This window comes from Colletotrichum tamarilloi, assembly GCF_030869305.1.
Source record: "Colletotrichum tamarilloi strain Tom-12 chromosome Unknown Scaffold_20.1, whole genome shotgun sequence".
NCBI lineage: Eukaryota > Fungi > Ascomycota > Sordariomycetes > Glomerellales > Glomerellaceae > Colletotrichum > Colletotrichum tamarilloi.
Window position 1 is genome coordinate 120,156 of NW_026849403.1, and position 234,849 is coordinate 355,004.

The window sequence follows — 234,849 nt, forward strand, 5'->3', positions numbered from 1 at the left end:
CAACTTGATTTCGTCATCTGTGATGAGTGGTACATGTGCCAGACCAATCTGTGGTGGAGCCGCGAGTAAGTGCATGGAACTCGGCTGTCTGGTATAGACCGAGCAGCAACGTAGCTCGGGATCATGATGAGGAGGAGGCATGAATCCCTATTGTTCTGTCACCCCAAAGCTCCCGTGGGAAAGCCATGTGCAGTATGGTATCAACGTCGGCAACTGTCTACACTACTTCCCCAGCAGAGAAACTCTGTGCAATACAAAGCTCTCGAGGTCTAGCACAATCGACTTCGTATCGCAGCCTCAGCTTGATATCATACCGGCTCTCAGCTTATTCCCCTGGCTATGATGGTGAGCTCGACAGTGGGCTCGGCGTGTAAATGGGAATGTTGTGCAATAGTGACCTAGAGACTTTTAAAGCATCATCTCCAGCGAAAGGTCTTGCTTTGGTTATCCATTCGTGCCTTGGCGGACCTTCCCAGCGAAGGCCCAAAATTTGCGACAATAACAATAGTGAGTGTCAACAAGTAAAGCCCGTTACCAGTGTCATCGCCCGCGACTTCCTCGTCTAGCCAGAGGACACAGATCGCAGCTTACTTCTCTGACCATCGTAAAAACCAAGAGCCAATACCAAAGAAGAAGACTTGATTGACCATAATAGCAAAACAGTCCCCCCCCCCCCCCCGGTGGCGAACGGGGGCTACATCTCTGGGTGTACTTGCTGGGACTCGAACACGGGACCTCTAAGCCTTCACCGATTAGGCTGTTCATGGACTTGCACCACTCCATCACGCAGCCAGTTTTGACCTGACCCCCCGAAGGGGGCGCCTGATGGCTGGTGACGGGAATGGATTCGAGGGGGTATATGGATGGTTTGAGGGCCTCTTATTGTGTAGTCTGGTGGAGGGGATGGGTTGAATATGCGCAAGTTACGTAACACGCGGCCGTTCTCTTAGGGGTATGGGAGGGCCTGGACGAATGGGCCGGGTGTATTCCGCGTGGTCTTGATTATTCGGTAGGAAAGCGTCGATGTATGTCCAACACGCATGTCGATGAATCATAGCTCTTGTCGGGATCTCGCTTGGTGCTCAAGATACTCTTGAGAAGAACGAATTTTGACCCGCGTGTTCGAGCACATTGACGACCTTGAACCGTCTTTTTACACGTTACCGCCGAGTGAATGACCGCTGTTGCGTTGTAGGCTTCGATATATCCTCGTAGACCTCGTCGACGATCAGGAGGCGCTTACTCATGTTCCGCTCGTCAGACTTGCAAAAGCGCCGAGGTCTTGTAAAGCTGACAGGTTTGGGAGGGTTTCCTTCTTTTATTCACACCAAGAATCGCGATTGGAGTGATGGTACCTAGACAGCATTTATGCGTTCTTGGAAAGACTTGAGTATCAACATCTCACAACTTTCCTCCACCTCCTGTCTAGAACCAACTAGTGCCACCTTATTAACTTGGACGGCTTCACTGTCCCGACGAAGTGGCAAAGTTCTCAACTCGGGCTGTGAGTAAATCAGAGATCCAGTTGCCCCTTGCCGGACAATCAGAATACAGCGTGGGATTGAGAGCTGGTTCTAGGAGATTTGACCGCGGGGAATAGAAGCAAGCCGGCTCAAGAGACATTGTGTTAAGCCACATGTATATCTTTCGGACTTAAAATAGTGACCATGACGCGGGGCACAAAATTCAACCGTCTTCTCGCAAGAACGGCCTTTTACCAACCCTTAGATAGTGTATCCTCCAAACATGAGCGCTTCATTTGTCTTATGGAAACAAAACTAGGCTCGTGTGAGAATCATCGCGAGGGAAGCGAGACCGGATGACTGTTTTCACCTGGTAATCAAAGTCAAGAGACAAACCGTCACAAAGGAGTACCAAGTCATCTGTAGCACGGTTCCAGACGTAGATGAAATATCTTCTTCAATTTGGTTCCGTGTATCCTGAATGTCAGGAATCTAGGCCTAAATGTCCCTACTGTCCATATGTAGAAAATCAATAAAGCTAAGGTAGGCAGCATGTCTTTGGCCTTCCCGAATCCTTCCTTGAATGCATCTGAAATCTGAGTTCGATGCCGAAAATTGTTGAAAATCTACCCTACGATGCCCGGATCAAGACCTTAGGCAAGACGAATGTCGTGAAAGAAAGAAAACAAGGCTCAAATGCCTCGGCCTGTACCCAAAACCAAAACAGAAAATGCCTGAGTGGAAATCATCTCCTTTCTAGGAGGAATCATCGGCTTCCCTATGCTCTATGCAGAGACGCCGATGGATGAATGATAAGAGAGAGAGAGAGCAAAAAACGACAGACTCCTTTTTCCAGATACATGACAAACCCTTGGTTTTTCAGTCGTTTCATATGCGCATCAAAATCGTGGTCGCGTCAAGCGGTCTACCAAAGACGCCCTGCAAGGCGGCGGGTCAGCTTCTTGCGCTGTGCTGGCGGAGGCTGACGCAGATTTCTCCAACTACTGCGATCGCGGTCCTCCCAAGTTTGCATTTGCGCTGCCGGAATGTTAGCGAGCCATGTTTACACTCTGAAAGAAACAGATAGTGAGAAAAGACCAAGACTTACCGAGAAAGCGGTTCCAACGGCGATCCTCGTCCCAGAGAATATCCTCACCAGACTCGCGTGCAAGTCTCTCCCTGCGAGCACTTGCAGCGGCCTCCTCGCCGACCAAGTAAGGGTCCTCGAGCGGTCGGAAGTCCCGAGCTCGCTGGGCCGCCTCCTCCTCGGCCATTCGCTCAGACATAAAGCGACGGAGGTGGGCAACGGGATCGGCACCTTGGTTCATGCGTCTTCGGGCGACGTTATTCAGCGTCGGATTTGTGTGCACCGTTGACCACGTGGGAATGCGGAACTGATCGAGTCGTGGGGCTGCGCTGGGCGGCGCCGGAGGAATCGGGGGCAGGCCGGTGGTTCGGTGGGGTTGGGGCGTCGAGTTCCCGGAACGGCTCGGGGCCGGGACGGCAGGAAGCAGGGACGTTGGGTGTTGAGTGGAGCCAGCGGCCGTGCGGTTCACATTGTTGTTGTTGATAGGCGGGGAGTAAGGAGGAATAGGCTCGGGATGCGGAGCGATCGAGTGGTAAGAGGGCGCGTCTGAGACTATTGTTTGGTGTTAGCTCGACCACTTCCATTTCGAGGTATACTGCGACATGTCTTTGTCGGTGAAGCTCGAGCATGTCAGGCGCCGGCATGGCGTCCCGTGCGAAAGCAAAGAAGCCATCCCAACGTCCCACATAAGGCTGGCTCGTGACAAGAGTCAACTTACAATAAGACGGCGCGGCAGAGCGGATCGAAGCTGTTTCGAAATCATCGTGGCTCAGCGCATCATGATGCGAAGGAAAGAAACGTGGGTGTTCAGCTACGGCAGCGGCCATTTTGTCGCAAGTCTTCTTGGTGAAATAGAGCGTAAAACGGTGGGCAAAACTTCCAGAGTTCAAGAGTAACCGGTCGAAGGTAAAGTGCGGAGAGTGGAAGGATAAATGTTGACCATCTGGTTGCGGAGGGAGATCCGGGCCTTTCAAAAATAACTGCGCAAGCGCAGCTCGAGGATCAACGTAGCAGGCAGGTCAAGCGAAGATCTCTGGCCAGGGTGTATTGCTGTGCGACTCTAACTTGCGCAGAGGAAGATGGCCAGAATCCTGAGCAGGTTGGGAAACGAGCGTGTAGGATGTGTATGACGGTTTCCGAGACCCAAGTTCTAAGACAAGTAGGTCAGGGGAGAGGAATAATAAGTCGGTCACGCTCGAAGCGAGAGAGACAAGGTGGACGCCGCCCACGGATAAAGCAGCCCAGCGATGGCTGCAGTCCAGTCCGAGCCGGCGGGAACTGGGATGCCTCTGCCCGAAAGGTGGGTGCCCTTGGTGCGTAGTTTGCGTGATGGAGGGTGGGTGTGTGGAAGGTTGGAGCTTGGCGCAGCGGTAGCGTAGTTGTGAGCCTCTCGTGCGAATGTATCTTTGTGTATCCGTAGACTGCAGTGGCCTCAAGGGTCGAGAACTGCTACCCTATGCTCCAGATTGGATGAGGGAGGTGGTGCAGGACACGTGAGTAAGGGACTAGAACGATAACAGAAGCCCAGCCGGAAGCAGGGTACAGGACGGCTTCTCTACTGTGCAGTATTGTGGTGTTGAGTCCAGGCAAGGGAAGGCAGGACGATGCAGGTCAGATGTATCGTTTTCCCTTTTGAGATGCAGAGGGATGGGTGAGGGGTCGAGGCAACAGGAAGGGAATGAGCAGATGAGGATGGATGGCATGCAGGTCGGGTTGGGCGTGGATGGTCCCCTTATACTAGATCAGGATAGGTAGGTACAAAACAAATTCAAGAGGACATAGGCCCGGCGCGGTGTTTTCTCACATACTTAGATTAGTTGATAGATGAAGACGATGGGGACTCTCTTACGTCGTGGAGGGGCTGAGAATAAACAACGACCAGGGCAAGAGAACGGAGAAGAGACTGGATGGAAACAGCAACGACATCAGCCATGGCCTGAACGAGCTGGAGAGACCGGAGGGAAAGTGGCTCCCCGAGGCGTCGTGTTCCTGGCGCAAACGTGCCGTCGCCCAGCATTGGCTGACGACGATGGGGCATCTGTCAGCTTAGCCAGGAAAGCACCCCATTTGGGACTCTGGGGGCGTGGGCAGAGTGGAGGAATAAATGGATATTGAGCGGCGTATTGGGGGGGCCATGGCCAGGAATAGGATTCCGATATGGTTCAAGCCGGCACAAGCTGGGCCAAAGTGGGAGGGAACGACAGGTACGGTGCATAAGCCATCATCAGTACAACGCCTCCGGCCTGTCACTGAAGGGAAAAGACCGAGTTTCTGGGATGGCTAGGAGGGAACTGGCAAAGAAGCCGTAGACATGGGCATTGATTGCCCCGAGGTCTAAGTGGAGGCATATGCTGGAGATGATAGACGAATACCCGCTTCAGGAGGCTTGAAGGATAGGAATTTTAGAGAGAGGGAATTATTTTCAAGTGGAATCAAGACGATTCTGACAGGTACCGACTAACAGGATTGGATATTCTCGGCCTGCGGCAGTGATATGGAGTGAATAGAAAGAAGTGAGAAGGGAGAAGGCGTCAGTAAGCGCGGGGTTAATGACAGAAGGTCCACTTGAACCTTCCACTTCCATGTTCGTCTGGTTGTTTGACTGCGGGTGGCATGGGGCCGGTTTACAGTCTGGCGGAAGCAAGCACAGCCCAGTCCAGGTCAGGTCCAGCCCAGCGCCGTCTTTCCCGTTCTCTGAAAGCCTCAAAGCCGTGGGAAAGTGCTCTAGTTCGTTCCATCTCCACCGGTTGCCGACGTCCCCCGAGACCGCCGAGAGGGGTAGCTCATACCTGTCGTCGTGAGTTGCTGTGTTGTCTTTCTTTGGGGGTTGATTTCTAGCTTTACGCACGGCTGCGTTGGCTGGCAATATGGCCCGTGGGAATAAGACGATGGAAACCTACTGCCACGGTACTTGAGTACGGATGTTTTGTTTCCTTCTTCGCGTTGCGGTTCTTCCCAGCCAGTCGATGGATTGCGAGGTGCTTTTGGAAGTCTTGGCGGGGAAACACCGGTCTGCGGAGAGACTCCAAATTTGTGGAGACAAATCGACGTGCCTTCCATTTGTATTCCAGAGTACTCGGTACGTACCTTACTCTGATGTCTCTCCTGTAATCGACAGGAAGGAGGAGCGATAGCGGTTGCGGTTGCAACTTCGAGTTAGTCCACCACGCCAGCCATCTGGGAACAGGACAGGCATCGTCCCTACAATGAGACCATGGTAGCTTCACGATAATGGGAATATTCCCAAGGGAAGAAAACATGGAGCCAGTAACACCAGTCAACAGCAAACAACTTACAACTTACAGCCAAGACAGAGCGGGAAGAGGCCGAATATGGGGCTCTCTACATGGTAATCAAAATCATGCTTCAGGAACCAAACCTTCCCATCCCGCCATCACACCTTGACAGCATTCGAGGATGTGATGAGGCGACGGCAGAATGAGGTGCTCCGCGCAGTAGCCAGCTTGCCCAGCCATCGGGACGACACGGGTCCCCCGCCGCTACCCCACCAAGGCGCCAACTCGAGCCAAATCCCCGATCTGAAAGGGCACAAGAAAGAAACCCATCAACGGATTCCGCTATCCAGAGACGGACAACAGGATCTCTCGGCCCCAATGACCAACATCACTCTGTCTCTCCAGCCCCGAACGTGGTTAGGTCACGCAAACCAGCCCGTGTCAACGGCCCAGAACCTGTAGACAGTATTCATGTGTGGGAGGTTGCGAGACAACCAAAACCTCAACATGTTGCTAACTGGGGCTACGTGTAGCCCGCCTATCCACTATGACGACCAAGCCACCCAGCAGCCCTACAGTTGTTATCCAAAACCTGCTTGCAACCTACCTTCTACGAATACTCTGTACGAAGCACGGATACATCTCCTTGCACGCGCTTTGTTCACTGGACATTCTCCTCACTTCTCATCTCGGCTTACCTTGCGGAAATAATGTTTCTTGTTGCCGTCTCGGTCCGTTCTAAGGGTGACGACCGCACGCTATGTGCTTCGACTTGATCCTGACGACTGGGTAACTATATGATGCTGTCGTGCAGGACCAAGTGGACATTTCGCGGGGAGCATGAGAAGGCTTAGACTTCTTGTGGTCGACCTTGACGACTATGGAGTCCTTCCAGTCGCCGCAATGCTATACCTATGCCTATTTTGTATACAGGAGACATGTGAAGCTGTACCTTCGAGTCCAAACCGGTCGACGAATCAAAGCCTGGACACTCCACCACCGCAGCCACACCTACACAGTACGGTAAGTGTTTCACTTGATGGTACATCGACAACACCGCCAGATGCAACCCCAATCCAGGTTTCTAAGAGATAGTGGCTTGAACACGGGTCTGGACGTGTGGCACATGAGCACACGACACAAGACACTCTCACGCGACCAATCTTTGATCCTTATCAGAATCACCTTGCAAGGAGAGGCAGAGAAAAAGGGTCTGGGGCGGCCCAGCATGCTAGCATGTGCATGCACCAGCGGAGGTGTTTCTCCAACTGATCGTCGCTTTCCTCTGAATGCCGCAAGAGGGTGTGTGAGGTAAACGGTAATAGCCAAGTTTACCTTCGCCCTGAGGGCCCAAGAGGGGGAAACGAAACCACCAGATCGACGTTGCCGCTGCGCAAGCTGCCAAGAACCATAAACCGCTGGGGCTATCAAACTCAGAAGTCTCTGGGAGGGTGTCGCATTAGCACCGCAATTCAACTACCTACTTCGAGTTTCCATTTTCATTTCTACGTAGTAAATCCAGGTTGAGTCGGATTCGCGCGGCCCGCGAAACGATCGTCATAAACAAACGTTCTATCAAACCACCTCTGACATTCCCATTAATCTTAGAGCCTGGGCATAAGGCAAGAATGGGTCCGGTTCACGATAATGTCAGTATGCCGTCAGCAATCCCATGTCTCTACGAAAGCAAAGGAACTCGGCACGGGATCGGCCCCGGATCCTCTCAATTCCCATAGAATCGTGGGACCATTACAATAAACCCTGGGGGTTTGTACTAATCTTTGCGCAGACTTGCCTACACCAGGCCACGTAATATGGCGCTCGCTTGAAGAGTGCTCAAGTCTTGGGTTCAGCCAAGGCATGGGCCGCGTACCGTTTATCTTGGCTTTTTCGAACAACTCATCACTTGACGACTGTTAGTTACCTTAAGTAGCTTGTCCATGTCAACCATCAGTTGAGTTTAGTCGTCTGATTTCCCGCGAAAACTCAAACCCTTCCGCTGGGTCGACATCGGATTAAAAGGGGCATCTGCGCAAGCTGGCCGGTCGACGCGAAGGAATTATTGAGGTATTGATCGTAATGGCAGTTCAATTATTGCTCGTCGCACCACGAATGTACTCATGATGCATATACAGCCGCATCATTGCATTGACCGCGCGTGATTGCTATTTCTTTCCCGCCTTCCAGGTCGTTCAGTAAGCGTGACGAAGTTGCCAGGACGGCCCAAAGTGCTTGCTTTCCTGGATTTACATTACGATGACTGAGGTTTATCTGCGCAATTGCTAATTTGAGAGATTGTCGGCCCAAGGCATGCATACATTGCCGTATTAGACGGCGGCAACGGCGGCGCCCCCTCCAAATCCCAAGTGCAGCCGTTTTCCAGGAATTCTCACGCTAGGTACCTGAGGGATGTCTAGCAGTAGCATCATCTAGTCATCCTTCTTCCCGACCGTGCCACCCTTTCGAAGCCCTCCGACCACAATAATGAGCACCGCAACCGTGGCGGCAAAGATAGTCCAGAATGCCGCGCGGTAACCTTCCATGCGCGCCTCCCGGGCATCGTCGTGAACGACAGCCGAGTGCTCGGTTACGGAGGCCGCGATGGCTGCAGTCACGGCGAGGCCCACCGCGTTACCGATCTGCCCGATCTCGCTGAAGACGCCGCCGGCGAGTGATTGCACGTCTGCTGGGAAGGCGTCGGAGATGATTAGGTTCGAGACGGTGAAGAGGGCTATTGGGGGTTTTAGGTTAGTATCTTGGAGATTTTAAGCATGCCATGGAAAGGGCAAACGGGTCAACACACCATCAGCATTCACTGGCGAAAGCACCATGGCCCAGAACGGCGCAAACCAGTAATTTCCATCGAGGCTGATTGTGGCCATGAGGATCGGCGCCGCGGCTGTTATGACTGCAGATACGGCGCCCAGAGTCTGGACCTTTATTCGTGAGACGAGCCATGCTGCTGCGATGTTGACGAGAGTGCCCATGACGACATGAGGCAGGAATCGCAGAGAGCTTTGCAACGCGGAGATGCCCTGGACTTTTTGGAAACTTTTTGACGGTGTTAGCATTGGGAATTCTTGGGCTCCGCGACACAGCACTGACTATAGCATGATGAAGTATTGAATCGCGTTGAGAGAGGCCCAACATAGGAAGATGGACACCTGGCGATATGTTAGAGGCATGTCACTTCTTTCTTCTCGGAAATCCACTTACACATATCGACGTGAAGGCAGCGTTCCGCCATAGACGATTCGGTATCAACGCTGGACGACCCCTTTTAGTCTGAAGGTTCATCCAGACGGGGAACGCGACCAGCAAGGCTACTGCTACGGTCAGGAGGGCAATATTAGTAGGATCAGCAATCTTCGTGTACGAAGAAGTAGTCATCGCCAGCACATAGAGTAACAAACCCAGCGCAACGCTCATGATGACGGCTCCTATCCAGTCGATATCTTCCGCCAAGCGGCGCGTCCACTTCTTCTCAGACGGCTGGTGAATTGAAGGCAGAGACCAGACCGCCGCGGTCGACAGAGCAAAATTAATAATGGCCATCATGTAGTACGCCCAACGCCAACCGATGGTGTCGGTAAAGATGCCACCCAGGACCAGCCCAAGCGCGTACCCCAGCGGGAACCCAATCCCATTCATCGAAAACGCGACATTGCGCCATCCGCCCTTGGGGAAAGTCTTTGTAATAAACGCCATAGCCGTGGGCAAGCATGCTGAAATAGAGACGCCGACGGCGGTGCGGAAGAGAATAATTTGGATCCCCGTCTGGGACAGGCCGACGGCGATGGTGAAGACGACGCAGAGGTAGCTTCCCATCAGCCACATGAGCTTGGCGCCCACGACGTCGGCGACGGCGCCAAAGATGAGGAGGAGGCAGCCAGCGGCGAGATTGTAAACGGCGGCGGGCCAGAGAATGAGGCTCTCGTCGAGGCCGACGTCTTGGGCTATGCGCGGGAGGGCGGCGATGAGGATGCCGGAGCCCATTGTGTTGAGGAAGTTTATGCCGGCGAGGGTGACGATTACGGTGACGCTCTTTGCTACGGAGACGTTGCGGGATGGGGAACCTTGAGGGGGCTCTGCTTCCGTTGCTGTTGGGACTTCATCATTTGGAGGGGAAATGGGCTTCTGCGATGAAGTGCTTTGCTTCGATGTGCTTGCTGGTGACTTCAATGGGAGCATCTCCATGACCGATGATGGGCTTTTTGGAGCGCCCTGGACGAGGAGGGCCTCTGGCATTGCGTCCTTGAGGGCGATGTTCATGATGAAAGGTAGACGTAGCAATGATTCGATCGAAACACTCCTGAGCTGCCAGAATGGATGATTGATCAACTTTGAAGAATTAGGAGAGGATTAGTTGGCGATCACTTATATTTGAAGCAAGTTATGAACGATGTAAGCAGCAAGATGAGACCAAGGTCCCTTATGCAGGGGAACGACTAATTGCATTTGTAATCACGCCATTCATGTATGCAAGCAATGAAATGTTTGAAAATCTTCCCGAAGCCGAACTTGGCGGTAAAGGCGCAAGTTGGCGCGCAAGCTGTCATCAACCATTCCATTCAACGACGAGGATGGACGGTCACCCTGAAGTTGAAGGCATCCTGAGAATCAGGGAGCCAGAGCACGGGCCAGGCTTTGTTACATAAGCAACGTTAATTGAACATGTGACCTCGCGCCTGGTCCGGCGCGCATCCGATAGATGGCCCACCCCCGCAGGCGCGTCAAGCTCTGGACATCCAACCTGAGGGTAATGATCCTTCAAGCAGTGGCCGACTGCGACTGTGCACCAGCTTAACGTCCTCTGGCCATACGATGAGGACGGAGCCATGGCTGCAAATCACAATGGCAGGCCGGCTGCCGCTGCCGCTCCCAACGCGCCGCCTCCCTCTACGCTTGCCGCACAATTGGTCGAGAATATTTCGGCTTCGTCCAAGTCCACGCGATCCGATGAAAACGCCGAGCTGAAGAGGCTGTTTGCCGTAATCGAGAAGGTCAAAAACAAGCCTGAACTGCTAGAGACTGCCGAGCAGAGGACGGGTCACAATCATATGCTCATCTACGTCTACGCCCGCGTTGTCCTCGAAGGAATCAAGCTCGACGATCCGTTTGCCGACCGAAATCACATGCGAAACGAGGCGCTGAAGGCCATGAACTTCTTGAAGGTCACAATCGAGGAGACACCGAATGTCTTGAACCATACTACAGATGGGAAACAATTCGTTTTCCGCGGGGAGGAGCCTCTTTGGATTTGGGTCTTCCCAAAGATCCTTCGGTTACTGGGCCACTCTCGCTGCCTCGAGCTGACGGGAGACTTTGAGGGGTTCTTCCAATTTGTGATTCTCGTGGTTATTCGTACGGGATCAATGTGGAAGCTTCTCCCGTCCATGTTACTGTACTTGCGCGAGACCAGTAGGGGTGAGTTTCGGACATCAGTTCAGTCTCAAGATCCAACCACTAACTCTGGCAGCTCTCATAAGTCACTTGCAAAATATGGCACCGAGTTCAACCGGAAAAGACGCTTCTGTAAACATGACATTGCCTTCGGATGGTACACTGGAGCTCTTGTTAGGAAAGCCTGGCACCCTCTTTGTCCAACAGACCACATATACCGTCCAACATGTCTCTCAGTGCATACATCAAGCAACGACGCTGACTTCGGCCTTGGCGCACCCCTCAATCTTCAAAACTCCGAGTCTCGTGTCACGACCAACATTGTCTCAGCTGGCACCGTGGCTTCTTGATTCTTTGCTTTCCCTTCGTGCTGTACAGAACGCATGGCAGGCGATTGTGCCAAGGCCTCGAGCCGACTTGCTCAAAATTGCTCTGAACCTGCTCTCTAATAAGCCACGTCCTGGCAAGAAATTTTTCGACTTAAAAAAGCCATACGCTGTGCTTGCAGTACTCTGCGCTGAGCTCGCAGCACATCCCGAAGAGATACAGGGGACAGATGAGTCGAGCGCGGCAGCGAGGAAGACGGTCTCGCTGGCGCTCATTCGGCTGGCGCATGCTTCGCTCGTAGATAGAGAAATCGGCAGACTAACAGCACCGAAGATTGTCTGCCCTTTGGAGTACGAGATCCCTTCACTCGCGACAATAAGCGATGCCCACGATTTCATAGTAGGTAATAGCCGTGACGCCGTTTCGAGCTGCGACTAACATATCTCTAGCTTTCCATTCAAGTTCTGAAGCAAACATCCGGATCTATCATCCCGAAAGCCCTCGACTCTGAGACTCAACCCGCTTCTTTTATCGACGCCGACTTGCGTCAGGCAGTGGAAGAGCTCGGTCTAGAAAATCGTGCTACCGAGGATGCAGAACCTGCTTCGAAGCGTCTCAAGGTGTCTTCAGAGGCTCCTGAACTCCGAGCGTTGATCAAGCGTATCTACGAAGTCTGTCAAGTGGACGAGGCTGAGGAAGCCGGAGGGCTGGAGCACAATTTCCTGTATGTCTCTCTGTCTCATTGCGTTTGATCTGTCAGCTTACACATGCATAGGAACAAGTACAACGACCTCAGCGAAAATAATCAGTGTCGAGCTATCGACCTGGTGGCCCGCATATGTTGTGCAGTGGACTTGGCAACAGTTGTTGACGGCGGTGCAAGCATAGGGAATCATAACAGTACAGGATGCACGTTCTGCGAAGATAAATATAGAGGCTCTCGAACCCTCGACGTGACAACAGCCGCAGAAAAAAGGGAGGCCCAATCTATCTTTACGAAGCTCATTCATCTACCCAACTTCAAGGAGTCAAAGCGCCCGAGGATCGTCGCGATGATCTCAGCCAGACGTATTATCAACCACGCTGCCGTTACAGAACTCATTGACCTCGAAACCTCTCCTCTGGGCCAATGGTGTTTGCAAAGCTTGCATAGCTCTATCAGAGAGCTCAGAATCGCTTCTGGGTATGTTGCGCTTCAACCCAAAAATACCCTCTGGCAAATGATAGCAACTGACCGATTGCAGACGTGCTCTTCCTTTGTTCCTGAGAGACAACAATCTTGAGTCGCTTGACCCGACTCTGATTATTCGCAACCGAAAAAATGCACTTAGTATGCTCAAAGCCGCTTCCGAAAAAGATGCAGCCATATTCCATGAAAGCGGGATCCTGGCCTGGGGCCAACTTGGACGGTAGGTACTTCAAGCTACAGCGACTAGATCTGTTCATGAATGGTATACTAATGGGCTCAGGGTCGTGACTGGAGACGAGCTCAATCTTGTTTTGCACAAGTTGCTTGAGTATCTCGGTAGTATCAACAGTCTGATTGCATCATGTGCCTTCAACGAGGTAGATCTCTCGGTCTTCGACATAATAGACGAGGGCTGACATGCTCCTAGATTCTCAACCTAGCATCTGCCCTGAACACGACACCGCGTCGTCTGTTTGAACCCTTTTGGAGGAACCTTGCATACTTCGCTGTTAAGGACATCCAGGCTCGGCCGCAAATTTGCCGCGCCATTGCCGACCTGTTGCAGATATCCGTCACCGAATTTCTGCTGCTTATCCAGTCCCATGCCTTACCTTGGCTGGTATTAATGAAAAAGAAGGAGGTGATTCAGAAAATCGCCGAAGCGCGAGGAGAAAGGGACATATGGGTCCCTATCCTGGACCCGGCCAATGCTGGCTCGATCATTGCGCTTTTGCTCATTCAGGATGTTGGGAATATCGAGAAGTTTGTTATGTCTAGGCTCGTTGAGGTGTCTTCTCACCTAGAGACATTTACTTTGGTTGAGCTTGTGCAATCCGAAGTCTGTTCGGTCGCGCTAGAGCTTTTCAAGGCTGCTGGGGAGGCGGATGAAGCACGAAAGCCCCGAGTGAGTACATCGCCTTTGCCAAAAGCACTCAGCTTGCTGACTCGTGTCAGATAATCGAGGCATTGGCATCCTTCTGTTCAATGATGATGGTCGCAAACAAAGAGTCAAAGCCAAAGAAGGGCAACACGATTGGGAGATATTTACAATCGTATATTCTTGGTCTCATGGCTCGCCTTGCGGATGTCATCAATGACATGCCACTTGTCTTTCCTCCAGCCGAAGAACAGAGACGCTGCATACGTGCCTTGGAGGAGATGATCAGACATTGCAAAGCTTATGTTCGGATTGCACGCCCACAGGTGAGTAATGATTGACTTTAAATATGTGCCTCATACTAATTGGTCTAGATTGCCGCATGTCTTTTGTCATCCCTCGCTCAGGATGATCTCAGAGAAGCCGCATTCTCTTGCTGGGCGGCTCTGCTTACATGTCTCGAGCCTGAAGACGTCGAGGTCTTGATCGAGACTACATTCTTCGTCATCAGCCACTACTGGCCGCTCTTTAGTGAATCCTCTCGACAAATGGCCAAGACTTTGATCCGGAAGTTGATCACGGAATTCAGTGACAGCCTTAATGACTACATCACCAAGCTACCTTCTTTGGGTCACATCACAGAGTTGGCAGATGTCGAAAAGGAGCTCAACGCAGCGCGTCCAGTCCTAGACAGCAGGACGGCGTTTGCCCTCTTTGCCGAGCGCACGTCTCACGAGAACTCGGGTGTCGTATTACTGGCACTGACCGAACTCGAGGTCTACCTCAGACAGAGTGGAGGCTTCCTCCAGACTTCAGCCATCAGCCAACAGCCTGACCCGGTCGTACCCATGTTGATACGAGCCTTGCTAGACTGTGCAGCAAAGTATAGTGCTATGCACCAGCTTGAAATTGCCAGTCTTTGCACTCAATGCATTGGCCTGGTGGGCTGCCTCGACTCTAATAGAGTGGAAGCACCGCGAGAGCAACAGTCGATGGTCATTTTGAGCAACTTTGAGAGTGCAGACGAGACGACAGACTTCGTGTTGTTCATCTTGGGACAGATCCTCGTCAAAGCTTTCTTGTCCACTACAGACACCAAACTCCAAGGTTTCCTTTCCTTTGCCATGCAAGAGCTGCTCGACCGGGTGGATATCAAGGCTGCACTGGCTATGAAAGGAACCGGAATGCGGGATGGTGGTGTCATCTACAGAAAATGGCTAACACTATCGGAGAGTGACCGCACTGTCTTGACACCTTTCCTTACCTCCAGATATCTTTTGACACCTATGAACGTGGTCCCAGTTGAGTATCCTATCTTCCGCCCGGGAAAGCCCTACGGCAACTGGATGCGTTCATTCAGCATGGATCTCTTGGGCAAGGGGCAAAATGGGCACGCGGATCTCATCTTCGAACCATTGTGTCGCACTATCAAGGTCAAGGACTTGGCTGTTGCTGAGTTTCTGCTGCCATACCTCGTGCTTCATGTCATTGTAGGTCACCGGAGCACGCGAAAGGATCGAGACAACGTCATTGGGGAGCTCGTTGGCATTCTTCAGCACCAGCCCGCCGAGGACGCGCCCTATTCGGAACGGGAAGATATGAAGCTGTACTGCGAGGTGAGTAGGATTTCGTGAGATGTTGGTCGTGTCACTAACCAAAACCAGGCGGTCTTCAGAGCTCTCGACTACGCGAGTAGATGGCTCCAAGAGAAGGACGCAAGACGCAAGAATGACGATGATCTGCCCGCGATAGGACGTGTTCAGGAATTGCTCAACACCATCCCGCCAGTGCTCATCTCTCAACGTGCGATGGACTGTAGAGAGTACCCCCGCGCGCTCTTTCACCTCGAGCAGCATGCCCAGCAAATGGAGGTTGATAACAGCGATCCAAGGCAGAAAACTTTGCTACTTGAGCAGCTGCAGGATATCTATACCCAGATTGACGAACCTGACGGGCTAGAAGGAATTTCCGCTCATCTGCACGTTTTGGATATCAATCAGCAGATTCTCAGTCACAAGAAGGCAGGCAGATATACTGCAGCTCAAACTTGGTACGAAATTAAGCTGGCAGAAGAGCCTGATAATATTGATGTGCAAATTGATTTGCTCAATTGTCTAAAGCAGTCCGGCCAACACGGTAAGAGAACATGTTACCAAACCACGGGTGGCGCACAAGTGCTAACATAGTCAGATGTATTGCTCAATTATGTCGAAGGCATGCGAACAGAGCCTTCGACAGAAAACAAGATTGTTCCGTATGCAGTTGAAGCAGCGTGGGCTACGAGGAGATGGGATACTTTGAACAAGTATACTGCTCGATTCCATGGCAGCCCTCTGGAAGACTTCAACGTCGGCATCGCCAAGCTATTTAACGCTCTACAGAGAAGGGGGCCCGGCAGCGATACATTCCCCGAAATGCTGCAGAGTATGAGAGTGAAGATCGCCTCCGCCATGACACACGTGGCAACATCATCTTTGCAGGCTTGCCACGACCTACGACTTAGGTGCCATGTCCTTACTGACCTCGAGATCATTGCTGGAACTCAAGCTTCGGAGGGCGATGCACACCAGGAGGTTCTAACGACGCTTAACCGTCGCCTTGAGGTTCTTGGGGCGTACGTGGGCGATAAGCAGTACCTGTTGGGTATCCGCAGAGCAGCCATGGAGCTTTCAAGGCATGTGCAGTATTTGTCTTGCAGCAAACCTAAGCTAACATTTCAAAGGCCCAAGTTTTCCGATCTTGACATATCTTCGTTGTGGCTTTCAAGCGCTCGGTTGGCCAGGAAAGCCAATTCAACCCACCAGTCGTTCAATGCCGTGCTACATGCTTCCCAACTTGGCGACGGAGCTGCGGTCATTGAGAATGCTCGGCTTCTGTGGAAGGATGGCCACACACGCAAGGCCATCCAAGTTTTGCAAGGAGCCATTGAATCAAATAACTTCATGACGCAGACCAACAGTTCCTCTTCTATTCGTGGCATGGATGCTCAGCAAAGGCAATTGACGGCCAGGGCTCAACTGATGCTCGCCAAATGGCTAGATGCTGCCGGTCAGACCAACCATCTGACACTGCGTGAGAAATATCAACAACCCCCTCTCACAGCTAGCACCTGGGAAAAGGGCCACTACTACCTGGGGCGTTACTACAAGAAGGTACTGGAATCTGAGAAGACTCTCAAGGCAGACGATCAAACCGACCCCTGCATTCAGGGCGAATACACCAGACTCGTCGTCGAAAATTACCTTCGGTCTTTAAACTACGGCACCAAATATCTCTACCAGACCATGCCAAGAATTCTTACACTGTGGCTTGAGTTCGGAGCGCAAGTTGACAAGGCCCCCGAAGGCAAAGTTTCACTGTCTCGTGAGCTCCATAGGAGGCGAACGGATCAGTTGAACCTCCTTCACCGGTTCCTCGACAAGTCCATAGCCCGATTACCAGCATACATATTCTACACGGCACTTCCACAAGTCGTCGCAAGAATCGCGCATCAAAACAAAGATGTCTATGAGCGTTTGACGCAAATAGTCGTCAAGGTTGTGCAATCCCACCCTCGGCAAGCTCTTTGGAGTCTATTTGGAATCATGACAACGAGACAAACCTCAGAACGTCGGGTAAGGGGTCAACAGATCTTGCAGGCATTGAAGGGAACCACCAAGAAAGTTGACGGGAGCAACTATGAACTCAGGCAGCTCTTGAGGATGGGCGAGAAGCTCGCAGAGCAACTCCTATTGGCTTGCAACAACGGCGATTTCCAAAGCAACAGGACGACCGTAGCGAGCATCACGCGCGATCTAAACTTCAACCACAAGTGCACCCCTTGCCCTTTGGTGGTGCCCATCGAGTCGTGTCTGACGGCTGCCTTGCCGACACTGACTGACAATGTCAAAACCCACAAGGCGTTCTCGCGAGACGTCATTACCATCGACTCCTTTCTGGACGAGGTACTGGTTTTGGGATCTTTGGCCAAGCCGCGCCGACTGACCGCACGCGGAACGGACGGAAAGAGCTACATGCTTATGATCAAACCCAAGGATGATCTACGCACCGACCAGCGTCTGATGGAGTTCAACAGCATGATCAACAGATCGCTGAAGCGAGATCCTGAGGCTAGCAGACGCCAGTTGTACATTAAAACGTATGCTGTCGTGCCTCTGAACGAGGAGTGCGGTATCATCGAATGGGTTGATGGGTTGAAGACACTGCGCGAGATTCTCTTGGATCAGTATAAATCCCGCCAGGTACACCCCGACTACAATCAGATCAAGCGGATGATGGCTGAGGCGGTGACGGGACCGAACAACATCAAGATGTTCACCGAAGGCGTTTTGGGCACGTTCCCGCCCGTGCTGCAGCACTGGTTCGTCCAGCGTTTCCCTCACCCTTCGACTTGGTTCTCTGCGCGGCTCAAGTACACCCGGTCCTGCGCCGTCATGTCGATGGTGGGTACAATCCTAGGACTCGGCGACCGACACGGTGAGAACGTCTTGCTGGAGCGCGACAATGGCGGCATTTTCCACGTGGACTTCAACTGCCTCTTCGACAAGGGCTTGACGTTTGCGCAGCCAGAGAAGGTGCCGTTCCGCCTGACGCACAACATGGTGGCGGCGATGGGTATCTACGGATACGAGGGTCCCTTCCGGCACTGCAGCGAGCTGACCTTGGGGATTTTGCGGCAGCAGGAGGAGACGCTGATGACGATTCTTGAGGCGTTTATTTACGATCCCACACTGGATCTACAAAAGGAGAAGAAGACGAGCCGTCGGCAGGACGGGGCGCCTAGGATGCAGCCGCAGCTTGTTGTTGACAGCATCAAGCGCAAAGTTAAGGGGCTGATGGGTCAGGACACGATCCCGTTGGGGGTGGAGGGCCAGGTAGAGGAATTAATTAAGCAGGCTGCTGATCCGAGAAACCTGGCGGCCATGTATATCGGATGGTGCCCATTCTTGTGAGTTTGGGTCTTCGGGGAAAGGTGTATGAGAGGGTATCGTTACGGGCTAGAATCGGCGTCGATGGATGCTCAGAGGCATGATTGTGGAGGTTTGAGCGGACATTGGTGTTGGCGGTGGTGCAACGAATGTAGATGATAGCATGTGTGGCGTTTACTGTACCTATTTATTCCACTTTCTTTCTAACATTGTTTTGAGAGTAGTCTCAAAATCAATTTCTGTCCTCTCTCTCACTCTCTCACTGAGGGGGTTATCTATCTGATGTGTTGGTGTTTCTTTTCATAAATGGGACAGTTCGTTTGCATTCCATGCCGTCGTCTTATCGGCCACCACGTGTTCGGGTCATGCGAAGCTCTCCAAGCTGGAATAGTTCAGGGCCGCTGCCTAGCTGCGATTAGGTTCCCGCACAGGGGTTTAAGTGAACAGACGCACTGAAGCACAGGAGCTTTGGGCAGCTAAAATGGGGCCGGCAGGCAGAAGACGGGAGAAATTGTCACTGCCCACCTCTCAACCAACGTCACTCCTCTGTTCTTTCCCTTCCTCGGACAGCTTGAGGTGCTTCTTCCCAAATCTGGCATTAACCACCTCACCTCCCTCTCATTTCTTCTTCTTCCAGACACCTCCGTTCATTCTTTTCACTTTCTTCGAGAGTACACTTTTCCATATTCAATCGCTCTTCAAACCTATCGTCAACATGCCTGACTACCGCATTGGTAAGTTTCCAATTTATTGTGATCCTTACATTCGATTTAGCAGCTTGTCTGGAGCTACGGTCGCGTCTGGCGGACACCCGGCGACGCGTCCAAATTTCGACCTCACGTCATAGGCGACCGAGACTCCCATCTCAAACGTCACTCCAAGCCCGCGCAAATCCGCACATATACGCATACTAATACTCAATTTTCTTCCAATGCAGAGGTCTCGCCCAATAACCGCGCCGGATGCACCGATGGCGTGTGCAAGAAGGCCGCGGCCAAATGCTTGAAAGGTTCCCTTCGCTTCGGCACATGGACCAAGATTATGGATCATGAGTCCTTCAAGTGGAAGCATTGGTATGTTGGCCCCTTTTCCCTTCCCTGGTTATAATTCACTCTCCCACCCGCCACACAACTCTCAAGGCGGAAAGAGCACAATTTGCTAACATGGTCGATTCAAGGGGATGTGTTTCTGGAGAGCAGATGCAGCACGTCCGGGAGCTTTGTGAGAGGAACGGAAAGTTCGACTTTGACGCCTTTGACGGCTATGATGAGATGGGGTCAGCCTGCATTCATTCCTAATCACTCTCTCTCCACTGTAATACGCCGCTGATACGCAAGTCTAGCGATCACCCTGATCTTCAGGCCAAGATTCGCAGCGCTATAGAGCAGGGCCATATTGACGCCGAGGACTTCAACGGTGACCCCTGGATGAACAAGCTCGGCCAGCGCGGCATTCGCGGCAAGAAGCCCAAGGACTGGGATGACGGCGAGGAGGAAGATGTTAGTCTCACCACTTTGCATGTGCGACTTTACATACTGACCCCTGAATACAGGAGGATGAAGCCCCCGCTAAGGGTAAGAAGCGCGGTCGCAAGGCCGCTGACGAGGTGGAAGAGGAGAAGCCCAAGGCTAAGCGCACCAAGAAGGCCGCCGCCAAGGCCGAGACTGAGGACGAGGAAGAAGAGAAGCCCAAGCCAAAGGCCAAGCGCGGTGCTCGCAAGTCCGCTATCAAGGAGGAGGAATCCGATGATGGGGAGCCGATAGCGGCTCCCAAGCTCAAGCGTGGTCCCGCCAAGAAGGCTGCTGCTGTGAAGAAGGAAGAGTCTGATGCCGAAGAGGCGGAAGAGGCTCCCAAGCCTAAGCGTGGTGCCGTCAAAAAAGCTGCCCCCAAGAAAGCAGCCAAGAAGGTGAAGGCGGAGGAGAGCGAGGAGGAGGTTTCTGCTGCCGAGCCCGAGACTAACCCCGAATCCGAGGAAGAGGAGAAGCCCGCGCCTCAAAAGGCCAAGGCGGCACCCAAGGGTCGCAAGAAGGCTGCTCCTGCTGCTGAGGCGGAGAAGCCCAAGTCGACGCGGGCCAGTCGTTCTCGCAAGTGAGTGTCTTGGAGATGCCCGTGATGTCGGGACATGGAGCTGACCTTGCTAGGTGAATTTCGCCCCTGCAAAGGGCGATCTGACCTATGCTGTCAGGTGACATTGCGAGAATCTGTTCACATACATATGTCGAACTGCTTCTGAGGACCCGATCGCCAGCGGATGTCTTACTTGTTGCCTGTCGTTTCAATGTTTGTTCTTACGAGTTCATACCCTACTGATGAGACTAAACTCATATGGACCTCTCCCGCCCAAAGGCGAGGATGCTGTACATCACTCTAATTTGCTTTGTCTTGTGTCGTCAAAAGTTGTCGAGGTTTTCGAAGGACTGTAAGGGAATTTTCATGTTGACGTGGAGAGCGCGCGCTCGATCCAGCGAGTAGCCCATCGGGGCTAGGTAAGCGTTCATGAAAAAGATGCTGTAATAATGCAATCGTCTCTCGTGCCAAGGTGTTCTGTGCCTGCTGCTCAACTAGTTCTCTTAATGGGAAGCAGGTCCTTCAAGTTCTCCAGATACACTCAACGGACACAAGTGCATGACAATGAATGAGGCCACAGAGCACCTCGTGGCACACTTGTTAAAGAACGCTCAGGGCAGTCTTACATTTGAATCAAGGAGGTGACCTGGAATGGTCGCGGGGGCAAGGAACAATAAATGAGGACCGCCTTCTCATGTCTATATATCCTCTTGTGGAAGAAACATCATCGGTCTGGATCTGACATACCTTAGTCTCTGTCAAGGGGGCACTCTCGCCGTTCGAAGGAAGGGACGAGAGGCAACCTTCGCGTCAACAAAGCCCTTTGCAGAGCATGTACCATGGGTAGCATTCTACACGTTTACGTCTTACTATATAAAAAGACCCGATTCCCTGCTATCTCTAAGGAGACGTGCAGACAGAGACGGTGCGCTGTCATGGATAATTCGGGCACATCTCGACGTCGATATCCATGAGATGGATCTGGTGCGACTGAGAAGTGACGATGTCAGTAAAAGGTACACATACGTTCCACAATCTACTAGAGTCAGGTCTCTCAAGTCCTGTCGCCTACTCTTCTCACTATAGTCATTCGCCTGTGAATACTCAGCTAAAGACAATAAGAGACCGACGAAGAGATACTTCTCGTGTTCGTCGCTACGTTTCAAGGGCTGCGCCTAGAGAAAGGTCAAAGGCATTAGGCTCCTCTATTCGAGCGCTTATCTCTAGATTCTCGCAGTCTATATCCATCAGCTACATAGCAAAGCCTCGGTGTCTGCGTTCAATCTTTTGGACGACACGGTAGCGCTGTCGCTTCAAGTACTTTACGCTTTACACCTTGGGAGACCAAAGATTGTCCTAGTAGACCGTCCCATCTCATTGATTACGGCTATCTGTAACGTATAATACCAAGCAGATTTGTTTTTCGAGCGACTTTCGTGCCCTCGGACCGATTCGGGAAGCCAAATATATCCCAAGTAGATCAAAAACGGTCTTGAGCTTTTCCCACAGCGGCCGTATGCTTCCTCCGTTCTCTAAGCCCAAAGCCCAGTTAGCTTTAGTTACGTCGTAGAATGTTCCAAGTTCGCCTACGAATATCTCATCATCCGCCTGTCGAAGCCTTCTATTCACTTCTGAATACCCAGAAAGAGGCTTACAGAGATACAGGGCGCAGGTCTAGGCGGCGAGGTAAATCTGGAGAGGTTGAGGGGGGTTAGATGAGGCATTTCCGGCTTCTGCGTCATGAGTCTGTGTGATTCTTTTGTACGAACACATCGAGAACGCCCAATGTGCCTCGAAGGGTCAGAGATCTGCTGCATTGACTGCTGGTGTATTTATAGGGAACAAGAGAATGGTCACAAAGGCCTCGGCTGCTTAGTCTAGTGGAATTTATCACGGGATATCCGTCAAGTCGGCATTTAATTGACACTGGATCACTCTTTCTGCCTGCTTGACTTTAGACATGTCGATATACTGCGTGTATGGACATGGAAGTAGCAGATTGCCTTAGATCCAGACCATGAGAGGGATGGTTGTTGACTGAGGCCTTGACGACAGTCCATCTCCAAAAGTCGGGAGACATGAGAAACCGGCTTCAGGCGTTTTGACCGGATGAAACAACAACGGGCCCTCCTCAACTTGATCAAGCTCGTCTTGTCTACTCCGGGCCCTGCAGACGGGGAGGTTGCGCGGGGCCAGTCAGATACATCCACAAGAAGCGCCAGAGACCATCGAACGCGAGGTTTCAGTCACTGAAGCAGCCAAAGTCAAGAGAATTCGAGTCATAAGTTCGTTATTTGCTCCTAATACAATCTAAACTCCGCCCTATTTCTCCGCCGCTATGTTGTATTCATAAATCGTTACACATGGTGCTAGGCAGAAACCCCACATGTTGAGTGGGAAAAAGTGAAGTAAAAAGACACACATTTGCCCGCCCGGCAGATCCGGTTTCTCTAATGCAGCACATCCCATCCCGAAAATGATATGTTCTGTAGTCCGAATCCAAATGTAAGGCGTGCCTGTCTCGGGCCCCCCTCAAAGTTGCCGCATGTCGGCTGGGTATTCGATTTGTATGTTCCTTGGGCTCACTTGCGCTGTGTTTATGCAATGCTTAATAACGTCGGGGACGCTGACTGTCGTAGACGACCTCACGCTCGTAGATTCGCTCATCGTCGTACTTGCTGCTTGGTCCGCGGTGGTGATGGTGATGAGAAGACCGGCGGTCCCAGTCATCATGCACCCACTCCCTCTCATATTCGCGGACGCGCTGCTTGCGGAAGCGGCGGATATCGTCAGATACCTGCACCAATTCAAGCACATCATCCTGTGTTTGGTGAGTAATCTGACCGTATTAACATCAGAGGCAAAAAAACTTACGTATTTCAGGTATTGCATAATGTAGAAAAAGTATTCAGTCTCCTCGAAATCATATCCAAGCTGAATAATGGCATCACGAATGACCAGGTCCTTTGTGATCTCGGTCCACATCTCGTTGCGCTTTGATGGAGGTCCGCGGCGCGGGGCGCGGTCCTTTGTCTTCTCAATTTCGATCTCAGTCTCACGGTCATAAACCTGGAGGCTGAGGCGGTCTCGGGACTCTCGTGGTGAGGGTTCGGCGGGAAGTGGGGCCGGCGCCGAAATGGGAGCGCCGTCCCGTTCGGGAATGAACTGTGCCCGCCTCACACCGTTGTAACGCTGCCAAGTGACCTCGGCAGAGCCACCGCCAACGCCATCCATACGGACACGCTCGGTACCGGGCGGGACATCGACAATGGACCAGTCTTTGGTGGCACCGTTCCAAGCCTCGCCCATCTTGCCGCGTGAGTCGATCTTGGAGGTGATGTACTCGGCTTCCTCATCGACGGGTGTGCGTGCGGCCGCAGAGTGAGCTCTACGGCGTGACCCGCTGTGGTAATGACGGTCGTCGATGCGGAGACGGTCGGTACTCACGACGAGTTCTCTGCTGTCCTGGAAAGCGGGGGATCTCCGTTCCCTACTAGGAGATCGGTGGCGGCTTTGCGAGCGGTGAATGTCAATGTCGGTCCCTCTGCGGGAGGTGGTGATGTCGATATCTAACTCCCGCTCCTCGGTGCGGGTCTTGGGGCGAGGAGCGGGACGAGGGGGAGGCGGCGGGCTGGGCACGCGGGTAACACCTGGATGCATTAGACCTCGCGGGGGTCTTATTTCCTGCAGTTTGTCCTTGTACTCACCATGATCGATGTCTCTGTAGTGCGTAATGACTTCTCTTTCGATCGTGGGGCCACGAATGACCTGAGGTTGAGGCGGTGGTGGTGGCGGTGAGGGCGAGGGGGAGGGAACCCGCTCTCTTTCCCTCTCACGCTCGACGATGCGCACGCCAACGCGGCTGCGTTCTCTGGCTGGGGGAGGAGGAGGAGAGGGTGAGCGCTGCCTCTCAACGTATCGAGCGCGGATCATCTCCGGAGGAGGGCCGCGGGATGGACTGCGAATCTCTCGCTCGCGCTCGGTGACGCGAACTCGGGAGCGCTCGAGCTCTTGCTCATGATGAACGTGCGGAGGTGTCAAGCTGCGGGCTCTGCGTACAACCCGCTCGCGGTAAACAGGGCTAGGGCTGCGGGCGCGAGGCCGTGACAGCTCTCTTGATTCAACCTCTCTGCGGCTCAGAACAAGGGCTCCGGCTTCGGGAGGACGCTCATCGCGCAGGAAGCGGAGGCGGTCACCTTCTCGCTCACGCTCGCGCTCCCTAACACGAACATCAACTTCGTCGAAAGCAACCCGGCTCTCGGCGCGCTGGCGGCGGGGGGCGTCGTAGAAACGCTCCTCAAAGTCGTTGGACCGGTGAGCCATGTTTTGTTGGCGAAACGCAAACGGCTATTCGGTTTAGGAGAGGTGTGACGGATAGGCGTCCGTGAGTGTTTGTTTGTGAGGTTATCTGAACAGGTGGGATGAATGGCGGGGTAGTAAGCCGGTGTAGTGGTGATTGTGTAGCGCAGGTGATAGCGTGAGCGTTACCGACACTAGAGAAGACGATACACCAAGATCCTGCGCAAACAGAAAAGGCGACGCTGGAAAGAGGATGAACCAAACGTGTCTTGAAGCGCTGGGACTGAGCGACGCACGACGGATGGTAGTGAAAGAGGTACTTTAATCTGAGGCCGAGCCTAGAGCTGCGCCGGCTGGGGAGGAGGGGGTGAAGAGAAGGGGTGAGTGAGTGAGAAAGAAAGAGAGAGAGGTGAGAGGGAAAAGAGTCAGAGTAGGAGCAACGTCGTCATACCACAGTAGGAGAGCTGGGTATGTATGTATGTAGGACGTAAGTAGGCAAGTAGGCAAGGTGGTATGTAATTAAGACAGCCGACAGGTGATATAGGGCGGCACCAGCAGGCTGTATGTGTGTGGTCCTTGGAGGTTCGTGGGGGATCTCTCTCAGGCCTTGGTGGATGGGGACTGGGAGTGGAGGGGGAAAAGAGAGGGACGGGAGAGAGCAATGGAAATGGGAGGGGTTGGCCGGCTCAAGAGACGAAGGCCGTTCTTGCTCACCACAGGTTTATTTCACATAGTGGGAGCGGTCGAGGTCTGTCAAGTTCGAGTCGAGGCCAGTCCCAGCTGTGGGCAAGCGCCGCGCGGTGAACCGCTGTCACTGAGCAGGGGTATTCCCGACGTTTTGTCTATGTTGCTGCGGGAAGCGGGACGGTAGGGATGCCGTCGCAAAGAGAACGGAGGGTGTCGAGGCCCTGTTAGGACTCGCGTGTATACATTTAATTTAGGGCAATTTGGGCCGAATTTGGGATTTGAAAGTTTGCGGACGGCAGTATTCTACAGACTATGATATTCTGATGTCAAACTTTGTGTTTGGAGTTGCATGTGCGGCGTTAACAATGGATGCCCTATCGCGAGCCCTTGACGATGGTCGAGAATGCCCAGTCAAATAAGGTAGAAACGGAAGAAGATGGGGAAAATGGAACAAGGCTCCAGCGATCCGGGAATCAACGATGCAGGCTACGCTACGTTGGGCTGGGCCAACAAAAAGCAAACGGAAAGATGTCGATAGGTTACGACTTGCAGCTGGAGACGGGCGAAGCATATTGGTAAGGTAAGGTTCGGAGCAGATGGTGATTGATGACGGGCAGCTGATGGTAAGCCGAAGGAAAGGCATGGAAGATGCAGAGAAAGGCGATCTTGGGACTTTTTCCGTCTTCTCATTCAGTCAAGTCGTCAATCATCCACTTGATTGCATCGGGAGGCATCCACTTGGGCGCTGGCAGTGGCAGTGGTGCAGCTAAGCTGAGGAGTTGCTTCCTGGGCATTCATTGGGCTGACAAGAAGAGGGCAAATGGGCGCCTGGTTTCTCACCGATCTCTGGTGCCCAATGACTGCCTGCCTGCTTGACTTGTGACTCGCAGGCTGGTTGCAGGAAGTATACTTTACCACTCCGTACAGCGAGAGGCATCTTGATATCCCGCATCTCTTCTACAGCTTGAGTGTCCGCCCGAGGAAGCTTAGATGTTCCGGAGTGGCCGTTGTGGAAGGAGTCAAATCTGGGTACGTAAGGAAAGTATCGATGTGATAGAAATGGCCTCGACTCCTGCCTCGCCCTTCTCTCATAACCAAGAAACCTTGCTTTACTTACTTTAAGATACCGCAAGGTACGGCAGGCGAGATAGAAGACACGCCAGTCGAGGCCGTCACTTCCAGTCCTTGAGGTGTCTCTTTATTGCACACAGACAGCCTGGTCCGGCTGCTTCCACCAACGTTCCATCGTGTCTCTCAATGACACCCCAAGTTTAGGATGATGGAGCTCTGTGTCCCTGGCAAGTCCGCCGCCAAAGTACGCATGAAGTTGGCTTGAGAACCCCCAAGACCTGATTTTAGATCATATTGTACCTCTGCTATTGCTTGGGAAGTCCGGTTGAAACAGGGGACGGCGAAAGTTAGGAAAAGCTCCTAATTGTGGAAGGATGGCGGGAAGACGAAGCTAAGACGATGGGAAAGTGGAGCTTAGACTGGCTGTTGTCCAACTTTTCTCGCTCCTTCTTTCCAATCATTCTTTCCCATCCTCTATCCACCAGTCATCGTCACTCGTCACCATGTCACTGTCACAAGCACACTCTGGATTTCCAAAAGGCAAGAGGGGACGGGAAAGCTCTTGACAACTCCGTCTACACAGTAACTTGACAGCTGCTCGCGCCTTCCCTGCATTTGGCAGTACCGTCCAGCCAGTGTCTCCCCTCCCACCTTCCCTTCGGACCATTCCCCTCCCCCTCCTCTTTCCCCCTCCATCCGCTGTGCCCAGCCCCGTCACATTCGCACCTGCTCTGAAAACTCATCGCCAGAAAAGGCACTGACGCAATCCTGCATCTACCCCGGCCGTCGCTCCTTCCCTTCCACTACTCCGTATGTACTGCATTGCCGCATTTCACCATTCACCTTACCTTGACCTTTCTGTCGGCTCTGCCCCGCCCTCTGCCCACTTTTGCTTCTCCTTCTTACGCCAAGACATTCCTTGGACACCAGCTGTAAAGACAGAAAGAATCGCTTGCAATTCGTGCTTGCCGTCCCATGCGATGCCACTTATGGATTCCCGACAACTGCCGGGTCTTCTCCCTAGAACACAAATTCATCCTGTTCTGTGCCTAATGTTCCCAGTTCAACTAGACACTTTCCATCATCACGTCGCATCCGTTCGTCTTGCAAACTGCGAGCTGCCTTACATTGAGCACAACCAACTTCTCGAGGCTTGACCTCCATCGCAAATGAACATCCGGGAACAGCTCCCGCCCAATCAACACCGTGACCGCAGAGGAAAACTTCGGCAACTGAACAGTCTAAGCCATGTGTCGTCAAATAGTTCCCGTCAATTCTCCGCAGTTAGGCTTAGGTTCGGCTCTCACCGACTGTGCCAGGATATCGCTGCTCCAGTCACAGCCTGATCGTCAGGACCGACCCATCACTCACGCCCAAGGACTTCCACAGTCTGACTAGCTGGTAGTTACGAATATGCTCGCCCAGTCTTCCACCCAAAGCTCACTCTGAAGGGAAGCCAAGAGAGGTCGCCTTTGATTCGCCCGCTTCCTACCCTCAATCCCTCAATTCGGACCTTGGAGACATGCCGGAACAGCCATCCCTGATTGGACCGTCCCGTCGTCCCGGAAGACCCTTGAGAGAGACATGCCATCACCCGGGCCGTCCACGCGATGCTCCGATATGGAGTAGCCTCCCATACCATCTTGAGACATGACCTGGTCTTCATACACCACAAATTCCATCTCTGCCTTTTCGGGACGACTTCAGCCTTGAACACCACCCTTCTCCGGTAGCAGCGAGCTTCGTCTTGACTTGGCACTAGTCACTGTTGGAACATGATACTCTAGTTCCATCTGAAGCTCTGAATCCCCCGGACGTCGACCATCATGCGCTCGCCATGGTTCGCTGCACCCAAGGGACCCGAGTTGTGTGAATATCATTACGAGTACTGAAGTTCACTCTCTCACTATATCGAGCTCGACATACTTCAGGTCTTCCGACTCGATGCCAATCTTAGCAAGTTCGCATACCTTCTCAATTATTCATGCCCCAGCTTGCGCACCACGAGACACATGGCCAAGTGTTTGGGTACTCCCAGAGTCACGCAGGGATCGTTTGGTCGTCTAAGCCGGCAGCAATCAAATTGGACACGGAGAGACGACTTGCTAAAATCGATGTATATTTGACACGCCCTGACACAATATCACTGGACCTGCAGCTGCCCTCGGGCAAGTGCCTTTGGCGCGATTCGATAATATCTTTAATCATCATGGTCGTTAATCACTACGTGGCTTCATTATTCACGGCTTCGTTACTTCTTTGTTGCCGCTTCTTGCGCCTCTCTCCAGCCTCCGATACTTCTTCTCGCTTTATTTTGTCCTGTTGCGTCCATTTCTCTCCAATGGCCCTCGCCAACGAGCTCGTATCTTTCGCCTCCATTGGCTAGTTCTTGCGGTGCGGTCGTATCCACCGCATCTGCCTCGAGTATTTCGGTGCCGTGTTTCTCATTCGGCGTCTCGGGACCCCACGTCAAGTTTCCGAATTCCGTATATGGGCCCACTCCGCCTTCGCCGTACGGTCCCATTTGAGCAACAGCTTCGGCTTCCTTCAGACGAGCTGCCTCGGCGATCTCGGCTGCCCGTTGCCGCCTTCTCCGCACTAGAAGGAGGATGATACCTCCAGCAAGCGCAACAACCCCACAAGAAACGCCGATCCCTATGCCAGCCTTAGCTCCTGTTGATAAGACAACTGGTTTCGCTGTGGCCGTCGATGAAGCTGAAGGTGTTGCTGTTCCCTGGGGCTCCTCTTCGACAGCCTTTGTTGCGTTGAAGCTGGGGACTACCACGGCTTGTTTCCAAAGACCATCTTCAGCATGGTATAACTGAACCAGGCTACCGTTTGACTGGTACCATATCCACGCTTCGCTAGTGTCAAAGTTGCTTGTTGTCGCGAAAGAGCCACTCGCAACATCCGCAGCAGGCCAGAGGCGCGCATCCTGGTCGGGCATAAGCTTCCACTGCCAATCGATGTTCGACATTTGATGCAGCTTCGCGTCGGATCCCAGGTAGAAGATGCTGCGTACATATGCCTTATCCACCGTTGCGCCTAGCGAAGTCAGATTACTTGCGAAAGCCGGCATGGTGAAGTTCGGAGTAAGCGTCGAATCGAGGTGGATATCGGCTGCTTTCGTCGATTCATTTGCGTTCCCCAGGAGTGGGCGAGGCAGTGTAGCTTTGCGATGGTCAGCATGTAAATCACTCACAACAACAATGGGGAAAACGGACCAAGATGCCACGTCTCGTCCTTGAAAAACCTCGATATTTCGATATTCTCCGAGTCTCTGGGAAAGACAACAGACATGTTGAACTGCCCCGAGTGTACCGATGTCAAGGCCATTCCTCCTACGGGGTCCTGCGAGATTGGCCCCTGCAATTTCCAGTCGGTCTTGGTTGTGTACGATAAAACGTTGACTGTCTTTGCTTCATCGTGGAAGAAGACACGATACCCGTCATCCGCACCCAGTAGCTCGACGGCTAAGCCGGTCTGGTTGTGTATGGAGTCGAGTCCGGCCGTTGCGGAGATGACGTACTCGCCCTTGATGGCGTAATGGCCTGTATCGAAGTTGCAGGTGAAGTAGCCGTTCACAATGGAGTTGTCCTCGGCCTGGTAGAATATCGAGGCCTCAATGGAGAGGTCAGTTGCGACGTTTCACATTGTGAAGCCAGAAGAGACTTACAATTGTCGTCTTCTTCGGCACATCGTACCATCCAGCAGCGGCAATAGAGGTGCCAAGTCTCGGCTTTCTCTGGAGAAGAAAGATGTTGAGCCCATCTGTTGGCAAGATGGGCGTGGAGTTACTATTGCAAGCGGTGTACCGGATGTCGCCCGTCGCAGGGTCTTGCAACGCCAGATGGGGGCTCAGCTCCGTCCACCATGCCGTAAGACACGATACTGGGGAGGACAAGACGAGCAATACCCCCAAGAGAATTCCAAAGGATCTCGCCATTATTGACAAGAATGCCACATGGAAGCCGGTGAACGTAGACGGCTACGGCGAACGACCGCCAAGACTATCCTAGGAAAAGTCTGAGTTCTTGCTGAACGCGATTCAACTTCGCAAGAGGGACTCGGTAATCTCGATAGGCCGGGACCTAATAGTCGTGGTGGAAAGTCGACACGCGCAAAATAAGGAGACGCAAAGGAGTTGGTTGCCGCTCAGACTCGGGGATCGCTGGGTTTATCACCATCAGCCCCATGCAGTTTTCCGGCGGGGATGTATTGAACCGGGCTTCCGTGATGCTCAGTTGCATTTCAATCCCAAGTCGGGAAGCTCAACCGCAGCAACCTGACTTGCAGTAGCGTGACCCCCGGAAGAACCTACAAGGCAAAGGGTCCCTTCGTTCTGCCTCCACGGACGACTTGAAAGCTCGTTGGCTCAGAGACATTTTCAGCCCGTTTGTTGATCTACCCATGTCGCTGACACAGCCATCGGTCTGGGAAGTCGCGTGGGGCGTTCGGGGGTAAAGACCGGCCATTGGACAGGCAGGCAACGCTTATGAAGAAGACATTGACAAATAAGGCCTATGCCGCGACCAAGGGACTTGAACAAAGATACCAGCCAAGCCTAAAGTGTGATAGAGCCCGCATGGGTTTGGCTTTAAGAGTTCGGTTGTGGCGTTGTCGGTAGGGCTTGGTGTGCTTGCAGTTTGCTTGATCCAGAGCCAACAAGATGTCAACGCCCGTATAGGTACAGCTGATCACGACAACGGCGGTTGACGAGATATCGCCATGTGCGGCTGCCTAGGCCTGAGGACTATGCCGTCAGCACAAACCTCGAAGATGCCCTCTCGCTCATCAATTCGTTCCCTGGAAAGAACACTTGCTGAAAGGCGACGAAGCTGATCTACAACTCTCTTAGTCTGTCAAGGGGCACAACACAACAGAACCAACCTCCTCGTGAGCTATGAAAAAGGAGTCAAGGACCGAAAACATGGGATATCGCCCAGGGTTGGGGGCCAGAAAGGCCTTTTTTTTTCCCCAATGGTCTCTCGCTTCGGTTTACCTCCTTGGAACGAGCTTAAAGCCTGCGCTGCAACCCCAGCCCGCAAATCTCTCCTCCGAGTTTAGGGGAAACCACATTAAGATGGGGTGGGCCACAACCACTCCATACAGTACATCTCGCAGGTGGTGCTTACTGAGCGCCGGCCCTTCCCCACCGCGCGAACGACCAGGTTCGCCCTAAACCTTGTGGCTTTCATCGTCAACTCTAGTCTCGCGGGCGAGCGAGCCTACGACCATGCAGTCGTGCGATATCTCATTCCTTCGGGCTCTGACGGTACTTTGGTTTCTAGTTTGAGGCTGGAATTCGAGACGGGGGAAAATCATTCCGCTGAGTCCCGGAGTTGCCCATACGAAAGGCACAGACAATTTGGCCACATGTCTCCTCGCGCCTAGTAATCAACGGCCCCCAATCCGAATCCTTCAGCCGCAGAGAGCCTGATTGTTCACTGGTGAGAGGGGCGAAGTAGAGACTATCTTTGCTTCTTTTTGCTCACCTCCAGATCCTCAGCGTTCTCGTCTATTCTGACTGAAAACCGGAAACTCCTCTGACCACTTTGGCAATTCCATGGTCAGAGATGGACCGCTACGCGCTCAGCAGCGGCTGATTGATGCTCATTGAATAAGGGGCCAGTGAAATCACTTCACATCACATCAATACCAACCGCCCCTTGTCACTCTTCTTCTGACATCAGCCCAGCGCAGCATTCACTAACTTACCCAGGTAAGCTTATCTATTGTGCCATCCGGATTTCAGCCACTTTCCAAACGGGAAGGATTTCCCCTCGTTCGTTTCCAAAGGGGGGGGGGGGGGGGGAAGAGGTGTGCGTGAGACTGTGAGTGAGGTCCATTGGAGCCTCGGGCCACTGACTCCCGTCGCCATGTGGCCAACGTTAACCCGTAGCCTACAACGGTGTATAACCTGGTTTCCCCCGGCTCCGGGAGATCAATGGTTCTTTGAGATGACGATTCGGACTGTGTTCGGATAAAAGGTAAGCGGATAGATAGGCTATCATGACCCAAGATCGCCCGTGAGCCAAACCTCGATCAGTACGTAACTGGCTCGATGAAGAAACCACTCGCAGGATTCAGCACACATCTTGAAAGTTCGCCATTGCGAGGCTTCCAGGTTCCGGGATCCGAGAGCATGGGGGGACACATGGGAAATGGGACGAGAAGTGCGGATGGAAAGGGCTCATAGTTCATCCGAACCGAGCCATATCCGTTCGCCATCCATAATCCCGTTTTGTCTATAAACAATTCTCGTTTTGTACCTATCTATCCGTACGAAGCGTGGAATACGCTTTCATCTGTACCTGCACGGCACCCACAATCTCTCGGACTGATTCTCCACGCCTCGGACTTGGGATGGGCGGCCGTTGAGACTATTACTAGTGACTAGAGTCTGGACGGCTGTGAGGTTCTAGACCAAGGTTCCTAGGGTCGGAGATGTTGCCCCGAAACGGGTTCGATACTCTTTCGCTTTACCACGGTAGCAAGGTTACAAGGTCGAGAGGGCCTGACGACCGGGTCACCTTGAAGACGGAAAAGTTCAAAATCCCACTCCAGCCAGTCTCACGGGCCATGCAGTGCGGGGAGAGGGAAGCGATATCGTCTAGTCTAATAGAAAATGCATTTCATCAAGTTTCCCTAGGTAATAATCAAAGCCAAACCCCGACGCGCCACATCTCCCCAGCTTGAATCAAGTAGCACCCTTTCCTTTCCCATTGTATTTAGTTTTTTTCTCCTTGTATTAAAGTAGCGCTTATTCGCTTGCACCTTGCCAATTGCCTCTTGCGGTGACTCTCAATCGTCAAGGCCTCTCTTGACGTCCTTTGCCTTGAGGCCGGTGATTGGCTTTTCCGGTGTGTGGTGGAGAGGTCTGCCGGACAACATGTTGACCACATCGCCCATGTGCGCCCAGTGAACGTTCTTGGGCCGACGGTTCTTCCAGTCCGTCTCGTGGTCCTCGAGATCCCAAATGGGCGTAAATGTGACGCTGGCACCCTTGATACCAATGACAGAGGCGCTCATGGGGTCCCTCTTACACCTGTTATGCGACTTGGGACGGAACTCCTCGAGGTGCTGCATGCACTTGATCGCCAGTCTGACGGCACGACATCTGTCCATGGGCGAAGGAACGCCACCCTGCTGGACGTGTCCGGGGATACTGTCGCGAGATTCGAATCGGCCGCGTGCCTCCTTGCGGATGATGTCTGCGATGAGCTTGGCGTTGAACACATCGTCAGCCTTCTCGTTGATGAGGATCAAGCGTCCAGATGACGACTGGCCCTTATCCTTGGAGAAAATTTCACGGAGATGGCGAACGTCAGCGGCCAGCATCTCGAGGTCCATGCCCTCCTCTGGCGTGTAAACAGCGCTCGCGCCGACGCTGAGACCGGCAAGAGTCGCGATGTATCCAGACTTGCCACCTTGTGTCTCAACGACAAACACGCGGCGACGCGTGGCGGAAGCGGACTGCTTGATCTTGTCGCAGTACTGCACAAGCTCGTTCAAGCAAGTATCGGAACCAAGAGAGTATTCTGATCCAGGAACGTTGTTGGAAATCGTAGCTGGCAGGAGAACCATGGGAATGCACAGAGAGGGGTAGAGCTCTCTGGCCTTGCGCAGTTGCGAAACGGCGTGATAGGCTTCGAAACCACCGACGAGGAACAAGCCATCAAACTCGTACTTTTCAATCAGATTGGCAATGAGCTCCATGCCCGACTCTGCAGGAAGTTCTCGGTTGGTACCGATTTCCGATCCTCCCTTGCTGGCCCAGCTGTCAACCTCAAGCCAGTCGAAAGGTCGCACGGCACCGACGGGCTTATCGCCATGATGCCTAGCGAATCCGGCAAAGCCATTGTGAATGGCGACGGGTTCATGGCCGCGCGAAAGACAGTAAGCAACACCAGCGCGCACAGCAGCGTTCATACCACCAGCAGGTGCGCCAACATTGATGAAGCCAATCTTCATTCTCTGCGAAATTGTTAGTTTCCCGTTTTCTCTTGTAATCGAAGCTCAATTGACAAACCTCCTTCTCCGGCAGATGGTGGTCATCCACTCTGACGTTTGTGGTCATCATGTAAGAGCTGAACATCTCGGCAAACTCAGTGTCACGGAGGCCCATTGCCTTTTCGAACTGCTTCTCGTCAACCGCCTTTGCAACCTCCTTGGTATCCTTGACAGCCTGCATCAGTGGCTTGCGGCAGATTTGGTTTTCGTTGATGGCGATGAAGCAGGTCTCGGTCTCGGGAGTGGCTTCCAGAACGGCCTTGACGGCCTCTACACCCTGGAGGGTAGCCAGCATTCTGTCGTAGGCGACGGCCGTACCGCCACGCTGAACGTGACCGAGGGTTGTGATGCGGGTGTCCAGAGCAAGCCCGTTCTTGTCTGCGAGCAGGTCCTTGACCATTTCGGATGTGATCTTCTTGCCGTTGCTGTCGTTGGCGCCCTCGGCAATGATGACGATGGTCTTGCGCTTTCCAAAGCTTCGGTGCTACATCCTGTCAGCGTCGTCTTGACTACTATTAGTGCTAGGTTTTCTGGTCTTACTCTCTTCACAATATCACACATTTCTTCCTCCCAGTTCTCCTCCCTAGGCTTTTCAGGGATGAAGATAAAGTCGGCACCTGTCGCAACGCCGGCCATGAGAGCCAGCCAGCCGCAATGGCGGCCCATGACCTCGATAACGAAAGCTCTCGAATGGGACGAGGCCGTGGCTTCAATGTAGTCGACCATTTCGCAGATGCGCTCGAGGGCAGAGTAACATCCAATGGTGGCATCGGTACCTGACATGTCATTGTCGATTGATCCAACCAAACCAACAATGTTGAGGTGTCTGTAGGGGTCAACCTGCTCCTTCTTGAGCTGGCCGGAGGAGACGAGCTCCTCAATCAAGGAAGGCCATTCGGCGCGGAACTTGTCAGCACCAGTGAGGGAACCGTCACCACCGCAAATAATCAAGGCATCAATTCCGTTGAGAATCATGTTCTTGGCAGCAGTCAAACGACCGGGTCGTTCGTAAAAGGCCATGCAGCGGCGGGTTCCAATCAGAGTACCGCCCTGGCCAAGATAGTTGCGCACATCACCCCATTCCGCCTTTTTGATCTGGTCTCCGCCTACTACCAAGCCTTCGTATCCGTCGTAGATGCAGTAGGGTTCACATCCCATGTGAAGCGCGGTTCGGACTACGGCGCGGACGACACCGTTCATGCCTGGGGAGTCACCTCCCGAGGTCATGATGGCAATCTTCTTCTTGGCAGCTGTGGGAGCCATGGCTGCGGCGGAGAGTAGCTGTGGTGGTGATGTTCGTAGGTTGTCGAGGCCTCGGAGTCAATGGGGGGAGGGAGGCGGAGGAGGGCGGAGGTGACCGTATACAGGGTCTAAAGGTCCGTCGGTCGAGATTTGGCGTGGAGGGGATACTCTACGGAGCTGGAGGTAAGATGTTCAAGGGATGATGGTACGAGCTAGCCGGCCGTGTGCGGAATCAGGGAGGGAGAGGCAATAGGAATGTGAGGCAGAGAAGATGGAGGAGGGAGGGAGAGTGAGAGAGGAAAAGATCATGAAGTTCCAGGCGAGACGAGGCAGGCGCCAAGTGCTTGGAAGAAGCTGTGTGGTGGTTGGAGCTTGGACGTGGAACAGGAATAGGTCGAGGGGGGAAGCTGCGAGACACACTTGGCCGGGCTTGGAGGGGGACGCCGCAGAAAAAAAGGCCGTCTGGTGTGCCAGATAATTATAGCGTGGGACACCGCACGCTTCGCACTGCGCAAAAGACGACCAGACAGGTTTAATGGCGGGGGACCAAGTTCGCCGGAGCCACTTTGAAGCACCCGCACCTCGAAAAAATAGCAGAAAAATCACACTCGGAACGGGGGGTCAGATGCCTTAACCTGGAAAGTTACCTTACCTCACTGGACCTCAGCTCACCAAACGTAGGTTCCCTACCTGGTACTTACCTCGAGGTAATCCACCCATGATTCGACCCCTCCATCCTCCCCCAACAGCGAGCCCGCGCAGTGACGTTGAGTGCCCTCCAAAACAGCCCGCCCAGCTCTTATCGGCTCCTTATCTTGGCGCGGGGGAGCTTCAGGTCAGCCAAGCCCACCTCACAGAAATAAAACAGTCCAAAAGCCGCAGAGGCCGCACAGCATCGTCACAGGAGCAGGGCACCGGTGTCACAGCGAGCCTATGGAAAACCGTTCACGTTGCTGAATCAGGAACGATGCAACGGTCTTACTGGCCAGCCCGGTCACAGCGGACTACCTAGGTATTACTTACTCGACGTGTTTCTTCAGCTGAACCTGCTGCGGGTAGTCGATCAGCGATGTGTTGCAGAAGCTTCTCCAACCGCAACCGTCTACAATGGTGCTGTCTGTCCACCTAACTCGGGATGGCTGGCTTAATCGCTCATTTGCTGCGACAATAGCAGTGTGTCAAGCTATTTCGCGCTACACCCATTGGTGAGTGAGGGAAATACTGGGAATATTGCAACTGGAGTCTCAATCCGTCGACTGACTGGTGACTGGTCTCCTTCGTGTGTTTTTTTCTCGCTCTTACTCCGGTCGCCGGTGAGGGGTTTAAACCACCAAGCAAGGTTCAGTCGGCCTCTTCCAGCGTCCCATCTCGGGCTTATTCTGGGCTCCTTGCACAAGTCGCACCAAAATCCACCTGAGTTGCCAGGTCCAGACTTGCACCAACTTACCAATGGATCCTTTCCAATTGCCCCTCCATCGAGCTCCAGTGCGGGGCTGGCCGACGGCCGGTGCAAGAACTCGATGAGAATGTCAGGCAATCCATGAGGTGGGTGCTGGTTTGTCTGCACGCCTCTTTTTATTAAAATCAACAACACAATACTACGCAGAGAAATATACTTTCGCATGTCATGGTCTAGACATACCTGGCCCATTCCCCATATGCCCGCTTACTCGTGAGAGCGCTCCATGCTGCTTTATCTAGGCTGCGCGCCTGTACCTCTAGCTCTATGTGAACACCCAAACTACATTCATTACTTTCCTCAGTTGGTCCATCAGCCAGTGACTCGTTCACAGTGGAGGTCCCGTCTCTCACAGGGATGCAAGGATTAACCTCCGAAGTCCCGGCGACGGCGACGACGGTGAATCTTTCAGATCAACATATCAACTCATAAGTCGTCCGATATCTATACTCAGCCAAAGTGGTGCAACCAGACACCACGATATCATCAAGGCGAACTCGAGATATCTCGGCCTCATTATTCAACACTTCCGCCGAACCTTGCATTTCTTTCATCGCGACCAACGTCACCGCTGAATACGTGGTAAGATCATGAGGACTTTGAGCTGTAAACAATCCGGAATCACGCAAGACCAACTTCACTTCACTTTGATGTTTTCCAGCCCTGAACATTGTGAGCTGGACGTCATCAGGTGTGGAGTTGCCGGTCTGGCATAGCCCGCATTGAGTTAAGCCTCATCGTCGTGTTCGTCGACTCAGAATTGCCGGTCGTCAGTCAGACTGAGTCGACGGTGATCGCACACACTTACACAGCACAAGTCATGCTAGAGTCCTCGATGCAGCGTCTCTATTTGGCAGCGATATCTGAGTTAAGCTTCCAGATCAGTTGGATCACCCCCGAGAAAGCCGAACCACGGTCGCGCACGAATGCCGAGATGACCTGCTTCCGATCTTCCCGTCGTATACCTACAGACTAGTTACTTTGCAATGAATCTGCCATGAGATTCCGAGGTCCCTTTGTCCGATCAGTTCTCTCTTAGACCAAGCGATGATATTGAGTATTCTCATGACTGCTCGCAAGCCTATGCGATGACATCAGGCACCTTAGATCTTGGCGCATCCCACTAAGTGCAATTTGTAGCTGAATCAGGAGACTATGGATTTTTTTCTGTGAGTCTGATTTAAATTCGAGAGGTGTGGCCGACACGGTTAACTGGCAGTGAGTTAAACTCGGTCATGCTCGGTGAGTTGGTAGCTTCACCGAAAATGCGCACCCTTTGGTCGCTCGGTGGAGCTTAGACCGGCTCGGTGGCTCCAACCAATCCATAGCTCTTGCTCTCATTCAACCACCAGCCTTGCACTACAGCCTTACCACCATCCGCGACGCAAATTCCCTTCCACGCCATGCAGCCGTCCTGCGCATTATAGTTTCCTGATTCCACAGCCTCCGAATCTCTGAACACACCCATTCAAGATCGACGCGCGACCCCGAATTGCCCGCCATGGCGTCGGGCAGCTCCATGCCCTTCTCTTCCCTCCACCCCGTACCCACAGGCGATCGCAAACCAAAGAGCCTCGGCGAGTTCATTGCCCGCGTACAGGCGGAGCGTGGCTTCCGAAACGTCACCGAGGAAAGTCTAAAGGAGGAGGTCGAGAACAAGAAAAATGGCGTCGGCGAGGTGAAGGAGGAAGACACGACAATGGCCGAGGGAGACGAGGAGGACGAGGAACCACCAGATGCCGGCGCCGCGAGGATGGAAGTGCTGAGGAATATTGAGTTGGTACTCCCAGAGAAACGTCATTTTCCCGGAAATTCTTGGCTAACAGTGCGTCGTCAGTACCGCGCAAAACGCGGCTTTAATGACTCTCGACTTCGTCTCATTATTACTCTCGAAAGAAAGCCCTGCTCAGGCAGGTGTCACACTCTCTCAGCAATTGCGTGACTGGACCGGCATAGGAACCCTCGGTATTGCGAAGCGCGAAGACAACGAAGAACAGAAGCAAAGGGATGCCGAGAAGGCAAAGGACAACCGCGACGTGTCTCTGGGTTTGGCTTTGCTCGACATCGAAAAGACAAAGGAGTCGGCCGACAAAGCGGCAACCCACTTGAGCAGGGAAGTGGAGCGTGAAGCAAAGTATTGGGGCGAGGTGCTGTCAGTACACCAGGCGGGATGGTCTATGTGCAGGCTGCCTGCGGAACGACATACGCTTGGCGTCAGATTCGGATTCTCAGAAGGCAGGTGACTCCGTCCCCTCCTCGAGTATCGGACAAAGCTGACCATGCATAGCATCACCTGAATTCAGGAATAGCAGTCTCGCGCCATTGCGACGCGGAGATGACGGCTCGGCGCTTCTCCAGCACGGCCGCGTCGGTTCCGGCTGTCAACGCCTCGCCATCACCGTAAGCAGATCGGGCGAGCCGAGCGGCCGTCTTGCTGTTGGGGCCTCCGTACCGGACTCGGCCTTGCTACCAGATCGCGTCCTCGAAGCCCGCAATACCATCTTTGCACAAGAGCTCTGGCATGAGCTTCATCGTGAAGCACACTCCCTCGCCTCGTACGGGGTCCGCGCGGATAACAACTCCATCAACTTCCACCCCAGCTCAGGACCAAGTTTGACGCTGGAGCTCGAAACTCTGGAGGATAGCGCCGCCACCGTCGGCGCATCGCCCGACAACGTCCTTGCCGAAGCAACACATCTCGGTCTACACATCATCCTCAGCCACGCTCATCGCCTAAACGAGCTACAACGACTGCGGCCAACGCCCCCTCACCAACGTCGCAACCAAACACAAAACCAGTACCACCTCCTCAGACCCATCATCGCCAAGATTCTCTACGACCGCTCCGTCGAGCAAGTCACCAGTTTCGCCGGCGACCTCACCCGCGTGCTACGACAAGCCGGGGTCGATGCCGCCTCCTTCACCCTCAACACCCCTCCCTTCCCGACGGCCGAGCTGAAAAACACGTCGGGCGGTGCCTCCAACCGGCCCAACGCCTCACAAGCACTCACAAACATGCTCACATCCCCGGCAGACTTCCAGATCGAGCTGACCCTGACCCCGACCTCTCGCCTCCAGATCCGCGGCCGCACATTCCTTCTCCCACTGACAACAACACAATTCCAACTCCAACTTCTTCCCAACGTTGCAGCAGCGACAGCAGCAGCAGGAAGCGAACCGTCAAACGGCGAGCAACCACCCGCGCCGCCGCCAAACACCCTGCAATCCTCCTACCCTCCCTCTCGCGACCCGTACCCAGACATCGCCTCCGTCCAGCTCTACATCACAAACGCAGCGGCCCACGCACTCACAGACCATGCAATGTCCCTTATCCCCCCGCCGCAGCAGCCGTCCAACCCGTCTACGCCCCCTTCGGAACCCGCCCCGGCGGAGTGGATCAAGTCCGTCCGCGGTACCGCCATCCGCGATATCGATACGGAAACGCGCGAGATCCGCTTCGATATCCTCAACAGCGGCCCCGAGAGCCGGCCAACGCTGCAGATTGGCGCCGCCTGGCGCGCGGGAGATAAGCCTCTCCTGCAGCGCTGGTCTTGGGCGGCTGGTGGCGACCCGTCGTTATCGTCGTCGCAGCCTCATGTCAGTGACATCGTCGCCGCTGTTGTCCAGTCCAGAGAGGTTTAGGAGACTACCCTGGTCCGCCTATGTAGGGAGGAGGTCAAGGCTTGGTTCCTCAACAGCGAAAAGAACGAATGAAGCGAATGAGAAGCGCCTCTTCGTGCTTCGGGATCATTGGGGAGGCTCATTTCTCGACGGAACTATATTGCCCGGTTTCTAGTAGTCTCGTCATCTATCCATGCCAGGAGGGTTAGTTAGCTAAAGGATGCATGGTGGTAACGAGGCCAAGGTAGGGTGGTCAGCTCCGCCCGCTGTCATCAATAACAACAGTCGTTTACAACATACTCGATAATTATCAGGATGCTTCTCTACTTCTGCCAGCCTTGTTACTGGGCTAGCCTTCACAATTGAGGAGCGACCCCGTGTCGTTGATCAACGGGACCGTTGATACCAGCCTGGATACATCACGCACATATTTATTGCAGGGTCACACATAATTCATGATGAGCAATAGTATTGGTGATCTCTGTCGATCTAGCGATCCTTCCTGTTTCCGTGAACGAACTTCGCATACCGAAAGGCAGCTGTATCGTCCTGAGCCTAGCCCTGGCCCTGTACCTGTACCCTAGACGCCTCATGGGATTTGTGACAACAAAAGAAAAGAAAAAGAAGATGAGGTGACCGGAGGAAATATCTCCCCCCCCCCCCCCCTTTCCCATCCTAGTCACATTTCCGTGGTGTTGGCTGTGAAGCCTATCTTCTGTGCCCATGTCTTCGTCATGGGTATACTTTCCCCCTTGCCTTGTTTCCTGTTCACCGTAGTGATGCGGATGCAATAAAATGCCAGTCGTAAACGATTCGTAATACCTCCCCCAAGACCATTGATTAGAAAAATGCCTCCTCCGCCTCGTAGAAAGAACGAGATCTGGTGCAAAAAAGTCACAGAAGAAATTGACTTCCGATCCAGATAGTCAGAGATTGTGTTGTGAACCTCCACAAACGAGACTGGGAACTGGATTGTGAAATCGAATGTAGATCGGTCAATCCTCTCTCAAAGATTGAAAAGAAAACGCAGTTCAGTCATGCTGAGGCCAGCCAACTTCGCACCCTCACGCTCGTCCAAAGCTGCATCCACCGTCGCCCTTTTCTTCTCCTGAAGCTGGACGATACGATCTTCAACCGTTTGTTGAGTCAGAATTCGGTGCACCTTCACAGGCTTCTGCTGGCCAATGCGGTGAGCTCTATCAACGGCTTGCATCTCAATGTACGGATTCCAGAAAGGATCCATAATGATGACCTGCGAAGCCGCGACGAGGTTGAGACCAGCGTTTCCGGCGCGCAGCGACACCATCATGACCTTCATGCTCGGGTCGTTCGAGAAAGTGAAAGCAGTGTCATCACGCTGCGCCATCGACATCTCTCCTGTGTAGCGGCAATGCTTGATGTTTAGACCTTGCTTTCTGATCGCGACCTGCAAAAGATCCAGCAGCATAGTCCACTGGGAGAAAATGATTGTCTTCTCGCCTGTCTCCTGAATCTTCTTGAGAAGTTCCACACAAGCTCTTGTCTTGGATGAAGCAAGCCAATGGTGACTCAGGTACTTTGTGTAGTCCTGCCAGGCACCAGCATTCTTCTTGGCATTCTTTCGAAGCGTTGCCAACTGGCTGCCCTTAATCTTCTTCAGTCTCTTCTTCGACTCCTTACTTGAAGACTTTGCAGCCTTCATTTTGCCCTTTGACTTCCTCTTCTTGGGCTCGGTCGCCTTGGGCTTTGGCGCTAGAGACCCTGACAGCTCGTCCTCATCATCACTAATGTTAGCGTAAGCATCAGGAACGACGAAGCCTTTGAGATCGCCGTTCTTGTCGGCGTCATCTGCATCGGCATCGTCTTGCTCCTCTTCTTCTTCCTCATCATCATCGCTACTCCAAACGGAGCCTTCAGACTCTTCATCCTCAGAGCTTCCGCTAGCAGCTTCATCAGGCATGTAGACCTTCTTGAAAGCTGAAAAGGTGATGATGTTCGTCGGGTCTAACGTGCCTCTGCAGACAGCGCACTTGACCTGGCCTTCGTCTTCGCCATTTCTAATGTTCTCACGCCTAGCGTTGTCAACGTGCTGCTTGAGACATCCCGCACAGAGTTCGTGCCCGCAGGGTAGTGGAATAGTCGGGTCGGGCATCATGTCGTAGCAAATTGGGCACTCAAAGCCCTCATTGATGGCGTCAGCACTCTCGAGAGCGCGAGACTTCTCAGTGAGGCGTTGAACAACCGCTCTAGATAAAGTTCTGACGCGACTGAGCATATCGTCATCGACTTCAGGCACTGCATCGTCTGCTTCAAGAAGTAAATGTGGGTGACAGCAAGTCTGACGAAGGCGGAGAAGTAACACCAATACATGAGAATAGTGCTTGCCGAGAGTACCCTTTCGCAGGTACTTGTTGATCTGCACCTGCGACTTGGTCTCTAGATCAGTGTAGAACTTGCGCTCGTCCTCGTCCAACTCTGCGTAAACCACCTCCTCGGTTTTCTCCGGAAGTTGCAAAATGGGCTTTCCATCAATTTGCGAGGTCTTGGTCCGGCGTAAGAGAGTCGCCTTGAGGAGAACTTGCAAGTTTCTCATCGCTTGGGCCTGAGGGTCACCTTTCTTCCCGAAGAGCACTCCAAAGGCGCCGCGGAACTTAGACCAGTCGCTGTATGGCTTGATTCTCAGGAATCTGTAGAGAGAATAGAGCTCGTCAACGCCGTTCATCATCGGTGTACCGGATAGGCACCAACGATGCTCGCTTTGCAGGTGGGAAGCGGCCCCAGCCGCCTGCGCCTTGTGATTCTTGATCTGTTGGCTTTCGTCCAGAACGATGCGATAAAACTTCGAGTAGTCTGGATGGAACAGGGAGACAGAGCTTGCCAAGTTGGGGTCGGTCTTGGTCAACGCAGGACGTCCATCCAAGTCCTTGAGCCAAGCAGCATACTTCTTCCTGTCCGAGACGAGGGTCCCATAGGTGGTCAGGACGACATCGTACTTCATCAACTCTTGGGCTTTCGTCTTTTGAGTGCTGTGATGGATGTATACCGTCAAGGCATGAGGCGGGCCACTCTTGAGCTTCTTCTTGATCTCATCTTCCCACTGTCGAATCAGGGATAACGGGGCCACAATCAAAGTGGTCTGTCAGGGAGTGTTAGCACCGTATGAAATTGAATGGGAGCAATCCTACCTTGCATGTTGGTTTGGTCGACTTTTGTGACACCATGAGGGACAGAACAGAAATCGTCTTTCCCAGGCCCATGTCATCGGCCAAAATACCTCCCTTGTTAGTGCCCTTCTCTTGGCGCTTCATCCATGTCAACGCAACTCTCTGGTGCGCATAAAGAGGGTATCTCATGGCTTCAGGAGTTCCCTCCCGATCTTCTTCGGGGATGTCCATGCCGGCGTGCACATTCCGCAGAAGTGCCTCCACTTCCTCTTTGGATCTGCGAGGGTCATTGTTAATGTCCTCCATCAAGGAGACAACGCGAGCATCCAGCGGGTTTCCGGAGCCGTCGGTAAGGTCCATGAAGTTGTAGTTGTTAGCTCTATTGATCACATCAGAGGTGCTGAGAGAAGATCTGTTGCCGAAAGGATATCCATTCCGACTAGCTAGCTGACGGTTCATCATCTGGCTAGCCGGCGTGAAGCCAAGGTTCATGTCGTCCTCGTCGATGTAAGAACCCGGCATCCGGGGCATAAAATCTCCGCCAGGGGTTGAAGCCATACTCGAAGAAGAGCTCGCGCTGGCATATCCCTGGGGAATGCCAATGCTGGGATTGAGCCCGTTGGCATATCCAGTGCCATATGCGCCTGGGGGATGGCGGACCACAGGAGGAGGATAAGGAGGCCTGGCGTCGTATGAATTGGCCTGAGAGAAACTGCGAGGAGTGCGTACCATTGAGGCCATTCTACGACCTCGTTCCTGTGCCTCCGCTTGCTTTGAGCGCGACATGAACGATGTGTGTACATCATCATCGTCCCTACCAAATTTGTTAGTCCTTGCATCAGAAAACGAAGAGTCATTTGCCGCCCAGACCTAAGCTCAACCCAGCAGTGGAACATATTTTGTACTTACCCAGTAAGGTCGATGACTTGAGACGAATCATCTATGCGCTGAGACTTGTTCCGGCCTGAGTTGGCCTGGCCAAGAGACTCATATCCGGAACCGAATGCTCTCTTCTTGTTGAACGGACTGATATGACTTGTCGAACTACCTAGATTGGGCACAGGCGGTTCAAAAGGGTTCCAGGAAGCCGAGCCGGCAAGAGCGGAACCCGAGTTAGGCATGGCGTATGCGTTTTTCGAAGGTTCCTGAGAGGCGTTTTGGGACCCGGGAGATGGTCTGTAGGGGACGTTGGCTGGAAGAGTGTCAGTTTCACAGAGGTTTTTATCAGTGTTCCACGTGACCAAGGTACTGATAAATCAGGTAGGCTGAAATACGGCTAGATCGAAATCATGTTCGATCGTGGATAGGTGTGAGGGGTTGTCTGGGATGGGCCAGACGGTAATGACAAGATCAATAATAGACAGGTATTCTGAAGGCGGGGGGTCTTGATGGAGCTCAGGCCAGTGTAGAGAGTTGGGTGAGGAATGGGTGAAATATGAAAGGCCCAGGTTATTTATGATGTGAGCCTGCGGAAGGCGTAGGAGGAAGAGGAAGGCGTCGACTAGGCAGGAGTAAGGCAAGACTGGGGGTTTTCGGGAAGGCAGGAGCGGCGCTGAGAACACTGCCTGCCTTATGCCCCCAGATCTCGGACAGTCATAGATATGAGAGCTCCACGTTTTCGTTACTTCTTCGCAATTCGATCGAGTAGCTTGAAAAACACAAGGTTTTTCAAACTACCTTAGCAAGCCTGAGGCTGTCATTCCCATCGGCCAACACGCTTGTCATGACCACGAAATGATGGATAGACAGGCCAGACTTCCGGTCGGCCTTCCAACCCTGGCATGCTGATCGCTTTTGTACTATGGCTGACTTCTTCACTTGAAGAAGTTGGGGCCGAAATCGGGATAAGTCGCAAGTGAAAAACTTGGGCAGTTTGGATAGGCTTCGCAGTAACGGCAAAATAAAAATATCCACGTACCAACTCCCCAGCGGTCCCTAGCCGCTCTCATGTTTGCGTCTTCTCCGAATGTAGCGTCTCTCGTTGACTGGCGCGCAGAGTTCTTGGCCGCCCGAATCCGCTGTTCCAGTCGCTGCTTCTCGAGTGTCTTGCTATCAATCGTTTTCGCAGCCGATTCGTATTCTCGGAGAGCCTTCTCGTAGTCTCGCGGGTTCCCGTCGGCGAGAGATTCGGCGATGGCTTGTCGAAAGTCTCGTTCACCCTCGAGGTCCAGGAGTTCGTTGGCGAGGTTCCTAAGTGCCTCCTTGTCCCGGGCCTGGGTGGCAGCCGGGTCGTCGTCCATATTTGTTGGCTACGCAAACGCAGTGTGAGTGTCGGTCGGTCGGTGGGATGCTGGGCAAGACGGCGGTGGCGGGGCGAAGTTTCCCTTTCCTCGCTCAAATGAGGCGAGCTGCAGGCGACGAGGTCAAAAGGTGTGTGGCGCGGTGCTGCAACATCTGCTGGGCACTGGAGAGATTTATGTTGTGCTGCAGCAGGCTGTCGGAGATGGGTCGGGAGCCGAAGTGGTAAAAGTACCGTGTGCTGTCGTCTAGAAGAAATTGGTGTCTGTCTGCAGAGTGAAGTGAGTTGTGATGGAAATGGAAAGATCGTTGCCGTAGAGACTGAAAGAGCGATAATTGTTCGGCTCCAAGGGCTGTGAGCAAGGACTAAAGGCGTCGCTGCCTTCCCAATCTTTGTTTGGCCACTGATTGATCACTGGTTGATCTGCTGAGCGAGAGCGATGAGGGTAAAGCATGAGGTCGGCAATATTCATCATCCAGGCGCAACGAGATGGTACCTTTAGGCAGAGGCAAGGTAGACTCTCGGTCCTGCTTGCAGTGGTGATTTCCTTATCTTATCGCAGCTTCCTCCAAAGTATTTGATGTCATGTCCGTCACTTGGAATAGCGCGACGCGTTAATTGGAGCGCGGAATGGACATCGAGGCACTGTGGCAGTTGTTGACTGAATTAACAGTGTACTTTGAGGAACCAACAGGGCAGGTACGTACCGACTCCCCCCCCCCCCCAAATAAATGGATGCGTTTGCCTCTTGGGGAAAGTACGATGTCAAGTGTTTTCAAGGGTCCAAATTTCTGGCCCACGCATGCATACTCAGGTATGCAATTGTTGCACTTTTCCCTTCCACCAATCCTACCATGACTGCCTCGAGAGCCCCATTCCAGTATTTCGGTGTGTGTTTACCTATTGCATCGCCCTCTGGTGTATTGGTCTAAGTACAATGTCTGGATTCACCGGTCTAAACAAGGCAGCTTATCAGTGTGCCCAGCAGTTGACCACATGTGTCTGGAGTACTTCACAAAAGATGAGACCTGACGTTGAGGCTCTTTAGGCTAACACTCGAGGACTAGGTACGGTAGCCTTCTTTGAGGAATGTTCCCCCTCCCATTAAGATAACTTTACACGTGGTCCAAGTAGTCACTGAGGCTCCCGAATTATAGCCAATGCCACTACTCAAGCTCTTCGACTCTTGACCTCACTCAAACATGTCTCGGTGACACGGATACCTGCAGTCAGCCCCAGGCTGCAACCGCCTCCCATCTGCTCGTTGCACTTATTTGTTGACTCATTAGGCTTGCATAAGGCACAGGCCTTTGGTTTGCTCCCCGTTGTTTTACCACACCGTCGCATTGTATTCATCGAATCTTTCATCGTGTAATTTGCTTCACGAATCTCGTGCTATTAGCCTGCATGCCTACCCAAGATGCCTTATAGTCTAGAGGCCAAGGCATATGTCTAGCCCAAATCCTGCCTTGCAACTTTGCCCAGCCAGATTTTCGGCATGCGCACTAAGTTAGCAAGCCTTAAATTTACCATTGGATATATGACTATGTTTCGAAAGACGCAGCAAGAATTCATTTGCTTTCATGCAAGGACTCTTTACCGCCTCTCCTCAATCAGGCGGTCATAATATTGAATGTAAACTGCCGCCCGTGTGCTGAGTATTGTCATAAAGCTGTAGCTTAGATTGTTCTTGCCACCTTACAACATACCATAGCTATCTTACTGCCTACACCTCACAACTTGATTTTCAAACTCAATGAAGATAGGAGAAGAAATTTACTCGAGATACTCACTCATCGGCGTCTCGTGTCTCGCTCGCTCATCGAAACCAGGGTACGTTTGGCTCATTTTCAGCAGCTGGGATAGGACTACTCTTTACTACAAGCACTTGGGAGTTTCTTCTTACTGTGATACCTTTGAAAACTAGGGACACGGTTACTTTCCGCCTGATCATTTGCATAATTACAGAACAGTCAATTGTTGATTAGAAACGAGAAGCCGCCCCAGAAACCTCTAAAGCGTTGATCTATCTGGTCCCTCCTACAAAACACAGCATCCCGCCCATTTGTATCCTCTCATTCACACACGGACAACCACGCCCCCATTGTACGACTGGATTGGACCACCTCACTCTGCTCCTTTTCGTCTCGTACGGACAGCCACACACACACAAACACCCCAGTCTTCTTAGGGAACTTGGCCCCCTCCTTCCCCTTCACCACTTGCCCTTGCTGGCAACGACACCAGCTAGGCCCCGAACGGACGTCTCCCCGAGGATCTCGAAAACGGAGACATCGACTCCCCCGGCGTTGCGGAAAATCTAGTTCCGAACGCCTACAGCAACAAGGGAGTCGACGCCGTACGCGCTGGGCGCCCGCTCCGGATCAATCTCCTCCGGGAGAAGGGACATGGCCTTGGCCATCAACTGCACCAGGCCGGTGCAGATGATGACCGCAGCCTCCTCCGCCCCGGAGCAGACGGCGAGCATCTTCTTGACGTCCGCTTCGCCGCTGGAGACGCCGCCATCATCACGATCCCCCTCCGGAGAGTAGATCGGCACGTCAACCATATTCAAATACGAATAGAGCGCCGTGCGCGACCAAAAGGGGTCGCCGGGGTCGTTCTGGCGAATGAGGCCACCGGTGCCGACGCCCGAGACGATTTGCGGCCTCGTCTGGACGCCGGGGGTGACCTCCCCCGTGATGGCCCGTTCCACCATCGTCAGGAAGTCTTGGTGCCGGATTCCGTAGAACCCAGCACCGCGGAGCTTCCCCAGGGTCTCCTCATCCTCCACCAGCATCCCGGCCTGGAGGACCGGACCGAGGGCCAGGGAGACGGCGCGAGGGAGAGCCTGAGCGAGGGCGTCTTGAACGGCGTTGGCCGCCGCGTAGTTTGCTTGGCCCCGGTTGCCGATGATTCCCGAGGCACTCGAGAGGAAGAGGAACCAAGGGGCGGCAGCCGGGGTCGAGGGGCTGGGCTGAGGGTTTCGGCCGAAGACGTCTGCAAGGTTGATGGCACCGATTGCCTTGGGAGCGAAGGCGGTGTGCCAGTCTTCAAAGCTCATCTTCTCGAATAGAGCATCCTGCTGTGTGTTAGTCTATGGTAAAATACGAGCCAAAGGGGTGAGGATCCTGACCTGAATGACCGCAGCGCACTGAACAACGCCAGAGATCTTGCCAAGAGTCGGGGCGAGTGCCTTGAGTGCCTGAAGATTTGTGATGTCTACCGCAATTGCTGTTGCTTGGACGCCTGACTTGCTGAGACGATGAAGGAAATCCTGGGCATCCTGATTGCCGCCAGATCTTGATAAGAACACCAGCTTCTTCGCACCTTTGTCGGCAAGCAGGTTCGCTATGCTCCTTCCTAAGCCTCCCAGACCACCAGCGAGAACATATGTGCCTTTCGGGTCGATGACATCGTCAAGCGGCTTGATTTGCGTCTCTGTGGCCACAGGGACGAGGGTATCGCGGTCGGCCGTCATGGTGACAAGACCGTGGTAAGGTCCTTTGTCAATCTGCTTGAAAGCTCCTTCAAGGTTGGACATGGGGAATCGGTGGACCGGGTGGCACTGGAGGCTCGAGCTCTTGCGCAAGTAGTCAAATGCAAAGCGATCTACCATGGTGAAGAACTCCTTGATGAGGTCAGGGTCATCCTTCATCATGGTGGCAACGTCGAAACGCATGAACATCGTGGAAGTAGCAACAGGACCTCTGACAGCCTTGCCCGTTTTGTCGGAGAGCTGGAAAATGCAGCCGGCTATGTAATGTTAGCTTCGCACCAGGTAAGAATACTTGAAGACTTACACGACTTGACACATTTGAAATTGATGGCAGTGTGCTCCTGGGTGGGGTTGTAGACAATGTTAACCTTTCCGAATCGGAGAACATCGGCAACGAAAGACTCTCCATTAGCGTCGAAAATGTGGTCATCTGGAATGGAGTGAGCTTTGATGAGAGTTTCACGCTGGGCATCAGAGTCGCTTCCCAGGACCGTCGCAAAAACCTCGGCACCGATCAGGGTGGCAATGCGAATTGCAGCTTGACCGTAAGAACTTGCCGCAGCGTGGACCAGCAACGTCTTCTTTTTTGAAAGTTTACCGACGCCTAAAATTGCATAAAACGCAGCGATGAGAGTACTTGGAGTGTACTGGCAACATTCGAACGGTGGCGGCGCGGGCTTGACGAAGCCCTGGTGGACTCGGTGAACCGTCTTGAAAGCGCCGGGAACAAGTGCTACGACCTGTTCTCCGCAGCAAATGTCCCTCACATCGCGACCGACTTTGCTGACGATTCCCAAAATATCGATGCCCAGGATGTTATCATCAGTCCGGCCCATGGCGGTGTGGAGATCAGAGAGATGCAAGGCCGCGCTGAGGGTCTGGATTTCGACTTCCTGAGGGCCGAGCTTTGTAGGATACGAGGTCTTGACGAAGTGGAAGTTATCATTCGAAATTGCTGGCTCAGAAAACGTCATATTGTAACTCTCCCTGATTGTTGAATGGTCAAAGATGGGCTTCTGGACAACCTCGATATGAGAGTCGTTTTCGATCATTCTGTTGAGCTCTTCCTGGGGCATCAATCTGGGGATGTACAGATCGCCTCCTTCTTCCGCGAACTCAGCCTCCGCTGATCCAGCCAACATTGAAGCAAGGACAGACCACACAGTCTTCGGGAGGGTAGACGAAGTAAGCTGAGTAGCCTCGGCCAAGTCGAGAGTGACAATCGTCTTTTGCGGATCCTCGGACAAGATCGTGCGTGCAAGCGCAATGACAGGAGCGTTCTGGGGAATGGTAGAACATCTGTTGGCGCCACGGGTGATCCACAGGAGGCTCTTGGCTGTGTTTTGAATATTGCGGAAGCCACTGAATTGCTCGGTTGTCCAGTTATATACAAAAGACTCGCACACTTCGAGAAGCGCGATGCAGATCTTCCCAGCTGAGTCGACTTCATGTAAGGGGCCAGCGCTCACTTTGAACCCTTTGTCGCACAATAGGTTATTGAAAGACAAGACAAAGCCATTGAGAGCCGCGTCGGCTGTGTCGGGCAAGACAAGGACGACTTCGGGCGATGAAACGGGGTCCAACGCGTCGGCAAAGAGATGAACCTCGAAATGCTGGTCTAGCATGTCGCAGCGAATGACATCGTCCGAGTCGGGCTCGAAAGAGACCTGGAGCGAGGCAAGCTCATCTGAAAGCTGCTGGAATCCGGACATGGAGTCCGTGGTGGTCGGGGTCATTGGAGGCGAGACCTCATTGAGCAGAAGTCCATCGTGGAGCAGGAGCTGACTTGCTTCGATCATATCGATGCTTGAGTTCCTGGCTGCGATAATAAGGTTATAGCGAGCAGAGTGTCTCTTGACAGCTTCCCAATCGCGGTGCTCCAAGACTTTAACAGCCGGTGATCCTTCAAAGATCTTCTGTGTAGTAGACAGCGTAGCGACATCGGTGATGGTGAGGCGGGACAAAAGAAGCCTGTCGCCTTCCAAGAGCGTCTCCAGAACATGTCTAGCCATCTGCTCATCTCCACCACAATGAAGAACAGACAGAGATGGGTACTTGTGCGCCATCAGCTCTAGCATGTGGGTGAAGTCTGCGTACATCGTCGTGGTGTAGTCCTCTTTCCATACGATACTAGAACAGAGGTTGCGATGATTAGGAATGAAGCCACCATCTTCGATTGAAGGTGCCGACAAGGCAGTGAAGTGCAAGCCGTCAACAATGATAGACGGTGTCTCCCAGTCACTGACATCAGCCACCATCACAATTGAGCCAGTGGCGTCGCGGAGACCGTGTCTCTCGGCCGTAGCAAAACCGGTGAACTCGAAGCCGGTGCCATGAGGCGTGTTTGCAGAGACGAAGATGCTTTCAACAGACGAAGGAACCATCGGCTTGCTATCGATGGCGAAGAGAGTCTGGAACATAGCATCCAACGTGGCGGGATGAATAATGTGAGGATACTCAAAGTTTGCCGGCATCTTTGACTTCGTATCGGGAATGCGAATTTTGCTGATACATGAGTTCTGATGAGTTGATATGGACGTCACGTTTTGAAAACAAGGCCCGTAGTTGAGACCGACGATATCCAGGATCTCGTATAGCTGTCGCGGAGGCATGGTTATGGTGCATTGACCTTGGATCTTCTTGAATATGGCCTCGTTCCCGGTAGTGGATGACGGAATACCCCCAGCCTTTTGTCGAATCTTGATGCATCCGTCCGCATGTCGAATCCATGGGCCATTTTCTTGCTTTGAGTAGATGGAAAACTCCCACATCGGTTCAGACTCAAGGTTGGCAGAGCACTGCTTCAGATTGAGCGAGTACTCGAGACCGTAAGCTGTAGAAGGAATGATCATAGCTCTCTCGATATTCAGACCAGTCAAGTGAAATCCCAAAACATCCGTCATGCTATGAGAAAGTTGGCTTGCGGCTTCGAGAGCCATGGTGACCATGCCTGCCGCCGGGTACACGATTGTCTTCTGGACTCGATGATCCTGGATCCAAGGGTTCTCAGAGATGCGGAAGAAACCTCTCCAGCGCGGCTCGAAGGTGGTGGCATCTGGAGAAGGAGATCCGATGAGATCTTGGCGGCCAAAGTTCCGGAAGCGATGCTCGGTACAAGTGTGTGACTCGTGCCAGAAGGTCTTGGAATGGTTCCAGGGATAGGATGGTAGATCGACAAGCGTCTTGAACGTAGGATTACCAGAGCACCTGGTAAGCAATCGTGAGTAAGGTAGACAAAGTACAAAGAAGAAAGTTGCTTACTTAGAGATGACCTGAAGCATGTCAACGGGGTATCCGCGAGCCCAAAGCTCTCCAATCGCCTGGAGCATTGTGGTTGCGGAATCCTTCTCGCGCTGCATGAGCGACAAATACGTCGGCTGGCTGCTAGGGCTGAGCTCGGCCATGATCTCGGAGAGTGCCGATGCCAGCGTCGCGTGGGGACTCAGCTCGATCAAGAGATCCGGACTGTTCTGAGAGTCCATCATTGTCTTGACCGCGGAAACGAATTGCACCGGCTTAACCAGGTTCTCGGCCCAATAGAGTTTCCCGAGAAGAGCATGCGGATACGTCATGCCTCGTACGGAAGAAAAGAAAGGGATGTTGCTAGTGGTGTCTTTGGGTCGGATAGACTTGATGCGCTCCAGATAGTCCTCTTGAACCATGTTCATCTGCCTCGAGTGGTAGGCGATGTCCACGTCGAGCACCTTGCAAATAACCCGGCGCGACTTGAGTTCATCTCGCATGTGTAGAATATCCTCCAGCTCGCCAGAGATTGTGATCGAGTTTGGACTGTTGATACAAGCAATCTCCAAATCGCCAGGATTCTGCCGACTCCGGAGGTAAGCTTGGGCTTCATAGCGAGTCAACTTGACGGCACACATGGCGCCCTGAAGAAACGGTGCATAAGTCTTGAGAAGTGCAGCGCTCTGGCCACGGTGGTATGCCAATGCCCAAGCCGCTTCGCAGGTCATGGCATCGCACGCGTACGCAGCTGCGATTTCTCCTGATGAGTGGCCAACGACGCTACTGGGTGTGATATTGCACGACCGCAGCAGGTCTACCAGCGCCACCTGAATTGCTGTTGTTGCCGGCTGCGAAATCTGCGGCTCTTGAATGCGCGACTCCGGCTTGGGTCGCATGATCTCTTCCGTGAGGTCGAAGTCGTTATCTATCGTCTTGAGGTACTGAGTCGCCGCGTCAAGACTTCGTAGGAAAACTTCAAAGCACATGAGCTCGCGTCCCATCTGAGCCCATTGCGAACCCTGGCCACAGAAGACGAAGCCGATCTTGAGCTTGGAATCACGGCTAGATCGAAGAAAGCTGCACTCGTCTCTGACCATCAACTTCGCGATGAGATTAGCGAAAGAACTGGCCACAGCAAACCCTTTCCACTCCATCACCGAGCGGCGACATGCCAGGGTGTATGCATAGTTATCGGCGTCTCTTTGATTAGCATTTGCGAGCTTCTCAATGTGGTCAAGATGCGTGTCTATTAAGCGAGATACGCCCTTACGCTCGTTCGAAGAGAAGACAAAGAGCTGAGAAGTTGAGAAGACTCCCTGGTTCGCATTTTTTCCGTTGTCTTCGTTTGACTGGCTGTCGTCGACCACAGAATTGTGGTTGGCGGAGATGCCGCGCGAGGCAAAATACGCGGCTGGCTCATCGAGGACGGCATGGGCGTTGGTTCCACCAAAGCCAAAGCAATTGACGCTGATTCTTCGACCACCTTGGATAGGCCACTTGACCAGATCCGTGGGAACCTGCGATAATCATTAGCATACATTAGAAGCACAATGTACGAGTGGATAAGTCTTACCTTCACTTTCCAGTTCTCAAAATCGATGTTAGGGTTCCCTTGCTCGAAGTTGATGTTTGGGGGTATCTGGCCCTTTTCGGCAGTGAGAACGCCTTTAATCAGGCCAGCAACCCCGGCGGCTCCCTCCAGATGACCAATGTTTGTCTTCACAGAGCCTACAAACACTGGATTCTCGATCGACCTTCCGTCACTCAGAGTCTCAGAGATGGCCTTAAGCTCCCGAAAGTCGCCAGCCTGGGTTCCAGTCCCGTGACACTCGACAAAAGCCGTCTGGTTCATGTCCAGGTCGTGCTTGGAGTAGAGGGATCGGATGTTGGCCACCTGGGCCTCCTTGCTCGGAAGAGTGATGCCTTGTAAAACCGTCAGAATTTTGTCCCCCAGTCTCCTCGCAACGTGGAATACTCACCTGTGGTCAGGCCGTCTTGGTTTACGTGAGTGCCACGGATGACAGCTCGAATGGTATCATTGTCTCGGACAGCATCCGAGAGCTTCTTCAAGACAACGAATCCAATACCTTCCCCGCGACCGTAACCATTGGCACGAGAGTCGAAGGCGAAACATTTTCCATCTGGGCTGAGAAAGTTGAGTGCAGTCATGGGCATCATTGTGTTGGGTGTGAAGATAAGACCAGCACCGGCAGCGAGGGCCTTGAGAAGTTAGCCTGCGAATTCCAAGATGACGGTAATGGAGGATTCGTACCATTGAACAGTCGCCAGCTCGGAGAGCTTGGGCGGCGAGGTGAACTGCAACAAGACTTCCACTACAGCCAGTATCGATGGTCATACTAGGCCCCTTGAAGTCGTACGTGTAGGACACGCGGTTTGACATGATGGCATTTCCAGTGCCCGTAGCGGCATACTGGGGCTGCCAGTCCATATCTCTGAGGCAGATTTGTTCATAATCTAGGTCAATCAGTAAGGCAAGGTGAGAGAGAAGCGAGGTAATAACGAACCTTTTACAAACGAGCCCACGTAGACAGCAGTCGGACTGCCTTTCAGGTCTTCCATGCGAAGACCAGCTATATCAGGTTAGCACGGAATTATTCGAAAGATTAAGGGCCAACGCACCATTCTCAAGCGCTTCGTAGGAAACCTCTAGTAGGAATCGCTGTTGAGGATCAATGGCCTTGGCGTCCTCTGCCATGATGGAGAAAAACTATAGAGTGTCAGAAAAAGTGGCATTCCACATCCGGAGGTCTCTGATGGGGACTCACCGACGCATCAAACGCTGCGACATCATCCTTGATGAAATGCGCTCCTCGGAACGAAATCTAGGTGAATCAGGTCAGTCTGAAGATATGACAAAATAATTTGGACGAGGTGAGATGAAAACCCACGCTGCCCTGACGATCACCACTTGGATGATAGTAGCCATCGATGTTGAGACGATCCTTGGGGAATTCTGACCAGGCCGACTCCTTCGCAATCAACATCTCCCAAAGCTTCTCCGGAGATGTCGCATTGCCTGGGAAGCGGCATGCCATGCCGACGACGGCAATGTCTTCCATCTTGCCCGCCTCAACGGATTTCGCAACCAGGGTGTTGTCTTCAATGGGAAGTATCGACAGACGAGGTGGTAGGAGGGGAGACGCAAGGCGAAAAGAATCTGACTGTACGAGGGCAGCTCAGACAACAAGATCCTGTCTCCTTCGTGACCGGGTCGATGAGTACAGAAGAAGGAAAGGGTATCAATCGGCTGGAAAACAGGATGGAAAGGGAAGGAAAGAAATCTCTGAAGAATAAAGGTGAAGTTGGGTAGTTGAAAATCTTTTCTGCCACCGGACAGCTGACGGCGGGTGACCAAGGGGGTCCCGGCCTTGATATTCAAATGTGAATATGAGTTGAAGGTGAAATCGTGCTGCCTTTGGTGCCAGAGGCACTGCCAAGTCCATCCACTTATTCCACTCATATGCGGGGGCGGGAGCATACGGCATGAAGCTTAGAACTTCACCTGGCGGTCAGCATCAATCCTTTGGTGCAGGAATGGCTCTTTGTATGATATGACTTCCAACGTAATTGCATGAACGTCACTCGCTGTGATCAATGGTCTTTGTTTCTCAGGGAATCTTCAACCATCCCTTTGAATGTAGCCATAATACCGTCTTACATAGAAGAAGATATTGGCTCTTCGTATCAAAATCATAAGGGCAACTTCATTCGGTACAGCTCCTCCTCATGCGGCCCTCTTTGGATTGTGGTTCTTCAGAAGCATAGCCCACGGATATCAACGGCTTCTTGCAATTAGACCGACGGCCAAATCAAGAGAAGCTATGAAGACGGGAAGAGGATAGAGCTAGTTGCTTGAAATAGAACAGGGATGGGGCGCAGCCCACTTTGGCATGCAATCAGCCCTAGGAGACCGTAAGAACATCTCCAACATGGCATAAAGTTATGTACGTAGGAGAACAACAACCACCGATCCTGGAATCCTTCCGCTGGACGCTGGTATGGCCCTCATGGGCCATCCCTTTACCGCATGTTGCAAACAGAACTTTTGAGGAGCACCGATGCTCCGACTCCATTGCAGGGGGGATGACGGGAGTAGCACATATTCCTTCCCTGGATCGATACAGTATCAGGCTGGCGTGTGCTCCAGTGGTTGTTAATGGTTGTAGGACAGCCGGTGGAAGAGATTTGGCTAGAAGATAGATCCCGAGTCAGTGCCAACCTGTCACGATGTTCGTGCTCGTTTTGCCACGACTACTGATTGCCAATGGTGCCCTGCTCTGAGGGGCTGTACGGAGGGTTGACGGTATGACCCGGGCAGAGAAAATGCATAACACAGTCAATTTGACCCGTTTCCTCGTGGTGGTGCCCAATCCTCAGGAGGGCCTGGATCGCCAGCCGCGCGGTCTCGGTGCGAGTACAAAAAAGAGAAGCGGATGAGACTGGATAGAAGAGGCCGAGCGATCTGATTTCCGACGATGAGAAGACCGGGGAGCTTTGACAAACCACGATGGAGCAGCTAACCGGTTATTTCTGATCATTTCGTTGGGCGGGGACGTTGACGTGTCGAACAAGGTTGGTGGCATTGACAGGAGTGTAGCTCGCCCAAGGACATTGTGCAGTACTCACCGACGCGGCCGTACATATGAAGGTCCGATGTTCCGGAGACTTGGCGCCAACTTGATGTTAGTTTCGTGTTGCTCTCCGTTCCAAGAGTCTCTCGAGCGGACTGGCCTCTCATCGACCTCTCGAAGAAGTTGAAGTCAGATCTCTGGGCGATGATATTTACAATGTGTCAGACCGACATTGTCGTAAGTGTAGCGTGTTTTCATATGCAGGAACCCATTTGAGATATGTTGGCTCCAGGCTTCCACCGTCGTTGAATAGGGAACATCGAGCAAAGCAGAGAATGAGACCAAAAACATCGTTCACGAGGACAGGGAAATATAGATAAACATCGCCTCCTGGGGATTGGCCTGAGATGACTTGTAAATGGAACATGAAGTATGAGACTATGCCTAATGAAAAGAATGTCAACCGGGTACAGTTATCGTATCATGGGCTTGCCAAGTTTCCACTATAGGCACGGATGAAGTCCGGTTCAGTCCCATTCATACCACACCTCAGAGGCTCAGCCAAGGGCATCTCGGACCGAACATATTTTCCGCTCCGACTTCACACACGAAGTCAGGGATGTTTCATGGCTCGAGCGCCTCCATTCATGCTGCTCATTGTTACTTTCATTTCCTTTTGAAGTTGATCATGCCTACACACATCCAACCATCTCATAGGATCTCATGTGATCTCATGTGGCGGAATGTCCATTGAGAGGCCGCACCATCTCGATTGACGAAACACTCAAAGCCTGTACGACAGTTCAAAATGGAGCTGAGTTGACAGTGAAATTGACACAACGAGACCATTTTGCCCAGTCTGGCCAATCGAACCATTTTGGGACCGACTTGATGTTCCACAAGCAGGTGTACAACCCTCATCAATCAAGACGAGGGGAGCTCGACCCCTAGTATCTGTGATACACACCATCTTGGCAGGCCAAAGCGCTTCAACATGCCTCTCTTTACAGATCCCCCAGTTTTTGACAAGGATATGCTGCCGAAAACGTTGTCGCCCAGCGCTGCAGCAACCATTGAGGGAATGCCAGGCGAGGTCGTACACGGGCCGGACCAAAAGTTGTTCGGCTAAGCAGCGTGGCCCATGACCTCACTTCGCAGCTCTCAAGCTTTCAAACGAGCGACCTTTCTTCCATTGCGTTTTTCAATCGATGGATTGAACACAACATTTGAAAATGCAGAGTCGGGTGCTGGTGGCCCTCTGCGCATCTGTTCCTATCCAAGTGGGTAGGACGATGGCGACTCAACCACGAGGCATCTGGGAACACAACGTCCCAAATGGGGCGTGCAGAGCTAGTGGTGCAGACGGGAGGTCGGTCGGGGATACACAGATCCGGTAGGCACTTCGTTTTCCTGCTGCGATTTCCTCTCTCTTTTCGTCTTGTTACTCTGAAAATACAGAGCTGAATGTACACAAGGTAGTACTGTCGGATTCTGGCATCAACCGGAGACAGCCAGTCGATATTCCGTTGCACCGGCTCAGAGTCAAACAGTGTTGCTTGATATAAATTTCCCCCACCCCAGTCGGGGACTTGAGTGGCTTATTTACGAAATGCCACGGCCTCGAATGCTGAAGAGTCCTGGGGTTTGTACAACAACGGGACCTGTTTCTGTCACCCTAGTGGCAGCTCTTCTATTTCTGAGAGACTAGCAATTGGGACATTTGCCTGACACATCCTACCAATGGCTTGCCTTCTCCCCTCTGATGGGATGCGCAGTCACCATCTTGCCCCTGGCTTTTCCTCGGCCTCCATTCTCAAGCAAGAAAGCCTTTGTCTTGGAACATGATGTTTTCGTCACCACAGCCGAGCGAGACCAGGGCACAGGGCACGCGAACAACTGCCACAACTATGCTTCACAGTCTTGACGCTTTCAAGTTGTTTGTCCTACCTTGCACAGCACCCGTCATTGTCCGTGTCTTCGCCTACCCAAGGTGGAACTGTCAGAGAAGATCTCATCTTCACCCTGGCCTAGGCTGGATGAGCAAGCCTCTAGGAAAACCACTGTCTCGGGCATCATGGATAGGTGCATCTGGTGCTCTTCTTCTACTGTCAACACGAGGGTAAAGAGCTGCGGTCAGTATAACTATGTGTTGCGGCCACTGTCCAAGTTGGAGAGGATGGGCAGCTGTTTACCTCGTTTGTTCCTTGCTGCCGCTCAAGTCCTCACACCAAAGAGGGATGTGTGTTCACACATACACACGCACACACGTACCCTCAAAGTGTTCCTTTCCTCCTCACACCACCTGCCTTGTTGTTGCATCGTCGAGGTAACCAACAGTTCAATTACCAGCCAAGGCCCACGTCTACCTTCCTCAACCAACTCTACAAAGGCTCTCAGGACAGGCAGGTACAAGGCTGATCACTGTCTTGTTACTGGTTCTCTTTCCCTATGGGAAAACAAGCTAGCCCCTATACCCATTGAGGCGAGAGCAGCCAGGTATCCTCAGAAACCTTCCTCAACCAGATTTCCTTGACTCAAACGCCTTCTCTCCCCATATCACACCCACACAATCCCTCTCTTTCCCCTCTACTTTTCAGAAAACCTTTGCCTCATCGCCATATCTCTTCGAGACAAGCTGAAATCAAGCTTCGAATATTGCCATCGGTAAGATTCGAAGGCGTCTTTCTATCTTCTGCCTCTGAGAGGAGAAGACAATCGTCAACCTTACTCTATTCCGCTCTGACGACAAAAAAACCGCCGCCAACCATTGTCAAGATCATCGCAGCAATGGCCGCCCAGTCTCCCTCTCGTCGCGAGATGGCTGACCAGCTCTCCTACCCCAATCCGTCTCTGGGCGATACCGCTGGCTTCGCTGTCGCGAATTTTGCTCCCCGTCGTGGCGCGGAGTATCCCGCTGCCAGCCTTCGCCAGCCTACGATTGAGAGAGTCTTGATCGTCTTCAGGTAAGGGAATTGCAGCGTTCTCGCGAACCCAGCTGACCAGATAGCCTTCTCGTTGGCTTGTTCCTCGCTACTCTCGATACGTCCATCATTGCCACTTCCCTCATTGCCATCTCTGAGGAGATTGGCGACCACCAGCACGCTTCCTTTGTCCTTCTGGCCTACCTTCTCACCTACATGGGCTGCGCTGTCGGAATTGCCAAGTGCAGTGACATTTACGGTCGCCGAACCATGCTCTTCTACAGTTGGGCCGTCTTCGTCATCTTCTCGGCTCTGTGTGCGGGCGCGAAAAGCATGAAGCTCCTGATCATCGGCCGCGCCTTTCAGGGCGTCGGAGGCTCAGGCTTGTACAGCCTCGCCCAGACCTGTCTGCTTGAGCAAGGTCCTGCCCACAACCCAGCTCTGATGGGCGGCATCATCGGAATCACTCTCGCCGCGGCTTTCCTTATGGGCCCCATCTTGGGCGGTGTCATTGTCTCCAAGATTACTTGGCGCTGGATCTTTGGACTCAACATCCCCATCGGTGTGTTCGCTGTGGCCTGCCTCGTCTTGTCCTACCCCAAAGACCGACAGGCCTTCAAGATTTACTCTTGGACGGCATTCAAGAAGCTTGACGTGGTTGGTATGACCACTCTCTTCTTTGGCTCGGCCTTTCTGGTTGTCGCTATCGAGCGTGGTGGATACACATACTACGGTTGGGACCACTGGACCGTCATCGTCATGTTCGTGTGCTCTGGGGCTTGCTGGGGTATCTTTGGCATCTTCGAGAACTACCTTTACCGAAATCGCTGCCTCTTAATCGACCATCTGCGGTGCTCGCATCAAGAGCCTGTCTTTCCGGTACATCTTGCTCGACGCCGGCCCTTCATGTGCGGCTTGGCCGTTACCTTCCTCACAGGACTCCCCTATGTTGCCCTCACCGTCATTATCCCGGAACGCATGCAGGTGATTGCGCAGAAGAGCCCTCTCCAGTCCGGCATGTACCTGTTGCCTATGCTTGGAGCCTGCGCAGTTGGATCGTTCGTTGCTGGAGCGGTGAACTCCAAATCGAACAAGGTGGCTCTCGTCATGACTGTCGCGTCGATTGCGCAAGTCCTCGGTATCAGTCTTATGCTTATGGTCGTCGACGCTCAGGCGGACTTTGCTCCTGCGTACGGATTCACGCTCGTTTTCGGACTGGGCGTCGGCCTCAACTTTGGCTCCACGACCATTCTCTCTGGCGTCGAAGCGGAATCGACTAAGGAACACGCCGTCGCCCAAGGAATTCTCGCTCAAGCTCGCGCCCTCGGCGGTTGTCTTGGTGTCGCCATCTGCACTGCTATGTTCAACGCGCGCGTGGAAATTCTCCGTGATCATCTTTCTCCGTCTGAACGCGAGACTCTGGCCCACTCTCCAACCCAATCTTCCGCGTGGAACTCGCACCTCAGAAACCTCGTCAAGCATGTCTACACAGACTCCTTCAGAGACCAGACTATCTTCATGATCGCCGCCTGCGCCATAATGGTGGTCGCCGCCGTCTTTACTTGGGAGAAGGAACCCAGATCCATCACCCTTCTCACAGGTCATGCGCAGCAAGCCAATAAGACACGCCTGCAGCAAGAAGGCAACGACCACGACGGCACCGAGATGAGCGACATGGCCAGCGTTCGCTCTGGTCACTCAGCCGTCTCGGCTACTGTCCACGGTCGCACAGCCTAGACTTCATGGTCAACGCATTGTCCAACACGGTCATATAGCTTCATGGGAATATCCAATTTCAGGGAATCGGAAAACCAGGATCTGCTTCTTTCAGGGAGTTACAAGGCGTCAACCGGGGGGGCATCGGCTAAGGAATAGGGAGGTATTGTGCTTTCGCGCTCCTATGCGCTCTTATTCTCGTAAGCATTTCGGGCAGGCTTGGTCGCAAGCGTCCAACTGCATCATGGTTTAGGAACTTTCTGGTGTATGTAGAGTAGTTTTCGCCTCCTTCAAGGCGGTTCAAAGTTTCGACAAAAGACAGACTGTTCACTATCAATACTCTTTTCGCGCTTCTCGTGATACGTCATGCGGGTTGATTGCATTGATACCATCAAATATTAGTAGCATTTCCATGGATCTGACATGAGCGGGTTCGGGTGGATGCGCCTAATGGAAAGAGATACGCAGCTTGTCCCCACCGGTTCCGATTTTGAGGTATGTGCGTCTCGCGATGCGAATCTAGCATCGAAAAGTGACTAATTCAACGGCGCCGCCGCATAAGGTCTTTTTCAAAATAGAAGAATTTGATACTCATCTCCCTGACCAGCCGGCATCTGTCCCACATCCATCGAGATCAGAGATATGAGTCACTGAGGGGCCTCCATCTTCAGACAAGAGCGCACAACTCGCCTTCTGCCTCGTGCTTTTTTTCTGATTTTCCATTCAGGCGACCAAGACATGGCTCGTGTCAACGGTGTGACGGCGGTTGTGTGTGGTGGTTTAGCGCGTGGATGTGGACGTGGACGTGGACGGGAGGAGAAGTGGTTTTGAGACGTTGTCTTTGATTCGGTGAGTTGTTTACTTGGGGGATGTACGGATAGAAGGAGAAGGGGAGGGGAGGGATTTGGGACTTGGGATTTTGGAACCGAGACAATGGTTCCTGCGCGCGGTCTCTGTGTGTGACACCTATTTCTTGTAACTAGAGCACGGATTTTGTCGCGGAGGGCTTGCGAGATGAGAAGAATGAACAAGTGGTTCGTTTCGAACCCTGACTATTCTCAAAATTTCCGACCCTTATTGCCCTTATTCATGTTGTAAACTTGACTGGATTTGCTTGACTCTTTTTCAGTTTTCCTTTTTTTGCAGAACTAAAGTACCGTTTAAAAAGAATTCGAAAAAAAGTCTCCCTGGAATTGTAATGATCGGCTCAGGCTGCCAACCTCGAACGCTATGGCTTTTTCTAGGCCGACAACGAAACGGCCGGCCGGAAAAGGGCGTCAAACTTGAAAGTTTGAGAAGAGGAAAAGGGATTGGGTTTGAAGATGGGGCGACTTTTCCCCTCTCTCTCTCTGGAAATACCTACCTTTCCGTGTACGCAGTACGTTATTACTCCATCTTCCGAGCTATGGCACTTTTTTCTTCTTCTTCACCTTTGCTTTGCTTTGATGTACAGAGATCGCACCGTGGCACCTTACACCCCCCATCCCTGGAACTCAATGGGAGAACCAACGCAGCCAACAAAAGGACCAAGGACGAAAACGAGGCGAAACTCCCCAAAAGTCCAGCGCTCGAACCCTTCCTCTCAGCCTCGCCAGCTTTGCCCAAGAGCCCCGTCTCATCTGGTCTTCCCTAGACCCCTCCTCCTCCTCTCACATTGTCCTCATCGAATTAAGTGGTGCCTTATTATATGCCCCCTCGCCCTCCACATTGAAATGCGCGCAAGAAAGCCGTTGGCAGAGACCAACGAACGACGATCGGCGCCCAACGGGTGGATACTTCGGTTCCCTCGTCATGGAAAGGGTTTGCTTCGATCATTTATGCGCAAAAGTACACAGGCTACTTCCTTGTATACGTTGGTGAGCTGGGCGGAAGTTGGGTGGTCGGTTTGCTTTTTGCACCTCAGCCAGTTGACTTGGTTCTCCATTGCACTTACACGTGTCAGACCCGTTGCGAGCAGGGCATATACTGGTATTTTCATGCTGATGGAGGTTGCCGGGTTGGGCACAAGATCGCCTTTCGCGTTTGAATTTCATTCGCCAAGTCACCCTGAGCTTTCCCTTTCGGATATCCATTCATACGTGTTAGAGATTGCATGTTGGAAGATGAAAAAATGTCGGAAAAGAGGATGAGCCGAAACTCGCTCCTCATCGTCAATCGACAATTGGGTAATCAGTACTATGTAAATACCATATCCGATCCGGATCTCCGTGGATAGTCGCCGAAAAGAACAACCCCTCCATCCCGCCTCATCCCGCCTCATCCCGCCTCATCCCGCCTCATCCCGCCTCATCCCGCCTCATCCCTGCGTGGTGGAGTCATCGATACCCCCCTGTCCCCCGGACTCAAAGCGGGGAGGGTAGACCTGAAGGGGGGCGGCCTGGACCCGAAAATGGACAGATCCGGACCGCGGCGGCCGTCAAGCTAGGTACGTCCTCGACTCCCCAACTTTCTCCATCGGTTTTCGCTGGCGCAAGTTCCCACTAAAAATCGCCCGTCGGCGGTCGCCAATCTCATCATTGTCGGCAACCTACTCACCTACGCCTACGTACCTTACCTTCACCACCATCACCGCACATCAAATCTCACTCATCGACACACCATAGCGATCACACACGCATACCTCACCTCACACATCCATACACATCCATACACACCCACCTACCTACCTATATCCCGACCGTTGGCTCGGGCCAGCCTCATACCACAGCTTCACATCACGCTCACGACACTATCGTTTGATCACAGATTCACAGCCCCTCTCTCCTCCCCTCCTCCCCTGCTCTCTGCTGCCCTCCCCCTACACCTCTACACCTTACACCTTGGCTACCTACACCTCATCCAGCTGGAGCAACCAACCGTCAAGCCCCTCCTCCTCTTACTGTCTCTCTCCTCCTCCGCCGGCATCCATACATCCCTCCCCCCATCCCATGACGCGCATCTCCTCACGAGACCAGGAAGTCTAAAGCCCAATCCCGTCCATTTGATACAACTAACCTGAATCGCCCCCGTTTCTATTACCTGTGTGCCCTCTCTTTGCCTTCTCGCCCTACTTTTGAGTTCCTTTACTTACCCCCTCCCCCCTCCTCCATCGTTCCATCCTTTCTCCGTTCGCCGTCTTTCCTCTCCTTACTTTCATCTTTTACATCAAATACCCATCCGGCAAAACTTCTTCCTCTTTTGAACCAAGTTTTTTTTGTGATACCGGCTTGATTTTCTCCATCCATCATTATACCCAGAGATACCCCCCAGAAAAGAAGTCCGTCAGTAACAGTAATCATCAACAATGGAGGCCATACGCCAAAGAATCACCATCCCGGACTCGATCAAGCAGATCCCCGACCAGCTCAAGCCCAAATCGCCAAAGGCCCTCGACAAGGGCACCGACTCCATCCCCACCTCCCTGACGCCCACCCCCGTCTCCCCTCCCCTCGCGACCCCGTCCCACGGCGACGTCGGCGCCGTCCTCACCATCGCCTGCGCCACCCCCATCGCCGCAAAGCCCACCGCCGTCCTCGCCGCCGTCCTCAACCCGGCAACCTACCCGGCCTGGAACACCTTCGTCCCCAAGGCCACCGTCTCCCGCCCCTCCGGCCTCGCCGTCCCGCCCATGCTCGCCGACTCCGCCGCCGCCAAGAACCAGCCAGGCGAGCTCCTCCTCGAGGGCACCCACGTCACCTTTGAGGTCCACATGACGCTCGACCCGGCAAAGACGACCACCAAGCAGGCCCTCGTCGTCACCAAGCTCGAGGAGTACACCCACGCCGCGCCCCCCGCCGCCGTCGCGAACGGCGAGACCCAGCCCGTCCACCGCGGCCGCAAGGGCTACCGCGTCTGCTGGAGGACGGGCGGCCTCGTGCCCCCCTTTGTCCTGAAATCCGAGCGCGTCCAGGAGTTCCTCGAGACCGAGGACGGCAACGGCACAGAGTACCGCTGCTGGGAGACCTTTTACGGCCCCCTCGCCCAGGTCCTCCGCTTCACCATGGTCGGCCAGCTCGAGACGGGCTTCGCCGCCTGGATGGAGGGGCTCAAGAACTTCTCCGAGGGGACCCTGACGCAGCCCCCTGCTGCTCCCGCTACTGACGCGGCTGCCACGACTGCGGCCTCGACTACGGCGCCCGCGACTGCTCCGGCTCCCGCTCCTGCTGTTGCCGCCGCTTCGTGATCGTTGTAGCTTCGCGTGTGTGCGTGTTGTGGTCTTTGTCTGTTTTCTCTTGTCGATTTTGTCGGTGATGCGGCTTATTTCCTTATCTCATATCCCGGGCTGTAAGTGGTTTTTGTTGCAGAGCCGATTGTCAATCGTCAGCTCTGTAGGAGAGAGAAAAAAAAAGAAATGGATAAAAAACAATTGTTCGAGGCAACAAAGGTCAACTGAAGATGAGGGGAGGAATTGATGGTTGTGTTTCAGGATTGGAGGGGAGGAATTCTATGTATGCAAAGTAGCTTGATACCTGTCCATAACCGGCAACAAGGAGTTTTTGACATTTTCTTCTGGAAAAACTTTCTACTACACCAGAGAGACATGGGGAAATCACTGGTTTCTCTTTTCGACCCTCAATGGGTTCCCCTTGACACGCAACCATCCCGAATACCCTCTGGATTTCCCTTTGGCCCAGGGCCTCCTTCAACCGCCACAAAAAACACATCTACAAGACGGAGACGGCCTCAGGCTTGAAGTAGACGGACATGACGCCGCCGACGGTGAGGTTGCCCTTGACAAAGGACTTGAGAACGCCGTGAGCGGCGCACTCGTCGTCGTAGTACTTCATGTCCTCGAGCGAGGCGAACTCGGTCTTTGCGACAATGGTGAAGCCCTGGGCTCGCGGGTCGTCGACGGCCGGTCCGACGACCATGGAGAGGATGTACGGCTTTCCGTCCTGGTGGATTTTCGTCAGTATTAGTCCTGTTTTTTTGGGAGTGTGGTTTCATAAAAAGCCGAATGGTAAAGCCGTAGAAATATGGAAACCCGACATGCGCTTTCTTCGTCCGTCTTTCGATACCGCCCAGGAAACCGTCGTCGGCGCGGACAAGCTATGGTGGGGCCGAATTACGGGTGCCGGGATCCGATGGACCAAAAGCTCACCCTCCCCATCCTCATCCCCGTTACGCAGCCACGAACACAACAAACCGACGGCAATAACAAGAAGGTAAAGAAATGGGTGGAAAAAAAATGGAACACACCTTCTTATGCGAGCCCCCCAAAATCTTGTACTGCTCAATCAACTGCTTCTGCTGCCCCTCGTCGGCAATCTTGAACATGGTCACGCGGTGGATCCGGTCCGCCATTTCGTCTGTGATTCTCTCGACGCCCACTTCTTGTCCGAGCAGTACTACGTTTCGTCCTTGACGATCGGCGCCGGTTGCGAAGGATCGGCGGTTCTGGGATGGTTGTTGTCGCCGTGTGTCGTAGATGGCTACTCGGCGGGTAGTATTCGTCGATGTCGTCGGTGTAGTAGGTAAACACAAAGACCCAAAGGCGCAAGACCGGGAAGACGATGGCGGGGTGCTGCTGTTGAGGATGGAGTTCCGGAGCCGAAGGCGGGGCAACTTTTGGAATGAGCTTAGGAGAAGCGTGGAGTTTGGGGGCATTTGAAGGAAGAGAATGAGAGGCGTCGAAGGGGGAGGAGGAGGCTTTGCGGAGAGTTTATATTCGGTAGTCCGGTTGACTAGTAGGTAAGCTGTATGCAAGGTCAGGTCCGGTATATGCAGGTAATCGGTTGAAGACGGCGTTGCGCAGGGACGGTTGTTTGTAAGTGCAGTGAGCAGAGGGAAAGTGAGGTTCGGGTGGGAGCTCCGTCTCTTGCACACTCGGATGAGGGGTGTGGGGGGGATAGCGCCATGCAGGAGCTTTGCCCGCGACGCAGGCGGAGGTACCTGACCTGGTGGGGGGAGGGGTAAGGTACTTCCCCTCGTTCCCCCAATCTTACACTACAAATCGAACCTACCAAATATCCACCTCTGATGGTACGGCTGAGGCATTGTCCGTTTAGATTTGCAGAAAGAGCATGTCTCGGGGAATTGGAAGGAAGGGAGAGGACGAGACACAAGTCATGCCTTCTCGTCGATTGCTCTTTCCTGGTGGTAGCTCGAGCACCGACCTGAGTGCCTCTCCAAAAAAGAAAAGAAAAAAGAAGCTCGGGCAGGAACCTCAGATAACAAGCCACGGACCTTCCCCAGGCCAAATGCAAAGCTCCCGTCCCCGGGCAACCTCTGCCGCGAGCGGGCCTCGAAAACTGAAGAACAAAACCCCATCGTCTGATTACACACAAGCACTTATTGACCAGAGTAATTAGTGCTGAGATGACATGCATAAGCCCATACGCAGGATAGTTCACAAACAGCTCCATCATCTCGGCGAAAGCCCATTTGCATTGCAAGACCCTTCCCGTCATCTCACATGTCAAACCGGAGTACTATCTATATCTAGTCTCATGCTATATTCCAAAAGATGGGCAAAACCTACCCCGTAGAACGCAAAAAGACTCAAGGGACAAATGAGATAGCCTCCAAAGTTCATAATGGCCACTTCAACATCTTCTCACACCTCAAAAAGCCCGCGTCGGCCCGGACACCCTGCTGCCCGTACCCGACCTGCGTAACGCCATCTTCACACAACACGGCACCTACTTTACTCCGTACCTAGGTCCCCAAATCAATCCGGCCTTCCTACCTTACCTAGCTACTTGGTATGTTACCCATTCTTGTAAAAAAGAGAAGCGTACATCAGATTACATCGAACCGGATCTTCTTCCATGAACCACTTTACCATCGGCCAAGCCCCGCGGCATCCATAAGGTAGTGGGGCCGTGACACAAACCGCTTCCCTGCACCCATCCAAGGAGTGCATCGCCGGCGGCGGGCGGGCGGCCCCCAAAAATCCCGACCAATTACGAATTTCTCCGTCTCGTCTCATACTCTTTCTTCCCTTTCACTCTTTCCTTGGCAACCTTGACATGGAGACCGTCCCGACAACCTCACCTGATAGTCACTTGAAACTCTGAAATTTCGCAATCTTCCGCAGCCCGAGGCTACTCAGTCCTCAAGCAGCAACATGTAGTGTCTAAACTGTGTCGATCATGTTCCCAGCACAACGAAAATTGACTCTCTTCGACCTAGGCCAGTAACAGTCAAGCTGGGTGGCTAATCCCGCATGGGAGGACAGTAAGCTCGCAGAGGCACAAATGACCTAGTCTCAGGTGCAAGTATGTGCCTATGGAGGGTTTACCCGCGGCGACGAGTCTGAAGCAAGGTGCGTGATGTCCGCATTGCTCCATATAACGAAATGGGGTTGGAACGTTCACATCCGAGGTATTATTTCTTCTCTCCGTCTAGTTCGTCTACGTTGGCGAATACCCATTAGATTGACCTCGGCGACAGACGCCAAGGAATCACATTCCATAATTGCCCTTCTACCTCCTATCTGAATTAAGCCAGTCTTTCTTCCCAAATCCATCGACATGGCTAGGCCCTCCGCCGATCAACGCCATCCGATGCCAAGTCTCTCTCGCCCGTATGACATCCAACGTCTGGTGTCTTCCTGTCGGCCAGCATCCAAGGCCATTTTTGGTATCTCTGTTCGTCCATACACCACATGGCACAGCCAAGTGTGACCAGACTAAACCCCGGAAGCAGTCCTCATTCCCGAGCCCAGTCCTGCTGTGGCTCCCCTTTACCTAAACGCCGTACCCGTCTCTGCAGGATCACCAGCCCTTGGTTATCCATGTGACCGGTAATGCTTGTTCGCCGCTCCCTCCTCCGCCTCTCCAATAGGCAGCCCTGGCTTTCATTATCGTAAAGGCGACCCAGGTGAAAGACCCCCCATTCGCCGGACCACCACTTGCATCTTCTCGATTAGCTCCGGCATCCGATAAGGCTTGACGAGCACATCGTCACACCCCGCGCTTTTGGCGTCTTGCATCTGCTCCGGCCTTGCATTGGCGCTGACGGCGATGATGGGGATTCTTCCACCGCTCGCACAAAACACTCTTCCTTCCTTCTCTAGTTCTCGGATTCGCCGCGTGCATGTCAACCCGTCCTGCACTGGCATCTCTATGTCCATGAGGATAAGGTTGATCGATACGGCAGGCCCCTGAGGACTCGAGTTACTGTGAGTAAAGTACTCTGGGTCATCTTGCTTCTGCAGGGACATGGACTGCATGAGTCGTTCTAGAGCCTCGATTCCGTGATTGGCCACGTCGACAGTGAACCCCCTATCCTGCAAGCCGCGACGGGTTATTTGCTGATTGATTAGGTTGTCCTCCACGACAAGAATCCCATCCAGCCGGGGGTCGTAGCTCTTAGGTTTCGGTCGCGAGCCAGGTGCCTTCTGGTCGTTTGTGGGGGCTCTAATCCGCGGCATCGTGGATGGCGTGCTTGATGCAGCAGTAGCCAGAGTCGTCATTCTGACAGCCGCAGCCGCAGATTCGGCTTCCCTCCGCGACGACTCTGTTGGCACGTATGCCTCGATGAAGAATGCAAACGTGGACCCCACGCCTGGCAAGCTGGACACACCGATAGCACCCTTTTGCAACTCTGTCAAGCGCCGCGAGATGAATAGCCCCAATCCGCTTCCGCCGTATTTGACATGAGTCCGCGAGCTCGCTTGCACGAACCTATTGAAGAGATTTGACTTTTCATCTTCTGAGAGACCCTGGCCGGTGTCCTTGACTTCGAACATGATGTAGACTGGGTCTCTGCGATTGTTGAGAGCAGGCTGCTCGTACTCTGACTCTTCTTTGCAGGATCGGGGAATGAAGGTGACTGGTGCCGTCTCGTCCGTCGGCCGTTGTCGCGATGCCTTCATGCAGACGGACACATTCCTGATTGATCCGGACTTTGTGAACTTGAGAGCGTTTGTAAGTAAGTTGATGAGGACCTGTTTGACGCGGGAGGGATCAAGATCAAGATAAACGTGACCCAGCTCCCGATACGATTTATCCACAGTCATCTTGAGGTCAATATCAACACGACGAGCCTCTACGTCGAACATCTTGATAGCCTCCTCGCCAATCTGAACGGGATTGACCGTGCAGGGAGTGACGGCTAGGAGCTTAGAGTCCAACTTGGACATTGTCAAGATGTCGTCCACAATCCGCTTCTGATGCTGTGCGCAGGCAACAATCGTCTCCGCATTCTCGATACTGTCCGAAAGAAGCTGCTTGATATCAAAGTGTTTGTCAGTGCCTTCTTCATCAGATTTAGCTGCCTTCGGAGTAGGAGGCCGGTCGACAAGCTCCTCGCATCGCGCAAGTGAGGCAATGATGGCGTCTGAACAGTGAACGATGGCGCTGAGCGGGTTTCGCATCTCGTGGGAAGTCATGTCGATGAAGTTATCCTGTTGCCGTTTCGAGTCGATTGCCTCCTCGGTGCGTTGAGTTTCCAATTCCAGTTGCCACTTTTGCAATGAGACGTCGCTGACACAGCCAGTAAACGACTGAACGATGCCATCTGAATTGCATACTGGCATCAGGGTGATGTGTACCCATCTGGGCGCTGTGATCTGGTTCCCTCCAGCATCCTCTGCTGTCCATGTGGTCTTGAGGCGTATCTCAGCTGACTGGGGCTTTTTCGTCGCTACGAGTCGCGCAACGCTCTCGCTCAGAGTCTGAATGTCGTCTTGTACAACCGAGACTTCCCATGGCCGTACTTCGTGTTGCAAAAGGTCCACCTTCTCTATCCCAGATAACTCGAAAAATACGTTGTTTGCCCCGAGCAGACGTCCTCCGGTGTCCATATCGAACATACCAACAGTGGCAAGCTCAGCCATCCTCTTCAGATTCTCTGCCTGTTGAGCCCTCCTGGTGGCTTCGTCGGCCGTCCTTTTGTGTGCGGTGACATCTGTCAGGCAAGTGAAAGTCCGAATGATGGTTCCGTCAGTCGCTCGTTCAGCCTTTGCCTGAGCCATTACAAAACGTTCCAGATCCTCGTCAAGATCGCTGTATACGTCGGCTTTGAAGGGCGATCTCCTTGCCAGCATGCGATTGGTGTGTTCCGTTCCTTTGACGCGGAACTCAAATTCGACTTCATCCTTGGTCTGCAGTTCTTTGTATGCCTCGCGAATCTTTTCTCGGTCTGCCTCCAACACGCAAGAGAAAGAACCGCCTTCATCAGGATGTCCTGTTATGCGGTACCACAGGCCGTTTGCGAATGTTATGTTCCCTTGATGATCCCCAAGGGAGAATCCGTTGGGTATGAAGTCCGAAACTGTCTGGAATAGCCGTGTGTACTCTGTGGCTTCCTTAGTCTGGTAGGCGAGCTTTTCTTTCAGCATGGCCTGATCGTATGCAGCCTGCTCGGCAGCATTCCTTCCTCGACGTCGCTCCTCCTCTAACAAGACCGTGCAAGCCAGAGATGTCGTAAGCTTCTGGGCTAGCAACTGGATGTAGAGGGTATATGCATCGTCGTAAGGTCGTCGGGGGTTGAGGCCCAGCACAAGCAGTCCCATGACTTCCTCCTCCTTTGTGGGTCTAATGGGCAAGACAATAGCAGCTTCGCAGGGATCGCCAAATCCACGCCACTGCAGGCCAGTCAGTAATTCTTGGGGCAGACTGCCGTCTGATGTGCTGATAATCAGCGGCTCGTGGCTGCGCAGAGCAGCTCGGTACTGTGGCGCCAGACCAGCATCGGTGTCTTTCAGTCGCAGGGTCTCGGGCATGATGGGATGGTTTTCTGGGACACCTAGCGCGCCCTCGAGACGACAAACATGATTACAATCGTGCCGCGACTCGCTTCCAGCATGTGACGAACCATCACACTCAATCGAGTAGAGCATCGCCAGGGGTATATCGTAAGCGGGATCGCATTCGGAGAGCTCTTCGATCAGCTTGCTCCAATAGGATTTAACGTCCTTGGCTGTGACGAGCTCCTCGCCCATGTTGACGAGCATCTGAATTCGCCGACGGAAAAGGTGGTATAGAGTCGTGTCCGATATTAAGTGGATGAAGCCAAGACATTCGCCGTTCTGCATGACCGGTACGATCGACCACTTTAGGTACGTCTCGAGGGGTGATCCTTCGGGTCTTTCGAGGAAAAAGCGGAATGCCTCTTCGTTGCTCGCGCGACGACTTTGTCCGGGATTTTCCATCATATCTCTGAGCTGATCAGTGATTTCAGGGAAAACTTCAGTCACAGAATGGCCCATAAGGTTGGGGTGTCTTGCCCCTATCATCTCTCCATAAGCCTCATTGTAGACTGTTGTGAGCTTCTTGCCCCAGTAGATTGCTGTTGGCTGAGAGTTGCATAAAATCTGGCTATAAGACTGGTGAAGCAGCGATGGCCACCGGTCCATAGCACCCAGGGGAGTCGCGCTCCAGTCAACGCTATCAACCATATCGAGAAAAGGCTCTTGGTCTGGCATAAAATCCGGTAGGACTATAGGCGGCTCGGTGGTTGCTCGAACTATCCGGGGATAGGACAAGTCTTCTGCGGACGACTCTACCGAAGGCACTGAGGGCACGGTTGAAGTATGCGGATGCAAGATACCGCTGCTAGATTCTCTGCCTCTCGAACCATCCAGGCGAATCTTTCTCGGAGGTTCTGAGGAGATTGGGAAATCGTTGGAGCTCACAACAACCCATCTGGAAAGCAAGGTGTTCCGAGTCCAAAAGTGGTTGTTATACAACAAGGATTGTGGTGGGTTGGCGTCTTGGGCAGTGATCCAGTCCCAGAATCTCGTGTGGTCGTGGCTTGATAGTGATCCTAGGACCTCGAAAAGGGCAGGCTTGCTCACCAGAGCCGGATTGCTGTAGACAACCTCGGCAAGCGCGGGGTCCTTGAATGAAGTTGGTAGCGCAACAACGAAGCTCGGTCGGGGGTCGGACTCGAGCAGATCAACAACGCCCACACCGAGGAGCGGGGGAGGATGCATGGCTGCGGGCAGGGTATGAGTCGTCCGCTCAGCCAAGGGATCGGCAGGTCTCGTTGTCAGTATCTGCTTTCTCTCTCATTCTCAACCAATCTTGGCCTAGAAAGAGAAGAGGTTTTGCAGCCAGGCCAGATGCTCAACTCTTTTTTGGCGCTGTTCCTCCTCTCTGATTTGCGGCTGGTTGGTGAAAGATGCCTTCGGTCCCGCCGGTGAAGATAGAGCCTGGATCGGCAAAATGCCCGCGCGCGCGATGTGGCCCTGAGCGAGGTGAGGTGAGGCTGATGGGCGGGTTTTTGATGCAGGAGAAGGAGACGCGAGAAAGGCGCAGGCGCAAGTGGGAAAGCAGAGAAAAGGCGGCAGAAGCGAGCCGGGGTTGTAATGTGTGCAATCGTGGCCCAAAGTGGATGAGGCAGGCGAGGGTGGTTGAGCTCGGAAGTTGCGATTCTGCTTGCCGGGTGGAGTTGAGCGCACGCGGCGGCACACCCAGTCCGTGGTGAGCGGGCCACCAAGTTGAAGATTGGTTGGTTGCTGGTAGAGTCGTCTTGATGGGATTCAGCAGGACCCCCAATTTCCAACCAAGCTTGTTAGATGGAGGTCGCGGGATGTTCGCCGTGAATGCGTTGTCCCGGAGGATGTGTAAATCTGCAGCGGTGGGTATCTCGCATCGGACCTTGGCCGATTTTCGGGTCGCTGGCAGTGAATTGGTCCAAAACTGGGATCCGCAAGCGTAGGGAAGAAGCCTTGATTCGACGTGCAGGCCAAGATGCGCGGTAGAAGTTACCTTGGAAAGAAGGTGTCCCAAGGTGAAGAAGAGGCAAGATGGGATGGGTAGACGGGCACGCTGGCAGGTCAGAACAGATGGTGAGAGGAGGATGATCACTGGTGGATGATGTGACGACCCTTTCCAATTGTTGACCGGGGTTTAGTGTCGGAGGGGGGCTGAACAACGGACGTCGCAATGTGGCTTGCTATGCAGATGGCGGTCTCTCGGAAAATAGCAGACTTGGGTTCTTGGTGCCAACACCAGGTAAGGCTCTCCTTTGTCCTCACGGAGTGGCCTCGGGCTAACCTGGAGCTGGACAGAGTAGGTGATTTTTGGTTGTCGCGAGATTGACAAGCTGGTGATGCCAGATGGTGGAGGTGGGTTTGTGAGAGGAAGCGAGAGGAAACGAAAAGTGCCTATCCGGGCAGTCAAGGTCACGCTGGCAAGGAGGTAAGGTTTAGAAGAGCGGCATCCCAGGGCTGGGCGGTGGAAAGGCGGAAAGACAAGGGACGGGGGGACGCGGAACGGAATCCGATGACGAAGGCTTCTTCCTGCCAAGGTATCGTGACCCCGGCACGCGAGTCTTTCGAGTCTACTGTGCACTTATTATCCGTATCCGTAGAGTCTACCTGCAAGTAATGTAAGGTAAGTACGGAGTATGGCTGAATAGAGAGTCTTGGACGATAAGGGGGGCAGAAGTGGAAGGTGCACTAATAGGTTGTAGGCGGCGGCAAAGAAAGAATGATTTAGTATGGCTTATTTCTTAGTGCTTCCGTCCCATGCCCTTTTGAGTTGTGCGTCTCAGCCCTCGCACTCACGGTATTGGACAACTTGTCGCTCCTCCCCTCCTACGCTACGGCACGGCATGATGTTGATTGGGGTGGGGAGAGAGCCCCATGAAGGCGGTCAAGAAGTAGTCCAATATTCCAATCTGCTCCGGTATTCCAGCGTGCCAATTTACTTTACCAGTTACCTTACGGTAGGTAGGATGCATGGATGGAACAAGATGCCGATGGGTTAGTGATATTGGGTGAGATTGGGGGATCCATCATCCGGCCCCCGAAGACCAATTTTAGAAGAGATCAACTCCCAGAGTGTCACCTCGAGCGTGGTATCCGATCGCAAAGGTTCTGAATTGGGCCAAAAAGACCATGTCGTCCGCATATGTATCCGTACGTCTGCATCTGCCAGGGAAGCTGCAGCAGCAGCAAGTGCAATAGAAGAATGAGAAAATTGAGAAAAAAAGAGGCCCCAACCAGCGCAGCATGGAACGGGGGGCGGGCAGGGGCAGGCAAAAAGTGGGAATGCCCAACACTCTCCGAAGGTCGACTTCCTTCCCCGAGGAAGAGAGAGTAAAAGAGGCCCCACGATTCCACCCGGTTCGCAAAGGGAATTCACGACGCGGCAACCAATCATGAGCAGCCAGGGTTGCATCGTGCCTCCCTGGACCGTCTCTTCAGTACTGCACTAAAAGCTTCGATGGAGACCTGGATTCGACGCTACAAGACCTGTCAACCCGTGCTAAATCGGATCGTCTTCTTCTCCGTCTTCTTTTACGGATATGGCGCCTTCCAACCATTCCACTTGGCCCCAGCCGTGTCTGCATCTTGAGACCTTCCATCTCGATAAACAGAGCTTTAGAGGTTCTGGTGGAAGATTGACCCCTCCATTTTCTGACATACCTTAGCTAAGGTACCGACCTATTGAGAAGGCGCGCATTGAGCGGCAATAGTCATCAAAAAGATAGTTCAGCTCGCTCATTTGCCAGTGACGTTATAGCCCCACGTCATCCCGACTTTCACACGTGGAGTCGCCAATAACAACCAGCGTCCTCAACCCCCAATACCACCAACGCAGCCACCTTCTTTCCCCCCATCCCGGCCACATTTCCCACCTCAATTACAACCATCAAAAACCCAACGTCGCTAGTTTCCGAGACTCCATCCGATTCATACCTAGCTGTTTGTTTACTTCTTTCCCCCCTTTTCCTGGCCATACACCACGCCTGTTAAATATCTATCCTGTTCCTGAAGGCTGAAGAGAAAGAGAGTTTTCGGCCCTGGCGGCTGCTCGCTGCTGGTGGTTGCCAGATCGTCCCTTCCCGCGCTCCCGACATGCACATGATGTAAGCGCAGATTTGGGGGGGGGGGGGGTTGACCTCTGCGTTAACCCTGACGTCACATCGCTTCCAGACGGCATCATCCTCGTTCCCGGAGTGGAAGGCACGGATTACTTGCCGTTCGGCCAATCAGAGGCCAGTTGCCAACGTCGTTACGAGTGAGCCAATGAAAACCTCTCAAATGGTCGTCACAGGAGAAAGCTCCGGAGCAAAATCACCAGACAAGACCATACCAGTGACCATAGACCAGTCGGTTGGGACTTGCAGATTCCAGGAGATGGGTACGCTGTACGGATACGGAGTCTCTGTACTACACGATACAGAAAGTCGCATACCTAGAAATCCGATCGGCAATGCACCTAAATTAAAGACGCTCCACAACCCCCCCTCGGCCGAGTTGACTTTGTGCAGTTTGGGGGGGTTTGGAAGCCGAGCTTTTGCTAAGGTGGGAATACTTCACCGAAAAGGCCAACTGGTGGAGAGACACCGATCCTCGTCGTTTTCCATCGTTAAACCAATGCGATCCGTCTGTAATAGTGCACTACGCGAACACGATGTTGCACGGATAGCAGCCGAGTGTCTTACTTTACGAGACCTTCAACGTCATTACGCCACGCGGCGCTTTCTCACCGTGTAATAGCCAAATAACAACCCCGCTTTGGCCCTTCAGCCAGCCACCAAAAAAGCAAATTCCAAAAGAATGTAGGTGAGATTAACGGTCCTTTACCGGACCTGTTTGTTGAAGACTCTATTCTCAAGATTTGTGATGCTGGTCACTCGAAGCCCGTACCTACCTATATTGCAAGCTTCCCATCTTTCGAAGGTGAGGAGCATTCTACAAGAATGTGGACAAGGCACGCGCGGCATCAGATTTGAAATCCCATTGTCTTTACAACTAGATTCAAGGAGGTCACTTTAGTGGATGGTCAAAGATTGAACAATGTCGTTGTCATCACAACCGCCAATAGAATAGCTAGGATCTATAGCTAAAATCAAGCGTGTCCAATCAACTCATTCCTGCTGGCACTCCAAGTGTCTAAGACTATAATACCACGGCGAACCTGGATACGTTCCTCTCGATGCTCTCGTCCCTTTCGTACCACTTCGTCTAAGCGAGCCTTGGAAGCCGTCCGCTGTCTCGCTATGCGCCTTGTTTCCCCCTGCCCAACTGCCCTTTGCTGTGTCCCAGTCGCTCGCTTCCTCCAAAATGTGAAAACGTGATATCAGCCTAAGGGCAACCATCTTAACCCCGTCTAATGATTAGTCTCTTCGCATCGCCGAAGTACGGAGGTCCTACCGCGATGTGGGTTTACACCGCTGTTGCCCCCTTTATCGCGCAGCAACCAGACTCATGTAAATACCCCAAGCGACACCCGCAAGAGAACCAACCAAGTTTCTACCCTCAATGCTCTTGATGAAGGCGAAGTTCACCAGACTGACCATGGGCCACAACTTCAGGCCAGCGATGAAGATGGGCACGAACTCGAGCTGGCTCTTGTGGACGACGGACTGCCAGTCAACATTACTATAGTCGATGGCGCCCCGCGAAAACAAAAACGTGCCCGAGTGCTGCGCGGCCGCGAGGTGCTCCGGGCGCACCATCGCCGTCTGGATGCTGTGCATGAACATGCTGAAAGCGAGCGTGTTGAGCGCGGCGCCGACGGTCTGGTCGAGGACGAGCTTGATGAGCGTGTGGCGGATGTTGAGCTTGGGCTCCACGAGCTGGTCCTCGCGCGCCTCGCGGTCGAGCGCTTTGTCGTCGTTGGCCGCGGCCGAGGCGATGGCCTTCTTGGTGGGCGAGACGTGGTAGGCCGGGAAGCTCTCTTCGAGGAAACCTTGCCTGGTATGTGTCAGTGACGACGGTCTAGGGTACGACGCGTATCGTGCATGCAGGTAGAAGAGGGATCCGCGATGGTGAAAGACAAGTGCTCGCTGGGAGACCCACCACAAGAAGTTTGGCGGTGTGCTGAGGAGGGTGAAGATAATGAACTGGAAGACGGGGACCCAGTCGATGACGAGTTGTTTCTGGTCACAATGTTAGCACGAAGGTCTCGAGTGATGGTCAAACAACGCCATGATATATGATGGTGAAACCCATTGCAGAGTCCACGAGCCTCGTAAATTCATACATCGGTCTGGTAGGCCGTCAGGACCTGGGCCAGTATGTTTGAAGTGCCACTGAGGGCAGCTGACTGCAGAGTTGCAGTGACGATGGGAGGCAGCGCCATGATGGTGACTTGTAAGTACGCAAGCTTGACTTTGATTTGCTGAAGACGTGAAATGAAGTTATGAGTCTAGATGAGCAATGCACCGTTGTACCGGGTCAACCACGGCAAGTGCACTCTTGAGAGATGTCTTTAAACCAAGGTGACGGGAGGCAGAGAAGGATGGAGATAAGAACGGATGGCGTCCTTGATGCGAAACAGGTGCCTAGAGACGTCGAAACTTATATGCGACACTGCGTGAGGAACGCGAGTCAAATGTGAGTTGCAATCTGTTCAATTACCCTTTCGAGTAGAAGCATTTGTAATCGGCAGAGGTTGAGGCTTGACGGGATGCAGGGCCGGATGGTTGAAAGTTTGGCGGGGGTTCATAGGCTGTGGAGGGAGGAGCGACCCCGGCTTGTGGAGGTGGCCGGTCTCCAACAGTCCAAGTTCGGACCGGCGAATCACTGATGACATATCTGATTTGTGGGTCTCCTGACAGCTGTCCCTTCAAAGCAAGCTAGAGCTCCAATAGGCTAGACGACATGGCTGCTCACTTACATGGTTCCAGGCACAATAGGCAACAAGCACCAAGGTCAACAAAAGCGAGTCTCATTGGGCTTGAGCATAGCTATTGTACCTCACAAGAGGTCGACTATATTTGGGGGAAAATGCCTAGAAAGGCTGCCATCTTTATGAACGTCAGCAAAGTTGATTCGCTGCAGAGGACTGCAACGCGCTTACTAGCGCAACCTTATTGGGTGTATGCCACACAGGCAGCAAAGAGCTTGCATGATGTTTTGCCGTAATATTCAATGCATTGGTAGGTAGGTACTACAATACAGGTTTCTAACGTTTGTTTTGATTCGCGTCCCCTTCATCGTCTCAACTCGTGCTCGTGAATTGCCCCTTGTGACAAGCTCCGACCAGTCTTATAGTACAGGGATAGAGCTTCTTCATCTTCGGGTACTGTATACCTAGCCCCCCAACATGGTAGGGACTCTACACAACAAACAACGCAAGCGGCTAGGACGACGCGTCGTTATTGTATCGTACAATTCATCTATGACTGTCCGATAAATTCGCACATCACAAAAGCTGATTTCAACCGACCATCCCTTCCTTGTGTCTGACCACCGAGCAAGCGCATCCCCAGCTGCTCTCCAACTCCTTTTTCATGTTGACCTTTTCTATAGATTGGTGCTTTGGCGTGAACTTGAAGTGCCGTGATGGTGGTTCAAGGCCTCGACAGGATCCACATAAAAAGCAGCTGGACAATGTAGGAGTAGAAGAAGAGGAACTGAGTCCTCTGGTTTCGCTTGGCTCGGGAATCGCCAGTCTGCATAGGGCCGGCACCGTTGGCTGCGTTTTCAGGGAGCAGAACGTACTTGAGCGAACGCATCTAACGGAAATGTTAATCTCTTATATCACGCGACGACTTGTATGAGGACATACCAAGAACAGCGAGTTGGCCAGGAAAGTGTAAAGGAACACGCCCCAGCCAATCCACCCGCCGGTACCCTTGCCACCGTTCAGAATCTCGGCTACGGTTACGGTGACGATGATGCCGACAAACTTGTAGCCCGAGTATGCGATCAGATCGTAAAGCTGCGAATCGTTCGAGATGCCCAACAAGTAGCAGCCCAGCTTGAGACCGAGGATCTCTGCCATGACTATTACTAGGGCCGTCGACGCTGTGTATCCGAGAAGTTCTGGCTGGAACTGGCCGCGGAGACCAGCAAGGAGCGTAGAGAGAAGGATGTATGTCACGACAGCCATGACGGGAATGTACATATCGGGACTGTTGATGTCGTCTCGCGGAGGGAGATACCATCCTTCCTGTCCGCTAGGCCCGACGGACTGCTTGCGCGACCATGGCTTGTGCCTCCAAGGGAAGAGGACGAGGACTATTTTGTTGATGACGTAGGAGTTGGAAACGTTGAAGTAGTGCTTCAGGGCGTTGACGTTAACGTATCGGTTGAACTTCAAGCAGGGTTAGCTTCAGAAGAAACTTGATGCATCTCGACAGTTGAACGGCGAGATGCTTAGAGGTCTGCCTCCCCGTCCCTAGACTTGACGTACGTTTTGCTCCATGTACTCCTGGCCATGCTTGAAAGCCGTCTGGCCAAACTGCGCTGCCACTTGCGCCGTGGGGTCATTCATGAACTGTCCGTATGCGCCGAATACGTTCCCACTCGTGCCACCTTGCTGTTGGTAGGGACTGCCACCGTAGCCTTGTTGCGATTGCGATTGCGACACGGGAGGAGGGGGCGAGCGCAACTGGGGAACCGTAGAGACATGCTGGGGTACGGGGTGGTGCAAGGGGGGCGACTGCCCGTAAGTTTGTGGACGCTGCATGATGTGCAAATGAACTCGTGGTTTCGTCTTCTGTTCGTGAATATCGTTCGATGGGGTTTGTCGGAAGATTGCGAAGCTATGTTGGATTCGACGGCGGCGTGGGTGTTGGGATGCCTCCCTTCCAGGTTCTCTGAGTCCACGTCGTCTTTGGCGGGCCGCGATGGAGCTGGTACGGAAAGGTGTTTACTTCCATAGATGTCCCACATTGTCCAGATGAGCAGGACAGATAGCCGTGGTCCAAAGGGGCTTAGCTCCGAGTTCTTTTTGGCCAGCTCAGCACGAGCCCTCTCGCGGGCCTTTATGAGCCGCTAGAGGGCCTGGTGCCGGCCGGCCACCAGCTGTCGATGGCTCGCATGGGCGTATATCGATCAACGACTCTCCTTTCTTACCTACCTTAGAGGTATCACTAATACCTTGATTAGCATCGCTTTTTAGGCTTCTCAAGGCATGTTCTTGTAAGGATGTACGGAAATTAGTATCATTCATAGGACATGTTTTCTTATTCGTGGTACGGAAGCCGTCTTAGAGAGTCTCATTTCACCAAGTATCGTATCTCCATGTTCACACCATTGAGCTAAATCTGCCGTTGGAGGGTCGATTGGGCATCTGTTTACAGGTGCAAAGAGAGGCTATGACGGGTTGATATAACGAGTCGATACAACGACTAGAGGCAAGACTCGCTGAGGAAGCAAAGACGCATACCTTAACTGGAGTTACCTTCAATTTTCATTGGTGTACTCCAAGGAAGCAACTCAACCATAGAATAGGAGCAAGCTCTCAATCCGTACTGTGTAGGCCGCCATCTCAACTATCAAAGATACAGTGCTCATACAGTGTGATCTTCCTACATCCCCAGAGCTTATCGATAAGAAAGGGTACCCCAAGGCCAAGGGTTCACCCACTCCAAGGGCCCAAAGGAGCGGCCAGCCCACTTCATTGACCACGGGTCTTGCGCCACAGGCCAGCTTTTGGGATCGAGGAAGTCGCCTCCAACTCAACTCTCTTTCCTCTTCCACTGGTCCCCGAGTCTCCACGATCTTTGCTGTCGCCGCAAATCACGAAGCCGGAATCCCACACACAATGTTGGACACGTTCGAGATTCTAACCACCTCAGGGGTGGTCCTCTGGTCCAGAACCTATGCGCCGGTCAACCCGTCCGTCATCAACAACTTCATTGCCGATGTCTTCATCGAGGAGAAGGGCGGCGCTGCCTCCAGCCAGTCCGCGGCCAGCAACCCCCCATACAAGCGCGACCAGCACACATTACGGTATACGTTTGTAAAGGAGCTAGGTGTCATCTTTGTGGTATGGAAACCCAACAACATCTGATGCGCCGCACCTTTCCAAGCCATGGTACTAACGAGGTTTGCGAACAGGCTGTTTACAGATCACTACTTCACCTGTCATGGATTGACAAGCTCGTCGACAACATCAAGACGATCTTTGTAGATCTGTACGGAGAGCAATTGACGAAGCCGCACACGACAGTGGTCGAATGTCATAAGTTCGACGAGTACTTTGACCAGCAGGTCAGAGAGCTGGAGACAACGGGAGCAAAGGGCGACTCCAACGTCTCAGAAGCCGACTTCGCAAAGGAGGAGAAGACACTGTCTGGAAACCTCGGCGATGACCCTCCCCTCCCTCCTGGTCTGCACTATAGGGGTAAGCCGAATGCGCCGTGAAGGTGTATCAGTGTGCAAGCAGCTAACAAACCCCCTCCCAGGTCGCGGTCTGAACAGCGCAAACGAAACCTCCAACGACTCGACCCCCATCGCGACGCCCACGACCTCTCGACCCTCGACTCCCGGCACCGGTGGCGTATTAGTAGGCAAGGCCGGCCCCGTCGCCAAGATGTCGCGACGCGCGCGCAAGGCAGGCAACTCTGCGCCCCTTTCTTCTGGCGACGAGTCCGCCGGCAGAAGACCCAAGCCCGCGACGAGATCATCAACGAAGAAGGGTCGCAAATGGGACGCAGATGGCATGGCCGACGAGGAGGACGACGTGGTTCTCGACTACTCGGCTGCTCCGAAGTCGGCGACGAGCGACTCGGAAGCCGAGACGACCGCCCGCTCCTCCGCCGTCGAGCACGTCGATCACACGACATGGGGATCCAAAACGTCAAAGGGTCAATTCGTGCTGAAGGACCTAGACGACGAGGTGCACAACATCCTCGCCTCGGCGCAGGCAAAGAACGACTCTTCCAACCAGACGGAGGCATCGGGCGGGCTTATCGGGTCCGGCCTGAGCACGATCGGAGGCCTCTTCCGCAATGTTGTCGGCGGCAAAACGCTCTCCAAGGCGGATCTCGACAAGGCGATGAAGGGTATGGAAGAGCACCTCCTAAAGAAGAACGTCGCGCGGGAAGCCGCGGTACGGCTCTGCGAGGGCGTCGAAAAGGAGCTCCTCGGCGCCAAGACGGCCAGCTTCGAGAGCATCAACGCAAAGATCCAAGCCGCCATGGAAGCCTCCCTCACAAAGATGCTCACCCCGACCTCCTCCCTCGACCTCCTCCGCGAGATCGACGCCATCACCGCCCCGCCCTCGACCTCCCTTCGCAAGGCCCGCCCCTACGTCATCTCCATCGTCGGCGTCAACGGCGTCGGCAAGTCCACCAACTTGTCCAAGATTTGCTTCTTCCTCCTGCAGAACAAGTACAAGGTCCTCATCGCCGCCGGCGACACCTTCCGCTCCGGCGCTGTCGAGCAGCTCGCCGTACACGTCCGCAACCTCAAGGAGCTTACCGTCCGTGAGGGCGGCCGCGTCGAGCTGTACCAAAAGGGCTACGGCAAGGACGCCGCCACCGTCGCTCGCGACGCCGTGGCTCACGCCGCGCAGGATGGCTTCGACGTCGTCCTCATCGACACCGCCGGCCGCAGACACAATGACCAGCGTCTCATGTCCTCCCTGGAGAAGTTTGCCAAGTTTGCTCAGCCCGATAAGATTCTCATGGTCGGCGAGGTAAGACTCACCCCCCCCCCCCCCTCTCCCTCTCACATCTATAGCCAAACAAAAAACTGACTCCCTCCCCCAAGGCCCTCGTCGGCACAGACTCGGTAGCCCAAGCCCGCAACTTCAACGCGGCCTTCGGCTCCGTCCGCACCCTCGACGGCTTCATCATTTCCAAGTGCGACACCGTCGGCAACATGGTCGGCACCCTCGTCAGTCTCGTCCACGCCACAAACGTCCCCGTGCTCTTTGTCGGCGTCGGTCAGCATTACTCTGACCTGCGCAACTTTTCCGTAAAGTGGGCGGTTGAGAAGCTCCTGAGCAGTTCGTAAGGTTTCGCTTTCTCTCTGCTTGGGGGTTGAAGAAGGCTACAGAGGGAGAGGGAATGGAAGTTGCCTCTTACTTGGGTGTATTCATGTATAAATCACCTTTTAATATGAAATGAGATGAAATGAAATCAAATTTAATCGGGGTTTCCATGGCGAGAACCAATGACACCCCGACAAAAATCAAGTGTTCTGATAGTCTCCATGCGATATGCCTACCTTAGTTATCTCCCAGGTCCCATGAAAACACATTTGTGCAGTCCATGGTTAGCCACGAGCATTTCGCCATACTGACCCTTGATCACGACAAGTCCCGGCAATAAAAATATTCCATTGATCAAGATTGATAAGCCAAATCAGGCGTGCGAATTATTACTATATACTTCTTCGGTGTGTAGTGTAATAGGTAAGTAAAGAGGGGTTGGGCTGCAGTAAACATAACCAGGCCAAGTAAGAGGTAGAAGCAAGCCAAGCCCATAGATAGACCCAGCAAGCCAACACGCCATACTTCAAGCCCTTCAACCCTCCCTTCTCCATTTCATCGTCATTTTCTTTCCCGCTATGCATCGGACCGAAAACAGAAAAAACAAAGGAAATTAAAATTTAGCCCTCTCATCCTCATTCCCCATTGGAGAGGAGATATTACCCCCTCCCTCGTGAGGTATGATTACAAGAAGGTAAAATCCACGATTCTGAGTGTTTGTATATGAAAATCCTCCTCCAATACCCTCAGTGGATTGTAATGTAGTAGAAGTAGTTTTGCGAAAAAGGGGGTATCATCATTCTAGTGTGTCCATTCTTTTGGGCTCAAAAGCATGCTGCGTGATAGAGACAGAGAGAGAGAAAGAGTGACTGCGGCGCGAAAGACAAAGGAAATCCTCCACGGTCCCACGTTTCCTTCCACTCATCACTGCTCCTTCTTAGTCTTCAAAGAAGTCAGTGTCGTCAAAGTCGCCCGGGTGAGCATCTGAGTCGTAGCCGCTTGACCGCATCATCGGAGGAGTCATGGGCTGTTGAGAACGGCTCGACGGACGGCGAGCGGGCGGGCTCTTGAGGGGCATCGGCTCGGATGGCACCTCCGTGATGGACGGTCCTCGGTTCCTGGCCTGTAGTTGCTGAGCCGTGTACCGACGTCCTGTGGTCTGGAACGCCGTTGGTTGAGGTTCCTCAGCGCGCGCAGCGTTCGAAGTAGGGGTCTGACGGAGACCAGAAGCCGGCGGGGTCATCAGTCCGTTGTGGTTGTTGCTGAAAGAGGCCGACGTGGTAGATCGGGACGGGGTGTGGTTGCTATTGACAGCAGGACGGGCCGTAGAGGGCCTACCGCTTCGTCCGCCCGATGCGAAGATGGGCTGTTGCGACTTGCGCCAGTTACCCCAGGCCGCAGCCAGGGGTCCCACAGCTTGAGCAACACGAGGCGATGCAGCCTCCCGAAGTGACTGTGCAATGTTGGGCAGATTGATTGCTGATCCGCCATTCATCGCACGCTCGCGTTCCTGTTCCTCCATTTGAAGGTTGGCCTTGAGACGGATGGACGCATCCTTGACGGCTTCCCTGTCAAAGTCTTCGGCAGAGACGGCAAGGATGATGTCTTGCAAATCGCCGTGTCTCACGGCAAGAAGCTCGCGCAACCAAGTGATCTCGTCGTCACGCTTAGCAATCTTGGTAGGAGCTTCGGGGTCCAGCTTGTCGACGGTAGACTCGAGCTCTTCGATGCGCTGCTCGCGTGCCTGCAACTGCTCTTGCAAGACCATGATGGACTCTCGCAACGCCTGGGGCGAGATCTTCTCTGGGAGGTCCATGGCCTTCGACACAACGGGTGCGGCAGGAGCCACGGCCTTGGGCTGGAAAGATGCGGTGGGGAGAGCGGTTGGCTCGACACCTGCGGACTTGGCAGCTTGAGCGGCAGCGCGAGCGGCTTCCTTGGCGATCTCGAGCTTCTCTTCCAAATGTGCGACACGGTCTTGGAGATGTTCTGTCTTGGACGTGGACAGGCTGAGACGCTCGAGGAGGTGCTGCTCAGTCTTCTGGCCATCTTCGACGGCGTTGCTCAGCTGGCGCTCCCAGCGGGTCTGGAAGTCTTCGAGCTCGTTCTGGTGCTTGCGCTTGAGTTCCTCAATGGCATCGGTCTTGCTGGTCTGAGCCTCCTCCATCATCATCTCAGATTGAGCTTTGGCAGTCTCGACGTCCATGTTGGCCTGATCAACTTCTGCTCTGAGCTTAGCGACCTGCTCCTCGAGTTCTTCACGAACAGCATTGACGTGGTGGTTGGCTTCGTCAATCTCGCGCTGCATAGAAACGCGCGTTCGCTGAACCTCGGCAATGCCAGACTCTCGTGCCTCCTTGAACTCGCTCTGGTATCGCATGGCAGACTGGTGAAGCTTGTGGTTCTCGGTTTTCATCTCGCCAAGCAGACCCTCGAGACGCTTGCACTCATTAACGGCACGCATGCCTTGGCGTTCGCCGTTCTCGAGTCTCTCCATTTCGGCTTCAATCCGTTCGCGCGTACGGGCCTCGGCTTGGAGCTTAGCATCCAAGACCTCTTGACGGGCGACGAGTTGCTGCTCCCGCTTGGTGCGACGAGCATTCTCCTCGGTGATGTCGCGGGCAGCCTTGGCCATGTCTTCCTGGAGGGAGACAAACTTGGCACGCCAGCTTTCCCTGACGCGCTCATTCTCCTGAAGCTGAGTTCCAAGGGTGTCAATGAACTTCTGCATGGCCTTGTTCTCTTGGAGTGTCTCGGTGAGATCGATCTGTTGTCTGCGGGCAGTCTCAACCACGCGCTCTGTCTCGGATCTCCAGCGGTTAGCCTCGTGGGTGGCGCCTCGGACCTCGTCCTCCATAGCGTTGATCTTGTTGGTAAGTTCAGTCTGCGCCTGAGTAGCGTTGGTTTGGGAGGCCTCCATGAGTGCCATGCGCATTGTTTGCTTAGAAGCGGCCTGTTCAAAGGCCTTGAGCTTGTGGTCCCGCTCCTCGACTTCCTCACGGAGACGGACCTCCTCTTCGCTGGCAATACGGAGCAGACGCTGAACCTCAGAGAGTCTATCTTCGGCGGTTCGGCGACCGTCGAGCTCTGCTTGAGTGCGCTCTTCCTGGTGTCGGAGCTTATCCTCCAGGTCGCTAACGCGATGGTCGAAAATGCTCTTGTTCATGATCTCGACTTCAACGCGAGTTTCGGCGGACTGAAGCTTTCTGTCGAGCTCTGCCGCGAGATCTTCGGCGGCGCGGCGGTCGGTAACCTCCTTCTCAGTCTTGCTACGCTCAACATAAAGGCGCTCTTCGAGATCCATGACCTTGGCTTGAAGCTCACTCAACTTGTTGTTGACGGCCTCGTCATGATCACGATCGGCTGTCGGCTGTTGAGACGGGGTTGGCATGCGCTTCTCGACAGCTTCCTCGACAATGTTTCGCAGATCCTCGCCACGGAAATCAAGGCGCATTGAAGCGCCAAACTGCTCTCTCATCTCCTCCAAAGCCTTTAGAACAGCAGTGCTGGAGGGCTCATCGGCAGCGGGGGCTGAAATTTGAGGCACGAAAGAGGCACCACGCTGCTGAACAGCAAAAGCATCGAGTACAGCAGCACGGATTTGTTCCATCCGCTTGTCGCGGCGCGGACTAAGCGAGCGACGAGGCACGGGCTCTTCATCCTCATCATCAGCGTCGCTGTGTTGTATATCGGCAGAGACGCTGCGGCGGACGGAAGACGAAGCTCTTCTGTCGCCCCGGAGAGACTGCTTGATGGACAGTAGAGTCTTCTCAAGAGGACCCAAGCGAGCGGAGAGCAGATCGCCGACGGCTTCGTTGACGCGACCGTCGAAGAACTGAACACGCTGCTCCAACTTGGCTTGTTCTTCGTCGCTGAATGCACCTTCCCAGTCGCTCTGTGCAGCACTCTCTTGGCCAACCAGGTGGGTAATCGGAGCATCGAATGACTGTGCACTCAGTGGAGGATCGACGAAAGGATCTTCCAACTCCGTAGTCGGCATGGCCGAGTTGTCGGTGGGGAGTCCATGGTATTGGCGCATAGGGCTGGAGGTTCTGCTGCGGTATTGGCTGCCGGCCTGCATCTTGTACGGCGACAAGTTGGTAACACCAGCGACCTGGATCTGCCTGTTGGGGCTGGGCTGGTGCCATCTGGCGGCCTCATCATTGGCCTTGTTGACACCAAAAGTCGGGTCATTCTGGTTGAGGTGGTTCATGATATCATCAATCTCCTCGAAAGTTGGCTCATGTTGCTCGTTACTGGCATCAATCGCGGACTTTGACGGGAAGGTGAACTCGTGGGCGTTGGGCTCATCAAGATACTCTTCTCCCTCAGAAACAACATACTCCTCGGGGATCTCTCCCTCTTCCAGAGAGTCTTCGTAAACCTCCTCTCCAGCATTCCGCGCAGGCGATGGAGACGCGGCAAACCGAGACGCAGACAGACCCTTAGTCTTAGGCGGGCTTGCGAAGCGAGAAGCGCCCAGTCCCTTAGGTGCGGCGAACTTGGGAGGTGTCGGGACCCGAGGAGACGGCTCGCGAGGTGGCGAGACCGGGGCTGGTGCCTCGGTGCTAGGCAGGATTGGCTCAACGGTGTCTTCTCTGTCACGCTCGTCCTCTTCGTCCTCATCGGTTTCGGTTGCCGGAGTAGGCGCCCAGCCGCCGCCAGGGATGAAAGCTCTCGCAGTAGCAGAGAGCGACTTGTTGTGGCCCTTCTTGTACGTGTCAATGCCAAAAGGCCGGGCTTCAGCAAAGCTTTGAACATCGTTGTTTGAGTCGAATTCGAAGGGTGCCCAGTTCAGGTGCTGCTGGTCAGGCGAAGTATCCGAGGGGCTAGTAGCCGTAACAGCCTTGGAGTCGGCGGGGTGCTCGGAAGCAACGGTGGAAGACATGGTAGTGTCGGCGGGCGTGTAAGCTTGCTCGTCAGAGGCATCCTGCTCCTCTTTCCTGGGCTGGAGTGACTGCAAGGTCGTGGGTTCGGGCGATGGCTCAGCGAACAGAGGAACATCGTCCTCATCTCCTCTTGACGCCTTTGCCCTCTTGAAGCGAGATTCGTCAATCAAGCGACCATCTGCATCATCCGGAAGATCGTCTTGAGATTCATCATGGTTGTTATCGCTGCTGCTGGGGCGGATAATTGGGACGGCCTTTGACTTCTTGGGAGGCTTGACAATGTCAGAAAGGTTCAGATCAATGTTGCCGAAAATCGAGCTAGTGCGGTTCCCAGCGCTCTCGCTGCCCGACACAGGGCTGGTGACAGAATCCGAAACATTTCCGAAGGGTGTGAAGGCGGGTGCATCCGGTCGAAACTTGGGACCAGAGGCAGAAAAGCTAAAGTCGCTCTGACCAGGCGAGAAGACAGGGGCGGCCGCATTAATCTTGGACGACATGGACCCTGCACCAAACGAGCCCGCTGACGGGGAAGTGACTGACGGAGCGAATGATCCACCACCAGCCTGGAAGACTGAGGGCTGGAAGCTGTTGCTACCAGCACCAAAAGTGAAGCTCGTCTTTGACTCGTGTCCTGGGTTAAACTTGAACTCGGGTGCCTTGACGTTGAGCTTGGATAGCGAGGGCTTGCTGGCATGGCTGGGTCTCCTCGGCATGCCAGAGTTGCTTGACATTGACGAAACATCGTTCCAAGGATTGCTCGTTGTCGAGAACGATCGCTGGTGCTGCTGCAAGAGAGTCGTGAGGCTGAAATCTTGTACGGGTGTGCCAAGATTGCTAGGGTTGGTCTCGATCTCCGCCGCCTCATCGATCCGCTGTGCGTCAACCTCGTGCCATCCGGCCAAACTGTCGCCGCGGGGTCGGGTCTCGTCATGGTGAGAGAAGAAGTTCTGGGACAAAGAGTGGCCACGGCTGTGAGGGCGCGGGTGGTGAAGGACAGGGCCATCGCCGCCTTGAGGACCGAACTGCTTGGGAAGCTGCTGGGGCGCCTGGAACTGGACCGATGCTTCTCTGGCATGCGCAAGAGGCTGCTGTTGCGAGAAATTGGCCAGCTGCTCAGCCGCAGCTTCCTCGTTATGGGGGCTGTAGTCCTCGTGCTCCAACTCGTTGCGCATCTGCTCCTCGAGGTGGTACTCGGCCTCGTCAATCTCTGCCTGGAGGTCATCGTCGTTGATTTGTGCAGGCTCTGCGGGCTTCATGGACGTCTCTTCGTGTGCCTCCTCCTCTTCCTCTTCGTCTTCTCGCACCTCTTGCAGACGAGGTGATGCGCGCGCGGGTTGCTGCTGATGCTGCATGAACTGCTGATGAGGCATCATGGGGTACTGCAAAGATTGGTGACGCTGGTGCGCATTGAAAGCAGGGCTGCCAGTCGGCGCAAATCCTTCGGGCATAAAGGGGGAGACTGGAGAGAGGATTCCGTTCAGCAGATTAGGCGACTCTGTTCTATGCGGACCTGGCCAGCCTAGAGGCGATGGTTGACCTGGCATCTGGAAAGGCGAGTGGCCCATGGGAACCGAAATTGACTGTCGATTATTGTACTTGGCAGGGTGACTGCCGAAGCCAATGGGCGAAGCCATGCTCGGGCTGTGACTGTGGCCTGCAGAAGAACGCCCACCGGGTATGAACTGTGGGGGGAACGGATAGCCTTGCACATGGTTGCTCGACGCTGATGATGTAGGCAATGGTGGAGAGAATGGTAAAGGCGGATATTGCGCAGAGGCCTGTCGGCTGGGCTGTGATACTGCAGGCGATATTGAAGGTGCCGGGGGATCGTCGTCGCCGAATGACACTCCAAGAGCTCGCAACTTGGCTTCGTTAAGCTCATTGACATAGTCTCTCCAAGCTGCATAACAGTTAGCATTCCTGTTGCCTTCCCTCTGCGCGATGTAGACTTACCATTCAAATCAGGCAATGTGACTTTGTATGTATGTTGCGCACGCTCTCGAACAAGGTCCTCGGGGCTAGGCCAAGCGTCTCGACTCTGTGAGTATCCAGTAGGGACCTGGTACGTGCCCTCTGCAAGATCTAAATCGAAGCCACTGATATCGTATCCAAGCTCTTCCCACGATCTAAACATGCCCTCGATTTCGTTCTGGTTCAACGGCTTGGGCGCATGGCCAGGGCGTCCGCGTTCCTCGTCTTTGGGAAGAAGAACCATAATATTCTTGCCCTTCCACGGGATCTTCTTCTTCACCCGAGGCGTCATGCTGGGCTCTTTGATTGTCACTCTGGCCGATGCACTCCTCATTGGTGTAGTTGGCGTCCTCGCCGTGTTGCCGACAGCGGCACTAGCGCTCCGTCTGGGGGTTGTGGGAATTGGTGGGAGCTCTGGCAGGTCGCGGGCCAAGTCAGCCTTGGAGAGATCTGGACTCTCCATCTTCGCGTTGGTTGTCTCGTCTCGAGGCTTCACGTCTTCTTGCTTGAGGGTCTCAACGCTGGATCGGGTTCGAGGATAGCGAGGTTCCGTGAGCGATGCGCGCGTTAGGCGTGGTCGGGCTCTAGGGGTTCGCAGAGATTCCTTATCGTGCCAAACAGCTTCGTCGCCAGATCCTGAGCCGCTCAGTGAAGAGTGCTCGCTTCCGTCGCTGAACCAATGTCGGCCCTCAGTATGATCACCCGCCGTGTGCTGGCGAATCCAATCTTCAGTCAATCGTCGCGCAGGTCTCCGAGCGCGATTAGCGAGAACTTGAGCTGCGCTGAGGTAGGGCTCGTGCGATTCGTCCTGTCCGAGCGAAAGCGCTGGTGGAGGTCGAAGAAAGGGAGTGCTGATAGCAATGTGATGGATAGGCGAGCCTTCGGATTGATCGCTGCCAATGCTTTCGCGGCGAATGAGGTTCGTCTCTTCAGTTGAGTAGGGCGAGCCCCAGCTGGCTGTCACGTATCTCTCGTCTTCTTCGGGATTGGATTGGTTTTGACTTCTGAGAATTTCCCGAGCTCGGTCGGGGAGTCTGGGCGCGGGTAGCGAAGGCAAAATTGGGGAGGACCCAAGGTCCTCGCCGTCGGCAGCTGTGGACGTCGATGAGAGGGCGGGAGACGTTGGCGGCGAATTGAAGGATGAACGATTAGGTCCTGTGCCGTCCTGTGCGGATGCAGCAGGAGGAGAATGGGATTGCTGGGAAGAAGACGTCTTCGTGGGACTCTGTTTCAATCAGGAATGGGCCCAAGAAAAGACGTGGCGTGGTGAGTGGACGTTCAAGGTATCCGTACCACGCCGGGAATGTAAAGTAAGGTTAGGTGAGGATGCGGTGAGGTGTAGCTTACCACGGTGAGATCAGCGCAGACGATGGGAATCGTCTGCAGCCAAGTCTCTGTGTATTCGCGTCGAGGACCCTTTCTTCAACAGCCCTCAAAAATCGGCATGCACACACAACGAAGCAGGCCGCGAGAGAAAAAACGAAGGGAACGGACGGGCGCTGTCGAGGTTGTTGACAGGAATAAGGGGGTGGAGGAGAGGCGGCCCGTGTGATTGGGGATGGATGAGTGTGTATATTTGGGGCCGATGGGTGGTTTTTTTGGTCGCGACGCGTATCCGCAGGTAGCCCAGGTATTTTTTGTTAGGCGGACAGGGAAGGGGACCTGGACACAAAAAAAGGATAGCCAGCAGAAATAAGGTATTATTTTGCAGGTAGTGACCCAGTGCAGGGATTAGAGGGACGGGGGGGCCGTTGCAGAAAGGAACTGAGAGAGGGAAATTATTGACTAAGGAGCGACATGAGAAGAGAAGGCAGACAGTGGCAGCACGCGGGTACCGGACGCATCGGGTTACAGGTTGAGCTACACGTATGATGGCGATTCCGTCGATATAGCACGATGCTGCCGGCTTTGGTGGAGAGACAGATGAGAGGAGAGGATGGAAATGTCGATAAGGTACGTGTTGTGTCAGGAGCAAGGTGGTAAGTCAGTGAGGACTGGACGGGATGGCGAGGTTAAAGGCAACCCGGAAGGATACATGGGAAGCTAAGGTAAGAGTTATTGCCTAGTTTTCTTTCCAAATTTCTCGTTAGAGATGGTGCCGGCCGGTTAGGTAGGTGGTCAAGACTTAGGTTAAGTGTACTCTCCGGACGGTTCATTGGAAGGCCAAGAAAATGAAGGGACTCGATGTACATGCACAAGATTGGGAACGCGGTTTTGACAGGAATGGCAAGGTACAGGTACGCGCACGGGAAGGAGCAGGTACAGCAGAGCTAAGGCACGACCGCCAGCCGAAGACAGCTCACAAAATGCTGCCTTAGTCTCGCTACATAACTCAGTACCTACACAGTACATAGCCGTACCTTACCTTTAGGAGTACTGCCTAGGTATTTAGGCAACTTGGCAGACTTTCTTGGTTCTGTTACCTAAACGTTCGACACATTTGTTGAACAGACACCGTCAGGTCCCTCAATACAGTGACAACCACGACAGTATAGTTCATCTGCACCGGCACGAATTCGTGGAGACTCGAGAAGACAGAGGAAGGGATACCTCCGCCTCAGGCTTTCGGGTTCGAGTAAACGTGGGGACCTTGGTTCGGTGGTCCGTCACCAGTGGCACGATGGGATTGGCCGGCTTCAACTGGGCACTCCACGAAAGACAGCTGGCATTTTCTGCCTCTGACTTTCAACTTTGGGGCCCTTCTTTTCCACTGATCCAGCCAACTTGCGAGCACATGAACGAATGTCATTGGGAAAACGGGGCAGACAAGAGTGACAAGCTTGGAAGAGATGGGGCCTCCCCTGCCCGCTTTCCAATGAGATGGACCGGGGGAGTGCGAGTCGCCAGGGACAGGCTGTCCAATCCACACGATTCCACTCACCACGCACGGGGCGAAGAGGGACGACGACGGCACGATGGGCCACTCAGCGGCCCAGCTTTGTTTTAATGAGAGTCCACGGGACCGAGCTATGACCAGCCCAATCTCGCCTTGTTTGGCTGATACTCCAATACATCCAACACCCCATGATTGTACACTAGAAGGAATGTACTCTATTATCATCGACCAATTACCCCCGGAAATCGCCTCCCCTACTACTGCATCGCATCTGGAGCTATGGGTGATTTCCCGCCGGATGAGAGGCCCCGCTGCTTGGATTCCTAGACGACATCGTATTTGCCAATGGCTCGAATGTCCGGCCCGTCACGCTCGTGCTCAGATTGCCAGATTGCTTACATTATGTCTGTCTACATTGAAAGGACAATTCTGTTCGGCTGCAAGCAGCTTCCTGGATCCAAAGGAACACTGTTTTTACATAGCTACCGTTACTACATTCAGCGTCAAAGTTGGCGTTGGCATACTTATTACTTCGTCAAAGAACGCCATGCCGCCAATATCCAATATCGCAGACTCGAACTTCTAGAATAAACGTGGAAGGTATAACAAGCCATATTATGATTCCTTGTCCTATCTAGTAGTAGCGTCCACTAACTCAACAGCTTAACATCAAAGTACCACCAAAGTAAACCTGCATGACGGGAGCCCCAACTTGTCAAATTACTGCTGTCATCCGTCCGTCCATCCCCCATAATCCCCCTGAATGCACGTTTTTCTCCCACGACACTACTGCAGTTTCGGTCCAAACTCGAAAATATGCAGGTACAGATCTCCAGACCTTCATCGGAGCTGAGTGTCGTCGATTCGTCTCGTCTCATCCTCGGTTTCTATCCCTTCCTACTAGATTATCCGTGAGAAGCTCTCCTGCATGTCATCAGGTGGCAGGTAAAGGTCTGCATAGTCTAATGAGCCTAGTTTTGCCTCAACCTCTTGCACTCTCCCCCTTAGCCAGGCACAGGAAAATCGCCTTTTCGATTGTGAGGTTACGATTCATTGACCCAAGACAATACTCCATATTGTCTTGCTCCCTTGGAAGCCGGCCACAAAACGCGAAAACCGAAAAAAAAAAAAAAAAAAAAAAAAAAGGCTCGGGGCAAAACCAAAGGCAGGTTGGTAAATTCCCCGGAACAGCGTTGAACCTGGGGGACGTGTTTAATTAGACGAACGGATCTTAGTGCCCATGTGGTTTATTTCGAGAAAGAGAGCCCCTGTCGGCCGTCGGGTCGGAATCTCACTTGTTCCTACAGCTGCTACCTTTTTAGGAGAAGAATTCGATCGAAACGACTTTTCCTCGTTCTTTTGAATAATCTCCATATTTGAGAAACTACGTATAGGTTGGGGGAGGGGGGTTTGGGTTTACTAGGAGTTGGGACGCCAAGAAAGAAGTGAATCCTACCTACAGCCTATGTTGATGTTACCAGGAAGAGGCACCACTTCCTAGTCATTATCAAAAGGCAGGTATGGCTTGGAAACAGCTGCATCCAAAACTATTTTTCTTTTGATTATTTGCTATCAAAAGTGAAGGCATTCCGAGACATCATAATCACGATCACATCTCGCAACAAACGATTCTGGATTGTCGCTTCTCAATATCATCCTAGGATGTTTAGCACCATTGAAATTTCGTCATGATTTATTATTCATGGAATAAGAAGAAGAATAACCTCCACAACCTCATCAACAGCCGAGCGTCATGCCCGCCGTACATCATCCTCGATCTTTGCTTCGAGGAACCTATAACACCAAACTAATCTTTAACATGTACAGCTCAAAATCCCCATCAACACCTCTGCCACCCCCTTTGGCTTGCTGTCCTCACTCCCTAATTCGCTCGTTCCTTTTACCCATCTCTCAGTATACACATGCCGACGTAACTCCATTCACATAGCCTCTTAAGACAGCAATACCATCGTCACCGCCCCCGCCGACAACCAACATGTCGCTCGACCATCTCAGACGAGACTCTCAAGGATCACAAAAGATGTCAAAATCTCCCACCGTACCCGAAAACACGGGGTCGCTAAAGCTCTGCTTTGTGATTGTGTCGATTGTATTTTTGCATTGCTCTGCCGCCTGGTGTTAGTATCGTGGTCCTCACGTGTGAAGGGACCTTCAACTCCAAGAGAGTAACATAAACTCACCAGCTTGCTCGTCACACTTGGTCACCTCAAACTTTTGCGGCCCGTTGTTGGCTGCTTGTGAGCACTTGTTCTTCTGGTTGTCGCAAGATCGGCCCGCGGCGGTGTTGAAGTCGGGCTATAACCGAGCACGCATTAGCACGCTTGCTTCTCATAGCAAACGCACTCCCTTTTCCCCCTCTGTCTCCGGTAGAGAACGTCGGGGATCACGCGGAAGAAACTCACAAAAGTATCACCGTCGACCTCGAACGGTCTACTAGGGTCATTTGACTTGGTAATCTGTAGCCAAGCCACAATAGTCAGCATACAACGTTCCGTCCTACGATTCCCTCATCCTACTCCTGAAACAGCGCCACCCATTGAACGCCACACCGAACCTCTCCCCGGAGCTAAGTGTTTGCGCCCCCCTTGAGGATCTCGATTCTCGCTCGAGTGTTGAGGAGAAGAGCATCCCGAGAGATAGAGATGTAATCACATACCGCTGACGCTTGTACACCGCCCAAATTCCCCTCGAAAGTCTGCAGGTTCTGTGTCGTCTGCCGCGGCAGTAGGCCATACTTCCATCCCATGCGCATCTCGTCGCCGAGGTCCATCGCCAGCACACCCGCCGCCACCACGGCGGCCCCCGATAGGACGTTGAAGAGAGTTGACGTTCTCATTGCTTTCTCTCTAATCTTTGTCATGGACCGACAGTGGTTTGGCGTTTCTCGCTCGCTTTTGTGATGTCCTTTCGGATGTGATTATCGGGTTTGCTCTCCTTCGGATTGATTAATTGATCTCGTTGGTTGCTTTCGTCGAGTATCGTTGCTCTGTAATTGTGATCGTAACCCAATTGGTATCTCTCCCTCTCGTGTCGTAGATAAAGTCTCCTAGCCCCGTCCTTTCACCAGCTCGTCGGATTGAAGTATTAGAAATATGTCGTTGTAATGGTAACTCCGAGGCTCAACCTCGTCGAATCGTAGTATATAGCGTCGTCAACGAAGCGCAGTAGGAGTTGTAGTGTGGATTGGCGACGCGCAGCGCTCGAACGTAGAAAATCGTAACACCGAAAAGACGTTGGAGGAGTAGAAAAGTAAAAAGGAACAACCCAACGTCCGTTCCTTAAACCTTAGCAGCACTTTTTTCCGATTAACAAGCGCCCGCGGCTGCGCTGCGACACACGGCACGGGAGGGGGAAAGTAGGTATTGGAACTGGGGCCTTGCAGCAAGCAGCAAAGGGAACCTGAAACGCGGAAAGAGATCCAACCACGGCTGCCCACAAAAAGCTGGGATGCAACACCACCGCAACACCACCACAAAGCACACCCGAAACACCACTGAGACGGGGAAATCATATTACGGATGGCCTAGCTTTGCTGTGTCCACGTGATATTGCCCAGACGGGACGGCAACCGAAAAGGACGATCATGCTGGCTTGGAGACATGGAGTTCATCAGATGGCAGTTGGCCCCCTCAGATGACGGCCGATCATATCGGGAAAGATAGAATGGAATAGAGTTCAGAGGGAGGAGGGGCTGCAATCAGTCGGTTGAACTCAGTTCTCTCCCTCAACCCCCGGCCACTTCAGCCAACAGGCTTCACTTGCGTCATTTTTGCATGTGGTATGTGCTTCTTCTTTGCCTTTCAATGTTTGTTTGAATTGTTTGAAAGTTGGTGGTCCTGATATTAAAGTTGTATCTTAACGTACGTACAAGCCGACGGGCCTAGAAGGCTGCCCATCAGACTTGCTTGTTGCGGTCTCTGCCATGTGTCTTTGCTGGTATCGATGCCCTGTCCTGATGCGCGACTCGTTTGAAGCCCCACACTAGTCCAGTGAAGTGATCATCCTAAGCCCAGCCGACAAAGAAGAGTAATTTTCAGCCTTCTATGTACATAATTCCATCCATTAGTCCGGAGACCTTGCGATATGCAACCATGCCTGCCATGATGATCTGGCGGCCCTAAACTCCGCATGACTGGTGGAAAGGCCAGCGTAACAAATGAGTAAAAAGAGAAATCAAGGAGTGTGGTATCCGTGTGGAAAGGACTGGGGAATCAACGCTTTCTGTCGCAAGAAACAATCATTGGAAGTCGCAACAACAAACATCTTTAAAAGTTGGACGATGCATTGACTTGTTGGTTCGGCGCGTGGTAGCTTTCGAGAGTCGACTGGAAGGGAGTACGGCCGGAACCAGATCCCTGGGCACTCCCGATCTCGTTCTTGGGCTCGTTGCCGTACTGGTTGTTGTACTCCATGAGGCCATCGTTCTCCTCAGCCTGCTTCTTCTTGCCCCAAATTCTCCAGGCAACAAAGCCCAGGGCACCGAGAACAATGGCACCGCCGACACCAACAACGACACCAATGACAGTCTTGCGAGTCTCGGACGACATGCCAGAGGATGAGTCTCCAGAGTTTGCCTCATTAAGACCGGGCGTGCTCGTGACGGTGGCCTCAGAGGTGAAGGAAGTTGCGACACCAGCGGAGTTGGTGGTGGTGATGACGGTCTTGATGGTGGAGGTAACGGGCTCGGCAGTGGTGGAGTGGGTGGAAGAAGCGGCACTTGCGCTGGTGGTCCCGTCGTTGTTGCTGCCAGCAGATGTGGTGCTGGTCTTCAGGGTTGTAGGAGCAGCCGTGGCTCCTGGTGTTGTGCTTGATGCAGGCGCATTGGCGGATGTGGTCGGGTCGGCAGCGGGAGATGTGGTAGTGACAACGGCGACGGTGGTGCTGGTGACCGGAGCAGCAGTCGTTGTTGTAGTTACGGCAGCAGCAGATGTGGTGGTTTGAGCAGCGGCAGTCGATGTGGTCTCGGCACCGCTGGCTGTTCCTGATTGTCTCTTAAGGAGGCCATCGCGGGGCTCGGCTTTGTTGAAGTTGAACCATGACGCCTGAGCGACCGAGGCGAGGGCGAGGACCTGAACGGCGCGTTGGGGATGCATCGTGACTGTGGTGGATGACGAGATTCACGGTAGGTGGTGCTTCAAGAATGGATATATCAAGTCAGCCGACTGTAGAAATAATTCTCTCGGTCGGTCAGATAAATTGAAGATCGTTCGTTTGTGTGCCGACAACCAAATTCTTTGGTGGTGGTGTCAAAGACACAGGGTTCTGAGATGAGTCGAGTCGGTTCGTCTGGAATTCTCGGAAAGTTCTTACGTGCCGGGTGGGTACGAAAATAGGAGGGCGGCACGGGTCAGGGTGGGAGGACGGAAGCGACCGGTAAGTTGACAAAAGGTAAAAGGCGATTTTGTGTTGGTTGTGACGCGGAAATCACTCGGAGTAAAACGAGAGGAATGAATCAAAGGTGACGATAGGGAAAAGCGAGTGAATGGTTTTTATGAAGTGAGGGATGAGTTGGGATAGGTTTTGAGGTGGGTGGTCGTTGGAGTGGAACGAGCGGGAGGTCAGAAAAACAAGACTCGTATTCGAGCTGGAGCGGCGTAAGAGGGTGGTCAGTGTGAAAAGGCAGGTGCGGTTGCCAAGTGGGCAGTCACTGGTGGGTTACTGTGTACGCAGTAGAGCGCTGGGGACAGGTCCACGGGTCCAGGCAGGTACCAGGGATGCAGGGCCGGGCCACTTCTTCTTTCCTCCGTCGCACTGTCCGTGACCCGTGTGGTGGCTGTTCTTGGCTTCTTCCTGGGCCAACAAGCGTCAGAAAAGGGAACCTCAAGTCTCCAAGCAGAAAACTGCCCAGCAACGTTGCGCAGGGGGGGACAGAACTTAGAGGTAGGAGGTCGAGCCGGTAGCGACCGGGGTGAGTGGCTGTGGATGCTTGCCAGATTCTGGTGCAAGGGACAACGTGGTGGCGGTCTGACGGCCTAAGACATCAGGTTACCCATCTCAGATTTGCCCGCTTCTCGCACGATGAGAACTTTTGATTGGCCAGACGGCTTGAACCCTGGGCCCGACACGGGGCACTGTGGCACACGACGATCAATGCTAAAAGGTACGTACACAGTACGTCTCTCTCGTTTCCTTCGTCTCTCGGCGAATCAGAAATGGCTTCACCCTCAGACCCTTCGTTGCCCTCCTGAAGTCTCCCTCACCCTCACGGCCTCACCTCTCGAAATTTACACGGCTCAGCCTCCAGCTCACTGCTCACGACCCTTTGCTCAAACGCTCAGTCAAATCGTCTATTCGCCGCCTCCAACAGTCCACGACATAACCGAGGATACCGCCGAGCCTCTTAGGTCAGTGGGAGTTGTTGGATCACCCCAAGGAAGCAGCCCAGCTGTCAGCAGTCTTTAGCGGCCGAATGGTTGGTGCCCATGAAAAACGGCTTGAACGGCCCCTTCTAGCCCGTCAGATGGCTCCAGACTTGAGAGACTGGTCCAGCCCGCTGCGACCGCTGACTCTGCCGCATTCCTTGTAGCCGTTGGCGCCGACTGAGGTGTTTGCCATCAGGAGCTTTTCTCTGCAAGCCGCAAGCCCCAAACGTTTGAATGCAGCAAACCGATTTTGCATGGCGCGCTTTTCCTTTCATCAGCAGACAATGAACATCCCAAAAATAACCATGGTCTGTCTGTCTATTGTTCAACAAAAACTTCTGTCGACAGCAAAGAACCGTTGACTACACCACTGACATAATGCAGGACACCATGAACTGCCGTTGCAGTCGCAGACAACCATGACGATGACGATGGGATAGGCATCAGGCTTTGTGCTAGTCTGTCTAATCCAGGATGGAAAGGAGCGACAATCATATGGCATGTGCCGTTGGGTCAAACCCTTCATAGATGCTTAAAACCAAGCATCAGCAAAAGCAAGGCATACAAACGCACACATGGATTGCCAGCCGGCACCAATGGAACGATGGCACAAAAAAAAATACCAGGGCAATATTGAAGCAATGAAGCCACTGGTTGTCCCCATCCACGGCAATGCAACATGCCTGCCCAGGGCCGATCTTGTCTCTATTTTCAGCATCGACCCGTCGCTCTTTGCTCCAACCGCCTCCGCTTCTGCCAGCCTGGCGTGCCAAACCCGGCCAATTCTCCTTCAGGGTCTTCCAAGCACGTCTCCACCGTCCCCCGGGCCCCTCCCAGCATTCGTCATTCTTCCCGGCCCCGTCCAAGAATCCGGATTCCACAACTTTTTCCAGAACTCGGCATTCGTCGTCGCACCACGCATGCCCTACCGTACGCAGTATGCTAATATGGATGCCGACAACAACCCTAGAGTATGTGAGGGGTCAATGGGGAAGGGGTCAAGAATTTCTCGGACGATGGGCATCGCCTCACTGGGCCATAAGATTTGCCTTCCGCGGCGGCCGACGTCACTTCCGCGCTCGAGGGTCTTCGCAATTCACCGAGGGCCCCTGCAACAACAATCAACAGGACTACTGTTACAGTACGGCCTGCAGGATGACGATGTTAAGAATACCGTTCAGACTGCGCCCGAAGCATCTCGAACTGTCAGCGACAGCTCTGCTTCAGCCCTTTTGTTGGCATGCAGCTGATGCCCCGTCATGCGTCATTTTCCCACCCAATGGCCAACCTCCAGATGAACCACCCAGCTAGCAGCTGTTTGAAGGAAGCTGAGAACTCAACGAGTGCGTTTCGCCTAGCTTATACAGTTCAGGGTACCCTTTATTCGAAGCTCTGTTTCCTAGCGCCCTTGTCATGGGTTCCCCTTCTTCCCACATCCCGGCACAGTGTCTACGCTCCGTCCATGGAGGAGACTGGAGACCCTTGCGTACGGATACAGAGCACAAGAGGCAACCGATGGTAGAACGATAATCCGTCCGCAGCAAGCATCATTTCGGATCCAGGTCTGCCCTTCCGCGGATCTCGGCGTCGGAGGACCCGCCTACTCACGGACACCCGCATAGTGCAACGGTGATGTGAAGCATTGCATTCCAGCTTACAGCCTCCCGGTGTCAACCCACGCATTGAACCCTTAATCGTACACTAGAAGTGTGCGTCGCCTCTCGATACAGTGATACGATTAACCAACCATACAGCGGTGAATATCTGGAGACGAGATTGCTTTATTTACCAAAGTCCCTTTGCGTGTCTCTCCTTGAACTTTTTGCATGTTTCAGCGGGGAGTTTATAATAGTCGAGCTGCCTATGACAGCTAGCTTAGGATCTCGCCCGCAGGTGAATACATCATCAGACGGTAATCATTTAGGTGTTTCATTTTGCAGTCTACTTTAGCACTCTTTGTTGACTTTGCTATATTACTGACGAGTCTCGCAACCCGAAAACATTACCTGAGCCAGAACTCGCTTGTATTATCAAAAGACCTTGCAACGCCGCAAAAATGTGTAGCAGACAGGGCGATGGACCATTTACAATACACACGTCATTGCTGTTCAATCCAAGGAAAAAGACCTTTGACAAGAATATTTCGATTGTCATCGATCCAACGAACGGCGCCATTGCAGATGTGTATGACCGGCAGCGATCCAAACATGTCGAGTTGACAAGTCATGATATAGATCTGCGAGGGAAGGTTGTGATGCCAGGATTTGTCGACGCGCATACACACGTGTTTCTTCATCCATACGAGTGAGCCTCATCATCGTGGCACAAGGTCCTTGATTCATCTAACCTTGGCTAGTGAGGCTTCATCGACGGTCCAGATGCGCGACGAAAGTGTCGTCGAGAGAATCGTTCGTGCTACAAATCATCTCCGTGTTGCCCTTCTGTCCGGTTACACCACATACAGAGATTTGGGCACCGAAGGGCTGCGCTCATACGACGCAAACCTGAGAGACTGTGTTAACCGAGGTCTGGTACCCGGCCCGCGACTCTTCGTGGCCACCGAGTGTCTCGCCAGCACTGGGTCCTACCAGGTCCGTCACGAGAACTCGTGGGCGAAACTACCGCGCATTTCGGACCCGTGCGACGGTCAGGTAGGCGTGACACAGGCTGTCCGGCGTCGTGCGGCCGATGGGGCGGACATCATCAAGTTCTACGCGGACTATCGGCGCAAGGTGATGCGATTCCCAAATTCAAAGGAACCAATCCCGTTTCTTCCCTCGGAGCCCAACCCGACTGTGGTGATGTTTAATCAAGAGGAGATGGACGCCATCGTCAAGGAAGCCAAGCTAGGCGGGCTACCCGTGGCGTGCCACGCAGGGTCAGCCAAGGGCGCACTCATGGCTATCAAGGCCGGCGTCGACACCGTTGAGCACTGCCAAGAGGCCACCGATGAGGTCTTTCGAGAAATGGCGCGCCGTAGTACCATCTTCGTCCCGACGCTCGGGATCATGAAGACTTCGCCTGATTTCAGCAGCATCGCGAAGAAGACCAAAAGGGCACACGACCTCGGTGTGCGTCTTGCTGCCGGGGGCGATACCGGAACATTTCCTCACGGGGAAGGTGCTTTTGAAATGGAACTCATGATCCAGGCCGGGGTTCCCGTCGTGGATGTGCTGGAAGCATGTGTGATGGGAGGCTGGGAAAGCTGCGGTAAGGAGAAGAGCGGCTTCTACTTTGGTTCCATCGAGAAGGGCTACCGAGCCGATATCATTGCCTTGGACGCGGACCCGAGAGAAGACGAGGGAGCCTTGAGGAAGGTCAGCTTTGTCATGAAGGACGGCAAGGTCTGGAAGAAGGACGGGCGAGCAGTCGGCTTCTTCGATGAGCAGACGGTTGATTCGAACCCCAGCACCGATGAGGAGTCGGATTGGACTTTTGTTTGACATGGCGTCATATGAGCTTCATTGAATTCGATTAGTCAATTGCTTGACCGCTCCAACTGGCCGTGATGAGCAGCAAGGTTACATTGCGCTGGCCGGATCATCACCAACAGGCGATGGATACGAGCTTGAATGCGACCAGACAGTCGTAATCAAAGAAATTCTGGCCTTCGGCACTTGATATATCGGGAAGCCCGGCTCTGCGGACAATAAACGGGCATCGCGTTAATTGATCTCGAGATAGGTCACCGGAGACGATCATCACTGGCTCATACGCCTGTTTTCCGTCGCATTTTACAGTCGGATCTGCCTCCGCACACAATCGGCCGAGATTATTCCTGGTAAAGCAAGTCAAGGACGTCAAAGGAGGGGTTGTTGGAACCGCTTCCTCCACATGCTCCAACGATCGCTACCACGTCTCCGCACGGCTCGCGCGGGCTAAGCCGGCGAAGCTTAATCCCCAGCCAACCTCTTTTCAGGATCCGTCGTACTTCGAGGCTGCAGAAATTGGCTTGCATATCGTGGACCAAGCTTTCCTCAGCAACCGGGCATCGGACGATCGTTTCGTATGCGAAGCTAATCGCACCTGTTCTTCCGGACATGCCCATATCATGCTTCCAGTGCCGCTACTGCATGTTGCCGGCAATGGAGGAGAGGGGAAAGGGACGAACGATGGGCAATACTACGCACACCTCAACTATCCGCATCATCTGCGCATGATCGAACGGCGCTAGAGCACCTAGAAGGATATTGGTCTCCGGATGACTCTCAGGGTTCGCGCAGCTGCAAATGTCCGAGGCTATGACTTTAACAATTATATCATGTACGGACGGCACCCGGGTGATCTCTTAGTCCCGTCCTTTCACCCTTCTCTCCCCCATTTGACAGCCGCCACCCGGGTAACCTGTCAAACATGAGGCCGTCTCTATTCTCCATCGCCTCGCTAGGCCTCGGGCTATGCTCCGCCGCATCCGTGGCGAGCAGCCTCGACGCAGGAGTTCGTTCGTCTCTCGCCCTCGCTCCCGTAATAAGAGTCCTGGACGAAAAGAGAGACCAGCTCCAGGACATCGTGGCATGGGACGAGCGCTCGCTCTTCGTCCGCGGCGAGCGGGTTATGATCTTCTCGGGCGAGATCCACCCTTTCCGCCTGCCCGTCCCGTCGCTGTACCTCGACGTCTTCCAAAAGGTGAAAGCCCTTGGCCTCAACACGGTCTCCTTCTACGTCGACTGGGCGCTGCTCGAGGGCAAGGCCGGTGACTTCACCGCCGAGGGCGTGTTTGATCTCCAGCCCTTTTTCGACGCCGCGACCAAGGCGGGCATCTACCTCATTGCGAGGCCCGGCCCGTATATCAACGCAGAGGCCTCTGGCGGTGGGTTTCCGGGTTGGTTGGCGAGGTTAAAGGCGAAGCTGAGGACTTCGGACCCCGAGTTCCTTTCTGCTACGGACAAGTAAGTCCTTTTGTAACTTGAAGGAGTCCGTTGGTAAAATCAGTAACTGATGATGGTAACCAGCTACATGGCAAATATTTGCGGCATCATCGCCAAGGCCCAAATCACCAACGGTGGCCCAGTCATACTCTTCCAGCCAGAGAACGAGTACACCAACTTCGAAAACGGCAGTAGTGCCGATGGGCCGTACTTCCAGTATGTCATCGACCAGGCTCGCAAAGCTGGGATTGTCGTTCCCCTTATCAGCAACGACGCCAAAGCAGCGGGCCACAATGCACCGGGAACGGGTGTAGGCGCCGTTGATATTTATGTAAGTCACTCTGAAGTTGTCACAGAGACTTAAGACTAATACGTTCTAAAGGGCTTTGATGCGTACCCGCTTGGATTTAACTGTGTGCGTAGCATCCTGAAACCCTTCCTCAAAAGTCTAGCAAATGGAACTGACCGCCGAGGTGTAGGCAAACCCGAATACGTGGCCGGATAACGCTCTACCAACCACCTACCACGCACTACACTTGCAAACAAGCCCAAGCACGCCTTTCACGATTCCAGAGGTAGGCCTGCAAGGAGCAATAGAGAGACGTTAGCTTACTCGTTGCAGTTTCAAGGAGGTTCCTTTGACCCCTACGCTGGGCCTGGGTTCGAAAAGTGTGCGGCGTTGGTTAATCACGAGTTTGAGCGCGTATTTTACAAGAACAACTTTGGAGCTGGTGTCACTATATATAATATTTATATGGTAAGTTACTTCGAGGTAGGGGGAATGAGAGACCGAGACTGACGAAAAACTAGATATTCGGAGGCACCAATTGGGGTAACTTGGGGCATCCGGGAGGATACACATCGTACGATTACGGCTCCGTGAGTATAAGGCAGATTGATCTGTTTCTGTTAGACTCACTGACGCTTTTCAAGGCAATCACGGAAGAGAGAACTGTCTCGAGGGAAAAGTACTCTGAGCTGAAGCTTGAGGCACAGTTCTTAAAAGTTTCGCCCGCATACCTGACTGCAACGCCCGGAAACTTGACCGTCGGTGTATACAGCGCAACTCCAGACATCACGGTAACACCTCTGCTAGGTAACGGAAACGGCTCGTTCTTCGTGGTCCGGCACAGCAACTACAACAGTCTTGCAACGACCGATTACACGCTTCGTCTGCCCACGTCGCAAGGAACCATCACGATCCCGCAGTCCCGCGATCTGCTGCAACTTACCCGCCGTGACTCGAAGATCGTTGTCACGGATTACCCGGTTGGGAACACGACTCTGTTGTATTCGACAGCGGAGATCTTTACCTGGAAACAGTACAAGAACCAGACGGTTCTTGTCGTTTACAGTGGACCTGGCGAGACGCACGAGATAGCGATCAAATCGACCACGACGCCTGTCCTCGTTGAGGGCACCAGCGTTGATCACAATTATGTGAACAACACTCTGCTTTTGGCATGGGAAACATCAAGCACTCGACGGGTAGTGAAGGTTGACAACCTGGTCATATACATTTTGGGTAAGTACACCAGCTACTTTGCACCACCTTGCGACTAACACAGAGAAGACCGCAACTCGGCATACAACTACTGGGTGCCAGATAAGCCCAGCGGAAGCCAACCGGCGTACGGCACGTCCATTATGAATCCAGACTCTCTCATCGTCAATGGCGGGTACTTGGTAAGATCGATCTCGATACAGGATGGCACTCTTAGAGTCCAGGCGGACTTCAACCGTACCACTGAGATAGAGATCATTGGCGTCGAGCCGGAATTCACCAAGCTGGAAGTCAACGGCAAGCAACTGGACCACACAACGAACAATCTAACCAACTGGATCGCGAATCCAGCCTTCGCGGGTGCCGCACCCACCGTACCGGACCTCAAATCACTCAACTGGACCTTCATCGACTCTCTCCCTGAGATTCGCGCAGGCTACGATGACTCCGCGTGGCCTCTCGCCGACCACAAAACCACAAACAACACAATCGCCAACCTCACAACCCCCGTCTCCCTCTTCGCCTCAGACTACGGCTTCCACGCCGGCACGCTCGTCTTCCGGGGCTACTTCACCTCAACTGGCACAGAAGACAAGCTTGACATCACAACCCAGGGCGGCTCCGCCTTTGCGAGCTCCGTCTGGCTCAACGACACCTTTATCGGCTCCTTCGCCAACGGACCTGACGCCGCGGGCGATAATGCCTCCAATTACACCCTGGCCAACCTCACCGCGGGCGCAACGTATGTTCTGACCGTCCTCGTCGACACTACTGGCCTGGAGGAGAACTTTGTCATCCCTGCGGACGTGATGAAAACCCCGCGCGGGATCATGGACTACAGCATCACGTCCCCATCTGGCGCCCAAACGAACGTCACGACGTGGAAAATTACGGGGAATCTCGGCGGCGAGGGCTACGCCGATAGGGCTCGCGGCCCGTTGAATGAGGGCGGGCTCTTTATTGAGCGCCAGGGCTATCACCTCCCGTCTCCACCCGAATCGGCGCTCAACACACAACGCTCGCCATTCGAAGGGACAGATGTGCCCGGTGTGGCATTCTACGCCGCGAAACTGGATCTGCAAATCCCCGCTACGGACCTCGACGTGCCCCTCTCCTTCGTCTTTGACGACATCGCAGCGTCAAACGGAACGGGTGCGTACCGCGCCATTCTGTACGTGAACGGGTTCCAGTACGGGCGGTACGTGAGCAATATTGGTCCGCAGACCAGGTTCCCCGTGCCCGAGGGCATACTCCGGTACCAGGGGACCAACTACATTGGTCTAGCCGTCTGGGCACTCGGCAACGTTGGAGCTCGCGTGCAGAACTTCCGACTCGATGTCGGCGAGGTGGTGACGACCGGTCGCGAAGAGGTTAAGGTTTTTGAGGCGCCGGCTTGGAGTCAGCGAGCGGGTGCATATTAGGACTATTTGGTGGACACTTTTTCTTTCTTGTACATTCGTAGTACATACAGCCCTGTGGTTCAAGCAATCAAGGTGTTTGCAGATCAAGCTTCTATTTTTATTATGATCGTGAGAGTGCGTAGGCGTTCTCGGCAGGAACTGTATTTCTGTCTATTCGATACAAGACGAAAGAAAATACACTCTCGGTCATCTGGCGTCTTAGAGGTCATCAACGAGAGGACTAGGTCCCTGCGGCATCCCAATCTTATCCTCAAACATCATCCTCAGAGCCTCCACCCTACCACGATCCGACATGAATCGGAGATACTCGGCAGAGTTGGTTGTATCCATGTCGAGGATCCCGGGGTAGCCGCCAGGCGCCGTGATATCCTTCCGAGCACTCCACTGAGAAGAATTGCGCTGGAACCCATCATCGAGGAGGAAGTTGGCAAACAGCTTCGAAGCCTCGGGGTGCGGCGCGTCTTTGAAGATAGCGACAGACCTCGGCCAGCTGACAAAGAGCCCCTCCGTCGGGAACGAGGCGTTGAGGCTGCCCGAGGACCGAAGACCGATGCTGGCGGTGAACGTGACGGACTGTGTGCTGTTGGGCTGGCGCAGGACAGCCAGGGGCGATCCCGTGCCGCGGACCCAGCGGGGCTCGTTGGCGAGGAGGCCGTCGAACCACTCGGGACCATACTGGTGCATTCTGGAAGAAGAAGTGAGCACTCTGCCATTTCGAAGAAAAGGAGCGTCTGAGAGTATCTTACACGAGGTCAAAGATGTACGCAATGGCATCGTCGTCACTGGGGTGCGTCAGGACAATCTTGCCCCTATACTCGGGCTTCAAGAAATCCGGCCACTCCCGCGGCGGGTTCGCAAGCTTCTGCGTGTTCCAGACAGTCGACCATGCATTCATCGCAAAGCCGTAGTACGCCGCGCGCACATGACGAAACGGCGCCAGCACCTTGAGATAGTTATTCGGAGCATAATGCAGGAGCGATCCCTGCTGCTCCCAACGGGGGTAGTCCTGCAGGGCCTGGAGGATGATGGTGTCCACCTCGAGCGGCCTGCCCGAGGCGAGCTGTCTGTCGACGTTGACGCTGTGGTACTTGGAGCGGTTGACCGTGATGTTGAGCGTCATGCCCGGGAACCGGGTCTCGAAGGCACGCTTGAGGCCGTCTTGTTGGGTGACTTCGTCGCCGCCGTGCCAGCATGTTACGATGCCGCCTTCAGCTAGGGCGGCTTGGTAGATTTCGTCGATGGTGCGGTTCTCGTTGACTTGTGGGGTGTTGAAGCCGAGAGAGATGTCAGCCGCGGAGACTTGCTGGGCCAGGAGAGCACACAGCAAAGGGAGTGAAAGACGCATCTTGAAATGAAGGGGTGATTGATGTGAAAGCAGTTGATGAGATGGTGCATTGTGACTTGATGTTCGTCCGATGTCAGTAAACTTATACTCACGAGACGATGATCGTTATCAATACACATGATGGACTAAAGGCTGAGTACTTGGCGAACGCGTAATGGTCGAGCTTAGCACACGAAGGCTATGGCTTGGCGAATGTAAATTTAGTGAAGCTGCCGTTCGTCCTTGGATCTCATCAGGCCATTGACAAGGTCGACGTCGACTTTGTTCCTCTACGTTTCCATGATCGGCTAGAGGCTACTCGACTACTCGGATAAAGTTGCTGACACTAATAACGGTTATAAGCTTATGGCCGGAAATCGACTGTAGCATAAACAACTACGCCTGTAGTAGATCATCCGATTAATTAAGCTTAATCACTAGACTACCTACATCTGGTCCCTCACAACTGTAACGGCGCGCGGGTCTTGACTCAGGTTGGGAACAGTTGCATAGAACCCGAAAACGGTAACAAGTCGCCGTAAATCAGAGTTTACAAGCCCCTTGAGCACTGCCTCCGTTGACATAGTCATCGGGCGTCTCTAATCACGACTAGTATACCGTCGGCCAATGAGAGGGTTTATTCATTCTCAAACAGGCTAATTCCCCAAGGACGATGCTCGCTACATTCTTACATTGTGAGGCGGCTTACTGAGCAAGTCGTTACAACAAGGTTTGGTAACGGCTATGATATCTACCGGACGCTGAACCTCTCGGTCGGCTCGGCCGAATGCATAGCACCTTTCTCACGGAAACCGATTCCAACATCGGACTTACAATATGTACGGTTACGGTGAAGCAAAACAGTCGTAATGTGTTGACTGTGCTTGAGGTAGACGGAAGGCTTGGCGGCGAACACCCCAGCCACCTCATGGCAGCTCGGCTACATGGTAACTGTCGAAACATGCTAGAATTCCCAAACTTCTCGTCCGGTATCTCAAATCGTGGCTCAATTAGCCTGGCCAGACTGTTACTGTATCAATCTACCCCACGCATATGTGCTAAGCGGAGAATGCTCAACGTACGTCTCCGGTGTCTCCTATCATCGCTGTAAAGTTAAAAGAACGAAAATGCTGAACAGCAATGGTTTGTAGACATATATTTGCGTCATACGATGAAGGTTCAGGAAGGTCAAGTAAGAAAGCTCGATGAGCAACCCCACGCCGGGAGCTGTGGCGGCACATCTGACAGTTGGGATGGCATTGCTCAAGGGCAGAACGTGTCGATCCCGGAAATAAGCACAGTAGGGCGGCAACGCAAAATTGGGGACGTTGGATGCTCGAAAGTGATAGAAGAAGGCTGAGCCTGTATTGTTAGGTAGAGTATCGGGATCGAGGAATGCATGGGGTTGAGGATCCAAAGTTAACATTTGGTCCGTCAACAATCAGCAACGCGCGCGTCTTCCGTGACCTCTTCTGGGCAACTTGATCTTCTATCGCAACATAGCCGTTGCCTACGACTTTGTTGCTCAAGCCTATTCTTTGTTGGTCGCTGCGTGTTCATCAGATAATTGAGGACAGCTACAAACATAACGAATGCTTTAAGAAGTGCAGCAGTAAAAACATGCCGCCTCGGCTATGGCATCAATGTATCTTTACGTCTATGAGGGCAATGTTTTCTTGTCTTCCATAACATCTACTGTTACTTTCTTACGTTCATTCATGGTACACCTATTGGGTAGCTAGTTGAGATCAAGAGATTCATAGCAGAAGAAAACGTACCGAGCTAGGCACCTGACGCATTCTCCATACGTATTCGGGTTCCGATTATTCCGCTGCAGTTGATGTGTGATGCAAGGGAAGGGTTCAATTTCTCCTGAGATTAGGCTCGAAGTCGGGGCAATTTATTTTGGCAACAAACTATTTGAGAGGTAAGAGTTGCAGTTACGGACATGGCCAAACTTTCGGCAAATTCAACAAGTATAGTGTAACCGGCAACGGGGCAGCAGTGGATGCCATAACGTACGCTCCGCCAGCATAGGGGAGGGTTTATGGTCCTTTGGGCCTTGGATCCGAGCCGGTGATCACGGCCCCCGGCCCCAGTTGCATGTGTTAGTCAATGTTGCTTCGTAAGATAGTAACACCGACCTTTATATATCGTGAGCGCATCTCATGTACAATTTTTTCCTAATACGGCATAGCGACGCATTGGTGGAAATGATTTTCTTAACCGTGATTGCTACTATCTACGGTCTCAATACTGGATGCCGGTATCTTGAAGGGAAACTCTTGAGAGGAAGGCTGGAATTACCATCGAATGCTTTTCGATGATCGCACTCATTTTGAGCGTGTCCTTCTTTGATATAAATAGTCATCATACAACCCAACTAGATAGTGTATGGAATGACACAACCGGCGGCGTCTTCTTACATGAGCTCTTCGACTATTCCCCTAAGCAGACTTATCTTGAGATGTATCTATCAGCCAAGGCTGTGGCCATTGTCTTGGTCACGCTGCAATTCGGAGCAGTTCATGGCCAGCAGCATAAGCCTATGATTCTCGCAGATACCAACCGTGACGGTATCGTGGATGACAGCGATGCCACGGACAGAGCATTCTGGCCCCCTTCTCGCGGCGCCATCTTCCTACCAAACGTCGGCGACTCTCTCAAACGCTGTCCTAATCAGGATCTCCAGGGCAACCCTCTCAGTAATCACGAGCTAGCATCTTGTCACGATGCTTCTGGCCACCCACTCCTTGAGCCAAGCCTGGTTGCTCCCCTGAAATCGATCCCATTGGAAGTTTCAGACGACACTATTGCCCACATCTCCGCCACGCCTGACGCCGCATCTGAAAGGGTTCGTCTCTTTTACGTGAATGATTCGTCCGCCAACCCCGCCGAGACTGCCTCTTGGAGCTTTGTGGATCCTGAATTTACCTTCAATGCAAGCCATGTCCAAGCCGGTATCACTCTCGGGATTGACGGGCGTGAGTTTGTGAAGGATTTTGCAAAATGGGACGGCAAAGTAAGGGTGCATTTGGATGTCCACGCCAATGGCACTGTCATATTCGACGTCGTTGAGCTCAAGGTGGCTCCAGTTCTGACCCATCACCATCTCCAACGTGTCAGCGCCTTTGTCAGTACTGCGACAAACGAGTCTGAACCTGTACAGCTCGGTTTTCTCAGCCGACTTGATGAAGCGCGGAAGGCGGCAGGGATAAAGGAGCCATTATATCTGTTCAATCAGAGTGACGATATTTGGGCCCAGGATTTTGTTGAACCAGCATATGCTAGCATGCCTAGACCTAACGGCCAACCGATCTCGCTCAGAATTATGTTGAGGTCGGCACAGTCAGTTCGTACTGCTGGAAGACACGTCTTTGAGCAGCTCCGCGGGAAAGGCGTTGGTGGTTCCCAGCCTGAGGGGGGACGCGGCGGCTATGGCGCCCGAGAAATCAACGCATACGGCAACCTCGAAACGATCCCACCTTACACGTCCAAGAGTGGAGTCAAATATCCTGCCGGCCGGATTATTTATGGCAATTATTATGACAAGATGCCAGCAGAAGCCACGATTGCCTGCTTGGAAGGCCAAGAGCTTCAGAACCCTCTTTCCTTGAGTCTGGATGGCTACTCATCGGTCACGTTGATGAGTTCGTCCAGTTTCTACCTTCCAACGAGACGGGACTTGGCTTCACGATTGGTATCGCTGACAACACTTCCGCCCTCGACTTGCTCAGAAACACCTCAGCAGCGGCGCAGGGTGGTGTGCGGGCGATTTCTTTCAATGGGTCTGTTGAAGGCTCCTTTTCTATCACGAAAGAGGAGCTGGACATGACAGTCGATGAGCTTCTTGCAAACGAGACATTTCCCGAGGTCAACGCTTATGCGCAGAGACATATTGATGGTAATCTGGGAATCCTGCTCGCTGAGATACCTATCCTTCGGGATCATGTGATTCGCATCCCCTCGCTTTTCAAGGCTCCCAAGGTGTCTTCGCTCTCCTCGTTAACTGAAACGGTAATGGAGGGCGAGTATTTGTTAGTGAGCTTCAGCCCGGCGGCTATCAATGGCGTCGTGTTGGGCAACTACTACGTGAGTCCCAAGACTTGGGGCCCCGTGGTTGAGGGACGAGACATTTTGGAGTTTGCCATCCGGGAGGTATATGCAAAGGCTGGCATGGAGGTCGGGTTTGTGGACGATTTCATGTCGCATCACCACACCTTTGGCGAGGTGCATTGTGGAAGCAACACTTTCAGGGAGACGGACGCAGCGTGGTGGGAGTAGGGATAACACTCTCGTAGTGTGTGGGAGTTAGAGAAGAGGACGGGGAGAACCTGGGAGTCACCGTTCTAACAGCAATCTAGTGGAGAGAGCTATAGCATGTCATGATGTGCTCTGCAGTAATCATATTCCTTTCGTTCCCATCTCGTTCCCTACCAATTCTGCGTGCAGCACTGATGGATAAGGGTGGCTACACGCGGGAATGTGAGGCACGGGAAGCCAGATTAGCCTTATTGCCGCTACTAAGCTACATTTGAGCTTCAATAGGTTTACACAGGCAAAACAAGGTCATGCTATATATAGCAGTGAGCGTTCTCTGCTATCTGCAAATTTCGCGAAAAGTTTCAGGCTGCTCTTCCACGTTACAAAGACAACCATTGTGTCTCAGTGAATTAGAGCATTAGTCTACCAGCGTAGCCAGAGGTAACGAACTGCTACCATCATACAGCTTCAGCGATAACAGCATCCCTGCTATTCGCGGAAGAGAGATCCTCTCATACTCCATGTTCCAGATGCTGCTTTCCCTAGCCAACAAGATAGACTCTAGCAAACTGGCAATCTCCCGACTATCCCACATACCTTCTTTCCTTCGCATGGCATACAGCAGCGAAATGGCCCTTTGCTGCAGGTCCAGCTCACCAGAGAACCCGGCAATGAGGCTCATTCGCGGGATCACATCCGCACCCAGGGTAAAGACCGGATACTGCATCGGCTCGGCCTCGGCATATATGAGCGATTCAGCATCTTCTAAAAGATCCTGGAAAAATTGTCGATCCAGAGGCTGTGAGCTCGGGGCCTCCATGCATTTGATGATGACCGACCAGTCCTTTTGCATGACTGACATTAGCCGCGCCTCCCATAACTGCTGCCTGGTTGTTGATGAGCTTGACTTGAGATGCTCAGTATAAGTTGCAAGCCGACTACTAAAAACATCAAAGAGATGGCGAGCTGCAAGCCATTCCCCGAGCCGCAGGTCGTCATCTCTTAGTGGTGACATGCTCTCTGGCAAATCCAAGAATGAGGTCCAAGATATCGGATTCATCGGAATGCTACCTCGGACATTGTAACGTAAAGCCTTCCCAAAAGCTTGGTCTACAAGGTGGAGATCGTACCGAGCCTCGGTGGTCGAGGAGTACGGCTTGGAAGCATCTTTGTTGCTATTGCCCCGGAAGAAATAAGACAGGTCCGGAATGACTTCGCCTTCTTCCAGTAAGTAGGCAGCATCGCAGCCCAAGCAGGTGAACATGTCAGCAAGATCGCATAACTGATCATAATAGTCCTTGACAGTCTCAGCCAGGCATCTCTGGTGCACTGAAAGAGGTAATCCTGCCTGAGCATCCGTTGCCGCTTTGGACAGGGCAACCATGATGCTAGAGCCGGATCTAAGGTGTTGCAGAGCTTTGTCGTAACTTCCCTGCATGATTTCAAAGCAGATGAATATCAAACAAGAAACGAGCGATGTCCTGATAGTGGTAGACGAAAGCCTTTCCATATCCTGAGTCGTGAACTTCATGGCCTTAGAGAATTGTTGGGTTGCTAGCACATCGTATGTTTGCGCGCCCGCAGCCTGGTCTTCTTCTCTGTAGTCGCTTATGAAGCCTCGATGTGCACATCCCAACGCTATCAGGCCGTGTTTAACTGAGTCGGAATAGTATCCTAGTGGGATGATGTAACTGTGCCATAGCTTCTCTAGAAAAGAGATAGCCCCGAAGCCCGCAACTGTGCATTTGCGTACATGATGGAACATGGCCCTTTCTGTTGGTGTTCCTGAGATGTCCCAGTTGACTGGCGGCGGGATCGCGGATGGTTGCCGACGCAACCTAAGCTGGAGACAACTGCGTCTTCGACAAGCTGCCTGTCCATTGACACAGCATCTCCATGATGTCAATCACTGCAGGATTGGAGAATGTAGCGGAATAAGCTTACTTGCTACATGATAGCTTAGTTCGATCATCGGACATAGTGAGGGTGAGATGAGAACATACTGTGGCTGATGCTTTGAGATGGCTTTAGGGTTGACCTCCCCTGTCTTTTCCGACACCTTCAACATCCTCCGTGGTATGCGACTCAGGCTCGCGGTGCGATGCGGCCTGCCAGGTTGCAATTGGTAAGATTCCAGTCAAAAAGCTTTCAACCGAGATCTCGTAGCTTCAATTGAGTGTAGATGAGCATAACTCTGAGAGCGCGCAGGCGATCACATATGCGAAGACTAGGCTGAAACTTGCAGGTTTCCAACTGAGCGAGGGCCATCACGATTTTGTCTTGGCCCAAGCTGAGAGTCCCACTTCTCGTTCTCATCCCACACTCCCGAAAGGTTTGACGATGCCTGATTCGCTGACTGCGTTTGGGAATGAAAGTGAGGGGAACGCGTTCTAAAAGTGTTTTACAACAAGTCATCATTGCCGCTGGTCAAACCTCTTACGATCAGTGGGATTTACATGAGAGCGGACGGATCATCGATTTTTCTGGTAAGTAAAGTTGTAAATAGTAACAGGGTAAGTGAAATATGAGGGACCTAGAGGACGGTCTTACCAACAACAGAGTTCGGCAAGTGACTGATCATCCATACGTACTCCCCCAATCATGTCATCATTCACAAGCTTGAAACCTCTTCGCTTACTAATTCTAATGTTTCTTGTCTTGAGAATCAGACATTATAAGTAGAGTGGGTTCACAGGATGCGATAACGGCATCATAAAAGCCAAAGCAAGCCTTATTCCCTAGATGTCCGACTACTAGTTCCAGAATAGTCGTTATAAGACTCGAAATGACAATTGCCTCAAAAAGCTAAGCACTTATGGAAGGCCCGTTGCCTTAGTCCCCAAGTTTTGTAGCATGGACCCAAGCTTCAGGGAATGCTGTGCATGGGTAGTTTCTTCGTTTCTGCCAGGAAGAGCAATTATTTACTCGTTCGCAAGTTCATGATATATCAATTGACTCGAAGATAATTAAGGTACTGTATTGACTATCTAAAGGCACTAGGCTTGTAGGCCGGACTTGCCAAAAACCACATACACCGACACCACGTACGTCCACACTATACGGAGTTTGGGAGACAGAGGAATCCCGAAGTAGTCGTATGAAAACTCCGTAGAAACATATTTCCAAAGATCGGCAAGAGCAGAAAGTTATTGTGAAGGCCTATAGTGCTAATTTTATTTGTATTAACCCGTACCGAGTGAAGCACGACTGGCTAAGTGCACTGACCCAAACTCTCTTCTCGTCAACGCAGATCTTCCAGCGCGTTCACAGCACGGAGTAGGCGGACTACGGAGCTGTCCGTTACCGATTTGCCTGACTCGAAGGCATATTAAGTGCCCGTGGGATAGTTCGTATTTTGAATTCGTTACTCATTAACGGGGATAAAGTCTGCTGGACGGATATAAACATGAGGTTCAAGTCCCTGAGAAAGTGAATTGACCGCAGTCCTTCTCGTCACACTTTGCCACCAACTATCTACGATCCTTTCGGTATAGAACTCTCTCAATATGCGTGCCACACTTGTTTTCGCGGCTGCGTCCTTCGCGACTGGAGCTATCGCAGCTAGGTCCATGGGCTACTGCCAAAACTTAGCAGGTGACGGCGGGGACATCGGAAAGACGAGGTTCTGCTGCGACTCGCAGTTCGACTTCCGCTTTTCTGAGGTAAGTTTTACAATGACCGGAACAATCAAAACCTGAGAATGCAAATGCTAACGTGGGCCGGATGAATAGTCTGGCATATGTAACATCCCTGCGGACTCCTGCGGTGGCATCAGCACGTGCTGTGGTACTGGTTTCTACGTCTTCAACACTTGTCCCGACACGTTTCCTTGTGCGAACAGCGCGGTGGACAAGGTTTGTCCCAAGAACTAGTCGTGATTTACAGTAATGGAATAGAAGGACTAAAGATGAAATCTACTTGATGTTGGTCATGTTACGTTGCCATGACTCGCAACTCATTCGTGATGTTGTGAAGACCGACGAGTTCAGCCCATGACGGCTCACCAAGGTGCATGCGGTGCAGTTTCTGAAAGAACATCTCAACAGCACGCTAAAAGAGCATGATCCAATCCAGTGACTAGCCACCTAAGTCAAATCAATAATCTCTGGCTCAGCTTTTCGTTTCGCCCCAGCAACAGGTGGCGGAGGCCGACTTGGCCCAGGAGTCGCAGCTGCACCCATACCGTTCAGGCCTGAGGGCGGGGATCGCGACGGCCATCCCGCATTGCCCGTTGTCGGCGCGAAAGCTCTTTGTCCTGCTGACATTCCTATAGGGACTTGTGCCGGCCCGTTTATCGGTTGGAGACCATTTATTGAGCCATTCATCGATTGAGCACCGCTCACAGGCGGCGGAGCGGACGAGGATCCGGTTGCTGGCCTGTTGTAATGTGACGGCGGCGGGCCGCGGGCAGACCCGGTCATCGGCTGATGTCTGTTCGTGGGTGGTGGAACCCACGCAGGCCCGACTGCTGGCATAATAGTGTGCCCGGGCGGTGCATAACCTGCCGCAGCAGGTCCTGGAGCAGGAACAGGAGCGGGAAAATAAGCCGCAGCCGGAGCCGCAACCGGAGCCGGAGCCGGAGCGGGAATTGGTGCCGGCGGATACGTGATACCACCCCGCCCTGGCACCAGATTCACCGGCCGCTGCCACAATGCTGTCGCAATAGCAGGATAATCCTCACCCAGCAATACTCCTAACTTGGTCTGATCAAAAGCCTTGAAGACTTCCTCTGCCTCCTTGGCCCTCACCTGCTGCTTCGCAACATCCGTCTGCCCCACCTTGTTAATGACCATCGTGGGCCCTCCAGGCGCAAATCGCTCAGTCTCATGCGTGACCCGGATGTCGTGCTCCTCGATCACCCTGTGCACGTGGTGTCGCTGCTTCTTGGCGCCAATGATCAGTCGGAGTGACACCCGCGCCGGGTCCGCGAGGAAATTGTCCAGTTTGCTGCAATCGCCGCAGGTGCAGAACTGCACGAGGTACATGCCGCTCCCCAGCTGGCCAGAAGGCGGACGGACGGACCTCGAGCCGACGTAGTTATCGCGGTAGGCTTCGAGTGCTGCGGCGAAGAGTTGCTGGTAGCGCGGGGTGTCGAGAGGCGTCTTGGTGGCTTCGAGGATGGCGAGGAGCTCGCGTAGGAGCGGAATCCAGAGGACGGGGAAGTCGAGGGCGTGCATTTTTGGGGCGTGGCTGACGATTTTGAGGGCCAGTGGCAGGACTAGGTCCTCTTGTGGAGGGAAGGATGCGAGCTTGATGAGGCCGGAGAAGAGGTCTGCTAGGGCGATGTGATTCAAGGCGAGGCGGTGGTCGGGGGCAGACGGCGCCGTCTGGCCGTATGTGAATCTCGCCGCCTTGTGGGCTGGGTCGTCTTCCCTGGGCCCGTGAACCCTTTCGAGATCGAGCATAGAGATGAGGTCTTTTGCGAGCTTTTTGTACAAGTTGACGGCCAGAGTCACCGGGAAAGCCTTTCGTCTAGCGCATGAGAGCAGCGCTGACAAGAACTCCAGTGCAAACGCTGGCGTCCGTACAAGTAGCTGCTCGACCAATGGCATCGCCCTGGGAAAGAGAGTCAGTCATATGTACGTCTGGCGGTGATTAGGGTCTATTGGGAGATACTTACACAGAGGAAAGCCAACCAAAGTCGGCATATTTCTCAGCGCCCGTCACTAAAGCCAGTCCATCTTGTCGGACGAAGATTGCGGTATCGGCAATGTCCTTGAGGCCTTTGGTGAGCGTTGCTTGTGCCCACTCCCGAATCTCGTCAGACAGGGGCTGATCGGTTGGGGCAAAGGCTTTAACCGCCTCGAAGATCTCGAAGAAATATCGACCCCTGAATACTGTGGAAGTCAAGCTGAAACATCAATAACGTGGTTAGGACGCGAACCTGGAAGAATGGGCTGGATATCGGGGAGAGAACGCACCCGTTTTTGATCTGAGAAAAGTCCGCCTTGCCCTGCGAGACCTCTGCGTAAAGTAATTGATAGTAGTCCGCGGGCAGTGGTCCGTCCAGCCCCTTTTCGGCTTTTTTCTTGCTGACCTTCTCGAAAAAGTCCCAATCCTTCATAGCCAAAGCAGATCGCAACACTTTGCACAGGATCTCGTCTTCAGCCTTTTTGGTACGCCTGCCTGGACGAGGGACCGACGTATCCCATACGTCTTTGAGTGTCTCGAACGATGACTTGCTGTTCGACGAGGCCTTGAGGATCGAATCTGTGAGGTAATCAACCAGTACAGCGCTGTCATGGTAGTGATCCCATCCCGACCTCGTACTAGCTTTGAGGTACGAAGGGATCTTGTCTCGGCGAATGATGAGCGCGGCCTGAGTCCAATATTAGCTAGAAGCCGCGAAGGGAAAGGGGAACAGAAAGCTCACTGTTACGCAGTACCGGTGGGTAGCTGTTGGTCCCTATAGTTCGTCTTTGTTAACATGACGAACGTACCTGCCACTCCTCTGGATCGAAAACCTACCCAGTTGCCCTGATATCCCTCATACTCTTCCTTCCGTTCAACGCCTTCAAAGAACTCGCTAGCATCAAGCATATTTTTCCAATCCAACGCGATGTCACGGAGTATCGGGCGCCCGCTCAAGTCCACAAGCACCTTGACAGATAACGACTCGTCCGTCACATCCTCAATGTCACGAGACATGCCCGCCTCATATAGATCTTCCTCGACCCCGTCCGAGCTGGATGTATAATCCTCATACGGCACACCACACGAATCGTATCCATCCAATCCATCATAATCTCCAAAATGATCAATCGGCCGCTTCCGCTTCCCACGCCGGCTCCGTTTCTTTTTCGAATACCGCGAATTGCCCTCGTACACTGCCGGCCCCATCTCCATCTTCTCTGTCAGCGCTAGAAGAACATCAAACTCGAGCCCAGCCGAAAGCTCCTGCAGCGTCTGCACGACGGCCGCGTCGCGTCCCTTGAGAGCCTTAATTGAGATGTTGTCCTCGGCGTACTCGTGGTCCAGGCCGTAGTAGACGTGGTCGATCCCGCCGTTCTCGGAGCGCTCCAGCCACCGCCGGAGCGTGTGCCGCAGCGCGCGGGTCTCTTGCCTCCGCAGCGTCGCAGAGGGCCGCTGCTGTGACGCCATCGCCGTCGGGTCGATGGTTAGGTTGTACGTGAGCACCACGCGGTAGCCCTCCGTGACGGGCAGGATCTCGTGGTGGACGTCCGAGTACCAGCACGCAAAGGACTGGTCTGCCCCTGAAGTCTTGAGCATCTTCGTCTCGCCGCAGTGCTTGACGACTACGTCGCCCCCCTTGTGGCCGCAGGGAAGGCAGATGACGAGAGTGCCGAACATGCCGGGGCATTTCTCGGTGCTGATGACCCGTGTAGTCTCAGCCATCTAATCCATCTTCACGCACCATAAATGACGACACACTAAAGACAGACTTACTCGGTATAAGCCTTGGACACGGCCCCCTTTTCGTAAATCAAAAGCTTATACAGCTCCGCCGTCACAGGCGACGCGACGCCCAAATCCTTCGCTACAACAGCACATATCTTTTGCAAGTCCGCCGGCCAGCGCGGACTTCGGAGCTCGAATTGCGAGGGGTCCAGCTCCCAAGTGTTGGGCGCAGCAGTGTCCACAATGGTCTCACTCCCCTTACCTAACGGAGCACGAGTGGCCTTTTCGATCAGTTGCCGCACCGTCGGCTCCGGCAGCGGCTGGGCAACAGGTCCGACATCATGGACGGAGAGGTCCGGGTCTACGCGCTTCAGAGGGTGGAACGAGGCAAAGGTGCCCTGTGTCTGGATGCCGGCAAGCGCCTCGGTGAGGTCATCTTCAAAGGAGCGCTTCCAGTCCTCTGCGAGTGCGCTACTGGCTACAGATGCTGTGTCATCATCGTGCCCGTGGCTGGCTGCGGCGTCCCCGGTTCGACTGGGCCCGGCGGTGACCTCGTTGTCGTTGGTGTTGGGCTCAGTGGTAGCCGTCTGAGCTGCGATAGCTTCACTCGCCTGGGGTTCCTTTTCAGTCTTAGGTACTGAGTCAACTGTGGGAGCTCGGGAATCCATCACAGTGTCTGATATAGCAAAGGTTCCGTCACATAGAAAGGGCTCCCAGCATCAATCTTCATACCATTCACTTAATTGCACCAAGACGCGACGCGTTAAGGGGAGGTCGTAAATAGTGGGGAAACCTTGTACTATCCCTGTTGAGCAAGTACACATGAGGGGGGTAGGTACAACGTCGAGTCTCCCAGAGTTGTCTCAACTCGGAGACTTCTAGGTCACTGAATGGAGAATTAATCATCAATCGATCTGAACTTGAAGTGTATCTATCGAGATGAATCAATGCATTCGTCGAATGAAGATCTCATCATCCTGTCATATTTGTGAAAAAGGGGAAACGAACTTGTCTGTTTGAGGGATGCCATCTCCAACGGTCGTAGAGAGATACTTCTACCTCTCCTCTCGGTGCACCGACCTATCCCCACTGTTTCCCGCAGCCAATGTACCCAGTGGACCGGCTCCCACGTTTTCTCGTGCTCCCCTTGGTCTGTGCGGGACATCTTTCGGTGAAAGTGTGGCGTTGGCTCTCGGTGAGGCAGGCGTGGCAGGAAGGTGTCCAACGTTTGTTTGATGACTACCCTTGAACCTGCCCTAAAGCCGCCATAAAAGAGAATGAAGGACACATGCCTCACCAAAAATACGCTGCAGAACATTCTAGAATCTGGGGTTCTAAGTACTTCACTGTTTTTGGGTCAATCGCATGCGTTTACATCGGCGTAGTCGTTTTCGTGTGCAACATGACTTCTTCTACTCAACTCAGTGGTGGTGGTATGGACCTCATGTCCGGTCGACCTGCGCCAAAGAAACACGGAGCGATGGCCAATTTTTGGAAACACACATGTTCGTATTCATCGATACTGTTCAGACAGGTTCTGCTTGCTATCCCTACCTAGTCGAACCAAAAACCTAATGAACCTATTGCATCGCTCCTGTTCCCGATGATCCTATCCCATTTAGCTGTGTACCAGAACTACAGCTTTCCCCAAATGATTCCCAATCATGGACAATTTCAAGTGGGTATTCCAGACTCCGTTCTGCACAAAATCAAAACCAAGTTTCAAGCAGATGTTTCCCCAAGAATGACGTATACTGTGTTACCGCCCGTTCCAAGAATTGGGAAATGAACAAAGCATCGGAAAAAAAAAGAACCCCCCCTTCTTGTTTCGATATCGGGTATAAGAAATGTCATTGGCCGGTTTATCCGTGTTTCATCAGGCCGTGTTGTTTTTTTACCACTGGGTATATCCGAGGTTGTGTATGTGTTCGTGTCAAAGAAAAACGACCGGAATAATTCGCATCTTGGTAAAATCCGTAAATCGCGAAGTTCATGCCGAGAGGATCGGTGTTGTTAGCCTGATCGTGGAATGCGTATGCTGCAAGACTGTACATAGAGAACTTTGTAAACAAAACCAGCGCCAGCTTGCGCAAGTTGGTGAGAATCGGTTGATGTCGTATCGGACGCTCAAAAAGAGCAATTATGTATGATGGAACTGGCCACCTCGAGAAGTGAAATGATGGGTTAGCTACTACATTTGGTACGCGACCAAAAAAGACTCAACCCCAGATTGGTGCGTTGCGGTACGCCGGCGAGTTGTAACTGTGTAGGACTCTGTAGGGCTGGTCACCGTTTGCGTGAACACTACGACTCCGGCTGCGGCTTCTGGAAAGGCCCGGCTGAACGGCGTCGGGGGAGTAGTACTGCTGCTGTTCCCATTGCTGCTGTTGGATGTTTAAGAGTTGCTGCTGGTAGTAGCTGCCGCTTTGGCTCGGGCTCTGGTTGGCAACTGAATGTCCGCGTGCAACAGGTCCCCTGTACTGCGAGTAACTGTCGTAGCTTGATCGATGACGGAGTTGTCGCTGCTGCTGCTGCTGATGTCCCATTGGGTTGGTGGAGGCGCTGCGTGCGACTGGCTGGCCAAACTCAGGAAAAGAACCATTGGTAGGGCGCCACTTGTCCTCAGTCGTCAAGCGACGCCTGGCGTATTGCTTCTCGAGCATCGTCATGCCCCTGCGAGGGCTCATTGGCGGAATGGGCGGCACAGCAAGAGCGTCATCGAGTGAGGCTCCCATCAACGCCGACGGATAGCTGTGGATGGTCTCGCGGCTGTTCTGCCTCGACAAGGTCTGTCTTCGACTCGCCTCGCCGGACGAGGATGACTGAGGGCGCACTGGCACTGGCTTTCGGGGACTCTTAGTGCTACTGCGGGTGTGCAGACTGACGGGCGGAGAAGTCTTCCTCTTCACTGACGCCTCGGGAACCTGCAGATTCTGAGACGCAAATTCGGAGTGGCGGCTTGTCGGAGGCAGAGGCTCGGTGGGACGAAATCGCAGCCCAATCTCACGTTCCATATGCGCCGGCATTGTCAGAGTACGACTGTGTTGGGCCTGAACAGGCTGCTCGCGAGGGAGCGCCATGAAAGCTTGGTCGAAAGCACTCTTGCCGACGCTCTCACCGACATGGTCGATGGCCGTGATGTTTGACTCGAAGCCGACCTGAATCTCGTCGGCTCTGGCTTCGCCGATAAACTCGGCCTTGCTCACAACACCAGAAGGCACTGGCTTGCGGTGGATAGAGCGCCGCGGCATGACAGAAGCGGCAGCTTGAGCGAAGGAGGCTGGCATGGTCTGGAAAGAACGGCGGAAGGGTGATTTTGGCTTCTCAGAGGGTCCAGACGTCTCTGCTATCGCCTCGCTCACAACCTGAGTCGCATCGACCAGGAGCGCAGAGCTGCGCTTGTCGTCAGCGTGGCCGGCATCGAAGCTTCCGACACTGAAAATGGTCTTGAGAGTCTCTTTACTGGCCTGCGCACGAAGGGTCAATCGCTTGGTTGTGATGGGAAACCGACCAGAGTGCTCCTCAAGCTTTGACTGAACATCCTGGGGTACCGAGGGAATCTCTTCGTCAGACGGATGCGTTGCGTGAACGGTCGGGGGTCCTCGCATTCCAGAGCCGCTGAGAAGTCTTTGCAACTTGCCAGGTTTTTGCAAGCCGTTGCCAATGCTCAAGGAGGAATTTGACTTTTCGGAAGCAGCTCCGGGAGAACGAATGGCGGCCGGAGAAGCGGGGCCTTGTTCGGCCGATTGAGTGCTGTCAATTAACGCTGGGGCCGGGGATTTTCGGTCCTTGCGGAAGGAATGGCCGGCGCTGAGGTTGAAGAAGAACTTGGGCGATGTGACCGTCATTGTGTTGTTAGTCGGAGAGACAAGAAAATCATCCTTCGGGGGCAGAGACGAAGGAACTGAGGCGCCAGATTGTGAAGGATCAGCAGGGCGGATGTCGGCCTTAAGAACACTAACTTGCAGCCTGTTGCCGCTGAAGGCTACAGTTGGGGATGCGGCTGAGTCTGACAGTTCATCGCCCGAATCCTCCGATGCGGCACGGCCAGCTGGACGGCTGCCTGCAGAAGGTTGCTTGGCATGGAACGACCTCAGCGAGACATTAGAACTGTAGCCGGAATCGGCCTTGGAGAGCGGTTTGGGCTGGTGCTCGGTGGTCGGGCTAGCAACGACTCCACTGTCGGCGCGTGCAATTGCTCGGGAATGTTTCTGAGACTGGTCCGCTTTCAGTTGCTCAAGACTTGGTTTTGCGTTCGGGTCATTTCTGACCGTCAGGACCTCGGCAGAGTACTCCATTTGCACATCTTCATCTTCTTCCGCAAAAAGGTCGTCTTCCATTGCTGTGTGCTTGGATGATATTTTCAACTCTGGACTGAGTGGCCTATATTTGAGTCAGCGTGAGCCGTCTCATGGTGCCTTACACAACATGGCGCCGTCTGCACGAATTGGCAAGGGAGACTACTAACGAAGTTGACCGCCGCCTCTGCGATTCCGCCTTTGAAACCGAAGTCTTGATCGGACTGAGTGTCTGCGAAGTAGCACTGGCTTGCACTGTCGAGACCGTGATCTTGATGTCCTTGCTCTCAAAGCCCGTCCCACCCGATCCGTTCTCGTGACTGAAATACTCCTCAATTGCAACCATTTGCGACTTTTCTGCTATGCTGACCTGAACTGCTGGCTCAAAGTCCGGACTTGGAAGCGGGCTGGCCTCTCCATTCGTGATCCGCAGCGAGCCAAACTTCATGGCACCTAGCGGCCGGTAATCCATATCAGAAGGGGTCAAGGCTCTTTCGACAGGTTCAACCACTGGTTCACACAGATATTCGGGCTCCGAGGCGAATCGCTCAGCGACGTATTCTTCCAACGTCGGGATCGGATATGCGCTCGAGTCAACCGATAATGAGTTCATTCGCGAACGCCCTCCTGCTGGGGTTGTAGGCATGCTGTGTCGCACACTCGACCGTCTAGATGAAGCATATTCTGACGGCATTCGGGTCGCAAGACCTGGAGTTTGGATCATGGAACGTCGCCGTACGGGTGCATACAGTGCCAAATCTGAGTTGGCTCGGGGCAGAGGCAGCTGAGCGCTGACTGATTGTGCAAGGACTGGCTGGTGCGGATGCGAACTCTTCCAAGTATTCGGTGACACCTCGAACTTGCTTTCAGACACCATCGAGTTCTCTTCGCATGCGGTGAGATCTTCGTTGAGGTTCAGGAGCCTTCTCGATTCGTATGACATGAGATTGTAGTTGATGGACTGACGATTCCCGGGAACATGCCAGCTAAAGCCGCCGGTAGTCAGTATTTGCGACGAAATGCTGGGGAGTCGACCATACCTCTCAACTTGCAACTGCCTGGAAATGTCCATTTCCTGCTGACTCTCCCAGGTCATTGAATTTGCCCTCGACATTCTGTCTGGAACAGGCGGGCTCAGCACCATGCTTTCCCTACGTTTTTGCTTCCTGGGCTCTTGAGAGCTCTTTGACCTAAACAAGCTTGCCCTGCGCTTCCAATCCCTCGCAGGTTTCACTTCTGGGTCCGCCATAGAAGCGATGCTGGGTGCTCGGGCGGCTGCACCAAGCTGAGATCCGGCGGTTGCAGAAATAGGTGACGGTGCAGGCGAATTTTGCCCAGGCAGAAGTCGCGAATTCGATCGAGAGGGTGGCAGACTGGCGGATGCAGCGCGTTGTATGCTTAGTTGGCTGGGGGCCGGTAATTGGGGTGTTGGAGAGGCATAATTGCCGACTCTAGGTTTTGATAATTTGTGAGGTGACTTTTTGCTGCTGCTTCCACCTTGCACATGTGAATCATGAAGCGTCTCGGTAGACTGTGCATTGCCCATCTTGACGTTGAAAAGCAGAAATTTTGAGATGGTTCCCTAGTCCTCAACCAGATGACAAAAGTCTGCACTCTGGTAAAAGTATAGAAAATCGCCTCGAGGTGGTACGGGTTGCGGATGGCAGTGCTCGAAAACGGCCAGCCGATAAAACTTGGTTACGATGACACTGTTGAAACTGCCATGCCGCGCAAATTGCTGTGGAATTATCGACGTTACTTCGTGGGTGTTTGTAGGTTGAGCGACCCTCGAGTACTATCTGCGGTAGTGAGAAAGGGGAGATGGTCTGATATTTGTCGACGCTTTGTGAGCTGCGCCCTGAATGGTGTTCCTTTCCAAGTAGATACACTGTGAGGCGACAACGGAGACAGGCGCAACCAGTGAAAGGAAGAAGGAAAGGGGGAGGGAGGCTCGAGGAGTCTAGTTGATCATCGCCGGAGACCAGCACGAAGAGAGAAAGGCGGTGGTAGAAGGTGGGATAGGCGCAATTAAAGAAGAGGTGGCATGGGTCTGAGCATTTACCACCGGACCAGACCGAGCGAAGTGTCTATCGATTTTGCCAACTCCACATAAGGGAATGCCTGGTCTGTTAACAGAGTCAGTCGCCAGGGTCAGTGGCGAGTTGTGCAGGATTATACAGCAGCGGCAGGCATTCATATGCGGGAACAGGTGTCTCTGTCTGGGGAGTATTGGACGGACAGCGACGGTCAAGGGCCGGTGCGAGTGCAGCAGGAATGGGCCTCAGATGGCATCTGAGAGATGGACATGGACACCGACAGGAAACCAGGAGGTGGAACTGACGGTGACGACGTACATGGTTTGAGACGCGCAAGGTGGGTTGGGGCACGGCGGAAAAGGGTAGAGTACCGCCTGCGGCAGCGAATGGGCAGGGCTGTTCCAAGTTCCAAGACGGGCTCGTTGTTGGCCCATGCAGGGCTGTAGTGGCATGCGTCTTGGCCGGCGGAACGTGGATGAAGAGGTGCGTTGGTGTGGTAGGGTAGGGAGGGAGAAAGAGTGCCAAGTAGTGTCGGACGGCTATCCGCAAGGGTGTAGCGGCATCAAGTTGCATCGAGGACCCAGCAAAGGCGGAGGCGAGACACAAGAGACCAAGAGGACGAGACGGTGATTGGCGATGTTGGATGGCTGAGGTAAGGTGAAGGTTAAGGTGAGGACAAGCACAGCAAAACAAGTCCAAAGGTACCGTGTACCGGCGACAGTTCTTGTTGTGGGCGCGGCCCGGTTCAAGATGGTGGATGGCCCATGGTGGATGGACATCCAGACGGGATGGATGATGATTAGGTATGGTATTTCGTCTGATTGATGCCATTTTGCGGTCTGGCCGGGGCCTGGGTACTACAACCTTGGCGGAGACGAGACTAAAGATTGCCCTTGTCCTGCGGTTGAAAAGACTCCACGACGGGCGTCCAGCCTCTAACCACAAGCCCCCAATCTTTTGAATGGTGGTTTGTGCAACCAGCAAAACGTTTACCAGTCCGGCGCCTTGCAGACTCAAATGCAGCAGGTATCCGCATTCCGTACCTGTTAACTGGGGTCAGCCACGGCCGTCCGTCCAGTCCGGTCCATGGAGATGTTGTCTTTGTGTGGCTGCTGAAAGGCTTCTGCGCCGCTGGCTGTGCGCAGACGCAGTATTGGCAAAGACGGATTACGGACACTCATTGCCCCTCTCTAGCCCCTCGACTCCGGACAAAAGCTGCAATCATGGTCTACTGAAATGATCTGACACAATCGGGTTGACCAAGCGAAGCCAGGGTGGGGTTTGATTAGAAGCGTCCGAGATGTAGCAGGCGGACGGGCAGACGGGCAGACGGGCAGAGTGCAAACGGGATATGAGGTGAGAATGATGCGAGGGGACTGGCAAGGCGTCATTCCATGTCTTTGATGCGCTAGGGCGGGTAGGTAATTCAAGAAGCAAAAGCTCAGCTGGAGGGAGTGTCAGTGTAAGTGAACCGAGAGAGGACGATGGGGGAGGGAGAGAGAGAGAAACGGAGAACCAACACGGCAAGAGAGAGTGTGGCACTTGTGGCTCGGACGCATGTGGATGATGCATCCGGCAGAGTTGATTGGAGTTTAATCGACGACGCGACGCCTGGATCGGGGTTCTGTCTTGGTTCACCGATGACTATCCGTATATCCGTGATGTACTCCGTACCCAAGCCGTCAAGGTTGTCGTCAATAGAGCTCTAGAATGGAGGTGATGTAGTTTGCACCGTAAGCTTTAGCCATTGCTGCAGAGACCCTGATTCTTCGGAGTTGGCATCTCTTGGTCGTCATCATCATTTCAGTTCAGCTTGGCGGTTGCTGATGAGCTGTACGTTTGAGACGATGGAAGGCAGGAAACTAGCACTTGAAATGCATGGTGGCTTGCACTTGCCCGTCTTTGGCGTCGTCAAGCAGCTCGGGATCCCAGAACCGGGTCGACCCCGCTTGCCCGCTTCGCACGCCATGAGGTCCAAGGTTCTCATTCTCTCAGTGTCCCAATCTCAAGGTCTTGATCCGCTTGGATGGGGGAATTTGGGGGCGTCAGACTCGCTCTGAACGGCGTCTTGAACTTGTTTTAGCGGGAAGCCAATCGCTCAGGCTCCAAAGCTGTCTCTCGTGGATTCCCGCCCGCTAGGGACCCGGAAGGACGTCTTGTCACGCAGTGGCGGTCCAGCCGGCAGCAATATAGGTGGTGATCTCTCGTGGCCGTGTCCTAATTTTGTCCAGTAGGCAAGCTGTGAAGGCGCGAGCTAGGCTATCTGCGTCGTTATCTGAGCTGAGGTATATGCCGGCTGGTGTTCTAGATGGGCCTTGTTACTTGGAGAGGGCGCAAAACAAGGCCCAAGTGCCGGATATGTACCTCCGCCATACTGGGTGGCCCTGCAGCCATGCCGCCATTCTGGGATTTGTCTTTTCAATCTTCGGTCAATGTTCCCATGAGGAAGACGCATCTGAGCAAGTACCTAGAGCAAAGTACGGACATGGAGCAATCCAACAAGAAAGTCAAGAAAGTCGAAAAGGTTGGTAGGCAGGCAAGCACGCAAGGTGAATGCGGAGAGAAGCTCTTTCCCCCGCTTACATGGGCAGATTCGCAGATTCTAGATCAAGCCACCACGTTACGACGCTCCTGCCTCCCTCGTGAGGTATCTTGTTCCTGCTCCTTCCTGTTCCTGGTTTTTTGTGTGCCGCCTTCCTCTTGCCGGCGCTTCGTGCGGCGTGCCGTGTCCACGTTGCTGAGGCAGGTGCTTCTGAACGTAACCTCAACCTCCTACTCCTCCTCTCTTGCCTACCATCGAGTCCCTGCCTCGCCCAGATTGCTGTTGATTCTGGTTCGCTTGTCCAGACAGGCAGGCACCTCATGCCCTCACGATCTCCTTCCAAGGCCAAACATGATGCCCAGCCTACTTTAATCCATTGCATCCATCGTATTTCAGTAAGGCGAGGCACCTCAGTTATTCCTCCGATGCCGACTCGCTTCCAAGTTCTGTCCTTCATCATCACATTACATGAGAACTGCCTGAATCGGGACACCACGGTCTCTCTGCCTTGATCCAGCATACCAATACCAGATCTTGCGTTGGCTGGTCCGGTCACTTGCCATCTCTCCGTGGCCTCGTTTTCGTACGGGGTACGGGGGTTGCGACGCCAACCTCTTACAATGGCCAGGTGCCAACAAGGATGTTTCCCCTCTCCCATGGAGAGGCAGAGACCGAAAGGGAGACGCAGCCGCTGCTACGGATACATACTCACTCCTCTTGACGACCTTTGCGTGCGCGTGGACTAGCACGACGTGTCAACCGTTCATCTCTGCTTGTCCCATCTCGGCCGCAGTCCAGGTTGTCTCTGTTGCGCGGCATGCATCTCCCTCTCAACCACAATCGAGCCCAGCCCAAACTAAACTTGACGAATTCCTTACGCAGCACTAGTGTAAGCAGTATTCTGGCAGTTTCCGTCACCTTTCCGTCGTGCGGTGTGCCACAACCCTCGTCTGAGGCTCAGATCTTCTCAGAAAGTGTGCCCGTTTCAGATTGTGCCACTTGACTTGATGGGTCAATCGGAAGTTGCAAAGACCAGCATATCCTCATCAATGATCCCCGGCTTGCCCGCAACTCAGGCAACATGCTTGGTCAGGCCAGCACCAGTCCCCAACATCCCCGATGCAGTTCGTGCATGCGAAGGGATGCCCGTCGTCGATCATCGGCTGCCAACAGCCACTCTTTCAACGTCGGACAACCCTATCTGAGACCATCCACTCCCCGAAACCGGCTCGTCAGAGTCGTCACTCTCGCTCTAGTGTCGCTTGCTGCGATAGCACTCAAAACTTGAGGTATTAGGTGTCGACATTCAGACGAGGGTCAAGCAGCGTATTCGTTTCCTGCATCGAAGCACTCTATTTGGCACGCCATTATCCTGCTGTTCTGCTCAGATAACCGAGACATTCGCACTTTGTCTTTTATTTTCGGCAACTCCCAAAACACCGAGATGAGATACATCATCAGTCGCCCTGCCACACGGCCCGCGGGACGAATGCTCTGGTATGGAGAATTTACTCCCCGCCCAAGATAGCCTCACCAGACACCAAGGGCGGGCAATCTCCCCCACTTTGAATTAGCTCTGTCGCCCTTACAAACAAGGTTCAGGGGCCTGCGAAATTGCCCGTCCTACTCCGGCTGCTTCCTCATTTAGAGCACCAAAGACCGAGAGACAAAAGAGAGAAGACGACTCATCAATCTTTCATCATACAGAGCTCATTTTCCGAAGCTGCAATATACCTCGCCGGTTTCCAGTGTTACCGGTCCACCACACCATACGGAGATGGTCAACGAAGGATGCTCCGGCCCATTTTGCAAACCACGTGTTGGGAACGTCATGTAGACACAAAGGCCCTGTTTTCGGGCTCGGCTATCCACGCTGGATTGCGAAGAGGCCCGCTAGCTGACACGGGAAACGGTCATGATCGAGATTGGTCGTTCTCGTTCTGCAATGGCTGCACAAGAGTTCGGAGTACGAATGCTCCCATCAACTATTTTCCGAATGGCCGGGTTGACAGCAAGGGTGACGGGTCACGTCTTCGCGGACAAAATCCTAGTGGCGTTGCACGGTTGTAATCGCCAAAAGTGCGCGCATTTTTATTTTTCTATCTAGGCGCCGTAATTGTATCCTAGCATGCCTGGCCTGCTTAGCCAGGAGTATCCGTACCAGCCTCGGACATGGAAGGAAACGAGACACACGTTGCTGCTATGCACTGCAACTCCCCCGCTCGCAGTCCATCGTCCGTACCAGCGTGGGCCGGTAATTGTGCCGCTCGACTCGTTGTTGATTTGGTATCAAACGTCAACAGCACATACTCCCCGAGACACGCCACCAATTCTTTCTCGTTCGGCCGAAGCAGCAGACGGGTGTTCCCTAGGATCTCTTACACTCCAAGGACCATACCAGTTCGCGAGGGAGCGATCGATGCTCACCAGCAAAGTATTGACTACCTCGCCAGCTCACCTGGCTTAAGCGATGGGCGGTGTTTCCGCCGTTCAAACTTATCACGTCCGCTATCGACCCGAACTCCACCTGCCCGCAGCACCACTGAGACTTCTAGATTGGACTACGGATTCTTCCCGACGACGTTTATCGGCAACATCCTTGTCTCTGGACTGTCTATTTTTCCTTCTGGTGGAGGATGTTATGTATGAATGAGTTCTCGTGTGGACGAGCTCACGGAGTACATGGTCAAATGCCATTCACCGTCTGATACTGCCCACTCACGCGAGGGACTCCTCCCCGTTGGACCCAACTAATGCAGTTTCTTCAAACACTCGATTGTTGCCTGTCGAATCACAAGGAGTCGGAGCCACTATGATGATCAAGCAGCACCGACGGAGTGTGTTCCTCTTCGGAGCAGCTTCGGAACAGACTGCAGATGTCGGCACGGCAAGCTCCATAAAATAAGGCCCGATGATCATGCAACCTGAAAAATGCCCGCGCCGCGAGCCGTCGCTGTTTGGGCGAGATTGATCCCCGCGCCTCTTTATCCCCTCCAAGAGATTGATTTACGAAGTAGGCACCTCAAAGTTGACCTACGCACGACATATGTCGGATACTCGGGAAAAAAGAAAGCATGGCTATTTTACCAAACTCAACTTCATGCGAAACTTGCACAAGCGTGGTCCACGTCACAGAGTACGCGACTCATCGCACGCACTCCTTCACGACCCAGACATGACCAAAGGATTGGACCTTTCCATGGTTCTCCCCCCTTCCGCCAGCGAGTGAGCGAATTCAAGCAAGACCTCGCAGACTAATACACCACGGTCGTCTGGTCTCGAGTCAAGCCATGCAGGAGGTTGGTAATGATTCGAAGCTTTTGGGGGGGCTCTGGGACTAGGAGCCATCGTCCAAACCCATGCCTGGAGCCAGACAGTTACTGTCGCAAACACTGCTGCCAACCGCCGGGAAGGAGACCATGAGATGAAGGTAGACGGACGAATTTCGAGCAGCCAAGCGCTCGCAGAAAGCCTGAAGATGCGGACTGCTGGGCTGCAGAGCTTTGATCGCTCGCCTACTATCCAAGCGGGAACACACTTACGAGATAGCCTCGATTGGTTTGAGCTTGTCATCTATCAGTGAAGCGGGAGACTTAGCAAAGAACAAGCACGCTTCCATCGACACCAGCCAAGTGTTCTCAAGCGGCGTGTAATCGATAGTATTATTGCCGAGCCTCCTGGTCACGTATCTTGCTTCAGAAATCATGGCCTCTTTCGGAGGACGCATTGAGGACGCCGATACTGAAGCTCGACAGTATGAACCATTTTTACAAGCATGCAGATATACCTACCAAGAACCCGAGTCAGCTGTTGCATTGAACAGACGAAGCTGCCTCGTGGCCAAGGTGGTTGGGCAGGTTCCATGGCCTTCCGGAACGTTTTGATCGCCATACTCCTGAACGAGTCGGGGCGGTCCTCAAGGCCATGGCGCACGGGCAAAGGATTTCTCCATGTTTCAAAGTCGTTTCCCTCACGGCGAGAGCACAAATTCTATTATTCTGCCCTGGTCCCAAACACAAGCACCAGTCCCACTGCTGGTTGAGGTTAGCTCTTTCACGGAGCTGGCCTCCTGGTCCTGTTCGATGGGGTTCGGGCAATTCGGCTGGGGAGCGCATTGTATACGCTTGAGGACGCATTTTCTTCCAGACTTGACTGTTGAACAACGAAGGCTGACCATCGCAGATATAGTCGAGATCTATTACGCCAAGGGCACCTTGCTGCTTCATTACCAAAAAGAAGATCTATGAAGGCGTCCCTTAGGGCACCAGACCGTCAAATAAGGGGACCAAAGCTCTGACCGGGTGTTCGGAGGTCCAAGTCGGGCATGAATCTCATCTGAGGGGTTTTTCAAAGTCAAATCGGCCAAGTTTACGTTTGATGTCGATACTTGGGTATCTGGACTTTGGTGGGAAGCTCCATCTATCCCACCACAAGTTCAACGGCCTCGTCGGCCCATCTCTTTCCCTCCAACAATAGAGAATGGGGGAGGGATGTGAGCCTGCTTAGACTCTGCATGCCAGGGAAGAGCTTGTCGTGTTTGACTATAACGCACCACGTTGAATTCGCAGAACAGCCATTATCTAGCAACATTGCAGAAGCAAGAAACGGTCACCAAAGATTTCCGCCTCATTCTCCAATGACATAGGTACAACCCTCATCGCCAATCCATACTTCATGCACGCGGCCGGCGTCCACGTCGATACGATCGCCGACGCCATAAGTAACCTTGTCGGGATTCTTGTCCTTGGGATAAGTGATGGTAAGGTTCCCACGCAGGATCAGATGGGTCGTCAGACCCCGATGCGAATGCGGGGAGTAGTGCGCGTTTCTGAGCTTTGATCGTCAGTTCGTGCATACTTGGCTTGCACTTAGGGCCAGGCCAGAAGGAAAGGCAAAAAGGCAGTGGGCATCACGTACGGTCCGTCGGTCCAAGTGAAGACATGAGGAAACCCCCAAGATCTAACCTCGGACTCGCTATCACGCTGGGAATTGGGCTTAGAAGGCATGACTGCAATATTGGGCGATTGCTGGCTTGAAGCTGAGGGGTAATGTGCGCAAGGCAAAGTTGAGAAGTTCGCTCGTGGCGCGGCGGCGGCGACGGAGGTAGACTGAAGACAGCTTGCGATTACGTCAGAGAAGATCCGATGTCGAGCTCCGTGCAGTCGACAGGGTCCGAGAGCTGTTCGTCGGCGGTTCCGCAGCTGACAGGTATGTTCTTCTCTGGAGGCTGGGCTGAGTCGAGTTGAGAGGAATCTCATTGAGATAGTTCATTACCGGAGTCAATGTTTAGAAACGCCGGGTCGGGTGCGCAGAGGTGGTGGTGGTCCGCGTACTCAGGTCTCGAGAGTCGGCTGCAGTGTGGGGGAAGCCGACTTTTGGGTGCTCGTCCCCCACTTATGCCCCGAGTGCCCCGATGCCGTGTGGCGACTGAAAGGACGGTGGTTTCCGGGAGGCGCAGCAGCGGCAGCCGAGCAAAAGAGATGCATAGGCGCCGGTGGGAAATGCGTGGCTTGGTGGCCAGCAGCAGCAACAGCAAGCAGACAAACTCGGAGCACCGACAAAGGCCCCGTCATGCCACTACGCTCCCTCATTCCTTGGCGTGCGGGTGACAGACTTGACGCCCCTCCCAGCTGGACTTATGCACTGAAGTGGAACATAACAACGGCTCGACGGAAGAAAACCGCCCCAAGGCTCTGTCAGGCCAAGTGGAAACCACTTGAGAATGCTTGGGTTCCCAGACTTCTGAGCCCTGGAGACTCTGTCACATACTGTGTCACTCTTGTTCAGCTCATTCCACAATTTTTTTTTTGGCGTGTCACCGTGTTTAATGGCTGCCTAGAGAGCTATTCCCTCGACCTTAGCATGCCCATGATATCACTTTGTATGGGGATCATCCCTCCCTCCATACGAAGCGGCAACGCCTCCACTAATTACGACATAAGGTATTCGTACGAAATACCCTAGCTTGCCTGGGGCCTATCCGTACACTGATGGTTTCCACCCGCTGTATCCGTACGGATGCTATGTTTAGCGCATCTCGAACGGGGGACTGCGAGACGTCAATATTGAATAGGGGCAAGGCTAGCTAGTAGGCGACAACTGTCTCGAAGCATCAGCCGTACTGCCGTTTTGCCGGGCCCGGTGACAGTAGGTATAGCATGAAAGTTTCCGATCTTGCGTGGACAGCATAGCGCAGCACAGCAAACGATGCACGGTGAGTTGTATGCTAAGGTGCTGCTGTAGTCTGCATCCTGTGGCAGGCGAAAATGGGCTGAGCACTCTTCTATGTAGTAGCCAAAGTACGTCGGGCATTGAGCCTCTCAGTGTGCCCTACGAAGCGACACCAATCTGTCAGTGGTAAATCGAGGCTCACGTCCAATGGTTCCGAAAGAGGCACCCCGTAAGACAGACAGGGCAGACTGCGATTGGGGGCCAAGACTAGCCATCTGCAGATGGATTCAGTGTGACGCTCCGCTTCGCGATGCAGGGAAAAGACCAGAGAGAGTCACACACATACGCGCAGACTCCGCCCCTCTGAAAACAAGGCATCACCACTTACTTTTGCTAGGTTTTTTTTTTTTTTTTCAGTATTCGAAGATGATCATGAACGTCGGGAAATGTGCTTCGGGCCTGGCACTCTTCAGTCTGACAATCATCATGCATATCAGATACTCAAAACAGACAGTTATGACAGAAACTATGCGGTACGCGTCACTCTCGTCCAATAGCCGACATTTCTGAGTCGAGGGAGAATGGAGAAGAGACGCGGGCTCCGACGTGATCAACAACAAAACGAAACAAGTCGAGATGCAGAGGCCAGCTCGAGAACCAAGGACGTGGATCCCGAGTAGGCCGTCCCTCAATGTCTCAATTCTGGTAGAGATTGAGAAGAGTCTCACTCCAGTTTCCATCTCAACAGGCAGTAGAGGTAAGGAACACCACGCTAGAGGGCACCATCGACAGGGCCCTCGGGACCACCTACAGCAGGGATCCAAACCATCGGGGGCAGTGCTGGCCCCTTCCCATTGGCTACTTGCATCGTTCAGCACACCCATCAGACGAGGCTGTCCCCCCTCCAAGTGCCCTGCAAGTGCTCTCCAAAGGGCTCCAAGTGCTACGGAACGGGAACCCCATCACGCTGGATCACACTTTACACCACAGTAAGGTAGGCACTTCCCTGCCCACCCATGTCCTCAGCTATGCTGACATGCATATCCACGCTTCCCACTCTCGTTGAAATTACCCTTTTACTGTCTCTCGAATGCCTTCGTTCCTCGAATTTCCTCGAATTCTCGAAAATAATCCTAAACTCTCGTTCAACGACAACTCGTATTCTTACAACTCCGTTCCTTCGTCTCCGTTACCATTTGTTATCCTGTCCCTCCAATGGGCTAATGATCATACCCATACGCTCTCCGAAGCCGTACCCCTCTGACCCCTAGAACCAGAGTAGGCTTGACTGAGCAAAGAATTACCTCCCTCCCGCGACGACAATCCGTCAGCCATACGCACGATCAATTTGGCCAACCAACACACACATATAGAGGAAAGAAAAGAGGACTTGATCCGGAGGCAGGCTATCAAGCCGCTGCAGCTCGCCCGCCATGTGTCTCTCTGTACGTCTCTTACCATATCCCGTAGGGGTTGTGCGCTCAATGCAAGGCTCCGGCATTGGCAACGCCCGCATATGATGCCTCTCCTGCACTTTCCCAAAGCCTTTGACACTGGCCTCGAGCTCGTGGTCAATCATCGCACATAGACTTACACATCTTGACAGTTCTGGCGCCGCAAGACCGCCCCGAGCAACGAAAAGACACAAAAGAAACGAACCCTCACGATGCCGCTTTGGTCCTCCTCCAACAAGACCTCCGCCAACACCCTCAAGAAGATGGTCGGCCTCACCACGATCCTGGCGCCTACACGAGACGGCTTCCACTTCCCACCCGCTCCCCGGCCGATGCCCCTCATCAATATCACAAACGTCGACGGCACTACGGACCCTTCGTCCTCATCATCGGCCGCATCGGACCCCAAGGAGGCAGTAGTTTCGCCCAGTCCCGATGAGATCCTGCTCAGCCAGGCCATTCGCGAACGTTTCGAGAAGATATTCAACGACCTACGCTCCCGCCGCTCTTCACTATCCCGCGAACCTTTTGTGACCCGCGACCAACTACTCGTATTCCTCGAGAATACTCAGGGCGAGACCGATGTCGAGGCTGTATTGCCTGAGGGTCAGCAACGATACAACTATGGCGAGTTCCTCGAATTGTGGTGGAAAAACTACGGCTGGGATGCCACCCGCCCAATAAAGGAGGAGGACAAGGACTTGAGTCGGCCCATTACGAACTACTTCATCAGCAGCAGCCACAACACATACTTAGAGGGCAACCAGCTTGCCTCCAGGAGTTCGCCCGAGGCTTACAAAACTGTATGTTGTCCTATGCTCGCATTCGCTCAGCAAAGAAACATAACTTCTAACACATGAACTGCAGGTCCTTCGCCGTGGATGTCGGTGTATCGAAATCGATATCTGGAACGGAGACACACCCATCACAACACAAGAGGGCAGCCGCTCCCCCAAACCTGATCACTCGAGGAATCTGTCTGGCTCCTCCCTTCCCAACGTGGCTGCAAGCGTCAAGGAGACGGTGGAAGATCTCCTGATCGAACGCAGCACGAACGGCAATGGCCACAACAGAAACACCAGCGCTGCCAGCAAATCTCTGAATCCTCGCGATAGTGCCACTCTACTGGGACCGAGCGAGTCCACCGACTCCCTCGGCAAAACCCTACGGCCCTCATCGCCGACCCCCTCAATGAAGAATCGCCTGCCGTATCCCAAGGATGAGCCCATTGTCACACATGGCTGGACTTTGACAACTCCTTGTGGCTTCAGAGAGGTCTGCAAGGCCGTTCGCGAGTCCGCCTTCGAGACGAACGAATTGCCCTTGATTGTCAGTCTTGAGGTCCATGCCGACAAGGAGCAGCAGGAGGTCATGGTCAGGATCATGAAGGAGGAGTGGGAAGGCATGTTGATCGATAAGTCTTGGGAGGGCATTGATCCCCGGTTCCGCCTCCCCAAGCTCGAGGAGCTCAAGCGCAAGATCCTGGTCAAGGTTAAGAAGGCGCCTAATAAGATTGAGGTGCCTCCCAGCACGACAGCCCTCTCTCAAGTATTTGCCAACGACGAGGACGCTTCGGGTTCCGACGATGAACGCAACAAGGAGGCACCTAAGCAAGAGACACCAAAACCGCCCATGACACCCAAGCTCGATGCCCCGGCCAAGGTCCATAGTGGAAACGAGCCGGCCAAGAGCACAAAGGTGGCCATTTGCCAGGCACTCAGCAGTCTGGCCATCTACACTCATAGCGAGCACTTTAAGAGCTTTGAGACACCGGCGGCTAAGAAGCCGAGTCATATCTTTTCGATAAGTGAGAACAGGATCCTAGAACTGCACACGACCAAGGCCCGCGAGATGTTCACGCACAATAAAAACTTCTTCATGCGGGCATTCCCCAACGGCTCGCGTGTCGACAGCTCCAACCCGGACCCCAGTCTCTTCTGGCGCAAGGGCGTGCAAATGGTTGCTCTGAACTGGCAATATCTTGACGAAGGAATGATGCTCAACGAGGGCATGTTCGCGGACGAGCTGGGATGGGTCCTCAAGCCTATTGGATACCGCAGCACTGACAAGGACACGCTGACAGAGGTCGACGCCGCGCCGCATGGTGACCTGGAGCTCACCGTCACCATCATCGCCGGCCAGCACATCTTTGTCGACGACGATTCTGCCAGCGACAGCAGCCGCGGCAAGCACCTCCGGCCATTTGTCAAGTGCGAGCTTCACGTCGAGATTGGAGCGCAGAACGGAAAGGCTGCGGACGAAGATGACTTCAAGCTCAAGACGGGGTCGAGAAAGACTGACCACCCCGAGTGGGAGAATGGAGCACGGCTCAAGTTCCCCAAGATCTCGAGGGTGGTGGAGGAGTTGAGTTTCCTCAGGTAAGAAAAGTCACGGTTTCCTTTATTTTTTGCTTTCTTCCTCCGGCAGCGGCATGTCTGGGCCTACGGGCCTTGACGATCTTTTGAGAATATGACTCGAGAAGACGGCGAGAAAGATGTGCGCGGCTCCGCGCCTACCCTCCCGCGCGCCGGCGTGTCCGACCTGTAAGACCAGAACAGCTCCGGCGGTGCAACGTTGTCCGAAGTGGTGACGGCTCCCCGACCCCCGGGAATGGCCTGATTCATCCTCGGATGCCATGCCGGGACCCGTTGCCGCTCTGCGTCATAGGCACGAGACGGGAACGCTCGTGGAACGAAGTCGGTCGTCGAGTTGTGCCCCCTTCCATGCCGTGTCACCGTCCCCTTCCCGTCCACGAACCGTTGATCCGTCAATACTCACCTGCCACGCGGGCCGCCGCGTTGACAGCCCGGACCGCCGCACACCGCAACGTTGTTCTTCTTTTCTCCCGCTTCTCTGCATCCTGCGAATAGCCATGACCAAAAAATAAATGAGGATGGTTTTTACTGACTTGTGTCTGAACCGCGCAGATTCAAGATTGAGGATGATCCACTCTTCGGTGGCGACGAGCTTCTCTCGTGGGCATGTATCCGCCTCGACCGTCTACGTCCCGGTTATCGCTTCATCAAGCTCATGGACACCAAGAACAGGCCGATTGAAGGTGGTAAGCTGCTCGTCAAGATCGATAAGGTGGTGCGGTAGAGACCCGCGCGTTCCGTCCGTCTGTCCGTGACATCGTATACCGTACCCGGCCTAGGGGCAGAAGCGAAAATGCTGTAACGCGCGATGTGGCAGACATACTAGCAGGGAAAGCCCTTTTTTCCGTTTTGTTACCTTTTTCTTTCTCTGGCTCTGCGGATTTCCGCGGGAGGCTCTGATACCTTTTTTTTTTTTTTTTTTTTTTTTGCATAACACAGTTGGTGACTTAGGCGTTGACATGGCGTTCATTCGTACTCTTCTTCTTCTTTCCTTTCTCGAGGCGAGCGATACCTATTTCCCCCTGCTACAACCTAGAGTTTCAGGTTTTTTATTCCCTATCAAGCCAGCCACCTTTTTCTTTTCTTCTATAATTTCCTTTTCTTCTGAGCATACACTGTACGCGGCACATTCGGAGAGGTTCCTTCGCGTGTCTCGGGGAGTTTTTCTCCTGTTTTGATCGAGAGGCGAAAATTGAGAATTGGATGAGAAACAACGGGAGAGACAAAAGCAGGTCATCTCAGAGTCATGAGAGGTCATTTCCTTATGTTGGGGGTAGGCGGCGGTGGTGGTTTGAGAGAAGGAAAACCCTTTCTCTTGACGAGGTCAGAAGATCAAGAGACAGGATTATACGCTGGTGGGAAAGGATTGTCTCAAGGTCACTGAGATAAGACACACACACACACACACACACACACACACATGAGAGACAAGACAGGGCGCAAAAGGACGAACAGCACACATACAGACCTACAAACCTGTGGGGCGCCGATCTTGACGCAGAGAAGCGCGGGGCGGGATGGAAACCAAATACCGTACCGTACGTAGTGGAGAGGAAATGAACAATTCCAAGGTATCTCACCTACACATGTAGACTCTGTTTTTGGGGGGCCCATTCAAGACCACAATCCGTGACATGTCGTTGCTTCCGTGTGACCATTCCTGTCTCTTCTGTCAACGACTCCCTCCCTAAACGGTCTCATGTGTTGTCCAACGTGACCGGATCTTGGGTGGGGGGGGGGGGGGGCACCCTGTTGCCGGCCATCCTGAAGCTTGACCGCCGCCCGCCATGAAAGATATGTCATATTCGAGTATTGACCAACGCGAACTTGTGAGGATGTCCTCCTGTATTGCTGTGTAGCAGTCAAATACGACGGGTTGTCACTGCAGTGTAGACGGAAAGCGGATACCTGCCAAACCCTGTATCGGGACATGCAGGACGAACAACGAATCTCATCAATGGCATGTCGGCCGTATCCCATACCAACCTCTTTTTTTTCTTTCTCTCTCTCTTTCTGGCGTATTGTCTCTCTGCAACGGTCATGACCATCAGGGTAGCTGTCGGTTCCCATGGCAGCATGTCGTGGGACCACGAACGAGATTCTTCTTTTCTGCCTCACGTCGCACCTGGGCGGACGTACTTCTTGGTTGTACGACGCCGGGAAGCAAGACAATAGACTCGCGGACCAAGGGAATTCTCTCGTCGAGGTTGAACGATATGACTCTCGAGGCTGTGTAACCTTTGAAAAATGTTTGATGACGGCCACGAGTTCCGAGTTGACGGGGGAATCATACACAGCCACCGGTAGACTCCATTCCCTGCTGTCAACAACAGATGAGAAAAAAAAGACATCTTCCTCCTGCCGCTCTGTTCCCGCTTCTTCGACGGGAGTCGGCCCTCGTTGAGCCCACTCCACCACCCGTTTCCGTGCCAAGAGGACCGACTGCAGCTGGACTTACTGCTCGTAAAGGCAAGGTTCTAGACTGCTTCTGTCCGCCATCATGCGATGGTTGCCTGCGACAAATGAAGGCTCTCACGAACCCCACCAGTACCAATCTCAACCCTGGTGAGGGCTCAGCAGACGACGCTGCAGCCCTGCCCGGCTCTTGCGGCTTGGCACCGAAAGATGCACGATTGGCAACCCTTCCTGCCTGGATATACCTAACCCGGTGGCACCAGTTGTGGGCTGCAGGCTCGGCATAAGAAAGCAAGCCACCGAAAAGAACAGATGAAGCTCAGCGGGAGTGCGTCGATCCCCAGGAAGTCTCAACCCGCTGTGGCGGGCGTGATGGTATAGCCAAAAGGCGAGGTTCCCAGTGTGGCCGTTGGTCGTGAGACAAGTCATAACGCAGAATAAGAAAGATTGTTCCAAAGTTATCCAATGAAGCCATTTCGTCTTGCATGTCTGTAAGACATAAAAAGGAACAATGGCCGTCATGTGCAATCATAGCGCCGGACTAGATGGTATCTGGCGCGGCCCGACAGTAGGCAACTTGTCAGTTATCACCGGGGATAGATTTGCCGGTGCGACTGATCCGACCAAGGGGTTCGTCGCGGAATAAGCAGCCTTGGCTGCAGGTTTTGAGTAGGCATCTCGACAGTCCATCCCCTCGAGCCGTCGCGGAGAAGCCAGGGCCAGTTTATGCAACTCGTAGCCATCAGAAGTTGGCCGTCTTCCTGTCCGCAACGAGTACAAATGTCGCCAAATTAAAGTTGACGGTACTATGGCTTGATATTGAGACAGGCGATTGGTGGTTACCTGGCGTTGCGGGAACTAGGGCGGTGTAACAAGGCTATCACCAAGCGCCTAGCCCTCGAGTAACAATAGGAGTTGGTCATGGCAAAGGTGTCCAAAGTACCTAAAGTACGTATGCAAAGCGCAAGGGTTCGGGAAGTGAGACATGCGTTTGTTCTGTCAACTGTGAAAGTCGTTTGGCGGGGGCATCATCGAGATCTCTTTCAATCTAAAAGTACCGTTGGGAATTGAGCCTCTGGTTACTGAATAGTGATGAAGATGCAACAACCCACCATTGCCTCTCGGTTTTGTGACTGGCCATGTGGTACACTGGTCGGGCTGCTGCGGGCGGTTCCGACAGTCTGGTCGACTAGCTAGGTATGCCTGTCGTCCATGAGCATGTCACCGAGGTTTTGGTGTTTTCTATGGAGATGATCAGGAGATTGAGGGAGGGATCGTTCGTAGATCCGATTGAGCTTCAAAATGGGGCTGACTTGAGAATTGGATCCTGGTCTTGCGTCAATCATTACCTCTTAGCCTTGCCCAAAAAGCGGTTATTACCATGTGTCAGGAACCTCGAGTTCGAGACTTGGAGCGGCAAGCCATCAACTAGGCCATGAATCAGAATAGCAAAACGAGGAGACGGAATAGTTGTAGTCCTTGTTGAGGATCCTGGCGACTATCGTTTGGCGTTTTGATGAGACGTAAGTCCATCGAAACTGAGGCTGCCAAAACAACACGTCTCTCCGGTTGCTTGCAGATGTAATGCAAGTACCCTCACCGCAAGGGACTCGTCGTTGGTGATATGTAGTCATGGAATACGCGAAATAATTGCTGAAAACCTGTTTGTTCTCGTGCTTGGGGCCAGCTCCGGAGCAGTCAATGGAATGTTTTGACAGGCGATACTGGTGCAGCCAAGTTTCCCGAAGCAAGGGCGGTAGATTGAGTAGCTCAGCTGTGCTTGACCTAGACACTATTGGTTTAATGCGATATGCTGGTCGGACTTCCCAACAGCAGAGCCTCTCGGAGTTTCGCACATCGTTGCTGCCACATCCTTGCAAGAAGAATATTGTCGCTGTTTTCCATGGTTCCACCATATTTCGAGCGCGACCAGATCGTGGAATTGTTGAATAGTGATTGCGACGGAGAAAATGTCTTTGAATGGGCGGGCAGTGAAGCTCTGCAGCCGGAGATGTAGTCAATGTGACAGATCACTTTCTTCCGTTCGATTGCGCCTCCATGAAATTGGAAGCGGAGGCTGGGACAATGCCGGGCATGTACCGATTTTCGATGAGAGACTGACTGATCGACCGCGCATCTCGTCTACGAGATGACAGGTCACATCGGCCTCTTGGTATGCTTGAGGCCCGCGCAGGAGGTGGGCATTGAGGCTCTCACATGGCCCCCGAATCTGACACTGAATATCAGTGGTGTTACGCACAAAGCTGTCTGCAAGAGTATGCAGGTCGAATGTTGGAGGCGTCGACTGCTAGATGAAGGCCGAGGGACGTGTGTTGGTACATCGGCTAGAGGTAGTGACTACTGACCAGTCGTTGACACTGGTTGGAGGCTCAGAGCGTGCGTGTTGTGTGTTCCGCTAGTGGTGGTCACAAATGACAATAATGATATTTCGCCGAGAACAATTGACACGTCGATTCGCCTGTTGGGCATTTGAAACCAAGATGTGTGAGACATGAGATTGTCTTATGGTGCTCCTGGGTCGGCGCCGGCTAACATTGTCGATTCACATTTCGGTGACGATGGAATCGGGATTTTTGAATCCAGACCCTTCGATGATTATGGGTGAGTCTGCCCACATGCATTTGGAAGATGGCCTGCCATTGAATGGGTCGGTGTGGATTGAGCTACACCTGAGCCAGGGCGAGCCGCGGCACCATACTCACCGATCAACAACGACTTTGCCCCAAGCACAAAGTAGTTGCACACCTTCCTCGTTTGATGGAGGTTTTGGTGGCAATGCCTCCAACACACGGCGGCACGTCTGCGAGAACGGCCGGGACGACAGCCGGAGGCCCGAAAACGTATGATCTCGTGTTTTTCGGCAGGGCTGGTGTTATGGGGTGAGATGCAAAGACGTTGGAAAAGGCCACTACGACGCCACATTGTGTCCAAACCTTGGCACATGTGTCAAACCTCGTTGGCGTCGCTTGGACCAAGGGCGGGCTGTGGTATTGCACATTCACTTTTTTTTGCGGCCTCGTATTGCGGCCTCGTCACACCGCGGTAACAACAAGTAGGGTGTGCGCACCGTAGATCGCGGGATGTGATGGCGGCTACGGCTGAACGTCAAAGTCTACGCGGCCGATTACGGTGCGACCACCTGCGAACCAGCTTGCTGGGATGAGGCTAGGCTCCTACCTTTTGCAGTAGTCGGTGAGCTGTGCAACAAACAGCAGCGCCAGGCCGGTAGGTATTGTGGTCGACTTTGGAGAGGGTGTGTTAGGATTGTCCACGTTTCGAGGTGTAAGTCCATCCACTGGAGCAGCGATATCGCGAACGATGAGCGAGATCCCGCTGACTTGGAATTAAACTCCCGTTTGACGAGCAGAGGCGGCGCCAGATGTTCACATTCCCAACAGACCTCCACTTGGGGGACTCTCGTCGTTTCCGTCGAGCCGAGCTGCTCTTTGCCCCTGCTCGCGATAGCTAGGTAGGTAGTTTGTGGGTGCGGGCACGGTGCGGAAGGAACGTTGAGGACACCGTTGACCTCTCAGTCCAACGAGAGAGTCCATGGCCACTTTCGATCGATGCGTAGGCGAGTTGTTGCAGAACAGGACGCTAAGGAGCCTGGGATGAGGAGAAGGGAAAAGAGAAAAGCAATTATGGGCAAGGGAGCCCGTAAGTCCGTGGAGCAGGGACTAAAAGAAGAAAGCGGACTTTTGCGTCGAGTGGAGACATTTGAGTGGGATTTGAACCAAACGTGAACCTTGGGTCCCATGGGAAAAGAAAGAATGGAACGGATTATTCCATCAGAAAAAGAGAATAGAAAAGTAAGTGGGATTTGGCGAAAAGAGAGCAAAGCGTTGCCGCGGCCGGGTGTTTGCAGCAGTGGACGTTGCGGAAAACTCGGAGGGTGGGCCACAGAGGGCATTTCCACGGTCGTACGTTTCTAGGTAGGAAGAAATGAAGGGATAGCAAGGTAAGGGAAGGAAAGAAACCAAACGCAAAGAAGCCTCGGTATCATTGACATTGAAAGGTAAGGAATGATGTAGTGTAGGGGAAATGGGGACCTGATGTTTGCTAAGGTGGAAGTCTCATTCTCTTGCCGTAGGTAATTGGTTCCACTGCGGTTTGCGAGCCCAGTTTCCTCAGGGCATGCAATCAGAGATAGGAGGAAGGGGGGAAGGGGGAGGGAGCGCAAGGTAAAGAAAAGAAGCAGCAGCTGACGCAAGGAACCACATTCCACGCTTTGAAATCTCGGTAAAACTAAGAAAAAGAGGTTTGATGTCGATGATCGACCCCGGATCGTGGTTTACATTCTTGGAAGTTTGAACCTCGCGCTCGCGGTACGTATAGTACACCCACACTCGTACACACTTTCCCTTCCAAGCTGGTCATTGCAAGTGGAGATACAAGATACTTGACAGAAGCGACGTGGAGGCAAGAGCTCTATGCTGTGACGCAGAAAAGAGGCAGGTCGTATTTTCCTTCTTTCTCAATCTCATGTACAGATATGTGCCCATCGAGGTTGACGGATGTAAGTACCCACATGCAAGAGAACGACTCGGCATATCTGTATGCCTTCCCTTTCTCTTCCCCCTTCCCCTCGTAGGGGTGAGAAGCGCAGAGAAGAAACCCCTCCAGGCTCCTCCTGTGCTTTCTTGGAGATTTGACACGGGGGTCCCTTGGGTTCTCTTGTGGCCTCTCCCTTTACGCTTTGTTACACACGTGTTAGCCCCGCTTGAGTGCATTCTGGGCAGGGCTAGGCAGGAACTGGGGGGCTTCAACGACGACGTTCCTAGTTTGATTAGTGTACGGATACTTTGCAGGTTCTCATACCGGGAGGAGCTGAGCTGAGCCACAGCGAGACGAGAGAGAAAGAGAGAGAGAGCTTGCGCGCTGCATCGGAGCTTTCAGCCCTGGCGCCTAGTAGTTGGGCCTCAGGCGCTTTTAGACGACGGTCCAGATTTCACCATGTGACGGGAATGAATGATGATCAACAAAATTAGGAAAGGCTAGACAGGGCTGGGAAATTCGAACCTGGGGGTGGGTAATGGGCTGGGCTGAGATTCAGACGCAGTAGGCTAAGGTATGGACACTGGTGAGATACGGTCGACCTGAGGTTCGAGATTCAGCTCGAGTCAAGGGCTATCCCCGAAAAAGAATATGGGAAATAACAACTACAAGTTCGGGGCAGTTATTAGTCAGAAGGTGAATTGCGCGAGAGTGACGGAGGGGTAAGGTAGGTACCTCGTAGGCAAAAAGGAAGGCCATCGATCAAAGCGGTACATTGTCGGAGTGCGAAGAAAAAGGTGGGTATCGGATCTGGTAGCATCTTAGCCCTGGCATCTAGGGAAGCAGGGGCAATGGCTTCTGCCTCCACCATCACCACTACTTCCTGACGAGTGACCACCAGGAGTGTGCCGAGGTCGCACAACTACTGTGGTAAGGTAACCTCTATCTACGGACATCGACAACCGCAGCGGTTGCAAGATCCATCGGCATGCAGCCTGGATCAAATAGAAAAAGATCCCGGCATATATATGTGTGTGTGTGTGTGTGTGCGTGCGTGGCAGCTGAAGCAGAACGTACATGATTGGAAAGAACAAAGTGCGATATGTGAGGAGATGTTGGAGATGTCGGAGATGTTGATTGAGATCCATGGATGCAGCAAAAGGTGTCATTGTGGTGGTGTGAATGGTTGTAACTTGTAACCTGTGTGTGTATGTGTGCTCGCACGTACAAACCCATGGGCAAGCCACCAATCGGACAACCGCCGGCCACAATCACGGTAGGTACGGAGTATGCGGTCAAGGTAAGGTGAGCTTCACCAGCCGCGATAACCCCTCCCCTCCCACAATCTCCCACCCGGGCCCCCGAGACGAGAGGAAGAGGAGCGCCACTCAGCCCCCCGGAATAAACCAATAGGGTCATCCGAACAAGACAGGACCAGGGTCGCTGTCATTCGTTCATTGCTTTGCTGCTATCCCAAACTCTCTCACACTCTCTGTGTGTCTCTACGGAGTATCTGTACCTTGGAACCTCTCTCCAGGGTAGGTAGGTAAATGTCTGGGCCATCTTTTTTTATTCTGCGACAGGCTATCCATACTAATCATTATTTGTTTTTACGACTGCTCACAAACCCCATCCCAGGAATCCAAATATCCCGGCTTGCAGAAAAGGAACATAATCGACTTTGTTGGGACTTGGAAAGCAACAACTAAATTCTCTTTCGTTTTGCATTTTGCGCGCCCCCCTCGTTCTCGGAGGAGAGATGAACGAGGTTCTATCACACACACACACACACACACACACACTTCTGCCGTCACCTCTTTTTTTAGGCTGAAGCCTGGGCAAACAGAGTTTACGGTACAGCTTCCTCCCGGGCTTGTCATCACCTGGTGCCCATGAAGAGGAGTCCTTAGGAGTCAGTGCTCCGAACGGGTAGCCATACAAGCCCTTCCCCGGCAAGCATCTTCCCTCGTGGACGTTTGACACTACCGTTCGGCCTTTTTCGCCTTACAGGCTTACTTACACACACACGCACACACTCGTTCACTCACTGACACACGCAAACAACAGAAACTACCTATATGTCGTCTCTTATTGGATCTCCATTACCTTATTCATCTCTACGCAGTAGTTCGCACCCGCTAAACACAGGAACTAGGTAGGTTGGACTTATTACGTGCATTTCGCCATGCCCATCAGATTATCCCAACAACGTCCAATCCAGACATTCTCCAAACTTTATTGTGCCTTCGTTGGCAATCTGCATTGCGACTGCAACTTCCGTGGCTCTTGTTGCAGAGGATTACGAGGCCCCCTTTCGTCGTGGTTGAATTATTCCAGCCACATCCCGTTCCCCCTCCTCCCTCTCTCACTCTAGTAAGCTAGTCCCCGTTGGGGGCGTTTACCAAAGCAAACGGGCACGCGATAGTATTTGCGATGGACCCAAAGGCACTTAACAAGCCCTGTTTTTTTTTTTTTTCCTTTTCCGCCGCCACCCCCTCCCTTACCTACACTTGCCATGTTTTCCTCTACTCTACCAAAGGCGAAAAAATAAGCCGATTTGAAATATTGTCCGAGCTATCTTAGTGCCAGCCAAAAAGTATCGTGTTGTCGCTTTCGTTGATGTTTCGTCATACCCATCCGCGATGTGGAGTCTATAAACCGATCTTCCCCCCTCTAAACCACCCCCCAAAAAGGAAGCGCTAGGGTAAGAAGAAGAACCATGGGAAGAGAGGGGGGGACAGAGAGCCGTTTGAGCCTCCACGTCGGCTCTAGGGGGGTGGTTGCGACGATTCTGCAGGGTTTTTCCTGTTGGCTACCGGATACCTGCAGTTCAGAGTAGAGGAATCCACGGGGAGGGTCTGCTCCATGGGACAACATGGGACAACATGGGTCATTGTATGAAGTGTAGTACGGATACACTATTACAGAGTTTCCCAAAGTCTTTTCTTTCTCCGTTCATACGTGCGTTACTGGGAGAAGTACGGAGTAAACAGCGAGAGAATACCTAGATATGGGGAGGGGAGGGGGGCGTACCGGGGGGGTTCTTTCGCGAAAGATACCTTAACCTTGCCATGATTCAATGACTACGCAGTACTTGAACTACATACACAGTAATGGACTTCCCCCTCTCTTTTCTTTGCTGCAAAGTCACATAGTCACAGAGAAAGGAATTCCCCGGCGCGGAATCCCGGGGCAGATCGAACAGAGCTCTGGAACATCCACTCATCTGGGTTATTCTTCTGCTCGCTCCCTGTTCGAATACACCCCTGCCTGCACTAGCCTCGCGATCGACTGCCCGCCAGGGGCCAATGAGCAACCCCGGGGGGCCATGGCCGCATGGGCATGGGGGGATTGGGATTGGGGGGAAGGGGGGGAGCATCCGGATTTACATGGTTTAAGAAAGAAAAAAAGAGAGAAAGAGAATGAGGGAAAGAGAGAGAGAGAGAGAGAGGTGTGTGGGGTAGAGAATAATGAGGACTACCTAGGCAGCTAGCGCCTCTGCCCTCACCTTTGCTTTCTAATACTTCTTACCGCGTGGTGATGCCCTGGTATGATGGTATCTAATTCCAAACAAGGAGGATTCGGGGATATAAAAAAACGAAGAAAAAAACACGGTAAAACAAAACAAGAGAACAAAAACCAATCAACCAACCTCCGTCCATCCCTCAGGCCAGGCCCCCAGAGGAGCCGCCGCCAGCCGAGCCGTGTCTCCCGTTTGGAGACTCAGAGAGGGCACCTCATGGCTTTCACGGCTTGAGCTGGTTCGGCGTCTGTCTGTCTTGTCTTACCCACGAGTCTACGATACCCACAAAGGAAAGAATGAAAATACAAGTAAAAGAATGGGCTTCTTGGTTTTCCCGTAGACCAAAGTACCATCCTCGCACAAACTCCCAATCACCTCTTCATCTTCTTCTTCGTCTTCGCCTTCGCCTTCTTCTTCTACTTACCCCCCTCCACCCCTCCCCATAGACAAGAAACCCAAGAGCTAGCTCGACCTAGTCGTGCCAAGCCAAGGAAACATACATACAGACAGACAGGCCAAAAGCAAGAAGGAAACAAGAGACACACCAGGATGCATGTACACGCAACTACCTACGCTCACACACACAGCCCACGCCCACGGCACACCACGCACGCACACATACACACACACACACAAACGAAGCGTGTATGTACCGTACCTTACGGTCGTTCCCGATGAACAATTCTTCAGCCATCACCATGGGGCCTGGTTCCACCCCACCTTGCTCCCCCCCTCGAACAAAGTAGAGTGATCCCAAGGTATCCATCCACATCCCCCATCGTTCAGATCCTTGTACCCATGCCTATCCTGGCAACCTGGTTCGCGCCACCGTCGTTCATCGCTGAACTGCCACTGATACCTACGCCTCTGGGGGGGTCTCTGCTAGTCCCGCACCAGAATGTGATATGTGCCATGTTCTGCACTGTACCGGTCTACCGGCCTGTTTGGTTTCTTTTGCTGCTTGCTACTTTTCTGCTGGCGGCCTTCCGCCGGTTGCTCGCCGATTTGATTATTATCAGATGGCACTGCCATATTTTCTTCTTGCACTAGTAACCAGAACAGGGACTTGGAACACCCGCTCCCGCCTGGAGCGAAGTCTCCCTCGCTGTGCCGACCTGGTCCTTGCCCGTCTCGACGGCCCAGCTAGCGAGTGCTTTGTCCTTGTCGTGCGATTTCAAAGGAATCTGCCAAACTATAAGTATCGACGGTTGCCGCCTGGAGTTCTCTCGCCTTGTCCAGATCACCATCATCGGACATTTTACAGGTTCAAAGGAACATCAGCTTGACGCAGCCAAACTTCAACATCCATCAACAACACATCGACTTCGAGTCCAACCCCAACCAACCAAACCCCACCACACCTTTTCGAATCCAAATCCCACGAACCAGAACCACAGTCAACCAACCAAGTTCGCCATCACATCTCGCCAACATGGTCTGCTCAAACCACTGCCAGGTCGACAAGACCGCTTTCCGAAACCAACAGAAGCCATCGTCGTCCTCCAAGAGCGGCTCGAAACAGGTGAGTGTGCATGGCTGCACCCCACGTCCACACAGGGCCCGAACTAACTCTCTTTTCTCAGCACCTTCTCCCAGGCATTCGCTGCCCTACGTGCCATGCCTCAGGTAAAGAGGTGTGGGTACTACCCGGAAAAGAGTGCGGCTACTGCGGCACCCCCTGCGGCTAAGACAGCTCATGTGAGTTCTCCAACTTCTTCCCGCGTCATTGCAAAGATGTGGCGGTGAGGCTGACTCTTGTACAGCGCTGAAATCCCCCGATCAAGAGTCATATAGCTGGGACTGCGATGCGATATTGGGAACCACTAAAACAATTACGATACCCCGGGACAACGGCGAACGGCGACACACAAGGGCTATAGATTGAGGGGTTGTGTGCGAGCAAGAATGAGATGACCAAAGGGGGTTGTGCTTGTTCGAGTACGAGGAATTCTTTTCATCCTCTTTTTTTTCTTCCGTCATTTTTTGGGTTGATTGGAGGGAATGGGAAAAAAGGGGGCAGATCAAAATCGATGGGTGGGCCAATCTGGGTACTGGCCCTGTAATGTTAACGAGCCATGTCTGTCCGATTTTCAGATCGGAATGTACAGTCGGAGGGGTAGAATGGGCGGGAGATGGGTGAGCAGAGGGGTAAGAACAACATGGGCAAACCAACTGGCGCTTGGGCTTGGGCCTGGAGGGGGAGTTTGGAAATGTAATGGTAGCCGCTTTCGGCATACTTGCTTCAATCAGACACCATACAGGTTCTTTATTCGTTTTCGCAAACTTGTTTGAACCTTGACTGTTTCGAATCGGAATTGATGTCAGAGGTATGGATACGACGACGGGACTCGAGTGGTGTGTACCTTTGTGCAGGTTCCACCCTCGATCTTGGGACCAAGAACGGAGTATTCAGATGCAGGCAGACGACACCTGTATGGACCGGAGCACATCGCATGGCCCCGATCGCGACAGTGCCGGACGGGACGCGGGTTGTGGCTTGCTCGGAGATAACACCGGGGGTGTGGTATTGGCTGGTGCTGAGCCCGTTTTTGCGACGAATGGGCACAGCAATGCCTGTCGTTGCATGGGGGAAAACCCGATCCCCTGATGTGTGTATCGCTCAAGATCGAGGTGGTATCGCAGTTGGAAAGGGGAAAGAGACGATGAGTCGAAAAGCAAAGAGGTGCTTTGGCACTGGATATCAAGTGCGGATTAAGGTAGCAGTCTCTCTGAAGAGAGTATCGCGTTGGATGGAAACCTGGCAGGTGATGGCGATTCTAATGACCATATTCAGCATAAGGTTGCGAGCTGCATCTTGTGCAGGCCTTGGAGTGATGACAAGTCGTTTCTGGATTGCGGCGCGGGGCTTCGTAGCTGTGTCTGTAGCTGCGGACCGACGGGCTATAACGGGGATGGGAGGTCGGCGTGGAGGACGGAAACAGCGGTGATGCATGGCGGACCTCGGGCTTGCGTGGGTTCAGGTGGTTGTGTTGCGATCAGGTCCCCTATCAGCCCAATCGGTCCCGATCCCACGGTTCCACTGACACACACAGCTGTAAGGTAGCTTGGAGTTGCCAGCTGGATCAGACTCGTTACACCAAACGGCGTGCAGGACGCACGAGTGGACGTCCTGCAATACTCGACAGGGAGTTCAGAGGCCTGTCAAAAAGCAGGGCCGGCATCCAGGAAGGTGCATTCCAGCTGAGATCCAGGTCCATGTCCCTAGCTTCGTAGCGTCCCAGCACGTCTTGCTCTCAGGAATGACTTTGGGCGACATGGCAAGAATCAGAGAGTGTGGGTTGCCGGGTCTCTGACAGATCGTGACGGATCGTGAGGGGTCCTGAGAAGCCGCCTTGCGGGAGATGCCAGTGCCCGGGTTGGCAAGGGAAAGATGAGAATTGTATGGGCGGTCATGTCTCTCATCGTAAGACATGCAAAACCGTCATAAGTGACAGCACGGGTGGTCCTGGCCCAGATGTCATGGATTTGCCGCGCGGTTAGGATTCCCTCCAGGTTGGATAGCGCCAGGCTGTGCGAAGATCGAATCGGTATACTGAATCGCAGCGATGAGTAGAGTAAGGTATTGGTTGGACGCATGATATGACGAGACAGGGTATGTCTGCAAGCGCTGGTGATTTGTTCAGGGGTCGGCAAGCTGAGTTGGACGAGGAAAAGGAGGAAAGGAAGGGTAGCTACTACACCGGTGTGAAGAGACGATGCTTGGCAGTGTTCACCGTTAGTTTCGGAGGGACGTCAAGCTTCAGCACTGTGAAGTTCTATTGCAAAGAGGATGAAGGAGTGGAAAAGTGACAGAAGAAATGGCGGCCAGAGCTGGTGAAAGAAAGGGAAGAAAAAGCAAGGATGGATTGAGGCTACGTTGGGTTGAGAAGTTGAGAATTGACAACTTCCTCGATGGCACCTGCTGTCTGTTGTGTCAACTGCCTGATTGGCTCGCGTCTCGAATGCGCTCCTCCCTCACTTTCCGATCTGAAGCACTGGTCCCCACCTGCCTGCCTCACTCTCAATCGCAACTTCTTCATTCATTCTTCAAGTGAGTTGTGAATTGTGAGCAGGATTCATTCACGTGAGCTGTCGAAACTGGGTGGATAGGAAGTACGGAGTACGGGAATCCGCTCCTTCTATCCGTACCTGAGAATCAAATTGCCTGCCAGCGGGCCATGGGGAAATCACGCACGACAGAGAGCCCCGACACAATTTGAAGTCAGAATACCTCAAGGAACAATGACAATTCGCACTTAGATGTGACCCAGGACCCAGGACCCAGGACCCAGGACCCAGACTAATATCTCATTTACCCCCCCCCCCCCAAAATCACCTTTATTTATGGCAACGGAGTGCATCTCCTCCAGGGTCCTGCTGTATCTTAATCAGATATGCAAACCTTATCGTTCCGGTCCGCAACCGGACACTCTGGACGGGACAGTACCTGTGGATCTATGGGTCCTCTCTGTGATAATCTTAGCATTCACTGTCAAACAGGAGAACCCAAGACTCAGAATGGGTTTCAGTCATGGAAAGTTCTTGACCCGAAGAAAAGCAATAGAGGACAGATGACCAGCAGGAGCAAGTCATCAATCCGGGCCACCCATCTCACGTAAATGTCATCATCATCACTACCGGTCTACTCTTACTAAAGTGTAGTGAGGGTGGGAGTCGTCAATAGACCGTTGTGGAGCTAGTACTTGACCTATCCTAGTGCTCTAGGATGTCGTCGCTCCCTAAAGGTTGTCATTGCGGATCGTTTTGGTTGAGTTTGTCCCTATCAAAGGAATTGTTTCTTCTTGAACTTGGTCCGCCATGATGACATTTAGTCTTCGATGCCCAGCAATGCAGCAGAGACGTCAATCGGAGGGCTTTCAGTTCCATTATTCTCAGAGAGTCCCAGGTATTTGTTCTCGAATTGTTCCTTATTCCTGTCTCAACCGCCTCGTATTCATGAACAAGGCTTGTCGACCCCACAAGGAAGAAACAGCCATGGGCCGACTCGACACGAAATGGTGTGCAAGGTCCTCGAGTGCAACGAGTTGCAACGAACCGTCAGTCAGATTTAGACTCTCGACAACGTGTGAGCGAATCGAGCATCGACATTACGCTCTCGTCCCGTCTTGTCGTCCTCCAGCCTGACCATCTGCTCCGGTTCCGCAGCCAACCACGGCAAGGCAAAATCCAACGGCTCTGGTCCCCATTGGCGCTGGGTATTTATGTATTTCCCCCCTTCCACTATCCAGGCTGTCTTAGGTTTGGGCCTAAAACCCCGCAAAAAGGTACAGATGAGCGTCGAGGTTGGGCAAAGTACCTTTCCATACAAATATGTGCGTGGAGTTACCTTTCCCCAGCCGCCGTGACATGCCAATTACCGTGCCCGCAGTGCGGCCATGCCCGCTCAGTGTTTCTTGCCCTGCCCACCGCGGGCCTTCCCCCAGAATATGAGCTCGACTGCTCCACTTTGCTGCCGTCCTGAGGTAAACTTCCCCGCCACTTCCCGGTGCCCAATTCCCTGATGCCGCTGCCGTCGCAAGACTTGCGCGAAGAGCCTCTGCAGCTCATCATCAATTCTACCTAACTCAATCTAACCTCCGGCCCCATCTACATCTTCCTCCTCCCTCCCGCCCACCGTTCGCCAAACATATCATGAACGGCATCGACATCCTTTGCGATGCCGCCGGCTCTGACATGCTGAACCCCCTCTATTCCCCGCCGGAACTGCCGAAACAATCGGCCCAACCTTTATCCCAACAGCCCGGGAAACGCAAACTGAGCACATCCGACACCTCTCCCTCTTCGACACATGTGTGTCATATATGCAAGCGTGTCTACGAGCGGGCCGATCATCTGACGAGACATCTACGCTCTCATGAGAATGCTCGTCCCTACCAGTGCTCCCGCTGTCCCAAGCGATTCAATAGAGCCGACCTCCTCACCCGTCATGAGACAACCCACGACCGAGATAATACAGGCAAGGGTAGAACCTTCATACGGAGGAGCGATCGGGCTGCCGAGGCGTGCCTGAATTGTGCCGCTTCCAAGTCAAAATGCGAGGTAACCCCCCCCCCCCCTCCTTTCCTCCGGGAAAAACTATAGTCCTGCCCAAAAGTACCAGTAGGCTGATACACTTGTAGGATGCCAAGCCATGCTCTCGCTGTCGATCCAAGAATTTACCATGCGAAGTCCCCTCGAAGCGTACGCATCCTCACCGGACGTCAATCGATGGCGCCTCCAGCCCTTCCGAGACATCAACACTGCATATGAGCGTCGACATGAACGGCAGCATGGACACAGGTTCCGTTTATACGGCCTCCAAACTGGTCATGATGCCACCAAACCCCGATATGAGCCATGATCTGGACGCATCCTCTTACATGGACGATGGCTTTTCGAACCCTGTCATGGACATGGTGATGGACGATATTGTCAACTTCAATCCAGTACACACGTACTTCCAGGACATGGACTTTTCCTCATGGGACCTGAACTTTGACGCCATAACCATCCCACAACCTGAGATCAACCAAACCCCCGAGTCCACTACAACCAGCCGGTCAAAATCAAACACAAGAAATGCATCAAAGGCACACGCGGCCTTCAAACGGTCGCCTTGGCTGTGGGAGCCGGGGCCAAAGGATTACGCGCTGCATCACGCGTCACCGCAGGACAAGGAGCAGCTCATTCTTGACAACGGCACCTTTGCTAATTCCCCCGCTTTCGATAAGCTCATCAATACTCCGGGCACGAAGCTAAAGATGACTTCCCTCTCAAGAGACAGTCTTCTGGCCATGGTGGTAGCTAGCACAGTCTCGAAAGGCGGTCGCACACGTACACCATCTTTCCCTTCTTTGGATCTCCTGAATTACCTCGTGCAAGCCCATTTCATCCACGATGAGCACCAGAGCGACAGTTGGATTCATCTGGCGACGTTTGATGCTGCTGCTGCTATTCCAGAACTACTTGCTGGTATTCTGTCCAGCGGTGCTACATATATTTCCATTCCTGCTGTGTGGCAGTTCGGGTTCTCGCTACATGAAGTGCTCCGGCTTGGGCTGGCAGATTTGGTAAGTCGACAGCCCCTTTGACCATCCGCCTTGCAGCAAATTATCTTGTTAATATTGTCTAGTTCGAAGGCTCAAACTCATTCACGCGAGAACTGGCGGCTCTCCAAGCATTCATGCTCAACCTAGATATTGGCATCTGGAGTGGCTTCAAGCGGAAGATGGAAATTGCGGAGAGCTTCCTGCAGCCCCCGATGACTATGCTCAGACGTGCAGGAAACTTCTCGGCCCCACCAGACTCTTCGGCTATGATCCCGATGATGACAGACTCCCCCGAGGTCCTGGACTCGAAGTGGCGCAAATTTGCGAAGCGTGAATCCTACAAACGCCTTGTTTTGCATATGTTCTTTCACGATATTCAAACTTCTATCGGGTTCTGCAAAAACCCACTAATGTCTTACACCGAACTCAACTTCAGCCTTCCTGCTTCTCGAGATCTATGGAGAGCACGATCCGCTGAGCAATGGAGGAACGTGTATGTCGCCAAAACAAACGCAGCCCCAGACCGCATCATCCCACGTGTATCAGAAGTGATGCACTGCACTGAAATTCTGGACGAATTCGACCAACTGGTCGATACAGAATTGTGTTACATGGCCTTGCTGCATGGCTACTGGGGTCAAATAGCGGCATATCGTGAAGCCATCAAGTTCTATGCCGATGGTCTCTCGAGCAAGAGGAATGCAACCCACCGCCTGTGGCTCAAAACACAGTATCAGGAGCTCTACCGAGATTTGAACGACTTTTCAACCATGATCCTCACATCAAAGCGGCCCACAGCTCAACTTGCAGTCATGTCAGAGCTTCTCATGATGCTCCTACACGTCTCTCCCGACATCTTGCAGACGTTTGCTGGCAAATCGGGAGAGGACGAGGCCCGTAGGACGTATACCAGCCTGGAAGACAGCTGGGTAAGGACGTCCGAGGCACGTTACGCGATATGGCATGCTGGTCAGATTTTTCACCATGCTCGCCAGCTTCCACCTGCGTCGCTACGTGAATTCAACGCCATCGCCGTGTACTACGCATGTCTCACGCTATGGGCATATGGGTTGCTATCATGTTCGGCATCTAGACATGGTTCCGACCAAGACATTGGCAACGGCATGAGCACTAGCAGGTCTACGTCGGGATACACGCTGATGGATTCGGACGAAAACCGGGACACCAGAGCTTTTCTCCAGCTTGACCGCGGAGTACCTGGCATCACCATCAACGGAAACCCTGCCGATGGCGTGGAATCGCTTTCAAATCCGAGCGTGGTTCTCTCTATCGCGAGAGACATTTTCCGGAACAATTTCCCTGTGGTTTCGGAGCCTTTACCGCCCTTGGTCGAGAGTTTACGGAGCCTGTTGCATGACCTTGGCTCGGGGGCAGCAGGGCGACCTTCGCGGGCTGGGAGCTCGGATTTGTCATAACTTTCTGCAATGTACTTATCTCGACATTACTTGGCTTGTATATCTTTTGGAATATTGGAAATTTTCTGGCAACACGGCGGTGTTGCTGAAATAGTGAGTGACGCAAGTTTAACTCGAACGGATGATCAATGGCATGGGATGGTGTTTATGGAGCAGGCATAGCGGTAGCAGCCACATGTATTTCACCGATTGATTATAGTAACCTCATTGTATGTGACGAATGATCTGAGAAACATCCTATGTGCCTCTAGAAAATGTATCTGACTTCATGAGCTCACAAGTGACAGAAGTACTTTATCTACAGCAACTCGGGATGTGTCCTTCGCCCAAGCTCACAGGTGATGGTGCGGTAGGCGTCTATGTGGCCCCGCATTCCACGGCACCGGGGACGTCTGGGGGGCCGAGTGGGGGCACGTGCGTCGTTCCGGGCGGGTTGACGACACTTGAACGGGCACCTCGATGGGCGGAGGAAACGTTTAAGTACGTTGGCTGAGTTTGGTGGCCTGAATGTGGACGAGTTCCTCGAGTATGGTTCGACTTACTCCGTGGCAAAGATTCCACCGTTTGGCTCGCGGTGTAACTTGTCTTAGCCTATTGTACGTATCAGCTGGCTTCCGGCTGTTATTCAAAGAGAGTAGCGTTGCGAGATATACTACGACGTGGATTGGTGTGACTATATTGACGGATTCGAGGATATTGTTGATTGAATCAACGGCGGCGTGTTCACCTTGTAAAATGACCTTTCGGCTGAATGAGTTTGTCTCAAAGCCACGATGCTGGAAGATATGGTTGTCCTGCTTAGAGGGCTTCGTAATCTGCAAGCCCAATCAAGGCATCTGTAGTACTCGGCAGCGACTATTATTTCAAACAAGACTCACTGAATCTTCTCTCCTGGTACGGGAAGAGCTGGGTATCCATAAAAAGTGAAGACGGACGAGTGTTAAGTTTCGTGAGTAGCCACATGCTGGAGAGACGGACGGAAGTTTGACATGACACCGCCAACGTGGGTAGGTAGCTACAACGCAGTCCTGATTCCGTAAAGAATACATTATGAGGAACAGCTTATCATGAACATGGATTGAAAGACGTCTATAGTCTCGAAGTTGGCGCTCCCATAACTAACGCGGGAGGCGTCTGTCACAGCATCTCACACCGAGGGTAGCCCATACTTTATTTGCACAGGACAAGGTTCAGAATTCCATATTACAGTCATAGATATCCCAAGGGTCTTGAGGCTATGCCAACTCGCAGGACATGCGATACGAACACTTCAAGTCCCGCTCCTTAGCTTCTCGCCACGGCATCTTCATCCTCGAAAATCGAAGCTGAAGTCATACGAACTGACCCAGACTGCGCAATGAACAAGCTCAAGGTCTATCATTCGATTTCCAACGCATCGAAAACATTTCCCGAGGCGCCGTCCCCGCTTGATTTTCACCTGTTGAACACATGCTTCCCTGGCTTAGTCCTGGCATGAACTACGTATAAATGCTCGACGAAATCCGCCTCGTCATCTCGCACAGAAGAAGGGAAATCCGCAAAGAGTGTATGTTGGATGAACTCTACGAGGACACTGCACAGAAGTTCCGGTATGGAAGTATACTTGGCTGAAGATTATCTCGTAGGCTTGACTGTCATGCTTTACTGAGATGGGATAGATACATCAAAGTTCAGCACTGCCCCTTCCAACCCCCGGTTCTCTCGCCGGCTCAACATCAGCATGCCATACTATACCTCACAAACACCGCTTGAGACGCAAACTCATCGTTTATCGGCATCCTCTTATGCCTACACGCCAGGATGTTCGTGCCTCCCAAGTCCTCAGCCAAGTCCGCACTCTCCACCATCGGCCATCGAGAAGGGGACACACAAGGGGACCTCACACAATGCGCGTCATGATGTAGAAACAATAAACCTACCGTCCTGAGGCCCATACAGCGAAGAGAAATGCCTCCGTTTCCCATCAAAAGCCGAGCAGGTCATGGTCACCCTGTCCGGAACAGCCTGGAATTTCTGGCTCTTATAAGCCAGAGTTTGGCGGATAGTCATGGCTCTCTACGGTTTCGTCTGCTTCTAATGCCGTGTTCCGAAGATAGGTCTGAGTAAAGGTATCTGCCCAGCAAGAGGGGCTTGCCGGACTAGCACTATTCAGGTGCGGATGTTTCCCATGTATTAGTGATACGGACAATCTGTAGCGACCTGGAATTCGGGTTGGCGCCCCGAGCTTTGCCTCGTCAAGTATGCATGCATGGCTAGCACTCCGTTCCATCCTGGCATATCATACGATTGGCGAAGGTCACCACGCTGTCATGCCTCTGGCGCGAGTCAATCATGACAGGTAGGTCTTCTACAGATAGGCCGCGAATGATATCGCGATACAGATAACCCAATCGAGTGCAGTAAATTTGGATAGCAGCCAAGCCAATACCTCCGGCCTGGTGCTATATTGTCTCTCAGCATATGGGCAAAACACTCCGCTCGTGGAAATTGCTGGGGAGGAATGTTGTGCAGCATGTCATCACAGCAGTTCTTGAGCACAAGTCATAGAGTTGGCAGAAGAAATCCGTGTATTTCTCCCCAAGCATGGGCGAGCGCTCATCAAAGTCTGACAAAAGACAAGTTCAAAGATAAAGCGAGTATTCCCCATTTCCGATTTGAATGCCAGAAAAAAACCAAATAGTTTTTACGAATTCTGCAATACGCATTCGTTTGTCTCTTATGCTTTCGTCGGGTCGGGAGAGATCAATCTACACACAGACGGACTCAAGTAAGCCACACCGGTAGGGGATTCCTCAAGCCGTCGTCAGGCGGAGGGAAACCGGAGGGATATGAGGGGCGTGATAAGATTTCCGAAACCACGACGGCATTTTGTCCCAAATTTCACCATTTTCGCCAACCACCCTTGAACTTGATTGTCCCGTCGATTCCACCCTCATGCCAGTGGCCCAGACGTTCCTAGAGTCGTATCGAATGCATGTGGGAAGAGGAAGGCGCTTAGGAGGTAGGGTTGGGGTTCATCTACAAAGCAGCCATAGTTAGTCATCTGGGGTCATCGAGAGAGATGGGACTCGTTATCAAAATCGTACCTTGCGCTTGCCTCCGGTGAGGGTGACGTTGACGAAACGGCGGGTGTATGTGAGTCTCTTCTTCGCGCGGCCCTTGGGGGTCTTCTTCTTCTCCTGAGGCTCAACCTTGGGGCTATTGCAGTGGTCAGCGATCACGGTTCGACATTTCATCATTAAAAATAACACGGTCCGTCTCCCGGTCGGTCGTCGTTTCGATGGAGATCAAACCCCCCCGTCGTAGATCGTCGAATGAGTAGTGTTGTTGTCCCTTCTCTTTCCCGACCAGCATTCCCCCTCATCGTCGTCCGTGGTGACCAAAGTTTTCGTCGGTTTGCCACCCTCGATTCCCAGATGCACGGGGGGTATTTTCTGTTCTCGCGGATAAGAAAGAAGACTTACGTCTGAGACTTGACCTTTCCGGCACGCGCCAACGATCCGTGAACCTTTCCCATTGTGGCGGTTTGAGTTGCTGCTGTGGTGTTTCGGTGAGTTGGTTGTCGATGCAATCGAGAAGCGGGCTTGTCGTCTTCTGCGCGGGCAATGGGCGTCGGATTGCGTGGGAGGGTTGCGGGCCTGGACAATTTTGGGGGTTCGGTTCGTAATTCTGTGCGTCACGTGTGGTGAGTGGAGAAGGAACAGGGCGGGCGAGGGGGCTTGCCTTCTTTTTTGTACTCAGCCAGTCACCTTCCTTCATTTGCCTCCGCCCCAATCCGGAAGAGGTGGTCCGGGCGGAAAATTCGGCCTTAGGGGTTATCAACACAACAACATGAGCCACGCTCAGCACTCGGTGGTCTGAGCTCTTGCAGTGGCGCTGGCGAGATGAATCATCGGCGAGCAACGCCAGCTGAACAACGTTCGTCGTAGCCTGTAGGTAATACTGGTGGACACGAGTAGCTAGGAGACATGACTGACCACGGTGACTCAGGATGCCAGTTGTGTTTCCGCTATGACTGATAGAAGGATCTATTGTGCTAATCAACCAATGTTTGATGATGTTCGCTTTCCCCTTACGCCAACTTTTCCGTTATCCATCTTCGCAGCCGTCCAACATTCGTACTCTACAGGGTATCTAGACATGTTCTCGTGTGTATACATCGGATCTTTCTCAATTGCTCAAGCATTGTTGAGTCCCGAAGAACCCCACATCTGTTCTTCGCTCTTGGGGTCGGCGCAGTATCCATTGCAGGCCAAGCACTTATCCAACTTCTTGGACAGCATATCTTCCAACGATGCCGGGTGGATGATCAGATCCTTCGTCTTCAGGTTCTCGTCCAAGAATACGTAGGGGCCTCGGTAGTCGCTCTGGCGAATCTCGGGAAGGAAGGTAATATTGTGAGGAGTGTTCTTCTTAGCGACCTCAGCCCACGCAGCCTTCACATCGGCTCCAATGTGAAAGTCCCAGGTGCTCTCCCACGATGCCGTTGTCGACAATATCTCGACGGAGTAGCAGAAGACGGCACCTCCAAATTGGTCGGTCTTGTAAATTTCCAGCACCTGCAATGCCGGCATGTGCTTCGCGGCACTGGCGATCGAACGCAGAATGCCATTAACGGTTTCGTGGTCGATACCGTCAATCATCGTGTGGGAGGTAAGCGCAAGTCGGCGGAGGTTGTTCCAGACGGGCTTGCGTGCGAGGAGGCCTTGAAAGAAGGCGGTCGCGTCAGAGACATTCGAGACGGCCATCTCCTCGGCCTGCAAGCTGAGAAAGCCCAAATTGTGACCAAGGCTGGGGCATGAGGTTCGGGCAACGTCGCCTCCTTCTTCCGCACCGTCGGGGGGTATGGGGAGAGCAATGTCTCCACCGGTTGGGTCGGCGTCATTGTCGTCGACAGACTCAGCATCCTCCCATTCGGCTTCCGGGCCATCGTTGAAAGCATCGAAATGCTCAAAAATGCTAATTCGCTTAATGTGGGAAGGCCAGAAAGGGAAAGTACGGGCATAATCTGAGAATGTCAGTCAGTATTAGGTCTGTGGGTGGTGAGACAAAAGGGGCATACCAGAGTCGACTTCGAGCTGTGCTTCCAAGTCGACCTGATGCCAAGGCTCGAATCGGACTTCCTCGAGCTTAGGCAGACTCGAGATGATGCTGAGCAATGCTCGAGATGAGATGTTGCGATGGTTGCGTCGAAGAATCTGGCAGCTGTTGATGATTGAGACCTCAGGGAGACCATGTCGTCCGACCTGCTCGCAGCCGGCAGTGATGAAGCAGAAGTCTAGGTCGTGGTCGAAGAAGCGTGAGTTGCCGTCCTGATCCAAGCCCAGCTCACCAAACAGCTTGTTTTTATCACTGGGCGAAGCGGCGCTGAGCTCCAACTCGACACTCTGGCCTGAAGGGGTCCATTTACTGAGGATGTCGAAAAGATTCCAGATTCCCTGGGTGAATTTGATCTCATTTTCATTCTGCTCAGTGTCTGTCTCGGGAACCTTGGCCAGCTTGCTGTTATAGCGAGGCAGCTCAATGCGAAGTGAGATACGGCGCAGATAAGAGCGACGGATGGGGTCCTGGAGAATCTCGTCGAAGCGGGAGAGATCCTTGGCGGAGTTGATCTCGAGATTGTTGAAGTTGATCTTTTCTATGAATCTCTGCCATTGTTGACAGACGACTGCATAGCTGCCCATGTCATGACGCTTGCTCTTTGACTTTGACGTTTTTGAGCGTCTCTCGGCGACGGCTCCGTAGGCGAGGTGCTCGAGAATGAGGCCCTTGAGCTCGACAGGCAAACCATTCCAAGTTGCCATGTTGGTCTCCTCTTCCATGGCAATCAGCTGTGAGGCCTAGTGTGAAGTCGGCGTTAGACAGGTACTGTAAGCACGTTGGTGTTGAAGGACCCTAGCTGATCAGTCTCACCTGTGGACGCCCAAGTCCCTCAATGCTAAGGAAGTTGAGAGTGAATTTTCAGCGGGGCAAGAATGGAGACTGGGCTCACCATATACCCTTGTTCAAGTCGACACTGGATAATCGAGTGACTGAGGGGCAAATGAAATGCCTCGTCTTGGGTGAAGGGCCCTGAGTATGTGCTGAATTTGTGTGCAAAAAGGCGCGCCTTCTTTTTTTTTTTCATCTGCTGCTACCTGTCAGTCGAAGGGCTTGAGTCTTTCTTGACTGGTGTTGTAGGTCAGGTACCTCAGTTGTTGTCTTTGGTGGTCTTTGTGAGGTGACCTACGCCTTTCCCTGAAAAGACTTGACTTGAGGTGCGAACGGACAAGTTGCGCGCACCAATCAGCACTTGGCAATGAGAAGACCCTTTTGGAGTGACCAGTACTTCCTTCCTGGAAAATTCCTAGCATAAGTGGGCGCCTTCTGCCATCTAATCGTGTCCGTCAGTGCCTTCCTCACCCAAAACCCCTCTGGCTCTCCGCTCCTTCCCCCCACCTCAGAAAAGCCAGTACAGTGTGTATTTGGAGGCTTAAATCATTCAAAAACTGATTTATGCACTGTTTCCCCCTCCTCCTGATAAGCTGATAGCCATGGAACACTGGACCGAATGGAACCGAAGACACTGGCGGCTGTTCATCCCGTGCCTTCACCTTCTGCCCGGTCTTGGGATTGCAGATACATAAAGTACACCAACAGCATTTGCTCATCTAGACGCCGGAGATGATCATGCAACCCAGATACCTGCAGGCAGACGGACAAGACAGCTTTTCGCCAGCCCAAAATTTCGGGAAAAAGACCTACTACGTAGAAATTTCACCTTGCGTATCCGTACTGCGTACAGCCGCCAGCAGCCCTGCCCCATGCTCGCATGGCTCGGAGTGGATAGAGTCAGGCTTGGGTCGTTGTCGCGCTAAACGCCGTTTGGCTTATCAGATCTAACCCCGGGCCACTTTCCAAGCGTCTCATCCCAGACATCACATGCGCCCATCTCCTCTCTTGCGGAGTTGCCCAGCTAAACCCAACTTGAGGTAACCTAACCTTCTGACCCCAGCCCACCACCGCTGCAGACCGACCTCCCCGTCCTCGCCCGTTACGAAACCCGACTCGTTCTTCTGACTGTTCCCAACGTTGTTGGTACTCGTGTTTGCCCAGGCGGATCCATTCCATCCTCTTTGTTCTTCAATCCATCCCCCAACGCCGAAGAATCCTCCCCAAAGAAGACACCGTCCCCGCCGTACTCGCGCTCAATAGTTCCCTCCCAAATATCTTGGCCCTACGTCCTAACCCCTCCGAGACCGCCTCACACCACGAGCAGCTCGTACGATCCGATCCATCCCACCCTTTCCGACCGACCGACCGACCGATCACACACACACACGCACCTCAAGTGAGGACTTTGCTACAAAACCTCGCACACGCCCGTTTCCCGACAGATCCTCCTCCTACTGCACCCTCTCTCCCGCCTACCGTTAAACCAGTCCCAGATCTCCTCTTCTCGGCCTTGTCCAACTTGAGAACAAGATGAAGACATCCGCCATCCTCGCCGGCCTAGCTGCCTCCGCTGCCACCGCTGTCCTCGAGCCAGGCATGCCGCAGCACCTCCTCTCCAACCCCGAGGGCAGTGCCGACGCAAACCGCATTCCGACCTCATATGAGTCCGCAGTCATGGGCCGCCGCATTCTCGCCGTGACCAAGCTGGCCGAGCTCGCGACCGTCTTCCCAGCAGGCGCCCACTCCGCCTCGGGCGGTGACCTCTCCGGCATGCCCATCGGTCTCATGGACTACGTCGCCGACTGCGAGGACGAGGGCAACCCCACCATCCTGGCCATCACCATCGCCACGTCCTTCAAGAACGTCCGCGCCGGCTCCAACATCTCCCTCTCCATGCACTGGGTCCCGCCCTTCCCGCCCGCGAAGCGCATCTCCCTCTTCTCCTCGCTCAAGAACAGAATCTTTGGCTCCTCCTCCGACGCCGACGCCGCGGCCACCGCCCTCCCCGACACGGTCCCCTACTCCGCCGCCAACCTCCCCCGCTTCTCTCTCCTCGGCTACCTCGAGAAGATCCCCGCCGACCCCGTCTCGTCCCTCAAGCTCGCCCACTGCTTCGTCAACAAGCACCCGGACTCCAAGTACTGGCTTCCCGGCAGCCCCGTCCACGAGTCAGAGTGGGTTCGCTTCGTCGTCACGTCCGTCTACTGGATCGGCGGCTTCGGTGACCGCGCCTACATTGGCTGGATCCCCCTCGAGGAGTGGCAAAAGGTCACTAAGGAGGAGTACGAGTCCATCGAGCTCCCTGGTGAGAAGCGCGGCTGGAAGGAGTGGAGCGTCAACAGCTGGTTTGATGGCAAGGACCTTTGAATGTGTGTTGAATAGGATGACGCCTGCAGTAATCAGGTAGTTGATGTTTTGCGTACGGGAGGGATCCAATCCTTTTTCTCTTGGCATGATACCATTTACAAGGCCAGACCCCAAAGGCCTCAAAGGGGCTTGCTAGTTTGTCATGCATTTTCGGGTCGGTTACTTGATGACTAGTTACATGCCAGTTTTGCCCAAATCGGCAATGTCATTTAGACGAAAATTTGGTTCTTTGAAGTACTTACGGTAGCTACGCGAGACACGCAGACTGCTGAAGCTAAACCATCATGCATGCACACTATATGTGCGCACTTAAAGACTGCGAACCTTGAGAACCAAGTCACATAATAGCAAACGGGCTGTGGAGGGGCGGGTGCATCATTACAGCGTATTATATCAGGGATTGGGGGTATCTAGCACTACAGCTCGCAGACGTAATAATGCAGGCACCCTATGTAGTCCATCTCTTTCTCCTTTCCCCCTTTTCAGTCGTTCCCGCGAACAAAATCAAACGCTATGCATGCCTCTCGTGTGTGCACGTGTGCGTGTGTACCCCTGGTATCCCTTATCGAAAAATAACCCCGACGCCAGAAATGATGACTTGATCTCCGTCGATCGTCCACAACTATGTACACACAAGAAAGGGTTATACGGTCTCAAGACAAAGTAGATATAAAGAAGAGCGTCTAGTCAACGCGGATGATGACCTTCCAAGCCAGAGCGCCGGCCTCTCTGATGGCGCATGCAAGACAACCCCGCCGGCGTCTCGAGATGATGGCATTCCAGCCCTTCTCTGCGCAGAAGGCTCTCACCAGGACCTCCATGTCACTTCCAAACTGGCGGCGCCGGGACTCAAGGTGCATATTGGTCGTCGCAAGGCTGGCACCGTTGGCGGTACGTTCGAGAATGGGAGACGTGGGAGTCTCTTGCGTCGGGGCCTGACGCTTGAAGCCGGTGATACAGTCAATGACCAGAACACGAGGTGTGGTGTTCATGGTCGGAGTGAGAGATGGACGCCGGACGGATGACGTGTTAAGGAGTAAAGTATCCAGGGAGGCGTCTGGCTTCTCAAGAAGCTCTGAAAGGTGGATAACGGTATATGTGAAGAATTTGTGCAGGGGATGTCCTAGATGATGGTCAGTTTGTGTGGCTATCTCAGGAGGAGTTGCTTCTTCTTACCCGTGATGGTGGCCGGCTTTGAGCTCACACCGCCGATGCCGCTGCCGTCCACGTCGATCTGCTGGATAGTGGGGCTTGAAGGGGACCTTAAGACCCTGACGTGGGAGGACGGGTGGCAAGGATGAGCCGTAACAAAATGGATGTCCTTCATCAGTGAAAATTGGTGCTCCTTTGCTTCGCCGCCATTGGGACCGACAGAAAAGGAGATGGAGGCCGGATATGTGTAGAGTTCGTGAGCTCGGGTCACGTCCGAGAATGGGGTCATCACCGTCTCCTCAGTCGGAGTGGTGCGGGTTGAGTCCACGGGCGCAGATAGATTGAGCGACGTCAAGGAAATGCTCAGGCTCGGAGGCGGCTCCGAATAGTTATTCTCATAAGGGATGATGAAATCCGCGGGGAGTACCGAGCTGGGATCCGCATCACCTAGAACACAAGACTCGCGCTCGACGTGAGTCTTACCCCACAACCGGGCTTGCTTGCCTGTCTTTTTCATGTCATCTGCCAACGATGTTTAGTCTACGTCAATGGAGAGCTGATTAGAGAGTCACTTACCACAGACTTCGGCAACATCAATATTGACCCAGCCGTCACCATGTCCTTTGGGAGTGATATCGCTCGAGATCCATCCCATACATTGAGCAGAGCCAGCGCCAGCAGCAAGAACGCGGCCAATGATGCAAGCCGTGCTCCAGAAGCTCTTTCCGCGATACACGAAACCACCGCATAAGTTTGCCATCGGGCCCAATTTGGACATTGCCTCCTTGTCGTTCTCCAAGAGAGTGGTCATGATCAAGTGGTACAGTCCTTCGCCTGGAAGCATGAGGCCGGATACGTAAGACTTGGATAACCATCCCGACGGGTGTAAAGCTGCCGAGATCTTGTGCTTCCCGGACGGGTGTCGAGTAACGCTCGCTTCTGTCCGACCGCCACCGAAATAAGATGATCTCTTTGTGTCGATGCTCATTGGTGTCTCCGCAGGCGTGTGAATCGGCGTTGCTTCTGATACCTTGTTGACTGTCTCGGAAATCTGCTCGGCGTATGTGTCTGATTCGATATCGGGCCAGCGAAGCTTTCTTGCAAAATTCGTCAAGCCATTGACTTGTCTCTCGCTGTACCGTCCCTGAATGGTGTACACGGAGACGTCGCCGTGAGAATGAGCATGGCTATTTGGGTGAAGGCTCATCTTCCCAGTCAAAGATGCCAGCCATCCGCCAGAGTTGCGCTTTTGAGTATTCGCTGGATCGACCTTTCGCTCAATGATTTCAATGTTCTCCAGCCAGGCGCGTGCCAAGTGCAATGACCACTTGACTGTTGAGTTTGCATCCTTTTCAAAGCGCTTAATCTCGGTGGGTCTAATGCTCTCGATACCGAGCTCTTCGCCTTCTGTGATGGCATCTAGCCTAATGAGCAGCTCGCACGCCAGGAGAATCTGAAGCAACAACCAGTATCTCTCCTCTTTGCGCTCCTCGTTGCTGTCAGCGTCGTCGATCTCGACGTCCGTTTCGAGCTCGTCGCCTTCGAAGGAACCCCAGAGGATCTGACCCAGTCTGATTCTCCATTCCACGTGGGAGAAGTCGATCCAAACATTGGGTGCAGCAAGGACTTTGACAAGCGCCGAGATCTGTACAGACAGGCTGTAGGGGTCATGGTGGTCGATGACGCGGGTTGGCGGATGCAGGATGCCCAGGAATAGCTCGTTGTACAGGGTGTTGTGGATCTTTCTGTGGACCTTGTTCTCCTTGTACCTGGCGCCATTCTTAATGAGCTGATCCAAAATGGACGATTCCTCCAAACGGCGAAGTCCGTCTTTGGAAGCCAACATTCTCTGGCGCTGTTCGACGATAGCTTTGGCCTTGGACCCAATGCTGTCGAAGCCGAACTGCTCTTCCTGAAGCGCATCACCAACAGGCATCTCCAGAGCCGCCTGGTACCCCGTTGTGCCCTTCTCCAAGCCTTGCATACTCAGCATATTAGGCCGTTCTCGGCATCGGGGGTAGAAATGGGCTCGCTTCCTTTCCTTGGCGCACCGTATAGCAGCAGGATTGGAGTTCATGTCCCTCGTGATATGAGGCCAGGCTGTGATGCAGCTCCAGGCGGCGTCCTCGATCTGGACATGGTCGGTCAGGTCGCGGATCTCAAGCGACTCGTCCCAGGGAAAGGCGACAGATGGGTGGGGAGCGCCGGTGTAATGGCCCTCGGAGCGAGCAAAGTACTGAGGAGCTCCAGAGAAGAGCTTCTCAACGTCGTCGTCGCTGAGAGTTGCCATGATTTTCGTCAGTTTCAGAACTGGTTTGGCGGAAGGGCCATTGGCTTTCTGGTCGGCGCTGTCGAAGACGAAGGGAGGCGGGGAAGGCAGTGGCTTATTGGGGTTGAGAGGGGGCGGCGATCGAGAGGAACGGGACTCGGCACTGCTTTGCGGAGGGGAAACCTGGGGTTTGCTGGTGAGACACAACGGCTTTTACAACGGTTGAACAAAGAGACGCGGCCCAATTGGGGTAATTAGAAGAGCTGGTGTTAGGTTTTGACACTGGAAAGGACAAGATGGTTGGTTGGGTTGGTATGATGGTCTGCTTTCTCTGCGGGTAAACGGGAGACGACGTCTTTGTCTTCAACCGTTGGAAAGACGTGGCTGATGATGGCAGCAATGGACTGCAAAAGAAACTGTAGACTTGGAGAAAGAAAGACTGTCGACGAGGAGAAAGACAGAAAGGGGTTTGTTATACAAGTAACATTGACTAAAGTAAAGAGGGGACAGGAATTGGAGTCTCGGAAGCTGATCACGCGGCAGAGAAGGGACGGGTTATGCAAGGGAGCAACGGAGGTATAGATCGTCAGAGTCTGAGCAACGGGGTAGGTACGGAGGCTTGGAAACTTGGGAAGAAGGTATTAAGTAAGAATTAAAGGAACACTGGAACAGCGGATGAACATCTCGAAGGACGTCACTGCAAGCAACCTAAGCTGATGGCCAAGCAAGCAGACTGATGAGCAATGAGATGATGGATGGGCAAAGCAGAGATTGCAAGACAGGGCAGACCAGAAGTGGCCTGATGCAGCTCCCATTTGATGGATTGCATAGGACGATGGCGGGGGAGTGACACGGTGGAGAGGGGGAATGAGGTCGTGGTGCAGTTGTGGTGCGTCGTGCTGCAGACTGTGGCGCCGTCTACCTCACCTTACGCAGTACCGTCACTGCCACCGTTTCCGAGCCTTACGTAAGGTACCTAGAACAAGGTATCCTCACCTAAGAACTCAAGATGCAGCCGCAGCCTGGTGAGGTGGGGACAGAGAGGGAGCTTGGAACTACCTTAGGAAGCTACCGAGTATACACAGTAGAGTACCCGAGAAGCACAGGCAGGGACCTGCCACTGCCACTTTCACACTTGTGCAGATGCTCCTCTTCCACTGTCTGTGTTTTCATCTCCGTCTGCGGCGCACGGAATGTCCAGCCTTGGCCAAGACAAACCCACCGACACCGACGCGGGAACCGGACCTGGTCTGAGAGTGCGGGGGAGACAGCACGGAGGGAAAGGGGGGGGGGGGGTTATGGTGGGTGGTAGTGAGGGAAAGGTGCGTGTGATTTGGGTAAAGCATGTAAGCTATGCGCAAGCAAGTTTGTGTCCAAGCAGCATTGCTGCGTTGCGTGCATCTTCCCGGTACGGCCTTGCTGCTATTCTGAGGAACTTCCTCATCTTCCAATTTTCAGCACCGGGGACATCGGGGACGTCAAACTAGGTGGACTCGAAGCACCTCGTCTCCCGGACCTTGCCTGAGAAGACAGACTGGGGTACAGGACCATAAAAATGGTGGAAATAGAACGACAAAGACGCTGGCGATCTGACGAGATCGAAGTATCGATCGAAATGTGGGAAGCTAAGACTTTCTGAAGGGAGCCGACTGTTTGGTGTAGAAAGGAATTACAGACAACAACGCATATAGATACGAAGAAAGGCAAACTTACGGGCAACTTCGTCGGTGACTCGGCACCGGGACCCCGTCCAGACTTTGTTGACGAAGCCGGTGTCGATGCGCTGCTGCTGACACTCCGGCCTTTGCTGCGACTCAACAGCCCTCCAAAAAGATCCCGTTTGGAGAACTTGCGCTCCCGCTCCGCCTCGCCCGTTCCGATCCCCAAGCCGCCCGCCGGCGCCTCCCTTCCATTCTCCTGTGGCGGCGAAAGCGGTGGTCGGGCTTCTTGTTGTTGTCGTGGCTGGCGCTTCGAAGGGGATAACGGCCGCTGGTCGTGTGCCTTGGATCCTCGTCTGAGGAGTGATAACGACGGCATATTTGCTGCTGCTGCTTCTGCTACAGATACCAGTCGCGGATTGTGTTAGTCGTGGGTTGGGATGAAGTTTGCCGTCGTGTTCGTCTCATTCGTCTCGATTTCGTCCCTGTTCTTCCCCTAAGGTAAAGTAAAGTCTCCAGTCTCTTTCTCGTCTTTGTTTTCTCAGAATCCTGCCCACTCTCTTGCAACTTGTAGTTCTTCTGCTCTTTCGACAAGCTTTCAACCGCGTAATCCTGATCCTCCAAGGTGGCTGATCCAAAGTGGCGTCGTGTGAGGAGCTGGTGGTGATGGCGATGGTGGTGGAGGGAAAGCCCCGACGTCTTATCGCCGATGGGAATGATGCAAGTTCAGGTTTCTGCAAGGTAACCTTTCAAATGTCGCAGTGAAACCCCGAGTTGCGGTGTTGAGTCCAAGTCTTGTTGCAAGCAATGTAAGTGGACGCAGGCCCGAGTAAACGATAGGCAGGCAAGCGTCGAAAGGCCGTAGACAGGTAAAATAATAAACAAGGGGAAAAAAATCGAGACGAAGTAGAGGAGGAGGGGGATGGGGGGCAAGTCTTGTAAAATGAGAATCAGAAGTAAAGAAGTGGGAGATGCAGTCTTACAGCAAATGAGAGGCAAGGCGGCAGGATGTTAAAACAAGAAATGAATGCGAATCAATAACAGAGACAGACAGACACACACGGCCGATGGTCTGCCAAGGCAGGGGTGGACTTGGACTTGGAGGGGAGTGACAACGAGAACAACACTTTCTGTATCCGTATCTCTCTCTATCTGTTATCATCCACTATTTCTCTCTCTCTCTCTCTTTCTTTTGCTTCCCTCACTCCCCTCTTTGCGCTGCTGGACACGCTCTCTGCCTCCCACTCACTCAGTCCATTTGTTGGGCTGGGCCTGGGGCCCTTTGGGCTCGACTCTTTCGACGAAGGGGGTCCCCTTCTGACTGGACCAGTGGACAGTAACGGGATAAGACATCCACGGGATAGGACACGACGAGGGGGGCCGCAGAAGAAGCCATATCCACTTTGTTGGTGTACCCCTCGTCCTAGCCGCAGGCGACATGCAACAAGGCACCGGGGGGAGGGGATCTGGCTGTCTAGTCCGCTACGGCAAGGAGAGCGAGAAAAACAGAGAGAGGAAAAAGCGTCCTCGTGCCTATTACTTTTCACGTATCTGAATATAGCTGCATACCCTGGGATAGAGAGCTCTGGGGGTGGAGGGAAGCGAGGAAGGTGAGCCCCCCTCCCCCTCCCACCCCGGGCTAAGAGAAGAAAAGGGTGGTCAGAACGAACGGCAGTCTCAGATCTTCAATGCTCCCATGTCGAGTGAGAAAAAAAGGTAGAGAGACAGGGACGAGCAGAGAGGAAAAAGCACCGAAAGGGAGATCAGCAAGATTACAAGATTAGGGAAGAGACGAAAAAAGAACGCCCTATGGAAGCAGAGCGAGCTTCAGCTTCCCGTTCGTTCGTTCGTCATTCTCCCACCCCATAATCCAGATGGACCAGGGGGGGAGGGGTGTGAGTGCCAGAGTAGGCGTTCCGCGTCTGGCAGGCATGGCATGGACTTTATGTGTGTGTGTGTGTGTGTGTGTGTGTGTGTGTGTGTGTTTTTGCACTCTTTCTGTCTCCCATCCCTCTTTGTGTAACTTGCTGCGTTGTGACTTCATCGGGGAGTGCTCAGCCCAGCAAGAAAACCAGGAGCCCAGTTCCATGTAAACCTCTAGGATATCTTAGGGGCTCCACCCGGACTCCCGCGTGGCGGCCGGCTTCGCCATTCTCGCGTTGCCGTGGCCTTGGAATTGCCATGGTGTAATGATGATAAAGCAGCGAGGCAGAAAAAAAAGAAGAGATCAACAAGATGACGACCAGCTCGAATGGCAATTCTAAAATGTCGCACGGCGCGGACTGAGGAGAGGAATGTCAGATTTTGAAATTGGCGGCTTGTGCTTTTTTTTCTCTTCATCTTATCCCGTATAACGCCAACCGAATTATACCCTCCCTCACCTCGTCATTGCAGTGGTGCTAATGTCAGATTGCATGATAGCGTGCGTTCTGCCCGCCGCTCATCTTTTTCAGTCTTGCATTGTCTCCGGCAGGTCCATCACCAACGAGAGATGTCCACTGAGGACTCGACAGGGGTACATGAGGCAAGAGAAAAAGATTCGCAGACACACACACACTCTCTCTCTCTCACACATCAGACAGCCGCAGCGGGTAAAGGGAAAGGAGATCCATGATCACGGCCGCAACAAAACACCATTTTAGGGGCCCCCTCTCTCGTCATCGACAAACAGATGGAGTTTCTTCTAGATGGGCTTGGTGATGAAGAAAGAATAAGAAATCATGAAGAAAAGCCATTTCGTGGGAAGTAATGGGGATGAGGAAAAAGAGACGAAGGAAGTTACGAAACGCAAAAACATCTGCAACAGGCCAGATTCAGAAAGCTGAAAATCACACTACACTGCAGGTATCCGTAAAACCAGCTGGCCTAGGTCTAGCCTTCTCGCTCATCGAAAAGTGCATGTGAAATCCACCCAACTTGCCTTGAGCCGCTACGATGCTCGCCAGCTCGCGGCCCTCCGAGACAGGGTCTCGTTCGTCTTTTTGGGGAAGATCTCTGATTAGGTAGTTTCGGGGATCCGCAAGCCCACACAACATCGCTCCTCTCCACCTCCTTTGGGCAGTGGGAAACCAGAGAGGGGAGGAGGGGAGGATTGACGATGGATCAAGGTGTCTGTCTCATGGATTTCATGTTGCAGCTGCGGTGGGCTTCTTCTCTGGTTGATGTTGCGTTGTCTGCTCTTCTCGGAAAGCCTTGATTTCAATACTCACCGGAATCGTGGGATTCTGACCCCGAAAGACCCTCACTCATGCCGGATACGGTTGGGCAATACCGGAAGAAAAGAAAAAGAATGCACATACCGCATCATTAAAGAGAAGGGCCAAAAAGCAAGAATACCACGAAATTCGTATATGCCGCTAAAAGGTCAAAAATCGAGTACTCCGTACTCCGTACAGGCAGTGCAAAAGAATTCTGGGCAGGGCCAGGTTCGAATTAGCAAGGACCACGCTTGTGCGGCAAAGATGGTGTAATTTGACATTTCTTGCAGAACTTGAACGCCACCATCGTCAGTAAACCAAAACCCATTTGCCGGGCCCAGTCGTCGCACATCACTTTCCTTTGCAAGCCGAAGCATGCATTGTGCCACCAATGGGTCTTAGGGCCGAACGGCAGAGAAATAGCGTATTACGGAGGTACCATGTCGCGTCTTATTTGCGTGTGGCTTGGAGACCTTGAAGACCTTGAACTTCTTCCCGCCCGCCTCCCCTTGGCATTAAAGATCTTCCCTTCGGCTGTTCTTCTCGAACGTCTAGCAAAGGAACCAGCATTTCGAATGCCGCCGAGCCGACCATGAAATGGCGGGATTTAATTGGAACCGAGTCCCTGAACGCAAGGATGACCTTGAACTTCCGGCTTTGAAGCTCTAGCTTGAACTTTACAGCCCAATTTACCTCCCCCTCGTGACCATTCTGAAATCTACATAGATAGAGAGGGTCTAGTATTGAGAACATTCATGGAACTATTTCAAGCACGATTTCCGAAACGAAGACAACGGGAAGCTTGCCTCACGCGGCAAAACGACAAGCTCTGCTCTACCCTTCCCGCCAGGACCGAACGGAACATGGGACATACTTTCTTTGACAAGGGGGGCCTCCGTCGTCGTGGCTTGGGAGAAGGTCTCCGCCGGAGAGCATGAGCACTGGGCAGCTGGTGGGCCTGGATCTACCTGGACTGTGGACATGAGACGACATGTCACGGGGGTGAGTGTGGGCGCGACGTGAACAACGAAGGGAGCAGTGCTGGGCTTCTCTCCATTGTTCTCGAACATCTTCGTCTCATACCACTGGAACAAGGGGGACAGGAGGCAGGAGGAAGAGAACGGAGAAGAAAGGAGGTTGTATTATTCTCAGCCGAAGGTCCGGTTCCTCCAGCAAGCCGGAAAGGGGAAGGAAGGCATATCATCAGAAAGGTCTCTTGACAAAGTTGACAAGTTCGGGAAGTAGAGAGCTGCGTCCCGCGGACTAATTCTGAACCCTGACTATAACACCAGTTCGCATCCCTAACAGAGTTCAAATAAAAGCCCACCGCCGAGGTGACTTCCAAACGGAACGGGTTACACCAACGAGTTGCAACAGAGCTGGCCCTGGTGCGTTGCGTACGCCGTAGACATATTGACATTGACATGCTACTATAGAAGCGAGAACGTCCAGAAGGACGCAAGAAAAAGGTTAAAGGAAACTCTAAAGGAGCCCCAATCTCCCCTTTATGACAAGTTTACACGAGAAGGGCCAGAACGGAAGAGGACGAGGGCGTGAGCAAGCGAGCCTAGTAAGCCCCCCGGAGTCTCGGCAGGACCTCGCCACAAGTTACTGAAACGAGAGGAGGAAAGATTTCCAAAACAACAGGCAAGGCTCATACATAAAAGTGCGCTAGCAAAGAGAGAGAGAAAAAAGTTCGGAGTATGGCCGGGCCAAATCCCTCGCCGGCATCCACTGGAATTGTCGCCAACGTAGCAAATCCTCGACCGCCGACTGGTCGACAAGCCCGAAGCGACACTGAAGCGAGAAAGCGACGTGGGTGGTGGTGGTAAACTGGTGGTTTCCTCAAGGGGAAGGGCCTTTAATTTAATTCCCAGGTGTTTGGGGGGGCAAGGGGTGTGTGGTTGCAACCTCTGCCCGTCAACGTTTTGAACTTCGACTTTCCCAAATCCGAACCGGCGCCTCATCCCGGCCTAGTTCTAGCCCACTTCCCGTTCACTCGGTGTCGCGCCACGTTTCTAGGCGCACCCAAAGCCCCAACCAAGCTCTGGGGGGGGGGGGGGGCTTACCAATATGTTTGCGAGCCACTGAGCTTCCCGGATGACATAGAGCTCATGTCCGTGGTGCCACACCTGGTTTGCGAGGCTAGCTATTTTAGCTTCAGAGCTGGAAGTGTCAGAATGCTAATGTTAATTTTTTTTAAACCAGGCAGGGGAGAAGCGGACGTCTCGGCTCGGACGGTTTGTCGCGGAAGGCAGGGAAATGCCCAGCTTCCGGAGCTGACAGGTATGGCTTCCGCGGGGGGCCTGGGCTGGGCTGGCTAGGCTGTCCGCCTTGTCCTATATCACGAAACGATGATGGCTTCGAACATCATTTTGAGTTTGCACTTGTCCATCATTTCTTGCATTCATCTCGAGCTATCCAGCAGGGCCGCGGCCCTGGCTGCGATCGCCCGCGGAACACCCGCCCCGGCTTCATTCCGGACGTATATGCTGGAGGGTCGTGGCGGATGGTAATATCAGGGTATCATTCGTAATCGCGCCCGCCTCGACCGTCCATGCCGAGAGCAGCTATCTATCTCTCTTTCCCCCCTTGTTTGTTCTCCATGTGTGTGTATGTGCGTAGAGCTTGCAGCTCGGCAGCTTGAAGGAGGGTTTTCCAGTTTCCCTTTCCTGCGTATTTGTAAATACGATGGTCTTGGAGTCGACCAATGAGCATGTCAATCCTGACCCTTTGCCCTTCCAGCTTGGCGAACGCAAATCCTCCTGAAGGATGTCCGCTCGGTGAAGCCAATAGCGATAAGTCCGTGAAACGCCGATCGATGCCAACATCGTGAGTCAGACCTCTAGATTCTTCAAGCCGGCGGTGTGTCATGTACTACGATGAGGAGGTACTTCGGATCTGGTACAATGACCAGCTCCTGTTTCTTCGTTCGTAGCCTCAGTAGCTTCAGCTCATCCTGTTCCAAATAATTAGCCTCGGCCCTCCCTTCAGGGGTGAAGATTCGTTCCGCAGTCGCTCTAGGGACAGACGTGTCACTCCTCTTACCTCGGTATCCAGGTCCAACACCAGGGTGCCCGACGCATTCACCCAGTTCCAAACCTTTGCGGCAAAGTCCTCCAAGCCTTGCGGTTGCTCCTCGCCGTTCTGCTGCTGCTGCGCCGCGGCGCCCTCGCCCGAGAAGGAGCCTCCTCCGGATGTCTGTAGAGTTGCTGCGTTGAAGGACGACAGCTGACCGCTCGTTCGTAGTATCGCGCCGGTGACTCGGTCGAGGATGACGGTGGCTTTGACGCCGGGTTTATTCGAGAGGCGCTTGAGGGTCTCGTCCAGCGCGTCTGGTCCGTTGGTCTGCGAGGGGACACATTCTTTGTTTAGCTATGACGCCATTGCTGAAGAGCAGGAGGGGTCGAGGTCGCTCACGGGTGTTGCGTCGGCCATATTTGATAGACTGAGAGTTGAACAAACGAGAGACAGGTACGGGCGACGCTGCTTCTGAGAGCGTCTCAAATTGTACCGAAACTTCGCAAAAGAATCGAGTGTCGTTGAATCGTGGAAACAAATGAATGCCCCCGAAAGCTGGGTTGGGTCTCGTCTGTAAGGCTGGGTTGGAAGCTAAAGTGCCCAAGAATTGGAGCTAGGATTCACCGGGTAACAGCGTCTCAACGTTGTGGTGGGGCTGAGTTGCGAGGGGACCAGGAGCTTGACCAAATTCTGCCGCACCTGACCGCCGAAAAGTTCTGGCTCCAGACTTTGCAGGGGTCCTAACCTTCAATGAGCCAGCCATCTCATGTGAAAGGTGACCAAGACTTCATTGCTCAACACTCGGAAAATTCTACCAAAATTCAGTCTCACAGCCATAAGATTCACAAATAAACCAAGTCAACTCTAGGAGAGAATATCCGATAAATAAGACATCATGGGTTCTAGCACGAGAAAGAAGAAGGAAAAGGCCAAGGACTTTGCGGTATGAACATCTCAGTGACGCTGCCTCTCATGAGACCTCGCATCAATACTGACATGCTCCTACAGAAACCAAAGTTCAAGGTCGGAAAGGCCAAGGCCAAGCCTACCAACTTCACAGACACAAGTTTCAAGGCAAAGTCCATTGCTATGGGCCACCAGAAGCTCTCAACTGAAGCCCCCGATAACGCTACTCAATTCAAGCACAACCTCTCATTAGCCTCTACATCAAGAGCAGATAAGCAGCGCAAAGAATCTCTGGCCCATTTGACAAGCCAAGTGCTGGCAGACAATAACCCCGTCGGAACCGCAACAGTGCTAAGCAAACTCCTGCCCCTGATCTCAGACGCCTCAGGTCCTGTTCGCAGCCAGCTGCTGAAGCTGTTCCAGGCCCTGCCCGAGGCAGAGGTCAAGCATCACGCCGAAAAGTGCATCATGTACACCCGCGCAGGAATGACTCACCTCTCTGCCGACATCAGCAACGACTCGCTATCCGTTCTCGAGTGGCTTCTGGATGTCGCGGAAGACGAGACCGTCAGCTGCCCCGGCGGTTGGGTCAAGACTCTCAACAGCTTCTGCGCGCTGATGGGCTGGACCGTGAAGACGAGCTCGGGGTGGTCGACCGCCCCCAAGACGGGCCTCCGCACAAAGGACGCACAGTCGCACGCGAGGCAGGTCGCCGTGCTGGCTAGGTTTCTGCAGGCCGGACTCAAGCCCGAGGTTGCGGGGCCGAGTAACCCCAACGCCTATGCGGACAATATGTACCGGGTGCCCCGGACGCCAAATCCTTTTGCGTACCTCAACCTTTTTGGGACCCGCCGGGACGAGGAAGCGGAGATGTATAATGACCGCGAGTCACGGCAACGGGTTTTCCACAGGAGGTTCATGGATTCGTTCCAGCGAGGCGTGGAGCAGTCTAAGAAAGAGGGCGGTACCATCGGTCGTTCGGCCGTTGCATTGGATCAGGCCTTGACCGAAGGTATGAACGGGTACGAGGCGACGTCTGCTGTTGAGCCTCAAGATCTCCTTGATCTGTGGTGAAGTATGTGGCCCCGCAAATCTACAATGATCTACAATCTTTGGCGGTCTCAGGAACCTGCCCGACAAGATTTCCTGCTCGTATCAACCTCTCCCCCGCAGTATTGGAGGTTCCAGTCACTGCCGCCGAAGGTCAGTGCCCGAGCAGCTACGTCCTGCCTGTTGGGGCAAAGTAAAGCGCTGGAGGGTTTCTTGCGAGATAGAATGACTCTAGGCTTTATCGCGATAGACGTTTGGTTTATTCGAATTGGTGGACGGGGCGAAGTGCTGTTCAAGCCGCTCAATAAGTCCCAAAAGCGTCGCCATCCGCTACCTCATCATGTAGCATTCATAGATGGATATATCAATGATACCCATCTCACCTCGGTGAGATTCCTGTTGTCTAAAAAATGTAGTTATTCCGAAATCAGAGACGAAGAGACATCTCTCAGGTGAATGACTGTCCTTTGGTGTCATGTGGTGAGCCGATTAGATTGGAAGGTCCTCAATTGTCTTCTTTTAGCTTTACTCTTGACACGAAGCTGCCATCAGGCAGCATCTTACATACCTGATTTGATGGTCAGATGCTCCATAGGGAACTATTCAAGTTGACTCAACTTCAGACACAAAGGTGAGATACGCAGAATACTTTGTATCTTCAAGGCCTTTCAGCTGCCTTTGTCTTTACGGGATCACTCGTATATTATTGAACCTCTACCCGGGTTACTTCTCTCTCTTTTCATGTTCTGCCTTGCTGTAGGCAGCTAACTCGAAGGATCTCGTCGAGACAAGAAGTCAGTGCCATGTCAAATGAGCGCTGTCAAAGGAGAGGTCTTCTCTTCGTCTGACCTTTCCTCTCGTCCGAAGCTTCGATGAGATTTCGTCCAGTGTTTTCAAGTTCCGATGGAGCCTTCAGAAATGAGGCGGAAGGTCAAGTCCTGGATGGTGCTCTCCCACCCGATTGTAATGCCTCACGAGGCAGTCACACTTCAACGCTCATGCCCGCTTAGTCGTCCTACCCACCTACTTCGTTCATTGTGTCTTCCTTCCTCTAAGGGCGGTGCCTGCCCTCGGCCTCCAGCCCTTTTGCCCTCTACAGACCGACCTACCGCCTTCCAGCCTTCCGAAGTCCTCTCATCACGGATGTTTATATCTCATCTGCTGCTGCCCAACTTCTTCCTCCTCCCTCTTTTCCTCCGCACCCGTCACAGATCGTTGAGAAAGGATCACCAGCAGGAGATCAGTTTCTGACTTCATTCTTCGTCTGAGAGGTAAGTACTTTCCACATTGTTTGATCAGCGAATTCATCATTCCCATTTATTTTTCCATCAATCCCCGTCATCATTCATCGACGGATTCTGCCGTCTTCAACTTCGATCGTGGAACGTGTTGACGAGCGCCAAATTCTTGGCTTCAATCCCCCAAATTGTTTTCACTTTGCAATCAACTTCACATTGATATTCCCAGCCCTTGATCCCGACCTGCTTGCTCCATCGGAGACTGCAGTTTCTCGAGAACATCCCTTCTTCAAGGCTCCTGCCAGTTTTCACCTCGGAAATTGACAGTCTTCCGGTCTTTCCTTCCTCGTTGTAACCACACCAACCGTTTTCGGGTTTCAGTGGCTTCATTGTTTTCTCTCACACAAATCTGGCTTCCTTCTTCTTTCTTTGCGCTGTACTAACTCATCGACAAACTATCCAGCACCAAGGCTCTCGCCCCGTGTAGTCTTCCTTGCAATTTTCGCAGCATCCTTCGATCAAGCAAACCAAGGTAAGTACCACGAGCCGCATTACCCCGACTAACCAAAAAACCAAAACCTAATCAACATGAGCAGACTTCCTCCCGCCGAGATGTCTGCCTTCGACACTGCCGATATGCAGTCGGCTCTTTCTGCCGATGGCAAGAAGGCCCCTGCCGCTGCTGTCAACAGCGATGGTACAAAATGGGCTGAGCCTCTGCCCTACAACTACGACGAGCTTGCCCAGCAGGGTCCCGAGGTTGCGACTGAGTGGGCTGGCAACGGTGCCGTTTACGAGTGGGATGAGGAGTTTGGCGACGTTGGCCCGAAGTTCCCCGACCTCGAGCTCGCTCTCTTCGGTGATTCCAACTCCCGCATTGCCTCTAACTCTGGCCTCGACTTCTCTGTGTAGGTTCCCTTTTGGCAATGAATTGAATAAGACTGATGGCTTGTAGCATCTCTTCTGTCGAGGTTACCCAGGAGGGTGAGATCCGTGTTGAGCCTGTCCACTCCTACAAGGACGCCGGCTTGCACCCTGTCATGCTGGAGAACATCGATCTTTGCGGCTATGAGGCCCCGACACCCATCCAGAAGTACACCCTTCCCGCCATTCACAAGGGTCTCGATGTTGTGGCTATTGCTCAGACCGGCAAGTTTCCCTCTGTTTGCATCTTGTTTACTATTTCTAATGTATTCAAAAAGGTTCCGGCAAGACCGCGGCTTACCTTATTCCCATCTTGAACAAGCTCATGGGCAAGGCCAAGAAGCTCGCTGCACCTCGCCCCAACCCTGCCGAGATTGCTCTTGGACAGCAGTGGGTTCGTGCAGAGCCTCTGGTGGTCATCGTTTGTCCAACTCGCGAGCTGGCTATTCAAATCTTCAATGAGGCCCGCAAGTTCTGTTACAGAACTATGCTTCGCCCGTGTGTCGCCTATGGCGGTGGTCCCTTGAGGGACCAGATTCAGCAGCTTGGAAAGGGCTGTGATGTTCTCATCGCTTCCCCTGGTCGTCTTGTCGACTTCATCCAGCGGCCAGACACTCTCTCGCTCAAGCGCTTGAGATACATGGTCTTCGACGAGGCCGATGAGATGCTGCATGATGACTGGCGCGAGGAGATGGATGTCATCATGACTGGCGGTGGTAAGCTCTATCCGTTCACTGTTCTTGTCTCGAACCTCCACTAAACCTTTTTTCAAGAACAGCAGGAGGGAAATATCAAGTACATGCTGTTCTCGGCTACCTTTCCCAAGCCGCTCCGCGATCTCGCGAAGGAGAACCTGTCTTCCTCCAGCGTCCGCATCAATATCGGTCGCATTGGAAGCACCCACACCAACATTCTCCAGCGCGTCTTCAAGTTCGACGCCTTCGAGAAGAAGGAGGCTCTCAAGGATCAGATCAACTCTCTTCCTGCCTGCCGCACCATCATCTTCGTCAACCACAAGCGTACTTGCGATGACTTGGACGACTTCTTATTCAACCTTGGCTTCCCTTGCACCTCGATGCATGCTGATCGCACTCAGCTTGAGCGTGAGGCTTCTATGCGCGCTTTCCGTGCTGGAAAGTCTCCCATCCTTATTGCCACTGGCATCAGCGCTCGCGGCATTGACGTGAAGAATGTCAACCACGTCATCAACTTCGACCTGCCTAGCTTGGATCATGGTGGCATTGAGGAGTACACCCATAGAATCGGTAAGCAGAGCTCTTTCTTGCATGTTTTCATCTGCGCATCAAAAATGGCATTGCGCCTTTTCTCTCGCGATTTTGAACCGTTACTAACGTAACCAATTATCAGGCCGCACCGGTCGTATGGGTCAGCGTGGCATTGCGACTTCTTTCTACACTGACCGCGATGAGCCCATGGCTAGCGTTCTCGTTCGCACCCTCTTGGAGACTAAGCAGGAGATTCCTGACTTCCTCGAGGCTTTCAAGCCCACTGGCAAGGGCCTTGAGAACCTCAAGTTCGAGACTGAGAGCGACTTCGACCCCGAGGAGGCCGGCATTGCTCACCTTGGCGGCGAGGGCGGCGGCTGGTCCAACGAAGGCGGCGGTGGCGATGCTGGAGGCGATGGCTCCTGGGGCGCTACTGGAGGCGATTCTGGCTGGGGTGGTGGCGGCGATTCTGCTGGTAACGATACCAAGCAGGAGGAGCCCGAGGCCGCTCCCGCTTGGGGCGCTTCTTCTGGCGGTGGTGGTTCTTGGTAATTAGATAATACCTTCTGCATTTCCAGAGGCAAAGTTTGGGTTCTTTGCGGGGTATGTCGACCATAAGATGGGATAGATGAGAGAAGTTGGGGCGGTCTATTCGGAATGCTTTGATGGAGTTTGCCAGAATGGAATAGGATCGCAGCTAATGAATCATTTTATCTCTTGATACCACATCTCGCGCCTCCAGACTGTTAATGCGCTTGGGAGTCCAACTTTGAAGTGTCCGATGCTCCAGAATCAAGTCCTTGGCTGACAACATCCATCAGGAGAAAGAAAGCAAGACAGCCAGCCTTGTTTAGATGGCTCCCTGATTCTGTGACACATGTATAGCAGATCCTTAGGCTTACAGAGTGATAAAAATAGATAGGAATGAAGCTGGGCATGAATGAAAGCTTCATGATACTTTTGATTAAGTTGATATATGTGCCTCTAACCTCTCACTTTTCCCTCTCCCATTATTACTATGATGCAAGATCTAGCAAGCCAGAGCAGTTAAGCTCCTCCATTTTCATTTCTATATTCGTAAGGGCTATTAAAGGTGAACTAGGCATTCTTCATTATGTCGAGAATGCCCCTGAATTTGCCTGCCAGACTCTGCGCATAACCCACGCCAACAACACCTCTAGTAAACCGCCAGCTCCGCTCCTGATCCGGAACGGGATATTTTACGGGCGGGGGGATGGCGGTGCGAACGCCCAACCAGCCAAAGCGGTCGACGCAGATGCTCTTGATATTACAGAGACCCCTGAGTCCTTCCTCGCCGGCGAACCGGCCGTAGCCTGAGCCGCCGACGCCACCAAAGGGGAGCTGGACGGCGTAGGTTGCGCCAAAGTCGTTGACGGCTACCATGCCGGTGTTGAGGCCATCGACGACGGCGCGGAGAACGGGGTCGTTGTCGCCGCCGAAGATGGAAGCGCCGAGTCCGAATTCTGGCGCGTTGGCTACTGACAGAACTGAGTCTGCGTCGGGGCCAGGAGCGCGCATGATGGTCATGACGGGGCCGAAGCACTCTTCGTTGGCGATTTCCATTTCAGGGGTAACATCGACAAGGAGAGTCGGGACGAAGTAGTGGCCCTTGGGGTGCTCTGGGTGGATGTATCGTTTGCCACCTGCCAGCAAGCGGGCTCCTTGCTTGACTGCCTTCTCAACGAGGGATTCAAGACGGTCAAACGCGGCATCTGAGATCATGGCGCCCACGTCTGCAGTCGGTCCCAGGCGAAGACCCTGGACCTTTGGCGCTAGAGTTACCACGAGCTGGTCGTAAAGCTTCGGCGTAGCAATGATGCGCTCAATTCCAATGCAATTTTGTCCAGAAGCTTGGAACGTACCTCGCATGAGGATTTCGACGATGCGCTTCAAATCCCTGGCGGCGGAGTCGAGGACGATGGAGGGATCCTTGCCACCCAATTCCGCGATCAGAGGTGTGAGAGACTTGGCAGCTGAGGCAGCGACCTTCAGGCATACAGGGCGCGAGCCAATGAAAGTCAAGTGGGAGATCTTGGGGTGAGAGGTGATGTGGTTCGCCGTCTGCGGCCAACACACAACCGTCTGAATCAGGGCGGGATCGTAGCCGTGGGCGATGAGAGCCCCTCTCGCGATACTCGTAAAGTATTGGGAACTCCAGGCCGTCTGTTCAGAGACCTTGACTAGCACACCATTACCGGCGAAGATACTCGAAATGATGGGTCCGATAAGGTTGTGGAACGGGTAATTCCAACTGACCAGGGCACCGACAACACCGAGTGGTTCGTACCGCACTTCGTTTCGTTTGTATGCCATGAGGAGATTCGTAGGTCGCGGGCTGGGGCGGAGGGCCTTCTCGCCATTGTTCAGTGTCCATGTGAGCTTTTCGACGGTCACGAGAATCTCGCCAAGCTGTGCGTCTACCATCGTCTTGCCCGAGTCGAGACAGGCGGCGCGGCAGATGGCTTCCTGGTTATCGAGGACGTGTTGTAGCATCGTTCGAAGCACCTGACGGCGCTCGCGAAAGCTAGTATTCTTCCATTTCGCCTGCGCCGCATGGGCAGCGTCGACGGCGCGGTCAATGGAGGCCGGGGTGGAGGGGTTGATGAAGCCGAGAAACTGCCCCGTGGCCGGGGCGTAGCATTGGACTGCGGTTGTGCCGGAGATCTGAATTGTACAGCCCAGTCAGCCATTGATTCAAGCTTGAGAAAGGGGTGGAGATCTAGCCAACGTAGTATGCCATACCTTCACACTCGTCTCTTCGACAATGGAGTACTCGTCGGGAATCTTCGGCGGCGGGACGGTGTATGGGACGGCCTTGTCCTCGTTACAGCTCTGTGCCAGCCGCAAGATAAAAATACTGATCACAATAGCAGCCGCAGCCAGAACATACTGAGGAATTCCGGCCCTATTGCGAGCATGTCGAGTTAGTCTTTAGGTCTTGAGCACAACTGTGATGCCACTTTCGGGTGGCAGTAGCTTACGGAACGGCGTCGAGATACGCGTTGAACTTGTCGGCGACCTCATCCAAGAGCTGTGCGTCCATGATGAATTTTACCCGGGTCAAATTGTGTATCTCCAGAGTGCTTGTTATGGAGAGATTCTGCAATTGCCGTCGTGGGCACTGAGACCATGAAGATGCTATGTTCAAACACCGAGCCACCTCCAAGCGGATCCATCTATGAGGTCGCGGCGCATCGGATGTTCTTGGTCAAAAATCAGCAGAGCTCGGGGGAGCTTGCCCCGGTCTGGTTCCTTGCCAGGGCCCTCGCTGTGGTGGGACTTGCATCTGGCATTGGGCAGGGGCTAGCTGCAGGGGTGACAGGCACAGCAGGTAGAGCGCAACACATTCGGTACCTGAACTTTCCCAGTGTCCCAGTCAAGTTCCTACTGGACTCATGGAGAACAATGTTAGGCCCCGAGCAAGGCGTGTTGCCTGATAACTTTACTATCTAAAAATATTTTCACCGCAATCTTCTCGTCTTCATCCTGTCAATTGATTAAGGGGAATCACAAGTATAACACCCAAGGAACTCAAAGTTGAAATGGGTCTTGTTAACAATTCAAATACCACTTGGCTTCTGTCTCTGTGGCTCATCTTCAAGCTTTCCCCCTATTATGTTTTGTTTTTTTTGCATCTTTTCCCTTCTCATGCTCGCGCGTATGTACAAAAAGCGTCAACAGCGCGAGAGCTGTGCGCCATCACATTGTTTGGTCCGCCCAGACTCACAACGCCCTAGGGTCTGACGAAGAACATCCAGCACCCTCAGCATGGACTGGTTCCTGGCGCCCCCCTCTCAATTCTAGGATGCACACCAAAGCTTGCACAAAAATGCCTTCCGAGACTTCCGTTCCTTTGTCCTCCTAAAACGCCGTCGCAGTAGGAATCCCTATACGATAAAACTACCAACATAACATAATGAATTTGGAACCAAACAGAAAAAAGTAGTGACGGAGCGTGTGTCTGAGTGTGTGTGTGTGTGTGTGTATGTGGGTGACAAAGCATCGAGTCGCTGGCGTGCGAGAGGTGGAATGTCGTAGATCGCTCATGCAGATCGTGATGCATCGGGGGATATCAACAAAACAGCAAAAAGAAACAATATGGCCCCGTCGGGAGGGCCAGGCCGGATATAGTACAAGGAGAATTCGATTCGATTCGGTCGAGGGTCTGGAGCAGCCGCTACATGTTGGCGCTCTTCGTCAATGACAGACCCCGTAGTCGTCTGGGATGGAAACGGTCGCTGTAAGACTGGCTAGACTCTATCCGAGAGAGGCGAGCGGCCGAGGTAAAGTCGTTACTGGCCTCGAAACTGGCCCGTGTGCGGTCCATCGAAGCTCGCATTCGATCGTAGGATGGTCGGGCTCGATCGTAGGAGGGACGGGGTCGTTCGAAGGAGGATCGCATCGGAGGGGTCATGTCGAGGGACTGCGTTTGCATCATGTCCATCGATTGCCGGTGGCCCGTGTAGTTGGTGCCATCGCTGCCGTTTTGGCTGCGCGGGTTGTGCGTCGTGTGTGTTGCAACTGAAGGTGGATAGATTGGCCTTCTGTCCTCATCCACACTGGCATAGTGTATATGCTTACCCTTGCGCGAGCTGACCGACGAGTTCGACGGGGTCTTACTCGCCGTCTGCTCCCCAATAACCGTCGCGTCGTCGCCTTGCGTGAGACGAGAAAATTTTCCTTGCCGCTCTTGCTCGCGGATGATGTCGACGTCGTATGGGAAGTAGACCTTCTGAATCGCCTTGATCGCGAACCGGGGAAAGAGACTGATGACCGGTACAATGAAGAAGACCGCCCAAAAAGATGCTTGGGCGTATACCTGCGGGGCGGCTTGATAGAAAAACACTGACCCTTCGGTGGCTGTGTAGATGCCGGTAACGATGAAAATCATAAGGTCGCTGAGGACTACAATCAAGATCATGATCCAGTCCCATCGGTACGTGTTGATGAGGATATACGCGTTGATGACGAAGACAGCGGGGTGTGCAATGTAAGCGCCAAGTCGCGTTCGGTCTTCGATATTCAGACCGTTCTTCGTCACGAAGCTTGTGCTGCTCACTGCCAAGTACGGAATGTAGAAGACCATGACCGATTGGTAGACGCCGTCAAGCATGTAAAGCCTGGAACCTAGTTAGCATCGCATCAGGGCCACTGCTGTGACCATACGTACCAGAATTTGGTCTGTGTCCATTCCAACCGTTCGATACCACGGCGATAAAGCTGCGGTACAGCCAGAGAGACCTTGTCCGAAACATCCTGGTCAAGAACACCCATAACGACGACCGGAACCGAAGTGAAAAGGAGGTTGAACAACAAGATGTACGTGTACTCGTAGATATACGTGACGTCGAAGTCGCAGTAGATTTGGTACCAGAAGATACCAAACACCCATACCACGTTTTTGTAGAAGAAGTTGGCCACCGTCTCGGCGAGACGACGGTACGACCACCGACCGTGTACGAGCACTAGCCGCGATAGGAAGCGGAACTGGGCGATTGCGTAGTCTGAAGACATGACCGCCTGTCGACCCTCCTCACCAGCGATACCAACGCCGACATCTGCCTCTTGAATCATGGCAACATCGTTGGCGCCGTCTCCAATGGCGAGAGTCATGACATCCAGACCGTTCTTAACCATGTTGACTACGGCGGCCTTCTGAGCAGGACTGACTCGGCAGCAAAGAACCGACTTGCACTGCTTGCAGAGAAGCAGGAACTTCTGCTTCAATGCATCGTGAAGAACCCACTTCAGAGAGAAACCGTCAATAACCAGGCCGTGGGTTGGGCCAGGTGGTTCGTGGTTCTTCCTGGCCTTGGCCAAGTCGTCGTTGTCGCCCTTCAGACCGAAGTCCTGTAAGTACTTGTCGAGCTCCTGCTCCAAGATATTGAGGAAATGTTCGTCGGGTGTCTCGCCAGTTTCGTCTTCGTCAACTTTCAGGTGGATAAGCTCCATGTCGTTGTTCAGAAGGTTGCAGGAGAAACCAATGTTGATAGCAGTCTCGACCTTGTCGCCAGTGAGAACCCAAAGCTTTATGCCAGCGTCGCCCAGCAGAGCGATGGTATCGGGAACGCCATCTTGCAGTCTGTCTTCAATAGCGGTGCCTCCAAGTAGTGTCAATTCGCGCTCAAGGTGATCTGCGACCTCCTCCATCTTCTCTTCTCGATGTTCAAGAGCCGCTGCAGCCGCGTCGTACTCCTTGCGCCAGGTGGCGTATTGGTCCTCGGTGAGTTCTCGCTGCGCAATACAGAGCGTTCTCAAACCTTCGCGGGCAAACATTTCCAAGTGCTCGGCCGTAAGTTTGCGAAGCTCTTGCTGCTCGCCCCGCTTCAGACGCGAATAGATGATACTGTCCGCTCCCTTGCAGATGAGCAGAATGCGGTTGTCAGGCATCCGTACAATTGCGCTCATACGCTTCCTGCTCGAGTTGAACTCGATTGTGTTCAATATCGGGTAGAATCGATCCTCGCCCATGACATTCAGGTTGATGCCCTCCTGAGAGCTGCCAAGCACCGTGAAACCCATGTCGCGGGCTGTTGCGACAAGAGCCGCCTCGTCAGGTGATTGTGCCTTGAATAGCATCTTTGGCGGTGATCCGGGTATCTTCTCGGCGATGACAGTATGGCACAGGGCGAGGCAGAGCATGAAGTGCTCATTCGCCACTTGCTGTTCATCACCAGAGTCACCCGCCAAGTCAGAGACATAGTCAGGCGCAATGAAAGTCAGGTCGGAGTCATGCAAGTAAGGGTTGTCGTGAATATTCCTGAGACCGTCGATCGCACGTATTTTGGCATCCGCAATTTCGGCTCTGGCTTCGGCTGCCTCCTTCTCCACGTCGACACCGAGGCGTTTCTGCATGCCAGCTTGAGCTTCCGTGTATGCTTCGCCATACGGCTGTCCGTTGATAGTTGCTTTCTTGAACTCCATGACGTTTTGTGTCAATGTACCGGTCTTGTCGGAGAAGATATACTCGATCTGGCCAAGGTCGTCGGAAATATTCCACGACTTTGGGATACAGGGTTGGTCCAGGGGTTCGTAGTACATCTCAACGTCGCTGTAGATGAAAATTGCCTGCAATAGGCGGACAATTTCAAGAGTGATGTAGAGAGCAATGGGAATCAAGTTCTGGAACACAATAAGAGCGGCCCAGAATGTGATGAAGCCGGACATGGGTGCCGTTCCTCCGATGGATCCAAAGTCAAAGAAGTGTAAAGATGCGTCCGTTTTCGCCCATGCGACACCGTTGACGATGCCGGTCAAGACGCAGAGAATAAAGAGAATGCCGAAGTTGTAAATGACATTGAAGTTCATTTCCCTGGCGATTCTGGGACGCTTACTGGGCGTGATACCAGAGTTGATCATGATTTTGGTGTCATGTCCCGTGAAGGCGACGACTCCAAGGGCCCATTCCGTGTTTCTCAGATTGCAACCACGGAGAAGCAAGTTGTCGATCGTAATGGGCTCAGTCATCAAGTCGGGCTCGGATGAGTCTTCGAAGGTTTGGTGCCAACGAATGGCACCGTTATACTTGTAGAGATTGGGCTGCGGCGGTTCACTCTCGATCCAGAACTGGGCTCGTTCGCAGTCCCTGGCATGCTTCAGTGACCTACCACACCTCAGTGCTTGTCGGACCTTCAAGTTCGTCTCGCCGTCCAAGTTTTTGGTTTCGACGTAGCAGGCGCCATCTGGGTCAGACGTGGACAGTACGATAATGTCAGCTGGCAGTTCGTCGTCGTTGTAAATTCGCACAAAGTCGCCAACTCTCAAGTCTTTCCAGTGATCCTTGTGAAATCGGGCGTCACCTTTGACCGGTACACTGCGGTTCACCACGTCTCCCTTTCGTTGCATCAACTCTCTGACGCGCTTGTGGTCATCTTCTTGCGGGACCTCGAGAGTCTGACGGGGAAGTGGAGAGGGAACCGGTGTCATCTGGATATCCTCTCGGGCGGATACAAACGAGTCTCGATTGGATCGGGGTTGGTTGAAAGAGTCTCGGGGGATGTGGGTCTCAACCGAGGGTCGCGGCGCATCGGCGTACGCTTCTGGGTTCTTGCGCACTGCCAATTCCTTCCTAGCCTTCTTGGACCAAATGCTTTCGATTGTGTGCCAGACAAGGCCAAAAAAGCGACTGTTGGCCTTCTTAATGCGCCTCCACAGAGAAATGTTATCATCCTCGACGTTGACGTTGTTCCAGCCGCGCAGGCGATGAACGGGGGCGTTGTTGAGCTCTATATCCAGAATGGTGCGACGGTAATCTTCGATGGCATCCTTGATTGCCGTGACAGTGACGATGAAAATCAAAGGTACCGAGTTGAGACCTGGATTCGTACCGCCGAAAATGGGGAAGAACTACAAAGGGTTGGAACTAGTTCAAACATGCATTGGGGAAGACCTCGAGTCCGACTTACCACCAGGATGACGAGGAAAAGGAAAAAGATGTTTGCGATATTCTGGAATTGAAACCACAAATTCTTGGGAACGAAACTTATGGGCGTATACTTTGCTGTGCGGATCTTGTTTCTCGGAAAATGCTGACTTGGGTGGCCTTCCTCGTCTAGAAGCTCCGCGGGCAAAGGGAGGTTGAAGAACATTTTCCTGCCGCCATTTCCTTCCTCGGGATCAGTGGCCGTGTTGGCCTCGGTTTGTAAAGATTCAGTGCCGCCGGAGTTACGACTCTTCTCGCTGTTATGTTTCTTGTGGCCGGCGCGGTGCATGATGGAAAGCCTCTTCTTGTTGCTGCTCTTTATCGTCATCTTGCGGGTAGCCCATCTCGTCCTCAAAGTTGTCAGCGCGGGACCCTCGGGATCGTTGGCGGGATCGTTAGCAGGATCAAGGGCCGCGTTGGGCCCTTCTTCGTTCGTGGGCGCCATCGTGGTCTCTTGGTGTACGGGCGAGCAGCCCGATCAACCCGAGTGGTCCTCCAGTATGGCCACGTCCGGCCGCAACGTTGGTCCCAGACGGGGAAGGGAGACGATGTGTTGCGTGGTATTCCAGGACGGGGTAATCGATTGCGAAAGTCGAAATAAAGCAGGTTGTTGTTGAATGAATTGTGGGAGGGAAAACGAGCGACCGTGAGTGTTCAGCGTAACGTCGTCGTCGTTGTCGTCGATGTCCGTCCGAGGTTGTGTTGTGGTGGTGTTGGTTGGAACTTGGGCGAGATGTGTGGTTCGTGCGAGGGAGTAGCAGAATTGAAAGGGAGTGGTCGGAAGGGGGCAAGAATTATTTTGGCTGAAGGGGCCGGGAGGCGCTGTCGCGGTGTTTGATGACAGCGTTGTCCATAAACCCGCTGTGAAGGGGGGGGAGTGCAGAGTGCAGAGTGCAGCTGGGTACCGGGGCAGACGGGGGTGGGTAGGTAGGCGAAGGTAAGGTACCTCGAGTCACCCCCTTCAGTGTGTCTGGGAGCAGCGGTGCGCGCAGTCAGTTTGTGCAGAATGCAGGCGGCATAGCAGTAGATGAATTGGCCAGTGCTTCGGCCATTTAGACGGCCAGGACGGGTTTGTGAGGCACGGGGGGAGGACTCGGAGAAGACTGAGAGGGGGGAGAGGAGAGACAAGACATGGAAGTTATCCACGCTTGGATAAAGTACCTCACCTCACCTTATGGATCTCACTCCCACTCTCACTCTGTGCAATGGCGCAGGGGTAAGCAAGTGTACGTATCGGAGGTACTTGGAGGGAGCACGGCGGTGGAAGTATCTCGCCCTACCGTTAGAGTGGGGGACTGTAGCAGAAACAGCCTAACTAGGTACGGACCTTGACCAGACCAGAACAGGTACTGTCTGTAATTGCCCTTGTATCGTGCTTTTTCTTCTGACTCCCGTCCCCCTAAAAGGCTTGATGGCTCAGATATGTGCAAAGGGTCGAGTTCCACGTTTCTAACAAATTTCTCAGGGCACGCTGCACCACTGGAGATAAGTCGGAGGGAGAAAGGCACAGAGAGGGATGCACGAAAAAGGTAGAAGCGGAAAGGCGGAGAAAGGAAGGGAGACAGACGGAGTTGGACGCTCGAGAACAGTGGGAAAGGGCGGACAGGAAGGAGAGCAAGACGGAGGAGAGAGAGGAATTGGAGAGGAGCAATCCATCCAACCAAGCAAGCAGCAACCAAGCAACCGAAAGCGCGAGCCCGTGGTGCGGGTGCCGTGTCGGCCGGGCCAGTTCCCAGCTTCCATTTCCCCCCCACCTCACTCACACCTCTTTTTCTTTCCCTTCCCGCAGATGGAGTGTTGTAGATGCACCTCAGAATGGCGGCACCACCACCACCACAACCAACAAGCGACAAGCAAGAATGCACCACCATGATCACGACTCCTCCGTAAAACCCAGACGGCCCCGTCGGGTCCCTCAAGTACCTCTCTGCCCGTGAAGTGGTCACTCGCGTCACCGATGCACACCACCCTCCCACAGAGTTGTGGCGCCGCAGGTACATGGCAGAGTACCAAGGGATGGGCGCGTCAAGTGGCCGGCCGCCCGGATGGCCCGGGGACTAGCAAGACTCCACGTCCGTCTCTGCTCCAGTGCTCCTGCAGACGACTGGGCTAACGTTGGTAGCAGAAACTGCTCAAGGGAAGCGTAAGGCGACAATTACCATCTTTTCGTGCTTAAGCAAGCACGGCGAAGAGGACGATTCCCGCTTAGTCTGCCTTGTACGACAGATCAAAGCCGCGCTTCTGTCTCTGTAAGCATGGCCATGTACTCTGTACAGTCGATGAGCAATCATGAACCACCTACCTATGGATACCCTACAGGCTACAAATACAAGTCGCGACCTTGACGCTAGTCGGCTGCTCGGCGGACGATGGAGGTTGATGGGTGCGTGCAATTGGTAATCACCCGCCAGCCTGGCCAATGGCTCAGTCCTGTCCTGCCTCCCTCACTCTCGCTACCACGGCGACAGGAGATTCGAGAAGACTTGAAGCATGGAACCCGCCATGGACATTGACACTCTGTCCATGTTTTCTCCTATGCATTAGCATCGGCTCTAGAGATTTCCATTTCCCATGCAACCTACCCTGCAATGTGCCCACTGAGTGCCAGGCCTCGCCCTCTTTTTCCCACCCCGTTTTTGATATAATACCCGACCGCTATCAGGTATCCGTACAAAGTATCCGTACGTATACAAGGCCATGTGGACAACTTGACAACCACCGCAGTACACCGTACCTTACCTCGTAACTTCGTCGTAAGACTCCTAGTTGATGTGTCTGCAACTGCGAGACGTGCATGAGAAAGAGAAAAAGGAAAGCAAGCAGTCGTCCGGGACCTCTTCACCCCATGCTTCCATACTCTTCGTCCAAACACAGCCAGCCAGTGAGGAGATGAGAACTGCAGTGTCTACATACCTATCTGACCTCACTCGTCACGACACATTGCCCCCCATTTTACGTCTACCCAGGTAGGTACGCATAGCTTAATCAATTGGCCATTTGATGATGGTTGGGGTTCATGACCAACAAGCACGAACACAACGAGACCAGGCCAAACGGGCACAGAACGGGCCGTGGCCATAGGGCCTTGGGCTTGTAATGCAACGCCCTACTGTCAAACCAGTGAGCCCAGGTCTGGTAATTCCCGTCTGGTAATTCTAGTTCCTTCGTCACGATGATACCTAAGCCCTGGGCGCGGACCAGAAGTACCCGTCCGTGTCAATATGCTGGAGAGGAACATGGTTCATGTTGATCATGTCAGCAGCTTCCAGCTAGCGGGTTCCTAGGTACCTGTACGGAATACGTACCTCGCCATTTCTGCCTCCCGCCAGCCACAGCTCCTTCCTGTCTAATCACGCCGAATGAAGATGCTTACCTGATCGGCAATATCTGGTAAAGAACGACAACGAATGCCATGGTCATCCTTGTACTCGCCCTTCCCAGCGAACGGTTGTCTCTTCTTTTTCTGTCTGCAATGCTGCATCAACAACCTAATGAAGCAAAATACACTCTCCTTCAAGGTTTGCGACCACATCCAGTCGTCCAATCGACCCGGATCCGACCCAACCCAATTCACCTCGTCTTCAAGCACTCCAGAGTCTGCTTGCCATTCTTCTCATGCGTCAACTAACACGGAACACTCAGCACCCATTATCCGCCGTCTATTCTGCTTCCGGATGCGTCACGCCCGTCTGCGCACTGCGTATTAGCGCTCACGTGTACTGACTACCGGCTTCCCGTGTCTGCATAGCACAACTTTCGTTTCTTCCCCCGCCAGGCTTCTTCTCCCTTTTCGTCTACCGCTTTCGCCGAAATTTGATGGAAGAACATGGATAATATGTGGTGGGCAATTGGGAAGAGAGAAGCACCAAAGGAAGAAAAGGCATGGATGTCTTGTTGCACAGCCCAGCCACTGCTGCTGCTCGTTGACATTGATCCGGCCGTCAACTGTGTGCTGGCAACGCTACACACTGACCACAGGCAGATCTCAAGAGCAACCACGGCGGTTACTGGTTCACTCGGATGAGCTCCAGTCAGCATTCCTTCCTCGCAACCAGGCCAATCCCGACCTCGAGGCGGTCACCTACAGATACAGGACGATTCCTCTGGGCCACTTCCCAGCCAGCGGCCCGGGATCAACCAAAACCAATTTGCTGCGTCACAGTATTGCCCTGTTACCTCCAATTGCTCTGAGGCTGAGCAGTTGGCGCGTTTATTACGGGAAGCAATCGTCGTCACCCTGGCCCATCCACTGCCCGTTCTCCTGCGTATTAACAGGGACTTGAAAGATGGACCCGTTCCAGGCGCAGGTATCGCTTCTCGCCAGAAATTAGAGATGCTGGTTCTGACAATGACCCATACTCGGCTGTCAACTGCCCACCGAAGGAGAAATTGGCCAAGAATGTGCCAGCCAGGGGGGAGCACGCAGATGGCCCCCAGAGGGGCAGTTCAAGTCTTGTCTTGATGACTGGCGGAGCACCAGAACTGACGCCTCATTTACGAGCCACCGATGCCATCCCGGGCTCACTGGCTCCGGGTCGCCGTGTGCTCCATATCCCATCTCATTTACACCTCAAATAGCAAGCGACGACACTCCATCGGCCAGGCCCCCCGTGATGGAAGTGGGAGGTCGACGGGTCTCAGGGTTGCATCGTACCCACGGCGCCCGGACGGATCGCGAATCTTTGCGCCTGTGGCACTAGGGCCTGTTAGGCATGCGGGATTGAGATGCGCGCTCGGGCAGGCCTGCTAGTGCTCCTCACCTGAGCCAAGCTTTTTCAGTACCTATGCCGTGTCAAGTTACAGAAAACAACTCGCCAGCCGAGCTCAATTCCTTCGCGCGGGATTCGTAGCAGACCACCACTACAACGGCGCAAGACAGCGGTACATCAATGGCATGGAAGAAGCAAAAAGTCACATACAAACACACATCAAGATCAATCGTTCGGGGGCAAGCATGAGGCTGAACACCCATTGAGAGGAGATCCTCGAGGAGGCGATCCCGTCTCGATCGCACCGCTCGACCAAACCGTCCTAGCCACACGGGAATGGCATCTTGAAACAAATCTACAGCCGCTGCGAAGGCACGCAATCATTCACTCAGCGCCCCTTTGATACCTTTGGCAGGGGCAACCTTCTTTGCTCCAGACCTTGGCAGCCTCTTCTGGGATCGCCTCTGCTCACAGATCTGTCCGTGTTCTTCTATTGCGATGCAGGGAAGATAATGCTAGAATGAGCTACTCAGCGCTCACCAAGGAACATCGACGTTGTCAACGCTGATTCCAAGCCAACAGAGTCGTTAAACCCAGGCCGGCGAGCATTAGGTAGCCGTCACATCAGTCAGCTAGCCTCACCTTCTAGGCTCCTCCTCGTCAGCACCATTGATCAGTCCAGCCATTTGCATCAAGCAGTTCTATCTCCGAGTGAGACTCCACTTGAAGGGGTTCATTCCAAGGGGGCATACTGCCGCATTTACTAGCAATGAGCGTACTACTACCGCATACATCTCAATTGGGATATAGTCAGAAAGTGGAGGGACGTATGCAGAGTCGGGCCTTCGGGGCTTGCGATATGTCCATTCGGAGGTAGGACGGGGGGGGGGGGGCGCGGGACTTGCAGGACGCACTAAATAGCCACGCATTCACGGCGCGGACGGAGCCCATTTTGACGCCGAGGACGACGAGAGTGGGACGAGTGAGACTCTCGCGCGCCGTTCTCACAAGCGGACGCCGCCCTTGAATGGCACGAGTAGAAAGTATCACAATGTACCCCAAGAAAACGCGCCAAGCACCACACCATGAGCAGCTCGATAGGTGGGCTTTTGCTTGGGCATCAAAGGGCAGAACAGTTGTAAGCAGCTGTGGCTACTGAGGATCTTCTCTTCTAAGCCGCGTTTGTCGCGCAGATTCTGCCTCGAGAATTCTGTGCGACTCAAAATCAGATGCGGAACCCGCTGAAGCCAACACCCAGATTTCGTACCTACGTCGATTAACACTAGGTTGTTCTCATCCAATCCAGGACCTCTCTGGGATTCAGTCTTTTCCCGCAAGGAAACGGACGGAGGACAGTAGATGGGAGGCGGGAGACAGAATGTGGCTTCGCGCTGGAATCCCCACGCCCCCTCTGATGCAAGCCCTTCTCAAACGTGCAAGCGGAGGCCAGACGGCTTACACGGGACGCAGGCTGATTTAACCTTCTAGGATGATCGCTTTGATCGCGGCCCAAGGTCCTGGAACAGGTTCAACGATGCACCTTTGACCCGGACCACTACCTTTACAGATGGGTTCCCTGAGCAACTTTTGGTCTGATGACAAACTCAGCAAGTTTTCGAGCGTGCTCCAAGCGTCTGGGCAGCGTGGCCAAGGACTGTCTGCAGGGCCAGGATCTTTACTGGCTATCGTGGATGTGCGAGAAAAAGAGGGGGAATGAGGGACGGGACACGGCAAACGACTACCTGTTCACGTCGCCCAGGAACTCCTAAACTAAGCAGTCATGTACCGCAACGATATCCCAGGACCACAATGGCCCCTATTCCGGAGTCCTTTTCGGCCCCTGAAACCGCGAAAAAAAATCTCGAGGGATGGATGCGGTCTCCAACGGTTCGCGCTGGGGATCGTCGGGGTCGTCCTCTTGGCCGCTCTTCATTGACAGCCCGGGGTTGTGGACTGCTGAGCAGTCCGCTGCCCGCGTTCCTGCGCGGTGATGAATGATCAAATCGTTTTTGATGCACCTCCGAAATCCTTTTACTCCCGTTATCCGTAGCTTCCGCCGTCGCAATCATCTCCGCCGCCCCACGGTTGCCGAACCTCTGTTCGTCCGACACTAACCCGAGTCGAGTCATCGCCGGGCCTCACATGTGCCGCAGCCAAGGTGAGCTTTGGCAGAGAAAAGAAGCAACAAAACGTGGACTGCCACTTTGGTACCCGGATGCTTGCTGTTAGGTGTCAACCGTTGACTGTTCGTTCAATATCTCACCAAAATCAACAAGCAACGTCGCAGCTACATACATCGCTTGCCCAAGTGCGAGCGGTTTGAGACGCCAACCCCTCTACCATGAGTATGAACGCAGTAGTTAAAAGGGAATGATCCCGTCCTAACGAGAGTATGAGGGGGGGAAATGAATCATCGAGTTTCTTTCTCATTACCAAACTGATGCTTTGAACTTATTGAAATCCATGTTCCTGGAGTCGAGAATGGCCGCACACGTTCCATTGTTCTAGAGAGCCTCTCTCCGAAGGGGTGCTCTGATGACATAAGGGTTGATAAGATAAGACGACACCTAAAGTGGTCTCCACTAAATGCTGCTTGAACCACGCCCAACGCGAAAAGCGTCACCCACGCGTCGGACTCCCGAGCCTCCCAACTACAGCTGTATCCGACCTCAGTGAATTATGTAAACCAATATTCTATCACGACTCTCCACACATCCTGAAAGGCACGTTCGTCTTTAGCCCGCTGGGTTCTTAGTAGCCTGGGTTGACAGACACTTGCGTGGTCAGATTTGTGCACAAGGCTGCAGGCGCCTGCTCTCATCCGCCATGGCTCGCAAATCGGCCAACACCGCCCAGGCAGATGCGAACAAGAATCGCGATATCAGAAGCTTTTTTGGTGCCGGCCGCGCTGTTACGAAGGCCGCACCTGCCGTTTCCTCCTCACAGGCCTCTCAAAATTCTGCATCTCAATCCTCGGCAGCAACCCAGGAGCTCCTGTCCACCCGCGCTCCTGCCAGAGATGTGAAAACGGTCATGAGCAAGAATCCCCCGCCAAACAGAGACCTCGATGAGAACAAAAATCTCAAGATCGCCAAAATTTCTCCTGGCAAAGGTGCAAACTCATCAGCCGGCCAACGGCCTGCCCTCACGGCATCAGATCTCAATGCCTCCATGTCATCCTTATCCGAACTTCAAGATACCCCAGTTCTGTCTCCAGCCATGCGGCGTGTCATTCGCCTAACGCCACTACGGCAAAGATCACAGCGGTCACGATCTGGCACGCCGAAGGGGGTTTCAACTCCCAAAATACTACGGTCAGGTCGAAGTACCGGCTCGCCGCGTAAGGTCCGCTTCTCATCGCTACCATCGTCTCCTCGGGTCTCTCTTGAGCCTGAGGAGCCAACAACCCCACGAAGGCTGCTCTTTGGTCAGAGTCCAGGCAGGAAGACAGCCAGCGAGAGCCCAACGGGTTCCCCTCCAGCCGGTGATCTGCCCGAGCTACCCTCATTGCAGAAAGGTAAGCTGCAACGCACGCCGAAGCGCGATATATCAGGGGATCCGAAAGTCGATGGAACCCCCAACAGCTTGCCGTCACTTCCAAGTCTACCCAGCTCCCCGGCCCTTCCATCTTCTCCGCCGACTGCGAACAAGCGTCCGACTCTCACGAGGGATGCAGTTATCAAAGGGTCCGATGACGAGGACGACGACGGTTCTTTGTCCGATGACTCCTTTCCGGATCTCGACATGCTTGGCCCCACCAAACCCAGGCCTGATGGCACGCCAAAGGCCAAGAGACGGGCCAGGATGGTTCACAAGTCACCTCTCACCATCCAGCCGAAGCACAAATTCGACTTCAAGACGCTGGACGCCCATTCGAGGAGGCACGATGTGCTGTTCGACAGCCCGCGACGACCGGCTGAGCCTGCACCTAAGGATGAGATCATGGTGGATGTTGAAGAAAGTCCCAGCAAAGCTCGCCAGAAGCTGATCGAGATTGCTGGTGTCAAGACTGAGGAAGATGCGGACAAGGCTCTCCGGGCCATGGAACGAACGGATGCCGGTGCCTCGAGGACCAGATGGTACTTTTTCAAAAAGGACATTCACGGCCTAGATGAACCTCCTCCGTTCCCGAAGAAATTTGCGAAGGGTCCCTGGTCTTTTCTCGATAAACCTGGTACCAGAGACCGACACATCATGTCGGGGATGCCGAACAATCTTGCCATGAATGTCAGGTTTCCGGATGAATTATATCTCTGGATCTTGGATATGGTTGCTGTTGAGAGAGTTGGTGTTCTTCGGGAGGAATACAGCAAGATTGTCACTGCCAATGGCAAACAGGTCAAGCGTCTGATCACGTCTCAGAAGTTCGAAGAGTGCTTGAAGAGATTGGGCGCAGCGGACCATGTAGGAGACGAGGTACTACGACCGGTGCGAGAAAGCCGAGATATCTACGCCGATTACGAATGGGAACCTCTTCAGTCGTTTTTGGAATGGGTTTCCTATGTGGCACATCATCTTAGTTATGCAACAGTTGCGTACGCTGTCAAGATGCTCTTGCGCATGGCAGCTGACAAGGTGATCGTCGAGAATGTGGATGTTCTCACGCGCCATCAGGATGCCTTGGCAGCCTTGGTCGATACTGTCGAGGATAGTGCCTGGGATGAGTTTGTAAGTATATCTCCCGGGTGTCAAGTTGATCCTGTTGCTAATATGGCCTGTCGTAGTGCGCCGAGACCTGCTCGTCTCTTTATCATGGATTCGACAAGACCTCGCTGCGAATGTTGCCGCTCATCTGCATGCCTGTCACTTCGCGGAAGCTGCACGAGCTGCGCAGACGCCTAGCAGTCGCCTTCTTCCTTCGAGACGCTGCTCTAGCAAACGAGCACCCCGACGATGTCATTAGCCTTCGCCTCGTCATTGCCCGGGTCAAGGACAGTGACTTCAAGATCAACAACAAGACTGACTATGTGAACTTGAAGGCTCTGGTCCAGCTCCTCGACATGGCAGTGGATGATGGGGCTTTCGCGCATGATAACGAGGACTCGGACTACGAAAAGGAGTTCAACAGTAACATTGACGATCTGGCGAAACGTCTCAAGGCCATCTGGCGAGGCATCAACGACACGGGAGCTGCGAACTTGGCCCGCACAGAGGCCAAGAGCGTGCTCGAATGGGTTGGAGAGCGTCTGACATACTCGGTCAGAACCAAACGCCCGCCGACACAGAGCATATTCGGAGATCAGGGTCCGTCGTCGGCCAAGAAGAGGCGCCAACAAGAGTTTCTGCAAAGATTCGTGCATTCTCGGAAGAACAAGCCGTCCGAGATAGATACCAACGTCGAGCCAGCTTCAAGCGAGGATGAGACTTTCGTTACGGCAATAGGTTAAGATGATAACGAACTCGTAGTTGCAACGATAACTACCTAATACGCCAAGGGTTGGCCACCATCATACAGCATCTAAGATACACCACAGGAAGGAGTTTGAAACAGGGTAGGCGCCGGGGAATCCTTCATGCAGCGTTTAGTGTGTCCAGCCCCAAGGGAGATAAAAAGGGCTATACAGGGTTTTTGCAAGGCGCACTTATGGGAAAAGGGTGGTGGTTTAGTCAGTGAATCTGCGGTTGGGGTTCTTGCCAAACAGAGTCTCTCGGACGGCCGGCAAACCGGTCTCCTGGAGGAGGTTTAGACGCTCCTCGAATGTGTTGTTGATTTCAATCTTGCCCTTTCCACCGATGACGAAAACACCTCCAGCGCTACCTCGTTTGTTAGCACCATGATACGTCATCGTGATATGTCTGCCCGATCCTCGTTTGAATATCACGTACCTCTCTGCGGACAGGGGGTCCGACTCGTCGAGCTTGGCCGTGGTGTCCTTGCCAACCTCCTTCTTGTACTCCTTGGTGGCCTCGTCGATGGCCTTCTTGACGGCATCAAAGTCGGCTTTCCGTGCGCGGACGACGACCTCGGGCTCGGAGAGGGCGTACAGGCCCTCGAGGATCAGGTTCTTGAGAGTGGCCTGGTACTTGCCCTTGTCCTTGGTGGCGTTGGCGAGCTTCTTGCGGGCGTCCTCAAAGATGTTGTCGAGGAGCTCCTGGCGGGCGCCGAGGACCTTGAGCCGCGTCTTGTTGGAGACGGTGGAGCGGGTGATTTGCTGGGACATTTGGGCCTGCTTGAACTTCTTCTCGTACTGGCCGTCGATGGAGTCCGTCTCCTGCCGGACGAGCTTGGACTTTTCGATTGCGAACTCTTCGTTGGCCTTGATCTCGATCTCGCGGGCCTTTTCCATTGCTTCTTGCTTTATGAAGGCGGTCATCTTGCGGAGCTCCTGACCGACCTGTTTGGTGCACGCCATGTCTGGTTAGCCGGGCTGCGTCTGTCCATCCTTATCTCCATCTCCCCCTCATTCTCGTGTGCGTTCGTGTACATCGGGATATTCGGTTTGAGCCCCTACGATGTTTGCGATGTGAGGCGTGAACGGGGAAGGGGCTTACTTGGTCGTCCGTCAACGGTTGGTGAGACATGATGGGCGGTTTTTGGGGGGGCGGCTGCGTGAGCGACTTTTGTTGGATCAATTAGGTTTATCGGAGACGAAAGGACGACGGGCGATGATGATATCGCGTGGGATGTAGAGAGCAGCTGGTGGGGAGCCCGTCGGGAGGAAGTCTCGCGATGGGGGGAGGGGGAGAATCGGGATCGGATTGCGGTGGTTGAATGAAGCTGTTGTTTGACGAGGCCTACTACGACTACCTAAGGTGCTCTGAGCCGCGCAGCAAGCGCATCACTGGGCGTTCGGCCCCCCCAGCTTCAGGAACCACATAGCAGGTATCCATCCGTCCCGTCAGCCACAGATTGCTTGCTTGGCTGGGTGGGTGCGATACGGGAAGGGGCTCAGATTGCACCTGTGCCACATCTGGTCTGTGCGGCTGCTAAGATACTGGTAGCATTTGTCCACTTCTCCAGCCACGTTTCCTTCTCAAGCTGTGACATCACGGAGGCTGGCGAGGCCTATCAGCCCCAAGGCCCACCAGACCTCACCTTCCGCCATGGAACCGGGCAGGTGAAGGGAAAGGAGCGATAAGATAATCCGGTCACGTCAGGTGACGATTGCCCGAGGAACAGCTGCCTCACCCACCACAGTCATGCACCCAGCTGAGCTACCTCACCGCCTACCAAAATAGCGCATGGCAAAGGTGCAAAGGAGCTAGACGCGGAGTACCTGAACTGAATAATGCAATGCAGGCGGCACCTGGAGAGGTGGAGAGCGGCGGGAGTCCCTTGCTGCGTGGTTGCTGCGGGCGAGGTACCTACCTTGAGATCACTGGGATGTGTGATGTGGGTTGCTGCTGCTGCACTATTGTGCTTGACCGTACCTTGTGCTTGGTGACTTGGTTGCTTGGTGCAGTCGGCATCTCCCCCTTCCTAGTTCCGTCCTGGCCAGACCACCCCGACCCTCTCCTACACCGATGGGAACAGAGAGCGGCCATTGCGTCGGTGCATAGCGAACGTACGTCTGTCTGGTGTTTCGAGCTGAGCCATCATCTAACACCAGAGACCTGTTCACCGACTCCGGCCATGTGGAAACTCGGTATTTTATAACGCTGCATTGGTCAGGTTTACGCAACCAGCAATTTCTCGGAGAGGACAGCCGGCCTGGAAGACGGAGTACCTACCTTCTGACGTTCCGACTTTGTCGCTTCCATTTAGACGCGCATCCGAACTTGAAACCCATCTGCAAGCTCTCTCTTGGCGGCTATTGGAGGGAAGCGACACCAAAGTCACCATTTTCGCAAGCGTGGCGAGACACAACCCGTCGGACAACTTTACCTAACCACACCATCTCCAATCTTCAACGTCGAAGCAAATCGCAGACGCCTCGTTTGCACCGGTACCTGTCCCGCCCTCTCCATCCTGCCGAAGCGTTCGATTCCCCCTCCCTCCGTCCCGCGGCCGGAGTCGATTTCATCTGGTCCTTATTGCGAAAAGAGACGCTGCACATTTAAGAACGTGCCGCTAGGATACCGGCGGGACGACACACACGGCTGCGCGGATACAGAAAACAACGGACGACAATAAATCCATGAGACCGACCGCCGCTGCTTCAACTTCGACCGCCGCCAGATGACCGACGGCTAGCTCCTTGCGCGTGCAATGGGGTCCCTCGGCGGCATCTCCCCTGGGGGGACAATCGCCGTACGCATCTGCCTCCCTTTTGCGCCTCTGTCGCTCGCTGAACGACCAAAAAGCCGTCGCTAACGTTGTATTTTGCCCCTCGCGCAGATAGGAATTATCGTTGGTCTCTTGTCCACGAGCGTCCAAAGCCTGGGTCTCACGCTCCAACGAAAATCACACATTCTCGAAGACGAAAAGGGCCCGCACGAAATACGTCGGCCACCGTATCGGAGAGGGAAATGGCAGCTGGGGATGGGAATGTTCATCGCCGCAAACCTGCTCGGTAGCTCCGTCCAGATCTCGACCCTTCCTCTCCCTGTACTCTCAACCCTGCAGGCCTCTGGCCTCGTCTTCAACTCGATATGCGCTACCCTTATACTTAACGAACCCTTCACGAGGTGGTCGCTATGGGGCACACTGCTCGTCTGCACCGGCGCCGTGCTGATCGCCATCTTTGGTGCCATTCCCGCGCCTGCACACAACCTCCAGGAGCTGCTCGAGCTCCTCGGTCGGAAGCCTTTTGTGGCATGGATGATCATGCAGGCCTTCCTCGTCCTATCAATAGCCATCAGTGTGGACTGCCTCGACCACTTCACGAGCCTGTCACTCAACTCGAGATTCCGCTTCGTCCGCGGCCTCGCCTACGGAGCCATAAGTGGTATCCTCTCGGCGCATTCGCTGTTGGTTGCCAAGTCGGCTGTTGAGCTGATCATTAAGACGATCGCGGACGGCAATAACCAGTTTATTCACTGGCAGGCGTGGGTCCTCGTGCTGGCGCTGGTCACCCTGGCTTTGAGTCAATTATACTACCTACACCGTGGCCTGAAGCTCGTCTCGACCTCGGTTTTATACCCCATGGTTTTCTGCATCTACAACATCATTGCGATCCTGGACGGTTTGATATACTTTAAGCAGACGGACCAGATCAACCCCTTACGAGCATGTCTCATTGCACTGGGGACAGTCATCCTACTTGCCGGTGTGCTGGCATTGTCATGGCGACTCAGCGACGAACAGCACACGCCGGGCGTGGGCCAGTCATCCTTGGCACCAGGACTTGGCCTCGTGGAGGACACAGAAGATGAAGAAGAGTCCCTTCTGGGCGGCGATGATCTTTACAGCCTCCACGAAGAAGATGACCCATTACCAGCTACAACCTACTCAACATTTAACGTGGCCAGTGGCGAGACAACGCCGCTGACACCGACACCGAAGCGGAAGAAGACGGGCAGGAGATGGCAAGAGCGCGCCGAAATTTGGGGCGAGCTCGAAGACCGCGACACGTCCAGCCCGCCCATCTCGCGCCGGCGCTCCAGCACTATGCCTGGCGAGCTCACCGAATCTACCTCTCTATTACCGCACCGCCGTGGCGTAAGTAGCGGTAGCGGTAATCCTCTCTTTTCGTCCTCAGAAGCGGGACCCAGCTCCGAGTCCCTTTCGTCACGCCGGCCCGGCCCGGGTAGGAGGCGACGTAAATCCACGGGATTTCCGGGCTTCACGGCCCGCCGTCGGCGCAAGAGTCAGAGCAGCAGTCAGCCCACACTACAAGAGGCGTTGGGCGGCATATGGAAGCTCAAGTGGTGGCGACCTGACAGAGGAGACGACGGCGCGAGCAATCCACCGGGTAGCAGCGGGAGCGGCAGTGTGTGGCCTGCATTCCGAGACGAGCCTCCGCCGACGACGGGGCAAGGGGAAGGGGAGAGGGATATTGGTGGTAGTGGAGGCAATGACGGACGCGACGGGTCCCAGGATAGGGGGCGGGACCGGCAGCCGAATGATGATTCGCCTGTATGAGTATTGGAACACTTGTCACGTCATTATTCCCTTTTTAAACATCTTCTTTCCTTTTTCTATCAAGAGACCCCGTTGCTTCTTTATGTGAGCATAATAGCGATTACTTAGACATGTGACAATTGCCAGCAGTACGAGTTATATCTGATTCTTGAATGATCTGCTTGTCTGATATAGTTGACGGGAGCACCTGTCGTCAACGTGTCTTGATCAATGACCTCGTTCAGCACAGAGAGGTCATAGAGACAGGTTCATCGGATGGTCGAAGCTGACTTTGGTCAAAACATGCTTTTGTTTTTTTTGGAGGTCAGCTGTCTATTACGAGCAGACACTTTGTTTTGGTTATTTCTTTCCATTCGCTTTTATCTTTCTGTCTTTGTCTGATGAGCGTCCTGTCCAGAGTGTTGAAATTATCTCTAAGAATGTAGAGAAAGTGGATGAAGGACAACAAAAGACAGCTGTCATGTTTTAGGTGCACGGTCAATGTAGGTGGTGTTACAAAACTGAGCCTTTGTTCGTTCTCTCTTTCTTCTTGGACAGTTAGACACGGGATCGTTATGGTAGTGGGCCGTGGGCGTCGTTCATGTCAACACCACATAGATTTCAGGACTAACGAATGCGCCATAACGCAGCATCCGCGAGCCTGTCATCGGCCTTTCTCGATCTGGTCTGAACGGAGAGAGAACATGGGCTCATTCTCGTCCATGTACTGTCCGAGTCAGAGAGCCACTATATTTATCGCACTTGATTGACGGGAGAGCGACGGTGCAGGTAAACTTTCTTTTCTTTCTAGCGGCTTGTTGTATAGTACTCTTGGACCATCCCATCCTGACTCGGAGACTTTTAACGTCATTTGGCCCCGGGGGGGGGGGGGGGTCTTAACCTGTCTGTTGCGAGATATCAAATAACTATCGTCGCCACTCTGTGTGAGAACAGTCGACAGGAGGCGATTCAATAAAAGTTGTTGAGGTGAATACTCTATTTGATTCCGATGGACATATGTAAAGGGGGAAAAAAGGAAAAAGAAGAAGATGAAGAAGAAAACCGAGGTAGGTCTCCAGCATCCGGCGAGGTTTCGATAAAGTGCCACAACTATCCAAAAGCGGGACCTCTTTTATTCTTCCTTGTACGCGAATTACAGTTGAAGTCCATGCCGTAGACCGACCTGTCTGCTTGCTGCTCCAGCGTCAAACGAGATGAGGAGTTCACTCAGCGCGCGCGCGCGCGCGCGAGAGAGAGAAAGAGGAGTAGACCCTGTCGGCTCTACTTGACACGACAGTTCCATAGACATCATGCATCACGAGTACTCACCGCGCCCGTTCTCTCATTCATACGGATACAAAACTCGGATACTCGGCTTCACAGCAATAGAGAGACAAAAACATCACCCCAAGCCGCGTGTCATCGAGATAGATGTTGACGGGTGACGCGGTACTCCACGCTGAGTCAGAGTTGTAAACTGGTGTCGTTGAAGGTCGTGGCCGTCGCCCCCCCTACCCGCCGTTGATCCGGGTAGATGATCCAGCTCGTTTATCTCGTTCCATCTACATTGTGGGGTCACCCAGCGCATTACGTCCGCCCTTCTCTGCCCTCCCTCCCGTCCATCATAGTGTCTCTCGCCCGCCAACCTTGGCCAGGTGATTAATCCCATTCAAACCTACCTCCCAAAAATCCTCAACCGGCCTCTTTCCCTTCCTCCGCCATACGAGCTCCGGTCGCCTCCCAATCATCTCTCAACAGGGTTTCGCTTGGCGTGTTTACTCTATACATCTCAAGAGTTCTTCTATTTCCAGCTCCTCCAATCCCCCGTCTCCGTACGACACTCTGTCCGTAGGCTAGTCAACCTGGCACATGCCATCTGTGGTTCACCAACCATGATCGGCAATCTTGTTTATTTGAATCCGTGGGGGCTGCAAACAAATAGATTGGGGCCCTGGCCCATCTCAATATACAAGGTCGTTCATGTCACAAATAGATCCGGCGCGTAGTGGCGTACTCACACTAGAATGAACTACCGAACTTGTTATATATATGCACACACGCATCTCCCTCCGCCCTGGAATATAACCACAGCATAAACCGTCCTTGCCGACATGAGGAGCTGAGCCTCCCCATATTCTTACACACCTCACGCCCTCCCATCGACTTCACTCGAATCCACATGTTCAGTCACCAGTCACTAATCATCGAACGAGAGAGGAGAGAGTTTGAAAAAACAGGTACTGCTTTCAGGGCAAGTTCCCCCCTTTTTTACAAAACAGAGATAATCAACACTAAAAATCTATATATGGTGTCCGCACAAACAAGAAATAAGGGGGTTCGTCGGCAAGGAAGGCTTTGAGCGAGAGAGAGGTAAGAGAGATGTTGGCCGTCACACAAAAAAAGACCTGTCGCTTCGACTATCTCCGTCCGAAAATTCGTTTTCCATGCGTTAAGATTCGTACACCACCCCGGTGTATCCTCGTAACAGAGAAGAAGAAGACCGAGGGGCTTCTGCGGAACGCAGAAAAAAAAAAGGGGGGGGGGGGTCAAGTTATTGATTCTGCCTGTCCACTTTGTCTAAAGAAAATCGGAACAAGATTAAGACCAATCAATGGCCGCGGCGGGGGTGAGGCGATTCAGTCGTTTCCCCGGTCCAGGAGAAAGGAGACCACGAACAGTTCTCGCTCCAGATTTGCCACACGCACAAGAGAAAAGGAGTTCTCGAGAAGAGGCTGGCTTCCCGAGCGAGAGAGAGACGACAAAGTTGGGCGCCAACTCGAGCCAGCGGCTTTTCTTTTGCCCTGAACAACCAAAGCTGGGCCGCCGGCTTAGAAACCGCGGTAACCAGCCTTCTCGTCAATGTGGCGGTAACGTTCGCGCTCCTTGCGATCCTTGAGCAGCATGGCGATAGTGACAATGAGCATGGCGTCGATACCGACCATACCGAAGACGGCAGTGAAGATGTTGTCGACGAAGATGTTGGCGAAACTCGTAATCGGGGTTGCGCAGCCGCGTTGCAGGGCGGCGGCGGCGGGACTCGGGCACTGAGCGTCGGTGACGAAGGCGGGCGAAGTGCTGTTGAAGTATCCGCAGCATTTGAACTGATGTCGAGCGTCAATCATTGGTGACGATACTTGAGAGTAGAAGAAAGGTCACTTACAGCAGTCTGCATGAGCTCCTGAACACGAGGGTCCTGGACGTTCCACGTCTTGCCAAAGTCGTTCTTGGTGGTGAGAGTGAGAACCCAGAGGTAAACACCAAGAATCAGACTGAAGAGACCGCAGAAGGTGGTCAGGTAGCCCGAGATCTTGAGCCAGCCACGAGTCGGCGTGATCATGCCGGGGATGGTGGAGAGGAAGGTGACGAAGATGAAAACGGCATTGGCAATACCGGCTATAAGTCAAGTCAGTCACGATGTTCGATATGTTCCCTTGCCCACTTCCGTCACGTAAGTGACATCCTCTTGGATCGTCGTCGTACCTGTCAGTGGGAATTGAGCTGTGAGCAAGCGCATAACAGCCTCGGTTCCTTCCGTGGGCGCCTCCTTGATGAGGTTCTGGTTGATGAGGGTGAAACCCAGAAGCAGAGCGCCGGTGATGACGAAGACGATGTCGGCGACCACGAAGGTCATGAGCACTTTGTTCGCCATGGCTGAAGCTTTTCGATGAAACCGAGCAGCCTAGAGACCCGAGAACCAAGATGTCGCTCGGAGAGACTTGGCTGCTCCTTCGTGCTGCAATTCCTCCTCTTTTTTCTTCCGAAGAATCCTCCTCTTTGTTGGAAATAGTTTTTAGATTTTGCGATTTAGAGATTGATGTTTGATTTTGACGTCCGGCGTCTCTGTGTGTCTAGAATTTGGTGATCGATAGGGAAAAAATCGGCGGGTATGCGTTCGTCGGTGTCGTCGGTATCGCTGGTGTCGGTGGGTAAGGACTGTCTTCGACCAGCAAAAATGTAACGGAACCTCCACCACCCAGCGGGGACGAGCACACGAGAAGGAAGGGTTTTTGAAAAGAGAGAAGTCGACGAAGCCGTCGCGAAGAAGGGAATAAGGTTGGAGTGAACGATTGTACAGAAGAAGGTGAAGATGGACCGAAAATCACCCTCCAGATGAAAAACCACGACTACAGCACTGAGGAGTGGGAGGAGAGGAGAAGAGATGCCTCGTAGTGCAACAGAGACGAGGTCTGAGTCTCTCTCTCCACTGGGTCCATGGGAGAATGGGACGTGGGCGGTGGAGCGGGAGAGCAGCCGGTAAGGGGGGTCCACAATACTGTCTCGGACGAGACCTGCGCAGGCAAGGGAGACCCCAGAGGAGAATCGCCAGATTCAATCAGTCAGGCGAGGGGGCGCTGTATCGAGACTCGAGACTACTCGAGAGAGAGCGGTTACTTGGTTACGTATCCGTACATTAGTCTTACCTTAGGTACCTTATTGGCGGGCGGTCAGGGCCCCTCGTCCGTCTTGGAAGGCTCGAACAGCAGACGCGAGGATGAGAAACGCACCAGAAACACCTTGGGACCAGCCCATTGCTCGTCCACACTGTGCCTTGGGGGCCTTGTTGCCCCCAGTGAGCCAGCAAGAGGGAGCCGTGTGAAGAGGTCGAGACAACAGCAGAGAAGAAACTGTGAAGGGGGGAGAAGAGGGCTGAGGGAGGTCGCGATGAATCCGACTCCCTGACGGACTGCGTTTCAGGATCGAGGGGCGTCCTCATGCAGGCGGCTGTGGCACGCACCAATCGAGAAGCCGTGCAGGCGCTGGTGACTGGGATCGTGGCCAATCACAACACCAGAATCGTCCAAGAGTCGCCAGATTGGGGTGGTCGTCCGTTTGAGCCAATGGCTTAGGGCTGCGCGTACCTTCCTTGGAGGCTTGGTCACTTTTCGGTACCTGGCTTGGCCCTTGCTTGGCCCTTGCCAGACACCCAGAGAACTTGCAGGTTGGAACGCTGAGAGAAGTCACCACCCACCAACCATACGCTGGAACGCTACATTACGCAGCATTTTCTTCCCTTCCATCTTCACGTGGTGAAGCATGGCTCATGCCTGCCACACTCAGGTACCTTGCGGAAAAAGCACCTTACTGTTACGCTTACTTCAGCGGCCCAACGGTTTGTCCTCCCAAGACCTCGAGACACTCAAGCCTCCTCGACTTACATCATCAAACAGGGGACGAATTCAGGAACCACCCCAAGAGCTCAAATGCTCACCAAGTGGACGCGGCAACGCGAGACATGTCACAACCCTCGATAGCGAATACCACTATAACACGCGTCGACGGCCTCTTGTGTCCACAGTCTGTGCCGGCTAGCCCGACAACTTACTCCGTACAGAGTTCGAATACAGTCGTTACTACTACGTAGTGATAATTATCTTCCGGAGTACGGAGTATACTACGGATAGATGTCCTGTGCAAAGGATAGGTCGGCCGGCTCCCACTTGGCACTCGTACGAAAGCATGCTGCTCAAGGTAAGCTCCGGGCACCGCGGAGCACTCTACCGATTCAGGATCCTACCCTTACCGTGTACACCTCACTTTCAGGCCCGCCGCCCGAGGCTATGAGCCCTCCCTGCCAGCGAAATCCGAATTTGACAGGAGCCCCCCTTCCCCTCGTCGTGGCACGATCCCGTCAGATTTCAGCCCGATGGTCTCGCCTTTTTCATAGACTCAAGACTGCGGTGGTACGGTGGTACGGTGGCACCACATTACCGCCCAATTTCCAGCCTCTTGGCTCACCTGCCGAACCATGTCTGGCGCTTCAACGCTTCCCCACCAACGCTTTCCGTGATAAGGTAATCCGGAGATGTGCGACTAAAAAGACTGGTGGTCGCCGGTGCTTGTGAACAGACAGGTGTGGTTCCTCGGGAACGACGCCAGGGATCTTGGGGCGCTAGCGACTCGGACCCTCCCTTTATTTTCTTTCCTCTGTCTTTCATCAGAGTTTGATAACCATAATCAGTGTCGAATTACCATTTTCATATGAATGATTGCCTAGAGCATCCGTTATGAGGCTCTGTCTCTTGACGCATTTCTGTATGCGTATGTAGTATAGAGACTGCATATGCATCCCTAACATATCAACGTATACCCGCAATGCACCTCTGGATTGCATGGAAGAACTCTCGGACTTTTCTTCTTCAGAATTCCCGCTGGTTTGGACGCCCAGACCTGTCAAGAGAGAACTCCCCAACCCTTTGAACGAGGGACAGTGCAGACCTCAGACAGTCTGGTCTTGTTGGCCTTTCGACAAAAGAGCCCGGGTTCCACCCACTGAGAAGGCGTGCTATCCGAGTGGAAAGCATTGCCGTGGATGTTCGATGCCTGTCGTTTCGTCCATCCTGCGGTGCGATGCCGTTCCGTTCCGTTTTTGCGTCGTCTGGTATTTCATTTTCGATTCATGGTGCAATCAACAGGAAACGTGCGCACGACGAGCCTGGAAACAGCGTGCAGTTCTATTTCCACTTTCATTATCCGGCAACTTCTGAGCCGGTACTTGCATTCGTCAATTGAAATGCCTCTGATTCTCGGGTTTGTGGTCTTTGTTTGTTGATTGTTCCGGAGTGTTTCGATGGCACGGTTCGCTACCAGGCGATCATATTCCCCGTGGTTCTTGAGGCAGCATGGATAGATGAGACGCAAGTTGTGCAGCGAGCTGAGAATGCCGATCTATACAACCAACACCTCAGATTATCACCGCGCCCTGAAACTGGGAAATCTTCATGTTCTTCAGCGGCGCAGCCCGGCACTTCGATACGTTGTGCTTAGATGATAAGCAAACAAGACTCAGATGTAATCCGATAATCCGAAGAAATCCAGGGGGAAAGGAGTTCAAAAGTCAACAACTGCATGCGCACGTACCACTTCCGGTCACACACCGACAACCACAACGTTGCCAAAATTGTCCCAAATGCCCTCTCTTCGATTTCCGTCACTACAAAAAGCATCGTTCTCAAATCGGCAAAAGGATTGGGCCCTAACCAGGATTCGAACCTGGGACCTCTCCCAGATATGTCGTGAAGACCCTAAGGGAGAATCATACCGCTAGACCATCAGGGCAGATCGTATCCCAAGTGGATGTCCTTGGATGTGAGCTGTGGCGCAAATTGTACTCAAGTTCGTGGGTGAGGTGTGGAGGGCCGCGATATTTTCTCGACTAAGGGCAACTGACACGAGACAGGGGTGTGATGAGGCGCAAAAAGCGGGAACCGATGGTGAGACATTTCAACGGCTTGTGGCGCTTCAACTACGAGTTGCATTGGATGTAGATAGATATGGCTATTTTGTAATTTATCTAACTGGGTGAATAATATTAAACACTGAGCATCAAGTCCGCAATGCCAGCGTTGTCTGCCCCGTGTCAACACACAATCGTCGTCCTTATAATTACTACATCAGTTGTCTCATTACAAAACCTCTCAAAGTATGGTATTTGAGGAAATATAGAGAGCGAAATCGTGGTTGTGAACTTTGCAGGAGGGAAAGTTGAAAAGTTAGAAAATCTAAAAAAAAATAGTCTATCGAGATAGTGGGAGTATCCATTGATACTGTGTATTAATACTGTGTAATCGATATCGAGAACCGCCCGAGCAACCAGCAAAGGCAGAATAAAAAAAACAAATAGAGAGCGAAATACCTTAAGCTAATGAGAAAGCCAACATGGCTATCGTAGCAGTAGTAGAAATGAGAGTTATATATTGAATGGCAAATCACCCACCTCCACACGCTTTTACGTCTCGAACCACGCACCTTACGGTATTCTCCTGAACTGCACCATGCCATCCGGAAATAAGGCCGATGTAAGGCCAGATCACTCAAGCCTAGATACACTGCTCAGAAGTCATATCTGAAGTCAGGGTTCTCCTTATCCGTCATATCAGCAAACGCGTTCGAGTGCTCAATTTTCTCGTCACTAGCCCCGACAGCCCCGGCCTTGCCGACGTCCTGTTCAACTTCCTCGGCCGCCATGCTCGCCGGGTCCGCGGCAGCAGCGGCCTTGCGCTTGGCCATATTGCGACGGACGAGGAGGAAGCGCAGGAGGACGAGGAAGATGTTGAAGAGGACGTAGAGGCAGAAATGAGCCGTGAAGCCCTTGCGGTAGCGGGGGGCGTCGGCGGCCTGGAAGATTTGGGGCGCCGTCATGTTACCCGCGGCCCAGCCGATGAAGGTCATGGCCAGCGTCGTCGACTTCTTGGTCTGGCCCGCGACGTTGCGCGAGATGAGGGAGAAGATGAGGTTGCCCTCGGCCAGGTAGAATTGGGTGCAGTAGAAGGCGATGAGGAGACCGATGCGATTGCTAGTGCTGGGTGGGATGCTGTAGATGATGGCTGTGCCGATGATGGCGGGACTTTATTCTAGATGTTAGCATATTGCGTCGTATTTCCTTTCGAACGGTTGTTTACTAACATTGTGCATCCCTGCATGCGAGAAGGGTTAGCTTCGTCTCTTTACAGTGAGTAGTTCTTGGCTTTTACTCACATGCATGACCCAGGCAGTCTGCCTCGACCAAGTAGCCAAGGTCGCGCTGCCAACCATGACAATGATGGTGACGGCACCCTGTGCAATGTTCAAGAGCTGCGTCTGCAGGTACGTGAATCCGAACGAGGAGATGATGAGGTTGGAGAAGACGCCAAGCCCGCCAATGATGAGGGTGGAAGTGACCTGAAGCATGACGTAGCACCACACGACGGGGTCGGTGACGGTCTCGATCATCTGGTAGCGCTTGTACGTCTTGTTCTGAATGCCCGTCTCGTTGGCCCGCACACGCTCAACCATGAGGCGCTTCTGGTCCTCGTTGAAGCACTTGGCCGCCATGGGCGAGTCGGGCAGCCACCAGCCGATGAAGAGGCCCCAGGCGCAGGTCGCCACGCCAAGGACGAGGAACAAAAGCTGCCATGACTTGATCTCATGACCATTGTAGTGAGAGGCTCCCCAGGCGATGATGCCACCGATCTACGTTGCTTGTGTTAGTCGAGTGTTGTGGAGGCTTCAGGCCTTTGGAAGGATGTAGACGTGCCATTAGTTGGACTCCGCTCATACAGTACCACAGGGAAGTCAGAATTGACTGTTCTCTTTTTGTGTACTGAATTGCAGTTTCTTTGTTAGCAAGACAGGGGGAATACTGGAGCTAGAGACAGGGTAACTACATGCCCACATTGAAGTCCTATAAGTTTTGTGTCAGCAGGATTGTCTACCATTCAGGCGGCTAGGGTTGACAAACATGATGATGAAAGCCGGCTGGACGCAAGACTCAAATACTCCGAGCAGGAATCTGACAATCATCAAGGCTGTGAAGTTCTTGGCGGCAGCCGAGCATGCAATTACAATGCCCCAGCAGAAAACATTGGCGGCGAGATATTTTGCGACGGGGAGTTTCTGCAGAAGCAAATTGGTCGGGTACTCTCCAACGAGAACACCCATATACAGAATGGTTCCGAGCCAGCTATTCAACAGAAAGTAAGCTGTTGCTCTTCGAAACCTTCTTTTCCCGGTTACGGATAGAAGGTATTGCTTTACCTGAACTGTTGGCCCACGAGGTTGGCATCTTGTTTGATGTTCATGATGGAGGCAAAGCCAAGGGTGCCTTTGTCGAGGGACTGGCAGAAGTATGTGCCCAGCATACAAGCCAGGATTCGTCTGTTAACTGTCCAGAAAAGCTCCTTGCTTGTCTTGTCGTCAACATAGATCGCTTGAGCATCAGCATATCCGTTGGCCTGTGGGGTGTATTAGCCGAATGCTATCTCCATATGAAATACATGGTAGTCGAAAGCTCCCCAACCCCTACGTCACCTTCAACCCTCCCCTTCTACGACTGAGCCATGGTTCTGCGATACTGAAGGAGTAAACTCACCGACTTGTCTCCCTCCTGGTGCTCATAAGCCACATGAGAAGGTGCCGGCGCGATGGCATTGTCGCCAGTTTCCTTATCGGTATGACCCTGCTTCATGATGTACGGCGCTCAGGTTGCTGCAGTGCAATGGAGTTGTTCTTCTTCAGACCTATTGTAACTGAGGCTGCTTGATATTGTCTCATGGCTTACCCCGGATTTCCCTGGATTGTAAGCCTCTATATGCAACCAATATTGAAACTCTGGGGACCCCAGCTTTCACGAGCCCGGAACGACGGAGTCAGAGACGCTCCTAGGGAACAAAAACGTGGACTGATGGTGATCCGGGGCAAATGTTGCGGGCGGAATGTCTGCTCGGGGCAGTCTCCGGGACCTCGCCCGCGCCCGGAGCTGGGGTCGGCGGGCAGATCGTCAGCGGGGGCGTTACTGTGCATTAGTGTAACAGCAGAAGGCTCTGATTGAGACTAGACAGATCAAGATTCGGGGTTACGCTAAGCTCCCCGGCCTCCTCTTGTCATTTTGACTATCCGAGGTTGTCGAGATTACTTGCTTATCCGTATTTTTAAGGAGGCATCTTCCATACCTCGCGCCTATGTTGACTCCCGGCCAATTGCTGTTACTACCATGAGCATTAAGTGAGAAAATTTGATCTGAATAAGGACAATTCATGCCATGTGAAGCTAGAGTCAAGATCTAAGAATATGATGTCTCTTTCAACCCCTCAAATGCTCATGGTCAAGTCGTTCATCCGGCCTCTACGGCTGTAGTATTACAGTCTCAGAAGCGTTCAGACGAGGAAAAGTAACGGTTACAGCGACGATCAACAGGCTCGCAGTCAAGGATCCCCTCCATAGTGGCTTCTTTTAGCGGTCCAGTGGCATGTTATTGTGAGGGATGCCTAGTTCTTCCCCGCATGCACCTTCTCCACGTTCAGGTCTTACCCCGACATGATCCCCAAAAGTGGCTTGCGACAGCGGCGCCTTCGCTTGGTTTGGATAGTGACGGGAGATGGACGAATCAGTTAGATAGCTCCTGCCATGATCTGGAAAAGAATGTGAGGGAAGGAAATTCCCGTCGTTGCATCCTTCAATTTCCCTCCTCATTCTTGATTTTTTTTTCTCCTTCTGCAGTTCCTGTATGCGCGATGGTCTTCGAAGACGACGACGAGGCGCTGTCCGGTCGCTCAGGCGGCGAGGAAGACAGCCAGCCCCGACCCAAGAAGAGGCGGACAAACTCAAGTGCGCAAGCGAATGGCGTGGATACTGAAGGCCCCGCGTGAGATACTTCCCGAATTGACCACGGCGCAATCGACCAATTCATGCTGATACGACGTCTTAAGCTGTCAATCCTGTCGAAAGAAGAAGGCTAGATGCTCAAGGCGGCAGCCTTGCTCGGCATGTGTACGATACAGTCAGTCTCTGCTCTGACGCCAATGAGGAGCTTACCTAATTCCATATCCAGATGTAGAATGTGTATACGATGACAGAAGATCAAAACCGGGACTGCGCACTGGTGCCGTTGAGAACCTCAGCCAGAGAGTCGGTATGCGTCTGGCGAGTCTTTGAAAATGTTATCATGAAGCTGATATCTGCTTAAAGCCACGCTCGAAAACATGTTCCTAGGTCAAGGAGTCCTGTGGCAACAGGTCTTCAACTGCTTGAATTCGGCAGCCAGCCGTAATGCCCCCAGTCCGAGCCAAGACGACTCTTCGAATGTGTCGCTCAACGAGAGAACGACTGCGCTCAAAAACACTCTCGCAACCCTGGCCGAAGGTGGAGAGCCTGCGTTGACAACACTTGCAACCATTCCGACGAAAGACACTGCCACTCCGGGAAAGGCGACGGAAAAGCCAGCGCGAACAAGTCTCAATTTCGATCCCATGACCGAAGCAGACCTACTGCCAGAGCTGGACCTCATGGACGCTCTTGTCGATATTTACTTTTCCAATATTCACCCCTGGATTCCTATGCTTCACGTGCGCCAATTTCGGGAGAGGATGCAGGACCCAGCCCAACGTCCCCATCTCAACACCATCTTTCATGCCATAGTTTCTTTGTGCGCAAGGTTCTCCCAAGATCCCCGCCTAGGACTGCATGAGGAAAAGACACGCAGGGCACGAAGATGTCGGCAATTTGTGATACTGAACAGCATGGAGTCCTTCTCAGTGGAGAATCTTCAAGCTCTGACAATAATTGCTTTTGACACCGTGAGTACAGTCCCGAATATGTATTCAAGTTAAGTTCAAATAACTTAGCTGATCAATGAACACAGAATGGCAGTGGCAGAGGTCCATCCGCTTGGGTTAGTGGCACGTCGCCTCACATTTCGTCCATACTTACGTGTTTCTAGTCTATCGTTGGTAGCATGACCCGAACAGTTGAGCAGCTACAGCTCAGTGTCGAAGACGAAGACCAACCACCGGCTGCGAAGCATCTCATAAAGCGTATGGCATTCCTGCCGCTATGTCGAAGCTGGAGCGAACGAGAAGAGAGGCGTCGAGTTTTCTGGAATATCTTTCTGATGGACAGGTTCTGCAGTGTCGCAACAGGTTGGAACTTTTCTCTCACCAGCGCGGACGTGAAACGACGTCTACCCTGCGAAGGGGCGCTTTGGGAGAATGGAGAACCGCTCCAAACCCCAACACCATATTTCGGTGTAGCTGATCAGTCCAGCGGTTCCAGTGGAACCCTTCCTACCGCGCGTTTAGAAGAGGCAGCTCAGGATTCACTCGGAGGTTTTGCGTATTGCATCGAAGCCACCGAGAGTCTTAGTCTGGTGACGTCCTTCTTTCTTCAGCAAGCTATTGATGTCTCCAAGCCACACGAGATTCAAGTCTGGTTGATGAAGTTCAAACAACTTGACTTGCGTCTCGTACAGTGAGTCTTCCAGTAATCAATGATTTCGAGAGAGACACTGACACCCTACAGGTGGAAAATATTCCTTCCCGAACAGTGGCGGGAGGCATGCGTTCTCAACGTGGACGGCATCATGGACCCCAATCTCACTCTCGCTCACCTGACGCACAATTCGAGCGTAGTGCTGCTTCATCAGGGCGTCGCCTATCCGTTGCCCGAATGGCAAGCTACTGGAATACGACTACCTTCAGCATCTAGTGCCGAAACGTGCATGGCTGCCGCAACAGAGGTGGCTATCATTGCAGAGAAATTTCTACAAGATTCGCAGCAAGTCATCAGCCCACAATTCGCGTTTTGCCTCTTCATCTGTGGACGAATGTTTCTGGCCCATTCAACCTACTACAACGTTGCTCTTCCGGATGGCTTTGATTCACTAGTAAACAGTCTTAACATCATAGCTCAAAGATGGAACGGTCTTGGCGATGTGTCCGACAACCTAGCATCCAAATTTGCCGGCCGGCTGGTTCAAGCGCGGCATCAGGGCAGGGGAATGCTCGACATACGGCAGGCAGTCTACTCGGATGATGCCCGTCCAGACACAATCTCCCTGCCGACTGGAGATAACCCAAGGACACCTGGGGTGTCTCGTGTTAGATCGAATCATCGAGATATTGCATTCTCGCCGAGTCAAGGCACCGGCCAAGAGTCCTTTGTCGGCGGCCTTGGAACGTCTACCATGGACTTTGAACAAGAGGCATCCCCTGACAGTATATCTCTGGCATTTCCTCCGCTTCCGATAGCGTTCCATGCGCAAAGTACGAGCAGAGGCCCGACGGCCATGCCGTCACCAGCGCCTGGCGGTGCGATAATGCCAAGCCACGCGAATGGATACGATCACTTCGACGTCTGCGTTGTAAATAACCATGACAACATACATCACCCAGTTGGAGATTTTGAGGATCTCAACGCTTACTTGGACTACTCCTTCTTGCCGAACCAGCGAATCAGTATGTTCTCGGGGGCAGCAGAGAAAGAGTAGTTAACGCAAATGATGACGATAAACATAATCCATTGGCTCTATAAGCTCAGACTTAAAGATGCATATTTACATCATTTACGAATAATTCATCAGACAAGACTCTCTAAACCTACTTCAGTCATTCTCCGCGTTCAAATGCTCAAGACCGGTTCTCGTCTAACAACTCTGGGACGCCCATTTCCAGAAGCTTGTTCCCCACCAGCAGAAAGAAGTAGTCAGCATACACCAGTCCGTGGTTTGCCCACCTTCGCGGCGCAAATTCGTAGTTGTTGATGGTTGCCCCATTCAATATGGTCTCCGGCTCGTCCCCCATTTCCACTTCCCAACCTACTTCTTCAACCACCGTACCGTGCTCGACCGTATCGATCGACCTTTGAGACTTCACATAGAATCCGCCACTATTGATGTGGTTGTTACAGGTAGCGCGAGTGAGACCGATGGCGCTTCTCAGGTACGTTGATGGCCTTCCAAGCGCCGTCAGAGCCTCGTGAATGAGCAACATGCCATACGCCGCAATCATGGAGGCACTGACATCCGGAGGTTGTGCCATGTCTTTGGGCGCAGCAAAGTCCCACGGCGGGATCCCGCTCGAAGGGAGCTGCTCAAGAAAATAGTCCGCACAAGAGATGGCTGTATCGAGGAAAGATGTGTCCCGTGTCCAGCCATAAGTCTGCGCGAATCCGGCGACAGCCCACGCCTGTCCCCTCGACCATGAGGACGTGTCAGAATATCCCTGATTTGTAATCTTTTCCTTTGGCACGCCGGTCGCCTGGTCAAAGTTGACAACGTGGAAGGTGGAAGAGTCCGGGCGAATGTGGTGCTCCCTCGTCGTTTCGGCGTGCTTGACAGCCGCGTTCCACATGTCATCGTCTCCAAGCTGGGAAGCAGCCCAGAAGATCACGTCGAGGTTCATCATGTTGTCCTGGCTTCCGTTTAATAATACAATTCACAGAGTGTTGACGATAGTCGCGAGGTGGTGCTTACAATGATCACGAGAAAGTCTTTACTCGGGTCCAGGAACTTGTATCGCTTCGTTACACAGATGTCCCACGACCGGATGGATCCCACGGTGGCGTCAAATCGGCTATACAGCGACCTAGCTGCCGTTAAAGCCGTCTCGAAGGATCTGCGGTCACCCGAGAGCTCCCACGCGGGTCGTGCCCAGGGAAAGATCATGAAGCCCAGGTCATGTGTCGTCTTGAGCTCTGCGTTGGGGTGGAGGGTTTCTGTCCACCACTTACAGGCGAACCTTGGTGCACGGGTCAGTCGATTGAAGTTTTGGAATATTGGCATCTGGGGGAGTTACTCGAGATGTAGTAAGTTGGGCTCATCCTCTGCTGACCAGCCTAGCCGTTTCAAGAGATGGGGGTGCCTACGCCTTCGCTCGAGGAGGAGATAGAGACACCCGGGGAAGAAGCCCGAGGTCCAAAAATCCAGTTCGCGGTAGACGTACTTTGTGCCGCCTGGTTTGGTGTACTCCGGGAAAAGGGTCGGTGGCGAAGACTTTGCACCGAACAAAAATATTTGTTAGCAGATGAAGAAGCTTTCTATTCTTACGGCAGCTCATAGGGGGGTTGCTCATACCGATGAGAAGCTTTGTTTTGCCACGCCCCAGATCTTGGCTGTGACCTTGGGGGAGAAGAGCGAGGCCGCCAGAGACTTTTCTCCCTGCTTGATGATCTCTGCTGAAGAGAACGGAGGAGTCGTGAGACCGGCTACTGTTTCCATTTTCTCCTGGCCGTGTTTGCTGCGCTTCTGTTGTTGAGGTGAAAACACTTTGCGTTAGCATGGAGGGGCCGCGGTGGTGACGATGGTGATGAGGGCGTTAAGAGCACGGTTTTACTTACACAAGCGTTGCCGCCCATCTTGAAGTCCGTGCCATCGTCAACTAACCTCTTATTGAGGCTGTTCGTGACTGGAACTTTCTCTGTTATGATGGCTTCAGGAGTCATGTTGCTAGTTCGGACTTGGTTGAAGTTTCTCTGTCCTGTGATTCCTTTCGAAGTGGGCAGGCTTGGAGTAATCGATAGCAAGTTGTGGTGCCCGCTTTCTCAAAGGACATAAGAGACTGATGGAACGTACTCGCTAGGAACTCATCTTTTGGGGCACCGCATTCAAGTAATCACTTTCCTATTCATCCTATTCGCCTCCCAGACCTCTGGCTCCATGGGAATTACGGCCAAGAGACACGATGCCTTAGTCATGGGATACGTCCCCGCGGACAAACCTTCCCAATAGAAACATGGGCTCGCAAGTTGACAGACCACCCATCGGCTCCCGGCGGTAGAGCTTTCGGGCCGCATAGCCTATTGATGAAAAGCGGTTTGTTGTGCTCGGTGGGATGTTCTGCGTTGTGTTGATGATGCCGGAGGATTGTCCGGAACTTGCTCCGCACTCCGGTATAGGAGAGTTGAGAGTGCCGAGCCACCCGGGATGCAAGGATGAACGAGGACCTCGCTTGGAAGGATCAATCTATTGGATTACACAAAGACTAGTGTAATGTTCCACGAAATAGACACTGAGGCTTGCCGCTGATGCCAGTCCTATAGCCGTTTCTCGGCCTCTAGCTCCCCGAACATGTTGGAAGCCGATCACTGAGGCTTTCTCCATGGAGACCAAAGATCATGGCTGGGACTTACTACCATGAGATTAACACAGTCACCAAATTCAATCTGATTTTTTTTCACCCGTCTGTGATCACGCCTCTTTCCATCAACCTTCGAGATTGGTTTGTTTCTTGTAAGCCTTAGATTTTATCAAGTTCAAGACAATCCGGTCCAAGCGAGATATAGACATGAAACAAGCATCAATAAGGCTAGACACACATGAGAAACTTACACTCTGTTCCTTTCTATGAAGCCCCATCCGAAGACCTCCATCTAATTGTTTAAACTACGAGTTGGCTCACAGATGCTCATTTTGGACTGGTTGCAGCTGTGCCGGATATGTAATTACCAGGATACCCTCCTGCATATCTAGCAAGATAGCAAGAGAACCTTGGTCTGCCCAACCGCCACCCCTTCCAAAGTGATCTTCTCCTTGACGATCCCAGAATCCTCATCAGCCCATACATCCTTCACTTTCAAACCTCCACCGGGACACTCCTCCAACCCTTCAACCTCCTTCCACGGCACCTCGATGCTCGTCTTGTTCCTCCCATAGTTCAAGGCGAGGACAACGTACCGGTACGCTCCCGTCTCGATGGCGCCTCCCCATACCTGAACCTCTTCCTCCCTCGATAACCTAGGCAAGTACTTCACAGCTTCGCCCCTCTCATCCTGAGAGATGGCGATGATGTCCTCATTGAGTAGAATCCTTAACGATGAATCCCGAATCTTCGTGATGTCGGCACCGATGATGAGAGGTGACTTGAGCGCCGCCCAAAACGAAAAGTGCGTCTGCTCCTCCACCTCGGACATGTATACGATCTTTCCGCTGAGATTATACCCGACTCCTACTTCCAACATATCCATGTCCGCCCAACTACCCCTCTCCTTTGCCTGGAACGGCGAGATCTCTCTCATCTTCCGGATCATAGTCAGCACGCTCACCCCGGCGTACCCGGTGTTAAGACAGTACGCCGTCTTGCAGATATTGGCCTTGTCCTCCGCGAACCGCGCGTGAATGTCGCCAGACATACGGTACGAGCCAGCGCCGACCTGGTCCGCCCAATACCAGGGGAACTGGTGGCCCCACTGGCATAGACTGTAGAGTATTTTGTGACCGGTTGCCAGGAGGGCGGACGACATTGTCTGGAAGCGTTCCTGCTGGGTGTGCGTACCCGCGTGGAAGCCGCCGCAGTTGTCGTACTTTAGATAGTCGATGCCCCAGGCGGCGTAGGTTTGAGCGTCGAGCTCTTCGGAGCCCCAGGAGCCGGGTGTAAAGCCGCAGCCAAAGATTCCCGAGTCACTAGGGTTTCGTTAGCATTCGTTTTCGCGAGTCGCTTTCTGCTCTTCAGCTCGACCTCTTCCAGTGGAAAGAAGCAGAAGAGGGAGACAGAGTAAGAGGCATCCATGGAAGTAAGAGCAGGACCTGTAGAGACCAATCTTGAGGCCTAGGGTATGAACGTGCTCCGCGAGTGTCGAGATACCAGACGGGAAGCGGGTAGTATTATGCTGCTGCCGGCCCTCGACGTCTCGTTCGAGAGCCTGCCAGCCCTCATCCATGACGACGTAGCTGTATCCCGCCTTTGCTAGGCCCTTTTCTACCATTGCTGTTGCTGTGTCCTCAATCAGGGTTTGGTTGATATTCTGCTTGAACGTGTTCCACGAGTTCCAACCTATCTCGGAATAGAGGACATGTAAGTGAGTAGGACATTGACTTTGAGTTTTGGATTGCAAGTTCTATGAGACAGGTAATTTTCTCACCCATTTGTGGCTTGCTGGCCCCTAGGGTAGAGGGAACTGCGGTAAAGATAGCGAGGAACGTCAAAAATCGCATGGTGTGGACTCTCGTAGGGAAGTATGGGATCCATGCACGTTGACTGAATCAAGACGCCATGGAAGCTATGTCTCCCTTTTAAACCAAGGTCTACACTCAGCTGAGGGGCCTTTCGAGAAAACGATGAACTCTTGTCATCTAGAGAGATACGACTTCATCCGGAGGATATTTCCGCTGCAGCTTTCCCGTCCGGGAAAGACCCGATCTGCGGGGGATCATCTTTCCATCATGTTCCCCGCATTCCGGGACAACTATCGGGGCATGGATCCGGCCCGGGAGACTGACCCGGTGACCATTGGTTAGTCGCGGTGAACTTGGAATGAATTGAATACAACGAGTGTTGTGGTCCACTTAGCATGGTATATTGGTCCATGTGAATCTGCCGGTAAAAGACTGCCACTTCTCATGTCGTTGAATCTTACTTCTTTTCCTCCCGACACTACTTTGACAAACCTTGTTATTCACATAAAACATGAAGCTTATCAATTTGTTGAGAATCTTCACTCTCGGAACGATAACAGCGGTGACCGCCGCAGAGAGGAAACCGCTCTCTTACATATCCAAACCGGCGGGTACCTACGTGCCCCCAAAGACCTCCGACACGACAACGCTCCTAGACTTTATCAAATCTAGGAGCGACCTGACAACGCTCGCCGAGGTTCTCGACGGATCCGCGGGCTTCACGGAAGCGTTCGACACCGTCCCCACCTGGAACTTCACCTTCTTCGCGCCCTCGAACGCCGCCTTCGAGAAAAACACGGGACAGTACTTCAACACCTTTTTGCCGACGCCAAAGGGTAAGTGGTGGCTCGGCAATCTGGTGCAGCACCACTACGTGCCCAATTCGCAGCTTCTCACGAGTGTCTTCAACGAGACTGCGACCAGGATCCAGACGGGGTCGTACTTGTACGTTGGCATGCAGGTCAAGGATGGACAGGTGTGGATGAACGATGTTGCGGCGGTGACGGAGGGAGATTTGAGGGTTACCAATGTGCGTCCTGTTTCTTTGCAAAAAGGAACAAGATCTCCAACTTGTGTCGATTCGAACTGTTCGGAACCAATCGTGCTAACGGGAGTTTGGGTCCTAGGGCGTCGCTCATATCATCAATCGTGTTCTTGATCCATCGGCGCAACTATTTGAAGCAGATAAGCCCAAGGTCGACCAGAAGTTCATTGCTGGGAGCTGCTCTGACACGTCTCTGCCATACTGTTAGACTCGACGAGAGACTGTACACGAGAGAATCCGAAGGCTGGCAGCCCTCAGAATATTGGCCAAGCAAATCGACACATCACCCACAGCCTTTGAGTAGACAGTTTTTGTCTATCTCATAATGCTCAACTCTCATGAGCTGTAATCAGAATCACTCGCCGCTTAGGATTACCTTGTTCTTCGCACCGCATATGGGGGATAGGTCGATGGCACTCAAATAAGGTTACCAAGAAGGTTCGAGATTTGACTTTATTCCCACTTGAATATGCAAACTCAGGATCTTCCGGTAGATGAAAGGAAAATTCTCATTGGAGCGCCAAATACCACAAGTCGTATATACCGTAGTATTACTAAGTCTTCCCACGCGCACTTGTTTCAAATCCCTAGACTGCGGGTTATCCCACCCGACTTGGCTCCAGTCAAGGATGTGTGTAAGGCCGACAGCTGAATGCATACATGTACGAACGGTTCGTCCCGAGCGAGATTGAACTATATCGAGTCCGCCAGAGGGCACCTCTCTCAACCGGAGAAAAAGGGCAACAAAGACAAAGAAAAATGATAGTCGACAACATATATCCAGCGACATCACACCATGGAAAAGTCAAACAGCATACCGCGTGGCGAAGTCTCTCCTGTCCCCGGCACACGCGATCCGCGGTGTTCCTCGGATTTGACGTTGGATCCGAGGCGGAACTAGGTCAAACTCAAAGACCGACGCCGGGAACGAGGGGCATCAGCCCGGGGAGATCTGGCTCGAGAATACCATGTCGCCCCCCTGGAGTCTGGACCGCACTTCTCATGGGTTTCTGAGAGACACCGATGACATTGTAGCATTCTGGGGCAATTGGGAGGGGAGGATGTGTTGCTGCCCCGAGTCAAGTCTTCATCACAGTCTGCCTGGTCTCGAATCCGAAGTAGACTGTCACTGCAAGTAGGATGAGTTTGGCAAGACTGGTGAGAACTAAGGTGACTGTAATGACAACAAGAGAGGGTAGCTCAAAGGCATTTATGTGTCTGAGCAGAATGGCAATTCCGGAATGATTGATTCGATATTTCCCCCCAAAGTGGCCGCAAGACAAGACCAATAAAGCGACTCCCCAAATCCAATGCCTCTTCTGCCTCGCAAGTTCTTACCATTACTTCTACAACGGCTTCATCTAGTAGATAATCCACGTCCAGACAGACTATCCTCAGATCGGCTTGGGCTTTGCTGTAGGAAATCCTGACGCGACGCGAAGCGCGTTTAAGCAACTTCACGAAAGAAACGCGTCTTCCTCTAGTCCCAGCACCAACCGTGGGCCGGCCCCTCTCCCCTGAAAGCCAAAAAAGCTCCCCTTCCAACCAGCAAAATCACGTTTGTCAGCACGTAGAACATGGACGTGGACGTGGAACCAGCCGGCCTTTTCACTTCTTCGCGGCAATTTTACCTCCGCAAGCCGGAAGGCGAAGGCCGAGCCAAGGCTTTGTGATATGGTGCAGCTTGAGCAGGATCTCTCTTGTCACACCGGGGCGGGCGGGAACTCAGAGGAGAGAGGGGCTGCTGAAGCTCGGAGGCTGGAGCAGGAAGGAAGCTTTGTGGAGCGGGCGCTGTTCGTCCCTAGACAGCCGGGGTGACAGGACGTGCTTCGTGATGTGGGCTATGTATGATGGTGGCAGCGATCTAGATGCCCAGAATTGCAATCCCACTTCGTCGTTCCTGCGAAGGTTGGTCTAGATACCGCGGTAATTTCGCCGAACAGTCGTTCATACCCATGGACTGTAATGAGGAGGACTGTCCGAGTCGGTTGTTCCTTACAAGCAGCATGGCATTCTTGAAAAGAAAGAAAAATAGCATATCCTTGCTGACATCCCTTTTTTGGGGCACCCTCGCTAGTAGCAAGCTCTCGAGGACGACAGTGCACACACTTTACTAGCTCTTCCACTCTGCTTCCCAAAGACGTCTAGCCTTGGAGTCAAAAGACGTTTGACAGGGCAGAATGCCAAGCTTGAACTTGCTAGAGCCGAAGAACGTGGTTCGGCCGATAAACGCTGAATTCCGGGCTCGTGAGATCGGCCACTAACCATTTTGGAATTGGACGCTGTGCAATCAACGACATCGAGAACGTCATTGCTGGGCAGAAATATCCAATGGTCAGTGAATGGCGATGCTTCGCGGGGCTCATCGGCCGCTTGGATTTGTTGAGCTCCAGAGTCGAATTCGAGAGCAATACGGAACCCATGCCTAGTATCCGGTCTAGTAGTAAATGCCCTCGGAACTCTTGTCGCCTAGCTTTGGCAGCCCAACATGTCTAGCACGCCTATGAAATTCCGACGATGTCGTATTGCGGCTGGATAAGATCTGCATTATAGGCGTTATCGTTTTCACTACCCCCGTGGAGCTCTCAGCCGTGTTTGCGTTGCAATCATGGAGGAATACTCTGGAAACGAAGTAGAAAGGATGTTGTCCTTCTAGATGGGAAACAACAACGGTGAAGCCTCCGGAAACTGCACTGGCACTTTTCTTCAGTGCTATCAGTTTAGTCCCCTTCATTTTCCAATTCACTTGACTACTTGGAAATATCACATGGGAATCCAAATCCCATTGCATTTGCTTCAACCGGGAACTGTTGGTTCAAGCCGTTTTGTACATGGAACGGCGAATCGTAGGAGCCTAGGCACAACATGGTCAGCATGTCGTTACGAAGCTACCGTCCCATCTATGGCCGGGGTACCGGCGAGATGGCATGCCGTCGAATAGCTTGTGCTTCTGGACGACTTCCTCTTGCATCGACTGCCAGGCGGGAAAACGAGAATCCGCCATGGAAGCCGCCTGCTACCTCCCGAATTTGGCCCTTGATAGTCTAGAGACCAAGAGCCATTCCTTGGCCGAGGAATGCTGCGAGATCTGGTCTACGCAGACTAACAGGCTTGAAAGACTTGAGTGCGACCCCTCAAAATACAATTTACCTCAAGCCGTTGACTTCCGAGCGACACCAATAAAAGTCGCGCCCATTTAGGTACACTGGATTCGGAAACGAACTTGACTTGGGCTCAGAGCATCGACCGAGCGCAAGGCTGGACTGTATCGCTTGCCCCGTTGAACGCGACTCTTGCGAACCATCCCGTCATATTGCGCGGAGACCGAAAGCGGCAGTGATCCCATGTGCCCCAGGTTGTTGAGGGTGTGAACCGCGGTTCGAGGCGCGCCGCGAACTCATCACACACGCACGGTCTCTAACGTCCTGCGGACAAGTCTGGCGGGATGCGAACGAGTACGTACGGGTTATCCGCTTGCGAGAGTACAAAGAAGAGGGTAGAGCCGGACTTGAGCGACAAGCGCCAACAGGTCGGTAGGAAAGACGGTTGAGGTCAGATAATTTGTCGAACGAAACGAAACGCCGTGTCAGTTGCAGCCCCGACTCCCCGAGTGCATCGGGCAGAGCGGTTTGGTGGTGTGGAGCAGGCAAGGTCGGTCGAAGCCTCGGAAACCACGAACATACACGGTGCAGGAAGGGAAAGAGGATACTGGAGTCTGGAGTCTGGAGTCTGGAAAGCAGGCAGGCCGCAGGCAAGTGGTGAGTGAATCAGGCGAAGCAAGAGCCACCGTTTTCTCTGACAAGTGTTAGACCGGGGTGGAGGATCGGATCGTCACGTGCACGGAAAAGATCCGGTTGAACTGGGCTCAACTGGGTGCGACATAGAGACACAGACTTACTATGACTGGGGAATTGCAGGGAAGGAGCGGTAGGGTAAGGGGAGGCGTTCTTCGATCGGCAACCGCTCGCCAGTTCTCTCCGGGACCTGGATCTGACTCTCACTCTGGCATTTCCATTGCTGACTGACGCCGATGCTGGGCGTGAGGCATCTAAGCTGCATGGTACTCCGTGCGCATATTCTGGTGTCTGCTGTCGCGATGCTTCGTGAAAGAGAAAAGGAAATCGTTGACAACGACCGAGAAGTACATTATTCGTTTTCTGCACGATGCTGTGTTGCCGCCGCCGCCGCCGCCACCACCGCTCCTCTTCATCTTGCGTGGCTTCCCAGTAAACCTAGGGCTTGCTTGTCTTGTGTGAAGTCGTACTGCCGCGAGATGCTGCAGAACAACAACTTTCGATAAGAAACGGGCCCGATGATGAACGGGCCACGGAGCAGACCAAGTCCCCCCTGACTTGACACCAAACACGCATCTTCTGTTGCTCGCTCCGGAGTCCGAGTTCGTTTGATCAAAGAAACCGATCCAGTGGACCAAGTCAGCATGCTCGCGTGTGATGTGCCAGGGGTAGAAGAAAGCAACAGGAAGAGCAAGCAGCTCCTGCTCGTGATCCTGGCAGATTGTGTTCATAGAGACTCTGCTGTTAGTGAAGCAAATAATCTGGCCATGTCTTGAGGCATCCCTTCGAATGTCATTTTCCCAAACATGTTGGTGGCCTCTGCTCTCACCTTACTGATGGGCTATGACGGTAAGTTCCATGGTAAGTCGCAAAGGCGAATCAATCCAGTTGCTTAGCCCGCATGCATCTGCAGGCAGAGCGAGCGATACCTTACATGCAGACTGCAGCCCGGCACACAATACATTGAACATTGATTCTCTCATTTACCCTGCATTTTTTCCTCGTCTCGCTCGGGTACCCGTACGGGTAGCTGACGAAGTACCCTCTGAGACACTGTACACTGTGTGGAGACATCTAGACTTAACTTCCTTATAGGGAATAGCGTCCACTCTTGCCTCGCTCTACCTGAGGTACTCTCGATCCTCCAGCAAATGCTCATGAGCAATTACTGACTACCTATGTAGTTTCAGTCGAGTCCTGGGAAAAGGTAATGACAGCCAACTGGGTAGCCACATTATCCGTAGCCCGTAGTGTAGACCCATGGCCGATTGTCGTGTTGCCCAGCTTCTCATCGCGTGTTCAAAACGCCATCGACCTCATGGGGGTTAAAATGTACCTTGTATCCGACCTGATGTCGCCATGAGTGAGAGTGAGCCCGGAGTTGCACGATGAACCATAGGTACCTTGACTGCGAGGTGGCGGATACGTACCCTGCCACTGCCTTGCTCCTCCCGTGGACACTTGCCTTTCTTCGTGCAAACCCGCAGCTCCTGCCTGCCCAGTCAGGTAGGTAAAGATACGTATATCCCCTGTTCCGGACCACGCTTGTGTCTCCATGTCCCCGTCCGTATCGATTTCTCTGCTCTTTTGGATGGGTTTGGACCAATCTCGGCCCCCTTGCTCCCCGCTTCGTTCCACAGTCCCACACTTCATGGGGGCACATTGGAACATGGGAGAGCGGAGGGGAAGGGGAGGGGCTCGCCCGCTGCTGCAGCCTGCAGCTACACTCTTTTTTACATCGACTTTTGGAGTCTTGACACTCGAAGAGTCCAAGGTTACAACTTCTCAAGTCATGGACCAAAGCGTGGCAGGCTTGAATCTGAATGGACGGCTTCGACCACGACGCTCCGGCCCTCCGCGTCCCAATCCCCCCATCACCTTCCATTCGTCATGGCCCCCCGGCAAACCGGTAAATCCGACCCAGCTCAGCCCAGCCCAAGCCGCGTCAAGCATAGCACGCGCCGCCGAGCCTTGCAAGCCCAGCCATCTGCCCCAGGTCCTTGGTCCTCCAAAGGCTGTCATCAAAGCTGTCAGGACGAATCGAGCAACGTCCAGATCTCTCCTTCGGGAGCACAAAAGTCAATTTCAGCACGCCTTTCCTTGTCAGGCCTGACATCCCACCTTGTTCTTGGTCATGACCTCCTTGGATTTCTTTCCCGTGTCAGCCTCTTCAACTCCAATCCAACGTCGAAAAAAGGCTTGATTAGTACCGAGATTTGACTTCGCACCTCGGCATTCTAGACTCAACAATGGCCGCGTACTTCGCCTTTCGTCAAGAACGACGACGGACAGCAATGTATTACGAGACCATGTCCAGCAGCCGTATCCCACCACCCTGCGGCCTGCCCCAGGCCCCAAGCAGGGAGCCAGACCGGTGAACGACGGCCCCTGTCAAAGCTCGCATATCAAGATTCAACCCGTCTGCCATCGTTTCTTTTCTTCCCACCGCTCGACTCTTGGCCATCTTGGGGCGTTGCTTTGAGATCTCTTTGTCGTCAACCAACTCGAGCTGAATGCCTACCGAATACTCTCCACGTGTGAATAAGCACGCGTTGTCTCGTACGTCTGCGACGGCAGTTGATCCATCCATCTTCCAGGAAAGAATCGCGGCTCTCGTTCTCACGCCTGTCTCGGCTGCCGCCTTCAGGTCCGTGACCCAGCGCAACGCAATGCAACCTCACGAATACCTTAATACGCTCTTCTCCGACTCCGAGACATACACAACGGAATCGCCGCTCTCCAACTTGAGGCGGGCACAAAGCTCCAGTGCCACTAGACTTCGTACAAAGAAACACTTTGGACCCGTACAATAGCCGCGGCAGCAGAGCAAAGAATCGCATCTTCGACCTGTCATTTGCCTGCCCTGACAACCCGGTCTGCCCATCAAACATGTGCTCCTCCAAGATCCGCTCCGAAGCCCCGAAATCTCTACCAGCATCGACCCAGTGTTTTCTTGTCTCGAGTTGCAGCCATCAACAAGCAGACAGGGACTGTAACATATCTGCTCGTACTTTCTATCCTCCGCAGTATGGACGGATACAGTCTACAAAGTACCCTCGACTCCACGCTCACGACATTTGCTCCGTACCCGTGGCCGCTGCAATCACACGCTATCCATCCTTAGCTTGCCCTGTGTGTCTCCGCTCTGGGGCCACGTTCTCAACAGCACGTCCCATATTGAACGCCTGCGCCTGAAGCACTGTGTGCTGTGCCGCAGCGCGACGGCGTCTTTTTGCCATCCACCTCCCAGCAAACCACCAACCAGACCCTTGTCCCAACTACCATGCCCGCGCCGTGTCGTGTCGTTTGATTTCGGTCGGCGACGGCGTGGGGCATCCACCTGGACCGAGCAAGCGAACGAACGAACACCCACCTGTCCAGAGAGAAAGAGAGACAGGACAACCACATCGAAGTCCCCAAGTCCCAGTCGCGGCTGGGTCTGGCCAGCACTATCGATTTCCAGGAGAATGGAAGCCCACCGTCGAGTAATACACGCACACAATACCAATCCATTGCCAATTTCCGCCAATCACTGATTGGTCAGGTTGGCCTTGCACTGCTAACTTAGGTAGATGATGAAAGTCGTCTCATGGCGCGCATCGGATGTCTTTGTGGCCAGTACTCACAGGAGGCCAGCCTTGGGGGGTAGCAATCGACGTCAATAGTCTATTGAGATCCTGCGAGACCTCACGGTTGCTTGAGTTGTCATCTCTCACTCGGCTAATGTACTATGCTGCGCTTCACGGTGCCGTCGCCGCTGAGCAGCAACCTCTCTCGGGCGCGCGTGACGGTCTGTCTTGAGGTCAAAGAACTATGAGCTACTTTCCTTTTATGGACGGCATGCCAGTGCTGATTGAGGCAGGCTTCTAGAGCGCTGCTCAAGAATGGGCGTAGATGAGCTCGGTCGATTCGCAGGCTTGCAGCTCTCCAAACCAGGAAATCAGCTTCCAGCGGCCATCTAGGAACACCCCTACACCGAGCGCAGCAGGAAGACGCTAAGCCAAACCGCGTCGCAATGTTCCACATGCTCCCGCCTGCAAACCGAGTGCAGTGCAGCGCAAGCGTTGTGTACTGCGTATTTCAACGACTCCAGCGTCGTTGCCAGCTGCACCAAGGGCCGCTCGGAAGCCTTACGCGCAGGTTGTGGTTCGACAGGCCGGCTGACTGGGGGCATGACAACTCGACGTTGGCATTCATTCTCATCGATGAGCCGGCACCGTAGGTATCTTCACCAGCTGAACGCAGCCAAACAACAGGCGGGCCGATCGAAGATGCCAAAAAGCGACGGGAGACAGAACCAAGACCAGCCGAGGTCCTCGAT

The 234,849-nt window shown here is 53.2% G+C and overlaps 71 protein-coding genes across 71 annotated transcripts, besides 1 other annotated feature; 29 read left to right on the plus strand and 42 right to left on the minus strand.

Annotated features, from left to right (window-relative positions):
• Positions 1 to 2,388: 2,388 nt before the first annotated feature.
• On the minus strand, positions 2,389 to 3,377 carry CTAM01_06854 (uncharacterized protein; the record flags this gene model as incomplete). The annotated part of the gene is made up of 3 exons (XM_060522880.1): positions 2,389 to 2,501; positions 2,572 to 3,102; positions 3,269 to 3,377. The coding sequence occupies 3 exons, from the start codon at positions 3,375 to 3,377 to the stop codon at positions 2,389 to 2,391; spliced, it is 753 nt and encodes a 250-aa protein (XP_060382382.1).
• Positions 3,378 to 8,215: 4,838 nt separating this feature from the next.
• Positions 8,216 to 10,058, minus strand: CTAM01_06855 (major facilitator superfamily transporter; the record flags this gene model as incomplete). The annotated part of the gene is made up of 4 exons (XM_060522881.1): positions 8,216 to 8,517; positions 8,590 to 8,837; positions 8,892 to 8,950; positions 9,003 to 10,058. The coding sequence occupies 4 exons, from the start codon at positions 10,056 to 10,058 to the stop codon at positions 8,216 to 8,218; spliced, it is 1,665 nt and encodes a 554-aa protein (XP_060382383.1).
• Positions 10,059 to 10,624: 566 nt separating this feature from the next.
• CTAM01_06856 (phosphatidylinositol 3) lies at positions 10,625 to 18,534 on the plus strand (the record flags this gene model as incomplete). Its single annotated transcript, XM_060522882.1, has 12 exons — positions 10,625 to 11,213; positions 11,266 to 11,915; positions 11,966 to 12,240; positions 12,292 to 12,699; positions 12,761 to 12,925; positions 12,986 to 13,082; positions 13,133 to 13,609; positions 13,660 to 13,908; positions 13,957 to 15,198; positions 15,247 to 15,718; positions 15,773 to 16,196; positions 16,305 to 18,534. 12 exons carry the CDS (start codon positions 10,625 to 10,627, stop codon positions 18,532 to 18,534), a joined length of 7,278 nt encoding a protein of 2,425 aa, XP_060382384.1.
• Positions 18,535 to 19,225: 691 nt separating this feature from the next.
• Positions 19,226 to 20,602, plus strand: CTAM01_06857 (uncharacterized protein; the record flags this gene model as incomplete). Its single annotated transcript, XM_060522883.1, has 5 exons — positions 19,226 to 19,244; positions 19,448 to 19,583; positions 19,688 to 19,786; positions 19,853 to 20,009; positions 20,063 to 20,602. 5 exons carry the CDS (start codon positions 19,226 to 19,228, stop codon positions 20,600 to 20,602), a joined length of 951 nt encoding a protein of 316 aa, XP_060382385.1.
• A 2,583-nt stretch (positions 20,603 to 23,185) lies between these two features.
• On the minus strand, positions 23,186 to 24,900 carry CTAM01_06858 (uncharacterized protein; the record flags this gene model as incomplete). Its single annotated transcript, XM_060522884.1, has 2 exons — positions 23,186 to 23,398; positions 23,452 to 24,900. The coding sequence occupies 2 exons, from the start codon at positions 24,898 to 24,900 to the stop codon at positions 23,186 to 23,188; spliced, it is 1,662 nt and encodes a 553-aa protein (XP_060382386.1).
• Positions 24,901 to 27,091: 2,191 nt separating this feature from the next.
• Positions 27,092 to 28,316, minus strand: CTAM01_06859 (uncharacterized protein; the record flags this gene model as incomplete). The annotated part of the gene is made up of 2 exons (XM_060522885.1): positions 27,092 to 27,243; positions 28,148 to 28,316. 2 exons carry the CDS (start codon positions 28,314 to 28,316, stop codon positions 27,092 to 27,094), a joined length of 321 nt encoding a protein of 106 aa, XP_060382387.1.
• Positions 28,317 to 28,885: 569 nt separating this feature from the next.
• Positions 28,886 to 30,580, minus strand: CTAM01_06860 (uncharacterized protein; the record flags this gene model as incomplete). The annotated part of the gene is made up of 3 exons (XM_060522886.1): positions 28,886 to 29,805; positions 29,859 to 30,255; positions 30,311 to 30,580. 3 exons carry the CDS (start codon positions 30,578 to 30,580, stop codon positions 28,886 to 28,888), a joined length of 1,587 nt encoding a protein of 528 aa, XP_060382388.1.
• A 2,858-nt stretch (positions 30,581 to 33,438) lies between these two features.
• Positions 33,439 to 35,910, minus strand: CTAM01_06861 (6-phosphofructokinase; the record flags this gene model as incomplete). Its single annotated transcript, XM_060522887.1, has 3 exons — positions 33,439 to 34,611; positions 34,667 to 35,131; positions 35,188 to 35,910. The coding sequence occupies 3 exons, from the start codon at positions 35,908 to 35,910 to the stop codon at positions 33,439 to 33,441; spliced, it is 2,361 nt and encodes a 786-aa protein (XP_060382389.1).
• A 1,162-nt stretch (positions 35,911 to 37,072) lies between these two features.
• Positions 37,073 to 38,019, minus strand: CTAM01_06862 (uncharacterized protein; the record flags this gene model as incomplete). Its single annotated transcript, XM_060522888.1, has 2 exons — positions 37,073 to 37,505; positions 37,901 to 38,019. The coding sequence occupies 2 exons, from the start codon at positions 38,017 to 38,019 to the stop codon at positions 37,073 to 37,075; spliced, it is 552 nt and encodes a 183-aa protein (XP_060382390.1).
• An 830-nt stretch (positions 38,020 to 38,849) lies between these two features.
• CTAM01_06863 (RNA polymerase II mediator complex component SRB4) lies at positions 38,850 to 40,990 on the plus strand (the record flags this gene model as incomplete). The annotated part of the gene is made up of 3 exons (XM_060522889.1): positions 38,850 to 39,124; positions 39,186 to 39,500; positions 39,652 to 40,990. The coding sequence occupies 3 exons, from the start codon at positions 38,850 to 38,852 to the stop codon at positions 40,988 to 40,990; spliced, it is 1,929 nt and encodes a 642-aa protein (XP_060382391.1).
• A 985-nt stretch (positions 40,991 to 41,975) lies between these two features.
• CTAM01_06864 (SNF2 family domain-containing protein) lies at positions 41,976 to 45,359 on the minus strand (the record flags this gene model as incomplete). The annotated part of the gene is made up of 3 exons (XM_060522890.1): positions 41,976 to 44,084; positions 44,134 to 44,926; positions 45,022 to 45,359. Coding segments are annotated over 3 exons (3,240 nt in total), but the record flags the coding sequence as incomplete, so codon positions are not given.
• Positions 45,360 to 45,926: 567 nt separating this feature from the next.
• CTAM01_06865 (uncharacterized protein) lies at positions 45,927 to 46,352 on the minus strand (the record flags this gene model as incomplete). Its single annotated transcript, XM_060522891.1, has 1 exon — positions 45,927 to 46,352. The coding sequence occupies one exon, from the start codon at positions 46,350 to 46,352 to the stop codon at positions 45,927 to 45,929; it is 426 nt and encodes a 141-aa protein (XP_060382393.1).
• A 2,319-nt stretch (positions 46,353 to 48,671) lies between these two features.
• CTAM01_06866 (beta-ketoacyl synthase domain-containing protein) lies at positions 48,672 to 56,173 on the minus strand (the record flags this gene model as incomplete). The annotated part of the gene is made up of 11 exons (XM_060522892.1): positions 48,672 to 49,433; positions 49,488 to 50,107; positions 50,155 to 53,057; positions 53,112 to 54,610; positions 54,667 to 55,016; positions 55,073 to 55,313; positions 55,366 to 55,568; positions 55,619 to 55,684; positions 55,734 to 55,821; positions 55,880 to 55,936; positions 56,003 to 56,173. 11 exons carry the CDS (start codon positions 56,171 to 56,173, stop codon positions 48,672 to 48,674), a joined length of 6,960 nt encoding a protein of 2,319 aa, XP_060382394.1.
• A 3,688-nt stretch (positions 56,174 to 59,861) lies between these two features.
• CTAM01_06867 (uncharacterized protein) lies at positions 59,862 to 60,218 on the plus strand (the record flags this gene model as incomplete). The annotated part of the gene is made up of 1 exon (XM_060522893.1): positions 59,862 to 60,218. One exon carries the CDS (start codon positions 59,862 to 59,864, stop codon positions 60,216 to 60,218), a length of 357 nt encoding a protein of 118 aa, XP_060382395.1.
• Positions 60,219 to 60,472: 254 nt separating this feature from the next.
• On the plus strand, positions 60,473 to 62,343 carry CTAM01_06868 (major facilitator superfamily transporter; the record flags this gene model as incomplete). Its single annotated transcript, XM_060522894.1, has 2 exons — positions 60,473 to 60,648; positions 60,693 to 62,343. 2 exons carry the CDS (start codon positions 60,473 to 60,475, stop codon positions 62,341 to 62,343), a joined length of 1,827 nt encoding a protein of 608 aa, XP_060382396.1.
• Positions 62,344 to 65,605: 3,262 nt separating this feature from the next.
• CTAM01_06869 (uncharacterized protein) lies at positions 65,606 to 66,484 on the plus strand (the record flags this gene model as incomplete). Its single annotated transcript, XM_060522895.1, has 1 exon — positions 65,606 to 66,484. The coding sequence occupies one exon, from the start codon at positions 65,606 to 65,608 to the stop codon at positions 66,482 to 66,484; it is 879 nt and encodes a 292-aa protein (XP_060382397.1).
• Positions 66,485 to 66,965: 481 nt separating this feature from the next.
• CTAM01_06870 (stress responsive A/B Barrel domain-containing protein) lies at positions 66,966 to 67,908 on the minus strand (the record flags this gene model as incomplete). The annotated part of the gene is made up of 2 exons (XM_060522896.1): positions 66,966 to 67,196; positions 67,501 to 67,908. The coding sequence occupies 2 exons, from the start codon at positions 67,906 to 67,908 to the stop codon at positions 66,966 to 66,968; spliced, it is 639 nt and encodes a 212-aa protein (XP_060382398.1).
• Positions 67,909 to 70,105: 2,197 nt separating this feature from the next.
• Positions 70,106 to 74,185, minus strand: CTAM01_06871 (hsp90-like protein; the record flags this gene model as incomplete). Its single annotated transcript, XM_060522897.1, has 1 exon — positions 70,106 to 74,185. One exon carries the CDS (start codon positions 74,183 to 74,185, stop codon positions 70,106 to 70,108), a length of 4,080 nt encoding a protein of 1,359 aa, XP_060382399.1.
• A 1,777-nt stretch (positions 74,186 to 75,962) lies between these two features.
• On the minus strand, positions 75,963 to 76,361 carry CTAM01_06872 (uncharacterized protein; the record flags this gene model as incomplete). Its single annotated transcript, XM_060522898.1, has 1 exon — positions 75,963 to 76,361. One exon carries the CDS (start codon positions 76,359 to 76,361, stop codon positions 75,963 to 75,965), a length of 399 nt encoding a protein of 132 aa, XP_060382400.1.
• A 2,032-nt stretch (positions 76,362 to 78,393) lies between these two features.
• CTAM01_06873 (Mpv17/PMP22 family protein) lies at positions 78,394 to 79,292 on the minus strand (the record flags this gene model as incomplete). Its single annotated transcript, XM_060522899.1, has 2 exons — positions 78,394 to 79,089; positions 79,194 to 79,292. 2 exons carry the CDS (start codon positions 79,290 to 79,292, stop codon positions 78,394 to 78,396), a joined length of 795 nt encoding a protein of 264 aa, XP_060382401.1.
• A 1,213-nt stretch (positions 79,293 to 80,505) lies between these two features.
• On the minus strand, positions 80,506 to 81,626 carry CTAM01_06874 (uncharacterized protein; the record flags this gene model as incomplete). Its single annotated transcript, XM_060522900.1, has 3 exons — positions 80,506 to 80,670; positions 80,724 to 81,251; positions 81,351 to 81,626. 3 exons carry the CDS (start codon positions 81,624 to 81,626, stop codon positions 80,506 to 80,508), a joined length of 969 nt encoding a protein of 322 aa, XP_060382402.1.
• A 795-nt stretch (positions 81,627 to 82,421) lies between these two features.
• CTAM01_06875 (SRP54-type protein) lies at positions 82,422 to 84,904 on the plus strand (the record flags this gene model as incomplete). The annotated part of the gene is made up of 4 exons (XM_060522901.1): positions 82,422 to 82,931; positions 83,003 to 83,288; positions 83,350 to 84,584; positions 84,659 to 84,904. Coding segments are annotated over 4 exons (2,277 nt in total), but the record flags the coding sequence as incomplete, so codon positions are not given.
• A 914-nt stretch (positions 84,905 to 85,818) lies between these two features.
• CTAM01_06876 (myosin class II heavy chain) lies at positions 85,819 to 93,897 on the minus strand (the record flags this gene model as incomplete). Its single annotated transcript, XM_060522902.1, has 4 exons — positions 85,819 to 91,670; positions 91,724 to 92,939; positions 93,089 to 93,135; positions 93,882 to 93,897. The coding sequence occupies 4 exons, from the start codon at positions 93,895 to 93,897 to the stop codon at positions 85,819 to 85,821; spliced, it is 7,131 nt and encodes a 2,376-aa protein (XP_060382404.1).
• Positions 93,898 to 96,602: 2,705 nt separating this feature from the next.
• Positions 96,603 to 97,434, minus strand: CTAM01_06877 (uncharacterized protein; the record flags this gene model as incomplete). Its single annotated transcript, XM_060522903.1, has 4 exons — positions 96,603 to 96,703; positions 96,779 to 96,893; positions 97,001 to 97,054; positions 97,255 to 97,434. The coding sequence occupies 4 exons, from the start codon at positions 97,432 to 97,434 to the stop codon at positions 96,603 to 96,605; spliced, it is 450 nt and encodes a 149-aa protein (XP_060382405.1).
• Positions 97,435 to 97,749: 315 nt separating this feature from the next.
• On the minus strand, positions 97,750 to 98,109 carry CTAM01_06878 (uncharacterized protein; the record flags this gene model as incomplete). Its single annotated transcript, XM_060522904.1, has 1 exon — positions 97,750 to 98,109. The coding sequence occupies one exon, from the start codon at positions 98,107 to 98,109 to the stop codon at positions 97,750 to 97,752; it is 360 nt and encodes a 119-aa protein (XP_060382406.1).
• A 754-nt stretch (positions 98,110 to 98,863) lies between these two features.
• Positions 98,864 to 99,691, minus strand: CTAM01_06879 (uncharacterized protein; the record flags this gene model as incomplete). The annotated part of the gene is made up of 1 exon (XM_060522905.1): positions 98,864 to 99,691. The coding sequence occupies one exon, from the start codon at positions 99,689 to 99,691 to the stop codon at positions 98,864 to 98,866; it is 828 nt and encodes a 275-aa protein (XP_060382407.1).
• A 997-nt stretch (positions 99,692 to 100,688) lies between these two features.
• On the plus strand, positions 100,689 to 101,141 carry CTAM01_06880 (uncharacterized protein; the record flags this gene model as incomplete). Its single annotated transcript, XM_060522906.1, has 3 exons — positions 100,689 to 100,698; positions 100,789 to 100,942; positions 101,051 to 101,141. The coding sequence occupies 3 exons, from the start codon at positions 100,689 to 100,691 to the stop codon at positions 101,139 to 101,141; spliced, it is 255 nt and encodes an 84-aa protein (XP_060382408.1).
• A 460-nt stretch (positions 101,142 to 101,601) lies between these two features.
• On the plus strand, positions 101,602 to 102,210 carry CTAM01_06881 (uncharacterized protein; the record flags this gene model as incomplete). The annotated part of the gene is made up of 2 exons (XM_060522907.1): positions 101,602 to 101,931; positions 102,103 to 102,210. 2 exons carry the CDS (start codon positions 101,602 to 101,604, stop codon positions 102,208 to 102,210), a joined length of 438 nt encoding a protein of 145 aa, XP_060382409.1.
• Positions 102,211 to 103,338: 1,128 nt separating this feature from the next.
• On the plus strand, positions 103,339 to 104,403 carry CTAM01_06882 (amidohydrolase; the record flags this gene model as incomplete). Its single annotated transcript, XM_060522908.1, has 1 exon — positions 103,339 to 104,403. One exon carries the CDS (start codon positions 103,339 to 103,341, stop codon positions 104,401 to 104,403), a length of 1,065 nt encoding a protein of 354 aa, XP_060382410.1.
• A 910-nt stretch (positions 104,404 to 105,313) lies between these two features.
• On the plus strand, positions 105,314 to 108,753 carry CTAM01_06883 (glycosyl hydrolase family 35; the record flags this gene model as incomplete). Its single annotated transcript, XM_060522909.1, has 8 exons — positions 105,314 to 105,849; positions 105,913 to 106,159; positions 106,211 to 106,243; positions 106,308 to 106,403; positions 106,451 to 106,585; positions 106,639 to 106,707; positions 106,762 to 107,353; positions 107,402 to 108,753. 8 exons carry the CDS (start codon positions 105,314 to 105,316, stop codon positions 108,751 to 108,753), a joined length of 3,060 nt encoding a protein of 1,019 aa, XP_060382411.1.
• Positions 108,754 to 108,951: 198 nt separating this feature from the next.
• On the minus strand, positions 108,952 to 110,098 carry CTAM01_06884 (ABC transporter; the record flags this gene model as incomplete). Its single annotated transcript, XM_060522910.1, has 2 exons — positions 108,952 to 109,438; positions 109,500 to 110,098. The coding sequence occupies 2 exons, from the start codon at positions 110,096 to 110,098 to the stop codon at positions 108,952 to 108,954; spliced, it is 1,086 nt and encodes a 361-aa protein (XP_060382412.1).
• A 2,446-nt stretch (positions 110,099 to 112,544) lies between these two features.
• CTAM01_06885 (uncharacterized protein) lies at positions 112,545 to 114,361 on the plus strand (the record flags this gene model as incomplete). Its single annotated transcript, XM_060522911.1, has 2 exons — positions 112,545 to 113,727; positions 113,826 to 114,361. The coding sequence occupies 2 exons, from the start codon at positions 112,545 to 112,547 to the stop codon at positions 114,359 to 114,361; spliced, it is 1,719 nt and encodes a 572-aa protein (XP_060382413.1).
• Positions 114,362 to 114,758: 397 nt separating this feature from the next.
• CTAM01_06886 (C6 zinc finger protein) lies at positions 114,759 to 115,871 on the minus strand (the record flags this gene model as incomplete). The annotated part of the gene is made up of 1 exon (XM_060522912.1): positions 114,759 to 115,871. The coding sequence occupies one exon, from the start codon at positions 115,869 to 115,871 to the stop codon at positions 114,759 to 114,761; it is 1,113 nt and encodes a 370-aa protein (XP_060382414.1).
• Positions 115,872 to 117,846: 1,975 nt separating this feature from the next.
• CTAM01_06887 (uncharacterized protein) lies at positions 117,847 to 118,212 on the plus strand (the record flags this gene model as incomplete). The annotated part of the gene is made up of 2 exons (XM_060522913.1): positions 117,847 to 118,002; positions 118,072 to 118,212. The coding sequence occupies 2 exons, from the start codon at positions 117,847 to 117,849 to the stop codon at positions 118,210 to 118,212; spliced, it is 297 nt and encodes a 98-aa protein (XP_060382415.1).
• A 213-nt stretch (positions 118,213 to 118,425) lies between these two features.
• On the minus strand, positions 118,426 to 122,367 carry CTAM01_06888 (2OG-Fe(II)oxygenase superfamily protein; the record flags this gene model as incomplete). Its single annotated transcript, XM_060522914.1, has 6 exons — positions 118,426 to 119,896; positions 119,961 to 120,191; positions 120,262 to 120,659; positions 120,714 to 120,746; positions 120,809 to 121,670; positions 121,748 to 122,367. 6 exons carry the CDS (start codon positions 122,365 to 122,367, stop codon positions 118,426 to 118,428), a joined length of 3,615 nt encoding a protein of 1,204 aa, XP_060382416.1.
• A 1,551-nt stretch (positions 122,368 to 123,918) lies between these two features.
• Positions 123,919 to 127,543, minus strand: CTAM01_06889 (uncharacterized protein; the record flags this gene model as incomplete). The annotated part of the gene is made up of 2 exons (XM_060522915.1): positions 123,919 to 126,082; positions 126,168 to 127,543. The coding sequence occupies 2 exons, from the start codon at positions 127,541 to 127,543 to the stop codon at positions 123,919 to 123,921; spliced, it is 3,540 nt and encodes a 1,179-aa protein (XP_060382417.1).
• Positions 127,544 to 130,287: 2,744 nt separating this feature from the next.
• CTAM01_06890 (uncharacterized protein) lies at positions 130,288 to 130,488 on the minus strand (the record flags this gene model as incomplete). Its single annotated transcript, XM_060522916.1, has 1 exon — positions 130,288 to 130,488. The coding sequence occupies one exon, from the start codon at positions 130,486 to 130,488 to the stop codon at positions 130,288 to 130,290; it is 201 nt and encodes a 66-aa protein (XP_060382418.1).
• A 124-nt stretch (positions 130,489 to 130,612) lies between these two features.
• On the minus strand, positions 130,613 to 131,233 carry CTAM01_06891 (uncharacterized protein; the record flags this gene model as incomplete). The annotated part of the gene is made up of 1 exon (XM_060522917.1): positions 130,613 to 131,233. One exon carries the CDS (start codon positions 131,231 to 131,233, stop codon positions 130,613 to 130,615), a length of 621 nt encoding a protein of 206 aa, XP_060382419.1.
• A 3,968-nt stretch (positions 131,234 to 135,201) lies between these two features.
• On the minus strand, positions 135,202 to 135,581 carry CTAM01_06892 (uncharacterized protein; the record flags this gene model as incomplete). Its single annotated transcript, XM_060522918.1, has 2 exons — positions 135,202 to 135,403; positions 135,493 to 135,581. The coding sequence occupies 2 exons, from the start codon at positions 135,579 to 135,581 to the stop codon at positions 135,202 to 135,204; spliced, it is 291 nt and encodes a 96-aa protein (XP_060382420.1).
• A 2,181-nt stretch (positions 135,582 to 137,762) lies between these two features.
• CTAM01_06893 (uncharacterized protein) lies at positions 137,763 to 138,017 on the plus strand (the record flags this gene model as incomplete). The annotated part of the gene is made up of 1 exon (XM_060522919.1): positions 137,763 to 138,017. The coding sequence occupies one exon, from the start codon at positions 137,763 to 137,765 to the stop codon at positions 138,015 to 138,017; it is 255 nt and encodes an 84-aa protein (XP_060382421.1).
• A 162-nt stretch (positions 138,018 to 138,179) lies between these two features.
• CTAM01_06894 (phosphatidylinositol-specific phospholipase C) lies at positions 138,180 to 141,299 on the plus strand (the record flags this gene model as incomplete). Its single annotated transcript, XM_060522920.1, has 4 exons — positions 138,180 to 138,191; positions 138,353 to 139,003; positions 139,068 to 140,578; positions 141,128 to 141,299. 4 exons carry the CDS (start codon positions 138,180 to 138,182, stop codon positions 141,297 to 141,299), a joined length of 2,346 nt encoding a protein of 781 aa, XP_060382422.1.
• Positions 141,300 to 141,357: 58 nt separating this feature from the next.
• Positions 141,358 to 141,753, plus strand: CTAM01_06895 (uncharacterized protein; the record flags this gene model as incomplete). The annotated part of the gene is made up of 1 exon (XM_060522921.1): positions 141,358 to 141,753. A coding segment is annotated over one exon (396 nt), but the record flags the coding sequence as incomplete, so codon positions are not given.
• A 10,707-nt stretch (positions 141,754 to 152,460) lies between these two features.
• CTAM01_06896 (uncharacterized protein) lies at positions 152,461 to 152,716 on the plus strand (the record flags this gene model as incomplete). Its single annotated transcript, XM_060522922.1, has 2 exons — positions 152,461 to 152,550; positions 152,612 to 152,716. 2 exons carry the CDS (start codon positions 152,461 to 152,463, stop codon positions 152,714 to 152,716), a joined length of 195 nt encoding a protein of 64 aa, XP_060382424.1.
• A 630-nt stretch (positions 152,717 to 153,346) lies between these two features.
• Positions 153,347 to 153,976, plus strand: CTAM01_06897 (uncharacterized protein; the record flags this gene model as incomplete). Its single annotated transcript, XM_060522923.1, has 1 exon — positions 153,347 to 153,976. One exon carries the CDS (start codon positions 153,347 to 153,349, stop codon positions 153,974 to 153,976), a length of 630 nt encoding a protein of 209 aa, XP_060382425.1.
• Positions 153,977 to 154,313: 337 nt separating this feature from the next.
• On the minus strand, positions 154,314 to 154,451 carry CTAM01_06898 (uncharacterized protein; the record flags this gene model as incomplete). Its single annotated transcript, XM_060522924.1, has 1 exon — positions 154,314 to 154,451. The coding sequence occupies one exon, from the start codon at positions 154,449 to 154,451 to the stop codon at positions 154,314 to 154,316; it is 138 nt and encodes a 45-aa protein (XP_060382426.1).
• A 2,229-nt stretch (positions 154,452 to 156,680) lies between these two features.
• On the plus strand, positions 156,681 to 159,513 carry CTAM01_06899 (uncharacterized protein; the record flags this gene model as incomplete). Its single annotated transcript, XM_060522925.1, has 3 exons — positions 156,681 to 157,088; positions 157,169 to 158,098; positions 158,161 to 159,513. 3 exons carry the CDS (start codon positions 156,681 to 156,683, stop codon positions 159,511 to 159,513), a joined length of 2,691 nt encoding a protein of 896 aa, XP_060382427.1.
• A 507-nt stretch (positions 159,514 to 160,020) lies between these two features.
• On the plus strand, positions 160,021 to 160,440 carry CTAM01_06900 (uncharacterized protein; the record flags this gene model as incomplete). Its single annotated transcript, XM_060522926.1, has 1 exon — positions 160,021 to 160,440. The coding sequence occupies one exon, from the start codon at positions 160,021 to 160,023 to the stop codon at positions 160,438 to 160,440; it is 420 nt and encodes a 139-aa protein (XP_060382428.1).
• A 2,067-nt stretch (positions 160,441 to 162,507) lies between these two features.
• Positions 162,508 to 163,030, minus strand: CTAM01_06901 (40S ribosomal protein S30; the record flags this gene model as incomplete). Its single annotated transcript, XM_060522927.1, has 3 exons — positions 162,508 to 162,531; positions 162,600 to 162,711; positions 162,978 to 163,030. The coding sequence occupies 3 exons, from the start codon at positions 163,028 to 163,030 to the stop codon at positions 162,508 to 162,510; spliced, it is 189 nt and encodes a 62-aa protein (XP_060382429.1).
• Positions 163,031 to 163,691: 661 nt separating this feature from the next.
• Positions 163,692 to 165,335, minus strand: CTAM01_06902 (uncharacterized protein; the record flags this gene model as incomplete). Its single annotated transcript, XM_060522928.1, has 2 exons — positions 163,692 to 164,521; positions 164,576 to 165,335. The coding sequence occupies 2 exons, from the start codon at positions 165,333 to 165,335 to the stop codon at positions 163,692 to 163,694; spliced, it is 1,590 nt and encodes a 529-aa protein (XP_060382430.1).
• A 1,642-nt stretch (positions 165,336 to 166,977) lies between these two features.
• On the plus strand, positions 166,978 to 167,814 carry CTAM01_06903 (uncharacterized protein; the record flags this gene model as incomplete). The annotated part of the gene is made up of 1 exon (XM_060522929.1): positions 166,978 to 167,814. The coding sequence occupies one exon, from the start codon at positions 166,978 to 166,980 to the stop codon at positions 167,812 to 167,814; it is 837 nt and encodes a 278-aa protein (XP_060382431.1).
• A 683-nt stretch (positions 167,815 to 168,497) lies between these two features.
• On the minus strand, positions 168,498 to 171,256 carry CTAM01_06904 (uncharacterized protein; the record flags this gene model as incomplete). The annotated part of the gene is made up of 3 exons (XM_060522930.1): positions 168,498 to 168,937; positions 168,991 to 169,488; positions 169,543 to 171,256. 3 exons carry the CDS (start codon positions 171,254 to 171,256, stop codon positions 168,498 to 168,500), a joined length of 2,652 nt encoding a protein of 883 aa, XP_060382432.1.
• A 1,332-nt stretch (positions 171,257 to 172,588) lies between these two features.
• Positions 172,589 to 172,666: a sequence feature (Short protein (CTAM01_06905, KAK1499711.1) was converted to a misc_feature.).
• A 52-nt stretch (positions 172,667 to 172,718) lies between these two features.
• On the minus strand, positions 172,719 to 173,272 carry CTAM01_06906 (uncharacterized protein; the record flags this gene model as incomplete). The annotated part of the gene is made up of 2 exons (XM_060522931.1): positions 172,719 to 172,769; positions 172,949 to 173,272. The coding sequence occupies 2 exons, from the start codon at positions 173,270 to 173,272 to the stop codon at positions 172,719 to 172,721; spliced, it is 375 nt and encodes a 124-aa protein (XP_060382433.1).
• Positions 173,273 to 173,920: 648 nt separating this feature from the next.
• Positions 173,921 to 174,214, plus strand: CTAM01_06907 (uncharacterized protein; the record flags this gene model as incomplete). The annotated part of the gene is made up of 1 exon (XM_060522932.1): positions 173,921 to 174,214. The coding sequence occupies one exon, from the start codon at positions 173,921 to 173,923 to the stop codon at positions 174,212 to 174,214; it is 294 nt and encodes a 97-aa protein (XP_060382434.1).
• A 1,081-nt stretch (positions 174,215 to 175,295) lies between these two features.
• On the plus strand, positions 175,296 to 175,535 carry CTAM01_06908 (uncharacterized protein; the record flags this gene model as incomplete). The annotated part of the gene is made up of 1 exon (XM_060522933.1): positions 175,296 to 175,535. The coding sequence occupies one exon, from the start codon at positions 175,296 to 175,298 to the stop codon at positions 175,533 to 175,535; it is 240 nt and encodes a 79-aa protein (XP_060382435.1).
• Positions 175,536 to 177,084: 1,549 nt separating this feature from the next.
• On the minus strand, positions 177,085 to 177,516 carry CTAM01_06909 (uncharacterized protein; the record flags this gene model as incomplete). The annotated part of the gene is made up of 1 exon (XM_060522934.1): positions 177,085 to 177,516. The coding sequence occupies one exon, from the start codon at positions 177,514 to 177,516 to the stop codon at positions 177,085 to 177,087; it is 432 nt and encodes a 143-aa protein (XP_060382436.1).
• A 1,428-nt stretch (positions 177,517 to 178,944) lies between these two features.
• Positions 178,945 to 179,528, minus strand: CTAM01_06910 (uncharacterized protein; the record flags this gene model as incomplete). The annotated part of the gene is made up of 3 exons (XM_060522935.1): positions 178,945 to 179,049; positions 179,139 to 179,438; positions 179,511 to 179,528. The coding sequence occupies 3 exons, from the start codon at positions 179,526 to 179,528 to the stop codon at positions 178,945 to 178,947; spliced, it is 423 nt and encodes a 140-aa protein (XP_060382437.1).
• Positions 179,529 to 180,006: 478 nt separating this feature from the next.
• Positions 180,007 to 181,091, plus strand: CTAM01_06911 (pre-rRNA-processing protein IPI1; the record flags this gene model as incomplete). Its single annotated transcript, XM_060522936.1, has 2 exons — positions 180,007 to 180,054; positions 180,120 to 181,091. The coding sequence occupies 2 exons, from the start codon at positions 180,007 to 180,009 to the stop codon at positions 181,089 to 181,091; spliced, it is 1,020 nt and encodes a 339-aa protein (XP_060382438.1).
• A 1,802-nt stretch (positions 181,092 to 182,893) lies between these two features.
• CTAM01_06912 (DEAD/DEAH box helicase) lies at positions 182,894 to 185,007 on the plus strand (the record flags this gene model as incomplete). The annotated part of the gene is made up of 5 exons (XM_060522937.1): positions 182,894 to 183,213; positions 183,261 to 183,424; positions 183,508 to 183,945; positions 184,003 to 184,494; positions 184,598 to 185,007. The coding sequence occupies 5 exons, from the start codon at positions 182,894 to 182,896 to the stop codon at positions 185,005 to 185,007; spliced, it is 1,824 nt and encodes a 607-aa protein (XP_060382439.1).
• Positions 185,008 to 185,553: 546 nt separating this feature from the next.
• Positions 185,554 to 187,519, minus strand: CTAM01_06913 (aldehyde dehydrogenase; the record flags this gene model as incomplete). The annotated part of the gene is made up of 3 exons (XM_060522938.1): positions 185,554 to 187,140; positions 187,219 to 187,381; positions 187,458 to 187,519. 3 exons carry the CDS (start codon positions 187,517 to 187,519, stop codon positions 185,554 to 185,556), a joined length of 1,812 nt encoding a protein of 603 aa, XP_060382440.1.
• Positions 187,520 to 188,653: 1,134 nt separating this feature from the next.
• CTAM01_06914 (phospholipid-translocating P-type ATPase) lies at positions 188,654 to 193,343 on the minus strand (the record flags this gene model as incomplete). The annotated part of the gene is made up of 3 exons (XM_060522939.1): positions 188,654 to 189,596; positions 189,647 to 192,822; positions 192,882 to 193,343. The coding sequence occupies 3 exons, from the start codon at positions 193,341 to 193,343 to the stop codon at positions 188,654 to 188,656; spliced, it is 4,581 nt and encodes a 1,526-aa protein (XP_060382441.1).
• Positions 193,344 to 200,433: 7,090 nt separating this feature from the next.
• Positions 200,434 to 202,994, plus strand: CTAM01_06915 (uncharacterized protein; the record flags this gene model as incomplete). The annotated part of the gene is made up of 2 exons (XM_060522940.1): positions 200,434 to 202,275; positions 202,332 to 202,994. 2 exons carry the CDS (start codon positions 200,434 to 200,436, stop codon positions 202,992 to 202,994), a joined length of 2,505 nt encoding a protein of 834 aa, XP_060382442.1.
• A 216-nt stretch (positions 202,995 to 203,210) lies between these two features.
• On the minus strand, positions 203,211 to 204,129 carry CTAM01_06916 (V-type proton ATPase subunit E; the record flags this gene model as incomplete). The annotated part of the gene is made up of 3 exons (XM_060522941.1): positions 203,211 to 203,361; positions 203,434 to 203,942; positions 204,100 to 204,129. 3 exons carry the CDS (start codon positions 204,127 to 204,129, stop codon positions 203,211 to 203,213), a joined length of 690 nt encoding a protein of 229 aa, XP_060382443.1.
• A 1,627-nt stretch (positions 204,130 to 205,756) lies between these two features.
• On the plus strand, positions 205,757 to 207,571 carry CTAM01_06917 (uncharacterized protein; the record flags this gene model as incomplete). Its single annotated transcript, XM_060522942.1, has 2 exons — positions 205,757 to 205,798; positions 205,886 to 207,571. The coding sequence occupies 2 exons, from the start codon at positions 205,757 to 205,759 to the stop codon at positions 207,569 to 207,571; spliced, it is 1,728 nt and encodes a 575-aa protein (XP_060382444.1).
• Positions 207,572 to 210,378: 2,807 nt separating this feature from the next.
• CTAM01_06918 (tetraspanin) lies at positions 210,379 to 211,199 on the minus strand (the record flags this gene model as incomplete). Its single annotated transcript, XM_060522943.1, has 3 exons — positions 210,379 to 210,651; positions 210,711 to 210,943; positions 211,031 to 211,199. The coding sequence occupies 3 exons, from the start codon at positions 211,197 to 211,199 to the stop codon at positions 210,379 to 210,381; spliced, it is 675 nt and encodes a 224-aa protein (XP_060382445.1).
• Positions 211,200 to 215,380: 4,181 nt separating this feature from the next.
• On the minus strand, positions 215,381 to 217,493 carry CTAM01_06919 (allantoate permease; the record flags this gene model as incomplete). Its single annotated transcript, XM_060522944.1, has 6 exons — positions 215,381 to 215,894; positions 215,954 to 215,964; positions 216,026 to 216,499; positions 216,764 to 216,989; positions 217,064 to 217,260; positions 217,398 to 217,493. 6 exons carry the CDS (start codon positions 217,491 to 217,493, stop codon positions 215,381 to 215,383), a joined length of 1,518 nt encoding a protein of 505 aa, XP_060382446.1.
• Positions 217,494 to 218,538: 1,045 nt separating this feature from the next.
• CTAM01_06920 (uncharacterized protein) lies at positions 218,539 to 221,288 on the plus strand (the record flags this gene model as incomplete). Its single annotated transcript, XM_060522945.1, has 6 exons — positions 218,539 to 218,632; positions 218,856 to 218,936; positions 218,993 to 219,600; positions 219,666 to 219,695; positions 219,744 to 220,270; positions 220,322 to 221,288. The coding sequence occupies 6 exons, from the start codon at positions 218,539 to 218,541 to the stop codon at positions 221,286 to 221,288; spliced, it is 2,307 nt and encodes a 768-aa protein (XP_060382447.1).
• Positions 221,289 to 221,427: 139 nt separating this feature from the next.
• Positions 221,428 to 223,240, minus strand: CTAM01_06921 (unsaturated glucuronyl hydrolase; the record flags this gene model as incomplete). The annotated part of the gene is made up of 5 exons (XM_060522946.1): positions 221,428 to 222,210; positions 222,273 to 222,537; positions 222,595 to 222,791; positions 222,873 to 223,043; positions 223,136 to 223,240. 5 exons carry the CDS (start codon positions 223,238 to 223,240, stop codon positions 221,428 to 221,430), a joined length of 1,521 nt encoding a protein of 506 aa, XP_060382448.1.
• A 1,023-nt stretch (positions 223,241 to 224,263) lies between these two features.
• CTAM01_06922 (alpha-galactosidase) lies at positions 224,264 to 225,728 on the minus strand (the record flags this gene model as incomplete). The annotated part of the gene is made up of 3 exons (XM_060522947.1): positions 224,264 to 225,197; positions 225,321 to 225,567; positions 225,656 to 225,728. The coding sequence occupies 3 exons, from the start codon at positions 225,726 to 225,728 to the stop codon at positions 224,264 to 224,266; spliced, it is 1,254 nt and encodes a 417-aa protein (XP_060382449.1).
• Positions 225,729 to 226,200: 472 nt separating this feature from the next.
• Positions 226,201 to 226,942, plus strand: CTAM01_06923 (uncharacterized protein; the record flags this gene model as incomplete). Its single annotated transcript, XM_060522948.1, has 2 exons — positions 226,201 to 226,719; positions 226,817 to 226,942. The coding sequence occupies 2 exons, from the start codon at positions 226,201 to 226,203 to the stop codon at positions 226,940 to 226,942; spliced, it is 645 nt and encodes a 214-aa protein (XP_060382450.1).
• Positions 226,943 to 230,782: 3,840 nt separating this feature from the next.
• CTAM01_06924 (uncharacterized protein) lies at positions 230,783 to 230,944 on the minus strand (the record flags this gene model as incomplete). Its single annotated transcript, XM_060522949.1, has 1 exon — positions 230,783 to 230,944. The coding sequence occupies one exon, from the start codon at positions 230,942 to 230,944 to the stop codon at positions 230,783 to 230,785; it is 162 nt and encodes a 53-aa protein (XP_060382451.1).
• A 3,304-nt stretch (positions 230,945 to 234,248) lies between these two features.
• Positions 234,249 to 234,554, minus strand: CTAM01_06925 (uncharacterized protein; the record flags this gene model as incomplete). Its single annotated transcript, XM_060522950.1, has 1 exon — positions 234,249 to 234,554. One exon carries the CDS (start codon positions 234,552 to 234,554, stop codon positions 234,249 to 234,251), a length of 306 nt encoding a protein of 101 aa, XP_060382452.1.
• Positions 234,555 to 234,849: the final 295 nt, after the last annotated feature.